The sequence below is a fragment of the Panthera uncia genome, assembly GCF_023721935.1.
Source record: "Panthera uncia isolate 11264 chromosome C1 unlocalized genomic scaffold, Puncia_PCG_1.0 HiC_scaffold_3, whole genome shotgun sequence".
Taxonomy (NCBI): Eukaryota; Metazoa; Chordata; class Mammalia; order Carnivora; family Felidae; genus Panthera; species Panthera uncia.
In genome coordinates, this window is record NW_026057584.1 from 71,590,543 (window position 1) to 71,851,333 (window position 260,791).

The 260,791-nt window shown below is 39.3% G+C and overlaps 3 protein-coding genes across 23 annotated transcripts in view; 2 read left to right on the forward strand and 1 right to left on the reverse strand.

Annotated features, from left to right (window-relative positions):
• The window catches only part of BAZ2B (bromodomain adjacent to zinc finger domain 2B), a 434,688-nt gene extending 364,206 nt beyond the window's left edge, over positions 1-70,482 (forward strand). For 8 of the 19 annotated variants that reach the window (XM_049616088.1, XM_049616087.1, XM_049616094.1 and 5 more), the window contains 22 exons: positions 98-163; positions 2,048-2,113; positions 3,526-3,570; positions 3,814-3,846; positions 5,083-5,148; positions 15,040-15,180; positions 17,571-17,825; positions 18,565-18,779; positions 19,715-19,789; positions 20,594-20,837; positions 27,729-27,791; positions 28,794-28,938; positions 47,019-47,674; positions 47,952-48,225; positions 48,402-48,557; positions 48,933-49,093; positions 52,726-53,036; positions 53,423-53,558; positions 57,204-57,350; positions 62,648-62,913; positions 63,167-63,310; positions 66,799-70,482. In XM_049616088.1, coding sequence (XP_049472045.1) covers positions 98-163; positions 2,048-2,113; positions 3,526-3,570; positions 3,814-3,846; positions 5,083-5,148; positions 15,040-15,180; positions 17,571-17,825; positions 18,565-18,779; positions 19,715-19,789; positions 20,594-20,837; positions 27,729-27,791; positions 28,794-28,938; positions 47,019-47,674; positions 47,952-48,225; positions 48,402-48,557; positions 48,933-49,093; positions 52,726-53,036; positions 53,423-53,558; positions 57,204-57,350; positions 62,648-62,913; positions 63,167-63,310; positions 66,799-66,952 — 3,819 coding nt within the window. In that variant the 3' untranslated portion in view covers positions 66,953-70,482. The remainder of the gene's footprint in view (positions 1-97; positions 164-2,047; positions 2,114-3,525; positions 3,571-3,813; positions 3,847-5,082; positions 5,149-15,039; positions 15,181-17,570; positions 17,826-18,564; positions 18,780-19,714; positions 19,790-20,593; positions 20,838-27,728; positions 27,792-28,793; positions 28,939-47,018; positions 47,675-47,951; positions 48,226-48,401; positions 48,558-48,932; positions 49,094-52,725; positions 53,037-53,422; positions 53,559-57,203; positions 57,351-62,647; positions 62,914-63,166; positions 63,311-66,798) is intronic. The other 11 variants (XM_049616090.1, XM_049616096.1, XM_049616100.1 and 8 more) reach the window with 5 other exon arrangements.
• A 9,908-nt stretch (positions 70,483-80,390) lies between these two features.
• On the forward strand, positions 80,391-133,525 carry WDSUB1 (WD repeat, sterile alpha motif and U-box domain containing 1). Of its 3 annotated transcripts, none has more exons than XM_049616126.1 (11): positions 80,391-81,025; positions 82,624-83,045; positions 84,918-85,102; positions 87,275-87,367; positions 90,082-90,175; positions 101,087-101,120; positions 102,497-102,537; positions 102,618-102,724; positions 103,644-103,823; positions 112,912-113,052; positions 131,780-133,525. In XM_049616126.1, exons 2-11 carry the CDS (start codon positions 82,648-82,650, stop codon positions 131,935-131,937), a joined length of 1,431 nt encoding a protein of 476 aa, XP_049472083.1. In that variant the 5' UTR covers positions 80,391-81,025; positions 82,624-82,647; the 3' UTR covers positions 131,938-133,525. The 3 variants fall into 3 exon arrangements, with proteins under 3 accessions (XP_049472083.1, XP_049472084.1, XP_049472085.1); XM_049616127.1 differs by having other exon boundaries at positions 80,391-80,518; XM_049616128.1 differs by lacking the exons at positions 80,391-81,025; positions 82,624-83,045; positions 90,082-90,175 and having other exon boundaries at positions 85,014-85,102; positions 131,780-133,523.
• Positions 133,526-134,334: 809 nt separating this feature from the next.
• TANC1 (tetratricopeptide repeat, ankyrin repeat and coiled-coil containing 1) lies at positions 134,335-224,703 on the reverse strand (the record flags this gene model as incomplete). Its single annotated transcript, XM_049616110.1, has 23 exons — positions 134,335-137,418; positions 138,205-138,305; positions 139,191-139,337; positions 141,053-141,144; positions 142,571-142,703; positions 146,108-146,283; positions 146,607-146,730; positions 148,265-148,398; positions 163,950-164,028; positions 167,313-167,498; positions 169,364-169,600; positions 175,743-175,865; positions 176,894-177,002; positions 183,253-183,860; positions 185,821-185,987; positions 187,127-187,358; positions 190,788-190,945; positions 191,742-192,023; positions 192,827-192,928; positions 198,428-198,691; positions 211,932-212,118; positions 213,161-213,291; positions 224,523-224,703. Coding segments are annotated over 23 exons (5,388 nt in total), but the record flags the coding sequence as incomplete, so codon positions are not given.
• Between the last annotated feature and the right edge of the window lie 36,088 nt (positions 224,704-260,791).

Sequence of the window (260,791 nt, forward strand, 5' to 3'; positions counted from 1 at the left end):
TTTGGTAAATGTGTACTTACCTTAAATTAATTTCATTCCGCTTAAATGTGTTCATCTACATATTTATTGTCTTAAATTATCATAACTTTTTCTACAGGAAAAAATTAAAAGAATACAACAAATCAGAATGGAAAAAGAACTTCGAGCCCAGCAAATTCTAGAGGTAGAGCTCTTAAATTTGATATAATATATCTTAAAGTTTGCAAAAATAAAAATTTTACCCACATAGTCTCTCACTCATACAAATTAATACATTCATCAGAAATTCTCTTTAAAAGTAACGCAGAGTAAGATCTTCTCTGAACCTTATTTAAGTAGCAAGCTAATCTAATCCTAATTAGTCTAATAAAAACCCAGAAAATAAGACAAAATAAAGAGGAAACCTCTGAGCAGACAATATAGTTGTCATAAAGTTCATGTGCTAAAATTCATATTCTTTACTTTTAGAAAACTCATTAGGACATATAGTTAGATATTTATTTTTAATTTAGAAATAAAACATTACAAAAGTAAAAGTAAATTTTAAATGTAGAAACAGTTTAACTAGCTTGATTTTCTGGTTTCTAATATATCCTTCCCCTGAAGCTACTGGAATAGGGCTAAAGACATATGTTGGCAACAGCAGAAGTAATAGCCAAAAGACAGCAAGGGAAAAATGCAGCAAAACTCCAACCCGCATATATAGGAATTCAAAAACCTAGCAACAGCATGTAATTTTTAGTTGAATAGCAAGCAATTTTCAACACCTTAGTGGCCAAAATACATTACTCTATTGAACTGTGTAGTATAATAACTGATGTTCAGAACAATTGTCCTGAGTCATCAAGAAAAAGCTAAATTATGTTTAGTGGTACTATGTCTAAACAGGCATAGGTCTCAAAATTATTTTCATCCATAATTATAAAAATAAACTTTTAATGTTTAAAATTATTATAACCTCTCAGCTATTCAGAAAACTATTGCTATGTAAAACAATTCTGAGGACCCCAGATAATTGAGGTTTTCTGTTTGTTTTTTTCCATCCAGAAATATACAGATATTTCCTTACTGCCTTCAAATTAATTTTAAAACCTCCCAAATAGTAAATATGCTTATCTTAAAGTAAACTGATAATAACTACTGGATAGTTATAAAACTACAAGATAGTTAAAGACTTTAAGATTGTGAAGCTCAAATTTGATGGCACAATCTTAATAATCAAAATATGCTTCATGAAATATGTTTCCATCCTATTTAAAAAAAAAACCTTTAGGGGCGCCTGGGTGGCGCAGTCGGGTAAGCGTCCGACTTCAGCCAGGTCACGATCTCACGGTCTGTGAGTTCGAGCCCCGCGTCACGGCTCGGAGCCTGGAGCCTGTTTCCGATTCTGTGTCTCCCTCTCTCTGCCCCTCCCCCGTTCGTGCTCTGTCTCTCTCTGTCCCAAAAATAAATAAAAAACGTTGAAAAAAAAAAATTTAAAAAAAAAACCTTTAATTAACCACATTGCACAGCTAGGGAAAATGAGATTTAATGTGTCATTTAAATCATCTGAGGAACAGATTTATCTCATTTCAAGTGTTGAAGAAATTTCAAATAAAGTGGATGGACATGTGCATTTTTATGTTACTGATTTATTCATTAAGTAACTTTTTTGTCAGTTAAAATCCACCCCATTTTCTAAACTTTCTACAGCAATCATGTTTTACTTTTAAAAACTATAAAAAAGACAATACATGCTACAAAATGGTTTTTTCTGTGTTTAAGTGTTAAGTTAAAATAACATCAATGCTTAGTTATTTCAGACTTTTAACAGAGTTTGAAGAGGAAAAGCTGACATACTTTTATACATTTTAAAACTTTTTGTATATCTTAATGCTAATTATACATTAAAAATGAGATTAGTATGTTAAATGTAATGTTAACTGGTGGGGGGGTATGTAATTGTCTACATATATGTTACATATTGTTTTGTACCTGTGAGGCATGTAACTCCATTTTTAAGTCTGAGATTATTTTCAAGTTGTAGTGGTGCTGTTGCATGACTTTGAGACCTGTTTTGCATGCACAGGCTAAAAAGAAAAAGAAGGAAGAAGCAGCAAATGCCAAATTATTGGAGGCCGAAAAACGAATAAAGGTTAGTTTAGATGAGAACCAGAGTTTTTATTTTTCAAAAATAAAAACTATACGCTATTACACCAGTATTAATTATACAAAAATAATAGCTCTCCTCAAAATAATTATCTTAAAATGTTTAGCACAGATACAATATGTGTATAATGTGTGGTTTTATTGTATGTATATTGTATGTATGTTTTTTTATTTCCTTGTACAGGTTTTATGTGATGCTTTGAGCTCTTACTTAAGTAGCAAACATCAAATCAGAAATGCAAACTATTACATAATACCTGTATATAGTTTTGCTGAATCAGAATGATCTTCCCAAAGCTATTTTGTGTTGTTGATGTTTATGTTTTAAATTGTGTTCCAAATCTGATTCTCTACTTAGATTACAAGTTTATCTTGTTTAATATCCAGCAACTATTTTAACTATTAAAAAGTGAGAAGCCTACAGAAATAAAAATCTAATTTTAGCAACTGTTACTTACCAATGATAAAATTAGCCATTGTTAATTACTATAATGTTTTGGTTTTGATTTTCTGTTGTGAAGCATTAGAGAGTTGAACGCCGCCCCCGCCCCCCCCGCAACCCTCCCCAAGACACACATACAAACATACACATTCCACCCCTCACCTTCCACTTTTTCTCATAATTGATTACTGAAAGGACTGCTGAGTGAAATGAGGCCCTACTGGTTCCAGGAGCAGACACAGTTATATCTTATAAAGCCAGGGAACTATTTGTTACCTTTTCTACATGGACTCTGTTACTTTTTTCTTTAGAAAAAAGATATTAATATCATGTAGATTTTTACCTTTATAAGAATATTTAAATTGATGATATTCATAGAATGTTTGCATTAAGCCTGACCCCCTTGGGGTAGTGCCCTGCATTATAGCTGAGCATGAAAATCTGAAACTGATCTCTTAGTCTCTTGTTACTTTCATAAATAGATAGTGTATAGAAATGATATAGATGCTTTTAATTATAGAGTATATTTGGGAATTTATGTTCTGAATGGACAGAGTTCTAATCAGCTGGATTTGAAGGTTGCACTACATAATGTATTAAAGTAATTTTAAAAGTCCACGTGCCAGTTGTATCTTATATGATCTGACCATCTAGCTAATCAGTTCAGTGAATATGCTATTGAAATGTGCTATTAGGTTATTGTATTTTAAGTTTAAATGACTACTGAATAATATCCTTGCTAATAATAATATCCTTGCTTGTCATATAATCTTTCTGTATTATGTAGAACCATATGAAATTGCCACCACATAAGTAAAAAATGATTAAATATTTGCAATTTCATATGGTTTGACCTAAGGGAGGACTATAGAACCTCAGAAGAGAAACTTTTAATATTTGTACTGTGTTCTAAATCTTCCCTAAAAATTGCATATTAAAAGTTTCTTATTTTTAAGGAAAAAGAAATGAGAAGACAACAAGCCGTTCTTCTGAAGCATCAGGTCTGTATACATACAGTTATGCAATTGTCAAAATGTACATTTTATGATTTTTCTTAAATCTGATTTGGGGACAGTCTTCAAAATATTTTCTTAAAAATTTCCAATTTAATTCCTGCTTAAGTTTTTCCTTCATCTTAGAGTTTATTGCCTTGCTTTGGTATTGGTGTCTTTTGGGGGGTTAAAAATTGGTTTCATGACTCTGTGATTTCTGTTTCATAATGTTGTGCCAACTCTTTCTACCAGGAGTTGGAGAGGCATAGACTAGATATGGTATGGGTATGTTTATTTTTGTACATCTAACACCGCATTGTGATTTGGTTGTGATATGGTTGTCATAGCAATGCATAAAGTGTAGCACTGGCTGCTGTCATATTACATACTGCTGCATGGCTTTACAGCACAGTGCATTGCATACATCTGCTTGTCTGTCTATAAAGAAGTATGATACATCTCCAGGATTTTTAATTGATTTGTGCAAGCCTTATATAAGGCTGCTGTCTAAAAATTTACATTACTGATGTCACAATGAAAGTTGGATCACTATACAATTAGATGTGATAATGACCCATATTCTCCCATCAATTCTAGATGCAAAACTGCCATTGAATACAATGGGAATTTTGAGTTAGGTTGATGAGAGAATATGAAATATATTCTGGTTTGATAGACAAATTTTAGAAATAATTTTAGAAACATCCCTTTGGGGGGACCAAATACTTTTAAACAAAAAGAAATGGTTAGATATATAACTATCTGATTTTTTATTTTAAAATAAAATGAGATTATCAAACAAAACTAGTGCTTACCTTGTTTTCATACTGTGCCTTTTAGATTCCATTTATTAGCCCATGGTGCAGCTTTTATGGTCTTACCTAGCGCATCAGGTGGCAGACATCAGTAACCAGGAATACCCCATTTCATTGGTGCTTGTATATGAACCACGACTAGTTTAACTAAATTGGTATAAAAGCTTTAAAAAACTCTTTCTAATTTGTCGGTGGCTTATTGAATTTACAAAATGATAGCGTACTTGAAATAAAAATAACTAATTCTAAAACCATGAAGTGAAAGTGATTATAAATTTCTGCCTGATCTAAAAATTTAAGAACAATACAACCTTAGTTTAATTGGCCTCTAGTACATATTTGTGGCTTTCTAATAGCAGATGTAAGGTAACTGACCTGTTCCAGCCAACCATTATGCTTTTTGTTCTGCCAGCTTTTGAAGGAGCATCACAACTGACCATAAGTAAATCTTGTATGCTTCTGTTTACACTGTCTCCATGTTCATTGCTTTACCTTTTTGCTTTTGATTGTTCTTGTATTTGCTTTCTAAACCTGAACTAAAACATGCACAGACTGGCCATTCTTGTCTTATATTTAGTATTTACTGTGACTTGTCTATAAATGCTAAACATGCTATACTGAGTTTTGTTTTGTTTTGTTTTGTTTTTCCATTTCAAAATCAAACCATTAACTAGAGTTATTTTCCTAATTTTATCTGGCCTAATAGGAACGAGAGAGAAGACGACAACATATGATGCTTATGAAAGCTATGGAAGCTCGTAAAAAAGCAGAAGTAAGTTCATGTTTCTAGAAAAATATTATCTAAGAATAAAACCTATTTTTTCCTAAAGTAATGGTCTTTCTAAATGTGAGTTTCTCAGGACATAGGTTTGTCGCGATTTAATGGCTTTCATAAGCAAACCAAATGTTAAATAATAACTGTTAGAACGTGAAAGAACGTAGGCAGGATTCCGATGTATGTGTTCATTTCCTCGGCTGAGATTTTAATTATCTTTTTTTAATGTAGTGACCGGCATTCGTTTGGATAAAAGTAGTTATTTAATACTGTAACTAGAGTTTCACAAAATTAATATTACAGCATGCCTAAACAAGTCCTAACGCAAACCCTAGTCAGATCAACCGTGGACTTCTGCTTTCAGAATTATTCTTTACTCTTCTATGTGTAAAATTGGACCTAAACTTTCCTTATTTTTTTAAAGGCTTATTTATTTAAGTAATCGCTACAACCATGGTGGGGCTCGAACTCATGACCCCAGGATCAAGAGTCACATGCTCCTCTGACTGAACCAGCCAGGTGCCCCCAAGTACTTTCCTTAAAATAGACTTTTAACAGACAATTCAGAATAAGAAAAGTATTGAAATAAGTCAAGATGAGCTTATTTAGAACATAATAGAAATCAGTTAAAGGTTAAAATATATATTACAAAGGAATGCATTGTATATTAAAGTAGTTAAATAGAGGTATGGCCACTGTATCCAGGGCTTTGGAGTATGAGAGACTCTGATTTCCCATGCCAACTCTGAACCAACTTGCTTTACCTCTTGAGGCTATTCTTTAAAATTGAGATAATGATACCTACCTCCTAGGATTATAAGATTATCGAGTGAGATAAGCATTTAATAAATGACAATTAATTAAAATGACACTGTTTGATCTAGAAGTTGAGAGGCCTGTATTTCAGTATTTTGTCCTCAGCTCTGGCTTAAACTATCATTATAGATTTCTAATATAGAGAGGCAACATGCCAAGAATAATATACCAAGAATAATATATATTACTTTATAAATATAAAGTACTAATAAAAAACACAATAATGCAAGAAACCTGCCTTCCCTTGTTTTCATTCTTGGTTTCCTCAGTACTCTCTAATGTATTCTCTACAGAGCAGCCAGAGTGATCTTTTCAGAAAGGAAACAAGGTTACATCTTAACACTCTCCAGTGGCTTCTCATTGCCATTGTAATAAAGTCCAAATTCCTCACCATGACAAAGCAGTCCCACATGTTCTGACCTCTCATTCCAACTTTACCTCATACAGTTTGTCTCTTAAGTACTGTATTTCAATCATTTTTGTTTTTTATTATTCTAGACAAAGGGTTTTTACAAAACATTGCTGTTCTTGCACCAAATATTCGAGTGGTTCTTATTTGCTGTTTATTTATTTATTTATTTATTTATTTTTAATTTACATTTATTTATTTTTGAGAAACAGAGTGAGACAAAGCATGAGTGGGGGAGGGGCAGAGAGAGAAGGAGACACAGAATCTGAAGCAGGCTCCAGGCTCTGAGCAAGCAGTCAGCACAGAGCCTCATGTGGGGCTCGAACCCACGAACTGTGAGATCATGACCTGAGCCTAAGTTCTCATGACCTGAGCCGAAGTCGGACGCTCAACTGACTGAGCCACCCAGGCCTTCCTTATTTGCTGTTTAGTTATAGATCAAATGTTAACTTGTCAAAGAGGCCTTCCTGGAACACCTAATGTTGCCTTTTTTATACCCCCTTTCTGGACCTCCGTTCCATCATCTTACTTATTGCACTTATTGCACTTATTGCACTTATTGCACTTGTTTATGGTCTGTTTCCTCCCAGGAGGGTAAGATCTGTGAGGACAGGAATGTTGTCTGTCTTGTCTGCCACTGTATATATTTGTATATGTTTGGAGCTTAGAAAATTATAGTTGAATGAATGAATGAATGAATGAATGAAATAAAAATGAAAGTAGCAGTTAAAGAAAACAAATTGATGATAAAAAAATCATTAAAGAATGAATACATTATTATGTTTTCTGTCAATATAATTCTCTTTATGTAATAACAGTAAAATCTTTTATTTTACTCTAGGTGATTTTCCTTCTTAAAGCTAAACATCCAAAGAACCATTATTTAAAATAGCAATAGAATAACATATATCACAAATAGTCCTTTATTGGAATATATGAGAGAATCCCATAGGTAAAACTGAGCTCCTAAAATGTTGTTATCCTGGGGCACCTGGATGGCTCACTCAGTTAAGCCTCTGACTTTGGCTCAGGTCATGATCTTTGCACTCTGAGTTTGAGCCCCACCTCAGGCTCTGTGCTGACAGCTCAGAACCTGGAGCCTGCTTCAGATTCTGTCTCCTCTCTCTGCCCCTCCACCTCTCATGCTCTGTCTCTGTCTCTCTCTCTCTCAAAAATAAATAAACATTAGAAAAATTTTTTAAAAATGTTGTTATCCTCTGGTAACTATAGACTTGTGAACAAAACTAGATAATTTTACCACTTATTCTGATTTGTTCCTCTACTGAATGGTACCTATAGATCTGCGATCAACTAAATATTTTTTTGAATTTCTTAAACTATTATTTTGTGGACAGCATTAGATTAGATACTACAGGAAAAACAAAATAAATATTAATGATTTTTTTAGCATATCAGAGAGATAAAACTTTACAGTGTTAACAGTTAAGCATTAACTAGGCATATGTTTTTACTGGCAATCCAAATCTTCGTCACATCTTTACAAGAACTTGCCACCTCAGTGAATATTAACAAAATATTCCTATAGGCACTTGTCCATTTCCTTATTATTACTTAACATGCAAAAGATGTAACTTTAATGCCAATAATGGTCATATCTTGGCTTCATATTCTGTCTCCTATTACCTATATATTTTTTTCCATTTTTAACTATTAAAAGAACAAACTTTTTACAACGTTAAAGTCATATGATACCTAGGCAGGGCCAACTAAAAATTCTCAACTGGAGGGCATCTTGATGGCTCTATCAAGTGAGCGTCCAACTCTTGATTTTAGCTCAGGTCACAATCCCAGGGTCATGGGATCGAGCCTGCCTTGGGCTTTGTGCAAGCAAGGAGCCTGCTTAAGACTGTGTCTCTCTGTCTCTCTCTCTCGCTCGCTCTCTCTCTCTCTCTGCCCCTCTCCCCTGCTTGTAATCTGTCTCTCTAAAATAAAAATATAAATAAATAAATAAAATTTAAGGAAATATTAAAAAAAAATTCTGAACTGGCCAATATGTAACCCTTGATTCTAACATTTAATTATTACATTTAACATTTAATTATTGTGAAGAAATAAAAATATAGAGGATAAACAAAATTGCAAATGCTATGATTAATGTTTAAAGACTTGAGGTTAAAAAAATGAATTACTTTCACCTTGTTAGTTAAAAATCTATAACATCTGAAATTATTCCAAGAAATTCCCTATATCCATCAAAGTAAGAAGGTAACACAAACATCACTTTTATGTTTCTCTGTGTACACTACAATGATCTTACTTTTAGATTTAGTATTAACTCAATAAATTTTTACTAAAGTAATCCCAATTTCTATAGATTTTCCTTTATATACATCTGCAATTAGTAAGAATATTCAGACTTCTGTAAATTATCTTACTTGTTATTGCTCTCTTATTAATTTTAAAGGGTCATGAGCATATCATCATAGTTTATAAATATTTTTATAAGAAAATGTAAGAAAGAATAGTCTCATGAATGAAAAAGGCTTATTTCTTAGTATAATTCAAGTATCATATGAGACCCATCTGCTTTCATTATTACTAAGTACCAGAAAGAGGTTGATTTAAGCAATGTGACAAAGTAGCTCAAAATCTCCTGTTTCATTTATTAAAACTTCACATTATACCAGTCACAAATTTATAAATAATTTACTCATATTAACTGAATAATCAACCGTAGTAATTATTAGTGTCTTTTGTATGTCTCCCTCCAAGGATCAATAAACTACAAAAGGTTGTTAAACATACAGCTATCACAAAATGACTGTGTCAGCACTTTAAGAAACAAAACCATAAAATAGAAGAGAATAGTTCAGGTTTCAGAAGTTACCTAATAAACAATTTAAAAGCAGAAAACAATGTATAACCCCTCCCTACCCCCTCCCCACCCATGATTCAAGTCATGAGACTCTTTTATAATCCTATATTTATATTAATCATGAGTTAGTGAAAAATGAAAATGAAAAGTAGAATTGTATATGCAGGTGGGTTTGTTTAAGCAAACCCATTTTTCAGTTGAAGACATTGTAAATATATGGTATAAGTGTATATTGTACTTATACAATGTACTTATAATGCACTTTAATTTTAAAGTTAATTAGTCTAAAAACAAATGTGAAATGATTTTATGTTAACTGCACAATAAAATACTAAATGTCATATAACGAATTTAATTTTTGAGAAATTATTATCAACTTTAGATATATTGAAATCTGATTATCTGACTCAAGAATTATTAACAATTTTGATTTTAACTTAGGGGACATTGGTATAACAGAAACTATTCTATACAATAGATACATAATCTAAAGTAAGTACAGACTTTTATGTAATACTGTGGTGGATTTTGAGAAAATACAATAACTGGGAGGTTTTATTCTTTTTAAATATTATATTACACATATAAAGTAAAATTATTATTAAAGTATAAAATGTAAGAGTCTCTTCAGTCATATGATTCATAAGTTTTTCATTTGCTTAAACATAATTTTCATAATATTTTAAATGTAAGTTAGTCCCCTTTAAAAAAAAATTACCCTGATTGTTCTACTCACATTCCATGTTACCATAAAACAATATTCTTTTTAATCTTTATATCTGTCTTCTATAAATGGCTTGTATTATTAATCTTATTTATACTTGTATTCTTCCTACACCCTGAGGTAAACCTGTGTCTCTTAAATTATATTTATATCTTTGAAACTTAAGTGCAAGTTGCTGTCAAAAGAAATGTATTCTCCCAATTATGCCCAGAACAAACACCTAAGAGACCCAGTAGCATCGTAAAATGCAAAAAACATAGGCATCTTTGCAACATGGTCTCTTAAAAATGTCCTATTTTGCAATCTGATAAGTTGTAAAAGTTTACAATAGCAGGTCATTCTACCACATCCATTGTTTGGTTTTTAAACTTCTATAATACTAAAATAGAATAAATTTATTTCATACATTTATTGTGCTACAGATTTCTGTAACTACTGTCATTTATGCCTTGAGAGTCCAGAAAGTAATCTTTTTATGTGAGTAAAAAACTGATTTTGAAATTTTCACCCTATGTATTTTGGGCTATTTAGGATAATCGAAATTTAATGCGTTTGCTATGAAAAGGTGTTTCAACTTTGAAATGAAATTTAAAGGACTTCTTAAGATATCAGTAATATTTTGATACAGAAAATTCTATTACTATAAGATGAACAAATTAATATTTTATTATACATTATTTATATTCCAAGAATTCATTTACTTCAAGAATTTCTACGTCTAGGGGCACCTGGCTAGTCAGTTAAGCATCTGACTTCGGCTCAGGTCAAAATCTCACAGCTTGTGAGTTCAAGCCCCTCATCGAGTTCTGTGCCTGGAGCCTGCTTCAGATTCTGTGTCTCCCTCTCTCTCTGCCCCTCCCCTGCTCACACTCTGTCTCTCTCTCAAAAATAAATAGACATTAAAAGAAAAAAAAAAAAGAATTTCTACATCTAGAAAACTAGAGAGGGTAGGAGGATGAAGGCCAAAAAAAATTAAGAGAAACCATACTAATGTTTATCATCATTGACAGTCAATCTAAAATATAGTCAGGAGCTATATTTTTTAGTCATTTGTAGGCAATCTAAGTTATTTCCCTAAAGTCTAACCAAAATGTAAAATACGTTTTACCATTCCTTTCATATTGTGATAGGTGTATTAAGTCTTCTCTGCTAGGTCAAATGGTTTGTTGTGAAATGTCCTTGCAAAATCAGAAAGTTCCATTGTGAAATCCTAGTATTTGACATAGCAACAAAACATAATATTATATCATGAAAAGGCTTAGGTGAAAAGTTGGTAAATATTGCTCTTTCAAACAGTATATCAGTTCTAGAAGAGAGAATACTACACAAGTTTAAACATCTTTAAATTTGGCCTAAAATAGCACACCCGCTTTAAACTTTAGTTTCTGGAAAAAAGTATCAGATAATAAGAAATCTATTTAATTTTGATATGGGGAAGGTGTATTTGCAAGCACATCCAATCATAATGTATGCAATTAAAATAATTAAGAAATTAATAATTTTGGAGTAGATGTGGGAAATATGTCTTAGATATTTTGAAATTTGCAAATATAAGTAGAATATTATTAATTTGTATTAAAATCTGCTTTTGTGTATAATTGAAAATAGAAGACATCGATTATGTTTGTCCACAGAATGAAATATAAAAAGTAGAGGAAAAAATTGGCTATCGAATATGTTTAATGACTAGTACAAATGTTAACATCATTATTTATATGGCATTTGTGGAATTAATCATTCAGCAAATTAATCAATGTTTAAATAATTTTTATTTGCTAAGGCACACTGAATATTTCTGTTAAAGACATATGACAACTATTATAGATGGAAATAAGAACAATATTGAGACCAGTGGGAGAGGAAAGTTGAACTCATACAGGCTTGATAGGGAGAAAGATAAAATCATCAAAAACTTCCTTGAAGTGTCTGGCAGATTGTACTCCTGGGAACTGAATAGGTCCATAAAGAAATAGGTGAATAAGTTTGTTCCTCTGACCTCTAGAAGCTAACACTAAAGTGGAAAAGATCAACTTTAGACAAGTAATTGTCACACAGTGCAATAAATGCTAAGTTATATGGGAGCCCCCCAAAAGAGAAATATTAAAATGCCTGAAGTAGTTATGAGGAGAATAAAAAACAGGCTTTATTTCTGTGTTAAGGAAGAGAAGTTCTATATTCCAGGCAGAGGAGATGGCGTATACAAAGGTACAGTGTTGTAACTCAAAATGACCTGTGGGGCAGAGAGGAGGAAGGTGCAAAGAGGGAGTTAGTTTTCACCATATGTATGCACCTACCTTGGCTTTGTTTTTCTCCTTCTTCTCCTTCTCCTCCTCTTCTCTTTACTTCTCCCCTTCCTCCCTGTCCTCCTCCTTGTCCTTTTTCTTCCTCCTCCTCCTCCTCCTCCTCCTCCTCCTCCTCCTCCTCCTCCTCCAAACAATACCTCAATCTGGTTACATTATCTTCTCAACACAGGTGTATCACACAATGTAACCAGAGCATGGGAAATGAACTGGGAATCATGACATAGGAGACCAAAACTTGTGTGGGACTAGATCGTGACTGTCTTTATAAACCATTTTAAATATTAGTTGATTCTTGAGGGGACCCAGAAGCTCTAGTTCTTTGAAAGTTATCTTGTATCTGAACCACAGGATTTATATTAGTCTTATACAGTTCGTTAAGGTTCATTAAATAAATTAGTGAGTAAATTCACCAAATTCATTGCATTTAGAAACTTCATGTTTCCTGAGAAGTATCCCTAATACTTCAAGATAAGAATGGATACCTGTCTTTAAGTAATAAAGGTCCTACAAATTTCTAAGATTTCTTGGAAAGCTCTGTTTTATCTCAAAAATTGATGTCATTTTACTCTCTATTCCATATTATAGCCATGCTTTTAACTGGAAAAAATACTGCCTATCACTAGCTAAAACTGGTATTCAAGAATGTCAGGCATATTTACCTCATGACACGAAATGCGCTCTAACTCATTGTTGATGTATCATTGAAGTGTTACATACCCCCATATTGCCACCAATGTGAAGTTGGCACAACAAAGAGAGCATTAGTGTCACACATGCCCTTTCTCTCTTTTTGAAAAGAAATGGTGACCATTTTCAACAGTTTTTAGTGAATTTTAGTCTCAATTTTTAGTTTTGTAATTACTGTTATGAACATCATTAAGATTCTTAATGATTAGAATTCTGGGTTAGTCCTATATAGTAGAAAATTTTACACCAGCCACTTTGAAATCTATGAGACATTTGTTTTTTCTGTTGGTGGTTGTAATTCATTATTCTGTTGAGTGACCAAAAAGTTTTCCCTTCCCTGGAAAAATTCTTAGAGCAACATTTCATGTGTTTATAAATTGAAAATCCAACTCTGGGAAAAAATTGTTCTACCAATGATAATTTGATTTGAAAAATCTATACTGCATTGTGGGAATGTTGCATGTTAATTGTGTATATTTTATGTCATTAGACCCTCAAGAACTTTCAGTTATAATCAATAAGATTAGTTGTAGCGCTTTTTTGGTGTCAATAATCTCACAGAGTAGCTTCCTTAACATTTTCCTTCCAAATGCCTGCTTGAACCAGTAACCCAGAAATTTAGAGGCAGTATAAAAATGAGCAGTGACGTGAGCATATCATATAAAAAGGCTCTCATGACCCAGCCTCTGGCTCTGTATCATGATACTCAGCAACTGTTCAACCTGCAACCTACACTCCACCCTGGAAACTACTAGCAATTTCTCAGATACACTGTGCTTTCTCTACTCTGCCTGGAATATATCCTCTCCAGTCCTCTCTGTCCCCCACCTACCCCTATTCCTTGTGGCATAGCACTCAATGTGCTGTCTTAGCCATGATAATGGAAACAGAGATAGCTAGAATATGGGCAAAAATGCCACTATCGAATAAGAAGCAATAAGTGCAATGTTAAAATTATAGGTTGGGCTATGAGAATTAAGATAAATTGATAATGGGGAAGAGGTGGTAGTGTTTAACTAGGATTCAGATCCACTAGGTGGGAGTAATGACCTTGCTGATTGGAGCGCACCAATATAAGGAGGTAAGGAAACAAGATGTTCATCAGGAATAGCAAATAGTTGGACTAAATCCACATAAACTACAAAAATGGGAGATAAGATTGAAAAAGAAGAGTTTTAATTCAAAAGTAAAGAGTTGGACTTTATTTTGTTAAAAATTAAAAACAAAATTGAAAGATTTTAATGAAGAAAGAGACATGACCGGCTTTACAAAAGTAAACCCATCATTAATGTGTCAAATGTGTGAGGTAGTAGGTTAGAACCGCCTGATGATTCTACTGTTATTTCTCCTCTAAATAAGAATTGTATTTGAGGCATGGCAATAAAATAATGACACTAATAGTATTAAAGAAAATATCGTGACTTCTTCTTCCAGCAGAGTGTCATCTCCTACAACAGGGAGACAGGACAGTTATTTCCATATTATTGTCATTACTGAAAATATTTTTTGAATGCTTTTGGAATTGCCTTCAGAATCCATTTTACATTCCCTTAAGTGTTGTTTATAGTGGCAAATAATATTTTGATTTTGTTACAGGTGCTATCTTAAGACTAGCTAATGCACTTTGAAAGAACTGCTTTTGCAATTCAAGCATGTTGCTTCTGCTTTCATGCTGTAAATCCTCCCTTGCTTCCTAGAGCTACACAAAAACTTGTATTAATACTAACTAACCGTATTTTATATTTATTTAGCCATGTGCATTTTATATATCTGCTCTTATTAATAAGTATTTCATTCTCTTATTGTAACCTGGGGAAGGATTGAATAAATTCTGAATAATGGAATAATCTGAGTTAAACTAGTATCGATAATATAAACACACACACACACACACACACACAGTCATAAGACTATTTGAAATTCAAAGGGTGAAAACACTAAAAAGCAAAATAAGTCATTGTTTCTATGTAGTTCAAAGTCTTTTCCTAAATCTCTTAGGGGAATTCTATTTGTGGAAATAATAACACTTTGTTAACTTTTTAAATGTTAACTGGAGATTTTTCAGACACATCCAGTGATTAAAGAGACTTTTGGACATGGTTTTATTTTCAAGGAAAAAGAACGGTTGAAGCAAGAAAAACGTGATGAGAAAAGATTAAATAAAGAGCGTAAACTGGAGCAACGAAGATTAGAATTAGAAATGGCAAAGGAACTAAAGAAGCCTAATGAAGACATGTGCTTAGCAGACCAAAAGGTAATTTATTATGTAACCATTTCATTAATAAATTTAATTTTTCTGTATCCTACCTGATTCCTTTGCCAGAGTTGCCATTATGAAAGCCTTTTGTTTTTAACCAGAGCCGTAGATTTCCATGTCTAGGTCAATCTGTGTTTCCTGGATGGCCACCAATAAACCTCTCTAGAGCTCCTATGTTAATAATAGTACTTCTTAGTACGTAAATGGAGCACTGTAAATCTTTTTATTTTTATTTTTGTAGGTTTATGTATTTTGAGAGAGAGAAAGAGAGCATGCACCAGGGAGGGGCAGAGAGAGGGAGAGAGAGAATCCCTGAGGTGGGCTTGAACTCACAAACCACGAGATCGTGACCTGATCCCAAACCAAGAATTGGACACTTAACCCACCGAGTCACCCAGGCACCCCTAAACCTTTTTAAATTTAAGTAGAAATACTGAAGAAATCCATAAAGATGAATTATAGAAGTAGATAGGATTTCTATGTGTCATTTGATTCTTTCCAGGCAGTTAGGTACAGAAATCTCTAACTCCTCACCATGCCCCTACAGATATTTACATAAACTAAGGCTTATAATCTATAATCTCCTTCAATGCTTTAGTAATTATAGCTAACTTTTGAGTATGTTTGCTACATGTCAGGCAGTGTGCTAAGTGCTTTAAATAAATTCTCTATTTAATCCTCACCATAGTCCTGTGGAACTGGTATTTATTATGCCCATTTACAGATGGGAAAACTGAGACACAAAGAGGTTAAGGAACTTGCCCAAGATCAAACTTGCTAATAAATGGCAACTTGGATTCAGTCTCTAGTTTGTTCAATTCCAGAGTTCATACTGTTTATTACACTGAAAGCCAGGAAGTATATCCAGCCAAAATACCTCATATGTGTTTTCTCCTCTATCATGCTTCACAGACATGTAATGTGGCTAAAATATATTCATATATATATAATAAAGTAAACATATATAAGTAAACATGTGGAAAGAGCAAAATAATCTTGGTATCAGGCATGATTTCACATGTTTATGAATAGAGATCCATTTTGTTTGACTATAGCTAAGAAGATGGTATTTCTAGAGAATTGTATCGATACTGCATATCATCTCTACAATATTATCTTAATACTATTATACTTGATCAGTGGCATCTATATTTACTTACATGCCATAGTCATCTGATATACAAATAATGATTGTCTCTTGATTTGTGCAGGCTCTCTTCTCAAGTGCTTAAAGTGGGGCACCTGGGTGCCTCAGTCAGTTAAGTGACCGACTTTGGCTCAGGTCATGATCTCACGGTTCATGAGTTTGGCCCCTGTGCTGACAGCTCAGAGCCTGGAGCCTGCTTTGGATTCTGTGCCTCCCTCTCTCTCTCTGCCTGTCCTCCACTAGCACTGTGTCTCTCTCTCTCAAAGATAAATAAATATTAAAAAAAAAAAAACTAAAAACAAAAACAAAATAAAGTGCTTAAAGCAAACTTTTAACACTCTAGTGAGGATTTAATTGTATTAATATTCTATTTATTTACTTAGCATAAATGCTTGTAAATAAAAGTGAAAGTATACATACTAGGTTTACTCAATTGGATGTTGAAAATTTCCTAAGCCCAGAATGGGAATATACAGTAGTTAACACATTTAATAAGCTTCATAGTGAGGAAATATTTTTTAACATCAAATGAGCTTTATCTTTCTGCATCTTTCTTTTTATTTAAATCCATATGCACTGTATCAAATATATGTTCATTTTAAGCCTTACTTTTGTTAGCTTTGTCATATACATTTTTAGAATCATACGGAAATGTGTGTGTATGATAAGGTCCAAGAAAAAAGTCTCTGAATTAAATGTTTCTTTTTTTTTAAGTTTATTTTTATTTGTTCTGAGAGAGAAAGAGAGCAAGTGGGGGGAGGGGCAGAGAGAGAGAGAGAATCCCAGGTAGGCTTAATGCTTTCAGCACAGAGCCTGATGCAGGGCTCAAACCCATGAATCATGAGATCATGACCCAAGCCATGATCAAGAGTAAGTTGCTTAACCGACTGAGCCACCCAGGCACCCCCAAATTGTTCCTTATGTTATCTAATTTTTGTTCCAGCTATATAAACTCTGTTTTATAAATATGTAAGTTAATTAAAGTTAGTGTTCTCTTTTGCAGACATCTAAGTTCATGTTGAGTTCAACCAAAATTTATTGTTGGTTACTTGCAATCAAGAACCTATCTATACTTAATACCATGGGGTTGTAGAAATGCCCCCAGGGGATTTAAAATCCAGAGGGAAAATCACTGGTATAATACAGGAAAAAGAAAGATAGCAACCTGTTTTTCTTCAGAAGATATAAAACCATGGCTTTTAAATTATTTATTTTTTATTTTATTTTATTTTATTTTCAGCCTTTGCCAGATTTGCCTCGTATTCCAGGACTTGTTCTCTCTGGAAGTACATTTTCAGACTGTCTCATGGTGGTGCAGTTCTTACGAAACTTTGGTAAAGTTTTGGGCTTTGATGTGAATATTGATGTTCCAAACCTGAGTGTTCTTCAAGAGGGATTGCTAAATATAGGGGACAGCATGGGTGAAGTACAAGACTTGCTTGTGAGGCTCCTCTCAGCTGCTGTATGTGATCCAGGTCTAATTACAGGATACAAGGTAAAAAAAAACAAAATATAAATTTTTTTAAAATTTGTACTATCCGTGAATTGTTAGCTGGTGTTAGCATATTAGCAGAAGGTTGTATAGACTGATCCAGTTTTTTTCCACATGTCTCACTGAGTTAAATGTAGATTTGCTTCAGGTTAAATTGGTACAAACCTAGAAAAATCTGATTCATAGAACCTAAGGAATATAGATCATTCCCAAATTCCTCTTTTTCTCTAGCTGACCGCAAAAACCAAGTTGACTTAAGGAAATACCCATGTGATATTAAACAAAACAGGATTCATAATTCATAAAGCAATTAGAACTTATGCGTGCTTTCCAAAACTATACTGTGTTCTCTCTGAATCACTGTGAATAACTCAGGCTAATCAAAGCATCTACAGACCAGCACATGAAAACTCTGTAGTGCTCAGTGGATACCCAATACATTAAAATTTATCTTAATTTCAACTATGATACACATTTGATATGTTGTACAGTGAGAAGCTCCCAGATGTGCCTGTTAATTACTCCTCCATTTCCCTATCCATTCAGTATAGCAGGCAATAGAACCCGTGACACCACAGTACTAGTGCTCTGGAGCCTACTCCCCACAGCGCTACTGATCGAATGTGAATAAAGTCCTTGTCAGTAATATCTATATCATGTGATATCGATTTTTTAAAATCTTACTGTTTTTATGTTACGAATGGCTACGATCAATACTGATAAAAATGCCAAACTTTTATAGGCCAAAACAGCTCTTGGAGAACATTTGCTGAATGTTGGTGTGAACCGAGACAATGTTTCCGAGATCTTGCAGATTTTTATGGAAGCCCATTGTGGACAAACTGAGCTTACGGAAAGCCTGAAAACCAAAGCTTTTCAGGCTCATACTCCAGCACAGAAAGCCTCAGTCTTGGCTTTCCTGATCAATGAACTGGCATGCAGTAAGAGTGTGGTGAGGTAAGCATATACCCAGACTTTTCTGTTGGTGATTCTTTTCTGTCTTGAGTTTATCTAATCACAAAGTAATACAAATTTTCTTACAGAAAGTTTGAAATTACAGAGTAACACAAAGAAAACAATTACAGTTAGTCTTACCATTCAGAGATAATTAGTGCTAATAATATCTTCATGTATTTCTTTGAAGTCTATTAAAAAATTGGGATCATACTGAATATAGTCTTTGTTTATATAATAAACTATATTTATTTTAAACTATATGTAAAAGACTATAAATATAGTCTTTTGTATATATAATAATTTTGTTAATTATATATGGAAATGTAAAAATGTTTTGTTTTGCTTTTTTATTTTTGCTGTGGTGCCAGAATCCAGCACCAATGAAAGAATCCAGAATTTTTCTTTTTTTGACATCTTTCAATCATAGATGACTACCTGATTTTCCTTAGTAAGGCATTCCTAGAATAACCTGGCTACTTTTTATTTTATTATGTGCTAATTCAATATTAATAATTTTAGTTTTTCAATTTATTTGTGCTTTTTTTTAAAGTACTTAACCTCATTCAAGAGTCAAAGTAAGTTCTCCACTCTAGTATTTCAAGATTTGGTGAATGAATCCATGTTCATCTTGTTCTTGCTATTTGTTATTTACAGATTTAAATATGTTAGTTTTAGTCTTTTACCTTTGTATGAAAAGGATCAATCAAAATATTTTGGAGCCATGCATTTCTACCATTATTGGACATCTTAAGTTTCCTATATGTCTCTAAGCTATGATAATATGTTAATATAATTTTCAATTATTTTTACTATTCATAGGCAATCATTATTTTTACTAACTGAAAAACTATCAATTTGCTTATTACCAAATCAAATTATCAAAGTGTCACATAATTGATTAATTTATGTCTTCTAATAAATTTTTGCATTGACAGTGAAATTGACAAGAACATTGATTATATGTCAAACTTGAGGAGAGATAAATGGGTAGTAGAAGGTAAACTTCGCAAGTAAGTCCTGTTTTATTAAAATTAGTTTACTGTTTTTCATTTGTACAAATTCCCCTGTAAAACATAGAAATTGCAAAGATAGAATTTTAACTTCATCTAAGAATTAGAAAAGTTACAGCTTAATTAAGATGAGATGTGAAATTAATGAAACTCAGGGTCAGAATTTACAATGGACAAGAGATATAATGAGATTCATTAAGCTTATATTCTTCAAACTTAGAAGACAGTCCATTTATCTTTATTTCAAAGAAGTCAAACAATCACATTTTCTAAGATTGTTGTTGCCATCCGGTTGCTTTTGTCATAAATAGAATCTGTTTGGAACTACTTCTTTTTAAAAATTGCTTTCTAATTAAAGTTTGCTTTTACAGCGCATCTAACATATCCAAATGTATTCAGCATTAAAACTTAATTAGCCTCCTGCCAGGAAATTATGCAACTTCTATGTTAAAAGGGTAGTTTCTTTGCAATAATTTGAATTGAAATTTATTCAGTCTGATAGTATGAGATCAGGAATTATCACTTGGCCATTGCTAGAGTTAATCTTTTCAGCCTTCTAAGTTTTATTTTTTTAAATGTGTTCTAATTCCAAAGGGATATCCTGAATAATTCTTGAAAGTTAATATATTCTATAATTTCAGGAAACATATTTGTTAAATTTCCTTAATTCCAATCTTCACTGTCATTGATTTATTCCTTACTGGCAAAAATACCTTATGGTATTTTTATTTAAAACTCATGTTTTTTAAAAAGTACAGAGAGAAGGCTTTTCTTCCATATCATCATTTTTTTTCATATTTAAAGGCTCAGAATCATTCATGCTAAGAAAACAGGCAAAAGAGACACGTCAGGTGGCATTGATCTTGGAGAAGAACAGCATCCATTGGGCACCCCCACACCAGGACGCAAACGAAGAAGGAAGGGAGGAGACAGTGATTTTGATGATGATGATGACGATGATAGTGATGAACAAGCTGATGAAGATGATGAGGATGAAGAAGATAAAGAAGACAAAAAAGGAAAGAAGACTGATATCTGTGAAGATGAGGTAATCAAATTAGGTTGATTTTAAACTCAACTAATATTGCACAACATATTGGAACAATAACACAGAATTTGGAGTCCAATGGATTTGTGTTCAAACTCCATTTTGACAATTACCGGCCTCAGTTTCTTCCTCTGAAAACTGTATGTTACAATATTCACCTCACACAGTTTTTTGTGATAATCAGGTCGCTATTGAATACAGTGCCTACACATAGAAGGCACTTATACTGAATAAAAGAAGTGAAGTTTTTCTTTTTATATAATGACTTGAGCATTCTCCAGAGAACTAGGCGGATTCTTAATTTCAGGTATTCTCTTTTATCTCTTAGCATCATATCTTACATTTGTAAAATTCTTCATGCCTTAAAAGTGTTGTCAGGTTTAGTGAGATTGATATATTTCTTAAATACCAGTTTATTATGTGCCTAGCTCTGGCCACTTTTGACCAAAGATGATTAAGACACTGAAAATCCCCTCTCATTTTATGTTCTCATTGAGGAAGATTTGCAGTAACCAAATGTAATGTGTTAAGTGTTCACTGATTTGATAGCAGTATTTACAATGTACTATACAGTACAAAGGAAGGGCATTTAACCTTTGGAGAACTAAATTCTCACAAAGGCTTTGTGGACTCATTAGCTGAGGCTACAAAGTGGGCTCCATGTTGCCTGGGGAAGAATCTGTAGAAATGTTCCAGGCAGAGAGAACAGCATGAGCTATTCACGCACAGAAGCCTGAAACCACAACATGCTTTTTTGCTTTAAGGGAATTACAAGTGCTTCAATGGTACTAGACAGGCTCCTATCCAATAGCTGTGAACTAGGCTTTTATACTTTTTTTGGTGATAGGAACCATTGAAGGGTTATAAGTGAAGCAGTTGCATAGTCAAACTTGAGTTTTAAGTGACTATATATAGTGGAATATAGATATAGATCTGGGTAGGGCAAGATCAGAGGTGGGAAGATCAGTCAGGAGATATTGCCATAGTTTAGATGAATTGTGAGGGGGTCTGAAACTAGACCAATGGTAGCTGGGATGAAGGAGGAAAGGACTCAATAAATACTCAGTGGGAAGAATGAGTAGTATTTGAAGATGGGCTGTGTAGATTGACAGAGGGGAAGGATTGATTCCCAACTATCTGGCTTGGGAGACTGCATGATATTGTTGCCATTAACTGAGAGAAATCAGGAGAAGCAGAGTAAATAGATGATAGAGAAGGAGGGGAGGAAGTACAGATAGTTGAAGATAGGAAATGATGGTAGGCTTATTTTAGATATGTTGAATTGGAGGTGCCTATGCAGAACTTGAGAAGTCAGTTGGATTTAAGAATCTGAAGCCCAGGGGTACCTGAATGGCTCAGTCAGTTGAGCATCTGACTCTTCATTTCAGCTCAGGTCATGATCTCACAGTTTGTGGGTTTGAGTCCCATGTCATGAGGAACCTGCTTGGGATTCTCTCTCTCTCCGTCTCCTCTCTCTGCCTCTTCCTCTCTCTCTCTCTCTCTCTCTCTCTCTCTCTCTCTCTTTCTGTCAAATACATAAACTTAAAAAACCTGAAGCCTGAAGAAGTTAGTCTTTAAAATATAGATCTGGGAGTTATTAGCATTTAAACAATAATTTAAAGTCATAAGGTAGATAACTTTTCACAGGAGGATTGATTTAGTGAAAAGAGTAGTGGACTGAGGTTGGAACCCCAGGGAATGTCAATATTTAAGATCTCACAAGGCTTTTTGCTGAAGAAGGAATAGTCAGTGAGGTAGAAGACTTCTATAGGGGGTCAAGGATCCCCAAGACCACCTCCAGAATCTGTGATTCAGTAGGAGAGCTCACAGAACTCAGAATCTAGTCATGCTATGCCTATGAATTCTTACAGCAAAAGGAACAAAGCACAACCAGCAAAGAAAAAAGGCCATATGGGCCAAAATCCAGAGAAAACCAGGCTCAAGTTTCTAAAAGTCTTTTCCTAGGGGAGTGACACAGAATGGGCTTAATTCTTCCAGCAATAAGTTTGGACATATGAAAAATATGTTATATACTAGGGCAGCCCATTAGAGACTTGATGCCCAGTGTTTTTACCGAGGCCTGTCACATGGGCACCCCCTGCATAGCATGTGCCAAAATTCCAGACTCACAGAAGAAAAGTATGACCCACATTGTTATATCAGTTTAGTGAGCCAGTCTTATCAGAATGAAGGAAACCCTTTAAAATCCAAGTTCCCAGACACCAAGGGCCAAACTTGTGAGCATCCTTTCAAAGGATAGCAGGCAGACCCATAATGTTAACTCTTTTCTAGTCATGTAGTAATAAAAGCCCAGAAAATTAAGCATTTCAAAAAGGAGGGAGTGATAAACAGTGTTAAGGCAGCAGGAATCTAGTGCTATGAGGACTGAGCGTGTTCTCTGGATTTGGTAACATAGATGCCATTGGTAACCAAAGCCAGCACAGTTTCATTAAAGGAATGGGAGCAGAAGCCAGGCTGTGACTGAGGAAAATTAGAAAGTGAGAAAGTGAATATGACTGCTTTAAGCATTGTGACTTAGCAGAAAGGGTAGTTCCTAAGACCAAGGATTTTTCAGATGTGAAAGACGTGAGATAATTTTTGGTTGAAGGGAAGGAGTCAATAAAATGGGATGGGGGGTTGAAGAATAAAGAGAAGAAAATATTTAATGGTGTAAGGTCCCTAATGATTTTGGAGGGGATTCAGTCAAGGTGGATGGGCTAGCTTTGAAGAGTTGCCTACAGAAAAGAAGGCAAGGCCATAGAGGTGTGTGTGTGTGTGTGTGTGTGTGTGTGTGTGTGTGTGTGTGTGTGTTTAAGGGAAACTACCATAAGCCACAGAAATGGACATGTATAAGAGGAAGATACAGGTTGAGGTTTACCTGTTACCAGTAAGGAATGCTAGAAATATTGATAAGGCTGCAGAATGGCACTCAAAAAAGAATTTACTGTCAACCTTTCCTTCTGCCCTCAATGTCAGGAGTATTTAGCTAAGAAAGTCTAGAAAGAACTATTTTCCTTTCCTGCATCAACTAAGTACTGCTGGAGAATTAAAGAAAAAAGACTTAGAGGGATGAATTTATTGATGGAATGTGTGAAAATAATGTCTAATCAAGACCAATGATAAATTACTGAATCAAAATTTTGACTGCATCTGGATAATGTGGAGGAATTAACAAGATGATGTGCTATACAATTCCCTTAAGTAAAAACAGCATACATGCAAAATGTTTTCATAAATTCTTCTCCATCTTATATTTAAACCAAAATGATAAAAATCACTAGAATAAGCTTTACTTCTTTGAGTACCAATCCGGAAAAGAGACTGCATTGAGATTCCTTGCATAAATCAATTATTTCATAATGTTGTGGTTTTGAAACCACTTGATCGTATGTTTCATGCTGTGACAAATAATGTGAAGGGTATATAATTTGGATATCAGAATTGTAATTACTCAAACAAAAGATACCATTTATAACCAATCTGCTTCATTTGCCAAGTGGAGCTGTGTCCATAGCAGGAATTAAACCTTTCTGACCAATATTAATCACCTTTTCATAGAATTAGTATCACTCTTCAGCACTTAATGGTATAAATTGCTTTACAATGTTAACTCTCATAAATTTTAAAATTCTCTAGTGGGATTTCAGTGTATTCTACTGGGTAGTTATCCCACTAAATTAGAGTTTATTTACAGAAATTATTTGTTTTGTCTAGCTTTCTTTTCTCACATGGAAAATTAACAAACTGTACATTTCTTTTTTCTTTAAAGGGGGATTTAAAAATCATTATTAATTATTTAAAAATCATCATTAATGTTTTTTAGACCAGATGTATTATTTAAAGTAGTACTTTATTTTTTTATGAGTGTTGAATTATAGAGTTAATTAGATAGTAAGTTTTCATTGATCACAACCCTGGAAAATGTATATCTTGTTATTCATGTGAGAAAACAGTTTAAAAGCTTTTAAAAATAATAAATATTTTAGGGCCTAAGAAGCCAAATTAGCATTTCCTTTAAATGATTTGAGAGCTATTCTTTATATTGAAGAACTGGCAGCCACTTATCAATTTCCTATTTAATAAAAGTTTAACTATTTAAGTGAATCTGACTGATAGGCACATTATTCCTCCAAAAACATATGTGGCCTCTTATTTAAAGTATAGTTCATGTCAGTAGTTATACTCCTTAGAGGATTAATTGCAGAGGCCCACATGACCTCTTTCAGTGAGAAAATCCTGCCCTTGACTACGTCATAGAAAATCCTGCCTTTTGTCTCAGCTATGATTCCCTTTTCTCACTCTTGATTCCTTCAACACATGGAATATCCCTAATACTTAGATTTGTGTTGAAACCTTTGTGAACTTTAACGTCACATTTTAGGATGTAAGGTTATGTGGACAATTAACCTTCAGTATACAGGGACAAATAATGGCCCTCTCTTTGGATAAAAAACCATGGAGAACCATGGCAGGGATAGATTCTGTGTTCTTAATTTTGTCATTGCCTTTCTCTCTGGTCTTTCAAGTTCCTTCGTGTCTCTTAAAATTATAAGGACTATTAGCCAAAAGCTCCTTTAAGTAAAACTTCAGTAGACAGTTTACTCCCTTTTCATCATAGGAAGAGTCTTAGAAATAGCAGTTAGTTAATTTGGCTGACAGATAGCTACTTCGATGTCTTATTTCAAATACCTATTGATTGAATTGTATTTTTACATAAGCACATTATCAAACATTTATCCTCTGGTCAAAAGATTGATTTAGAATTATATAGATATGTAAATATGTCTCTGAGAGTCAAGATTTAAGGATTTTAGGTTTCTTTTAATCCCAAATAGAAACCCTATTACTATTAGCACAATTAATATGCCTAAATGCTTCTATAATTTGGTTCACTTGATTTGGATAAGGGGTGGATAAATGATGGGTAATGGTAAAACTAACGTGATTTTCCTTTCACTTCCTTGTATTGGGGAGATAACCATACTGGTCTAGAAATATCTGTTCATGAGTGGTTGGTGACGGTGTACCTTTGTAAAAATGCTTATAGAAAGTGAATATCAAAGTGGTTTTTTTTTTGTCCTAAGATGTATCTGCATCTTCTCATTAAAGTACAATTTTCAGAAAGAAGGAAAGTAACTGTATTTATTTATTAGATGCCAGGAACTATGCCAGTTGTTTCAGATCTGTTTCTTGTTTAGTTCTCACAAAAATCCCATATCACAGATAATGTTATCATCAATTTACAGATTACAGAATAGTCTTTGAAGAGTTAAGTACTTGGCCTACATGAAGTAGTGCAGCTGAGATTCAAAGAAGCACATATACCTTCTATTATTTCATGCTTTTCCTCTCAAACATATAATTTGGGGCAGGTTTTCCTATATTTATTTTCTAGAATGAAAGAAATTCATAGTCACATATATACTTCCCATTTATGAAATTATAGTAGAGATTATTTTTCTTCTAAAAGCTCAATGTGTTCAAAATGTAACATGCCTTCTTTGCTCTAAAAATGACTTGATTAATGGTACTAAGATTTTTGCAGTCCCCAGATGTAAAGCCTGAACATCATAGTTTACTCCTTCCTTCATCTCCCTCACCCTTCTCTGCCTCCTATCCATGACTTGTCAGGACTTAGCAGTGTTAATTATGTAATGTCTCTTATATCCATTTGCTTTTCTCCTTTTCTATTTCCTTGACCCTAGCAAGGCCCACATTCTCCTTCCCTCTTGAATCATTGCAGGGATCTACTAATGAGATTTAACAGTTCTAGTCCTTTCCCTGCTCTAGGCTATCTCGTAACTGTTATCAGATTAATCTTTATAAAACATAGTTCTGATATTTAATGGCCCTTGAGGGATATCATTGTCCATTGACAAGCATTTACAGCTCTGACAGGTTAGCCCTAAACTCATCCTTTCCTCATCTCCCACCTTATCTCTTGATGGACCTTTGAGGTCATGATATGCCAGACTTTTTCTGGAATGCCCTGCCCTTTTTTCTCTGATCAGTCAATTCCTAAGCATTCTTCAGTAGCTGATTAAAACACAACTTCTTCATTCTTTCTCATTGCCAAGTAGTATTCCATTGTGTATATAAACCACAATTTCTTTATCCATTCATCAGTTGATGGACATTTAGGCTTTTTCCATAATCTGGCTATTGTTGAAAGTGCTGCTGTAAACATTGGGGTACAAGTGCCCCTATGCATCAGCACTCCTGTATTCCTTTTGTAGCAACGTGGATGGAACTGGAGAGTGTTATGCTAAGTGAAATAAGAAAGACAGATACCATATGTTTTCACTCTTACGTGGATCCTGAGAAACTTAACAGAAGACCATGGGGGAGGGGAAGGAAACAAACAAACAAAAAAGTTAGAGAGGGAGAGAGCCAAAGTATAAGAAACTTATTAAAAACTGAGAATAAACTGAGGGTTGATGGGGGTTGGGAAGGAGGGGAAGGTGGGTGATGGGCATTGAGGAGGGCACCTATTGGGATGAGCACTGAATGTTGTATGGAAACCAATTTGACAATAAATTTCATATAAAAAAAAACACAACTTCTTAGTATAGATTCTAAGTATAGATTCTTAGTATAGATTCCCACTAGAATAAATCTCTCCCTCCCCTGAACTCCATGACTCTTAATCTCTACCTGTCTTGAGAGCCTCATAGCTCCCTACTATTTGGTGGTTTTCATTTTTTAGTGTTAATGTTTTATTTGTCTCCCTACCAGATTATTAATTTATAAAGAACAACAACTGAATCTTACTCATTTCCATATGCACATTATAGTACCTTGCATATAGAAGACTTTCATTATATATTTGCTGACTGATTGATTAAATAAATCTTAAAAACAGGTAAATGATATGTATTTTGTTATGTATAGGATGAAGGTGACCAAGCAGCAAGTGTTGAAGAGCTAGAAAAACAGATTGAAAAACTGAGTAAAGTAAGCACTTTTCAGATTACAGTTAACATCTTTTTTGCAGTGTTTTAAAGATCCACCTTGTATGGGATTAGTTTTTCTGGCTGCTAACATAAAAATACGTTTTTTATAAATAAGTAAAATGAGGAGCTCTAGAAACATTCTCACAATTAAACCTTAAAAGTTTAATAACAAGGTTAAAAGCCTAAACTTAACCAGGGCCTATATTCTTCAGCTCTTCATTTAAATACAAAATAGCATAAATGCATTGTTTTATTTCTTGAAAGTAATTGTTTTTAAAATTCAGTCAAATGTCATGGTAATAGTTTCAGCATCTTATGTTTTATTCTATATTACTATATTTGTGGATTATATTTGCACTGGATTTATAAATTACATATTTACATACATATGATTTTAAAAATTCAATTGAAAATTGAATTTCGATAGTATTAGTGAAGTTTCAAATGGACTTCTGTAAAAAAGATGTATTTTTAAAAGTATTAGTATTATGAGATTAATGTTATGAGATACCTGTATATTATATCAATGTTAGATTCATCCCAAATTTATCCCAAAATTTAGCAATTTGTTGCTTAGGTTTACAGTATGAGTATAAAAATAAGCAAATACAGATACCGTCAATTACATATGTTGTGAGAGTTATTTGTTATACACTATATACTCAATAGAACTGAGCCAGTTTGTTCTGGCCAGTAAAATAGTTGATCACATTGTTTACTACCAAGCTTAAGATTTGCTTTACTATAAGATAACTGGTAAAATAAAACATCTTTTTAATCCATGGTAACAAGACTATTCCAATTACTTTCAAAATAATTACTAACTATATTAAGTGTTGCTGAAATTGAAGTCAGGCATAGAATATTTAGCTCTTTTGCTGTCTGTTCCCAGTAGTGAAATTTATCTGCTTAGTAAAGGCATAATAAGTGTAAAGTCACTTTTATATTAATTTTTAAAGCACTTGACACCCATAGCTTAATTATATGCATCATTTTTTAACAGCAACAGAGTCAGTACAGAAGGAAGCTCTTTGACGCTTCTCACTCTTTGCGTTCGATGATGTTTGGCCAGGATCGTTACAGACGCCGGTACTGGATTCTTCCCCAATGTGGGGGGATTTTTGTAGAAGGCATGGAGAGTGGTGAAGGTAGGAACTATTAATCTGTTACAAAATAATATCAAAAACCATACTTTGAAAAACCGTGTTACTTCTTCACTGTAGTTTGTGCTTCCACAATCAAATTTGCTTTATGGATAAACAGTGTAAAACCTTGATTCCCCTTCCTTTTGAACTCATGCCTCTTTCACTGATAAATATTTCCTCTGTGTTCATGATTTCTCTTCTGTCACTCTTTCTGACATCACACATAAACTGTTCTTTTCTTACTTAGTGGACAAAGATCTTTCCCTGTATTTTCCTTTATAGCTGCTTCTCTATTTTTTCTCCCTTCCCATTGTCAAATTTTTTAATATGTGGTTTATTCTTTAACCTTTGCAACAAGCGTCCATCCTGCCAGTATCCCTGGAAATAACTTGCTTAAAGTAAGACCCTTATCGTAATCTCATTCATCTTGAAATCTTGTTCATGTCCGAAATTTATGATGACTTCCTTCTCCATTAAACCTTTTTCTTTCTTGAGTTTTGTATTAAACTACACAATCCTTGATTTTTATTTTTTATTTTTTATTTTTATTTTTATTTTATTTATTTATTTATTTATTTACCTTTAGGCTATTTTCTTGCTGTCTCCACTTGTGTTATATTAACTAACTCAGTACCTAGTGCATTTATGTGCTGGATAAATAGTCTTGAAGTGAACTTTTCAGAACTATATGTTTGAGTGTTTCCAAATGTTTAAATTCTGATGGCACTGAGAGTATTATGCCAGTGCTTACAAGTTTCAGGATATAGCTGTGGTTCCATGGTGATGCATGCAGGCCAAAACTTCTTTTAACACATTTTTTTTGAATACCCATTTAATGCCAGGCATTTATAGGCACTGCAGGAGGTTGAAAGATAGATAAAACAAAATCCATGCATTGTAATACTTTAACAGTCCAGTGAGTGGAAAGAGGGGTTTGATTAATCACAGCAATGTCCAGACCCAAAATTTTATAAAGTAGTTGTTTTTAGAACAACTTTTTAAAATAAAAATCTTTTGCAGGAGAGCAGTTAATAATGCGTGTAAAGTACTTAAAGTTGTAGCTGGCATTTAAGCATTGTTGGCATATAGTAAGCAGTGTTTTACACAGTAATATATTTCCTATGGTTTCAAATTACATGAAGTAAGAGTATAAAATCATGTATTGGAATTATATGTGAAAGTTACCCCTTGCCTTTCCAGGGCAGGAGTTGCTAATGGTATCAGGGAGAGTACATGGAAGCTTCAATTGCATTGTACTTGTTTTTAAAAATTGATGTAGATGGGTCAGCCTGTTGATTTAACAGAATAGTGTGATGGGTTCCTTTTTTAACTGTTTGCATAAAATATTTTAAAATAAAAATATTTTAAGCATGGAAAAAATAGTAATAAATAAGTAAGTGGGACTACATTGGTCTAAAAAGTTTTTGCACTGCAAAGGAAACCATCAGCAAAATGAACAGGTAATCTGAGTGGGAGAAGATATTTATAAATCATATATCTGATAAGATACCAATAACCAAAATATGTAAAGAACTCATGTGACTCAAAGCAGAAAAATGACCTGATTTAAAAATGGGCAGAAGATCTGAAGAGACATTTTTCCACAGAAAACATGCAGATGGCCAAAAGGCATATGAAAAGTGCTCAACATCACTAATCATCAGAGAAATGCAAATCAAAACCACAATGAGATCTCACCTCACACCTGTTAGAATGACTAGTATCAAGAAGACAAGAAATAACAGATGTTGGTGACAATGTGAAAAGAAGGGAACCTTATGCACTATTGGTAGAGACGTAAATCAGTGCAGCCACAATGGAAGAGAATATGAGTGGTCTTCAAAAAATTAAAAATGGAACTACCATATGATGTAGCAATTCCACTTCTGGGTATTTATCCAAAGAAAATGAAAACACTAACTCAAAAAGATATATGCACCCCTATTTCACTGCAGCATTATTCACAGTAGCCAAGATATAGAAACAACCTAAGTGTCCATCAGTGAATGAATGGATAAAGATGGTAGGGTATACACACACACACACACACACACACACACACCTCATGTAGAATATTACCCAGCCATAAAAAAAGAATAAAATCTTGCTATTTGCCACAAGATAGATAAACCTTGAGGACATTATGCTAAGTGGAATAAATCAGAGAAAGACAAATACCATATGATCTGTCTTATATGTGTAATCTAAAAAAATAATAAAAGGAAAAGAAAACCAAGGTTATAGATACAAAGAACAGATTGGTGGTTGCCAGAGGTTAGGGGGGAGGGGTGGAAGAAATGAGTTAACTGGGATTTTATTTTTGTTTTTGTTTTTGTTTAAATAAATTGTTTAAAATTTTATAAATCTTATGCAGAACCCCAATATCTAACAAAACCAGAATTGTTCTGGTTGATGTATTTGGGGAACTCCTAGCCTTTACAGTTAGACCTATATCCTATACACTTGCTTTTCATTCCAGGGGTGGCCCCAAAGGCAACTCTAAGAAAAGTTAGGACTTTGCAAACCAGAGAGTGAATGAAGTTGGAGGTAGTCAAAGGAATAAACACAAAGTGCTTTAAAATACTCAAACCAGGAAAATGTTATATAGCCTACTTTAATAATTTACAATTTTTGGCATACATGGCCATTCTGGCACTAGACTGTGAGGTCTTGAAGGCAGAGAGTAATATAGGCAGGGGAACTATGCTAAAATAAATAATCTGGAGCAAAGTACACATTGGATTGAGGAGAAAGGGGGCAGAGAAATCAGTCGTGGGATCACTCTAGTAGCCTAGAAAAAAAGTAGGGAGGCCCTAAGCTCAAGTACAAACAAGAAACATGGGAAGACCATGATATCTTTTTTTTTAATGTTTATTTCTTTTTGAGAGAGAGAGTGATAGGGAGGGGCAGAAAGAGAGGAGGACAGAGGATCCCAAGACAGCTCCGTGCTGACAGCAGGGAGCCCAATGTGGGGCTTGAACTCACAAACCGTGAAATCATGACCTGAACTGAAGTCCAATGCTTAACCACCCGGGTTCCCCCAGAGTGTGATATCTTGAAGGTAGGATCGCTATAAGAAAGATTTAATGTGATGTAAGAAAAATGAAATCAGAGAAAAATTGGATGAATTAATCCTTAATAGAAAAATTGTGATATTGGGGTACCTCGGTGGCTCAGTCCATTGAGTGTCTGACTTCGGTTCAGGTCATGATCTCGCAGTTCTTGGGCTTGGGCCCCGCGTTGGGCTCTGTGCCAACAGCTTGGAGCCTGGAGCTGCTTTGGATTCTGTGTGTCCCTCTCTCTCTCTGCCACTTCCCCACTCTCATTCTGACTCTCTCTCTCAAAAATAAATAATAAACATTTAAAAATTTTAAAAAAAAAGAAAAATTGTGATATTTTAAACTGAATCAGAGAGTCAAGAGGAGGATCTTGTTAAGTATGAAAGTAAGTAAAAGGTTTAGTATAGAAATCTATTTTTTTATTTAAGTATAATTAACATAGTGTTTTTAGTTTCAGGTGTACAATATAATGATTCAACAATTCTATAAATTACTCAGTGCCCATTAAAATAAGTGTACACTTAATCCCCTTTATTTCATCCATCCCCCAACCCATCTCCACTCTGGCAACCACCAGTTTGTTCTTTCTATTTAAGAGTCTAGGTTTGTTTGTTTGTCTGTTTTTTTCTTTGTTCTTTTTTTTTTTTTTTTTTTTTTTGATTCTTAAATTCCACATATGAGTGAAACCCTATGGAATTTGTCTTTCTCTGACTTATTTCACCTAGCATTGTACCTTCTAGGCCCACCCATGTTGTTACAAATGGCAAATTTTCATTCTTTTTAAATTTTAATTGTAATGTTTTTTTTTGAGAGAGAGAGAGAGCACAAGCAGGGGAGCAGAGAGAGAGAGAGAGACACACACACAGAATCTGAAGCAGGCTCCAGGCTTTGAGCTGTCAGCACAGAGCCTGATGTGGGGCTCAAACTCATGAACCATGAGATCATGACCTGAGCCAAAGTCAGACACTTAACTCGACTGAGCCAACCAGGCACCCTAGATTACATTCTTTTTTATGGCTGAGTAATATTCCTGTGTGTGTGTGTGTGTGTGTGTGTGTGCGTGCGTGCGCACATGCATGTGCACATGCGTATGTATGCATAGCATATCTTCTTGTCCATCCACATCTTCTTGTCCATTCATCTATTGAAGGACACTTGGATTGCTTCCATATCTAGGCTATTAAAAATAATGCTTCATGCAAAAGAATGAAACCGGACCACTTTGTTAGATCATACATGAAAATAAATTCAAAATGGATTAAAGACCTAAATGTGAGACTGGAAACCATTAAAATCCTAAAGGAGAACACAGGCAGTAACCTCTTTGACATCAGCTTTGACATCAGCTTTGGCAACTTCTTACTAGATATGTCTCCTGAGGCAAGGGAAACAAAAGCAAAAGTAAACTATTGGGACTTCTTCAAAATAAAAAGCTGCATGGTGAAGGAAACAATCAACAAAACTAAAAGGCAACTTACAGAATGGAGAAGATGTTTGCAATTGACAGATCTGATAAAGGATTATTATCCAAAATATATAAAGAACTTATAAAGCTCAACACTCAAAAAACAAATAATCCAATTTAAAAATAGGCAGAAGACATAAATAGACATTTTTCCAAAGAAGACATACAGATGGCAGATAATGAAAAGATGCTCAGCATCACTCATCATTAGAGAAATGCAAAGCAAAACTACAATGAGCTATCACCTCACACCTGTCAGAATGGCTAAAATTAACAAGAAACAACAAGTATTGGCAAGGATGTGGACAAAGGGGAACCCTCTTACACTATTGCTGGGAATGCAAACTGGTACAGCCACTGTTAAAAACAGTATGGAGGTTCCTCAGAAAGTTAAAAATAAAACCACTGTGCAATCCAACAATTGCACTACTAGATATTTACCCAAAGAATACAAAAATACTAATTCGAAGGGATACATGTACCCTGATGTTTATAGCAGCATTATCTACAATAACTAATTTATGGAAAGAGTCCAGGTGCCCATCAACTGATATATATATCACTTCTTTATACATACACACACACACACACACACACACACACACAATGGAATATTAGTCATAAGAAAGAATGAAATCTTGCCATTTGCAATGATATGGATGGAGCTAGAGAGTATTATGCTGAGCAAAATAAGTCAGAGAAAGACAAATACCATATGATTTCACTCTTATGTGGAATTTAAGAAACAAAACAAACGACCATGGACGGGGGGGGGAAAAGAGAAGCGAACTAAGAAACAAACTCTTAACTATAGAGAACAAACTGATGGTTACCAGAGGGAGGTGGTTAGGGGGGTTGGGTTAACTAGGTGATGGGGATTTAGGTGTGCACTTGTGATGAGTACCAGCTGTTGTATGTAAGTGTTGAATCACTAAATTATACACGTGAAACTAATATTACACTGTATGTTAACTAACTGGAATTTAAAAAAAAAACTTCAAAAATGCTGCAATAAACATAAAAGTGCATATGTCTTTAGAGATTTAACTTAAAATTAGAAAATTACAGAAAAAAATATTATAAAATTGTGAGTCACTGAGGTGCACAGCCTTGGTAAAGCTTAAGAGCAATAAAGTGCCCGATGACTGACTTGACCTTAGCTACAAGAATCAAATGAGAACCTTAAAAAATCACAAAACCTGAGCCCTACCCCAGACCAATTACATATTGTTCGATTTGACTAAGGTCCACATTAATCTCAGTCACCTGAGCTTGTAAAGTTGAAGTTATCTAGGATGTCCGCTTTCCCTTCAAAATGTCTAAAGTCAATCTCTGCAACACTGCTGAAATCAGTTCTTTCTTAATATATATGTGGATTATTACAGCTGCCCCCAACTTCTCTCTATACAATCTCTTCCTTCCATTACATTCTGTCATCATATCATGTCTCTGCTTCAAAACCTCGAAGGACTTCCTACTGCCTGTAAGATGATGTAATAAGTCTTTATAAAACATGGCATACAAGCATTCATGGCCTTCTATAAATCTGACTTCAAAATGTCTTCATACTGTTCCCCAGTATGAATTTACATAGACCAATCTACTCACCACTGCTTAACACATGTGCATTCTTCCTACTTTGCATACTTTGTTTTGCTGAGTTCTGTTCAATATAACGCTAATTTGCCTTTTCTTTAATCATTTTAAATTTCACCTTTCTTGATCCAGCTCAAGTTCTAGCTTTTTTATAAATTCTTCTTCAGCTTATCTGTGAACTCCTAGAAAACCAAATAATTGTATCATTATCTTGGCAATTGATATACATTGAGTTTATTTATATTATTTAAGTTTTATAGCCCTTATATGTACAACTTTTGATTCTACATAGTGTAAAACATTGTACTTTATATATCACAGGCACATTAAAAATACTTTAAGAAAGTAAGTAATTAAATGTCTTTATCAGGTTTATAAGAATAGCTTACAGGAAACTTTTTAATTTGAGGCCTCTCAAATTAAATAACATTTATTGAATTTATAGTTACTGGACCTCAGTTTCTGTTCAGGTCCCACAATTTAACCTCTCTGGACCCTGATTTTTCTTTCTACAAGAGAATTGTAATAGGCTCTGTATAAATTCTTTGGTTATTATCATGTCAAATAATGAATTTAAAAGAGCTACAAAGTGATATATAAATATTAATCATACTTTATACTATTATTTGTGGTCATTGCATAGTACAGCGGAAAAGGAGGAATAAATTTTCACTTAAAGGTTTTCTCATAAAGGTTTTATTAATTCGCTGATAAATGTGCATCTGCTATATTATTCTAAGTGCTATGAAACTTATAAAATAAATAACAGATGTAGATTCCTTCTCTTTATCTTACAGCTAATTAAAGTAGAAAAAAACCTTTATGATTTTAATCAAGTGTTTAATCTGCACTTGTATAGTGCCTTGTACTAAGTACTATGGAGATACAAAAGAATCAATTAACCTGTCTCCAGAAAGAGCTCACAACCTAATTGGAAAGATATACCATATATGAAGACAAAGAACAAAAGCATATTAATATGTAATATAGACAAGTACTATATCTGGGAGGCAAGGCTGATAAAGATGAATAAGTACCAACTAGTAGAAATGACCATAAAATATTGGATATTAAAAGTTAATACAGGGGACACCTGGCTGGCTCAGTCAGTAGAGTACATGACTTTTAATCTCAGGGTTGTGAGTTCAAGCCCCATGTTGGGCATGGAGCCCACTTGAAAACAAAAGTTAATACAATATTAACAATATGCAATATTCTATTCCTCTCATTTGTCACTTTTTAAAAGTTATCTAACCATCTATTCTTAATAAAGTTAGATTTAACAACATTCATCTATTTAAAAGTACAAATGCACAAGCTTTAAAAAATAAATGTCCAAGTTTTTTTAAAAATCCCTAAAATTATCTTTATCCTCAACATTATAACAAAAAAGAAATCAGGTCTGGGATTACCTCCAAAGAAAATTATTAATTAAATTCAGGGTGTTTGTGCAAGATAACCCACACCATGAGTGAAACACATGGTGCTAATAACAAAGTTTATCAGTATGGTAACTCAAGAGTAGAGCACATAACAAAGCACACAGGATCTTCTAAGCCCCCATGTTGGTTCTACAAGAGTGTCGTCCAGTTGCAGCCTAGACAGGCAACAAGAACACCCAAAGAGAGAGATGCCTTCTTTCACACTCTATTTTTTTAGCTTAGTCCAAGAGGGGGTAGAAAACCCTTTGTTTCTCTAAGGAACAACATATTATGTAGGTATGTGTGTAGGTCCTATATATATAGGAATTCTGTACCTGGGAACAGCAATAGGGAGTATGACTACAAAGGGCAGGTTCCACATACTGAGGGCCTTGGGAACAGTGCCAACATCAGCCAAAGGCCCTACTGTCCATCTGCCAACCAGCTCAGTGACTAATCTGGCTTTCTGTTGGGCCTCTGGGAAGAGAGAAGGAAGAGAGCCCCTGTAGCCATTTAGCTAAAACTGAGGGTTTATTCCCCTTCAGTCTACCCTCTGACCCTTGTGACTCAGTAGGTATATGCCTTCACTAGGTGGAACAGTTATCAGTTGGATTTTAAATGGTGCCTTCTGAAGGAGAAATCAGATAAGCCAGAGAAATTCCAAAACAAACAATATTGCACAACATCAATTACCCTGAGGAATCTGCCTATAGTATATTCAACAAATGGTCCAAAGCTATGCATTTATAATATTACTCGGGTCAAGGAATCAATGCTATTTTTGTTCAGTGATAACAGCCCAAGCCTTCTCAGTGGTAGTGTCCCTCAGTGTAGATGATTTGGGGTCATACCCTCAGCTTCATGGGTGCCTATTCAAGGAAGGAGCCCTTGTGCAAAGTAATGAAAGCTTGTATCCCTACATACTTGCCATCTTGCAGGTAGGTTTGATGCTGACCCTAGAGATCACAGCTGGGAAAGTTGCCAGTGCCTTTTAGATTTTGAGTCATATAACACCACACTCTAACCAAATGAGCTAACCAGCCAGTTGGTGCCATTATAAAAGGTCTCATAGTTATTCCCAAAGTATGTAGACAGTGTTATGTCCAGATAGGAAGCAGGAAGGCCTTGCTTTTCACATAAGAAAACAAGTTCCCCTGGATCGCAGAGAGTGCCAGCCAGTCTGGTTCAATGCTACATTTTGTATCTATGTGGCATTTATGTTTCCCTGGGGTTAGCACACTGCCAGTGTGCTGTTAGCCAGACTCAACTGTAGGTCTGAAGTGGGGAAAAGTGCTACCAGGTGGCCCTGATGGATCACTGGGAGCTGAGATGTCAGGATATGAGTGTCCTTCTGCCTCTAAGAAGATAAAGGGAGTTTTACACAGCATAATTAGTAAGGACAGAATTATGGATAGCCCGAACAAATAAGGACTCTGGAGTAATGAGTAATTCCTATGACACTGTCTGGGAGTGGAATGCACAGAATGTCCTCCATAATTAAGAAGGTTGAGGATGACAAATACAACATCCTGATAGCTTTGAAATAAGTGTCATTGTGTGGGATAGCTGTAGAGGATTATTCAGTATAGTTTGTTAATATCTGTAAGAAAGGCAACAGGAGAATTATTCATGCTATATTCACCCTCTCACCTTCTGTGGTCAGTTATGTTTATGCCCATGCCAAGTCCATCATTATCTTCAGTGGTGATCTATATGGACTGTCCTTTTTTTCTGGAACAGTAAGTTCCACACAAAACCAGGAGGTGCCATTTTCCCACCAAAGATGTCCTCCAGACAGAATATATTGTATGGGACTACAGCAAAATCTCTTGCCTGTAGAGTGAGTGCACAACAAAAATTTAAAACTGTTGTAACAAAGAGAGAATAAAAATTACCATTCCTCTGGGTGTAACTTGCAAATGTCATCTGAAAAGTAGGAGAATATTGACATTTGTGTCCATCCATTCATCTGTAATAAGAACAACAGGAACTTCCCAGCCACCTGTTGAAAGGTGCCAAAAAAGGAGAGAAATTTTGAGGTATAAAAACTCAGGGTCCTGGCATACCAAGTATATTCTCCATTTCTGCTCTTCAACTCCAATATGCCAAGGAACTTCACCACAGTGTAAGGACCTTTATGAGGTATGAGAAGTGCTCAAAGTATAAACGGAAGAGGTCAGCCAGACTGGACAATGTACGGAGGTCACCATGGAGGGGTGTTGGTGCACCCATCTTTTAGAATATCATTCCAGCATTCTGTACTGCCTGTAGAGAAGAGGGAACACGGACAAGCCAGCCACTCAACACTATGTTGGCAAGCTTTGGCAACAACTGTGAAAGGCATTCCAATTGTTTGTATTATTTCTGGAAATCTTACTATGTGATAAATATGCTTCAGTCTTAATAGTATTATATGGTCCACACATGGAGAGACACAGTATCTCTATATCCAGAAAAGGTGTATATACCATTCAGTAGCTAGAGGAAATGAGATATTCAAAAGTTAACAAATGTCATCAGAGTGTCTTGACTTCAGTCATAGACACTTACAATGCTAGTGTCAAACAGCGTCGTTAAATAGTGTAATGGTGTTGTTCAGTACCCCTATCTGAATCTATTCTTGCATGAGAAATGCAATCTTTCTCCTCCAGGTATGTAGCACTCTTGTACAGCCATGGCAGGCCTGGTCAGTGCATCTGGGTATTGACAACATGCCTGGCCAACAGTTACCAAAACTGCCAGTAGAAGTCACAACAAATATGTCCCACTGATATGTGGACATACATGTGCAGGACTTAAATACCACAGTATTTTCATGCCAGTTATGCAGTCTGATAAAGGAACAATTGGAGTTCACACAAAAAGGTCCAAAAGCCTTTACATTGGTTGCGATTCTGGGCTTTGAGTCATAGGTAACACCAACTCACAGCCGCAATATGGGAACTTGTTTGCCCAGGCTGTTTTGCATTCTAGAACAGTAGACACTTGGGCCCTCATTTCTAGCAAGCCCATAAATATTTGAGGCTCTTCTTTCTAGCATAGTGAACTGAGAAGTGTGGTTAGCAGTCCTTTAGAGGGGGACACAGGGATAGAGCCCAGCCCTGGTCCTTCTTAAGTTTGAAAGAGCCCAGATCAGGGAACAAAGAAAGCCTGGCTTCTGGAGTTGAATCAATTTCATAAAGTAGAGCTGATGACTGTGAATGTTCCAACCCATAATCCCATTTCAAGAGTTGAGATGAAACAGGGTATTTCCCTTGGTTCTATTCTCCAAATCCTTTCCTGAAGAGTCTAGAGACTATGAGATCTTACCAGATGGTGAATGTGGTGAGGCTCAACCGCTGTAATGTCTGAGGGATAGTCCTCTGCAGGGACTCTCTTCACCTAATCTTCTGGCAACTCCCCCTCTCCTAACAACTCCTCAAGCCAGTGGCCATTGGATCTTCTGTGTCTCATCCCATGGGTCTCTTTTCCACCTTCTCAGATTTTTGAAGTGGATAACACTTCCATACTCTAAAATTATACAACACATCACCTCTGTCTTATCATTGCTTCTCTCTATGAGCAATACCAGAAGTCTAGCCTATCTTCTTCCTTTGTACCTTTTTTCTTTTTATTTTGTATAGAAACCTGTGCCACATTTTAGGCTCTCACTTTCCATTTCCTTCCCTGAAATGAGGCTTGTATGACCCAAAAGAACTATTTCATTTCTAACATTGCCTCCCAGGTGAAGGAGTAAAATCAAAGCCGTTATCCACATACATGGACCTGTTCTGATTCAGTCATTTAACATTCTTTATACCAAGGGCATGTTGTCAGGCCCATCCCCTCGCAAGCCCTGGGTTTTCTTAGAATTATGGTAACGTAGCTAGTGTCTACATCTGCTGTGGATCAAGTCCAGTTCACATAAAGAGTCTCGGGAAAATCACCCCAACAGGGATCTATTTTACCAAAGCTACCAAGCATCCAGTTTGAAAATGGTGACAATGCCTGTCCCAGCACTACGAGTTAACCCAGACTGCTTATTGTGTAGCAAGGGCATTCCCCCTACTCCACTTGTCTTAATACCACTATTGTCTCTTCATCATGCAAACAAGCAAGCCAAGCCTCTAAGGATCCTTCCAAGTGTTTATGGTAGTTTGAGAACCCAGCTCTTACTTTGTTTATTGATGGATTTCCTTCTGCTGGGATTCCCATTCAGGTTCCTATGGAACATGCCTCACAATAACTGGCTTCATATCATAGGGGATAGTTCACATCATAACAGGGGAGTTAACATAATAGTGGGAGTTTGCCCCACTCTCTCTTCTAAAGGGGCTCCTATCACTCTTTCTAGTTCACTCTCCCACTTAGGGCTCATGAAAATCTCTAAGCTGGTAAGGAAGGAAGGAAGGACAGAACTGAATTTCAAACCACCTTATCACCACTAGTCCCCCTCTTTAGTATACACTGTAGTGCTTCTTTCATCCTTGGGCATAGCTACTGAGACCTTCCTAAGTCCACCAAGTGAATTACACTGACCCCAAGGAGAAATTCTTCCACCCCAGCATGCTTCCCTTCCAAATATCCATGACATTAAACTTTGTTGGACACCAACTGTTGTACAAGATGCACAGTTACAAAACCACTAATGACACACATAGTGCTAATAGCAGCAAAGTTTATTAGTAAAGGCAACTTACAAGCAGAGAAGGAACAGTACAAAAGATCTCCCAGCTCCCATAGTGGTTCCATAGGACTTGGATTTGTGACAAAAGCACTCCAAGAGATAAAATACTATATCCTATGGCTTGCTCTGTATTTATGGGTTAGTGTGAGAAAGGGTAGAAAGCACTTTGTTTCTCTAACAGTAAATGTATCAAGGGAACTTCGGGTCTAGGAACAGTGCTTGGGGGTATGCACACCAAAAAGCAAAGTCTACACATGTAGGACCCTGAGAACAGTGTTGATATTAGCTGCTAAAAGGCTGTAGTGTCCTGCTGTCCCTCAGCAAAGTGGGAAGGAATAAAGCCCCCATGGCCACCCAGCTAAAACCAAAGATGTGTGTGTGTGTGTGTGTGTGTGTGTGTGTGTGTGTGTGTAGGGGTATGTTAGATTATAGATAATTTATTTGGTATTGTAACAAAAATGAAACAAGTTTGTTGTTAATTATATGTATATACTATGATGTGAATGTTACGCTTCTATTTTGTATTAGGATATGATTACAGCATTTGATCTAGAAGTGTAAATAAAACATAATTCCTGTTATGGATATGTGGGGGACTCTCATATGAAGGGAAAGGGTATTATGGTATCAATCATCTTTTTTTTTAATTCCTGAATCAGACTGGGAAGGAACAATCCTAGAGAGACAAATGATGAGAATCTGCTTCCTTTAGTCTTCTCCACAGTAATAATAGCAAGCAATCTCCTGGATGCTGGGTCATGGGAGCTCTTTCAACATGAAGACAACTAAAAATCAGTGAGAGTACTTCTGGGGAAAAGTGCCTTTGAGCCCTGGGAGGAAGCCACTGCACAGGGACCTGTATTCTAAATGCCAGTGTTTTTACTTTTCTTATGTTCTCTATCTGTGTTTTACTTACAGTGTAGTAAAATTTATTTGAAAATTATAGTTTGCTTCAGCCTAAGTAAAGAGAGCAAAGGAAAATTTTTTCACTTGAACTCAGAGTGGTGGACACCTAGTGTCCAATGACAACTGTTAGGTGAACTGAGAAGGTTCAGTGTGATTCTGATAAAATTCAAGAAGACATCGTCTCTTTCCAGTAGAAAGCATGTTATTTGTTTAGGATTTGTTTTAATGCGAAATGGTATTTTCTTGGTTATGATGCACTGGCGTTTACTACCAGGGAAATGAATCAAGTGAACAGCATTCCCTGTTTCATCTCTTGCCTTCAGTCTGTTTTGAAGATATTTATTAATACTTATTGACACATGTCAGAAAAGTAAGAACTGGAAGGAACCAGGGGGGTTGTATGAGATAGGAGATAGAAAATTATTTAAAATTTAAAAATCTCTTTATGCTAAGCATCATGTGTAAATTAAATAATTTACATTAAGATAATTTTACATTTTAATAAGAGGTTTAACTGTTCATAATTAAGTAATTTGAATACAAAAGTTGAAGACAACGATGAATGGGTTATTAAAATGTATCATCAGCTCCATCTACTTTATTAGATATAAATGGGACATCATCTACTAGTCTCAAGCCAGTAAAAATTGGTTGGTTGGTTGGTTGGTTTTTTGGTTTGGCTAATCTGTTTGTTTTGGGACATATGACAGCAGTCGTTTAAGATACTAGTTCTCAGAATAGATCAAGAACAAATAGTAGTACTTACTAAACAATAACTCGAATAAAGCACAGTGACACTTTCCACATGTGCCTAATTAGGGTGATAAAGTAGGGTTTTCTTAGAGTAAATGTGTACAAGTGCATAGAGATTATATGAGGCATAAGATATTTTGTCACCTGCCTTTTAGATTTTCTGTATCCGTTGGTGTTAAACAATTTGATTGTATGTCTTGGTGTAGTTGTCTTCATGTTTCTTTTCCTGGGAGTTTGCTGAGTTTCGTGGGTCTGTGTTTTATAGTTTTCACCAAATTTGGAATTTTTTCAGCCATTATTGTTTCTTTTTTTTAATATAATTTATTGTCAAATTGGCTAACATACAGTGTGTAAAATGTGCTCTTGGTTTTTGGGGTAGATTCTCGTGATTCATCACTTACATACAACACCCAATGCTCATCCCAACAAGTGCCCTCCTCAATACCCATCACCCATTTTCCCCTCCCCCCACCCCTGCCATCAACCCTCAGTTTGTTCTCTGTATTTAAGAGTCTCTTATGGTTTGCCTCCCTCCCTTTCTGTTTGTAACTATTTTTTTTCCCCTTCCCTTCCCCCATGGTCTTCTGTTAAGTTTCTCAAGATCCACGTATGAGTGTAAACATATGATACCTGTCTTTCTCTGACTGACTTATTTCACTCAGCATAATACCTTCCAGTTCCATCCACGTTGCTGCAAATGGCATGATTTCATTCTTTCTCATTGCCAAGTAGTATTCCATTGTATATATAAACCACTTCTTCTTTACCCATTCATCAGTTGATGGACATTTAAGCTCTTACCATAATTTGGCTATTGTTGAAAGCGCTGCTATAAACATTGGGGTACATGGGCCCCTATGAATCAGCGTTCCTGTATCCTTTGGATAAACCTAGTAGTGCTATTGCTGGGTCATAGGGTAGTTCTGTTTTTAATTTTTTGAGTAACCTCCACACTGTTTTCCAGAGCATCAGCCATTATTTTTTCAAATTTAATGTCCTTGTCTGCTAATTCTATTATCTTGTTAGTTTGGGGTCAGTTTTTATGATTGATTTTTTTTCTAATTATGCATCGTGTTTTCCTGTTTCTTTGCATGCCTTCTAATTTTGATTGGATGCCTGACATTGTGAATTTTATCTCATTTGGTACTGGATATTTTTTAATTCCCACAAACATTTTTGAGCTTTGTTTAACTGAAATATTGTTAAGGGACTTGGGAAAAGTTTGATCCTTTCAGGTCTTGGTTTTAAAATTTGTTAGGCAGGACTAGAACAGTGTTTATTCTAGGGCTAATTATACCCTAACTACTGAAGCAAGATCCTTGAGTATTCTACCTGATGCCTGTGAGTTTTGAGGTTTCCAAGCCTGGCTGGTAGGAATGGGTCCATTCCCAGCATGTGTGAGTATCTAGCACTTTCACCTCTAATCCTTTTCAGGTGGTTCTTTCCTTGGTCTCAGGTGCATTCCTGACACATAGGCACTTATCATTATTTAGCTGAACACTCAAGGGGTCTGTCCACTCATCTGTGGAGTTCTCTCTCCAGGCAGCTCTCTCCTCTCCAGTTCTCCTTCCTGAGCACTGTAGCCATTTGGGTCTCCCCTGGACTCTCAGTACCATCTCCTCATCTCAGGAGTCTTCCAGCTGTGTCTGGATTTCTCTCTCTGTGATGTAGCCTGGAAACTATCCCAAGGCAGTAAACTAGGGCAATCATAGGGCTTCTGCATTTGGTTTCTCTCATTGTCACCTGATGTCCAGTTTCTTACAAACTGTTGTTTCATATATTTTGTCTGTTTTTTGGTTGTTTCATGCAAGGAGGTAAATCTAGTCCCTGTGACTCCTGATTGGCCAGAAGCCTAAGTCTGAGTTATAGACTTTTAATTTGGGGTAGAAATGAATTTCAAGAGAAGCATAGAAGAGCTATTTCAGACATTAATAGAATTAGTTAAATAAGTCATGATATACCTAGATAATAGAATATTATGCAGCTGATCAAGTATAATTATGTGTTCTGCCATTGAAAGCTGTTGAAGGTATATATATAGTGAAAACATTAAATTCATTATTTCATCATTCAAAAAATATTTATTGAGTTTCCATTTGATAGCAGCCATCATGTTAGGCATTTGGGATCCAATAATAAGCAAGATAGACATTGCTCTACCTTTAAGCAAATTTGTTGATTTAAATTCTAGTTTGTGGGTGAGGGGGTGTAGAATAGAAAATAAACAGATTATTGTGTCTAATGGTAAATTCTGCAAAGTAAATATACAGAATGATATTCTAAGATGAATGGGATGGGGCCCCTACTTTAGATAAGGTGATCAGTGTGGCTCAGTTGGTTAAGCGCCAGACTTCATCTCAGATCATGATCTCACGGTTCATGGGTTCGAGCCCTGCGTCAGGCTCTGTGCTGACAGCTCAGAGCCTGGAGCCTGCTTCAGGCTTCTCTGCCCCTCCCCCGCTCCCGCTCTGTCTCTCTGTCTCTCTGTCTCTCTCTCTCTCTCTCTCTCTCTCTCAATAAATAAACATTTTTTAAAAATAAGATGATCAGAGAAAACTTCACTGAGAAAATGACACTTAGTTTGAAGTATGAGGATAAAGTTACAACAGTATTCTACTCAGAGGAAATAGCAAGTGTAAAGGCCTCAAGACAGGTCAGAACTTAGCATGTTTGAGAAGCAAAAAAAGGGAGAAAGGAAGAACAAGGACAATAGTGGTCAGAGGTTGTGGAGTTTTTCAGGAACTAGATCATACACTGTTGTAGACCTTGTGTAGGAGTTTGGGTTTTATTCTAAGTTGCAGAAAAGTGAAGAGTAGTATCTCATTTATGTAATAGTGTAAAATGATGGTCACATGTATGCATGTAAGATCTCCAGAAGGATCTGCAGGCATAATTGGTTAACCATGGTTACCTATGAAGAGTAGAAATAGGGATTGAGGGAGTAGGACAGAAACGGTTTTACCTTATACCTCTCATTACTAAATATTTTACCTTGAGCACATATTACTTCTCAAATCAAATAAACTAGTATATTTATATTTTTAATGTTTTTTTAAATTATTTTTGAGAGAGAGAGAGAGACAAAGTGTGAGTGGGAGATGGTGACTGGGGAGAGGCAGAGAGAGAGGGAGACACAGTATCTGAAGCAGGCTCCAGGATCTGAGCTGTCAGTGCAGAGCCTGATGTGGGGCTCAAACTCATGAACTGCAAGATATGACCAGAGCCAAAGTCGGACACTTAACCAACTAAGCCACCCAGGTGCCCCTGTATTTATATTTTTAAGAGTGTTTATGAATTATTTTTTAAAACATTGGTCAGACATATGAACCAGAAGTCCACAAAGGAGAAATACCAATAAACCTATGAAAAGATAATCTTACGTAGTGATCAGAAAAAAAGTACAATTTGGACTTTCACCCCCCAGATATTGGAAAAGACAAAAAATATGAATAGTATTCAGTTTATTTGAGGACTAAGGGAAATACATGCTTTTGTGTACTTCTGGTGTTAATGTGTATCAATTTAGACTTTCTAGAGGGGAGTAAGACAATTATACTTCAAAAATTCTGAAAAGTACCTATCTCAACATTCAGTAAGGTTTTTTCTAGAAATTTATGCTAAGGAAGTAAATCAGAAAAAAAAATTTTTAAGTACAATGATACAGATACTAGATCATTCACCATTTACAGCATTGTTTATAATAGAATAATTAGACCCTAATAATAGCTATCAGTAGAAGATTGATTATTTAAATTAATTGCATTCCATTGAAGATAGCCATTAAAATTTATGGTGCAGTTATATATTTATTGATATATCAGGATGTTTACGGAGTATTATTCAGTAAAACATGTAGGTTAGAATATTAAAATAGGATTTCCTTTTTTTCTTTTCACTTATAGGCTTAGGTGTATATGTGTTTGCATATAGAACTCCTAGAAGGATTTACAAAAAAATGTTAATAGTAATTTTTGTCATGTATTAGGGCTTTTAATATGTTAATATTTTAATTTTTTGTAATGATTAGTTACAAAATTACATTAATTTTCCAATGAGCAAACAAATCTAGCCTATATAAAAAGGGAAAAAATGGAGAATATTAGTAATCTAGAAGTTTGTTTAGATATTTATGCATATAACTTGATAAATAGTAATAAAATTCAATTAAAATACTGGTTTGATAGAATAACTGACCTTCATACTTTTCAATTTTATAGGACTAGAAGAAATTGCAAAAGAAAGAGAAAAACTAAAAAAGGCAGAAAGTATCCAGATCAAAGAAGAAATATTTGAGACTTCTGAAGATACTTTAAATTGCTCAAATCCAGATCTTTGTGAGCAAAAGGAAGATCCTAAAGAAAAAGATAACACAAACTTGTTTCTTCAGAAACCTGGCTCTTTTTCAAAATTAAGCAAGCTTTTAGAAGTAGCTAAAATGTCTCCTGAGTCAGACATAATAACCCCCAAACCAAATAGTAGTGCAAACGGGTGTACATTGTCTTATCAAAACAGTGGAAAACATTCATTGGCCAGCATTCAATCAACAGCAACACAAAGCAACATGGAGAAGACAGACTCTAATAATCCATTCAGTCCTGGTTCAGGTGGTCCAGGGAAGTTCTACAGCCCTCTACCCAATGACCAGCTGTTAAAAACACTGACTGAAAAGAATAGACAGTGGTTCAGCCTTTTGCCAAGAACCCCTTGTGATGACAGTTCACTCACCCATACTGATGCATCAGCTGCTTCTGTGGTGACTCCTCAGTCTCAGCCACCATCCCAGTCCCCCTCCCCTGCTCCGGCTCCCCTCTTGGGGTCATCTTCTGCTCAGAATCCTGTTGGCCTAAATCCATTTGCTGTATCACCTCTTCAGGTTTGTACTGGTCATTTTTATGTTGCTTTCTTTAATCTTTGACCCCATGAAGATGGGGAATCCATTGAATATTTGTATGATCACTGCCACCGTTTGAAAACTGGAAAGAGTCAGAATTGCTATTACCAAGCTTCATTACAAACCTATGCACTTCTAGTCTAATGCAGAGGCGTATTTAATAACTTTGTTTTCAGAATTTAAAAAATAATTTAAGATGCTAAACATTTTTCCTAACTTTTTAGATTATTCTACTTATGAAATGTTTTGTTTTTTGTAGATGAAAAGTGGAGTATCTATGATGGGACTCCAGTTTTGTGGATGGCCCACTGGCGTGCTTACCTCCAATATTCCATTTACATCACCTTTACCTAGTCTGGGATCGGGGTTGGGATTATCTGAAGGAAATGGTAATTCGTTCTTGACTCCCAATGTTGCTTCAAGTAAAAGTGAATCTCCAGTCCCACAGAATGAAAAAGTCTCTTCAACTCAACCTGCAGCTGTCGAAGTAGCAAAACCAGTAGATTTTCCTAGTCCAAAACCTATTCCAGAAGGTGGGTACATTGAGATGGTGTTTAGTCACTTACATTATTTCACTGTTAATAGAGTCCTGTATTATAACTGAATCTTTGATGGTTATATATGTGGTTATAAATCTTTTGATTTGCATTGTGCCATTAATTTGTATTCAAGATATTTGTAAAAGTTCTACATATTCATCTTGACTTAGAAATGCAGTTTGGTTGGTGGAGAATTATTGACCCAGAGGACCTAAAAGCTTTGCTCAAAGTGCTGCATCTCAGAGGAATAAGAGAAAAGGCATTACAGAAACAAATTCAGAAACACTTGGATTATATTACCCAAGCCTGCATCAAGAATAAGGATGGTATGTATCTAAAAGAAATTTCTGCTCTTTGCTTACTTATGAAGATTTTACTAATTCTTTTACCTTAGGATATATTTTAGTATGTCTTAATTTATTACTAAAAGGCATCTTTTTTTCCTATTTTACTCAACAAACAGTAACTATTTACATTTCTTGAAGTGGTATTACTTATAATTTTTTACAACCTGCAGACATATTGTGTTGTTTCTTAAAAAAGAATATTCCTGCTTTTAAAAATAAGCTGCCTGCATATGCACAGGTGCATTTGTGTGTGTTTGATTACATGCATGAGTTCCCATGGAATTTTGTTTACTTTCCGAGAGAAATCACTGAGGAGTAAAGTAGATTTTAAAATTAATTTCTTTTCAAATGTAGTTGCTATTATTGAATTAAATGAAAATGAAGAAAACCAGGTAACTCGAGATATTGTGGAGAACTGGTCAGTAGAAGAACAAGCAATGGAAATGGATTTGAGTATTCTTCAACAGGTAGAAGATCTAGAAAGGAGAGTTGCATCAGCAAGTTTGCAAGTAAAGGTAAAATTGGCTTGGAATAAAATCTGTTTTTAGGATAATGGAAGGTAACTAACATTGATTATATGCCTGATATATGCCAGTTCCTGTGTTGAATGTTTTCATTTTATCTCATTTAAGTCTCCATACAATCCTGAATTAATTTCTCCCATCGCACAGGTAAGAAAACAGGCTCAGAGTAAGTAACCTGCCAGTAGTCTTAGAGTAAGTGGCTACATGTGGGTTCAAATCAAGTCACTCTGTCAGTCTAACTCCAGATCATATGCTCTTGTTCTTAAACCTCACTGCATCCTTAATGACAATCAAAAATCTCATTTCTGGTATGCAGTTCTTTACTGCAAGCAGACTTTCACAGTTTTACCCGTGATAATATAATGCTCTATTAAACTCCTACTGTAGTGTTTCATATAGGACCAGGAAGAACCTCTATACAAGCCATGTTCTGTGTCAGACTTTCACTCTATATAATGTAAAATTGGAGAATGTAGCTGTATCTGAATGTATGTTATATTATGGTACTCAGACACGCATAACCTACATATTATGTAAGCTTTTAATATATGTATTTATCTACTGGGCATTACCGTGTCACAAACAATGATCAGAACTGGTTTCCAGTGGAAGGGCAAAAGAAAAGCTTTATCTCTGTGCAAGACTTTTTTGGTTTTGTAAAGAGTATAAAGGTCCTCTCAATTGATAATAAGGTGAGGTCTCTGAAGATATAAATGGATTGATGATGAATAAGTGTGAGACATACACCTGAAAAGGTTTGGAAAATGTAGTTTCCATGTAATTCAATTTGATATTTCATGTTTTATCCAGAATGAGAAGCTTATGCCATAATACTATCCTATCCGATAATTAAAATATTTCTTCAAAATTACTTTAATGCTGGCATTCAGAAACTTTCAGGGATCTCCAAAAAATATCATTTTCCAGAGCCAATAAAATATCCTTTTCTTGCCACAGACATAACTACCATAACTACTTTGGGAAGCAAAAATTTATCATTTACTGTAACCATTGTCCTAGCCAACTATATGAATCTTCTTCCTGGTACTGTAATACAATATAAAACTGACTCATTTATCTGGCATCTTCAACAAATGAACTCTTTTACACAAATTAATTTTCTGGAGAAATTATAATTATTCCTTTTAGTGGCATAATTTTTTAAACATGTTTGTTGGGTCACTTATGTTATGCATTACACTACCTTCTTAAATTGAGAATAATGAGTTTGATTTAAATTATATTGGTGACATAGTATCTTCAGTATGAAGACCAATTATTAGATAATGATTCCCTCAGGAAATGTGAAGAGGTTTTACCCCTACATTAAATGATCCTAGTGTGCTTTGCTTTTTAAATGACAATATCTGCTTTCTATAGTCTGTTTTCTCTCATGGTCAGTTGTTACTACTTGCTGGTTTAAATTTGATTGGCTCTAAAATCACGAAAACAAAAACAAAATAAATAGATAAATTTGGTTCTAATAGCCCTATTTTCCTCCAACTTCCCTCCCTCTATCTAATTTGCCAGTTCTGATTGGCTATTGGTTGGAAAAGCATATCATCATGCTTTTCTAACTTATGTATAAAGTCAGAACATGGACCTGAAACATTTTCCTGGAGACACACTCAGGTTTTAGTGCACTGACCCTTTCACATTATTGGCTGCTTAGATGTGTTTGGCTGTGTTTTCAGTAGCTAAGTGGAAATTTTTTCTTAAGTTTACTTATTTATTTGGAGAGAGAGAGAGAGACAGAGAGAGAGAAAGCGCAAGTGGGGGAGTGGTGGACAGAGAGAATCCCAAACAGACTCCCACTGCCAGCAGGAGCCCAAGGGCTGGAACTCCTCAATCGTGAGATCATGACCTGAGCCCAAGTCAGACACTTAACCGACTGAGCCACCCAGGCGCCCTGGAATTTTTTTTTTTTTTTAAGTGGGATGTAGGGTCCCTTTCAAACTATAAGAATGAGGCCATTTGAGGAGCACCTGGGTGGCTCAGTCGGTTCAACGTCCGGCCTCGGCTTAGGTCATGATCTCGCAGTCTGTGAGTTTGAGCCCTGTGTCGGGCTCTGTGCTGACAGCTCAGAGCCTGGAGCCTGCTTTGGATTCTGTGTCCCCATCTCTCTCTGCCCCTCCCCCACCCTTGCTCTGTCTCTCTCTGTCTCAGAAATAAACATTAAAAAAAATTAAAAAAAAAAAGAATGAGGACATTTGACACGAGTTGTACCTAGTGCACTTATGTGTACTATTCATAATTTCACCCTTTCTAAATATAAATGTCCTTTCTAAATATAATGAGGAAGAATTCATCCCAATATATAAGACAAGGTAATTCTCTCTAAAGAGATTTAATAAAAAGGATAGTGTTCATTTGTTTTTTATTTACTATGTACCCATTCCACATTAGTCAGTGGACATCACAAAATGGGATAAAAGGTGCTTTGTGCCCTCAGAAAGCTTGTCATATAATAGGGAGACAAGAGATGTATACATCTCTGCAGAATCTAGTAACTGATTGCAGGGAAGTATACAGTTATACATGAATTTAGTAAAAGAATATATGACTTCTGGTGGTGATATGGGAGCGATCAGGGAAGATTTCATGTAGAAGTTGAGTTGGAACTTGAGATGAGGAAGCTTTTGACAGTCCCGGAATAGGGAATGCCATACCAAGAAAAGTGAACAGCATGAATGGAGCACAAGGATCAGGAAGCTCAGAACATATTTGTGGAGTGACAGGTCATGGATTTTGACTGCAGTGGGGGATGCATAAATGGGAACATGAAAGAAAGGGTAGCTCGAGGTACTTGAATGTCGTGGTAAAAATATAGGGAATAGTTAAATAGTAGGGAATCTTTGAAGGACTTAGAGCTAGAAGGTTGATATAAGCAAGCTGAGTTGTAAGATCATTTATTCAATCGACATCTCTATATTAAGTGCCGTCTGTTTGCCTTCACTATGCTGGAGATAAAGTGACTAAAAGCAGACGTGGCCTCTGCTCTCATAGTGTAAAATTGGGACTATCACAAGGCTATGGAGTATTTTGTGGTTCTGTGAGAGCCTGTAATGGGGAGACTTCACTTCCTAAAGGACATCAGGGAAGAATTCCCTGAGGAACTAAATTTTAACATGAGAGCTACAGGATGAGTAGAGTTAGGTAGGTAAAGAGAAGAGGGAGAAGCCATACAGACAAATGTAACAGCTTCAGCAAAGCTTGTGTGGCTGAAGCAAAAATGGTAAGTACAAGGACCTGTATGGAAGAGTGGTGGAAGGAATGAAAATGGAAAGGAAGAGCAAAGTTTAGAGACTAGTGAGAGCTTTTCATTTAAGTGGTCCCACGAAATCAATAAGCATGTATTCTCAAGTCCTTTGGAATATTTGCTGATTTTCATTATACCTTTCATATCAAAAGTTACTAAATTTTCTTCTTCAATCCTTCCTTACACCTGTTTCTTTTAATTTTCTGTTCTTGTCTCTACCTAGCATTAGGAAACACAAGGTAAAAATTTTCAGTAAAGATCCTTGAGATCAGCTGGTGTCTGCTGCTGTATTTTAAGTACAGGTAATTCACCCATCAGGCATTTTAAGAGGAAACCATAATAACATTATTCTCTTGATATATAGGGTTGGATGTGTCCAGAGCCTGCATCAGAAAGGGAGGACTTGGTATATTTTGAACATAAGTCATTTTCTAAGTTGTGCAAGGAGCATGATGGAGAATGTACTGGCGAAGAAGAAAGCAGTGCACATGCACTAGAACGGAAGAGTGACAACCCCCTAGATATAGCTGTAACCAGGCTGGCTGATTTGGAGCGGAACATTGAGAGAAGGTATCTGAAGAGCCCCTTAAGTACCACCATTCAGATCAAACTGGATAATGTGGGCACAGTTACTGTCCCTGCTCCTGCACCATCCATTAGTGGTGATGGTGACGGGTAGGTTATTGAGATTAACTTGAAAAATTATTGTGCTTCTTTGCTAATTGGAGCCTATTTTCTATTGCCTGTTATCTATGTATCTTCTTGTATGTCTGTGATCCATATGGATCATGCTATTTGCATGGTGCTTTGTAAAAACATTTTTTTTTTGTTATGTGCGTTGATAATCCTGCAAAGTGATCTTACATTTACCTGGTTGTGACTAAGCTTTGAGGCACGTAGCCACAGTCTGTGCACTACATCAAATTTAGTTGCTTAAACCTTATTCTTATTGGCTGTTACATGTTTTTGTCATTGCTTGGCTTTCAGTGTGATGATTGTTTCACATTCAATGACCATAAATATGGATATGACCTACTTAATTTTTCTATATTTCAATGCAGAATTGAAGAGGATATTGCTCCAGGGCTCAGGGTATGGAGAAGGGCATTGTCAGAAGCTCGCAGTGCTGCACAGGTAGCTCTGTGCATTCAGCAGTTACAGAAATCAATAGCATGGGAAAAATCAATTATGAAAGTTGTAAGTGTTTTCATTTAAGAAATACTATAACTAATTTACTTTGTCCTGTTTTTCCCAACCTCTAAATCTTTCTTAACTGTACATTACTTATTGTCAAAATAATGTATGCTTTACTTGACACTTTGCTTAATTCTTAAATACTGTATTAGTGTGATACTTTTTTCCTTATTTTGAGCTCTCTGAAGGAACCTACCAAATGTGTTCTCTTATTTTTTTTAAATCTTGATTCGCATTCCATTGAATATTGTTTATAACTCTGACTGAAGTTGTTTTCTGTATTCTGTCAACATAATAGCTGTTAATCTAAATATTTTGAAGACCCTTTCACACGTGTAAACATTCCAGTTGCTAACATTATCTGCTACAGACATTCACGGCATTCTTTAATATTTTTTTAAAAAATTTTTAATGTTTGTTTTTGAGAGAGACAGACAGACAAAGCATGAGTGGGGGAGGGGCAGAGAGAGAGGGAGACACAAAATGTGAAGCAGGCTCCAGGCTCTGAGCTGTCGGCACAAAGCCCGATGCAGAGCTCAAACTCACAAACCGTGAGATCGTGACCTGAGCTAAAGTCGGACGCTTAACTAACTGAGCCACCCAGGCACAGCCATTCACTGCATTCTTAAAATGTCTTTATATTTCTATCAATTTTCTTTTTCTTCTTTTGTAATGCTGAGAAATGCTTAGATTAGTAAATACAGGATAAGCAAGAGCTCTTAGTTTGTGCACTTGATGTTGTATATTTGACATGGGATATAGCTGATGAGAAGAATAGATGTTTTATTTTTTCCACTCACAGTTAAAAACTAGTTTTTCACCTCTTTGCTCAAGCCCAAGTAGTTATTATCCTGTAGTGGCCTCTACTTTGTACCAGGCACCAAATACAGTATACTCAAAATAAAAGCTATATTCCATATATCCTCCAGGGAGGTACTTATTTTAAGTCATGTTCATGTCCCTCTTGCTTCTTATATATCGTATATAGAAATATTTATAATATGTGAAATTTTATGGCTTAATTTATCATTTGCTTTTGAATTACAGATTAGCTTTAAAATCCAAACATTTGAGATATATTTTTATTAATGACTTCGAAAGAAAAGAAGTGATCCTGAAATAATTTAGCATTCCTGCCCTCATTTTCATCTCTAAGTTTAGACTACTTAATTCATTCCTACAAATAAATATGGTTTTTCTTTACTTCTGTGAAGGAAAAAATGTGGTTTTTTTTCTTCTGTGGTTTTTCCCTTCTTCATAAAATATTCATGGAATAATGAATCTGCAGTTTTCACAATCTTCTCAAATTTAGGTCTTTTCCAATCCATATTATGATTTACCATAAATTTTAAGGCACTGTTCTGTTCATCTGGTAGCATTTTTACCAGGCAAAAAGAATTTTTCTTCTAGAATTTAATATTAAAACCAGTTTTAAAATCACCTTGGAGAAATCTATTCAGTGAAATCTAGGCTGTAATGATTAAAAACAATTGAATTCCTACATCAAACCATTATTTTTCTCATACCATAATAGTCATTGCAGTGTGGTCAGTTTTGTTGTAATTTATATATAGAAACCCAGAGCTTGTTACCAAAATCTGCCTTTACATTAGTATACTTACTGCAATTAAAAGCTTTATGTCATTTTTAGCAAATTCGTAAACTGTTTTGCATGTTAATATACATTTATTATTTAATTTCATGTTATAATCTTCATTTTTTAATATTTAATAATACATTATTTTCTATGAAACGATCTTTGAAAGAAGGCATAGTTTCATTTTCAAAGATTAATGAGCACTTTTTAACTGTTAACTAGTAATGTAATAGTGCCTATACTAATCCTCATAACAAATCCTATCAAAATTAAAGTATTCAGTTACCCTTAGATATTCCTCATTTGTCAGAGATCAGGCTTACCAAGGAAAGAAGAAGCTATCATAATCTGCCTCTAGATAATTCTCTGTCCAGTTTGCTTTATATTGTTGGTAATGTTAAGCATACGCAATATCTACTGTTTATGCTCTACATTTGCTCTAGCATATTATGAGCTACTGCTGTGATTTTTCAAGTGTTATAGGCTTGATACCTGCCATCCTTTCTTAATAAGTATCAGAAAATAATTTTATTTTTCAATCATAAATGTGAGATGTAAGACACACTTTATAGTATTTTTAGTTATCTGTTATAGAAACAGAATTTACTTAATGTTCGTGAATCTGATGTTTTAATTTTACTGTTATAGGGATTTAAATATAACCTTCCAAATGTTATTTTGCAATGAATGTTTTTACAGTGGAAGTTTTAAAGCTGTAGTTTAAATTTGGAGAAATAATACCATGCTGAGGTATTTAGTGATACGGTGTTAGGAAAGGTCATAAAATAAATACTTACTGTTGGAATGTTAACTTCTGCTGTTTTTGCTCCTAGCACACATGCCAATTTTAGTGTTATGTATTTTACATATATTTGATAGATTTTTAAGCTGAAGAGTGTGTATCTGCAATTTGATAAAATTTTTAAGCTATCATTGTACATATTGAGTTATATAACACTATTTTAGACTTTCCCAGTTTAAGGTTTACTGTTATATTGAAAATTTTAAAAATAAGTTTGAGCAGTTAAGCTATTTTGTTTTTAAGAGGATAAATATATAACTTTAAATTGGTATGCTTTAAAGTTTAAATGTTTCCATTTTTTAAAATATTGATTACAAGACATTTACTACAAGACATTTACTACCGTGACTGAGAATATAAACTAAAGGTCAAAATACAGTTTATAAAGCCATCCTGAAAGTTTTTCTTATCTGACTTTGTTTCTTTCCCTTTGTGAAACTTGTTATACAGAATATGCATGCATGGGGGGAAAACTCTCCTTATAGATTTTAAAGTTCTTAATGACATTAGAAACTTTTTCACAGAGAAGTAATTTTATTTTGTTCTACAAAATAAATCATAACTAATTAAATTATTTGATTTAATTTATTGTATCACTTTTCTCCTCTTTACATTTTGTGGGATCCATTTTCTGCTTGTGGCAGAACTTGTGACACATTTGTTTGATTTGGGTTGAATTCCAAAGTTTTCTGGTTTGGACACATTTTTTTATCAATCACAAAAAATAGATGGATAACTTAGTCAATATATAGGGTCATCTTTTTATTACCATATGTAATTTTGATACTAATACAAGTTTCCTATTTTTTATCTTAAAAATTACTCTAACTCTTACTTATTTCTTTCTCAGGATATCATGAGGATACTAAGATAAGCAAAAGATGAAATACATTAAAAATTAAAACACCATGTATTAAAGCTACTCATTGCTTTATGTGCTCTAATGTCATGTTAATTATTTCATATGTTAATGTGTACATGCTTCTGAAGTGTGTGCAGGCATTCAACCTCTAGCTTTGTTCTTTGCAGTGTACCCGAAATGTGCATTTACCCCAATTGAACTGCTCACCCGTCATGTGGTCCATATCTGTGTAATGAGAGATACATAGATGTGTATGGCTACTGTATATTTGTTAGCAAGCGGAATGTTTGTTATTAATATAAATTAGGAATTATGGTGTGTTTAATATCCCAATAACTCTTCTTCATAGCAGAGAGTTAATTTTAAATGATTTCTCATGTATTATAGTATTGCCAGATCTGTCGAAAGGGAGATAATGAAGAACTGCTTCTGCTTTGTGATGGTTGTGACAAAGGCTGTCACACATACTGCCATAGACCCAAGATTACAACCATACCAGATGGGGACTGGTTTTGTCCAGCTTGCATTGCTAAGGTAAGACTGATCTAACACTAAATTTTTTAATTGCCAAATCAAAATGCAGAGTCGTATGGAGATTTTTTAAAGATATAATTCATAAGTCATAAAAATCACCTTTTTAAAGTACACAATTCGGTGGTTTTTATAACATTCACAAAGTTGTACAACCATTGGCACTATTTAATTCCACAGCATTTTCACAACCCTAAAAAAGTATATCTTTGTACCCATGAGCAGTCACTCCCCATTCCTTGTCTCCCCTTAGCCTTTGGCAACCACTAGTCTACTTTCTGTCTCAATGGATTTACCTATTCTGGTCATTACAATATACTGCCTTTTGTGCCTGACTTCTTGCATTAGCACAATATTTTTGGGGTTCATTCATGTTCTAGCATGTATTAGTACTTCCTTTTTATAGTCAAATGATAATCCATTATATGGATATACCACGTTTTGTTTATCCATTCTTCAGTTAGTGAACATTTGGGTTGTTGCCATGGTTTGGCTACCATGAATAATGCTGCTGTGAAACATTCATACACAAGTTTTTGTATGAATAAATGTTTTCACTTGGGTATATATCTAAGGAGTTAAGTTGTTAGGTCATGGTAACAAGCATATATATTTTAAGTCACTTTCTGGTCACATTTAAATTAGAAACCTGTGGACACTCATACCGATTGATTAAAGAGAAGCAACATGATAATAGAATTAGAAAGTAAGAAGTAAGAAGTGTGAAAGTGTCAGTGTGTACTGAGGGCCAGAGTCTTTGTTAGCTGTTTCCTAACTCGGGCACTCCCTTCCCGTGTTTAATCTCTTGACCACTAGCTATCATTAATCATTACCAGTAACTGCTGCCTCTCCATAAAGTAAATTCCAGACACGCATCTGTTCACCACATCCTTTCTCTTCTGTCTACCCCCTTTCTCACTCTAACTCCAACAGTCCTTTGGCCTCCAGTCCGTTTATCTGAAGACCTTTTCACCGTTTATCTGAAGACCCCCTCCCCCTTCAGGTCCTTTCTTTTCTCCTAACCTAGCTTGTAATGTGTCAACATTTCATTATCATAATCACTGTATCCACCTTTATCCTCTTTGCCGCTCTTTCACTTAGGAAAACCATGATTCTGGCTAATCCAACTTTGACTTCTCCAGCACCTATATTTTTATATCTGAATGTGGTTGGAATAAACACCCAGCCCTTTAAATTCAAGTCATTAAGAAGGCCTTTAATGGTGCCTGATGATTTACCTCCAGCTCTGTCTCCTCCATCTGTATTCTCAACTGATGACCTTACTTCCATTTCCCTGTGAAAATAGAAGCCGCCAGAAGAAAAGATCGTAAGAATTTGCCACTACATCCACCATCCTTCCTGTATATGTGCTTACATACTCTCCCTTCTCTCCTGTTTCCATGAACTACTAGTGGCTCTAAGTTGGTTTGAGGAACCCATCCCCTCTCTCTTCCTCCTCCTCCTCCTCCTCCTCCTCCTCCTCCTTCTTCTTTTTCTTCTTCTTCTTCTTCTTCTTCTTCTTCTTCTTCTTCTTCGAGCAAGAGAGAAAGAAAATGTAAGCAGGGGAGGGGCAAAGAGAGGTAGAGGGAGAGAATCTGAAGCAGGCTCCATGCTCAGCTTTGAGCCAGTGTGGGGCTCAATCTCATGACCAACTGTGAGATCATGACCGGAGCCAAAATCAAAAGTTGGGTGCTTAACCAACTGAGCCACCCAAGGCACCCCCCCCCTCACTTCCTTAGGAGTATGACCAACAGTTCTCTCTTCTCCTGCACCATCATCAGTTTTTCTTTCTCCCCTGGGTTCTTCTCATCAGCCTACTAACATTCCATCCAGCCTCCTTCCTTCCATCTTGAAAAAACTAAACAAAAACCCTCTTCTGGCCTCACTTCTTCCTTGTTCCACTGCCTCCATTTTTCCCCTTTTCTTTATAGAAGAACTTGGGGAAAGTTTTCTGTTCTGGTTCTCTCTGTTTTTTCTCCTCCAAATCACTCTTGAACTTACTCCAGTAAGATTTGTACTTCCACAGCTTCTCCAGAAGTGCTCTTATTATGACCACAAATGACTTCCACATTGCTCAACTCAGTGATCAGTGCTTTGACCTCATCTAACCTATTAGTTACATTTAATAGAGTGGAGCACTTCCTCTCCTTAAAACCCCGTTTCTACTTGGCTTCTAAGATACCATACTTAACTGGTTGTCTACCTGCCTTTGCTCTTTTTTGGTCCCTTGGTGGTTTTTCTCACCTCCCTGATTTATAAACATTGGACCACATTCTTAGCTTCAGGGTTATCTGTAAAATGGGATAGTATCTAATTTATAGAGGTTTTAGAAGATCAAATATAGTCATGTGTGTGAGAGTTTTTATGACTTTAAAGTTTGGTGACATATGTATATAATACTTTATTACGTTTTATTTGTATTATTTATATTTTATTTTTATTATATTTTACTTTTATAATATATAATATCTTTTCTTTTATTATGTTTATATTTTATAAAATAGCAGATGGTTCTGCCTTGCATTATATTCGCTAGTAATCACTTCTTAATTTTTCATTACTTGATTATTTTATCCTATCTAGTTAAGTGTAGTTCAATAATAATTTTCACTGGTTGTACATAAATTATGTTTTAGCTTCTTAACTGTCAACTTATAGAAATCTTCTTTAAAGCTTCACGAATTACTAACAAATTGGTGTGTTAATTCTTGTTAATCATCTGGTAGACTATAGGAGGTTTATTTTCAGTAAATTTGCTTAAATTATATCACTCCATTCAAGCAGTGGTCTAAGAATCCTAAACCCTGTGATCTAATCCAAGTGCTTTTATGTAATGCAGATTTCTAAGCCTCTGCTCTCTTTGTTTATTTAATGTAGTGAATTAGATGTTACATTTCTTATAGCAATAAAAATATTAAACATTTGATTTTGATGTAAAAAGACTTTTTTAATGTTTATTTATTTTTGGGACAGAGAGGGGTACAGAGGATCTGAAGTGGGCTCCACGCTGACAGCAGAGAGCCCAATGAGGGGCTCAAGCTCACGAACCATGAGATCATGATCTGAGCCGAAGTCAGTTGCTTAACTGACTGAGCCATCCAGGCACCCCATAAAAAGATTTTTAAAGTTAATGTTATTAATATACATTTATCATTATTTAATTAATTTAATTAATTAAAGATTCTCTCTCTCCCTCTCCTCTGCTCACTCGCATACTGTCTCTCTTTCTACAATGAAAATATAATATATAGATATATGTGTGTGTGTGTATGTGTACAGTGTAATGAGGCAAGCTGATAAACATTATTTATTAAAGAAATGTATAAACTTCATTGTCTTTTTGAAACATCACAAAAACCTTTTGATTCTGTGATTTAAGTTTCATGTTTTCCTACTGTAGTTATGAGTTTATTAGAAAATTATCCCAAGTAATAATTTAGTTCACATAAAGAACTAGAAGTTTTGGCCCATATTCATGAAATATTGTCCTTGTTAAGTGGCACAATTATTCAATCTAACTTAATTTAATCTTCATTAAATGGACTTTTTCATCATTATATTAAGCATCCTCTTTCTGTTTTCTTATGATTTAAGAGTGCTAGAAGGTCAGGCTATATGAAAACTCAGAATATCAGATATTAGTGAATAAAAATTAATAAACTAAATGGAAAGGAGACTTAGTAAAACATTTTAATTATTTTAGTGACAAGGGGGTAGTGATTCTTTGATATGATATGGGGAAGGTATCAGATTGATAGTTTGCTTTATTATTTCAGGCAATTAAAATATCTCCTTAACTATATTTCTAACTTCCCAATAGAGAACCAAATAATTTTAATTGCTTAAGAGCAATTATTTTAAAATGTTAATAGCAGAGTTCATGAAATTGTCAAAGAAATAAATATGAAATACTCCAAAGTAATGTTTTCAGCCAACTCTTTCAAGAATAGAGCCAACTTTAGATTAAGCCTAGACCAAATATCTGACTCTGCGGTCTAAGAATTTTTAACAGTCTGGGTAGGAGAAAAAATCATTTTTTGAAAGAAGGTTAGCACTATTCTGGAAAACCAGAACAAAATCGTGCATTACCAGTGACTGCCTATCTCTCTCCTAGGATCCATTATATTTATTATAACATTTAACTCTCAAAATACAGACTTGTTTCCCTATTTCTAGATGAAGGATGGGGGCTCATTGTTACATCAATGTGCTGTCTACAGTTGTAGTTACATTGCAGAAGGCCACACTGAGATTTTTGTTCATGTAATTTTAGAGCTAGAATGACCTTACCAATTGTGTGGCTTACTTTTCTAATTTTACAAATGACAAAATAGGGCCTCAGACATTTTTGTGCAAATTCCATAGCTAGTCACTGACAGAGCTATAGCTAGAATTCGTAACCTTAAATTTCAAATGTGATCTCTTTTATACTATGTCTATTGTTTTCTGCAAAAACAGACATTCTCTCTCTCTCTCGTTCTCTCTCTCTCTCTCTCTCTCTTTTTTCACCATTGCTTTATTCACACCTGAGAACCACAATTTTATGGAACTCTCTTTTCATAGCACATGTTTTTTTTTCTTTATCTTAAAAAAACAGAGATATATCAATTTCCAGTAGATTTAATCACATATAAAGGACTTTTCCTTTATTTGACACTTTCTGAGCTATTTTTCATGTTTTAGCCTAGCTTTTCAACTACCTCTTCAAGTATCTTATTAATAAGGTCTATATTTTTGTTCATTTTCACCTTTGTTCCTAACTGTGTTCTCAAAGATAGTCCTTTTGTACCTTTAAACTCGTTTGGTTAGTGACTACACTAAAGGAATACTGCTAAGTTCTTTAGTACCAAAGATAGATTACCATAAATCAACATCTTCGAATTTTAAGAATTCTTAAGATAGATTTTTCATGCTTTATTAGATTTTAACCTTATGGGAAAACAAATTCATAAATCTCTATTAAAAATAAAATTATCAGCCTTCTAGATCAGAGATAATATTCTTTTTGTCCTGTTAGACTTACATAATTAAAAAAAAACTTTAATGTTTATTTATTTTTGAGAGAGAGAGGGAGAGAGAGCGTGAGGGGGGGAGAGGCAGAGAGAGAAGGAAGCCAAAGCAGGCTCCAGGCTCCACACTGTCAGCACAGAGCCTGACACGGGGCCTGAACCCACAAACAGTGAGATCATGACCTGAGCCAAAGTCGAATGCTCAACCAGCGGGGTCACCCAGGTGCCGCTAAAGTAATAAAAGGTCTGTAGATGGTTATTTTCTTATTTATTTATTTTTTTTAATTAAAGGCAAGTGGTCAAACTCTAAAAATCAAAAAACTTCATGTCAAAGGAAAAAAGACTAATGAGTCAAAGAAAGGCAAGAAAGGAACTTTAACAGGGGATACTGAAGATGAAGACTCTGCATCTACAAATAGTTCACTGAAAAGAGGAAACAAAGACCTGAAAAAAAGAAAAATAGAGGAAAACACTTCTATTAACTTGTCAAAACAGGAAAGTTCTACTTCTGTTAAGAAACCTAAAAGAGATGACTCCAAAGACCTCGCTCTTTGCAGGTATTAATTATTTCAGACACACGTACTCATTTTTTTTGTTTAGAAACTTCCCACTATGTTAAAGGTGACTTTTGGACAACTTTTGACAGATAGGAAAATGTACAGTCTACAATATCAGTAAATGTATTTCATCTCTTTTAATAAATGAATTTGCATTGTTTTTACTTGAAGGATTATAAAAGCTAAGTTTTTAATAAAAATAGATAATTCTAAAGCATAGATACTGACTTCAAATATTATTTTTTTTTTTTAGTATGATCCTTACTGAAATGGAAACTCATGAGGATGCGTGGCCTTTTCTACTTCCTGTAAACTTGAAACTCGTTCCTGGTTATAAGAAAGTTATTAAGAAGCCTATGGATTTTTCCACAATTAGAGAGAAATTAAGTAGTGGGCAGTAAGTAAATCATTTCAATTCAATATTTATTGAACGCTTAATATGTGTTGGGTAGTCCTCTAGTGAGCCAAAGACACATTAAATAAAAGCCCTACCTTTGGAGGGGTGTGTGTGTATATGTCTGTCTGTATGTGTGTTTGGTTAGACAAGTCAATTAGAATTTTTTGAACAATGGAAAAGCAGTGTGATAAAGCTGCTTTTGACATTGAAGGCCACCTGACCCAGCCTAAGAGGTAAAGAAAAGTAACAGGGAAGTCTCCCAAAGTAAGTAAATAAATAACATAATTGAGAGCTTTTATCATACATCAGCGGAATATTGATAACATCTCGTGTGGATTTAATAAAAATTGACTGTAATATTTTCAGATTGTTATAATGTAGAGAGAGAAGGTCATTGGAAATTTTAAATATTAAAAGTTTTCTTGTGAGGTCTTGGAGAATACTAAAAATTTACTTCTTAAAATGTGAAAGAAAACTACTATTTGCTCTTCTCTACCACATTCTCTTTGTGATCCTACCCAAAGAATAAAGTGACTTCCTGGCCACAGTTAATGATATTGGTTAGACTACTTCAAATTCCTACCAGCAAGTAGCAGCTGTTAGTGGAATTGAGTTGGTTCTGAACAGTGGCCCATTTTGGAGCCACAAAAATGAGGCTGTTCACTTACCAAATAAGCCCACACAAAAGCATCCCCCATGTAAGTGGCCAGGAGCTGGGAGCTTGTGTGTTCTCTTCTCCATTCTCCTCTGCTCCTCTTACTCCTTCATACCGGTTTAGCTTAATCTACCCTGTGACCGTAATTTCAGGCAAGGTCACAAAAAATATGGAGAAAGAAGGAATTTTACATTGAAGAATAACCGTAAGATAGATTTTAATCACATTATTATTGGTGGTGGTGGTGGTGTTGTTATCCTTACAATGCAGTATGTTGTTTAGTTCCTCTTAAATGTTCTTTTGGTGAAAATCACTGTGCTCCATAATTTACATTCAGTGTAGAAGAGTTAAGTAGAATTTAACTCCTAATAATCAGTGTCCTTCTCACATGTATGAAAGGATTTGAGAGACTGATCAAATGATTAACTTATTTCTTTGGAGACTGAAATGTCAGCCTTTCAAAAGATTATGTCTGTTTTGTTTTATTTTTAAAAAAATTATAGAAGGGATCTGCCCCAAATCAGAAAACATTTAAAATTATTAAAACTATTGGTTCTAATGTGAACCAAAAAGCAATGGCTGCTGTCTGGATATAAACTAGTTCTTTAGCTTTTTTCTTTCAAAACAATGAGATGTTTAGGTGGGCAGCATCATGGGCTCTATGATCAACATGGCCACGACAAGACTTACACAGAAAGACTTGACATGTGTCTCCAATTCCTGGATGGAGGATCAACCTAAGCCTCCAGATCCCCAAAATAAACACCAAGGCAGAGCATAGACATTACCAAACATTAGCACACCCTTTTGAGAATGAGGCCTGGTGAATGGAGGAAGTCACAGCAGAAGCAGGCAGAGAGAGGGAAGCAGTTCTCTATAATCCTGTTCGTGATGCCAGCTGTGTGGGAGGCAAAATTTAGTGGATTCAAACCCTTCTAAATCCAAGTTGTTTGATTAAACCCAAACTAATAAGTTGGAACCAAAACTCATAAACATTATTTCAAATGTTTAAACTAGAAATGTATAAAGTAGAGTGGAGGAAGTACCTACTTTAGCGACTCTTTCTGGGTTCCATATACTGCTCCATCCTTCTGTAAAGGAAGAGGGACAAGACATAAGAATAGTATTTGTTTCACCAGAATTCTAGTCTCCCCAGCAAAAATCATTAACCTTCTCTTACAGTAAGGAACAGTCTAAAGAGGTAAATATTTCTCAAAGTAACCTTAAAATATTTTATAAAAATTATTCCCACACATGTTGTATGACTCCGTTTATATTAAACTTCCAGAGTAGATAAATCCACAGAGAAAGACAGATTAGTGGTTGCCAGAGACAAGATAGGGAGGGATGGGGGTTAACTGCTTAATGGATACAGGGTTTCCTTTGGGGATAATGGCAGGGTTTTGGAACTAGATAGAAACGGTAATAGTAAATGTCGTGAATGTACTAAATGCCATCTTAAAATGGGTAACTTTATTTTATGTGAATTTGCCTTCATTAAAAAATAATCCCCAGAAGAACAGGAAAATAGGTGAGGTGACATAAGTTCTGAATTAATTTGGTGAGCCCATTGCAGATAGAGAAAAGTTACTCCTTTTATTACGGCACATAGTAGAATGGAAGTGGGAAGAAGGGGAAGACTATACAAGACAGTCCATCAAAGAAATAATTCTACTTTCCCAGGTCTCAGAGCTTCAGTGTGTACTTCATGGGTATTTCTAATAGGTAAATTATTTTAGTATCTAGCTTACCGTAAGCTAGAATTAATTTAAATTTCCAGAAGCCGTCTTGTGAACTGTATTGGTTTGGCTTCAGTTGGCTTCAAACAAACCACTCTTTTTTTTTTTTTTTTAAACTAATGAGTTTAGGCAGATTCATTCACCTTTCTGTTCTTTTCTCCATGTTCTTACAGAGAAAGAGGATTGGACTTATTCTGCCAAAAAAGAACTTGAAGCCACAGTGCTTCTTATGGAAAGGCAGGTCCTCATAATGTTACCTCTGATGAAGGGATAACACGTACTTTTTTTTTTGGCTTGTTTTGGATTATCACACTCCAGTGCTTTAGCAAAAGAGCACATTTGAAGAGAAAAGAACAGAAATGGGAAATGGGGCAGATTTAACACAGAGCAATATGTCCTGAGATGTATGTGTGTAAAGGCTACAGGGCAAGTATAACGTTTACAGTGCATAGGAAGTATTTACATTATTGCGACTAAATATTTTTTTTATGTTTATTTATTTTTGAGAGAGAGAGGGACAGAGTGTGAGCAGGGGAAGAACAGAGAGAGAGGGAGACACAGAATCTGAAGCAGGCTCCAGGCTTGGAGCTGTCAGCACAGAGCCCAATGTGGGGCTCGAACTCACGAGCTGTGAGATCACGACCTGAGCCAAAGTCAAATGCTTAACCAACTGAGCCACCCAGGTGCCCCACAACTAAATATTTTTGAATATGAATGATAGGGTACCACAGTTGGTCAGAGGAACTAATAAATCAGTCAAGTGGGATGAGTCTTGGGACGGAGAACTGTGTACAGGTCAGACAGGAAATTGGATGTGGGAAAAAGGCTAGTTAGTTGAAATATATCTTGATCTTCAGAGAAATGGTTTTTTTCCATTTAATCTTTTTAAATCCTACATGGTTCAGAACACATGCAATTTTTAAATGCTTATCTATAAGAAAGTACAATATGTTTTCTGTCAGTTTAAATGTAGTTATCCTAATCTTTTTTTCTTTCAGTTTTATTTTTCCTTTTACCTTTTATTACATCTTCATTTGTTGATAAAAGAAAGCCACCCTGTAAACACAATCTCTAAATCATGTGTTTTCTTTCAGATATCCAAACCTTGAAACCTTTGCTGTAGATGTCAGGCTTGTTTTTGACAACTGTGAAACATTTAATGAAGATGATTCTGATATAGGCAGAGCTGGCCACAGTATGAGGAAGTATTTTGAAAAAAAGTGGACAGATATTTTCAAAGTGAGCTGAAGTTATAATAACCTCTCTTTTTTTTTCCTTTTAAACAAGGACAAATGAGACCAGCAATGTGAACTGTATTTACATAAATGTGCAAGGCACATACATAATGACTTTTTTTTCCTTAAAATAAGCATCACAAAAAAACAAAAAAAAAAGTATCAGAAGAATGATACCATTTTTAAAGGCTTCACTCCTACAACAACCAAGGCCCTTGGTTATTGGTTTGTGTGATTTATCAGCTAACTTAGGTAGAACAGGGAAGCACACCCAAAGAATTTTCAAAGGAAAGGGTGTTATAGTGCAATAGCAATTAAAATATATCAAATCGCACTGAATATTCAACACCAGAGCTCTAATGTGGGAAATGGTTCTCCTTTCCCTCTCAATAAATATCTATTTTTCATTTTTTTACTTTGTAGTTTATTTTTTAGTGAATGTATTTAATTTTATGAATTATTTATGATTAAACCACATCCAGAATCTTCGTTTTCTGTGAAAAGGAAGAACTAGAAAATTGCTTTAAATCTTGAAAATACAACAAGGAATGTTTTAAAATATAAAACAAAGCCAAGTTAAACTGTTTACACTGATGTGCTATAAAGCACCAAAAATAAACTTTACTGTAGAGTTACAAGTACATTTATATATATATATATATATATATATATATATATATATATATATATATGTTGCTGCATCACTTGTGTAGTTAAATTGTATTTCAAGACAGTGAAGAAAAATTGACATGTATATACTGTTCATTATTGTTTATATTAAGTCTTGTTTTAAATATGTATTATGTGTATATATTGTTTGGAGACATTATTGTTTATGCCTTAGAAGGATTGTAGCATTTTATTTTAGTCTGAAGGTAATTATAGCTATACAGCTTGTACAGTAATTATCCTCTACCAACACTGTGGCGTCTCCTTGATCTTGGTAGTGCCTGCCTTTGAAACAGGGTGTAGGGGATATTAGTTTTCCATTTTTCTATTTTGTTATATAATTTTAAGCCACCAGGGCCTAAATTAAAGTATAATCATTTGTATCCATGTGGAATAAAATTGTGACAATTTCCTACACACACAGTATTTTTTCATAGAAACATTTCCTTCCCATTTGCCTTGCCTCAGAAATAAATTTAAAAGACATTTGTAACCACTGTGTTTTATCTACTGTGTGTTGTGGTGGCCTGTTGGAGGCAAATAGATCAGAATTTTTTTTGTACCTATGTAAGAGTACTTGAAGTTTTATTTAAAATAAAATGTTGTGAAAAAGGTAGCATTCTTTTTTTTAGGAGTGTTATTTTTCACTACTATGTGTGGCACGGATACAATAAAAGACTTTTACAAACTAGTTTTTTAGTTTTTCTTAATGAGCCTGAAAATGTTCATTTAAATTTGATTTTTTCAAAATCATAAAGGAGGAACAACAGACTGTAGCTCAAAGGACAGTGGGCTGGATGGAGGAGGGTGGTTTTAAGTCAAATGTTGTGACTTGCATCTCTGAACAGCATTTTATTGTTTGTTTTTTTCATATTTTCAATATGAAAATTTTAGAATACATTTTAAAAGTCTTGTTCTGAATGAGAAATGTCTCTACTGGTAGACATATAACCCAGTTGTCAATAAGCAAAGTTGATCCTATGAATTAGTCTAATAAGTCGTGAGCTACCAATTCAAGCATTCTTGAAATATGATTTGATGCCTTGCTGGGCTCTGAGGAATCAGTGGTGAACGAGACAGGCACAGACCCATCGTGGAGCGTACAGCCTAGTGAAGATGTGGTCCTGAGACGATGTCCTTAGAGAATGGTTTTAATAGTGAAGGAAGAGTAGAAAAGTTTTGAAGAAAATATTACTAACTTTAAAATGCTTCGAAGCCACTGAGTATTTTCCAAAATTTCTAGATTGTTTGTGGAGACTTCTATGAAAATCAGCTGTTGTTATGTAAATATGTCAGTTTTTGTTAACCATATACTGCACTGATGCCTTAAGGGGCTGGTGCTTCATCAAAAAGACTATGTGAAGAAAAGAACAAGGTGGTGCTGTGAATAAAGTGTCTGGTTTCTGTGTTTATTGAACTGCCAGATGCTCCATGGGGAGTCTTCTTCATGGGGGTGTTGTGCCTTAGGGATGATACATGCTTACATTAATTTATATTAGATGGTATATAAGCAGCTTGATAATAATATGTCTGGTGTCTGAGGAGCTCATAAATGAGAAATAAAATACTTAAACACACAAAGTACAATTTTTCAAGAGTGATAATTTTCTTTTAAAAATAAATGTCCCTGAAAAAAAAAGGAAATCTTGGTAAATACTGGCTCCTTTATTTATTTTTTTAATGTTTATTTACTTTTGAGAGAGAGAGACAGAGAGACAGAGAGAGAGACAGAGAGACAGTGTACCAGCAAGAGAGGGGCAGAGAGGAGACACAGCATCCAAAGCAGGATCCAAGCTCTGAACTGTCAGCACAGAACCTGACATAGGGCTCAAACCTGCGGACTGTGAGATCATAACCTGAGCTGACATCAACCACTTAACCAACTGAGCCACCCAGGTGTCCAATAGTGGCTCCTTTAGATTAGTGTCTTCGTTATTGTTACTCACCAAGGGTAGGCGTTCAAGAAGTGGACATGATTGGAAAAGGGCAATTGGTCTGGGTAACTATTGTTACTATAAATTTGTGGATCCTTTGTTTTGTGAATGAATCTTGCACTGACAGTACCCTGGGTTGGGTATATCTACAATCAACCAGTATCATTTTTTCACTTTAAATATAATAACATTTTCCTTACCCTCTGCTGTCACACAACAAGTATACGCAACATACTTTAAACTAGGCTTTAAACCTGAACACTCTCCACTTTAGTTTTGATGGCTCTGTAAATTATATGTGGCTTCCCCACATATTTAGATTTAGATTATCACTCAAGGAGTAACCAACCAAGAATAACTGAGTAATAGAAACACAGAAAACACAGAAAATAGTCATCAGTTTGAAATATGTAAAGAATAATTCAATATTTATTTAGTTGTTAACAGTAGTGAAAATTGAACAGTGAAAATTTATGGGTACACGTTGAACTCATAACTAACTTACTGTAAACGCAAGGTGATTGTTTTTTCTTGTTTCAACCCCCAAACGAAATTTGTTAAAATCATCAATTTAATCAAAATTATGAGGATCTAATCTGTCCTTGGTACCTTATGCACCCCCTCTGTGTTCCTTCTCTTTTCCATCACCTCCAACCTCATCCCCTTTCAAGAAATTTAAAGTCCTATTCATTTAGCCACCCCGTAAACACATTCTCAACCAGGAAATCTGGTATCAATCATTTACTCCTCCTGTAAATTTTATTTGTGGGCTCCCTCTCTTCAAGGTTATTTGTATCTTAAATATGTCCATTTGAGAAATGAAGGAAGTTTGTGTTCTGTTAAAAGAATTTCATGCCAACAAGGAGACAGAGTAAGTATTTTTAAGAGAATCAAAATTTCCCTTCCATAGGATTATGACTCATAAAAAAAAAAAATACAACACTAGGAAACTAATAGAGCCTTATCTACTAGGAACTTGGCTCTAGTGAGAGATCTCCCAAACCTGAGAGGGCTACACTACTATACCTTAAAGAAAAAAAAAGTTAAGCCTCAACTGTATACAATTGAGGTAATTTCTCTCTCGATTCATGTCACATTCTTCACATTGTTCTTGCAAAGACTTTCTTTTATTTTTCTAGTTCTTCATTCAGCAACTCTTCGATTTCCTTCCCCCCACGTACAAATACTTTGACGTGTCTTTCCAATTAGCCTTTTATATCTTTATTTAGCAACATGTGTATCTTTACAAATATACAGTGTGCAAAACAGTGTTTTTTTTTAACTTTATCAGTTGCATTATGCTATAAATTTGTTTTTCTTTCGAGTTTCAAAAAGTAATGTGTACATCTAGTTCACTACTTTTGATTGCTGCAAGGTATTCCGTCACAGGCTCATACCATACTTGGTTTCAAATTTTCTGAGAATGAAAATCTAATATTGCAGTGAATATTGTCATACATATCTTCTATGGGCCTATGTGTGGAAGCCGGTTTCCAGGATGTTTCCAAATGATCTCCACTTTCTGGTATTCATGCTCTTGTATAATCCTTTCCCACATTGTATCAAGGTTAGCCTGGGTGACCAACATAATATGGCAGAGTGATGGCCTGTGCATTCCCAGACTAGGTCATAAAATACATTGCTGCTTCCACCTTGTTTTCTTGGATCACTTGCTCTGGGTAAGCCCAACTATTGTGTTATGAGGATACCCATCTGGAACAGCCAATAGCTAGCACCAGCTTGCAAGCCAAATGACTGCAGCATCTTAGAAGTGGCTCCTACAGCCCGAGTTAAACTTTCAAATGACTGGAGCCCCAGCCAACATCTGGACTACAGTTTCATTAAAGACCTTGAGCCAAAACTACCCAACCAAGCTACTTCTGAGTTGTTGCTTTTTTTTAATTAAAGGATAGTTTACATATTAGCGTCAATTGTACATCATAGTGATTTATTTTGTATATACTATGAATTGATCTCCATGAGAAATGTAGTTACTGTCTACCACCATATGAAGTTATTACAATATTATTGACTCTGTTCCTATGCTGTACATTATATCCCCATGACTTTATTTTATAGCTGGAAGTTTGTACCTCTTGATTCCCCTGCCTATTGCAGCCCCCCTCAAACCCTTCCTCTTCTGGTAACGGTGTGTTTCCTGTATCTATGAATCTGTTTTGCGTGTTTTGTTTCTCCACATATAAGTGAAATCATATGGTATTTGTCTTTGTCTGACTTATTTCATTTACCATAATACCCTCTAGGTTCATCTATGTTGTCACAAATAGCAAGATTTCATTCCTTTTTTGTGGCTAATACTCCATTGTGTGTGTGTGTGTGTGTGTGTGTGTGTGTGTGTGTGTGTATGCACACAACGTATCTTCTTTGTCCATTCATCTGTTGACAGACATTTAGGTTGCTTCTATATCTTGGCTGTTGTTACAATGAACATAAGGGTGCATACATCTCTTCAAGTTGGTGTTTTTGTTTTCTTCAGATAAGTACCCAGAAATGGAATTGCTGGATCCTGTGGTATTGTTTTAATTTTTTGAGGAAACTCCATACTGTTTTCCATAGTGGCTGCACCAATTTATATTCCCAACAGTGTATAAGGGCTCCCTTTTCTCCACATCCTAGCCAATACTTGTTATTTTATGTCTTTTTGATAATAACCAATCTAATCAGTGTGAAGTAATATCTCATTTTGGTTTTGATTTGCATTTCCCTGATTAGTATATTGAGCACTTTTTCACATGACTATTGGCCATCTGTATGTCTCCTTTGGAAAAATTTCTATTCAAATCCTCTGCTCATTTTTTACTTGGGTTGTTTTTTGATATTACATTGTGTGAATTCTTTATATATTTTGGATATTAACCCCTTATTGGATGTATGTCTTGCAAATATCTCCTCCCATGCAGTAGGTTGCCTTTTCGTTTGTTAGTGGTTTCCTTCACTGTGCAAAAGCTTTTTAATTTGATGTAATCCCATTTGTTTATTTTTGCTTTTGTTGCCTGGAAAATGCTCCAAAACATATTGCTAAGATTGATGTCAAACAGCTTACTGGCTATGTTTTCTTCTAAGAGTTTTATGGTTTTAGGTCTCACATTGAAGTTGTTAATCCATTTTGTAAATTTTTTTGTATATGGCATAAGATAATGGTCCAATTTCATGATTTTTCATGTAATTGTCTAGTTTTTCCAACACCATGTATCAAAGAGACTGTCTTCTCCCCATTGCATATTCTTGCCTGCCTAGTCATAGATTAATTGATCATATATGCATAGGTTTTATTTCTGGGCTCTCTATTCTATTCCATTGATGTGTTTGTTTTCATGCCAGTAGTATACTGTTTTGATTACTATAGCTTTGTATTATAGTTTGAAATCAGTAAGTGTAATGCCCTCAGCTTTGTTATTCCTTCTCAAGATTGCTTTGGCTATTCCGGGTCTTTGTGGTTCCATACAAATTTTAGGATTGTTTGTTCCTTTTTTGTGAAAAACGCCATTGGTATTTTGATGAGGATTGTACTGAATCTGTAGATTGCTTTGGACACTATGGTCATTTTAACAATATTCTTCCAGTCTATGAGCACAGAATATCTTTCCATTTATTTGTGTCTTTAATCAATGTTTATAGTTTTTGGTGTACAAGGCTTTCACCTTGGTTAAATTTATTCCTAGGTTTTTTATTCTTTTTTATGTCATTATAAATGGGATTATTTTCTTAATTTTTGTTCAATAGCTTGTTATTAGTGTATAGAAATGGAACTGATTTCTACATGTTACTGAATTATTACAGAAACTATGAGATAATAAATACTGTTTTAAGTCACTCAGTTTTGAGTAATTTGTTACATAACAGTAGAAAACTAACTGCGATAAGAATTTCTCTAGGATCTATACAAGTTAGGTATGTGCACACTTTCCACGTTTTTGCCATATTACTCTCTGGATGATTGCACCAGTTTACACACCTACCAGCAGTGAAAGAGGACTCTTCTTCCCCATCCTCCAACAAATGTTCAATTTTTGTGTGTATTATTTTTCACTAACAATTTATTATAGATATTGAATTTGAATACCATGTTTTGAAAAGTATCAAACAATTTATCTAAATCATATTAGTAGCTTCAACTTTGTGTATGTTTGAAGTTTTTTGTTTTTTGTTTTTTTGGTTTTTTTTTTTAATGTAACTGTCATATCTAACCCTGTCTGCTTTCTAGGGATGGTAAAAACTGCACCAAATTTTATTTCAACCAAATTTTATTTTCAAGTTGATATTCAGGAGATGAAACATTTGCATTTGCTCTAGTTAGTTGGGACAGCTGATATTGCTAAAGAAAAAGCTCAGGTATATTGAACAGAAAATATTGAAAGTTCTTAGGTATTCCTGGGGCCTGTATATACCTATGAGTTAACTACAGCAAAAGTAGTGCTTGGAGGTGTGGTGGGTAAGGAGTTGGCTACATGCAGGGTTACAGGAAAAGCTAATTTGGATCCTCTGTATCTTCAGTCGAAGAGAATTTTGCACCTTAGTGTTTAAATCAAGAGAGAGGCAGTAGCAAAATTAATATGAGATCTGTTTGTAGTTTCTCTACCTTGATCATACACGTGAAAATCATTTGGGTTGTTCTCATTGGATGACTAAATAAAAGTGTTGTGGGGTATAAATTGTAGATAGTTCATTCTTGAACTTAAAAAAAAATTCTAACTTTTTAACTAAATTTTTCTAAATGTTTATTTTTGAGAGAGAGTGAGCAGGGGAGGGGCAGAGAGAGAGGGAGACAGAGGATCCAAAGTGGGCTCTGTGCTGACAGACAGCCAGATGCAGGGCTCAAACTCAGGAACCGTGAGGTCATGGCCTGAGTTGAAGTCGGAGGCTTAACTAACTGAGACACCTAGGTGCCCCAAAATTAAAAACATTTTTTTAAAAATAAGTATCAAGCTCGATTTCTAAGGGTATTCTTTTTTTTTAATTTTTTCTTTGACGTTTATTTATTTTTGAGACAGAGAGAGACAGAGCATGAATGGGGGAGGGTCAGGGAGAGGGAGACACAGAATCTGAAACAGGCTCCAGGCTGTCAGCACAGAGCCTGACTCGGGACTGGAACTCACGGACCGCGAGATCATGACCTGAGCCCAAGTTGGCCACCCAACCGACTGAGCCACCCAGGCGCTCCCATTTCTAAGGGTATTCTTATGCTCCCAGAACAGATTCCTTACCATCCCCTTTAATTAAAAAAAAAAAAAAAAAAAGAGCCCTAATAATCATGGTAGTGGATATCAAAGAATATGGTGAATATTGAGGGGGAATTCAGTAGCAAATGATAGAGGACTAAGGCTTAGAGCCCTTTGGGAATAAATCTTGGGCTCTGAAGTGAAAGGAAAGCTCAATGAGTTCATTAGATTACCAAAGGTTAGTGAGACACTTACATGAGGTAGGTTTGTATGGGAGACAGTGTGATGCCTTGAGAAGCTATCTATATATGTATTCTAGTGACTCCTCCAATTGTCAAAACATGTTTACAATTTCTTTTTTAATATTGCTTTCAGCATTTGTGATACGCTTTTCTGAATATTTTCATTGTAGCAAAGCTCAATTCTTTTGAATATAGAAGTGACTTTTTAAAAATAGGTTCTATTCAGCTATTAAAAACTATCACATAGATCTATATCAATATTGGTAAATGTAAAAGGTGATTATACTATAGAATGTATAGTAATTCTGTTAAAATATATTTAATGCACTTAGTGTGGGGAAAATTCTGAAGGGATGTATAAAAATGTTCACAGTGGTTTCTTCTCTGGTTGGTAGAATCTAAGAAGACTAACATCTCTGTCATCTTCCTTATCCGTATATCATAATTATCTTTGCAACAAATATGCATTATTTTCATTTTCACATTTAAAAAGACACAACCAAGTATGGTAGATTTAGGTGGTAAATACAATGTGAATATACTGAGTAATACCATTTCAGGATTAAAGATTGAGGCATAACATAATTGAGATGTGACTTTCACATCTATTCTCTTAAGTTAAATACATTTCTATTGTATAGATATTTTCCATGTGGAAGACACTTTAACTGTATTCATTAGCTGTCTCCTTATTTCCTTCCAGCATCCACTCTTGTAGATATTGGTTGGTCATGTGCTTCAGGGGAAAGTGGGCCCTTTATCAGCCCCAGGAATGTAAATCTTAATTAGTACACCAAAGTGGCAAGTACACACCTCTTGAAAGTGCTTCACAAATGGGCAAGTGATACAATTCTGGGCAGATGAGAGAAAGTCTACTGGGGGACTTCTGGAGAATTTTCCAGAGGAGTACTGTCCATAAGGGTCATCGTGTCCATCACATTTTCTTCTTATGTAATAAAAAAACATGAATCTGAAACCAAAAATGTGGTGTTTTTTTCAAAAATGCATTTTTAACATCTTGAATTCTCTTAAAGAGCATTAATAAAAAGACATTAGAAAATAAAGAACTGAGAAAATGACACAGGAGAAATAAGAACAGTTTTTAATTAAATTATGGTACTTAGAATTTAAAAATCCATAAACAAGAAAAATACTTCTTGTACTAAAGAAGAGGAAAGGGCAAAGTGAAACAACCCTAATACATTCCTGAGTAGTTACTGTGGAACTGGGTAATTTCCCAAGCTCATCTCTCAGCTGGTCCAAACTTCAAGCTAATTTAGGACCCATTCCTATGCCCACCTGTTCTAATCACTCCAGCTCCTAGCATGTCTCCCTCCTTTGAGCTCTTGGCTACCCTCAACCATATATTTTTGTACTCACTAACTGATTTCACACCCATTCCATTGCCATTGCAATTGTATTTCGAGAGCATGTATTGCTAACTAATTGCAAAGTTAGTTTTTCTTTATATCATTTTAAAAGTTCTTCTATATTCCTTAAGTAGCATTATTACAAGGAACAACTAGAAAATAAAGATAAAATAGGATTATTGCTCACAGTTACATAAGTAAAGAAAAATGCATAAAATTTGAATCTTTAAGATTCTAAGTTGAAGTTCCAACTATTTTGAGACTCTATCTGTCCTGTGAGAGAAAATAACCAGTCACTTATGTGATCAATGATCTCTACGAATTCTTACAATGTTTCTCTAGACTATTGGCAAGATACTTTAATATCTCACAAAAGTGCAAACTCATAGACTAGAGAACAGCTACAGCAAGGCTTCCCTCTCTGAACTTGCCTTTCCCTGCAGCTAACCATATTGGCCTCAAGGTCTCTGTGCTGTACTACTGTCATGTGTAGGCAGGGGGTTGTTTTACATATTTTACTTACAGAATATTATAACCAATTTGCTCATCAAATTAGTGAAGATTAAATATTACTCAAGTCTGTCAAGAGTGTGGAGAAACAGACACAACCACATGTTGCCTAAAGTGCAAACCATACAGCCCCCCTGAAAAGCAATATGGCAGTATCTATTAGGAATTTTTACACCCTTATGCCCAGGAATTCTATTTCTATTTAAAAATTTCCTTAGTAAATGTCCATGAATGTGGATAAAGATTTATGTACAAAGCCGTCTAATCCAGTACTGTTTATAATCACAAAAATACTGAAACAGGGAAAATGTTAAATAAATTGTTGCTGGAAATGTGAACCATTATACAGAATAATAAGCTACTGGAGAAATTTTAGGCATGGAAAATACTCAGGATATAAGTTTAAGTTTAAAAAGAAGTTTGCAGGACTTTGTAAAATTATTGATATTTATATGAATGAAAGACTGAAAGGAAATATTATCTCTGGGCTTTTTCTTTTCTTTTTTTGAAGTGTTGTTGACACACAACATATTAGTTTCAGGTGTACAACAGTGATTCAACGTTTATATACATCATGAAGTGATCACCATAAATCTAGCTACCATCTATCACCATACAAAGCTGTCACATTTTTACCTATATTCCCGATGCTTTCCATTTGTATCCCTGTGTCTTATTTTATAACTAGAAGTTGTATCTTTTAATCCCCTTCCTCTATTTTGCCCATCTCCCACCTTCCCCCACTCTCTGGCAACCAACAGCTTGTTTTCTGTACCTGTGATTTGGTTTCTCTTTTGTTTCTTGGATTTCACATATAAGTGAAATCATATGGTATATGTCTTTCCCTCTCTGACTTCTTTCACTTAGAATACCCTTTGAGTGGGTAATCTTTGAGTGATGCAATTATTAGCTATTTTTCTTATTTATATTTCCTTTGTTTCCTACAAAGAGCTCTATTATTCATACAGTCACAAAGTTGTTTTTAGAAACATACTGTTTTGGCAATACTTTGGCATGTAATTAGGTGTCCAAAATCTCAGTCATGATGCACCCCTTATTTAAAAAATCACAGGAGCATCTCAAAATCATGAATTTTGATTGCCCCTTTTCTGTTTGTCTTTCTCATTACAAATAATTTCCAGTGATCTCAATTTCATCTTTAAAATGAGCATTTTAGGGGGGACTCGGTGGCTCAGTCGGTTAAGCGTCCGACTTCGCTCAGGTCATGATCTCACGGTCCGCGAGTTCGAGCCCTGCATCAGGCTCTGTGCTGACAGCTCAGAGCCTGGAGCCTGTTTCAGATTCTGTCTCCCTCTTTCTCTGACCCTCCCCTGTTCATACTCTCGCTCGCTCTCTCTCTCTCTCTGTCTCAAAAATAAATAAACGTTAAAAGAATTTTTAAAAAAATAAAATGAGCATCTTAGGTGCTAGGTCAAATATATGACTTTGGTTTCCTCATTTTCTTTTTATAATGTTCCCTCATTAAACTCTAAAGTTGCATGGATTAAAAATAAAAGCTATCTCCTGATGGCTGATTTTATAAAACAATTCTTAAAGTAGACTGTATTATAGAATACCTCTCTCACATAACTGCAAACTAGGTATGCTTTTATTTTTATTTTTTAATTTTATTTTTTAAAATTTACATCCAAATTATTAGCATATAGTGCAACAACGATTTCAGGAGTAGATTCCTTAGTGCCCCTTACCCATTTAGCCCATCCCCCCTCCCACGCCTCCAGTAACCCTCAGTTTGTTCTCCATATTTAAGAATCTCTTCTGTTTTGTCCTCCTCCCTGTTTTTATATTATTTTTGTTTCCCTTCCCTTATGTTTATCTGTTTTGTCTCTTAAAGTCCTCATATGAGTGAAGTCATATGATTTGTCTTTCTCTGACTAATTTCACTTAGCATAATACCCTCTAGTTCCATCCACGTAGTTGCAAATGGCAAGATTTCATTCTTTTTGATTGCCGAGTAATACTCCATTGTATATATATACACCACATCTTCTTTATCCAGTCATCCATCGATGGACATTTGGGCTCTTTCCATACTTTGGCTATTGTTGATAGTACTGCTATAAACATGGGTGGATAAATGCCTAGTAGTGCAACTGCTGGGTCTAGGGTACTTCTATTTTTAGTTTTTTGAGGAACCTCCATACTGTTCTCCAGAGTGGCTGCACCAGCTTGCATTCCCATGGATATGCTTTTAATTTAAAAACAAAACAAAAAAGTCTGATCAACAGAAAACAAAAGACTTCTCTTAAAAGCTATGTTTTGTAGTATTACTTCAATGATTTACCAGAAGAGAAGCTTCAGTGAGGTTCTAACAGCCTCATAACTCTATTCAATATGTAACTAATCTTCCTTTTAAGGAGGATAGTCTCTGTATTATAGCAATAGCAATAGCCAGTGTAAGCTGATATAGGACTGGATAAGTACCATTACAAAAGGCAGCATGTATTTTGAAACAAGAAGGTGTCCTGTATATGCTGCTTAGTTTGAAACTGATCTAAGTTCTAGGATTGTAGTAGTTTATTTACAATGTGCCCACAGTGTCACTGGCATGAAATTATGTGTTTTGATTGATGTTACTACAATTAAGTTATATAGCAAAATTATATTTATTTGACTAAACTATATTGACTTTTTTTCTTAAAGGTTGCTAATTTGCCAATATATACTTACTAATAACTAGCAAAATCATTAGCAGCTTTCAAAGTTTCAACAGTTCACTATATTCCTTAAATATTAGTTTTAAAATCTTTACAAAGAAAATTTAAAAATAAAAGTTGTCTGTATCTTTGATTTTGCATCTGGGAGCCCTATAATGTCACGTACTTATCCTGTACTTGCACTTGGTTAACAAGCGTTAGCATGCTTAGGAACGTTTTTCTGCACAACTTTTTAATCTCAAAAGTGATTGGCAGGACGACTTTGTAGTCAATTACACGCGAAACCACGGTTCATTCGTGAGCCCAGGAGACACACTCAAAAAGGTCGGAGGAATGAACATCGGCTTCAAGGTGATACCAGGATATCCACAGGGGCCTGTCCAGTGAACAGCAGGAACATCAGGAATCGCAGGAACCGCAGGCTGCCCTGAAGAGATGTAGGAAACCTGAGCACGAAGACGATGACAGAAAACACCAAGTCATGGACCGCTGAGAGCCGAGCTAGCCTAAACAGAAAAGAGAATCACGGAGGTCAGAAGAGAACAGACAATACACACGAGAAATGAGAAAGGAAGAAGCTTCAAAAACCCCGAAGTGCAATAACCAGACAGTTGATACAATCCCACCTTTAAAACCATATTTCAGGCGCTCGTTAGGCCTTGGGACTTCAGTTTCCTCAACTGGGAAAAAAAAAAACCCTGCAAATAAAGGATCTTCCCCAAACTGAACTCATCTGGAACTGGCGCCAGAAGTTAAGGGACGTCCGCAGCGAAGGTAGGGAATGCACGCATGCGCCGCGGCGAGGGGCGGGCCCGGGGGGGCGGGGCCCGTTTCCATTCTCTTTGGATTTCCGCGTTTGCCAGCCCCGCCCGCCTCACCTGCATGTCACGTGGTCCGCGCCGCTCCGAGGGCACCTGAGGGCGGATTCCGCAGGCCCTGGGTCTTCCAGGTGGAAGTGGCCGCATCCGTGGACAGGTTTAGCAGCGACAGAGGCAGGTGGGGGAGCATGGCTGGGGTCAGCCGGCGAAGCCTCCCTACTCGGGGTGTCTGAACCTCTGGTCCTCGGAATCTGGTTCCTAACGCGCGACAGGGGCCAGCCAGCACCTGGACGGGAGCAGGGCGCGGCCGTGCGACCCGGGCCGGGAGCCGGGCGGGGCCTGCGGGCGTTGCGTGGAAGCCGCAGCTGGGCCGAGTCGAAAGCCGCCTTGCGCCCCGGAAGGCCTGACTCCCCGCCGGTCAGCCGGCAGCCCTCCTTCCTGGGTGGCTCAGTCCGCTAAGGCCTGGCAGGCTCTCAGATTAGGGCACACTCTTGGTCCCTACGTGCAGGGGGAGTAAATCGCGGGCTTTATTTGGGGAGATTTGGGGCATATCCCCGGTTTGCTTTGGATTAGATAGGGATGCGTGTGTTGACATTGGCGAGTTCACCGGCCGGCTCGGGGATGGAACCTCTGGAGTGACAGCTGAGCCCTGAGTGGAGACGCCCACACCCGGAGGCAGGAAGCGGTAGGCTTGAGAGAGCTTTTCCAAACAGGCTGTTCTTTCAAGTGGTAATGTCGCTATTTGGTCTGGAACTGCAAAGGGAGCTGAGTGCCACAAGGGTGTGGAAGCCAAAGTTTATTTGCAAGATTACCTATGTGTACCTGCACAGTTGGGATTTGGGAGTTCTCCCAGAAATCACCGCCTGATCTTGCTTGTTTTCAGTGCGCTAGTACAGGTGACAATCTATCAGGACATAATGTGGTTTGCTTTTTTTTGTTGTTGTTTTTTTGGGTTTGTTTTTTTTTTAAGACTTTATTGAAGTTTATGTTTGGAAAAAAGAGGCTGAAGTTTGGGCTATGATAAATATTGGTAAAGCTATGCTCCATATGTTTGTAAAGAATTCTGTAAGTAACATTTTAACAAGGGATCATGAATTACAGTCTAAGAGTATTTCAGCGCCGATTATTGTTTCATTTTGCATTATTTTTTCCCCTGCTGGATTTTTTTTTGTACTATTGGTAGATTTATTTTAAAATTTCTAATAACTTTATATTGTGTTCATATATGATACTTAAAGGTAAAACTCAAGTGGATTTGGGAAAAAAATATGCAATAAATATTTATTTGAGCATGTTAGGTGCCTGACACTGTTTTGTGTGCTATGGATATAGAAATGAGCAAGATGGACAAGATCTCTACTCCCTTGGAATTTACATTGAGAAATAAGATCCCAAAAGCGAAGGGAAGAGAATTTCAACATGGAAAAACAACTTTATGAAGAGCTAGGACCAAATCCATTTGATCAGGGAGGCTGGAAGGAAATGAGGGAAAGGAGGAGTGGCAGGACTTGAGATCTGAGAAGCAGGCAAGAGCCAGATCATATAACATTTTGTAAGCAGTGACAAAGGGCTTGGATTTCATTCTAAATTTGTAAATTTGTTCTTAAGCGCAGTCTGGCTAAGTCCTTATTACCACTCTTTCTCTTTGGTTTCCTTCTCTTGGTTTCCTTGAGTTATTAAATTGTTTCTTCACCTCAGGTGTTCGATATCATTTTATTCTTTATTAAGCAAGATGGTGGACCACGAGAGCTTTCAACACTGCCAGTGAAATTTTGAATGAAACCGTTAGTTTTTATGAGTGAACTGTGCAGTTAATGCATCTTAAAGGTAGAGCTTTAGCCTTGCCTCCCATCCTCTGCAAGGAGCAGCCAAAACAGTTTCTTAAGAATGGAAAATCTTTTTGAGTTGAGAGTAGCCAATCTGGAATGAGGCATCTTTGAGAAGTAATTAGTTAAGGGAAAGGCTTCAGAGGTGAAATACATACTGAAGGTTTTGGATGTTCAGTATCAAATCAGTTTGAAGTTACACAACAAGGTTCTTTTTCAAGAGTTATGGAACTTTATTGGTGTGCTGGTTGTGACTGTGATCATTAGAGTTTATAGTCTTATTGGCATTTTCTCTCCCAATTATTTTTATCTCAAGTATAATAGTTTGTCCTGTAAAAATATGAATGTAGGAGCCATCTCTGAGAAAACTCTTGAATTGATTTTGACTCTTTTATGTGGACTTGAGTTGTATTTATTTGATTCCGACGATGAAGTAATCTTTATTTAAAAATTGCAGGACATTTTACTTCCAATAAGAAACATGGTGAAACTAATCCACACATTAGCTGATCATGGTGATGATGTCAACTGCTGTGCATTCTCCTCTTCCCTCTTGGCCACTTGCTCTTTGGACAAAACAATTCGCCTGTACTCCCTCAGTGACTTTACTGAACTGCCCCACTCACCATTGAAGCTTCACACCTATGCTGTCCACTGCTGCTGTTTCTCCCCTTCAGGACACATTTTGGCTTCCTGTTCAACAGATGGTACCACTGTCCTATGGAATACTCAAAATGGAGAGCCTTTGGCAGTGATGGAACAGCCCAGTGGTAGCCCCGTGAGGGTTTGCCAGTTTTCCCCAGACTCCACTTGTTTGGTGTCAGGAGCAGCTGATGGAACGGTTGTTTTGTGGAATGCTCAGTCATACAAGTTATATAGGTATGAACGTTTAAATCCTTTCTGCTTTAATATTTAAATTAAAATATTACAATGCTCAGTCGTACAAGTTGTATAGGTATGAATATTTAAATCCTATTAACAAGTCTACCAAAAAAATAAAAATAGAAAGCAGAATATTTTGATGACTTGAAGAAGCAGATAATTTTCAGACACCACAAGGAATAACATTTTGACTTGATTTCTGAAGGACATAAAAACATGTTTGAGTGGTTCTTATAGATCTGCTTGGCTCTGAGAGTTTTATATTTCCAATCTTTCTCTTGTAAAATAAGGAGTAATCTGTTAGACTTTTATGGATTTTGACTTTAAGAGCTAGACGAAGAAAATGGTGTTTTGAATAAGGTTCAGTAATTTTAGGCTTTATTTTTGTCACTCATGACCCAGGTGTTCTCAATAATAGACCAATGGTAGGTAAGTCTCACCTAAAGAGACACAGCTATTTTCCTGACTAGGATTCTTGCTGGGTGAATAATCAACCCCAACCCCAGATAAAAGAACCTTGTGATTAGTGTAGTGTTGTGTTACGTTTAAAAAACAAGCAAACGAAAAACAACTGAAAACTCCTTTTAGATAAAAATACATCAATTATGTTACACTGGTAATGTTCTGTTGCAACTTGCCAACATGAAAGCTATGTATTTTTATGTACATTGTGGTGAAATACAGATAACAAAAAGTTTACCCTTTGAGTATTTTTTTCTTTCTTTTTAAAAAACATTTATCTTGACAGAGAGAGGGAGAGAGCTTGCATGCACTAGCTAGGGAGGAGCAGAGAGAGAGACAGACAGACAGAATGCCAAGCAGACTCCATGCTGTCAGCACAGAGCCAAAATCAAGTCACACAGATGTTTACCCGACTGAGCCACCCATAAACTTTTCAATATTACCAAGTAAAATAGCCCAGTATACTTTCTCCTCCCTGCCCCCCAGCATCATTCAGAGCACATGCCAGCTGGTAAACAACTGTTGCTCATTAGATTTAGGTCTTTTGATTGAACAAGGTCATGTGTTTTAAACAGTGTTAATGAATAGTTTAAAGAGAATGCGCAGGAGAAATGACATCTTTTTTTATTTTTTATTTTTTTATTTATTTTTTCAATATATGAAATTTATTGTCAAATTGGTTTCCATACAGACATCTTTACATGCGTGAAATATAGAGGTCAACTAAGGAATTTTCCTTTTCACTTATCAGATGACGACTTCAGGCCCTCTGGCATTACGACCCTAATGTATGTTGTAAAATGATACACTACAGATTTAAGTGCTGGATGGGACACTGCACTAATTGTTGGGCTTTTACCAGTTTTTTTCCTAATTGAGAAAATAATATTGTCAGCACAGTGCTTCTTTTTCTTCCCAAGATAATTTTCTTTTCATAAAGAATTCATACTTGAAAATAAAAGATTTCACTGTTGCTTCTTTTAATACTAAAGTTGAAAGTACTTTTGACCCTAATAACATGTTTTTCAATAAGAATAGGTTTTTAAGAATTATGTGGCCGTGGTTGATAGTGGTGGTTGTCAGAGCTTTTTTTAAGTTTTGTAGATTTTAACCTGTTCATACAGACCTGCCATTTGGAAAAATACGAAGATACATGGACTTTGGTTTAGATCTGTATAGCTTAGGCTTGAATATGTTAGTTAAGATAACATTTAGAGCCTCTTTTTTTTAAGTGTATGATTTTTTATTTATATAGACATCTGCCCTTTCTAGTTCTCAGATAGCCATTTTTCCTGTTTTTACTATATCAAGCTGTTGTTAGAAATTGCAATATAAGGTAAAAGATACTCTGAAATGAAAACCTTCCCCTTCTTCTTCTTTTTATTTATTTTTTTGCTTTTATTTCAGGTGCGGTAGTGTTAAGGATGGCTCCTTGGTGGCCTGTGCATTTTCTCCTGATGGAAACCTCTTTGTCACTGGCTCCTCGTGTGGAGATTTAACAGTGTGGGATGATAAAATGAGGTGTTTGCATAGTGAAAAAGCACATGATCTTGGAATTACCTGCTGTGATTTTTCTTCACAGCCAGTTTCTGGTTAGTTATTTTACTCTTTTAAGCACTAGTGGTTCCTATTTGTAATTTGTATATGACTTCTGGTTCTTTATTCATTTTCATTTCACCTTTAGTAAAATGAGAAGCCTCTTTAATTCATTCCTTTTAAGGAAATCATTCTCCTTTCTCTTGATCAAAATGAAATCACAAAGAACATGATAGGGGAAATCAGGTTCTTGAACATATGTTGGGGATGACTCAGCTTTGTACAGTACATCTGGATTCCTTGGATATGGTAATTTAGAGGACTTGACCCTATTTTAAAATACAGTATGTTAATATTCAAAGAGAAATGTGAAGTTAAAAAAAAAATTGGAAACAGAAGCTAAATTTTCAAAAGTTTACTAATTTAATCTTTGAAGCAAAAGCTAAATTTATGACATGTTTGACAACACAATTAGCTTTTAGAAGAAGTACAGACTCCTGAATATAGATAGACTCTTGGTTTTAAATAGATAGCAGTGAGTTGGGAAGCTTTCTTCTTCTGTTTCATCCCCTGTGTTAGGATGGGAGTTCTGCCTTTGTTGCTTCCAGTCTTGTTACACCACCAGTGCTGTCCTATTAGCAGTATAACGGGAGCTACGTTTGTAAATTTAAAATTTTTTAGTAGTAGGTGACATTAATTTTAATGATATATTTTAATTGTACTCAATATATATTAAATATTTCAGTAATCGATAGTAACAATAAGATATTTTACTACTTTTTGGTGCTAGGTTTTTGAAATCTGGTGTGTGTATTATGTCACATTTCAATTTATACTAGCCACATTTTAGGCATTCAGTAGCCACATGTGGCTAGTGACTACCTTTATTGCACAGCCCAGGGCCAGGAGGTGGGTAGGATCATTTTGGCACTTCCCTATTTCAAACCTATCAGTGAATGGTTAAAATAAGTTTAAGGTAAGAGAAAATGCCAAATCCAAAACATAAAGCCTGACACACTCTGTTTCCCTGCCTCTTAAAGCACACTTGGCCTCATGCATTCTCTTGCCACACTGGCCTCCTTTCATTCCTTGAATGTTTGTAAGATTTTTCCAAGAGTTTTACATGTGAACCCTTCACCTGGTTACTCTTAGATATCCTTTAGATTTCAGGTAAAAATCACTTCAGATGAACCTCCCCTGTGCTTACCCATTTAATTGTATCTTAATACATATCCGTGCCCAAACTTCCTTTGATGAAGCTACATGTGTGATGATGTTGGGTGGAACTTATGTAAAATTGAGTTGATTTCAATATTTACATTACCAACAGGTATTTAGGAGCTTACCTAGTGTGTATGTAATTATACACTGAAATTATCTCACTAAATATTAAAAACTAATGGATTTTTTTATGACACCAAATTTACTGATTACTTTCCCTAATTTGTATAATTTCCACCAAATAAAATAGACCGAGTTAATGTTATTTTGGATTCATATAATTCCAGCATTTGTCTTGATTAAATCAAATGCGGGGAAAAAATCTCATTATTTCATGTGAATTCTAGACTAAGCTTTTAAGAAATGGGTATGTTCTTGGGGTGCCTGGGTGGCTCAGTCAGTTAGGTATCCGACTTCAGCTCCGGTCATGATCTCAGGGTTCGTGAGTTCGAGCCCTGCATCGGGTTCTGTGCTGACTGCTCAGAGCCTGGAGCCTGCTTTGGATTCTGTCCCTCCCCTACTCACACTCTGTCTCCCTCCATCTCTCAAAAATGAATAAATGTTAAAAAAAAAAAAATTAAAAAAAAAAAAAAGAAATGGGTATGTTCTTTAAAAAAAAGTTAAGTTGGAAATAATTAAACATTTAACACTCATAACTTTTCTTCCTAATTTTTCCCATCAGTGCTAGCTCATAGACTCTAAAATTGGGCTGGAAAATTCTCTAGGCTTAGTGGCTCAATATTGGCCCATGGAACCTTGAGTTACCTTAATGGAAGGTAAATAAAAAAAGGTATTTTGTTGAAGCAACTTCAGGGGTTAGAGTCCTAATCTTGTTGAAAATAAATTCTTATACCAATAGAATGAAATGTTGGTTAAAGTTAATATCTCTTGTGAATATGGTTTAAATGAATAGAATTAACATCTCGATATAGGAAGTTGAAAATTTTTTGGTTTAAATGTTTGATCAATTCTTGTGTATTTATTTTTAACAAATTTTACGTTTTTAGATGGAGAGCAAGGTCTTCAGTATTTTCGATTGGCATCATGTGGTCAGGATTGCCAGATCAAAATTTGGGTTGTTTCTTTTACCCATATCTTAGGTATGTATTAATTAGTAGTTCTCTAAAATTATTTGTAGTCAAGATAGAATTTCTATATGAATGATTCTTTTTACTTAAGGAATTCTGGATATCTAGAAGTGATTATAAAAATATGCTTTAATAAATTTTAATCAGAGAAATTGCATATACATGATTTAAAAATTGGATGCTCATCACTGATGATGACCTCAACACCATCACCACACACATTTCTGCTGACCAGAGGTAACCACTTTGCGCTTTATCTGTTTGCAATTCTTGGTGGTTTTCACAGTTTCTGTAAATATTGTTATACCACTATATTTTAAATGTATTCACTGTAGGGATTGTTATTTGATAGTGTGTGGGAGGTCGTTCCTCCCTGTATTGCACTATTCCTTCAGGTGACCCTTCAGTCAAGAAACTTACATTATTCAGTTTTGAAAAAGTGTTCCTTTAAGTTATTTCTTTAATAATTTCTTCCCCATGTCCTCTCTTTTAATAACTCTCATCAATAGAACGTTGGACCTCCTAATTTCATTCCCTATGGAATTTTTTATTCCATCATATTTTCAATTTCTATTAGCTCATATTATTTTCTGTTTCTTTCTCTTACTGTTTTTATTTTATGAATGCAAGATCATCTTAAAACTCTCAGGGTATTAATTAGAGGCTTTTTGTTTTGTTGTTCCCTTCGGTTTCCTGATTATCTTTGTTTGCTCTTGGGCCTTTTGTTTGTTTACTCTGATCTTTCTCTTTCATATGGTTACCTTCTTCAAATGTCTGGTGATCCTTGTTTTCCATTTACATTTAATAACTAGGCAAAAATAAGATATTTAGAGGGTCTATGCACACAGTGGTTTGTTGTTGCTGGCTTCCCTTTCGATTAAAGGGGTGGGTTGTTGGCCCTTACTGAGGAGGATTTAGGGGCTTAGGGAATTGCCCTGGAGCTGCCAGGGAGCTCCCCAGAAAGCTGTTATTTTCCCTAGAAACATTTTGCTCAGAAAGCAGTATCAGGCTTTCGTTCAGTATGCTATGGGTGGGACCAGGGAGGAATTAAAGGTAGACACTGTTTCATAAACAGGCTTTTCACTAACTTTTTTGTTTTCAGGTCGATGTCTGTGTCATTCTGACTTTGCTTTTCATTAGCTTTTGATAGTCCTAAGTCTTTTGGGGTATTCTTGGACATAGCCCCTCCTTTTGCACTCTGGGCTGTTACTTTTTCCTCCTCATTAGTTAATTTGCTTTCTGACTTTTCAAAATTGGTTTGAATTTTGGATTGTTGATACCTCTCTTTCTATTCTCTTCATTGATGTGATTTTATATCTTTATTAATTCTTCCACTATCATTTCAATGAGGACTCTGAAATTATATGGTCATTTGGCCATCTTGCTTCAGATGCCTAAAAATGTTCTTATTTGATTATTTGTTACCTAATAAGCTTCAGTTAAATAACAAACTGCAAATATTTTTTCCTACTTGTTGAAACTTTTACCTGCTCTAATGACTTTTTGTTTAATTAAATGCTTGTTATAAGAGCCATTAACACTTCAAAAAAGTTTTCATTGGGTCTGAGAAAATTAATAGATTTCACTTATTTCCTTATCTCAGGTCAACTTCCTAATAATTTTTATAGCTTGTCACTAAAATGTATTGAATTCCCTGGGTTTACCTTTAAAATAGTTGTGCTATTCCTTTTCAGTAATTATAGAAGGTATGAAAAGGATTTAGTGTTCCCATACTTTGTAGGAGTATTATATATTAGAATTATAAGATGGATAAATTACCATTGATTATTTTTATTTGTGGAATGAGAAAATATTTTTTTAATATCATATTTTGAAAACTGATCTTTGTTTAGGCATTTGAGCAATTTGATTCCTTTTTAGGCATTTGGGCAATTGTGTGTGTGTATATATACATATGTATGTGTGTATGTATTTTTTTTTTTTAACATATATATACTTTATAAGTAGGCTCCATGCCCAGCATGGGGCTCAAACTCATGACCCCAAGATCAAGAGTTACATTCTCCACTGACTGAGCCAGCCAGGAACCCCAATATGTATATTTTTTATATTTTTTAAAATTAGATGCCAAGATTGTCTTATACTGTATTTTAAAATTTTATATTAGTTTACAATTTCATATTTTTATGTATTTTATAGAGTTTAACATTAAAATTTTTTTTTTAATTTTTTTTTTTTAACGTTTATTTATTTTTGAGACAGAGAGAGAGCATGAACGGGTGAGGAGCAGAGAGAGGGAGACATAGAATCGGAAGCAGGCTCCAGGCTCTGAGCCATTGGCCCAGAGCCCGACGCGGGGCTCGAACTCACGGAGTGTGAGATCGTGACCTGAGCTGAAGTCAGACGCTTAACCGACTGAGCCACCCAGGCGCCCCAACATTAAAAATTTTTAAAGCATTTGATCATTACAATCCTCTGCACCTTTGCTGAGTGCACCATTTACTTTATCCATTACTGAACTTCTGAAACCACTTAATCACACTGCATTCCAGTACCTGAGTTGCAGGGGGAGTTTTTTTCATTTTTGTATTGTTTAGGCACTTAAAGATTTATTAAGTTTATTATTTAATATTTATTTAATTCATTATTTATTATTTAATTATTTTTAATTTTTTTATTAAAATGAATAAGTGAAATAGTTTTGACTTAAAGATAAATTCTAAGCACAGTCAGCTTGCTAATTTTTCTCACCTTGTTATTTGCAGGTTTTGAATTAAAATATAAAAGTACACTGAGTGGGCACTGTGCTCCTGTTCTGGCTTGTGCTTTTTCTCATAATGGGCAGATGCTAGTCTCGGGGTAAGCTTTTTAGTTTAATTTCCTTACACCATTTTCATATGAAATAGGACATACATAAAAGTACATAAAACATAAGAGAATAGCTCAATAAAGTTATACAGACCTGTGTAACCACTACTCAGGTCAAGAAATAGAACATCACTGGTTCTGCTCTGAAAATCCTCCCCTTCCAGGTACCCCTGTAGGGTGACAGCACCTCAAGTCATATACAATATTGCTTTTTTCTTTTAAACTGATTTAAAACAAATCATGCAATGTGTATTGTTTTGTGTCTGGCTTTCCTTAGTCAACGTGATGTTTATGACATTCATATTAACGCATACAGCTGTGGTTTGTTGATTTTCATTGTTTATATTATATATATTATACATATATATAATATGAATATATGATTTTATATATATATAAATATATAAGCATATATATATGTATATATATATATACATATATATATATGCTCTCTGTATTTCAGTATATGAGCCACTTATTGGTTATATATGTTACAAATATCTTTTCCCTTCTGTGGATTTGCCTGTTCACAGTTTATAATTTTAGTGTACTTAGTTTTTTATGTTCTGAGTCATAAAGGTATTTTCCCATATTATCTTCTAAAACCTTCATTATTTTTCTTTTCTCAAATGTGATATGTGGGCATCATGTACAATAGGAATCGAGTATTATTTCTTTCCATGTGGATAGCCAGTTGTCCAAGTACTATGCATCGAAAATACCGTTTTTTCTCCATGTTGTTCTGCTACCTTGTGAGAAACCACTGACCATGTGTGTGTGGATCTGGTTCTCAGCCTGCTTTTTTTGTTCTAAATAATAAACTTACTATTTTTTTCTGTTTATCTATCCCTTCTCTAAAACCATTCTGTCTTTCCAAGGCTTTGTATCTTAGCTATTCCTGAATTTTGACACTTCCATATAAATTTTAGATTTAGCTGGTCATATTGCCTCTAGTTACTCTCTGTACAGCCACAGACCTGTTTGGATTTTGATTGTGGTTGTAATGAGTCTGACAAAAGCAGAGATAATTGACCTCTTTACGATATTGAGTCTTCTAATCCATGAATGTGTTATGTTTCTCCATTTATTTTTGTTTTGATTTCTCTCAATAATTGTCTTCTATGTAGAAGTCTTCCTCCTCTTTTATTAGATTTATTTCTAAGCACTTAATTTTTTTTGTTGCTATTATAAAAGAGATAGCAAATGTAAGGAAGTAAATATGGGAAAACCAGAGATTTACCTGTAAAGATCTTAAATTTTGTGTTTTTGATAACAAAAATCAATCATATCACATTAATAATGATGATTTTTGTTTCTTCCTTTCTAATCATTGTACCTTTGATATCATCTATGTGCTGCTGAACTGGCTGACACTACCAAGATAATGGAAACAGTGATAACAGCCATCCTTTGATTCCTTTTTGCAAAGGGAAAGCTTTCATTATTAAGTATGATCATATAGGTTTTGGGGAGATAAACTATATTAGCCCCTCTGTTCCTTCTAGCTTATGAGTTTCTTTTTTTTAATCACGAAGAGGTATTCTGATTTTACCTGTATCTTTTGAAATAATCATATGATTTTTCTTTTATTCTGTTAGGTGGTAAATTATATTGGCTTTTCAAATGTTAAACCAACCTTGCTTTGTTGGAATAAAAACAGTTTACTCAGGACTTGTATTTTTGTGTATTGCAGTAGAGAAGTCTGATTCTAATTGTTACTTCTTTGTAATTTGTATTTTTTTCACTGGCTGCTCACAAAAATGTTCTCTCTGGTTTTTTGCCCTTACTTTGTATTTAGATTTGGATTTCTTTTTATTTAGTTTGCTTTGGAATTCACTGAGCTTGTTAAATATGTAGAGTAATAATTCATCAGTTAAGGGGAAATTCTTATTATCTCTTCAAATATTACTTCTGCCCTTTCTCTCCTCTAAATCTCGGACTCTAATTAAATGCAAAATATACCTTCTTACTATAAACTTTATATCTTTTTTCTTCTGCATTTTTCATTCTCTTTTTTTTTTTTTTTTCAACATTTTAAATTTATTTTTGGGACAGAGAGAGACAGAGCATGAACGGGGGAGGGGCAGAGAGAGAGGGAGACACAGAATCTGAAACAGGCTCCAGGCTCCGAGCCATCAGCCTAGAGCCTGACGCGGGGCTCAAACTCACGGACCGCGAGATCGTGACCTGGCTGAAGTCGGACGCTTAACCGACTGTGCCACCCAGGCGCCCTGCATTTTTCATTCTCTTATTTCTTGTGCTGTATTCTGAATAATTTCTCCTTTGCTGATGCCCTCCTTAGCTTTATCTGATATGTTACTTTAAACTGGTCCATTGATGGATCTTTAATTTTGGTTATTTTACTTTTTGGTCCTGACATTTCTATTTGGCTAGTTTTTCCAGGTCCACTATGTCACTTTTTATGATTTCTAGTTCTCTGTTGAAAATTTTAATCTTGGCTTCTATTTTCCAAAACTTTGTTCTATAAAGCAATTGGTTTGGTACACAGTGGTATGATTCAGTTACTTTATATTCTCCTATTTGTGTACTTTGGTATATTTTCTCCTTGCTGCCATTGGATTTTTGCAAACTTGCCTGTCTGATCTCACAGGTCATAGCACTGAAATACACATTCATAGCTCTTCACAGCAGCTTTTGCTCCAGCCAAGATATTTAGGCTCCTAACATTCACTTAAAATATTCTGGACTGAACCTGATAGTTCTTTTCCCATATTCTCTAATCCTTGACAGATAAAAGCCAAATAATTAGTTATATTGCCATCATTTTAGATTGACTCTTTCATCTCAAATGATGAAAATGGCTCATCAAAAAAGCATTTATAGTAATTCTCCTTTGACCTAAGATTGAAATCAGTGGAAAGTTTAAACAAATAAAGTTGGATTTCCTTCTGTTGTTTGGGGGGGATATATTGTGCATTTCATTTTTGAGAGGTTAATTGACAAAATGATGGTATGAAATTCAGCAAGTATTTATGACTCTCTTATGTACCCAGGTCTCTGCCAATTGCAATAGGGCATGTAAAAGGAAGTATAAGACAGTGTGCCCTTAAAGACGTTTTGATTCTCTATCTTGATGTTCACGTGATAACCTAATAATATTACAAGATCTAACATGTCTTTGCTTTCTGAATCATGAAAGAAGTATTAAGTGATATTCAGTATAGTTTTTGTGTTACTATTTGTGTTATAAAAAATGGCATTTTATAGCATACTTCCTTATATATATGTGATTTATAATTAATATTTTATGTTAACTAAGATAGACCTTTTCAGTCATTCTAGATTAATGGAATTTTACATTGTTAAATACTTTTTGGCATATGTGCTCTAGGTCACATTGAGATATTTTTCTGAGTATTCTTAGTTCATTTGGATAAATATACAGGCAAGTGAATTGTTTGGAAATGTGAAGGATGGTGAAAGATAAACATTTAGTCTTTTAGGAGAATTGGGACATATGTTTTAACTATATTTCATGAATAGATAAAGAACAAGTTAATTGGTTGATGATAGATTCCATCTGCAACTAAGAATCATTGGTAAGATGGAATGGATACATCTGCTAAAGAGAGAGTAGGAAAAAAGCGAGTAGGATAAAAGATTTTTGAATACAAGTGGCTACATAGGAAAAATGAATTGACCCCAGAATGGGATTATAGGTCAGGTGTGCTAAGGAAGTTGTATAGGGGATAGATACAGGGTAACTATGTAAAAGGCATTATGGAATTTATGCAGATATGGGAGGATCGGGGAAACAGGGCATTCCAAGAGGCAGGAAATTCTTGAGTGAATTACAATGTATTATAAATGGAGAGGTGCCTGGGTGGCTCATTTGGTTGAGTGTCCAACTCTTGATTTTGGCTCAGGTCATGATCCCAGGGTTGTGGGATCTAGCCCTTGTCAGACTCTATGCTGAGTGTGGAGCCTGCTTGAGATTCTCTCTCTTTCTGCCCTTTAGCCCCTCCCCAGCTTGCACTCTCTCTCTTTCTCTCTCTCTCTCTCTCTCTCTCTCAAAACGAAATAAATCTTAAAAAAAAAAAAAAAAGTATGATAAATGTAAAAAGGAGTAATGGGAATTGAGGCTGGAAAAATAGATTGTAGAGATGAAAGAGAACTAGGATGTTGTTATAACTTTGTATGGATTTAGGAAAACAATTGAAACTTTGAAAGCATTTCTAATAAGCATCTCCTAGCTATAGGAGAGATGGGTGTTAAAGGTTAAAGAAATTAAACTATGATTTAGGTCAATGGTTCTCATACATTTTGGTTTTAGGATTCTTTGACATTCTTAAAAGTTATTGACCTCAAAGAGCTTTTGCTTATATGGATGATATATATCATATATATGCTATATATATGATATCTATATATGATATCTATATATGATCTATATATGATATATATGTATATATTACATGTATATGTGTGTGTAATATATATATTACATGTATGTGTGTGTATATATGTGATATATATATTACATATATATACATACATATATGTATATTGCTATTTACCAAAAATAAAACTGAGAAAATTCTAAAATATTTTTAATTCATTAAAAATATATACTCATTGCATGTTAAGATTTTTTTTCTTAGAAAAAATAAAAAGAGTGGCATTGTTTTACATTATTTAAAATCTCTTCAATATCTGGGCTAGCAGAAGATACATGGGTTCTCATGTCTGCTTCACATATTTCATTAGTTCTCAGAGCTATGATGGCATCACCCACGATGGAACAAAATACGTAGGAATTTATTCCATCTTTCTCTGCATCTCTCTTCTAATAATTTTCCTCTAGGCCTTTGGCAGAATTTGTCTTTTGTTCTACCCTACTTCTCTTGATCAACCAGATAAAACAAACATATAGCTTTTGTTCAGGCAGGAAAGATCAGTCTTCCTAATTCAAATAGGGCTGCCACTTTCCATAAATTCTCAGTTCTAGTAGGTAGGATTCCTTGGAAACCAGTTTTAAAATGCTCATTGTTGTTAGAGTTCAATAGATAAAACCCTCTTTTCTTCTTTTAAAAAAATTTTTTTTTAATTTTTTTTTTTTAACGTTTATTTATTTTTGAGACAGAGAGAGACAGAGCATGAACGGGGGAGGGTCAGAGAGAGGGAGACACAGAATCTGAAACAGGCTCCAGGCTCTGAGCTGTCAGCACAGAGCCTGACGCGGGGCTCGAACTCACAGACCGCAAGATCATGACCTGAGCCAAAGTCGGCCGCTTAACCAACTGAGCCACCCAGGCGCCCTTCTTTTAAAAAATTTTTAAAATGTTTATTTTTGAGAGAGAAAGAGCATGAGCGTGGGAGGGGCAGAGAAGAGAGAGAGAGAGAGAGAGAGAGAGAGAGAGAGAGAATCATAAGCAGGCTCCGCACTGAAAGCAGAGCACCCAGTGTGGGACTCAAACTCATGAACTGTGAGATCATGACCTGAGCCAAAGTTGGATGCTTAACCTACTGAGCTACCCAGGTGCCCACCCTTTTCTTCTTCTTGAGTCGGAAACCAGTGACAGAGAACTACAGGACAGACTGGATGACATGTCTGTAGATTTGCAGCTGACTTGCTCACTGCTCTTGGGCAGCCAGCACCACTGCAGACTTCCCCTGCAGAGGCAGATCAGGTAAAAGAGAAAATCCAGAAGGGGCTGGGCCAAATGGCCTAATGTCTTCCCCCAAACTTTCCAGTCATCTTTCATTCTTTTTCTGCTAAGCAGGAGAGGAATAAGACCAGGAACCTTATTCCAGAAAGGCTGAGAAATGTACCCTTTCATCCAACAAGATGTTTGTTTATATTTTATCTATTTTGTAAATGTAAAGGATAGAGTTTTATTGTCATGAATTTGGAGTGGCTATAACAAACAACCTTCTCTTGCTCAGTAATGACTAGAATAAGGCTTGAGATCACTCTTCCAAAATCATCTTTTCCCCTCTATCTCTTTACAACATTATTTATAATCCTATAGAACAGGTCAGTACATTTAGTAGCCTAAAAGTGCATGATGGCGATTTATCAATAGATAAAGATAAAATTAGATATTGCATTGCTTTAAATTAGATGTCTTGTGAAAGCTTTAATGAAATATGAATGGCCATGTCATCTGCCTTATGTGTTTTTAGGCTAAAACCATCCCCATTATGAATCAATTTTAATGTTAATACATTCATGGGGGATGATGTTCTAGGAAGTAAAATGCAAAAAGTTGGGTTTTGGGATCACATAGAACTAGTTTTCATCCCAGTCCTGCCATTTACTAGCTGTGTGACCTTGAACAGTTTCTAATTCCATATCTTATCTCAACTTCATTTCTCTGAATTATAAAATAGAGAAAATAATAACACTTTCCTCATAAGATTGTTATGAAGCTTAAATAAGAAAATGCTGGGGGCACCTGGGTGGCTCAGTCAGTTCAATGTCTGACTCTTAGTTTCTGCTCAGGTCATGATCTCCTGGTTCATGAGATTGAGCCCCGTGTCAGGCTCTGCACTGATGTGGGATTCTCTCTCTCCCTGTCTCTCTGCCCCTCCTCTGCTGTGTGCTCTCTCTCTCAAAATAAATAAAATAAAAAAAATAAAAAAAAAAAAAAAAGAAAATTCCAGCAAAGCATTATTTATTTTGGGGGCATAATAATTGTTTATTAAACATTATGTATATTATTTTTTGTGTAATGTAAAACATTGGGCAGTTACATAACATTTTACTTCCTCATTTTCTGACTTCTGCTTGAAGTTTCAACCGTTGGCCTATACTGAGGGGTATTATAAAATAAATGTTTGAAATTAACCATGTGTCTTTGAAACAGTTGTTGAGGACTTTTTGTCATAGTATCCTCTCTGTAAACACCTTGGGGAAAATAGTTCTTTCAGGTCTCAGTCTGAGGAATTGATGTCTCTTTTCCAAACTTTGAGTTTGTGTTTCTACATTTTTTTTAATTGCTAAAGAAGCTCAGAACCAAACTTGCAGCCCTCCTGTGGCAAGGTGGACTGGATTTTATGACGTATATTTTTATTTTTAATCTTTATCTTTATTTTTTCTTCCTCACCTCATCTTTGTATTCTCTTCGTCTCCAGTTTCCTCATATAATTTTTACCTTGTTTTTGCTGCATCTTGTAAGAGACTTCAAATACTTTATGAGTGAGAAGAAACATAGATAATTACCCCTCCCTTTTTTTTTTTTGAGAGAGAGAGAGAGCAAGCGAGCATGATTAGGGGAGGGGCAGAGAGAATCCTAAGCAGGTTCCACATTCAACACCGAGTCCAATGAGGGGCTTGATCTCACAACCCAGAGATCATGAACTGAGCCAAAATCAAGAGTCAGATGTTTAACTCACTGAGCCACTAGGCACCCCCATAGGTAAATACATTTAAAATAAAAATGCTTGAGTGTAAAATAAATCTTTAAAACTTAGGAACACACTTGACCTAAAGAAATGTTGGTAATTTCATTTGATTAGGGTTTGTTTGTTTGTTTGTTTGTTTTGCCATTGTATAAAGCTAGTTTAGATTAAAATGCTTTGGTGATTTCTGATATGGGTGGCTGTACGTCATAATGTCACTGATCACCCATGAGTCTATGTATGCTCTTCAATATCAAACACATAACAATATGTAGTATTGCTCTCACCCAGTAACCGTCTAGATATAATTGATATGTTTGTCTTGTAGTCTTGAGTGAGCGGAGTTGAGGTTTTAGAGTGCCACAAAACTGAAGGAATGCAGTATCAAAAGGCTTGAAAACTAATACTTCTTTTATAAGGAAACCTGGGCGTAAAGTGACAGGGCACATTGTGGTGGAATGTAGATATGAAAAGTTGGGGAAAGAGTTACATAAAGCAGGCAGGAAATGTATAACCAGGGGCACCAGACAATTGGACTTCTTGTTCGGTGTTGGTTCAGGTTCAATTTAGGGAATATTTTGAGGTTTTATATTGCTTGAGTGATTTCAAAGTATTTTATTTTGTGTCTGTTTACAGTGGTTCTGTTATTCTCCTGGTCTTTCCAACTCAAATCTCAAATATTAAAAACTATTATTTTTTTCCTAACTCTAATTTCCTTCCATTAAATGTAATCAGCTATCAAATCCTATGGTATCTTTCTTTGAATCCCATTAGTCAAATTAGAGGTTATAGGAGGTGAGTTGACAATCTTTTCTATCTTCCTAAGTCCACACATCTTCATTCATAATTTCTATTCTTCTTGGTTGGATGTTTAGACTCTTAGGAGATCTTAATGTTTGGCCTTTTGCTTCTCAGATTCACTTTTTTTTTTTTTTTTTTTTTTACCTCAATATCAAGTGAACCTATTCCATTGCCTTCATGGCTGACTATCTGTTGCCTACAGGATTGCCTACATTTCTTGGGTACTTTGTATTTTTGTTCTAGTCTACATTTTCGGCCTTATTTCATGCTGTTCTCGTATGTGAACTCTTGCTTGTTGTCCTTATTTCTGTCTTCCCAATATAAGATGCTCATAAAGATTACTAATGATGATCCAACTTTTCAAGTGCTATAGTATTAGGATGAGTCAGTTTTAATTGCACTATGTGTAGTTAAGAAGGTGGAATTTCCGGGGCACCTGGGTGGCTCAGTCGGTTAAGCGTCCGACTTCGGCTCGGGTCACGATCTCATGGTATGTGAGTTCGAGCCCCGCGTCTGGCTCTGTGCTGACTGCTCAGAGCCTGGAGCCTGTTTCAGATTCTGTGTCTCCCTCTCTCTCTGACCCTCCCTCGTTCATGCTCTGTCTCTCTCTGTCTCAAAAATAAATAAATGTTAAAAAAAAAAAAATTAAAAAAAAAAAAGAAGGTGGAATTTCCTTTTAGTTTTCTTTTTTAGGCTGCTCAGAAGTAAAAGTTTTCCCTAAGAATTTTATATATTCTGATAATCATACCTTGTACCTTGAGGAATTTAGGACTCAATAAGAGTATCCACAAGTTATGTTTAGTATATATGTACTCAAATAATGTTAGCTGCTAATTAATATTTTCAGTGTTTTTTGGCTGGAATTTAACATTTAATGCTGTAACTGTTTTTTACATCCAGAAAGCATTCTGTGTGCTTCCCACTTTCTTGTATTTTATTTTACATTTGAACATTTAAAGTGTAATTCTTATTTTGGACTTATAACAAAGATTCTGCAGTCAAAATCCATCCTCTACCCTGGATAACTTACACTAAACAAGGAATTTTAAGCCCTCCAGTAGGTATGACTCCTGTGGTCTCTTATCAGCTATCTTTTAATAATAATAACTATAAATATTATTAAAGTTGTACAGACATTAGTAACACTTATATTGTTGTATTATCTTACCTTGTAGCATATATCATGGTGTAGCATGTAGCATATATATAGCATCATATATATTTTTAAAGAGGGAAGATACTATGCAGAAACACATTTATCTATTGTTAATTATGTACTTTGTCACAATGTTTGCATTTTTATTTGTTTGATGATTTTCTTTTTACCACCAGAATAATCCCAGATGGCTGTTTTTAATTTTATACTATTAAAAGAAACCTTGCAGAGCTCATACCAAGTTTAGAATTACAGTTTTCAGAAATGAGTCACAAGACGTGTGTGTGTGTGTGTGTGTGTGTGTGTGTGTGTGTGTGTGTGTATGTGTGTGTGTGTAGAGAGAGAGGTTGGTAATTAAGTCATGGCTATATTAATGATAAAGAACAATGATGTTTGAAACAAAAACCAAGTAACAAGTATAGTTTACCATTGAACAACATGGGTTTGAACTGCATGGGTTTACTTATATGCAGTTTTTTTGGTACAGTACAGTATTTTCTCTTAAGATTTTCTTAACATTTTATTTTTTCTAGCTTTATTGTAAGAATACAGTATAGAATACATATAACATACACAATATGTGTTAATCAACTATTTGTTGTTGGTAAAGCTTCCAGTCAACAGGAGGCTTAGTAGTAGTTAAGTTTTTGAAGAGTCAAAAGTTATACGTGGATTTTCTTTTTTCTTAAATGAAATTTGAATTGTAGCTCATAGTATCATTTTTGACAAGAATATTTTTGTGATTCATACATGTATTTATGCATATATCCATATAGCCTGATATACATTTGCACAGTTTTTATTTTTAAATTTTTGTTTTTTATTTCAAGTCTTTATTTAAATTCTAGTTAGAAATTAACATATATGGTAATATTGGTTTCAGGTGTAGAATTTAGTGATTCATCACTTACATATAACAACCAGTGCTCAACACAAGTGCCCTCCTTAATACCCATCACCCATTTAGCCCATCCCCTGCCCACCTCCCTCCATCAACCCTCAGTTTGTTCTCTATTGTTAAGTCTTTTATGGTTTGCTTTCTTCTCTCTCTCTGTCTCTCTTTTCCTTTCCCCTATGTTCATCTGTTTTGTTTCTTAAATTCCATATATGGGTAAAAATCCTATGGTATCTGTCTTTCTCATACATAGATTTTCAACTGCATGGGGAAGAGGAGAATCAGTGCCCCTATCCCTTCATTGTTTGAGGGTCAATTATAAATAGCTTTCCCTTATAGTGGTTTTTCCCTTTGAGTTATTAACTTGATATGGGATTATGTCTTATTTATACATCATAAATGCTTACTCTGTTTATGGCTAGATGGTATAAATAGCATATACTAGTGTTAATAAAGTATTAATAAACTAGTATTTAATAAAGTTTATAATTTTCTGAAAAATTTTATATGTGGCAAGTAGTCTTGAATAAAAGTTCATACGTATGGACAAAAAGCTTGCATTCTAAATGTTTGTATATCAGTATCTCAGCCTTTTCTAAAAAAGTTATTTAAATGATTTAAAAATATTAATAACTACCTGGTTTTTATAGAACTTCTCACCCATAATTTCCTTTTTCTTTTAAAGATCAGTGGATAAATCTGTCATAGTGTATGATACTGTAAGTATTTCAAAATCTTGCATGTGTGATATGCGTAAATTATGTTTATTAGGGTACTGAACTTCAAGTTTTGTTAGGCAAGATGGATAAAATACTTTCTTTTCTTTTTAGAGTGCCTAAGAATATACATTTTCAAAAGTGCTAAGATAGTTATGCAAGTTATTGGTTCTGGGACAGGCCCTTAAATATTTCAGTAATGATTTTAAGATGGATAGATGTCTAAGATAGATGATTAATCTGATCAAAGAAAATACAGATTTAAAGAGCACCAATATCAAAAAAAAAAAAAAAAAAAAAACACTTCAAATTGATTTTTCTTAAATTTTTCTACCAGGTTTCCGTAATAGCAAAGAATGAATATTTACCCCAGGGTTGTGGATGGGTGTGCTGAAAGTGGCCTGCCACTGGTAGAGATCTGGCTGGCTTTAGAGACTGATAGAAGGAAGAGTAAGTTTTAATAGACTTGGGAAAATGGCAGTTTTTGGTAGAGCCATACGAATAAAGACCGAGTTGCATGAGTATGAAAAAAAAAATGAACATTTTACATGTAGCAAAGATGTGGTTGATGAAAATATTCTTCAAGAGAAATCCATGTTGAATGGAGCCTTACAATGATGGAATTCAGGCTGCAGCGTGCTAGCAAATGAACCAGAGATGTTAATCATCAAAGTGTAGTCGGTCAAGCAAGGAATCTAAACTAGTCTTCTATGTGGGAATTCAAATCGCGGAGTGCTCTGGCAGGAGATGGAAAAGAATACAAACTGGGTGAAGTAGATCCTGAATGTTTCTCAACAAATTTGCTTAAGATTTTACATTCACAAGAATAGCTAGAACACTAAACTTCCTCCATAAAATATGTATATGAATCTCAGCTAAATACAACTAATTGTACATTTGAAACTAATATAACACTGTTAATTACACTTCACCTTTTAAAAATTAATAAATACATCTAGATGCTAGATGGCCAGCTAAGTGTACTCAAAATCTAAGTGACTAATTTCTCTTCACCGGTCCTGCAGTTGGGTACAAGTCAAATGCCATAGCAAAAATACAGGTCATTTCATGTAATAGATGTTTAGACTACTGTTAGTAAATTCAAAACCATCAGCAGAAGCCCAGGATCTATTATACTAAAAATTTCTAGGAGGGTGGTCAGCAGACAACAGTGCTAATTACTGAGAGTGAAATAAGTACCTGATAATATTATTAGTTATAGAGGCTGTTCTCTTTTTTTTGGGTAAAGTTTCAACTTACATTAGTGACTAATTATAATAAAATACTGGTATCATATAAACTATTTATGTCAAATGAGCCTTTATCAGTAACTTTACTCCTGCCTGAGCAAATATAAAGCTGTTTTTATTGTTTTTCAGAATACTGAGAATATACTTCACACATTGACTCAGCACACCAGGTCTGAACTTAACCTTATTTTGTATTAATATAATAAAAAAATTAGTCTGAGGATACATAATAGTTGTTTTTATTAATTAGGTATGTCACAACTTGTGCCTTTGCACCCAATATCCTTTTACTTGCTACTGGTTCAATGGACAAAACAGTGAACATCTGGCAATTTGATCTGGAAACACCTTGCCAAGGTTAGTAAGGGCATCATATTTAACCCAGTTCAATCCCATTCACCATTAAATTTAAAAATCCTGTAATTTTTGGGGGCACCTGGGTGGCTCAATCAGTTAAGTGTCATGATCTCATGGTTCACGAGTTTGAGGCCCAAGTCAGGCTCTGTGCTGACAGCTTGATGCCTGGAGTCTGCTTCAGATTCTGTCTCCCTCTTGCTCTCTGCCCCTCCCCCATTCACACTCTGTCTTTCTCTTTCAAAAATAAAAAAACATTAAAAAAAATTTTTTTTAAATCACATAAATTTTTAACAAATTACTCACTTTGCTTTTTCTCAATATGAAGTGTATATCCGAATGTATAATTTAAAAATAATTTTAGAGAATCTAGTGTTTCAAGTAGTTTATATATGTTAAACCTGTTGGTAAATCCTTTTAGGAGCATATTCATGGAAATCATACCTCCCAATTTTTTTATAAGCTATTTATTTGTACGTATACTGTTTTTTCAGATAAATATAGCCTGAGAACAAAATAGAAAGCAGAGTTTTACTTTGTTCGTTTTATTTTTGGCCTCATCAAGCAATGTTGACACATAATTTAGGAATTTTACTTTTATTACTGTCAGAATTAACTGAATAGTGGTGCTGATATGCAGACGATAGAGCAGAGTACTTTTGCTGATATGAATTTTATATAATAAAACATTGTTTTTCTAGACTGAAAAGTTCCAAGAGAGTAGTATTTAATATAGTATTAAATAATATTGTAACTGTACATAGTGCTATTTGATTTTTTTGAAATTTCTTAAAAGGTTGTTAAAACACAGCTTTAAGGAAATTTTATTTAGCTTTTAATTCTCAGTGAGAATATTCATAAAGGCAATACTTTCCTTCATTGTTATTTTACCTGCCTTTCTGTTTGTGGGTTTGTTTTTAAGCAAGGAGCACAGAAGACGAGGCGAAGCAATTTCCTGAAGACTGGTCAGAGGATGATGTTTCAGTGTGGCTTTGTGCCCAAGGTTTAAATGACCTTGTTGGTATTTTCAAAATGAATAACATTGATGGAAGAGAATTGTTGAATCTCACCAAAGAAAGTCTGGCTGATGATTTGAAAATTGGTAAGATTAGTGGAAGATGGGCATTCTTAAAAGCGACTTTTAATAATTTACTCTGAAATTGGTTTCAGTTGTATTAATGCTTTCCTCTTACTGTTCTGGCACAGTAATTATGCTGGTATATTTCTTTGTAGAGAAGGATTATGTAGGTTAGATTATGGAAAAGAAATGTTATGTGGTATTTCTTTAAGTAACTAAAGCCACCATGTAATTAATTTTCAAAATGTATTTATTTTAGAAATTGAGATGTAATTCACATGATAAAACTCACCCTTTTATAAGTGTACAATGCAGTGATTTTTAGTATATCCACAGAGTTGTATAGCCATCACCACTGTCTAATCACACAACATTTTCATCCCTTCAAAAAGAAACCCCATGCTCATGAGCGGTCACTCCTCTTCCCCTTTCTTTCTAGCTCCTGGCAACCACTAATCTGCATTTTGTCTCTAAGGATTTGCCTCTTCTTGACATTTCATAGAAATGGAATCATACAATATGCTGCCTTTTCTGGCTTAGCATGTTTTCAGAGTTCATCCATGCTATAGCATATATTAGTGCTTCATTTCTTCTTACGACTAATATTTCACAGTATAAATTTATCACTTTTTGCTATCCATTTATCAGTTGATTGAATTTAGATTGTTTCCATTTTTGACTATTGTGAATAATGCTGCTCTGAACATTTGTGTACACGCTTTTGTGTAGTATCTGTTTGCAGTTTTCTTGGGTGTATAATTGGGAGTGGAATTCGTGGGTCATATAGTAACTCTGTGCTTACATTTGAGGAACTGCCAGACTATTTCCAAAGCAGCTGTGCTATTTTATGTTCTTACCAGCTATATATGAGAATTTCAGTTTCTCTTCTTTTCTTTTTTTAAATTTTCTTTAATGTCTGTATATTTTAGAGAGAGAGAGAGAGACAGTCAGTGCGAGCAGGGGAGTGGCAGAGAGAGAGGGAGACACAGAATCTGAAGCAGGCTCCAGGCGCTGAGCTGTCAGCACAGAGCCCCTGATGCGGGAGTTCAACTTGTGAACCGGGGATCATGACCTCAGCCAAAATCAGACACTTAACTGACTGAGCCACCCAGACACCCCAAGAATTTCGATTTCTCCACATCCTCATCAACATGTGTTTTTTTAATTATAGCCATCCTAGTGGTTTCTCATTATGATTTCAGTATACATTTCCTGATGACTGGTGATGTTGAACATCTTTCCATATGCTTGTTAGCTATTTGTAGATCTTCTTTGTGGAAATGTCTGTTAAGATCCTTTGGCCATTTTAAAAACTGGGTTGTCTTTTTATTATTTTTTATATAAATTTGGGTATGAGGCTCTTATTAGATATGTGATTTGGAAATATTTTCTCCCTTTCTGTAGGTTAGCCTTATACTTGCTTGATAGTGCCCTTTGAAGCACAGAAATTTAAAAATTTTGATGAAGTCCAATTTATCTTTTTTCCTATTGTTGCTTAGGCTGTAGGTGTCATACCTAATAAACTATTGCCTAATTCTAAGTCTCAAAGATTTAAACCTGTTTTTCTTCTATGAATTTATATGTCTAGCTCCTACATTTAGGTGTGTGATCAATTTTGACTTAATTTTTGGATATGGTATGAGTATAGGGGTCCAGCTTCACTCTTTCAGATGTCGATATCCAGCTGCTGTCCTAGCACAATTTGTCGAAAAGACTATTCTTGCCTTTTGGGATTGTCTTGGCACCCTTGTTAAAAATCAGTTGACCACAAATGTGAGGATTTATTTCTGGACTCTCAATTCTATCATTGACATATTTGTCGATTCTTACACTCACACTGTCTTAATTACTGTAGCTTTGTAGTAGGTTTTGAAATTGAAAAGTGTGGGTCCTCTTTTTTTTTTTCTTCTTCAAGATTGGTTTTGTTTTTCTGGGTCCCTTGCATTTCCATATGAATTTTAGAATCAACTTGTCAATTTCTGTTTAAAATCAGGTGGATTTATTTAATTAACTAATTTATTTATTTTTAAGTTTTAATTTAAATTCCTGTTAACACAGTATAATATTAGTTTCAGGTATACAATATAGTGACTCAACATTTCCATACAACACCTGGTGCTCATCAGAAGTGCACTCCTTAAAAAGCCACTTATTTTGCTGTTGCATGGGTGGCTCAGTTAAGTGTCCAACTCTTTTTTTTTTTAATTTTTAATGTTTATTTTATTTTTGAGAGACAGAGAGCACAAGCTGGAGAGGAGCAGAGAGAGAGAGAGAGAGACACAGAATCCAAAGCAGGCTCCAAGCAGCTCTGAGCTATCAGCACAGAGCCTGACGTGGGGCTCAGACTCATGAGCCACCAGATCATGACCTGAGCTGAAGTTGGACAGTTAACTGACTGAGCCACCCAGGTGCCCCAAGTGTCCAACTCTTGATTTCAGCTCAGGTCATGATCTCGTGGTTTGTGAGTTTGAGCCCCGCATCAGGCTCTGAGCTGATAGTGCAGAGCCTGCTTTGGATTGTGTTTCCCTCTCTCTGTGCTCCTCCCCCACTTGCTCTTTATCAAAAATAAACATTAAAAAAAAGCCAATTTTGATAGGGCTTATATTGAATCTGTGAATTAATTTGGGGATTATTGTCATCTTAAGTTTTCCAATCCATAAGCACAGGACGTTTTTCAGTTTATTCAGGTCTTCTTCATTTCTTTTAAATTTTTTTTTTAACGTTTATTTATTTTTGAGACAGAGAGAGACACAGCATGAACGGGGGAGGGGCAGAAAGAGAGGGAGACACAGAATCGGAAGCAGGCTCCAGGCTCTGAGCCATCAGCCCAGAGCCCGACGCAGGGCTCGAACTCACGGACCGCGAGATCGTGACCTGAGCCGAAGTCGGATGCTTAACCGACTGAGCCACCCAGGCGCCCTTCTTCATTTCTTTTAAAAATGCTTTGTCATTTTCAGTATACAAGTCATTTTTCCTTAAGTGTATAATTCAGTGGTTTTTAGTGTATTCATAGAGTTTTATAACCATCAACAACACTGTCTATTTTCAGAACATTTTTATCCCCTCAAAAGAACCCCATTCTCTCTCCCTAGCCTCTGGCAACCACTAATCTACTTTGTCTTTATGGATTTGTCTGTTTGGGATATTTCTTGTAAGTGGAACCATACAGTAGGTGCCCTTTGTATCTGGCTTCTTCTATGTAACATAATGCTGTCAAGGTTCATCCATGTTTTGTATGTGTAAGTGCTTCAATATGTAAGGTTTCCAGTTTCTTCACCTCTTTCTCAGTACTTGTTATTACCTGTCACCTTGATTATAGCCACCCTGTAGATGTGAAGTGGTATTAGATTGTGGTTTGGGTTTGTGTTTACCTAATTATATGGAGTATTTTTTCAAGTTCTTATTGACCATTTATGTATCTTCTTCAGAGAAATGTCTGAGAATTAAAATTGTTAAAAATATTTTTAAACTGGTTTGTCTTTAAGTTGTTGAGTTGTAAGAGTTGTTTATTATGTTCTGGAGACTAGATCCTTATCAAAAATAGTTTGAAGTCTTTTGTTTTTATTTTTTTATTTTTTACGTTTGTTTTTGACAGAGTGAGACAAAGCGTGAGTGGGGGAGGGGCAAAGAGAGAAGGAGACAGAATCTGAAGCAGGCTCCAGGCTCTGAGCAAGCTGTCAGCACAGAGCCTGATGCTGGGCTTGAACCCATGAACTGTGAGATTGTGACCTGAGCCAAAGTCGGGTGCTCAACCGACTGAGCCACCCAGGCGCCCCTAGTTTGAAGACTTAATGTCATGCTGTAATAAAACTAATAACCAGACACTACTATTAACATGCTATAATGAAATCCTACTGAGAAAGCATAGAAAATAGGATATCCTTAGTGAGATTTATTGTTAATGAAGAGTCAAATAACAAAAAAAAATATTAAAACCATTTTGGAGTATAGTGTTATACTTTCCTTATATGGTAAATATAGCATATGAGTGTATTTAAATCTCTTGAAATCTTACGGCCTTTAAAAAGTTAACATAATGATGATTTGTGAAAATACTTAGGGTCAGATGGTTTTGTACTCCGGCCATATTGTGAGAGCTATTTTTGTATTTCTAATGACTTATTGCCTTTATAATTTATTCTTTCCTCCTGAAAGTTGGTAACAGAGTGTAGCGTTGTTTGTTTGTTTGTTTTTCTGCTGATTTTTGCATCTTCATTAGTTGATTTATTATTACTCTCTCACAATAAATCTTAACAGTACCTTATCATTTAGAAGCACTTAACACTATAAAACAATAATTTCAGATTTCACCAAAGGATGTTTGAAAACAAAAGAAGCATAGTAAAAACAATAGGAATAGAATTCTATTCTGATAGATAAATAAATAATATGAAATTCTTATAGGATTTAATTAATGATTTGAAATAGTTTTTGAAGGATGAGTCCCAGGATTAGTAGTTACAATCATTTTAAACTTCAGTGAAATAAGTTTCAGAACTATCAGGTCAGGCCCAAGCCAAAATTGAAATATAATTTAACTTCTATAGTGGTCTAATAGTGGAATTAGGAAAATTATTATTATGAATGGAGACAAAAATGTTAACATTTTCTAGTAAATAAGGAATCTATTCTGTGTGTTTAAGATTTGGAAAGTTGGCAAATTAAACAGAATAAATTAGTAAATGGGCTAGGGCATTTATTTTTTCACATAATTCTACAGTATTTGAAAGTTTTTATAGAATTATAAAGAATTATAAAGGATCAAGAAGTTAACTTTAATCTTCTACAAGTATTACTTTAAGCTACAGTGAATTTCTTTTAGTCTTGAATTTTAAGAAAAGCAGATTCTTAAGATAGTATATTGGCATAATAGAGAATTGAAATTGAGTCTAAAGAAAAAATGTGCTAAGAGGCAAACTGATGAGTAAATGATAATGAATTTTATTCTTTAGATGCATAACTCTCTTACTTGCTTTTGACTTGTGATACAATTGTTAGAACAGTTCCTAAGTCAACGCGAGTAAATAGGAATTTGTGTATTCGTCATATGGAGGAATTGTGCAGTAAAGCACATTGGGGTGTTAGAGACCAAAGTATGTGTATCTATTATGTTTGACACTTAAGTTACTTTTTTTTTTTTTAATTTTTTTAAACGTTTTTTATTTATTTTTGGGACAGAGAGAGACAGAGCATGAACGGGGTAGGGGCAGAGAGAGAGGGAGACACAGAATCGGAAACAGGCTCCAGGCTCCGAGCCATCAGCCCAGAGCCTGACGCGGGGCTCGAACTCACGGACCGCGAGATCGTGACCTGGCTGAAGTCGGACGCTTAACCGACTGCGCCACCCAGGCGCCCCTGACACTTAAGTTACTTTTAAGGAATCAAGCAGTCTATGAAATTTTCTAGTGAGCCTTTTATAAATATATAATAAAGGAACTTTCTATAGACTTGAATATCTGCTGGAGTTTGATGCTTTAATCTAGGATAACCATCCTTTCTTAGGATTGTGTTAATGGAAACCAGGGTATACTAGCCAGTTGTAACTAGAAGATAACTCTTTATATTTAGTCCCATGTTTGCATAAGAAATGTCCAGACAGATTACAGGTACAAAAGATCCTTGACGTTGAGAGAGACAGCTGTCTTAAGACATTTGTGAATCCACGAATTTGTGAACTCCACTATAGTATTTAATCTCTCATTCAAAAGTCATTAAGTATGACTTTTATCACATCTCGCTTCTGAGATGTGATAGTAGGCAAGCAGTAAATCTGGCCACATGACTTTCATCTGCACCTTGGCTTCAGTTTATTTTTGGGTCTCAGAAATTTTAAATTGCTGCCTGCCTTGGAGTGTGGAATTGCTGTAGATGATATAGTGGTAGAAACCTGGAATGACAAATGCTGAAGAACTCTTCTATATCATGTCAGTCCTTACACCTACATTCAAATAATTATCAATCATAGAGTCCTAATTGGGAATGAAGTTTTTTCAAAAGGCTTCCTCTACCGTTTGCTCTTGTCTTTCCAAGAAACCATAAAGCACATGAGACATTTTTATCATTTTCTAGCTTAAAATTATAATATGAAATTGTTCAATCAGATGCTTTTTCAAACTTTATGCAGCAACTGAACATCCTTAGATTTTGAGTTTCTTCAATTCCTAGAACTACTTCCTTATGTAGATTTTCATTTGTTGCCTAAGTGAACTATCATGAACTACTGGAACATTCACTGTTTTGTTGTTGTTGTTGTTATACACGATTAAAGTGACACAGTCCCTTTAGTTCTGGTCTAGTTACTGTGAGCCTGTGCATGGACCTGCTGCTGGACTGGGCAGTTCAGTTGCTGCTCTTAAATTGGCCCACCACACTTTCCAGTGGGAACTTGTAGGCATTTGGGGGGGGCTCCTTTCCTCAGGCCGGTCAGATGTCCTGTTACTTCCTTCCACACAGGTGTCAACCACAGGTCTGTGGAGGTTGGTGGTTTGTCCTCGCCTGCTTATACGGTGGGGTTTGTGAGACGCCTCGCCACTTTACTTTGTTGCGGAGATTGTCTGTGGGATTTGATTTTGCTCTCTCACTCTTTTTTTATGTGGAGATTTGGAGAAATTAAAAAACTATACTGCTTCTACCACCGACTTATCCAAATCCTTTTGAAAAAAATCCCTACTTGTATCTATCATCATGTTTCCCTTTTCTTTTCCTATCGTTTGTACGTCTTTGTTTTCCCTTGACCATTCTAGTCAGGAGTTGGGTTTTTTTTTTAATAGTTTTTTTAAAAAATATGTTTTTGTTGTTCTGTTCTTTCCTGAGAAACTGGCTTCTGGTTTTGTTGTTCTCTCTCTCTGGGCAGTGGAGAGGTGATGGAGTGACCAGCCTGATGAGCTGTGTTTCTTAGTTCTGGGCGACAGCTCTGTCTTGTTATGGTGCCTCCAGCCATTGCTGGCCTTGCTGCTTCAGCAGTGATCCATACAGGACACAGCTGGTAGAGAGAACGGTAGAGGTATCAAGGTCTCTCTTCCATTCGTGTACACATATCTCTGCTGTAAGTGGCCATCTTCCATCCCTCACTCTGGAACCCAGTTACCGCTATTTTCTTAGGGGCTTTTCAGAGTTTTGTTTTATATCTTTGGTTGTTATTTGTGTGTAGACTCCATCAGTTCTCAATTATGTAGCATTTTCAGGGTTGGAGAAGAGAGTACAGGAATTGTTGTCCTATTTAACTTGACATCTTATTAAGAACCACATGCCTTTTCAGAGTTACAATAAATATATCCAGATAGTTCCCATTACCCATACTAAGGGTTTACTAGCCATCAGCTGGTAAGGGTCTTTTCTTCCTGAGCAATTAAATTTAATAACACCCACTCCCAACCCCCAGTCACAAAAGGAGATATTTGTTTCTGGCTAAGCTCTGGGGATATCACTTGGTAATTGCTTCCCTGAGGGCAAAGTGATCTGATTCCATTTTTAAATGACATTAAAATTGGACACGGATAACACCCAATTTAACTTTTTCTTATCTGGGGGCATTTTGAAATAGGTTTTCTGTGTTCTCTATTATAAAAATCATAAGCATTCTAAATATTAGCACCCATATTTTTGACAGGGAAATATATATTTTTCATAATATTAAATGCTTCTATATCTTTTTCTTGTATGTTGTATAACTGTCCCTTTAAATGAGATGACTTCTAATTGTAAACATGTTGTGGTACTTTTAAAAAACTGTTTAAAAACTCTTCAATTTGGTTTCGGTGAATTACATAGGAAAGAATTCCTAGGAAAGCAGTGCCGTAGTCCCTAAGAGGCAGGCGGCTGCTAGGTTGACTTGCCACACTTCCGTAGATTGTGGGCAATGAATCCAAATAGATTTAAACAGTGTATTCCTCAGGGCACAGCAAGCAGCATGAGCTTCAGGGTTTTTCTTTCCCCCCGAAGTCTTGTGAGGGCAGTTTGTGTCTGTGTCATAGCGGAGATACCCTGAGCTCACGAAACTCTTTCATCTTTTGAGGGGATTGCTAGCAAACCTAGCCCAAGAGTCATTTTATCTTTGTACCTATCACAGAACAAATCTGCCCTCTGACTGGGGGGGACACAAATTACTGCAAAAAAGTCATCATAAGGGGTGTATAAACACCCTGAAGAATTGCCTCCCAACAAAATAAAAAGCTGATTTGGCTTTTCATGAAAACTGTGAGGTGTTGTGAAATGTAATTTTTTTCTTCTACCCACCCCCCTACCTTCACATGTCTCTGTCTAAAGTAGAACTGTCACTGGGGCACCTGGGTGGCTCAGTCGGTTAAGCGTCCGACTTCGGCTCAGGTCATGATCTCGCGGTCTGTGAGTTTGAGCCCCGCGTCAGGCTCTGTGCTGACCGCTCAGAGCCTGGAACCTGCTTCAGATTGTGTCTCCCTCTCTCTGACCCTCCCCCGTTCATGCTCTGTCTCTGTCTCAAAAATAAATAAACATTAAAAAAATTAAAAAAAAAAATAAAGTAGAACTGTCAGTTCTAAAAAGGTAAACAGCTAATAACACTAAGCCTCCTACAATTAATTACTCTCAGCTTCCAGAAGCTGAAAATGAAGGTAATTTTTAAAACTTGATAAAGTAAAAATGCAAATGAGTGAGTTTAACTTGTGTGTACAGTCTGGGACAAACAGATGAGCTTCATGATTGTGTTTCATATGAGATTGGCCAATAATATTTCCAATTTCAAAAATGTTTTACATATAAGATGGAATTTTTCCATTATTAAACTGAAGATGTTTAAAAATTGTTCTTAGGAAATTTTTTGCTTAAATACATAACCAATAACAACAAGCCTTTTCTAAGGTTGTACGGTGTATTACTATTCAGCAGTCTGAAATTCTCAAACTTTTAGAATCTAAGCTCGTTTAGAATAAACTCACCATTAGTTGCTGATTTATTTTAACCACACGATATTCTGTACTATAAATATTGGTTAAAGAATTTATAAAGAAAACCATTCCGTGCGGTCAAACAGTATGTGTGAAGATTTTGGGTTGTAATAGATAACCTCTCTATTTGCTAAAGACTTGCATAAAGGTTACCAGAGGTTCTCCCACATAACAGAATAATTTCTTTCCAGAATCTCTAGGGCTGCGGAGTAAAGTGCTGAGAAAAATTGAAGAGCTCAGGACAGAGGCGAAAACCCTTTCTTCTGGAATTCCTGATGAATTTCTATGTCCAATAACTAGGGAGCTTATGAAAGATCCTGTCATTGCATCAGGTATGTGTGATGCTTTTGTAAGTTTGAGGGCGTGTTGTGTGCTAAATGAATAAATGATGTAGATAGTTTACAGAAGTTTGTTTAAATGTGGAAAGTTTTTTAAATCTCTGTTTTATAGCTCATAAGTTTTTTTAAGTCATTTAATCTGAAGTAAACTGTTGAACATTATATATTTCTTTTGTTTTTAAATGTTTATTTGAGAGAGTGTGTGTGAACCAGTTGGGAAGGGGCAGAGAGAGAGGGAGAGAGAGAATTGCAAGCAGACTCCACGCTGTCAGCACAGAGCCTGACATGGGGCTCCAACTCATGAATGGTGAGACCATCACCTGAGCCGAAATCAGGAGTTAGATGCTCAACTCACTGACCCACCTAGGTGCCCTGAACATTATATATTTCGTAATAAAACTGGATGGAGTAGGTTAGAACAAAAGGAATAAGCTTTACAAGCTTTACTTAAACTTGTGAAATGCGTGTTCGGTTACAAGAATGCAAGTTAAAATACTGTTTTTGAGATAGACTGTTGAGATCTCTTATGTTTATTTTGTCTACCATGAATTTAAACAACCTTACAGGAATAAGATTTAAAGATTATGAAGTTGCATCATTCCACATTAATTTCTAATCTTTGTCGATAGACATAAGCATACATACTTTATCTAGTTGTAATCAGTGAATCCATATTTTTTTTTATCTTTGTGTAAAACTTTATACACTTCTAAATATTGACTTAGCCTAAATAACTTTATTCCACTGTGGCTGTATGCTACATTTTGACTCTTGCAAACACATACAAACACCAAACAGTAGAAATCTTTATTTTGTAAATATCATTGCATTGATATCTTAGTACTTATTTTTTTCTATTATTACCCATTACTTAGGGTTATTTTTATGGTATGTGTGCTCCAAAGCAGAATTAATCAATGAGAATATTTTATGAACATGAAAAAGAACAATTTTGACAGTTTTTGTTAGGATATTCAGTGGACATTTGAAAAGTGTGTGGTCTTTCCCCATTGTATGGTCTTGGCATCCTTGTTGAAGATCATTTGACCACATATGTGAGGATTTATTTCTCGGTTATTTCATTCCATTGGTCTATATGTTTGTCTTAGTATAGTCAGTACCATACTATTTTGATTACTATAACTTTGTAATATGTTTTGAAATCAGGAAGTGTGAGGCCTCTGGCTTTGTTCTTTCTCAGGATTGTTTTAGCGCTTTAGAGTCCTTTGGGATTCCATGTGAATTTTAGTATGGATTTTTTTCTATTTCTGTAAAAAGTGTCATTGGGATTTTGATGGAGGTTGTGTTGCATCTATAGATGACTTTGGGTAGTATGGAATTTTAACAACATTAACTCCTCCAATCCATGAATACAGGATGCCTTTCCATTTATTTGTGTCTTCTTTACTTCTTTCCACAATGTTTTGTAGGTTGCCAGGAATTTGTGTAAAAGCTTGCCAGGAATTTGATGAGAATGGTGTTTAATCTATAGAGCAATTCAGAATCGACATTTCCAACTCATGAATATCACACAGCTCTCCATTTATTTAGGTCTTTATATTTCAGTCTATAGGTTTTGCCCACACTTTGCTAATACTGTCCTCAGGTATTTACTATTTTTATGACACTATAAATACTAGTTGTGGGGTGCTTCAGTGGCTCAGTCAATTAAGCATCTGACTCTTGATTTTCACTCAGGTCATGATCTCACAGTTCATAAGGGTAGCCCATGTTGGGCTCTGCACTGACAGTGAAGAGCCTGCCTGGGATTCTCTCTCTCCCTCTCTCTGCTCCTCTCCCATGCATGTGCACATGCACACCCTCTCTCTCTCTATCAAAGATAAATAAACTTTTAAAAAAGTAGTTTTTAAAAATTTTCAATTCCCAATTCTTCATTGCTTGGTATTCCACAGTTGATTTTGTAGACTGACTTTGTATTCTGTGACCTTGCTTAGTTTATTGGTAATAATAGCTCTTTCATAGATTTTCTTCATACGTGATCATATCATCTGCAAGTAGGGATTTGTATTTCCAATTTGTATGCCTCCTTCTGTCCCCACCCCTTTTCCTGTTTCTTGTTACACTGGCTAGGATTTGCAGTGCAATGTTGAATAGAAGTGGTAAGAGTAGATAGTCATACCTTAATCTGCTCTTGGGTGGGGGGGGGGGGAGCATTCAATCTTTCGCCATTAAGTATGATGTAAGCTGCCTTCTATCAAGTTAGAGAAGTTTTCTTCTATCTCTAATTGCTGAGAATATTTAAAATGTTTATCCACTGAAATAAGATGGTTTTTCTCCTTTATCCTGTATTATGATTGATTACTGTATTCGTTTCCTGTTGCTGCCATATCAAATCATCACAAAATTAGTGGCTTAGAACAACATTTCTGTAGGTCAGAGGCCCAGTACATTCTCACAGACTAAAGTCAAGGTATTGGCATGTTCTGTTCCTTGCTGGTAGCTCTAGGGAAGAATCCATTTCTTACTCATTTAGGTTGTTGGTAGAATTCAGTACCCTGCGATTTTAGGACTGAGGCCTGTATGTTTTTGCTGGCTATAAGCTGAGGGCTGTTTCCAGCTGTGGTAGGCAGAATGTCCATGTCCTAGATCCCCAGAGCCTATGAATGTTACAAGGCCAAAAGGGTTTTGTAGATGTGATTAAGGATCTTGAGATGGAAGCGTCTCCTGTATTATCTGGGTAGACCCAGTGTAATCACAAGGATCCTTATAAGTGAAAGAGGGAAGCAGAAGAGTTGGGCAGAGAAGGAGATGTGACAGGATAGAGGTTATTATCTGATACCAGACAATGAGCTAAGGAATTTAGGCAGCCTCTAGAAGCTAATAAAGACAAGGGAACAGATTTTCTGTCCCCTGGAGCCTTTGGAGAGAATGCCACCCTGCTGACACCTTGATTTCAACCCAGTGAAACTGATGTCATATTTCTGATTTGCAGAACTGTAAGATAACAAATTGTGTTAAGCCATTAAGTTTGTAGTATTTTGTTCTAGAGGCAATAGGAAACTAATACACTGGCCTCTTGGACTGTTTCATTTCTTGGCTTGGGGCCTTTTTCCATCTTGAAACCTAGTGACAGTATCTTTCTTGTATCACATTGCATCTCTTTGACCCACCTTCCTACCTTCCTCTTTGGCTTTTAAGAACTCATGTGATATGATAATTTCCTGTCTTAAAATCAGCTTATTAGTGACCTTAATTCCTTTGCAACCTTAGTTCTCTTTTACCATGTTAACGTAACACAGTCATAGGTTCCAATTAGGATGTGGACATATTTGTGAGTCATTATTCTACTTAACACAATTAGATTCATTGATTTTTTTTTTATTGTGATGATGTACATATATATATATATAAAACCATTTTAACAATTTTTGAGTGTACAATTCAGTGGTATTGAATTTGACTATTTTGGATACCTCATAGAAGTAGAATCATGGAATATTTGTCCTTTTGTGTTGACTTATTTTACTTAGTATAATGTCTTCGGGGTTCATGCACACTGTAGCATGTGTCACAATTGCTTTCCTTTTTAAAGCTGAAAAATATTTCATCGTGTGGATATACCATATTTGGTATATACATCCAGCCATGGACATTTGGGTTGTTACTCCCTTTTGGCTATTGTGAATAATGCCACTGTGAACATGAGTGTACAAATACCTGCTCAAGTCCCTGCCTTTAGTTCTTTTGGGTATATACCCAGAAGTGGAATTGTTAGGTCATATAGTAATTCTATATTTAATTTTTTGAGGAACCACCATACCATCTCCACAGGGGCGGCACTATTTTACATTCTCACCAGCAGTGCACAAGGGTTCCAAGTTTTCTACATCCTTGCCAGGACTTGTTATTTTCTGGTGTTTGTATTGTTTTATAATAGCCATCCCGATGGGTGTGAGGTGGTAGCTCATTGCGGTTTTGATTTACATTTCTCTAGTGATTAGGATGCTGACCTTCTTATGTACTTATTGACCATTTTATATGTCTTCTTTGGAGAAATGTCTATTTAAGTCCTTTGCCATTTTTCAATCTGTTTTTGTTGTTTAGTTATAGGAGTCATTTATGTATTCTGGATATCAATCCCTTATCAGATATGATTTAGAAATGTAGCTCCCATTCCACAGGTTGCCTTTTCACTTTGTTATAGGGCCCTTTGATACACAAAAGTTCTTAATTTTGATGAAGTCCAGTTTATTTTTTCTTTTACTGCATGTGTTTTTGGCGTTATATTTGGGAAATCATTACCAAATCCAATGTCTTGAAGCATTCCCCTGAGTTTTATTATCTTTTGTATATGGTCTACTTATCCTTTTGTATGCAGATACTCACTTTACCAACCCCGTTTGTTAAAGAATGGTCTTGGCACCCTTGTTGAAAACACTTGACTATGTGGGGGTTTGCTTCTCTTATATTCTACTGGTCTACATAGCTGTCTTTATGCCAGTACCATACTGTTTTGATTACTGTAGCTTTGTATATAGTAACTTTTGAAATCAAGAGATGTGAGTCTTCCAACCTTTTTTTCTTCAGGATTGTTCTGGCTCTTTAGGATCTATTGCAATTCATACACAAAATGTCTTTGGGATTTTGAAAGGGATTGCAATGGGGATCACATGGACTCTGTAATTTCTTTAGGTAGTATGGGAATTTTAACCACTGTCTTCCAGTCCACGAGCACAGGATGCCTTTTTTGTTTAATTTCTTACAGCAATGTTCTGTAGTTTTCAGCATACAAGTCTTTCACCTCTTTAAGTTTATGACTAAGTATTTAATTCTTTTTGATGCTATTTGTAAATAGAATTTTCTTAATTTCATTTTTGGATTCTTTATGGTCAGTGTGTGGAACCACAGCTGATTTTTATATGTTGATTTTTGTATCCTGCAGCTTTGCTGAATTGATTTCTTAGAACTTTCTTTTGGAATCTTTAGGGTTTGAATTATCTTCTTCACTTATTGCTGGATTTGACATGCTAATATTTCCAGCATTGTTGTATCTGTGTTCTTAAGAGATATTGGAGTTTTCTTGCTTTATTATAGGAAAGTTTCTTTTAATTATAATTCCAAATCTAGCTTTTAATACATAATTTCATCAAATTAGATTTCTGAGTATTCTCTCTTCTTGGAGGTTTGCATTTTCTGTTACCTTAAAGTATACTTGTTGGCATCATTTAATATATTTTTTGTTGAATTGTATCTCATTTGTTTTAATCTTGATTCTTTTTGTTTATAGTTGCATAGTATTTTTCTTTCAATCTACTTTTAAAATAAACGTAGTGTACATCTTGATGTAACTTTATCTAAATCGAATCATAAAGTAGGTCTTTCTGGAGTTCTTAAGCTTCTGAAGCATTGTTTGATTTATCCATGTTGTTGTACAAAGCAGTAATTTGTTAACTTTTATGTGTCAATATACTATAAATTATCCATTCTGTCATTGTTACCTGACATGAATCTTTATTCATGTTTTTTGGTGAACACACATGCATTGTTATTGGGTATATTCCATAGAGTAGATATGCACAGGTTATTATCCAGAGTGGTTGAAACAGCTTTACCCCCTCCAGCAGTGTATAAGAATTATAGTTCCTCCATAGCCTTACTTCTATTTGGTATTGCCTGTGTCTTCCACATGCAGTTCTAAAAAATGGTCTGTACACTTGGTCCAGTTACCCCAGTGCCAACATTTTGCAAAATGATATATCACAAGTAGGATATGAACACTGATGCAATCTACCAAGCTTATTTAGATTTCCCCAGCTCCATGTAATGTGTATTAAGTTCTGTAAGTTTATCCCTTTTGGAAGTTTGAGCATCAGCCACCAGTCAAGACAGAACAGCTCCAAACCTACACACCTTCTTTTGCCTTTTTCTAACTATATCCATCACCTGCCTGCTCTCTCCTCATTCTGTTCTCCATTTCTTTCAAAAAAATTTTTTAAACATTTATTTTTGAGAGACAGAACACGAGTTGGGGAGGGGCAGAGAGAGAGAGAGAGGGAAACACAGAATCTGAAGCAGGCTCCAGGCTCTGAGCTGTCAGCACAGAGCCCGACATGGGGCTTGAACCCACAAACCATGAGATCATGACCTGAGCTGAAGTTGGACACTTAACTGACTGAGCCAACCAGGCGCCCCTCTATTCTCCATTTCTAAACTTTGTCATTTCAAAAGTACCTTATGAATGGAATCATATAGTAAATAACATTTGGGGATTAGGTTTTTTCAATTAGCATTATCCAGGGAGAGTTGCCATTCATTTATTTTTAGTCTTCCTGTGTTACTTTTAGAGGTGTTCCCTGTGGAAAACATACAAAAACATACATATAGTTGAAGTTGAATTAAAATCTCAGTCTTCATCTTTAGTGGAATTGAACTGATGGCTTTATATTGTGATTGATAAATTTGGGCTAATTCCTGCCAACATATTTCCACTTGATTCTGCTTTCTTCTAGCTCGTTTCCCCCTTCTTTCCTGAATTTTTCTGAATTAATCACATCCTTTTTGGTGTTTTTCCCTTGATGTTTCAGAAGGCCTCTATACCTTATCTGTTAAACTAACTGCCTCAGAAGCATTCTTACAGAGTATTTTTAAAAAGCAGCATTCAGGGGCGCCTGGGTGGCTCAGTCGGTTAAATGTCCGACTTCAGCTCAGGTCACGATCTTGCGGTCCACGAGTTCGAGCCCCGCGTCAGGCTCTGGGCTGATGGCTCGGAGCCTGCTTCCGATTCTGTGTCTCCCTCACTCTCTGCCCCTCCCCCGTTCATGCTCTGTCTCTCTCTGTCTCAAAAATAAATAAATGTTAAAAAATTTTTTTTTTAAAAGCAGCATGTGATTGGTGAAAAACAAGCAATAGAGAAATATATATTTTGAAAATGTGGAGGCTTTGATATATCCATCCAGATATTTTTCTATTTATAATTTCATCCTGTGACAAAGCAATATGATACAATCTTTTAAAAAATTGCTTTCATTTACTTAATATATCCGAGAGTATTTCATGTTAGTATATTCAGAACTACCTCATTCTCAACTACAGGATGTATTTCATGGCATGACTGTGCCATAAAGTTTTCCAAGTAATTCTGTAGAAAAAATCCTTAGTCATGTAGTATATACAGGTACACTTATTTAAATGTAACTATTGGATAAAAATCTTAATATTGATAGGTACTGCCATACTTTAATTATGCTCATCTTTCATTCTTTTTAAAAATTGGCTTGCCCAATTTTTGCCCATTCAGACCTCCTGATGAATTTTAGAATCATCGTATTAAACAAAAGAAAATCTAATTGACATTATTATTAGAATTACAGAAACCTAAAATCAAACTTAATTTGGGGGTGGAGTGGGTAGTAGAAATGAAAACATTACACTAGTCAGATATTCCTGACAATGCTTTTGAACAGTAATTATACACAATTAGCTGTGTGAGTATTAAATACTTCAGAAGATATTGTTTCTTAGGTTCATTCCTTAGAAATATTCAGAGCTTGTATCTGTTTTCACTTTCTGATGTTTGTGGGATCCTAATTCTGTTCTTTGTTGTCTGAGTATTCAGTCAAGTATTACCTGTGGAATTTCAGGGCAGGAAGAGGGCATTTAGCTCCAGAGAGGTGTTGGAGAGCAACAGGGGACAGAGCAAGCTTTTTTCTTGGACAAAGACAATATAAATTCAAAGCCCAGGCCAGTTAGCTAATATTTTTCACTTGAACTTGGAAGTCAGCTATACATGTAAAAAGATGGTTCCTTTTTGTCACATTTCTAAGTATAATGTAGCAAGAAATATAAGGGCTCACTTAATCTGCTTTGTTACCAGAAATAGAAGTCTAAGAAACAAATCTTAAAAAGGTATTGTTACTTTGGTATTTTACCAGAACCTCTTCATCTGAGTATATTAAATTATGAAATAAAGTTTTGTGAGTAGAACTTATTAAATATTGCTTACCTCTTAGAACTAGCTGGTACAGTTCTTGATTTGTCAACTTGATATCCTAATTTATAGCAAAAGTCAAATGGTACCATTTGGACAAAAAATATTTTATTGAAGGTTTTAAAATTTAAGTCAGTTTTAAAAAGTAGTAAAAATAAGCAAACTTAGTTAATACTGAATATGTACATATATTCTTTTAAATATTGTCATTTGGCCCCCTGGCAACATATTTGATTTCAAATAAGCTAACTCTAATTGTAGTAAACTTCATGCATGAATTTTTCAAAGAAACCAGGAGTTTAATTAATACAAATTATAAGCTGCAAATGTTTTTAGTTATAATAATGCTTCAGCGACTTTTCATTTATGAATGAAAGGCTCTGTATATGTGTGGGTGGGGATGTGGCCTTTGCTTTGTAGCTCTAATAATCCCTCTGCTCTGGGATGAACTTCAGAACAGTCTGAAACCTTATTAGCAATGCTATAGATCCAACCCAAATTCCTGATTTTCCTATTTATCAAGTATTTGTTACCAGTAGAAAACTCTTGGTATTATAAAATAGTGATTCATTAGAATAACCATGAAAAGCTGATATTGAACTTTAGGGTAAACTATGGCCAGTGTAACTGACTTAGTTACAGTAGGAAGCCTGTACCTCCATAGACTGAATGATTTGACATGTTACACACTACTACCACCCAAGCAGGCAAGGAAAAATTATTCACCTAAGAAAATTCAATTAAAGGTGACAAAACACCGTGTGATAACATTTTCTAACAGTGCAGATAAAATATATATTAAGAGTGGAGAGTAGAGAATATGAAAAATTGAATATGCTCACTGATTATTAACTGATGGAAAACGTATTTGAAGTTTTGAGTACTACTTACTATAAAGAACCAGGGGATGCTAATAGTATTCTTGGTCTCTTTTTAAAAGATATTAGTGTAGGGGTACCTGGATGGCTCAGTCGGTTGAGTGTCCGACTTCGTCTCAGGTCATGATCTCACGGTCCATGGGTTTGAGCCCCACAGGGGGCTCTGTGCTGACAGCTCAGAGCCTGCTTTGGATTCTGTGTCTCCTACTTTCTCTGTCCCTCCCTGGCCTGTGCATGAGTTCTCTCTCTCTCTCAAAAATAAATAAACATTAAAAAAAAAAAAAATTACGTGTAAAGGTAACCAAAAAATCAAAAATACAAACCTCCCTAAGCATTAGAATTGGTGAAACTAGCTCCTATAGTGAAAGTTTATTTATGTGATATATAAAAAGAATGATAAGTCTTACCAATTTATTGCTCAGTAATTCTACCAGTGGATTTAACTCCTCCCTAAAGAGAAAAAAGATTTGACATAAGCTAACAAAGCATAATCCAACCTAAAAGCAAGGATTCAGAGAGGGTAGAAATAAAAGGATAGGCAAAAATGACACAGTTGCAAGTAAAAGTAAAGAAGGGTTACATACTTGTCTGCAAACATAGACCTCAGACCAAAAAACAAATTTTTAAGACACACAAAGATACCATGTGATATTGAAGATCAAAGGTCTCAGTGAAGATAACCATTATGCAGTCTCAAACAGCAACAACTTTCTTAAAGTAGAAACTACAGTGTGAGGAAAAAGCACGGTAATAGGCTTGATCGTATCTCTCAGTTGAAAATAGATCTGTGTATCAAACCCTGAATGTTCAAAATAGAAAGTACGCTTTTTAAAACAGATATGGGACATTCATAAATATTAAGCACATTTAAGCACCGAACACTATCACTACCAGAAGTAACACAAACAGCATTATCTCTCCACAATGGAACATAACTAAGAAATTAATAACAAAAGTGGGCCTCTTTCATCTGGAAGGTCAAAAACATTCTATTATCAGATTTATGTAGCCTCGTGACACATGAATTAGCTGTTAATGAACTCATAATGTTCCACATAGTAATAATATTAACATGCACATCATTTATCAGTAATAGGCCAGCGTGATGGTACTACATAAGATTGAGGTTCATTATACTCAATTTTTTTTGGTTTTGTTTTTAAGTCGGCTTCATGCCCAGCATGGAGCCTAACACAGGGCTTGAACTCACAACCCTGAGATAAAGACCTGAGTGGAGACCAAGAGTCAGATGCTTAAACAGCTGAGCCACCCAGGTACCCCCATTATACTCAGATTTTTATAAATAAAAATGGAATACGTTTTCCTGTCAAACTATTCCTACAATTCAACAGTAAGACAAATAATCCAGTTAAAAACTAGGCAAAGGATTTGAATAGACCTTTCTTCATAAGAGATCTACAAGCGGTCAATAAGTATTAGATGTCCAATATCATCATGGAAATGAAAATCAAAACCACATTTAGATACCACTTGACACCTACGGCAAAAACTAGAACCTAACATGTGTTGGAAGCATGTGCAGAAATATTGCTGATGGAAATGTAAAATGGTACAGCTGTTGTTGAAAACCGTCACTTCCTCAAAAAGCTAAACACAGTCACCATGTCTAGCAATTGTAGATCTACATCTGAGAGAATTGAAAACATTCATACACAAAGTTTACGTGAATACTCACAGCCTTATTGATATGCCAAAACATGGAAATAACCCAAATGTCCCATCACTGAATAAATGAATAAAATGTGATATGTCCATACAATGGAATACTGATCAGCTAGAAGGACAAATACTTCTACGTGCTACATGGATGAACCTTGGACACATGCTAAGTGAAAGAAGCCAGAAACCAAAGACTACATATTGTATGATCCTATTTATAGGAAATGTCCAAAATAGGCAAATCTACAGAGACAGAAAGTAGATGAGTGGTTGCCAAGAGAGGGGAGAGTGAATGCTAAGGGGTACAGGATTTTTCTGAGTGATGAAAATGTTTCGAAGTTAGTATAATTCAAAGTTAAGCAATCATCACCACCAAGAACCATTAAATTGTATACTAAGGGTGGATTTTGTGGTGTGTAAATTATATCTCAAAAAGGCAGTAACAGTATCTACAGAAAGCATGTACCATCTCTAGGACTCTGGGGAACATAAGCAAGTTGAGGTTATCAGAACCTCACATAGGTCTCTCAGAACCAGAGTTCAGGCCTTTAAAGAAGGGGTACTACCCAACTGGTGCCTCTAAAGGGGTAGGATAGGACAAATTTGGGCATACACCTGCAAAGAAACAAGCAAAAAAATCTGGAGAGTATAACCAACTACCCCTGCCAGATGAAGGGCCATGGCCAGGCACAACACTGATAGGAGATTTCACTCTGTTTTTGTCTTCCTCTAGAAGATTCCTATTGTAAGATCTAACAAGGAGTCAACTGACAAAAGCAGAAATGTGGTTTGCATTATCCTGGCTCCAGCATGCTGAATCCCCAGTATTGTGCATGAATTTGGAGCTTAGCAACAATAGCTTAATAAGTCTAATCAGCATTTAGCAAGTTAAATCAAAGAGGAATCAATAGCCTTTCACTTGTGTGTAAATATATGTAAACAAAAAGCAGTTAAAAGGCATAACATTGCCACAACATGGGACTGAGAGGATATTATGCTAAGTGAAGTCAGACAAAGAAAGACAAATATATGATTTCAGTTGTATGTGGAATCTAAAAAGAAATAATAAAAAGCAGAAACAGATCCATAAATACAGGGAATAAACTCATGATTGCCAGAATGGAGGGGGGTAGGGGAATGGGCAAAATTGGTGAAGGAGAACAGGGATACAGGCTTCCACTTCTGGAATAAGTCAGGGGGATATAAGGTATGGTATAGGGAATATAGCCAAAGAGTATTGTAATACCATTGTATGGTGACCAATGGTAGCTACACTTGTGAGCATAGCACAATATACAGACTTATCAAATCAGTATGTTGTACAGCTGAGACTAATGTAACATTGTCAATTTCAATAAAAAAAAAAAAATAACAGAGGACAATGTACCAGATCAACATGAAGAAGACTATAACACATCCCTACAAAGTAAACTTGGAACAAATGGAAAGCATACCCCACTAATTTGAAGATACAATGTCAGCAAGATGCCACTATTAGATTTTTTTCCTAGTGATACAGATGATGATGATAGATTCCATTGGAAGGACCACACAACAAATAACCTAGAAAATAAAACAGTATCACTTAGTCCTATCAAATATTAAAACATGTTTTAAGCCTCTATATAACACAGTACGAGATTGGCACATGAATAAACAGAATGGAAATAATTTTTTTTTAATCGAGGAATTGATACAAGTGCATTTGGAAATCATTTAGTGAATGATAAAAATGGCATATGTTAAGTCAGTGGTAATAAATACTTTTAACAAGTGGTATTCTTACAACATAATAACCATATGGAAAAGGGTAAAACTGGCTTCATCTCTTATACTGTACATGTAAATTTCAAATGGATTAGAGATAAACAAGTCCCAGAAGAAAATGCAGATAAATTCCTTGATAATCTGGAAATAGAGACATTTCCTAACCTGGACTCAAAATCCAAGAGAAATCTCTGAAAAACTGATGAAGTGCCAATATTCCAAAGGTACAAAAAACATTCATGGAATACCAATCCTTCTCAAACTTCCAAAAACTAGAAAAGGAGGGAGCATTTCCAAACTCATTTTATAAGGGCAGCATTACCCCGATAGCAAAACCAGACAAGGACATTACAAGAAAATTACAGACCAATATCCCTGATGAACATAGATGTAAAATTCCTCAATTTTAGCAAATCAAATTCAATACATTAAAAGGGTTACACACCATGATCAAGTGGGATTTATTCCAAGGATGCAAGAATGGTTCAACCTCTGTAAATCACCATCATATATCACATTGACAACAATGAAGAATAAAAATCCTATCTCGATGCAGAAAAAGCCTTTGACAAAATCCAACATTCATTTATAATAAAAGCACTCAACAAAATGGGTATAGAGGGAATGTACTCCAACATAATAAAGGCCATATAGGACAAAGCCCACAGCTAGTATCAGTGTCAGCAGTGAAAAGTTGAAATCTTTTCCACTAAGATTGGGAATAAGAGAGCCTAGTCTCATTACTTTTATTCAACATAGTACTGGAAGTCATAGCTAGAGCAGTTAGGTGAAGCAAAGCACAAAGAAAAGACATCCAAATTGGAAAGGAAGAAGTAAAATGATCTCTGCAGATGACATGTTTTTATACATGGAAAAGTGTAAAGACTCCACAAAAACACTTTTAGAACTAATCAACAAATTAAAGTATTAGGATACAAAATTAATACACAGAAATTTGTTGCATTTCTGTACACTAGTAACAAGCTGTCAGAGAAATTAATACTCCCATTTACAACGGAATAAAAAAGATACCTAGGAATAAATTTAACCAAGGAGGTAAAAAATCTATAGACTGAAAATTATAATATATTGAGAAAAGAAAGTGAAGAATACATGAAGAAATGGAAAGGCATGGATTGAAAGAATATTGTTAAAATGTCTATACTACCCAAATCAATCTATAGATTCAGTATAATCTCTATCAAAATTCCAATGGCATTTTTCACAAAAATAGAGCAATCCTAAAATTTGTGTGGAAGCACAGAAGACCTTGAATAGCCAAAGAAATCTTAATGAAAAAGCTGGAGGCATCACATTTCCTGATTTCAGACTATATTACAAAGCTATATATAGCATCAAAACAGTATGGTGTTGGCATAAAAACAGACATATAACAGAATAGAGAGCCCAGAAATAAACCCACACATATATGATCATTAATCTACAACTAAGGAGCCAGGAATATACAATGGGGAAAGGATGGTTTCTTCATTAATTGGTGCTAGGAAAACATTAGCCGTGTGCAAAAAGAATGAAATGGGACCTTACACCATATACAAAATCAACTCCAAATGGATTAAAGACAGTGTAAGACATGAAGCCAAAAAACTCCCAGAAGAAACATAGGTGGTAAGCTCCTTGATATCTGGCTTGGCAATGATTTTTTTTTTTTTTTTTTTCACACTGAAAGCAAAGGGAACAAAAGCAAAAATAAGTGGGACTACATCAAACTGAAAAGCTTCTGCACAGCAAAAGAAACCATCAGCAAAGTGAAAAGGCAGCCTACAAAATGGGGGAAAATACTTACAAATCACATATCTGATAAAGATTAATATCCAAAATATATAAAGAACTCCTATAACTCAATAGCAAAAAATGAATAAAAGATGAACAGAGGATCTAAATGTACATTTTCCCAAAGATGACCTACAGAGGGTCAGCAAGTACATGAAAAGGTGCTCAACGTTACTAATCATCAGGGAATTACAAAACCACAATGAGCAGTCACCTCACACCTGTTAGAAATGCTTATTAAAAAAAAAAAAAAAAAGTCTGGGATTGTGATGCTTCCCGAGTAATATTGAAGACGACCAAAGCGGGAGGCACCACAATCCCAGACTTCAGCCTCTACTACAAAGCTGTAATCATCAAGACAGCATGGTATTGGCACAAAAACAGACACATAGACCAATGGAATAGAATAGACTCCAGAATTGGACCCACAGAAGTGTGGCCAACTAATCTTTGACAAAGCAGGAAAGAATATCCAATGGAAAAAAGACAGTCTCTTTAACAAATGGTGCTGGGAGAACTGGACAGCAACATACAGAAGAATGAAATTAGACCACTTTCTTACACCATTCACAAAAATAAACTCAAAATGGATGAAGGACCTGAATATGAGACAGGAAACCATCAAAACCCTAGAGGAGAAAGCAGGAAAAAACCTCTCTGACCTCAGCCGCAGCTATTTCTTACTTGACACATCTCCAAAGGCAAGGGAATTAAAAGCAAAAATGAACTATTGGGACCTCATGAAGATAAAAAGCTTCTGCATTACAAAGGAAACAATCAACAAAACTAAAAGGCAACCAGCGGAATGGGAGAAGATATTTGCAAATAACGTATCAGACCAAGGGTTTAGTACCCAAAATCTGTAAGAACTCACCAAACTCCACACCCGAAAAACAAATAATCCAGTGAAGAAATGGGCAGAAAACATGAACAGACACTTCTCTAAAGAAGACATCCGGATGGCCAACAGGAACATGAAAAGATGCTCAATGTCACTCCACATCAGGGAAATACAAATCAAAACCACACTGAGCTATCACCTCATGCCAGTCAGAGTGGCTAAAATGAACAAATCAGGAGACTATAGATGCTGGGGAGGATGTGGAGAAACGGGAACCCTCTTGCACTGTTGGTGGGAATGCAAACTGGCGCAGCCACTCTGGAAAAGTGTGGAGGTTCCTCAAAAAATTAAAAATAGATCTACTCTATGACCCAGCAATAGCACTGCTAGGAATTTACCCAAGGGATACAGGAGACAATGCATAGGGGCACTTGTACCCCAATATTTATAGCAGCACTTTGAACAATAGCCAAATTACGGAAAGAGCCTAAATGTCCATCAACTGATGAATGGATAAAGAAATTATGGTTTATATACACAATGGAATACTACTTGGCAATGAGAAAGAATGAAATATGGCCTTTTGTAGCAACGTGGATGGAACTGGAGAGTATTATACTAAGTGAAATAAGTCATACAGAGAAAGACAGATACCATATGTTTTCACTCTTATGTGGATCCTGAGAAACTTAACAGAACGCCATGGGGGTGGGGAAGGGAAAAAAAAAAAAAAAGAGGGAGGGAGGCAAACCATAAGAGACTCTTAAAAACTGAGAATAAACTGAGGGTTGATGGGGGGTGGGAGGGAAAAGTGGGTGATGGGCATTGAGGAGGGCACCTGTTGGGATGAGCACTGGAAACCAACCTGACAATAAATTACATATTTAAATAAATGAATAAATAAATAAAAACACCAAAAAGAGACCAAGGGATAGAGAATACAGTAACTATGGGTCCACATTCTCTCAAGGGAGGCAGAATAAAAAAAATAAAATATATAAAAACAAAAAATGTAGTGTTGGTGAGGATGTGGAGAAAAGGGAACTCTTATGCACTGTTTTGTTGGAATGTAAGTTGGTGCAATCACTATGAAAAATATGGAGATTCCCCCCCCCCCAAAATTAAAAATAGAACTACCTTATGATCCAGCAACCCCCTTCTGGGTATTTATTCAAAGGAAGCAAGTCACTAATTTCAAAAGATGTCTGTACCTCCACATTCATTGCCAATATTTAGAATAGCCAAGACATAATAACCCGTGTCCACCAGTGGATGAATGTATGAAGAAAATATATATGTACACAATGGAATGTAACTCAGCCATTAAAAAAAAAAAAAAAAAGAAGAAGAATCATCCTGACATTTGTGCCATCATGGATAGACCTTGAGGGCATTGTGCTAAGTAAAATAAGTCAGAGAAAGAGACCCATTGATCTCACTCACATGTAGAATCTAAGACAAAACACTGAATTCATGGATATGGAGAACAAATTGGCCCCCTACCCCCCATCTCTGACAACCACTGAAATGTGAAGGTAGTCAAAAGACACAAACTTCCAGTTATAACATGAGCAGTCCTAGGGATATAATGTACAGCATGGTGACTATAGTTAATAATACTGTATTGTATATTAGAAACTTGCTAAGATTTTTAAAAATTGAAGTCTACCTGACACAGTTTGTGAGGCATAGGGATTTCAACAACTGTATGCATTCATTATGCTCTGCTTACCACAAATGTATATAATATATATTAAACATAATGTATATATAATATATAATGTATTACATATATAATGTATATACTATACAAAATGTATAGTATATATATTATATACATTTGTGGTAAGTAGAGCGTAATGAATGCTATACCATATATAATATATACTATATTCCCTGTGCTGTACCTTTCATCCCCATGACTTATTCATTCCTTAACTGGAAGCCTGTACCTTCCTCTCCCCTTTAACCGTAACAGAAATCTTAAAAGTCTCCCATCACAAGAAAAAGGAAAAAATTGTAATTGTACATCATGATGGATGTTTATGAGACCTATAGTGATCATTTCACAATATAGTGAAGAATTGTGCAATCTGAAACTAATATGTCAATTATATCTTAATGTTTAAAAAGGAAAAAATCTTCCTAAGTAAAGGTCAACTCAATGGAAAAATGGGCCAAAATCAAAAATATTAACAGTTCACAGGACAAAGAAAAGCAAATGGCTCTTAAATGTAAAAAAAAAAAAAAAAAAAAAAATTCTAGCTCCCTCAAAATAAAGCTACCCGACATCCTATAGCAGTGTTCGTGAGAGACTGGTAAAAATCTGATTTGACAACATATTCTTTTGATGAAGCTCTTGGGGGAAAAAGCATTCTTATTAATGTTGCTAGCGAAATTATATATACTCTTATCTAGTGAATATCTAGCAAAATTACGTATACCCTGTAATGCAGCAGTCCTACTTCTGGAATCTCTCCAAAAACAAGACTGTCCATCCCAGCACTATTTGTACAAGGCAAAGGTTGGAAACAACCGAGATGCCCATCAATGCCTCCATACAGTCCATCCATACAGTGGACTACTGTGGGGGGAGGGGAGGAATAAAAAAGCAAGTTACAGTTAAGTGAAAACGAAGCAGGTACAAAGTAGTGTACAGTATGCTAGCTCTCATGTAAGAATGTTTGTATTGTGTGTACGCATACAGTTGCTTATATTTTCAGAAAACAAAAGGATAAACAGAAGTGTACATAGTTCCCTGTATGGGAAGGTAGGGAACAGGTGTTGAACAGAGACTGATTAGACTCCTCCGAATGCACCTTCTTTTATAGTTTTTACTTGGAATTCACTTAAGTGTTTTACGGAGATAAATCATGAAAGACAAACCAATCTAAAAAGTGAGAGGATAAAGAGGGAAGCAAATGAACATAGTTGTATGTCAAAGTGGTGACATAATGAAATGGAAGAATTTTTTTTTACCCCAGTGATTTTCACAGTATTTCAGTTAGAAGCCCTACGGGATCTATTTTTGGTGACACAAAGAGCCAGAAAGAAATCCGCAATTTCTGTCAGTCTTATGTTAGCAATATATTGGCACTGTTAGTTTGAAACTGTTGTACGTATCATAAATTAAAGCAAATAAATGTGTAAATGTAATTAGGAAGGAAGATTTTGTGAAAGAACTAAAAGTATATACATATATAAAAACAAAGCTTTACCTTTGCTATACATATAAAGAATTTTGCACAGATGTGGTATTAAGCACATGGATTAGCCAGTGGAATTTTTTTTTTTTAATCACAAATCCCTTTACTGTCAAGTCCTTAGTGGGGTGAGTTTTATAATCTCTTGGTATCTGGTTCCCTGAGTTTTCCGTATGTCAAAGTTTTGCTGAGTTACTCCTAAGGCTCTTCTCTTTAGCCATATTAATTTTCACACGTCGCTAACAGCTCTAATGAAGCCATTTATCATCACCACCACTCACCTTTCCCTGGCTCTTTTCCTTTCTTCCTTTCTGCCATATCTGAATTTTGGACAGGGTCTCTCTTTTTTTCTTTAATAGTTTTTGTGTTCAAAATTATCCGTAAAATATTGACACTATTCAAGGTAATTTATACAATCTCAACGCATCTTCTAAGGAATATTTAGGGTGTTGTGGCAGAAGTATTTTAGGAGTAGTGATACAAGACTCCCACTTAAATAACAGTGATGGCCTTGGCAGTGGAGCTGGTATACCCAACTCATTTTAGTAAATCCCAGCCTCCCGAAATTGCAAATAATTTGTGTTGTTGTTGTTGTTGTTTTTTTTTTTAGATGGCTATTCATATGAAAAGGAAGCAATGGAAAATTGGATCAGCAAAAAGAAACGTACAAGTCCCATGACAAATCTTGTTCTTCCTTCAGTGGTACTTACACCAAACAGGACTCTGAAAATGGCCATTAGCCGATGGCTGGAGACACATCAAAAATAAAATAGTTTATATTGTATATATTTTTCAGTGATCTCATTTGAATGATTTCAAGGTAAATACTAATCAGATATTAAAGCAAAACAGGAGAAAAGTGAATTTACTTACCCGTAAAAACTTATTCTTTGAATTATATGGACAAAATAATATATCTGACCTCCTTTCCTACTATAAAAGCCTTTTTTGTACGTGAAAGATAATCTGTGGAGAAATAAAGTTTTACTTTGACTTAAAATTGCAATACGCAAAATTGATTCTTGCTAGATGTAGGTCATATTCTCATTAAAACCAAACATCAGAATAATCTAGAGTATAACATTAAAATCCTAGTTAATAGCCATTAATTTGATAACTCTTTGGAATCCTTCTAGAGAGAATTTGTAGCAAAATAACTAGATTTATGACTAAACTGGGAAAATCACCTGGACATGTTTAATGAGCAGTTTTATTGGATTCTAAATTTACAAGGTGGCACTGATTTTTCCCTGCAGTCCAAACCTGTGTACAAGTTAGATGGAATCAATTATCATGAATATGTCAAGTTGACTTTGTTGAAATAAAGTACTAAATTGGCCTCCTTTTAAAGTTCAGAATCCTTGAAGTTCTCATATATCCTAAGCTAGGGTAACTATACATTTTTACACAATAGGTTGATATTTAATACGACATCCTGATAAGCATTCACAAGAAGAAAACTTCCAGTTCACAAAGCTGAGGTGGTATTGACTTCACATACCTTTTGTAAGTTGTTTCCCAGAATGAAAGCCATTAGTGGGAAGGCTGGTCAGAACTCAACTGGAACCAAGGCAGGAACCAAGATTCTGTGCCCCCAAAACCCTCATTTTAGCTGTTCTAAAATTCAAAAACTCAGAAATGAGAGGGGAAGAGTGATGTAATTATGTATATATTCTTTTCCTATATTTTATAAATTTACAGCTAATATGCTACATGTTTACAGACATGGAAAGCTTAGCTACCACAAAAATTTCCCAATTATCTTTTAACTGCTTTGTAAAATTTCTGTCATCCTAATGTATTACTGAATTTTATTTCCTTTGTGTCATAGCTGGGATTTACAATCTGTGATTCTACAAGAGGATTTTCTTTTTCATACCACCCATGCTGCTTACGTTCAAGTGAAGACCAAAAAAAAGTTGGAACAGGCATTAGGTGCTTTTCTATTGTATTCTATAGAGAAAGTATGTTAACCTAATTTTAACAAAAGATTTTAATTCCTAGAGTCCACCACTGGGCCAAATATTTGTTTTGGTAGACTTATTTTCCAAAGGAGGCACACTGGTTTTTTACATAAAAATTACTAAAAATTATTGACGTCATTGATAGAAAACACAATAAAAGACTGGTTATCTCTTAAATGTGTTAAAGGTGATTTTCTTTTCTACATTTCACCATCATGGTTTCCTGTGGCTGAAAACTAAGATGCCAGTAACTTACTAAAGTGAAGTACTTCTAGTCATGTACGCAAACCAAAGCCAGACAGCGCCTCCTCCCCGCTCCCACACCAAAATCCAAACCCATCCACAGGAAGGGACACCACAAGGCCCCTCGGCTACACTCCCAGGCCCAACTGTTCACTCAGGTGTTCGTGGGAGCAGCGCTCACTGGCTCTCAGGACTGACCAGAGCTTCCCAAGAAGACTGCACTTCTTTCTGGGGGAACTGGACCAAATATCTGTAAGACTATGTCAAAATCATAACGTAGTCTATAATAAATTCCTGTAGTCACATCAGCTTCGTAGCAAAAGTCATTCAACATTTATGGGCCAATGATGCTTTTCCTCCCACCTGTTTTTGTTTTTGCTTTTGAACTAGTTTAATATTTAGCTTTAAAGAAGGGCTGCAGATACCCAGCCTTGCTGTAACAGCCACACCCAGACAGTACCTGAAGCAGTACCGGATTGCATATCAGGGTTTTATCCCAGTACAACCCAGTTTGATGTTCATTTATCCTACCCTGATACAGAACTATGTGGGTATAAAGACTAACTGAATGATGATACAAACGTGAAGAACTTTCATCATCAACACAGTTTGGTGTCTGACCAAAGTGTTTGAGAGTGACTGACAGTACTAAAGGGATCCTGTTCCCTGTCAAAACAGACACCAAGATTTCTGGAACAGAGAATTACAGAATGCTCTTCCTAGTTCAGGCAAAAAGATTCATGTTAACCATTGAGTATTCTGGGATCTCTTGGTGCTGTCACCCTTGTTCTGAAATTATTATTGAATGACATTTAATATGCATGTGGTAGTATTACTATAAAAATAGACTTTTCATCTTTTCTTGAGGGTAACAAGATCCCCCAGGATTAAACCAAGGCAAAGCATTGTCCTCAGGATAGTCTCTACTTATCCACTGTTTCATTTAATACAAAACAAATTCTATTAATACTCTTTATTCCATATGGAAAAGTACAGTAGTTGTGCAGAAACAAAACTACATAACAAGAGTAAGACTTTCACAAATATTAAAGAAAACAACAAACAATAAATAAGCCAAAGTACTTCTAGCAGAACTCAGGGAAAGCCTAGAAAAATGATAAAGCTGTACAAAGTACACCGTTCACACTCAGGCACAAATGTTGAAGAATGACACATTTCCTGTTCGTACAAAACCATAATGATGCTCAGAGGAACGTCGTTACAACGATTCATTTTTAAAACTTTCTGTAAATATAGAACTTACTTCTCCCCAATTCTAGAAAATAAATTTCACATCCCACCATATAAAACAACTATTCTCCTACCTCTCTCAAACTAGCATTTTAACATCCTCCAATAGCACATCATTTTCATATAAAAATACCTTTAAACCAAGGCTCATTGCTGTACCTTATCTTTACAAATGAATAATACATCAGTTAGGACTTAAGTAGCACCTCAAAGGTGTTCATATAAATGAGATAAAGTGCTGTTACTGGTATACTGTTAACATGCCATAGTAATATATCGTTCAGTGCAACAACCAGCATGAATGAAGCTTACAAAGAACATGCAAATATATGAGGTTGTTTTATGATTAACTACTTGAAATAGTTATATTTACAAGTCAGAATACAACTTGGCTATTTAATATGTACAACATGTGACTATAAAGTAATGATTGTATAATGAAACAAAAGCAACAACTAACCATACCTTAACTATCCAAATTAAATACTGTCCTTAAAGGACACTGGAGGGCTTGTTCCAGGAATGGTATCATTGTTAAAAGCAGTTTGGGAACCAGCTGAGAGCGAATTTACATATCGTAAAGAAAGCTGTATCCTTAGTTTAGTCCAAATCCAACCTGACCACCAATCCTGCTTCCAAATGGCTTTATACTATTTCCAAATATTATAAACACCTTGAAGTGGGAATATAATTCCAAAAAGGTGCTATAAAAATGTTTTTAGTGAGAACCCTAACATGGAAATAAAAGAGAACTACTATGAAGGTAACAATACTTGGATATTCTTGTATTTTGCTTAAAAAAAAATGAAAAGAATCAGCTGTATAACATTTATAGTCACACATGTTCAGCCAGAAATTTGTATATATTTATATGTAAAAACTGGGATTTGACTCAATGGAACTGAAACTTGAAGATTCCATCTTTTCCAGAATACATCATCTGGATATTTGTCATGAGTTAAACCTATCACTTAGACATTTACATTCTCTAAGAAATATTATGATTTTACCACATAGCAAACGCTAGGAGAAAAGTGGTAAAAACCAAACAATTTCATAAGAGAAAACCATGAGTTAATGTCTTCTTGGTGGTCTTAAATTTTTTAACTTAATAGGCATAACTAATTATAAATTTTCATTCTGGTTAGCATTCTTATTTATGGTGACTCCTAGCTATTTATTAAAGAAATTTTATCCCATATTTTATATGTATCAGTGGCATCTGACCCACCCCCAAGGAATAAAGAAAAAAAAATACATGGCTACAAGGTAATTTTTCTCACGAAAAACCTCTGAATCACCACCAGGAGCTGGCACACGGTTTCCCCAATCCCACATATGCGTCTCTCTTAAGGCTCACACATTTGACTCTATGAATGATCGCTTTGGTTTTGCTGAAGGGAGGTGACTCCTGTGAGCTTCATTACTGACATGAGGCTGCTGTTTGGAGATACTTTCCTGATACAGATGAGAAACAGTCTTAGTGATCCTGCTATCTTGACAGTGGACCGGAATTTGGCATTTCTTTTCTTCTAGCTCCTTCACCTGTGACCCATTATGGACACTTCCACCCAGGGTAGAAACAGCACAGGTTTTGGCTTGGCTACTATATCCTCCTGCTTGTTTGAAAGAGGGCTTCTCAGAGTTCAAGGATTGCAAGCCGGCTGCAGAGGACGTGTTCAGCAGTAGCCCCTCCGGCACCTGACAGTGCCAGGTACGGTTTGGAGGATTGTTCTGCTGCTGGAACCTTGCAGTCTTATCCATGATGCCCATGAACGGAGTACTGCGTGGTCTGTGCTCGGCTGTCCCACTTTGACTCTGGCTAACAACCTTGTCTTTAATGCGAGCATCCGGTCCTTGGACTTTGAAGCCATCTGAGAAACTGCTGCTTGAAGTCAAACTACTGGTTGAACTTGACATCTTTATGCTGCCAGACGGAGAACCAGAAGAGCCTGAGCTGGTGAGGGAAGCCGGGTGTCGCCCGTCACCGCAGCTCACTGGCCCGCCCTGGTTGAGAGGGGCTACATCCACGGCTACGGAGACGTGAGACAGAAGCCTCTCTGCAGTCTTTACCTTGCTCGGTAAGGGGTAGGCAGCACTGCCCTCTCTGTGCTGCAGCTGGACACCGTGGCTGGGGCCCAGCCTCTCTCCAAAATGGCCAGACCCGGCGCCCACAGTCAAAGTGCCCGTGCCCTCCAAACGCTGGGTTCTGCCACCACCGGGAGCTGCAGGGATCCCACCTGGCATAGGGCTCGGGGGAGGATTCTGAGCAGCGACCTGCATTTTTGTGCTACCGTTTCTCACGCCGGCCTGTCCAGCACCCAGATGTTGGTTGGTCTTCACGATCTGTGCCTGCCGGGTGGGCTGCAGGACAAGCCCGGGCGGAGCTACAGCTTCCCTCGGGGCCTTACCGATGCCTGGCCTGTGCTGCGGGGACACCGGCCTGACTTTGGACTGTAACCCTTCTTGAAGGTTTCGGATATACGGAGAGGGGACACAGGAAGATGGCTGAGACCTGGGCGGTGGGGAAATAGACTCTTCCTGGGAGGAAGTTTCTTCTTCCCCAGCCTCCTCAAGATGGAAGTGGTCATTTAACCCAGGGGTCGGAGCGTCCTCCTCGTTGTCGGAGTCATTGGGTGGGGCTGGTGCTGGGCACTGCTGTTTCTGCTGCTGGCTCCTCTGGAGCTGCTTGCATTCCTCCTCGACGCGGGCCACCAGCCTCCTGATTTCCTGATTGGTGGGACAGAGCTTCACAGCTTCCCGGAGGTCAGCCAGAGCCGCGGCAAACTGCCTATACGTGAAAGCAGAGGATATGGTTAGGAGCCACGTAAGAGCATGCTCCCAATGTAACTGTTCATAAAACAGTTCTGCTGAAAAGAAAGAGAAGGGGAGGGGGGCGCCTGGCTGGCTCAGCTGGTGAAGTACTCAACTCTTGATCTTGGGGTTATGAGTTTGAGCCACACATTGGGTGTAGAGACTACTTAACAATAAAATCTTTAAAAAAAAAAAAGGCAGCTGAGTGAGTTTGGCACACCTACTGTGGTGGACAGGAGCTATTCTACACGAGCTTAGAGCTACTCCACTAGGTGGGAGTGAACTCTGACCCACACCTGCACCATGCCAGGGCCCATACATCTCTAACCACCACTGGCCCAGGAGCAGGAACAGACATAAACCAGTGGGTGTTAGAATCCTCTTAGTTTTCTTCACCATTGCCTCTCACCGTGTCCATCTCTAACCCAAAAGCCTTATAGTATTATCTTCCCTTCCCCACCTCCCCTGCTCTAATGTCTCTAGCTGGCAGGTTCCCTGTGAGCACAGACTAATACAGATTCTGTGTTGCAGCAAGTGTGCAGGGAAGGAACAGTTACTGGGATGTTAGGAGAAAACAAAAGTCTAGCCATCACTGATAATATCCACTGCTGTGCCCCTTGGAAGCTACCAATTTAGTATCAAAAGGGAGGAGAGTCATTAGAGCAATGCTGGTGAATCAGAAACTCCCAAAGTCAACAGCAGCTTTGATACCAAACAGACACAAGAAGGCTTCCTTAGTCATAGATCAGACCCCAGACAGTACCTGCTATTTCTCTTCGCTCTTGCCCTGGCATAAAAGGCTTCATAGGACTTTGGTTTCAATTCGAGAGCCTTGGAAGCAAATTCTTCCGCCATGCCAAAGTCCTGGTGTCAACATTTAAATACAGGAGTCAAAAGAAGCACTGAGACATGAGTACAGACATCTTTTTAACAGATTTCCTCTCAAGGTTAGCAGAGAACTGGGACGTAACTGAATAGGTAAAGGGCAACATAAGTTTTATTTATTTTGCTTTAAAGTTAAGGAGTTTAAAATAAGTAAAGTTAGGAGATAATTAATGCTTATTCATATTTTAAGAGAAGAACCCGGTAGAGAAGTAAAAAACGGACGACTCGGGACAGCGGGTAGAAGCAGCGCACCAGAAGGCAGGAGAGCACGCAACGCGCAGGCGCACGGAGGGTCAGATTCCAAGAGGGACGGAGACGCCCACTCACTGCAACGGCAAGGTGGGCCGCATTCGCGGGCATAGAAGCAGGCGGTCAATGGAGTCAGTGGTGAGAAGATGAAATGAACAACAATAGCAACAAAAAGCAGGAGAAAGAAGTACTGAAGCACATCTATAGTTTCTGTTTACAAATTAACTATTAGTTAACTACTGAGAACTACAAATTAACCGGTTACTGGCATACGGATTATAACACATCCGTGTTGAACTTTACAGCACCCTTTTGAGTCTGGGAAGGGTGGCCCGTGACAGAAGTGCATGTTGGCAAGGGGAGGAGCGGCAGCCGGCTCGCCTGTCACTGCTGAGGCCGAGGAAAGTGCCTTCCAAGTGCATTCCCTCAGCACTCTAAGGACGCAGTGACGGCCACCTAAGGAGAAGCAGCCCCCCCACACGCCAAGTTCACAGCAACGTGCAAACAAACCACACAGGAGGCTCCGTGACTCGGTCTGCATAAGGGCTGGCCTTCACCGCTAGAAAACACTCTACCGCTAAAGGAACAGACTAAGGTTAAGGGCCCACAGCTTACATTTGTTTTTCTTCGGCAGCGAGACAAATTGAGATAGAGGGAAACTCTTAGCTCATTGAATGGTCTCATGTCCTCTCCAAATCCTTCCCGCGGAAACTTCCTTAAGGCATACTGGTACCTCTGGGCTGCCTCTTTCATCTTCCCTTTCTAGGAATCAAAAAAGGCACAGAAATTGATCCTTTCCCGGATGCTTCAAGATGAACAGCCTCCCGCAACTTGAAGACCCTGGTGAGGTTTCCGCGTCCCTCTCATCCCGCAACCCAAACCATCCGAGCACATGGAAGGGTCCTGCAGAGGACACAGTGCCCTGACCAGCATGAGCCTGCACAGACTAGCTGTCCGCACAGACTTCTGCACGACGTGCTTCACGCGGAAGGCACAAACTGGTTTTCTAGGAAACAGTCTGTAAACTGCCTAATTGATGACCATCAATCTTAATACATCAGATTATCCTCTCTGTTATATATTTTTGAAAACCATTTCAGGAATGATCCTTCCTCGACCAATACTTTAATGCTAACTGTAACGATAGAAATCAGATAAAGAAATGATGCTCTTCCCAAAGCAAGTACAGTCTTGTGGAGAAACCTAGAGCTTGCTGTAGAATAATCATTTGTGAGAGGAACTAAAGTATGGGCTTTAAAAACTGGAACAGCACCGCACATCATTTTCAAGGCTAAAGAAATCAATTTGCTCAGTCAGTTCCATAGCACAGCAGGTGTGAAGTCTGCTGAAAATGGCTTGATATTTCTAACATAATTGCCTACCAAAATTCATATTAAAACCACTTCAAAGCCACAACAACATATACTCTGAACTCAATTTCAAACGGATTACAAGTCAGGAACCCCGCTGGGTCGTGCTTTTGCCTACATATTTGTTATTATTAAAAAAAGAAAAGGGAAAAACTAAATGCAGTCCATGCAGCAGCCTCCTGATAAAAGGATTAAAATGGTCATAATGCAGTTTTTTGTTTTATTTTCAGAACTTTTACTTCTGTCTAATACAGACCTGGAAAGAACAGTGATCTAGGTCTATGGCCTAAGCATCTATCTAAGCCAGGGGTGGGCACACTACAGCTTCTGGGCCAAATCTCGCCTGCCACCCATTTTTACAAATGCACTTTGACTGGGACATGGCCACACCCATATGTTCTGTATCACCTGTGGCTGCTTTCATCCCACAGCAGCAAAGCTGGAGAGCAGTGACAGAGACCATATGGCAAAGCCTATTTCCTTGTCTGGCGTTTTACAGAAAAAGTCTGCTGACCTCTGATCTAAACTAATGGCTTATTTTGGAAATTTTACTTCAAATTTTATTTAAAATGTTTACTTTTATTAATCTTTATATTTCCATTTCTAAGGGAAAATGGGGAAAAAATCATCTCCTCAGTAACTGAGTATTATATATTCCTTGACTATCTTAAGTAAAAATATCTCTAGAAACTGTTTCAAATTGCAGAAGCTTACAACTATTAAAAATAAGATAATAAAGTCTTAGGAGACTTAACGATTCTTTTCTTCAGAAAATGTCTCCTGAGTGGCCCTTTCCTGAATTAAGGAATGTCCTGCTTGAGGCCACTCTACCTTCACACCAAGGCTTCAGGCCATATGTCACAGTCATAGCTGTGAGGATTCATTCAGAAATAACAGTTCTCAACGACAGAATAGGGCCTTCCACCTTGAAGGCTCTGCTGTGGAGACATGAAAGCCTGGGCACGAGGCCAGGTGTGCATCTCCCAGAGCATCCACGGAAGCCTGGCTACAGGTGTGGTGGGCAGGAGCATGGTCCTGCCCGGTCCACACCAAACTAAGAGGTTGCTCGTAGGCGGTCACATCCCAGAAAAGGGCGATACCACTTACTTTGTACATCACGTTTCCTTCCTCCATCAATTTCTGTAAAAGTATAATCAAAATATCAGGTTTGGAAGTAGCCATCGCCCAGGCGGCATTTCCTGCAAAACAAACATGCATTCAGAGGCACGTCAGTGCTCTGGGAGGGAAGGAGTTTACTGCTGCTGGGGCCAGATGGCAGCCCAGGTCACAGACGGCAGCATACTGTGTCCTGCAGCCTCCAGACAACAGTACAAGTAAGGACAGGGAGCAGGACCCCCAGGAGTTGGTCTCTCTTCCAATCTGCCTCACGCTGAATGAGGCTCCTGGGAGGAGGCTGTACCCCGTGCACCTGTTACTCTGATGAAAAGAGTGCTGGGAAACCAAGGCGTCAGAGCAGCCAGGCCCATCCCTCCCTTCTGCTGGGATTTTTGGGGAAAATCAAACATGGCTTCTGAATAATCTCCTTAGCTTCCTGCAGGGCCCATGTCTGCTGGTAAGTGAAGGCACGTGTTCTTAGCAGCCTCTCGCTCTCTGCTGCAGTCTATACTGCATCTGCCCAGACAGGTTGGCTCTGTCTGGTTGGTCCGCCCTCTTGTCACAGCTCATGTTTCTCCAGCCGCCAGCCCCACTTCTGAGCACGTGCAGGGAATAATGCTTAAGAGAGGACAGTCTCAGAGTCAGACTACTCTGCTCCACTGACTCTGCTGATTACCATGACCTTAGGGAAGCTATTTACCTCCACTTTGCCTTGGTTTACTCCTCTGCAACATGATGGTGTTATCTCTACCTACTTAGAGGGTAGGTGAGGATTAACTATGATAAAACATGAAACTGCTCAGAATAATTTCTGGTACTGTGAACTGCTTAGTAACATCAGATCTGTTCATCTTTGCCACAGTCCCCTCCTGGGGGCTGCCGCTGGCTGAAGGTCTGACATATTAAACTACGAGAGCCATGTTCTTGTTGCTCTTTACCCACACATTGTGAGTGGGGGCTCACGCTCCGACCAAGCACAGAGAACGAGGCTCTTCCTACTCTGAGTCCCCTCTGCCCTGTCATTATCCTTCAGTGACACCCCTCCCCCATCTAGTTTCCAGTAAAATCCCATGAACTTTCCTTCACAGAAACTGCTGGAGTTGTGGCTACCCTACCCGACTAGGACTACTCCAGAACAGTGGTTTGCCAATTCAGCTGCTCAGCAGAGCCACCTGTGAGCTTTCTTAACCACATAACCAGCCTCCTCCGAAGAGCTGAATGGAGCTGCTCAGTGCTGTGGCTCCCGGGCATCCCTAACACCCTACAATTCTAGACTGGTTTTCAACATTGGCCACTGCTTTCTACCCACATTGCAGTGATAATGTCATGAGTTATTTAAGCATTCTGAATGACTGTGTTTAAATGAGCCTTGTAGAGGACAGAAAAGAAATCTCTAGGCACCTGACATCTTCTTAACCTGGGATCAGGTAAGTCTTTATGGCCCCGGACATACTCTAGAATTTGAAGTGAACCTCCCTCTCCCGCTGCTGAGATGAGGTGTTCACTGACCTAATTTGGCTCCTTTTCTCAGCAGTGTAACCACTACAGATGTATTTCGACAACCAATGGCTCTATCCAAGGGGCGCATGCCGCTGTGGTCCACGTGCTCAATCACGGCTCCCTTCTCAACCAGATACAGTACCTGCAGGGAGAGACAGAGCCCTGAGGGGTGGCTGGTGGCAGAGGTGTCACACCCCACCCACCTCTGCATCCTGGGGTGGAACTGGCAGTCTTAGCTTTACTGTGATCTTCAACGCCTCTGGCCATGAAGGGTCCTAATGGAAATGAAGCCAACGGGTAACCGAAAAGAGGGCTATAATCTATAGCTAAAGTCCACTCTACCATCAGCAATGAGGGAGGCGGGTGAACACTCCTAGGGAGGGACATGTTATGTACATGCATTCATATACCACAGAGGAGTATATGTATATCAACTTCCCAGACCACAGGGATGGCCACAGTCATATTTTCATCTCCAATTACTTAGGAGGCAGACTTCTACAACAGCTCCTACATACTGGCAGTCTACAGCAATGGGACCTCTGGAAACACTCAGACCCACACAGCCTGGGTATAGCAAGCTAGAAAAACTAGCAGCTTGAGATTAGAAAAAACCAATTATTACTCACTTTAAGGCTTAGGAAAGAGACTCAAATATTGGGTATGTAAAGAGGCAAGGTTTGAGACCATGGTACATAGCTTGATTTGACGTGGTATGACAGCAGTCACTCAGAAATGGAACACAGAGGAAAAATCACTTGGGCTACTCAAATTGCTGAAAAGAAGTCACCTTAGATTTTCATGTGAATCTGACAGTCCACCAATTATTCAAAATGACACTGGAAGGATTAATATCCATAATATATAAAGAACTCCTACAACTCAACAATAAGAAACCCAAATAACCCAATCTTAAAAAGGATATGAATATACATTTCTCTAAAGGTGATATACAAATGACTAAGAAGCATATGAGAAGATGCTCAACATTATTAATCATTAGAGAAATGAAAATCAAAACCATGAGATTATCACCTCACATTATTAGGATGGCCAGTATCAAAAAAAAAAAAAAAAAAAAAAAAAAAAGTGTTGGCGAGGATGTCAAGAAATAGGACCCCTGAGCATTGCTGGTGGGAACGTAAACTGGTGCAAACACTCTAGACACAGTATGAAAGTTCCTCAAAAAATTAAAAATATAACTACCACTTGATCCAGCAATCCCACTTCTGGGTATATATCCAAAAGAATATAGATAAATCTTGAAGAATCTACAGGATCCTGAAGAGATATCTGCATAGCCACAGTAGACTATTGTAAATTGTGACTATTCACGATAGCCAAGAGGTGGAGTGAACTCAAGTGTTCACTGACAGGTGAAATGATTGACACAATGTGGCACAGACATACAGTGGAATATTATTCAACCTTAAAAAAGGAAATCCTGTTACATGCTACAAGGTGGATGAACCTTGAAGACATTATGCTAAGTGAAATAAAGCCAGTTTATAAAAGGAAAAATATTCTATGATTCCACCTGTATGAGGTACTAGAGTGGTCAATTCACAAAGTAGAATGGTGACTGTCAGGGACTGGAGGAGAGAAACAGTCTTATTTATTGGGTACAGAGTTTCGGTTTTACAGGATAAAGTGTGGATATTAGTTGTACAATAATGTTAAGTGTACTTAGCACCAGTGAACTCTTCACTTAGAAATGGTTAAGATGGTAACTTTTATGTTATGTGTTTTTAAATTACAATGAAAAAAAATTACCCTAGAATGCTAAGCTCCTTCACTCTTCCTAATGCTGACAAACTAGGATTTGGTAAGGCAATAGAAGCTGAAAAATAAAAGTATGGATATGTGAGGTTTAAACAGCTGTTTTTGAAAATCAACATTAAGTACAATTTACACTGTCCAGGAAATTGAGACCATTTAACACGAACATCACTGCCTTCTAAAAAGCATCAAGGCCCAGACATGCAGAACAAGGATGGCTTTTGTTCTAAATTTCATGGTTTCCAGAAACACAGTATCTCTCTGGCTAATTTGCACATTAGACATATTTAATTCTTCAAAAATGGTAAGTCTGAAGGAGCTGAACATTCCTTTAACACCTGCTTGGTGCCTGGGATGTGGAACTTGACAAAGACATGGTTTCTGCCCTGAAAGACATTTTGTAGTTCTTATATTACTAATATTTTATCCCTTCTTCTCTCAATTAAACATTTGGCAAAGGGATGAATATAGTGCCCTAAATATTTTATATTATTTGTATATTATTTATATATATATTTTATCTATATAAATAATGTGACATTATATCTATATGCATCTATATAATCTATATAAATAATGTGGTGTTGTCTAGAAATAATATAAACATATATATGAGCAGTTACTAATCAGATAATTATCTGGTTTATTTTTAATAAATAAAAATCAGCATTGTCTAGAAATAACAAATAATATATAATCTATATATATAATATAGATTATATATATTTATATATAAATATTATATATTTATCTCTAATATATAAATCTATATATAATATATTATATATTTATATCTATATATTTGTTATGTTTTATTTATGTTATTTATTTTTTATTTATATTATTTACATTATTTATATTATTTATGTTGTCTAGAAATATGTCTATAATATATAGATATAAATATATATAATATGTATATTATATATAGAAATATATATGTAAATATATATAATATAGATATATTTATATTATGTCTATATGTCTATTATGTCTATATTATAGACACCATATAATCTATAGATATATATCTCTATTATATTTATATATATTATTTATATTATTTCTAGACTGCCACATTTTTATTAAAAATAAACCAGATAATTATCTGATTAGTAACCGCTCATATATATATAAAAAAGTGATTTTTTTTTTTTTAATTTTTTTTTTTTTTCAACGTTTTTTATTTATTTTTGGGACAGAGAGAGACAGAGCATGAACGGGGGAGGGGCAGAGAGAGAGGGAGACACAGAATCGGAAACAGGCTCCAGGCTCCGAGCCATCAGCCCAGAGCCTGACGCGGGGCTCGAACCCACGGACCGCGAGATCGTGACCTGGCTGAAGTCGGACGCTTAACCGACTGCGCCACCCAGGCGCCCCAAAAAAGTGATTTTTAAATGCTCTGTAGAGGAATTCTATTTATATGGGTTACTAGAAGAAAATAAAACTACACACACATTTGTGTATATATATACACACACACACACACACACACATACATATGTTCAACATATGTTTGAAGACACAGTTTGTAATCATGTATCTTGAAGGTTTTAAGAGTCTATTAAAATCTTTACTAAAATTCTGCCACAGACTGAATGCCAGAGAATTAGAGAAAAATGAAAGCTACCCCACAGCACACAAGTCCACACTGACCACACTCAACACGGCCTCACATGCACTCTGGGAATAATTCAACTCCTGGGTTTCTCTGCAGCACTGGCCTGGTGTGCAGGTGGAGTGTGTGACCACCTGCGGGGTACCTACGGTCTCTGCGTCACCGTAGAAGGCGGCCAGGTCCAAGGGAGTGCGGCCATTCTTGTCCGTCTGGTCTATCTCGGCTCCTTCCTCAACCAGAAACTGGACCACTGCCCTGTGACCCTTCAGACAAGCCCAGCTTAATGCTGACAGTCCCTCTTTGTCCAGAGAAGAAAGGGCAGCACCTGAAAGAAAAGCCCATTCGCAAAACATGAGCTCAGTAAGACAAAGCCCAGAAGCCAATCGATTCACATCTGCAAACACCTGGCCTGACTGGTGGCAATCAAGCCTGTGATATCTGAAGCTGGCAAAATGGTCACCACCGCTGAAGCTGAGTAATAGGTATATATGTCTACTACGTATTCTTTCTACTTGTGTGTGAATCAGAGAATGTCCGTAACAAGAAGACTTTTCAAACTTGAATTGAAAAGCACTGCCAGTGGGTCTACCAAAGCTCTTTTCTTTGTCCATTCCGAAGAAACCTCTGCAGGGGCTCCCATGCTGCTACCTTTTGAAAGGAGAAATTCCACGGTGCTCAAGTGTCCTTCACAAGCGGCCACCATGAGGGGCGTCCGGCCCTGCTTGTCACTTAGGCTCACATCACAGCCACGGTCCAAAAGTAATCTAACGATCTGAAAGAAACATTGGAATTACAATCTCCCTGCTCCACTTTCAATCATGTGCTCTCTACCCAGGCAGGTTTTCCACACTTAAAAGCAATAAAGGATTCCTTCTTCAAATGCCTCTTTACATGTGTGATTTGTAGGGCCCGTGCCATCTTTCCATTGTATTCCTTTGAACAGAATCTTCTTCCAAATATGTACTTTTTTTTCACATACTCAATTACTATAGCTGTAAAACATGCACATACAAGGCATGCACAGTAGTAATGTGGAGAAGGGGAGATACCAGTCACAATCAAGTCATGACCAGACAGCCACAATGCGGCTTATGGGATCACTGGGCAGAACTAAAGGAAGGGGCAAAGGTCCTGGGTCCCAGGGTGATGATCCTGCAGCTACACTCCCGTAGGAGGGTGGGGGCTGCAGGAAAGCATTCACCCACCACACCCCCAAGCAATCTGCTTTTCTAAGCCTCCCAGCTTAGTGGATGGCTTGACCTTCACAGAAGATAATTTTTAGCAAAGCTTCCTGGAAGACATTCCCAGCCTCAGCTCTGTGCCTTCAACCAGTGCATGGCAATAAGACTGGGGAACACAAACAAAAAACCAGAGAGGTGTCTCCTACAAATACCATCACAGTGAGTGCCCTCTGGCACAGCATTAGTTATATGGCGACAACAGAAGGTGGAGTATTCCCATTGCTTTCTTGTTCTTGAGACACTGACAGATGCTTTCCAAACCTCCCCATGACTTAGGAAGTACTGAGACCAGGAGAGAGGATTAGCTAGGGCATCAGATAGACATTATGAGGAGAACAGGACGCAGATGTTACAAACCAAGCTCTTGGAAATGGAACTGAAAAGCCAATCTTGGTGGAGAGCACTGGTAGCTCCTAACAATTGCACTAGCATCATGATTCCGTGATGTAAACTTGGGTCTAGAAAATTCTTCCTATAATGTATGTAGTAAGATCCATTTGTGTGCAGCTTGACTGTAACCTCATACCAGGCATGGGGTGGGTACGTGGCTACTATTTGCAAAATGAATAAATGAATAAATGACTGTTCTCGAAGATCTCCTATGCCCCTAAATTAGAGGCAATGGGCCACTCCTCACAAAAGAAACCAGGCTGAATCACAGTCCTAGACCAGAGAGAAAATGTTTCCTTTTCTAAAGAGCATAAGAGAACCACTCTTCTTCCAAGTGTGCTGGACAAATGGGTCACAAAATCACGACAACAAGTATGTTACAGCAAGTCTTCAGTTCTCATGACAGAAAACTAACCCTCCCTGGTTAAAAGGAGGCAGCCGCTGGTCTCCCCTGGTCACCAGCCTTGCTCCCAGTTAGGTTACCAGCCTACAATGGCTGACTGCACTAGCCCGTCAAATGTTGGCGGTTATCGAGTAGAACTGACAGCACAAGCAGCAGCCAAGAATGTGAAAAAGACAGGGTCAGGGGAGCCGCATGTGGCCCCTGGGGAGATGGGCGCTAGTGAGCTCTATCCCACCCACAGTTTCCGAAGCCTTCGGGGGCCCACCGGGTACCTGCCAATGCCCCTGGCGTGCTGCACAAAACAAAGGTGGGACTCCTCTCCTGTTAGTCTGAGACACAGCAGCTCCGTGCTCCAGCAGCAGCTCGCACACCTCCAGCTTCCCTCTTCCAGCAGCAGCAGTCAGGGCTGAGGGAAGGTCACAGGGCAGAGGGAGTCTGTTAGTGTGTGGTAGCTGAAGGGGGCCACAGATTCTTGGATAGTCCTCCCACTGCCAGGAAGGCGGTTCTGCACCCTTCCCTGCGTCCCTGGATCTGGGTGGGCTCTGTGACAGCTCTGACCAATGCAACACAGAAGGAATGACGACATGCCAGTGTCTGGGCCAGGTCCTGAGATGGGGAACTTCTAGTTCTCCTCGGAACACTCATTCTTGGAACCAGCTGCCATGGTGGGAGGAAACGCAAGTGGCCCTGTGGTGACACTCACAGGGAGAAGCACCCAGGCCTGTGTGTGGTTGACAGTCCCAGGTGAGCTCCCAGCAGCCAGCCAGCAACAAACTGGCAAGCATGGGTGTGCACCATCCTGATAATGGATCCCCAGACAGAGTCTTGCTGCACCAGGTAAAGCAGGTGAGCAGAGGTGAACCATCCCTACCAAGCCCAGTCCACACTGTAGATTCAGGAGCCACTATGTTTTTATTTCATTGTCTTGTTTTGCTTTTTTTGTCCCTCCACCCACAGCAAGAGATAATCAGAATATAGTGCAACACACACACACACACACACACACAAAATCAGTAGTATTATCCAGCCCAGCCTCTTACCTTAAAGTCATAAATTTCAATCAGCAAGAACTAGTAATTACTGAGGCAGTCAAGGGCATATCAAATCATTCCTGTCTATACAGAGCTTAGAATCTCTATAACCAGTCAAGATGCTGGATTAAGAATGTCAAGAAAGCAAGAAAAGGGAATCTGATTGTTGGGGGCCTCGAGTGCTCAGGTAAATAGCCTAGTGCGATACTGAGCAGCAAGTGGCCGCTGGTAGTAGCGATGTTCTAGGAAAGTCAGCCAAGGATAAAACAAAAATAGAATGGAGGGAAAGAGAATACATTGGAAAGATTCTCATGATGCCCCCACTTCAGTAATTATGCCTCCTCACCCCCGTCCCAGGCCATGATTCCTGATGAAGAGTAGTAAAAAGAGGGGTTTAATTGGATGAGCGTTCTCTGCTATGTCACATGAATGATCATCTAGAGGAAAGGATGGTCACAGATTCCAGGGACGATCCCAAGCCAGGACAACAAGACAAGTTTCAGTGGAGGACAGGACAGGAAGGCGCTGGGGAGGAACGACACCTCAGGAGGGAGCACTGACAATTCAGATGAGGAAGGAGAAGGCTGAGTGTGGTACTGTGGCTCTATTCCTGCTGCCTGCCTAAGACAACGTTGTCTCAGCCTCACACTTACACATGCCCGGCTTCCAGAACAGATCCAGTGTTGCTACAAATCAGTAAGACCTCTCAGTATGAAAATCAGGAAAACACAGTACAAGGCCCTTCACCAAAGGTGAAGTCCAAGTGATAATGAACTTATGAAAAGTACCCAGCCTCGTCAGCAATCCAAGTAATTGAGAAATGGATACGGTCACACACACTGCTGGTTGGAGTAAAGATATCCACATCCCATCGCACAGCAACCCCACTTGCAGACACGTGCCTGGAGATGCCCTTCTAGGGCACTGAGAGATGTAGTGACAACAGCCACAAACTGAAAACAGCTCACATGGCCATCAACAGTGGGGTGCATCGAAGTACAGTGCAGCCCAACAATGGAACACAGTACAGCAAGAACAACAAACGCCACACCACTGAAGGCAACACAAGGCACCAGTATCACAAACTTGTCATCAGTTCAAAGAAACAACACACAAAGGAACATGCACGGTGACTTGGTCATACGTAGCACACATACCCCACCGCAGCAGGGCACCTCCTTTTAGAGGGCAGCCTGGCTCCACTGCAGACCGCAGGGTCTGTGTCCCATTCTCCTGGGCACCTAAGGGAGTCAGGCCTAGGGGACCCAAGTGCTCACAAACCCTGCTTTCCACATGCACATCTCCATCCTTCTGTCCTCCTCAGACCCCTCTCGGGACAGACAACCACACCTACTCCACCTCCAGTCAGCCTGACCACAGTTCAACCCCAGGAGCCACATGTGCACAAGCATGTAAACCTGACACCTGGGCCTGATCTGCCTGTGAGAAGAACAGTTCTTCCAAGAAACAAAGAAGTCTCCTCGGACTGTTCCTGGGACACAGTGCAGTGGGGCCAGAGACTGTTCACACAGAGGTGCCACAGCTGCTCAGCAGATCACCTGAGTTTCCCATCTATCCCAGGGACCTGTGCCCTAGGAAAGTGAGGAAGATGGCAGGACTCATGAGCAAGTGAGTGAATGTGCCAGGCCGGGGCCCTAAAGATGTGAAGGTCAGGCTGTGGAAGGTGGTGTAGAAAGCAAGCCCTCTCCTTCTGGAAAGGCAGTGAGCGCTCACTTTGCTTCTGGCCCTAAGTCCCCTGAGGCAAGGAATGTGTCACCAGAGCAGCTTGTCACTGGGCAATCTTAATAATGCTTTCCTGTCATCATCTATCCAAAGAATTTCTTACAACTCTAAGAAGGGCCACAGTTAGCAGCTGCCATCTGCACTGCTGATTTTCTCAAGACAGAGACGAGGGTCTCGACTGCAGGTGCCATTCTTACCTGGGTTACCCTAAGAGGCTCACTGCCACTGACCATACATCTTAACTCGTACGGAATTTGTAAACAAACACCATAAAGAGAACAGTATTTGTATCAGTTTTATATACTGATGCCCTGGGGTGGAGGTGAGGGTTCCCATACCCAGAGTATCTGAAAACCAGTGGCCAAGGGGATCCTGTCTATACTATAGAGTCTAAACTAGCAGGCCCTGGCCCCAGCTGTCCCAGGCATGCCCAAGATAGTCCGTTCCCGCCATGGTGTTAACGTTAATGATTCCTAAATAACACAAGCTTTGGGGCACTTTTTAAGAGTGTTATCTGGATGGATCGGAACACGACCAATGAGCAGCTCAAGAGATGGAAGTTCTGGGCAGTGAGACACCTCTTGGACCTGCTGACCTCTGTAAGCCTCCTCCAATTAGGGATCTCCTCCTCTCCCCTCCTCTGGTCACAGCTGACCACTGCAAGGAAAGAATGAACGAAGGAACGAATGAATGAATAAATCCACACACACACTGCAGGCAGGGTCATGGCCAGCAGATATGCAGGACAGCCTGGGAAGGAACAAACTCAAGGCACTTCTGTTTGATGAGGTCCTGAAGCAGCAGGGCCTCACTAACATTCCATTATCTTCTATTTAGTAAACAAGTTTCATCTGTATTGTAAATGGGGCCTTTAAATCCGGATGTCTGGTGCAGCTGCTACTGAATTTTTGCAACAGCAGCACATCAGAAATGACAGCCCAGCACTAAAAATAGGGCCGTGTGTTTTATGGAGGCGCCAGAGAAGCCAGAAGTTGGAGCAGCTGATGAGCGGATGAGAGCGCCACCCCAGGCCTGGCGACAGAGCTGGATTCCCTTCTCTTCCTTTACAGCCAGACCTGCTGTGCATTTGGTGATTAACTTCCTTTTGAGATAAAGCACCTATATGCACAGGCTGAAAGAGCGTCACACAGTCTGCTCTGGCCTAACACCGCCCACGCTGTGCACATCAAGTCCTAATGAGGCGCTCTCCTTTTCAAGTGATGTAGGTCAATAGGACCTGTGTTTTCCTTTTTTACTCCTATGAATACTTTTGGCCTCATCACTCAAAACCCCTGAGGCTAGAGGGCACCTCAAGTTCCAGCAGCCACAGATTTAAGGACACCAGATTGAGAAACAAGCAAGACTGAAGAACAGTCAACCACATGCTGAAACAAACAAAATCAGGCAAGACTCTGCTCAGGAATTCCAACTATTCTGCTGAAAAGGCTGACCTCTGAGCTGACCACCAGACTCTAATGAGGGTCAGTGCACTCTGTGTGGCCAGAAGAAAAGAGGGGTGGGGGGAGACAGGAGGAGCGGGTGAGGCTCTGGCAGTGGGGAAATGCCTGTCTTCCGGCCAAAGAAATTCGGAGACGAAGGTGCGAAAAGACCTGGCACGAAATGGAGACTCTAAAATCAATGTGAGTGAACACATGGCACTTTTTATGACTCAAATTGGACACAATTTCTTTTACTTGCAAATTCCTTAACAAGATGGCACTTTTCTAATTAAATTCCCATGAAAGCATAGATCGTTTTTGGAAGATTCTGAATAATTGTACCTCAGCAATACTGTCCTGTCTTCAGAACAGGAGATTTGTCACAGCAGACATTCCTTTTAAGAAGACCCAGTTGACACCCAATATTACGAGCTTCCTGAAAACATCAGTTAGATCTGGTTCTTTGTAAAATGGATCATTTCCAGGAATCTTTTACATATTCAAGTTCTCTGGGCAAAGGTCTGATTTACAAACACTCAATTGTCAACTTGCCAGGAACGCAGTCATTCCACAAACAGGGCTGTTTATAACATTTTATGGCAGATCTGTCACTCAAATACACAGGCACAGGATGGCTGGCTTGAGGGTTTTAACAATGGATCATTATTCCCCTCCTCAGATGTTTCTGTCCCTAATTTAGAGACCTTGAGAGAAGGGTGACAGGTCAGTGCACACAGTGGCGGCTCCCACTTCCAGACATCGGCCTTTTCAGACACTCCTTACACATTGCCATGCCACCCTCCGAGGCCGGAGCGGAACACGTGAGCCCGACCGTCTGCACCTGCAAAGGGGCAGTCATGCTGGCCCAGATGGCTGACAGAGGGACATGGGCAGAGTGGCTCTGCTTTGCTTATATATTTATGTTTACTGGTGCAATTTATTTCCTAATATATTGACTTTTCCTGTCTGTCAGAAAAGTGAGTGGGGAAAAAAAAAAACCCAAAGTGCCAACATTTATAATAAGCAGCAGGATTCTCATAAATGTCATCTAGTTGCAATCAAGATGGAAACCATTAGATGTGCCACAGGCAGTGATGTTTGAACCTCAGCTGAAGGCTCTCTGGACAAACCCCACCCAACTGCAAAGGAGGAGAACAAAAGTAAAGAGTGTGCATGAAATGCTGGAAAATTCTCAGCTATTTTATCTAAGAGGTCAAATGTAATCAGGAATTTTATGATTTAAAAAAAAAAAAAATTCTTTGGGAATGGCAGCCTCTCTCCCTTGATTTCCAAAAACTGACTGGTTTAGAAGTTGTTATGGAGGAAGTTGACCCCTGCTGTGTTTGGCTTTGTTTTCTTCTGAGTATGGGCTGGGCTGGGCGGCCACCCTGAGGGCGTCTGACAGGCTAGCCCCAAAGTTCTCTGCCTGAATGAAAGTAGCACTAAACCCCAAACAAAAGGCAGGCAACACCCCCTTATCCACCTGCTAGGAGTAGGGCTAAGATTTATAAAAGCCAAACCCCACAGCCTTGCTCTGTTAGGCATTTGCTTCCTTTGTTCAGGGGATGGGAAGGCTTCCCTTAGACAGAAAAACAACTTCCTACAGCTATAAATTCTTCATCTCCACAGGGACCAGGCAGTTACTTAATGTAATTCTCAACAACATAAAGAGTAAAATGAAACACAATAAAGAGTGATTACTCTTTACTCTTACTGAGATCTCTTAGAGATTACTCTTTACTCTTACTCTATTACTTACTAAAAAATATCACTGCATTGAGGGATGAACCCCTCAAAAGTCTCTAGCACTCCCAGCCCTGAACAAAGCCCCGCTGGGTGGGCTCCGTGACCTTATGAACGGGAAGCCAGCACTACCCAGATGCTCAGAGAGTCTCCCAAGTAATGGCTGGGAACACCGTCCTAGGTCTGACCCTGCCTTAGTGTTCTCCATTTGGCAGAAGTCCCCCAGGAGGACCTGGGGGATGGAGGAAAGGATGGATGTTACCAAGCAACCGGCAACAACCGAGCATCACATGAAACGGTGACTCCCCATCACATCACGCCAGCTCCCAATGACCTACCTATGGAGGTTAAAACAAGGCAGGGGCCAAATCTAAGGAACCAGGACATTCCTGACGTGTGAAAAGTTCTGTAAAAACATGCTATCAATCTCTGTGTGATAATTAAAGACTAATTAAAGACGAAACATGAACCTCAAATTGCCAAGGAATTCATTACAGAAATAAAATTTATAATTGCCACTAAACAGGACTTCGCATGTAACCAAAAGTCATTGTTGTCCTTCGTTTCTGTAAAGTAACTGCAAACTAAGGTTCTATCACTTAAACATCCATTTCAATAATCTATCCAGACCAAATGTATAGTACAACTAAGTAACATTCAATAATTAATACTAATTTATCACAACCCTAGCAGCATACTGCATCTGTTGAACACTTAACAACTGCCAAGCTCTGGCTAAAATACTATGGGTGAATTTTTATTTAATCTTGATAAGAATCCTTTGAATTCAGTGACTGTCCATTTTATTGAGGTGAAGGAATTGAGTCACAAGAGTTACATGATTTTCCCCGAACCCACAGCCAATCAATATCATTCAGGAATTAAATCCAAACAGCTGAATGAATGAACCTGGATTCATGCTCTCAATCAAAACAGGAAAATCCTAACATATTTTAATATTATATCATGATACCTATAAAATGCTTTCTACACTGACACTTCATGGCCCTTTAAGTTCACAAATTCATTTAATATACAACTAACTTTTATGAGGTAAGTATTGCTCATCCTGGTTTTATAGATGAGGAAAATAAGGCCCAGAGAAGTTAATCAACTTGCCTAAGGTCACACAGTTAGTGGGAGGCAGAGGTAGGATTGAAGTTGGAGATCCTAACTCCTATGTTGTTGCCTCTGGGATGTTCCCCTGAAAAATATCCAACTAGGGGCACCAGGGTGGCCCAGTTGGTTAAGTGTCTGACACTTGATTTGGGCTCAGCTCATGATCCCGGCGTTGTGGGATCAAACCCTGCACTGGGCTCTGTGCTGTGCATGGAGCCTGCTTGGGATAGATACTCTTTCCCTCTCTCTCCACCCCTCCTTGCCCCTCCCACCACACCACACACTCGTGCATGCACACTCTCTTAAAAAATATATATGTGTCCAACTAATCAGACTATGAATGTTGTTTTAGATAAGAGTACCAGAAAACACTTTTCTTCTCCTGAAGAACTGTTAAGCCTTCTCCCACAGACAATAAGAATAATCTACAATGATTATGTTCCCTTCCAACTCTGGTCACATGGTATCCTAAGACCAAAACAGCTCAATCTAATGAACATTTAGGACACAGGAGCAGGAATATCTGTGCAAATTCTTGTGTCCTATTTCTGACATTTTTTTTCCCTATTCTTTTATGTATTATTTCAAATAAGTCTCTGCAAATCCTTTGAGGAATAATATGTACTATAAATAACAAATTCAATTTAGGAACAATTTCCTAAAACACGGACAACATAAATCACATTTCATACAGACTTTGTCCTAAAAAAAAATCAGAACACAGCTTTTCACAGCTGTCATTTCTAAAGTGTGATGAGAATGCTCACATTTTTGATAGACCCTCTTACACACCACGTTATTTAAAGCATATGTAATGTGTGGTTCTTCCTTCTCTCCTTAAAGGGCTGAGCATGCCCGAAGGAGGACAGTTACGTGCAGGACTCCATGCAAGGGGTCAGGGTTAAAGAGGGTATTTCCACAGATACACTCTATGCAAGTTCACATTCAGCCCAGAGGATGGAAGGAAGGAAGGATCCAAACACTTCAATAAGAATTTGAAAGAAACAATTATGATTTTTCTGAGGAAGTGCAGATGAACCATACATAGTTCTTCCAGGAGTGACTGAAATAACAAGCAACAGTGTTTGTAGGTAAAGGTGCTCTAAGCTACTTATATGTAGATGAGTACAAGTTTTTAATGCCAAAGGCATCTATTGTCTTTTAAGGAACAGTAGGGAATTAACACAAGAAGGATGGACTCTATGCACAGCAAAAGCACCATGAACAGAGTTCCAGTAGGTAAGTGGCCAGGTTACCGGTTCATTTGCAGCGAGATGCACTCTGTGGGTTTTCAACTTGCCCCACTTCTTGCCCCCGCCCCACGCCAACCTGTCCTGCAGGGCAGGCACACACAAGTCAGCTGATCTCTGCTGTCTTGTCAGCAGAGAGGAATGGCTCTCCATAGCACACCTACGCCAGGGCAGCGAGGTGGGGATGGGTGGTGCAAACCTCAGCGGTCTGCCACAACAGTAAAAAGACAGGGTGCAGACAAACCCAGCCCCCTTAGTTCTTACCCCCAAATCTGTCTCTACTTGAGGGTGACCCTCACGCCCATCTCCCTTCTTGCAGAGCCTGGGTTAGCCCCTCCTCCCTACATTCCCCCACTTTGTTCTTCCCCTTACAGGGTCCTAGGTTACCCCACCCCTTCTGCACCCCTTCCCCTTCCCTTCCAGGTCCTGAGCTACCCCCTCTCCCATATCCTCCAGGATCCTGTATTACCATCCTCATCCTGAGTTATCCCCTCCCTCACATCCTCTAGGGTCCTGGATTACCCCTCTGTCATGTTTTGAGGTCAAAGACAATCAAGAACTACTTTTGTTTGGATTGGCAAAACCTGGATTTCTACTCATCTTAGATACTTTCTTAAACACCAGTAGAAGAAGGGATGCCTTGACAAGGATTTTCCAACAACAGCACTGGTGAGATACAGAGGATCTCCAAAAATTGAATATCCTAGGATACAATAATAAGTCACTTTGCTTTCCTCAGCAGGATACGTTTAGCAAATTCCTTAACATAAAAGTTCTCCACATGCCCCAAAAAGCAATGGACAAATGCTTTTTCTTCCAGTCTCTCATCTGAAAATCTGTTCTGAGATGCCCATACATCTCAGAATGTAGTCTGAATGCCAAAGTCAATACTTACTGGAGTAAGTATTAAATTTGCTTTAAATTGTTACCATGTGATAGCCCTCCTCTCTCTAAAAAAGCAAAGTAAAATCTGACCAAAGGGTCATTTTTCAACCAACAATAAGTCATCCTGTTTCCTGGGGTGCATGCACCATATTCTGTGGCAGCCTTGAGTGTGATAGGCTCAGCTGTCCATGGCCTGGGTCCACCTGCAATTCAGAGCTGAAGGACACCCCACCTCTGGGAGGGTGGGCAGAACCACAGAGTGGGAAATTAAAGCAGTTCCATGGAGACAAGAGGGCAACATCAAGGATGCAATACGACTCATTACCCCGGCTGCACGGTCCAGTAAGGAAATTAGTGTGAGCACCACCCTCCTCCAAGATGGGCCCAGCTGACAGGGCCAGGCCTCAGATTCAAGGTCCAGAGGCAGCGAGGTCCTACCCAGAATTCTGTCCAGAATTAAGAAAATAGTGAACTTTGATTAATATAACATGTAGAACTAAACTGCCCCCACCTGCTAGGAAAAGGGAGGGCCATGGAGCTGAATAATCTACTCAATTTACAGTGAAGTAGATTCTGCTCTTCTTAGAGAGGAAACTAAGGGGTTTTAAATAACTTTGACATTAAAAAACCATGGTATTTACAATGACTAAACTTCTTTAGGAAGTACTAACTAGCCAACTAAAGTATTTTGCCAACTGCAATAGCATGAGCAACATAAAAGACACTTTAGAGGAGGTATTTCAGCCAGACTTCTCACTCCCCCTGACAGAGCATCATCCCCTTGCAGAAATTAGGGCAGGGGAGCCCTGGGAGCAGTCAGCCCATGGGCATGACAGCATCCTGTCTGGGCATGAAGCCCAGGGCCCCAGGCCTGCTGACAGACCAGCCAGCGAGCAGTAAGAAGGACTTCCCAGGGAACAACAGTATGAGGACACAGCACATCTAGGGTGAGCAGTTGGGCTGGCAGTGCAGGGAGGGGGACATTAAGCATGGGCTGGCACAGGCCACTCTGTGCTATCAGCCATGCCCACACCACGTCTGGTTGTTAACAGCTATGTCCCCAAAGGTGCGATCCAGCACCCAACTACACCCTCAGCACACCTGCGGCACCAGTGACTCAGACAAGAGTTTCTAAGCCAGCCTGGAATCCAGCAGGACACGGTCTCTGCTATGACAGACACAAGGAAACCAGAAGATTAGTGCCTTATGAGCCACCAGGCTCCTTACCCCTCCCCACCCCAACAACAAAATTTCTCCCAAATTATTCTGCAAGGTTAATGTTACTTGCCCGAAGACTGTATGTTTTTTAAAAAATTTTTTTAACTTTTTTTTTTTTTTTGAGAGAGAGAAAGAGAGAGAGACAGAGTGTGAGTGGGGGAGGGGCAGAGAGACTCCAAAGTAGGCTCCAGGCTCTGGCTGTTGGCACAGAGCCTGATGCGGGGCTTGAACCCACAAACCATAGCATCATGACCTGAGCCAAAGTTAGATGCTTAATGGACTGAGCCGCTCAGGCACCCCTGGTTTTGTTTTCTTTAAACCCACTTGTTCACTCAGCCAACACCCATGTGACAAGCACCCAAAAGGCCAGTATCTAGTGGCTACCAGGTTTCAGGGCACAGAGTACATTTCCAACATCACAGGAGGTTTGGTTAGACAATACTAGATTAAATAGTTGCTGTTCACACAGGTAACCACAAGAGACAGGAAAATTTCTGCTCTCCTAAAGCCTACCATTTGGGAAAACCCACCTCTGACCAAACCAACATCAATAATCAAATTTATAAATGGTCAACTGTAAAGTGACCCAAAAGAGTCACGGCTGGGGAAGGCCCTGCTTACCAGACAGGCACATCTGCACATAAAATGGCAAATGCTAACATAGAAGAGCCTCTATCTCCCTATAAAGAATAAGAAATTCCGACCAGAAACACAGACAGTAGGCTCACAGACTTGAGAGTTGCCTGCAGCTTGGAAACACAGTTCCTCTGACAATTTGCAACAGCATGAGGTCACCAGTTAGGCATCTCTGATCATTTCAGTTTGGGCTAATCCACAACAAACATGGATATGGAAACAGTAACTTAGGCCGGGACTTCGTGGGAGCGATTACTTGTCATGGCTGAGGAATGCCTGAAACAGAGATAACACAAGCATCTGATGGGTTCTTGTCATCTTCCAGGCCGCCCTGGAAGCAGGGCCCTGAGATGGCCTGGCCACGCCTGGGAATGTCATGGAGCAAAGGGGCTCCACAGCCTGGAGGGCAGAGCTGTGGGTGGCCTCACACGTCAGCAGCCCCCTCCTCGGTGGCTTGGTGCTTTCTGACAAGTCCTACCACTTCTTCCACCGGAGGGGAAGTGCTAAGAAGCTACCAGACTACACAGTAGGTTTTCCAAGGGCTGGACCCTATAAATAGCAACCAGACAGGAAAAGCAAATGGCCCCAGATGCTGGTGAAAGGGAGACCTACATAAGTTAAGCTCTCTATTCTCTAAAACCAGTAGAGATATCCTTTAAGTTTTCTAAAAACTGTGGGTTTACTACAATAAACCTCCAAATTAAATATTGTTATTATTTTAGATGAGCATCTTTAAAATCTGTTATACTTTCTTGTCTCTTAAAACTCAAGATAGAAACCACGGGCACCTGGGTGTCTTGTCCCGTTAAGTGTCAGACTTTGGCTCAGGTCATGACCTCACGGTTTGTGGGTTCAAGCCCCACCTCGGGCTCTCTGCTGTTAGTGTGGAGACAGCTTTGGATCCTCTGTCTCCCTCTTTCTGCCCCCCCCCCCCCACTCTCTCGCTCTCAAAAATAAAGATTAAAAAAATAATAATGCTAAGATAGGAACCATCCTCTTCTGTGATGACATTTGAGGACTCTAGGTCATCAGCAGGGAGATGCTCAGGGTACAGAAGGCATAGGACTGTCCCTACTCCCACCAACCCCACAGGGACTGGCCTGAGTGACCAGGGGTCTCTATGGGTCTGTTGTTCACTGTGTTCCCTCCTCTCTGGCTGTCAGCTGTCATCACCTGTCACCAGTGACATGCAACTTCTAGTCAGCAAAAGGCATAAAAATGACATTTTTGCAATATAAAGGAGATACACAGGGAGCACAAGGGTCTCTTCTGGCAGAAAAGTGGGGAAGGATTTTGTGCACAGATTTAGCCCTCCCACTTCTAGAACTGGCTGTGAGAGAAGGACAGGTAGCTGCATCTGCAAACAGGGGGGTGTCAGTGCACAGAAATAGAATGGGAAGGGGAGCCAAAAACAGACCAAGGAGACCCTCCCTGGTTACCCCATCAGCTGGTATTTTAAAGCCAAGCTGTTCAAACTAAATGTATACTCAACAGACCTGTATAAGCTTCTACAAGGGTTCAAAGAGAAATACTGAACCACTTTATTCATACGATGCTTCCAGTTTTTCTGTCATCTTCCCACACCCCTGACAGGCTCACTCACAGGATCCTGCCCCTGGGCTGTGGCTGGAGACAGACAAGCTTCACACTTGGTGCTTTAGACACAGAACACCACTGACCACACCCAGGAATAGGACCAAACAAAACCAGGAAGCAAAATAACTGCTTTTACTTCCGAGGGTCCCAGCAAAGAGAAACAGTGCACACAGTGGGGCAGTCCACACAGTCTGGGGACCTGCCTGGTTGCTGCTTGGTAAGAACAAGGAACAGGAGTGGACCCACACACGCATGCTATCGTTACCAGGGCCTTCTGTTCCAGAAGGCATTCGGGGTCAGGTACTGTAGACACTTCGTGGCCAATCCCAAACACAGACCACCCAATCTGGACACGTGCAGATGTGCCCTCATCTAAAATATCCTCTGCGAGATTCCAAAGTATTCTTTTGACAAGCACAGACCTGGAATTGGGAGGACCTGGGGTAGGAGACATTAATGGTCATTTTTGAAGGAACACAGGAGAAAGATACCAAGGAGAAAAATGGAGCAAAGGCAAGACTGGTTTTATTGACACACAGTCTACATACAGTCACAGGGTCCCCCTGAGCCTGAGAAACAGTGCTTAGCTTTTTCTTTGGTTTAAATTTAGTTTTAAAAAGTCTCTCAAACTTTTGGCTGATGAAATTTCCCCTAATGCCCGAGGAAGAGCGTGAGCTGCTTCTCAGGCTGCAGAGTGATCTGAGCGCGGGGCACCAGCCTTTGGAAGACACTGGCTGAAACATTACTCATCTTCTCATCAAGGCTGATGGGAGAGCTGTTGTTTCTCTTAGGCGTCTCCCCTCAGAGTCCCACGGGGGAGAGCAGAGCGGGGAGAATACTGAAATTCAGGACTGGTCATCAGAGACAAAACAATGTTCACACAGCACCCTCAAAGGCAGCCCTTCTCAGGAAAAAAAAAAAAGTCAACGTTAAAGATCACAGATTCCGTTTCTCCTAAGTGAGTGCCACATCGCCATCATGGGTACTTCTCACGTGTCCCATCCCCAAGTCAGGCCCTTTAGACAACGTTCTACAGACGTTCTCTTCTTGCTCTGAAGCCATGTCACCTCAAACACTTGTTTGAGAAAACAAGAAAAAGAGTCCCAGTCTCATCCCAGAACTAAGGAACCAGAATTTCTAGATGCAAGTGAATCATGTCAGGCTGGGGGGTGTCTTATCACTGGGTACATTCATTTGGGCAAGACTGCCTTATCTCCTTTAGTCTTTGCCTCAATCCTAGAAAGCGGGTACTATTTACCTCATTTGACAAGGAGGCAAAGTAACTCGTCCAAAGTTATTTAACCAGGCAATTGAAGGGCAGGGATTCAGACGTTCTGGCTCAGCACAAAGCAGGGTCATGCACTGACCTGGTCTGCTACCCACAACACAATATGGAAGTGGATGGACACTTTTCTTTTGCCAAATTACAAAGCAACCTGTGCTATTTAAATGGGTGGAGGAAAGACTCTGTGGAATCAAGAGTATTTAATTTTAAATTATTTTATATATATATATAAATAATATGTATATAAATATATATATATATAAATAAATTTATTAATATTTAAATCTATGCACGTTGAGCCCAAGCATAATTGAACCCCATTTGGGGTCCTGCCCTCTCCTTGGAACCATGGCGCAGGCCACCCCCTCCCGACGTACCACAAACTAGCTTTATAAACCATGCACACGGCAGCAGCCTCAGAGAGAGGGCACCAGGAGGCTCTGAAGTGCAGGCCTGTACTTCCTGCTGGGGAACTCTGAGTATGAGTTACCTGATAAACTCGACACACTACCATTTGGCTTGTTAGGAATAATTGAGAAGCATTTGGAAATAATTCTATGCAGGCAGAAACAGAAGTCATACGCAGCCATCCTTGTTTTATTGTACTCATTTTATTGTACTTCTCATATACTGTGTTTTTTTACAAATTGAAAGTCTGTGGCAACCCTGAGGTGAGAAAGGTTTGTTTTCATAGCAGTTGCTTAACTTGTGTCTCTGTGTCATGTTTTGGTAATTCTTGCAATATTTCAACTTTTTCATGATTATATTTGTTATGGTGACCTGGGATCAATGATTATGACTCCCTAAAACCTTAGAGGACAGGTTTTTTTTTTGCAAAAAGTATTAAAAAAAATTTTTTTAATGTTGATTTTTGAGAGAAAGAAACAGAGTATGAGTGGGGGAAGGGCAGAGAGAGAGGGAAACACAGAGTCTGAAGCAGGCTCCAGGCTCCGAGCTGTCAGCACACAGCCTGACACGGGGCTCGAACCCACAAACCAGGAGATCATGACCTAAGCTGAAGTTGGATGCTAAACCGATGGAGCGAGCCAGGCGCCCCTCAAAAAATATTTTTAAATTAAGGTCTGTACATTTTTTTTACGACATAATGCTACTACACACTTAGCAGACTACAGTCTAGTGTGAATATAACATTTTATGGACTGGGAAACCAAAAAACTCATTTGACATGCTTTATTGTGATATTTGCTTTATTGTGGTGGTCTGGAGCCAAACCTGCAATGTCTCCGAGGTACGCCTGTACACTAGGCGTGCGCGTGCACACACACACACACACACACACACACACACACACACACACACGACACAGCCCAGAAATGCATTTAGCACTCTTGGTTACATCTATTAAACAACAACTCATAACTTAAAGTCTTATATTTTGAATACCAATTCGGTCAAATGGAAAATTTCAAAGCAGCGTTAGCTGTGTTAATCTGACAAATAACCAACTCAGATCTTCATTATGATGCACTCACCTGGGGCTCCCCTCCCACACTTCAGTTAAATACATATATCCACGCCAGCGAAAAGGGACCTGGCAGCTTGTATTCAGGAGTTGAGAGCGGCCCCGCAAGGCTGGAGTCCTGCTCTCATTCTATAAGGCAGGCTGCAGCCTTCCTTGCTGAGCAACTTTGACTCATCTGAATGTGAGGCTCCTGTCCTGCTCATAGTGCATTGTTCATAGGAAGACCACGTCAGGGAGGATACAGAAGACTCCACAAAGCGGAAACTACCATCTTATTTAGGTACTTCTAACAGAGATTCATCAGAAGTGCAAGAACTAATAGTCAAATTCAAAACTATTCTGATTTGCTTCAAAAAAAGTTTTACCATATTTGGGAAGTTTTAAAAGCTCTAAACTTCAAATGCCTTGTGATAAAATAAGAATAGGACTAACATGTATCTCAAGTAATTCTTAAGATAACTTAGGCCAAAATGGGGGCTAAAACATCAAGAAAGCTGGCCCAGACTACAAGCAGTGGAACCATAATTACCTGTTTCTCCCCACAGCGTGTCGGTGCCATTGACGTCTACCTCATGTTCCTTCTCCAGTCCCAGCAAGCACTGGACCACCTGTCAGAAGTGGCGAGGTGATTTAATGAGTTCTCACAGCCATATGTGCTTATTATATCCCATGCATCAAAGGAGAAAGTGTGTTGTTTTTTAACCATAATTATCTCATGCTACACAAGGAGACAAAATATAATGAAAACTGTTTTCAAGCATAATTCATATGCTATTCACATTTTCACTTTGAGAAGAATAAAAAAACCTCAGTGAATTTCAGCAACATTGTTCAGGATTACTAGGTACTCAGAATTCTAATGAATTCCAACATGACCCAAATATGCCAGCCTAATCAACAAAGGACACGGGAGATCATACAAAGTGCAGTTTCTGCATAAATCGCAGGAAGATGGTGAATCCGTTTTTTCACAAAGATGCAAAACAAAGCAATATATACCTTTTCAATAAAATAAAATAAATAGTATTGTCCAGAAGATTTTTCTACTGACAGCATCATTCTTCTTTTCCCTAGTTCTTTTCCCTTCTTCCCCATCAAAAAGAGCCTGAGATCACAAGTATGGAGGCAAGAGTGCTGGCTCGTGGGGAAAGAACACTATGTGAGCCCGGAGCCAGCATCCACCCTATGCAACAGCAGCAACAGGAGAGCATAATGAAGCCATTTCCCAGTCTCCCAATCCATACCCTATGGGTAAACTGCATAATAGCCCCAAGTATGATCACATCGTCATCCCGAAAAGCTGTGAATGTTACCTTATAGGACAAGAGGGAATCTGCAGGTGTGATTATGAATCTTGAAATGAGATGATTATCCTGAATTACCCATGTGTTCATCTCATATACACCTGACATAATCACAACTGTCTTCAAACGAGGGACAAGAGGAGTCAAGGTCAGAGGAAGAGATGGAATGACAGAAGCATAGGTTAAAGTGACCCACTTTGAGGGGCGTCTAGGTGGCTCAGTCGGTTAAGTGTCTGACTTTAGCTCAGGTCATGATTTCACAGTTTGTGGGTTCGAGCCCCATGCTGGACTCTGTACTGACAGCCGAGCCTGGAGCCTGCTTCGGATTCTGTGTCTCCCTCTCTCTCTGCCCCTCCTCCACTCACACTCTGTGTGTCTCTCTCGAAAATAAATAAATGTGAAAAAAAATTTTTAAGGTGACGCACTCTGAACATAGAGGAAGGGCCATGAGCTAAGGAATACAAGGCTTCTAGAAGCTCTAAAAAAAACAAGGAAACATTCTCCTATAGAGCTTCCAGAAGGAACACTGGCTTTTGGACATGTTAATTTTAGCCTTCTGGCCTCCAGAACTGTAAGAAAATAGATGAATGTTGTTTGAGCCACTGGAGTTTGTGGTCACTTGTTATAACAGCATTAGCAAATGCATACACCCTTCAAGGCTTCTGGTGAACATGCCCTGCCCTTTTCTAGGAGACAGTTACTGGCCCTGCTGAGGCTGCTTTGGCACAGCATTCCTCCCAGCCAGCTTTGAAACAGGTTGAGTTTAACAGGAGTTGAGAAAAAGGTCACATATGAATGTGGCATTCACTGTCCTCCCTGTGATGATTTTTCACACTTTGCGTTCCCATGCAGATTTAGGGAGCACTTTAAAAAAGGAAAAACATCTCCATTTGCTTATTTGTGTATTTAACATGCTCTCTGTATATGAGTATTTAAAAAACACATTTATAGTTCTTTTTTAAAGAAACAATAAACCTATTACACAGTAACATTTAACATACTGTTATGAAATATGTATTTTTTTAAGTGAAATTACTATTTTTTCCAAAACTAAAACATATAGGGAGGTTGGCTGGCATTGTTTCCTATTTTTATAAATCTCTTTTATGCCTGTCTTAAGAGAAGACAGCTGCATTCTCTTATGTTTCTGCAATTAACTTGTTGCAGTATATTGTATTGGCTTAAATATTGTATATGTGTACTTTTAATGTTTTAAATGCCAAATTTAAGCCAGCTTTCAGTATGTATGCATACATGCACGTATGTGTGTGTGTGTGTGTGTGTGTGTGTGTGTGTCCGTGTCTGCCCTTGTGTTTTAAATGCCAAAAAGTCAGCCAGCTGGCTCTGTACCCAAATTCACTATAAATCATTGTGGGTTCCAATCTTACCAAATACTGGCAACTCTAATTGCTTGAAGATAATACAGAGTAAGAAACAGGTGGAAGAGAACAGGTAAAAATGTTATTAAATCCTCAGACACATGGGTCAGGAGATTACAATTAAATCCTCAAACTAAGGGGACGCCTGGGTGGCTCAGTCGGTTAAGCTTCTGTCTCTTGATGTCAGCTCCGATCAGAAGATCCGGGTTCATGAGACAGAACCTGGTGTGGGGCTCTGTGCTATCAGCACTGCTTGGGATTCTTTCTCTCCCTCTCTCTGTGCTCCTCCCTCGTTCGCTCTCTCTCAAAATAAATAAACTTTAAAAAAAAGAAACTTAAAAAAAAATCCGCAAACTGAGAAATACTGACATCTACCAAAAATATGTGCTCTATTTAGCTACTGCAAGAAGCTTTCCTTCAGCACAGGAACTGTGAATGACAAGCATTCTTACATGCTACCAGAACTTTGAAGTCCTATTTTTAAAAATCCTTCAAATACTCAAGAACAATTTTAGCATTAGTATTCCACATGATTATTTTTAAAAGATCACAAGGACAAAAGAATGAATCAAAGAGAAAAAAGTGCAAGACAGCTGAGCTGGAGGGTAAACGTGGAACAGAGGAGAAACTGGGATACTGCCAAGAGAGAGCCCGCCCTCCCCCCCACCAACTGCAGGAGTCCACATGTGCACCAAGACCCTGGACACCGAATTCTCTCACACAAAGGGTGGGATGTCAACAGAAGACCTAGACACGTGGTCAAACCAACTTCCATTTCTTGAAATCCTCCTTTTCTTTCATTCCTTAAGTGCATCATGGGCTAGCAACTAAGATAACTAAAAAAAAGCACCTGAGGGGCACCTGGGTGGCTCAGCAGGTTAAACGTGGGACTTCGGCTCAGGTCATGATCTCGTGGTTCATGAGTTCGAGACCTGTGTCGGGGTCTGTGCTGACAGCTCAGAGCTTGGAGCCTGCTTCAGATTCTGTGGCTCCGTCTCTCTCTGCCCCTCCCCCGCTCGTGCGTGCGCGAGCGTGCGCGAGCGTGTGTGTGTGTGTGTGTGTGTGCGCGCGCGCGTGCGCGCGCGCGCGCACGCACTCTATCTCAAAAATAAATAAACATAAAAAAAATTTTTTTAAAGACAAAGCACCCAACCCATATTGGGCTGTGGCTTCCAATTTCCCAGGAGTGTCCTCTCAGTGCCAACTCACCGAGCTGTGGCCCATGCTGGCGGCTGCTGTCAGCGCCTGCTGCAGGGCTTGGCTCTTCCTCAGTGCACCTGGCTGGGGAGGGCCTGCTGACCACTCACAGGTCAGCAGGTACCGGAGAATGTCACCATGGCCCCTCAGTGCGCTGTGCACCAGTGCGCACTGGCCTTTCTTATCCAAGTGGTCCACCTGGAGGGCAAGAGAAGGTCATGGTTTAGTATCACATCCCAAATGAAGTGCGCAACAAATCCAGTATCACTGCAGATGCTTGGTGGGGGGTGGGGGTGGGGTGTTCACATTCCAATGCAACTTTCTCTAGTGCACCAAATATCCATCTGAATTACTTCCTTGTAGTGAATGAGCCCTAAGGCCAAGGGAACCCTTTGTAGATCCAGCAAACACAAGGCACCCTCAATTCCTGTCTCTTTAGCAAAGGACTTAAAGCTCCAAGTTCTCTGGGAAACATGTGTGGGGACACAGACCAAAGCCTCAGCCAAAGCTCTGTGCTTCCCAACGCTGCTGGTGAGTAGAACACTCTAAATCTGCTGTGACAAGCTAGGATTTGGGGAGAATAAAGCAGTTCTTTAGTCATTGAAATAGGGGAGCCAGCAAAAGGCAGGGATCTGGAAAATCTAGCTATAACCAAGAAAGGGCAGGAAGGGACTCTGAAGGCCTTCTAACTGGGGAAGGAGGCCATGCACAGTCAGGTGACCTAGGACATGTCAGCATGTAAAGTGGGGCCTCAAAGCCAGGAAGGCCAGCTGGCCACAAAGTTAGTGTCTAAGGGCTGCTTACCTCTAAAGGTCCAAGCAGCAACAATGGGTCATTCCCTGTCTAACCCCAGGAATACTGGACTGGAAGAGGAGCTCAGGGTCCACCCTCACCTCACTTGCAAATTCTGGTGATACTCTGCACCCTCACCCAGAAGCTTTGCAGGAGACACCTGCATGACACCCAGCCTCCTCCTACAGAGCTTTTAGCGGTGATGGGAGGGGGCCTGCTAGCCTCCACAGAAAGCTAAGCCACCATTTAGATGTAGAAATGAAGGCATGGAGATGTGCACTAATGCACCCGCCGGGAAGGCTTAATTGCAACATTCCCCTTCTTCCATGAGCTGAAGTCCCTTTACCCCAAATATTGTATTTTTGAGGGAAAAATTAAAAGGCTCTCATAGTTTCTATAAACCTAATTAATGTCTTCCTGTTGAAATTTAAATATCCTAATTAACTATAAAGACAAATACCAGCGATTTATTTCTATTTTTATTCAAAAGCACATCCCCTCTCTCCCAAAGAAATGCTTATAGCAAACCTAAAGAGAGTTTACTGTGAGCTTGGCACTGTTCTCATTTAATCTCTCAACATTAATGGTCCTAGAGTAACTTGTTTAATAATATAGTTACATTTATTTAATGCTCAGACAACAGCCCTGTGGTAGATACTGTTGTCATAATCATTTTACAGATGAGAAGCCTGAGGCACAGACTGGACAGTGTGCCCAGCATCCTAGCTGGCAGGTGGAGAAATGAGGATTGTGGGCTGTCCAGCTCCTGCAGCCATATGCTCAAGTACATGGCTTCTAAGACCCATGGAACTCATTTTATTGTTAAAAAAAAAAAAAAAAAAAAAAGACATGAAATGAAATAGGATAGGGTCTTTTAAACCGATCTAGTGCTCTGTTAAAATCTGTGATTGATGGAGTTCTAGGTCACCATTTCCAGGCTTTTGAAAGGATGACCTCTACTCATGCTGCTATTGGCCTAGGGTCTCCTTGGTGTCCTGCCTCCCCATGGGTAGTATTAAGGAGAGTTAAGAGCTTATGAGCAAAACACATGACGCCTCCTCTCCAAGGCCGCACACCTGACCACCAACATCAGGCACCATCACGCCCTGACCGAAGCAGGCAGCTCACTCTTTCTGTTTAGGTGGCAATTTCTATTAGTTGCAATTCGACAAAGCAGAGACAAAAGGGAGGCTGGCCCAGCTGATGACAATTCTAACAAGGCTATGAAGACATCCTCCCCCTCTCCCCACTGGGGAATGCTACCAGCTTACCCTCGCCCCCTTCTTGGCCAGCAGACAGACCAGCTTCATATGGCCAGCAGCTGCAGCATAGCAGAGGGCGGTCATGCCGTTCTCTGACATTCCCTCCAGGCAGGCGCCAAATTCCAGGAGCAGAGTGACCACTTCCTCATGGCCAAGGTGAGACTGGACGCACAGGATTGGGGCATTATTTAACACTTCTGTTCTGTAGTTCACGTTGGCCCCTCCCAAAATCAGGAGACGGCTGACCTGTTGAATAATATCCCCCAACAAGATGAATTCTCACATAAACGTCAGTCACAACAGCATTTGGGGGGACGGGCAGTATCCTCATTCTAATCCAGGAGTTCCAAAACTAGAGTGTGCAACAGTACTATCTGCGAATGCACTGAAAATGCACATTCTTCATAGTGGAAAACTAAAAGGGCAGCTGCTTGGAAAACAGTGTGGAGGTTCTTCAAGATCTAGCAATCCCATTTCTGGGAATATATCCAATGGAAATGAAATCAGGATCTCGAAGAGATACCTGCACCCCCATGTTCACTGCAGCACTATTCACAATACCCAAAAGATGGAAACAAACTAAAATGTCTCTCGACCCATGAATAGAGAAGCAGAAGCGGTATGCACATATACAATGGAGTATTATCCAGCCTTTAAAAGGGAGGAAATCCTGTCACATGCTGCAACATGATGAGCCTTGAGGACATTAAGCTAAATTAAAAAAGCCAGTCACAAAAAGACAAATGTATGATACCCCTTACATGAGGTACATAGAGAAGTGAAATTCAGAGAGACGAGCGGAATCGTGGTTACCTGAGGATGAGGGGAGGTGAAAAGGTTTTCTTTAACGAGGGTAGTGTTTTACTTTTATGAGAGGAAAAAGTTCTGGAGAGCTATTGCACAATAATGTGAATATATTTAACGCTACTGAATTCCGCACTTAAAAATAGTTAAGATGATAGGTGGCTGGTTGGCTTAGTCGGTTAAGCATCCGACTTTGGCTCAGGTCATGATCTCATGGTCCGTGAGTTCGAGCTCCCGCGCATTGGGCTCTGTGCTGACAGCTCAGAGCCTGGAGCCTGCTTCAGATTCTGTGTCTCTGTCTCTTTGCCCCTCCCCTACTCGCACTCTATCTCTCTCAAAAATAAATAAATAAATGTTAAGAAATTTTTTAAATAGTTAAGATGGTCAATTTTATGGTTTTTTTTTTAAAACCAAAATTAAAAATTTTAAACACCCTGAAAAAAAACCCTTAAACTGCACATTCTCCAGCTCCACTTTCAGATTTCTGATTCAGCGGGTCTGGAGTGAGGCCTGAGACTGCTTTTTAATAGTTCCCTGATGATACGGATACTGTTGGTCAGTGGACCACACTTTGAAAAATCACTGTTCAAATAAAAATAGAAAATTCATTTTTTATGGCAATGAAATAATCACAGGATTAAATAATTAACAGTGAGCTAACAAAGACAAAAGTAAATGCAAATACTCTTTTTTTACAGGACATGTTCCTACAAGAAAAAGTAGAACATGTTAAAATGTTCCTGTGCCTCTGGGATTGTCAGCAGCACAAGACTCCCAGAAAATAATCTGTTTTTTCTGCTGATTACCACATCCACCACCCACTAAACTTGCTGTGTGATTTTCAGAAAATTACTCAGTCTCTCTGTGCTTCAGGTACCTCCTAAGAAAACCCAGCGGAATGCCATCCCATGCTACCCAATAGGTACTCTTGGTAACAACGTTGGAAGGTGTACTTTTAGTACTTCCTTGCCGACCACCTTAAAAGACTTTACCTGGAAGGTATGTGCTTAGAGGCAGAACTTTCCTAAAGATGTCTGTCGTTAATTAATACTTCGTCTGCTTCTTGGAAAAAAACATTTCCTTTGTCAGTGTAATGCTGCTGGTGTTTTTACCACTTAACCCCCAATCGGTTTGTGGCTCTTCCCCCAGCCCACAGTTCTTAACCCTGTTGCACACAGAAACCACCTGGGAGCTTGAAAAGTTTCCAGTGCTGGAGCCCCACCCTTGGAGATTCTGACTTGGCCATGGTACCAAGAGCTCCCAAGTGACTGCCGTTGGCAGCCAGGGCTGTAAACACATCAGGTGATAAATGCAGCTACAAAGCATGGGCTTGCTCGGAGCCAGGCACCCTCCAGCTGTGTGATTTGGGGCACGCTTCAACTGCCCTCGGCCTCAGTTCCCTCATCTGAAAAATGGAGATAACAGTTTCACTTCACTGAGCTGTTGTGAAGATTAAAAATGAACATGCCACACACACATACATAGCACTTAGCACAGCCCTCAGCATCTCGTAAGTGTTAAATAAATATTGTCATGGTCACAGTCATCTTTTGTAAAATCTTCAGAAGGGACAAGACCCCAGGCCCCTGACAAGCACAGTAGGGAGCTCTGCCCCGGTGTCTGGCAACCCAGGTCTCCCTACCACCTTCCTCTGCCCCTGCTATCACTAGCACAGAGCAGCAGGGAGATCTCCCACTTATTTGAGGGGAGACATAGGCAGCTCCTGTTAACAGCCACCAAATGGCACATCCAGAAGTTCTCAGGTACCTACAGCAAAGTCTCAGCTCCCTGAAAGTAGGTAAAACCCAAATAAGAACAACTCCCTTGACTGTTGTGAAAAAGAAAACCACAAGCCCAAAATGGTGTTACTTGGGCCAGGCCCGGTCACCAAACTGGGGCTTTTAATACCTAACCTGACTGCAGTTGCAACCTCTTCCAAAGATAAGTCTTAGTCTATCAATAGGGAATTTTCTGGTCAGCACCAAAGAGTTAATTTGTCACAGGGCCCTTCTCTACCCACCAAAAGAGAATGTGCATAGTAAGACCCTCTGCCCTTTCCCCTCAGGGAGGGTGATCTTGTCTGGAATAATCCTTTCCTTACTTCTGCTTATAACTTTCTTGCCCCACCCTCCTTCCTATAAAGAGCTTCCATTTTTGGGGTGCCTTGGTGGCTCAGTCAGTTAAGCATCCCACTCTTGATTTCGGCTCAGGTCATGATCTCACGGTTCTGGAGTTCGAGCCAGCCCTGTGTGGGGCTCTGCGCTGGCAATGTGGAGCATGCCTGAGATTCTCTCTCTCTCTGCCCCTCCCCATCCCCTCAAAATAATAAGCTTAAAAAAAAACAACAAAAAAAACCCTTCCATTTTGTACAACTCCTGAGGGTGCCCCTCTACTTGCTAGGGGGGATGGTGCCCAATTCATGAATCCCTTAATAAAGCCAATTAGATCTTCAAACTTACTCTGCTGTATTTTGTTTTTTAATACCATGCAGAAGATGCCAAGTGTTTTTCCAAAAGTGTTAACATCTCAATGAGGTTTCTGATCACTCTAGGAGACAGGCTCTTTTGTGACCTCCATTTTGCAGGTGAGAATACAGAAGCTCAGAGGGGTAAAGCACAGATTAGCTCTGGGCACAAAGCTAATTACTGTTACAGCCCAGCGGCTGCAGCAGCTCTAGCTAACATTGCTCTGCCTTCAAGGAAGGGGTTAATGGTTCATCCCGTACATTTATTCCTAACCACATGGAAATTTCCTGATTATCACCACCGCATAAGCTCTCCCTGGATAACATTTGGAAATGGCAATGTTATCTATAAACTTCTGGGTTTAACGAATGCAAGAAAATTTAAAAAAGGGGGTCCAGGGAGACAGGCGAAGCAATGTAATCACGAAAACAGAAGCGACACTGGAGTCTCAGTTTTCCAAGCATACTGGAGGTTCATAGCAACACAACCGTTTCAAATGTGTATCGCCTATCATGTAGAATATGACCGGATCCTTTCCACCAAGGGAAGTCAGGCCAAAGTCCACGCCTAGTTCCTGTCTTCTCCCCTCCCTGCCTTTGGCTGAGAGAAAAATTCTCCCGAGTCCACAGCCTTGGGAAGGACGCCCACGGCCGGCATGCACTCCGATGGTACAGTGTGAACAAAACAACCCGCTGGGTGGGAGCCTAGAGGCACTGGCAGCAAAGACCCTAGTGGGCCGGCATGACCCTGGCCTGGTGAGGGGAGACGACAGTGTTAGAAATCACTGGCGTGCCAGTAAAATTAAAATTCATCTACCAAAGTCATCATTCTGGAGCAAGTCACTTTAATTTACCAAAGTGGCAAACTGCAATTGCTCAAAATGACATTCATTCCTGTATGACAACATTTAATACTCTCTAAAAAAAGTTCCCTAATTGCATGCATAATTTTAAATTACTGTAATTTGTTCAAGATTCTGTGAAAACCTTTTTTTTTTTCTTGAAAGATAAAAGAAACAGAAGGATAATGGAACGCCTTAAAATTCTATAACCAAGTTAAAGAATTTTGAGCACAGTGTAGAAGCAGATGACACTGGAGTTCTATAAAACAAAGTAAAGACAAATAACTCTTAGAATTGAAAGTATGTTAAAAGTAAAGTCTATGATCTCAGGAGGGTCAAGCTCATTACATTCTTATGCTGTACCTTTTAATTTACTGTCTTAAAAACATTTGTATTTAAAAACCCTGTATTTGACAGGGTATAACGCTTTCCATTTACTTTCCTCCACTTTAAAAGAGGAACTTCTGGGCCCATAATGCACTGGTGAAAACAGATATTGCCGCATTTTTATTATTTCTTTCTTCCTCAACATTATAGAATTTTATTAATTATGGAGAATTCAAAAGATATACTTTTAGCTGAGAGGAAAGATGAAACCATGTTATTGTAGTAACCTCAACTCTCATTTCTATAAAATCTAAGTAAAACAAAAACTCTTAATATGACTTCTTCACTATGATCAACCCTGTCATCAGCAGAAGTTCTTCTTAACTACTAAAACCAGCTTCTCTGTAAAACATGCATGTGGGTTCAGCCTGGACACAGCACTCACACCGAAAAGTCTGGAAACTGGGGGAGTGGGACAAAGCACAGGGTTCTTATGAGTGGCTCTCCACTGCTGCTTTGCTGCGAGGTGCCCCGCCAAGAGGGGAGTCAGGCTGAAATCCATTAAGCCTAGGACCCTAACAGTGGGCTGAGTCTGCCCGCAGAAGGCTGTGCTTTTATCCTTGCAAAAACCCTGTCTGCATCCATGGGGGAGCAGTGGCCTTTCTCCAACCAGCACCAAGGCCCTGCATGGAGCACCAGGGCTCTAGGGGAGCTGCTCCAGAGTCGGGGGACTCCCATATCCTTTATGACATAGGGGCTCCTCTGTGTGCTCATTCTACCCTCTCTACCAGGAAGCCAGAGGAGAGAGAAAGGAAGCAGAACTATGTCTACCAAGGAAGCGCTCTGCAAGGTCCACACTCCCAGACACACAGCTGAGTGGCAGGTGCTGAGGATGGGGTGTGCATACAGTGGGGGAGAAGAGGTGCAGGAGTCCCCCAAGGGCACTCTTTCCAGGTAGGTCTGATGAACTGAAGTGAGGAATAGGGAAGAGAGATGCCCAGAAACCTCCAGGGCTTCGAAAGTCCTTCCCTGTATGACCACTTGCTTATACTCACCCTTGATGCTGCTGAGCAGGCAACAGGTATGATTGTGTTCATGGAGGTGTTGGAAGGGGAGGACCTGGCTCCTTGGGAAACTGCCTCAGAGGTTCTGTATGCAGCAGGGCACGTCAGGGCCTGGGGCTGAAAGGCCTGGAGTCCAGCTGACATATCGAGTGGAAGGCACTTGTGATCTTTTTACTACATTGCATTGGACAGGATGGTTGCATGCTGCTGGAACATAAACCAGTAATTCCCACAATCTTTGTGGGAGTTAACCCTCCTGTGTTGCCTTAAAAGACACTTGGCCTTCATGTGTTTTAGATTCTCAGACTTGCTTAAAGGAGGAAGGAAAATTGACTCTAAAAAGCACAGCAGTGCACTGTGACATGACAGCCACTGATCAGGAGGGAAGAAGCTCCTGGCCCAGTAGCAGGTCGACCCCCCTACACTTTCCACCGTCATAAATGCACACGCACACACAACCTTTAGTTAACACATTTTCTCTGTGCAACCATCGCTTTGTTGTCACTCATCACTGCTTAATTTCCTATGAACCATAAAGAGATAGTCCAGATTAGAGACCCAGGAAAGTTTAAAAATCAATTTTCCCTAGAAATCTCCCTTTGACCTTTGGTTTCCTTTGTGAATTGCTTCCTTATCACATCGTCTCTTAGACAGTCCCCACGTGCTCACATGGCAGCCCACGTTTCCCTGCCCAGGAAAAAGCTAAACTTCTACAAGAAAACCAGTAATAGGGCATTCAAGCCTGTGCGATTTATATCGGGGGGAAAAGCATCATTAGAAGCTCCACCAGCTCCTGTGGCTGCCACATGGTACAGGGGACATCAGGGCTGCTGGAGGAAAGGTGGTGGGGGCTGGGGCCCCAGCTTTCCGGGCACAGGGTGGCTCACCTTCACATTGGGGGTGTAGAGATTCCTGAGAGAGGCGAGGGCGGCAGAGAGGCCCTCGGTGCTGTACCCGATCCACAGGGCTTGGAGGTGGCTTGAGGAGATTCCTGTCTTCTTACTGAGGCCCTGAAAGTAATCAGAGATAAGTGGGCCTCATCCTCTCCTTTCCCAGCTGTGTCGAGCTGAAAGGGGTAGGCTCGGGAGGGTGCAGACCTGCACTAACTCAGGGAAATGCCGAGGCACAGAGAACGCTGGACATGTAAGCCGTCCTTCCCACCCTAAAATCAAGAATCAAGGAACTAGCCCACCCTTGCTACATACACGATGCCTGAGGAAAGACATGGCAATGAAGACCAAGTTTCTTCTTATAGAAGTTCTCCAGTCAAAGGAAGAATAAAATTTGGAATATCACCATCCTGTAACCCTTAATGCAGAGTCTAGGCAAACATCAGTAGTGACTGATAATACCCCACTAAGAGAAGCTAGCATGAATTCCTTACCTCCTGATGGAAGAAAAACCCTACAGACGTATAAAGAGTTAAGTATAACTCTAAAGTAATTGTGACACCCTGCAAAAACAAAACAAAACACAAACAAGCAACAACCAAACCCGAACCTGATTAAGCCTCTAGATACAACTAGCAAATGACATGGGCGCCTGGGTGGCTCAGTTGGTTAAGCATCAACTCTTGATTTCAGTTCAGGTCATGATCTCGAGGTTCACAGAGCCTGCTTGGGATTCTCTCTCTCCCTCTCTCTCTGCCCCTCCCCAACCTGCACTCACTCTCACTCTCTCTCTCTCTCAAAAGAAATAAACTCCAAAACAAACAACTAGCAAATGACAGGAAATCCAGAGGAAAGAGAACCATGTTAAACTAGACCATGAAAAATAAGACTGCGATCAGAAAATCCAGGCTGTATGGAACTACACAGGTCACGTAGCTCACGTTCTTCAGCAACTAAATAACCGAGAAACAAAAGGGAACGAAAGAAATGGAAACTTTAGGTGAAGAGGAACTTTTTAAAACAGATGTTAAGGGGGAAAAAATGGGGCTCATGGAAGGCTCTGAGAGGGTTGATAAAGCTGTTGAAAACCTCCAAAACCAAACACTCAAAATGACAACAAAACTCTTCTTCAAGGTGGTGCGTCTCACCTTGAAAATGTGTGCCTTCAGGATGTGATGGCCAAGCTCCATGGTTTGCTGGCGATTCAGCTTGCCCTCTTGTCGAGAGAACATGAATGCCAGGAGAGCGTGCCCATTCCTGGAACAAGAAACACAAAGCTTAGGAACAAAAGACTCCATTCCACGAACTGTAGGCTCTCAGGTGTGAACATCTCCACACGACTCTGGACTATTCTCCTGGTGCTTCAGCATCGCCAAACAAAATGGGTTAAAAGTTGCCTCTTTATAAAAGATGGCCAATGCTATTTATTCTTCAAGTCATTTTAGGGCTTTCTCTGGATTCCCCTATCTCTGTGGAGTGACCCAGAAAGAAGCTCTAGGACAAGGCAGGTCTTTACCTTTGGAACCATCCACTCTCTGTCCCTCATCCATCATTCTTCACCTTGTTTATTTATTTATGTCTGTCACAAAAATGTCAATTCCATGGGATTAAGGGTCTTGCCTATGGCACATCAATAGGCATAATACCTAGCAAATGCCTAGCCCTTAGCAACCACTCAAATATGTATTTCTTGTATGGATGGATGAACAGAGGGACAGGTGGAGCATAACCATCACTGGACCTGGCATTCAGGTCTCCCCCCTCAGTGTAATCACCACTGGGAGTAGACCTGGCCAAAGGATAAGACCTGACAAAGAGAACAAAACAAAAACCAAGCCATGCAAAGCAACAGCACATACTCAGAAATACCTAGAATTCTAGGCTTGGATGGAACACAGTTCCTTACTGGGTGGAGAAAACTAAGATGTACAAGCAGACTTGCTGTGTCTGGGCACATGGTGGACATTCAACTGACACCACCAATTAACCCCTCACTAACCCTTTCATGAAGAAGCCATCCTACCCATCACCCTCTCCACATCTGCAAGACTCATTCCGTCTCCTGTGGGATCCATGCCTCTGTCTGAGCCAATTTGTTTGGGAAAGATGTTAGGGGCTGCTTATTCCAACAGCAATGACTTCTGTACAACGTGAATTCTTTTCATTTCTATCAATCTGACAACTCTGAGGTGCTGGATTTTCTGTTTTGTTTTGTTTTCGAGGGAATGCAGGTAATGGTGGAGAAAAGGAAGCATTATGGGAAAAAAATGCATTCTCCCAAATGTTTTCTGGGAGTTACTAATCTAGATGAGTAAAATCATGCATCATTTAAATAGTGTTTAGCTATCCAACTGCCTGCCTGTTTTTCAAATAGGTCATAAACTATGTTAGAGATGAAAAAAATCAAGGCAAGTAGAGACCAAGAGATTGCTTTTTATACTTCAGGGGAAGGCATGACTTAAAAACATGCTGACACTGAGTGCCTTGTCCAACATCTCATAAGGGATTAGAGCTCTTCCACAAGCACACAGTCTGTACTTCTTTGCGCACATTCCACCTCCCATACCTCAAGCTTGGGTTTTCCCTCTCAGATGAGATTCTCCCATGTTCCCACCCTTCCTGCTCCCTCCCACCTACCAGTGGTCCAGGCTCTATATCCTCCCTAGTTCCCTAGTCCCTAGCCATGGGCAGGTCCCAGGGTTCAACCTGGCTCACATCTCCCAGCCATAGCCTAAGCCATCCTTAGTCTCCCAGTCTGCTGAACTCAATGGCCACACCAACTGTGTCCACCACAAAGACATACTAGGCTAAGTACCATGGCTACACCCCTAATGGGGAAATGATCATGCATCCTTCAGTGGCTTCTAGTGATCTCAGCTAAGCACGTGGCCTCCTGCCTAAGGAGACAATTCATGTAATCACTAGATAGCTGCGTTCCATTCCTCTATATCCCATTTACTTTTCTTCCCTTCCTCCTAGATCCTGCAGTGCTTTCTAAGGCTACGTGCACTTATAATTCTGTTCATTATATACCAGATGCAGAAACTTAGCTGAATTGTTTCACTAAACCGTACAATCCCGCAAACCACTAAACAGTTTGTTTACATGAGGAAACAGAGGCCTGGACAGGTCAAATGATTTGCCCAAAAGATCAAATAGCTGGTGAACAACTGAGAAGAGATTTGAACTGCAGTCTACCTAATGCAAGCACCTATGCTCTTTATCAGTGCACCATGATTTCTCATTCATTCACTCATTAACATCCACCTTGTAACTAGCACCATGCTTGATATGGAGGATTCCACAGGGAACAATGTGAGGTGCTTCCCTGGAGGAGCTCTCAGCTACCAGAGGACTATAAACAACATTCAGCAGAATGGTGTCATGAATCACCTCAATGGGAATACAGAGGAGACAAGTGGCCTGTGCTCTCTGCCCCTATCCCCTCGCATTTCCAATGTCTCCTTCTTCATGGATCAGGTTTCCCCACATTAACCCCACACTTTCCAACAACACCTCCAACTCCTGTGTTTAAAACAAAACAAAACAAAACAAAACAAAACACCCTTTCCCCACAAACAAACCCAAACCTCTCCACCCTTACACTTCTTATCCCAGAATTTTGGCGCTCTCCTCTTCCATCCCTCACAGCTGGATGGAAGTAATCTCTAAGAATGTGGGAACTTCCTCCTCCACTGGGAAGCCAAACTCCCTCTTAGTTATCATCTTCCTTCACCTCTCAGCAGCTCTTGCACCCCAACCTCCTTCCTGGAATTCTGCTCCATACCCCAGAAGTCAGAGCTCCCTTTCTGCTAACTACACTCCCTCATCAGGCCCCTCCATCACTTCTCCATGAATGATGCCACATCTTCACCTCCAACTTCCCCACCATCAGACTCCCCCCCCCACTTGAACAGGCAGTTCTGCCAACCCCACCAGCTCAAGCTGCTATAAGCAAAAGGCATCTCATGTCCTGCAACACGTGCTCCACACCTCCTGCTTTTCTTACCCTTCCTAAGAACAGTGCCACTCCTAGCTTCTATGGCTTAACACCCTGATGTCCTCTACAGCTCCCCCTTCTCCTTGACTTTGCTTATAAGGCCAAGCTGTACCCACCCATCTCATGTTAGCAGAGCCAGTCTCAACCCCTCTGCATCCTGAAGCCAGGTCCACCAAGTCCCTGCTGCTGTCACACAGGTTCTCATGGTCCAACCCTCCACACTCCTGCCAATGTAGGTAGTCTGCACTTTCGACCTGCTCAATTGAGGGCTCTCCAGAGATGACTGATTAAAGTCTATTCTCCCTAGCACATCCTTCTGTTAAGTCTTCTATCCCATGACAAAAGCTCCAGCCAAACTAGGTTTGTTGTTGCCAAAACACAACCTGCCATTTGACATGATGACTTGGACAGCTCCTTCTGTCTGCAATAGCCTCTTTTCCACCTACTAAAATCCTATCTGTTCATTCCTCAAGTCCATGACATGACAGCAGACAGGAGGCTGCTCAAGATTTTAAAACTCCTGATGCAACCCTAATGAACTGGTGGATCCGGGAAATAATCATCAGGCCTCCGAGAGACATTAAGACATTGTGTGCCTCCTGATGGAAGCAGACCTACTACCTATTAAGTATCCTTGCAAAAATTATTTTAAGATAAAATCTGACCAATTTCAGGAAATAGAGGTGATAAACACAGTAAATACCATGAGAATGCAATCAGCAAAATTCAGATTATGGGAAACCATATAGGACAAATTACTCAGTTATTCTTTTTAAACAAATAAAATGCAAGGACAAAGCAGAAACAGAAGGAGAAGCAAATCTATAGATTAAAAGAGGCACTGTAAAATGCATTTTCATGATCTTATCTGGATCCTGATTCAAAGATACTAGAAAAATATGAAGGAAGTAAAGAAATTTGGTCACAGCTAAATGTGTGATAATACTGATAAATTAGTCTTAACATTTTAGGTGTGGCAATGGTGTTATGGTTAAGTGTGAAAATGTCTTTTTGAGGTACATAATCAGTTACTTGGTAAAATGTCGTGGTATCTACAACTTGTTATCGGCAAAAGATGACAGATGTAGTAAATATTGCAAAATGTGAATTATGTTTCAGTCTAGGTGATGTGCATGAAGACTTTAAGCAAGTTACTCCTCTTTTTAATTCTGCTCCTGTAATTCTAACATAAGGAATAATGAAAACGAAGAGAATTCTATTCCTTTCCTGAAAAGCACCAAGACATGCACAATAGGTTGCTTTATTTATAAATAACCCAGAAACAACTGCAAGGCCCCACAGTAAGGGTAAAGTACACCATTATTCACCTACTAGGAGGTTTGCACACCCATGAAAAATGATACTTTGCTAAAATTTCCAAACTGCTTGCTAAGCTATCCATGATGTGTAAGCAAAAAAAAAAAAAAAAAAAAAAAAAATGCAGGATAGTAATTTTAATATAGAAAAGATGATTTGGAGAATGTTTAAAATGCATGGAAAGAGACAGAAATAAAAAGTGAGATGTCACTGACTCTGGGTATTGGGTTCTTTTTGCTGCTTCTCCCTAATTAGGGCAAAATTACAACTAATTAGGGTGGGAAGAGAAATGCTGCCCATCGTTCAAGGCCCAGCCCAAATGTCCTCATGTACGTGAAACACTTTCCAAAAACGGTCTTCCCTAGCTGGAAGCCTCCCTTCCCTAAAGTCCATGTGCGGTGCTTTCTTCCCACATGGTCACTTCCTCCCTCACTTGCCCCCTTGTGTGGGAAGCCCTTGAGAGCTGGGCCCTTATCCCAGGACTCTCTGAATCTGCCACAGTACCCTGCATGTGGTGGGCCCGCAGAGACTTCTGCTGAAATGCATCCAGTAGTGTCCTTTCACCAGCCTTGTCTGCTGAATGAAATTCCAGAACTAAAGGGGTCTTGGGTAAATACTGATGTGCACAATGCCAAATAGGAACTCCTTATACTTTGCACCCTGAATGTCTCTCTTGTCCTGGTCCAGTCCTGGTCCTACGCTGGGTAATTCCCCACACATGCTTCTTGGAACACATCAGCACTCAGGAGCCCAAAATTTCGGGTACACGTCTGCTAGTCACTGCACAGTGAGCTCTGCTCCAGGCTACATTACCTCAGTGCTGCCCACCACCCAAAGCAGAGCGAGGCTTTACAGTGACTACAGTTCAACTTCCTCTGCTTCAAACCCTAGTGACAAATCTACATCCCCTGTTGAAGTTTCTCAACTTGTTTTTATGTTTCTACAAACTCGACTGTAGCCCATCTTCCTAGAAAATGATCCAACTTGGCTAAGTATGTCAAATATATGGTACACATATCACCTCGTTATTTACAGTCTCGCTAAATAACCTGGGAGTTACAGTTTGTTGCCTCAAACGAGACTCAAAAGAACACATTTTTAGCCTGGTGTTACCTCAGAAAACAACAGTACCCACAACATGAAACAGCCAGACTCCCATCTGGTCAATGTCAAATCAGTACTCATGGGGAAGAAGGTGGTGCAGCTTACAAATGCTTATTTCACCTCTTCATTCCTGGACCCCAGCATCTGGTCACCTGGCCAGTTCAGCTCATAGGGAACAGTTTAGCAGCTTGCTGGACCTGGTACCGAGTCGGGGGCAATTATGACTCACAGACAGCAGAAACCATTCAAGACAACAGTGATGCAGGCCAAGGCCAGGGCCAGGCAGAAGTAGTAGACAAGAACCCACCCTTATAGAAACAAAAGCATCTGCACCCTCAAATTCCCTGACCTCTCACTCTGACTAGCATGAGGCCACATGAGAGGCAGGCTTACCGCCTTCCCTCCCCTGAGCAGTGCAGAGAGCGCAGTCTTGGCCCCACCCTGCTGAGACTCCTCAGTGGAACCTTCCACTCCCTAGATGCAGCTGCCGCAGGACCATCTCATAAATGGGGCATCTGAGGTCTGAATCTGAATCCTGCTGACCCCAAGCCTGTTACACTGCACTGAAGCACAAATGCAAATAATCACAACCAGGTGTGATCACTGCGCTCCATTTGGGGCCTACAGGCATATCTGATCCCTGGGACAAGATTCTGTATGCCCAAGAGGGGCAGCAGTGATGCTAGGGGTCCAAGACAGTGCACAGACTCAAGGTGAGGAAGCTGAGCTGAGAGTGGCTTCTGGAGAAGCCCACTGTTCCCTGGAGCATGTACCACACTGTGACTCCCATAAAGGGGACCAAGGTCTAGAAGAGAATGGACAGCGAAGAAAGGTCACCAGGCATTGCTCAGCTTCTCTCTCACTGGATGTACTCGCAAACAAATTTCTAGCAATTAAAGGATGGAAGTTTTTGTTTAGCAGCAAGGTTTTCCACGGCCCTCCTGAATTGTTCATCATGTGTTGCCTTTCCATTGAGAAGGGTGAACTGGAGAGGAGGGGAAAAAAGGGTGAATTGTGTTTGGAACCCCTTCTCCAATCGCACGTTAGACTCCCTGCAAACAGCAGACAGGAAGCGGCCTGCCATACCTGGGCTCGCATAGGAAGGCCGTGTTTTCACCATCTGCTCTCCAAACGAGCCACTCCCGGAAGGACGGGTGGCAGAACATTCGGGTTTTGTCTCGCCTCTTAATGAGGAAGCAGGAGAGAGCATCCATCCTCTGCTGGAAGTCCTCCCATCCCTGCTCCCCTTGTACGTGGCCCGCGTTAATGGCCTGAAAGATCTGCTCATCCGTCATGGGGTGGAGGGATGCGAGGGCCACGTTTAGAATCGGAAGTGCTCTCTCGAAGGCGGACTGGGTCATGAACTTCATGTTGCACTGCAGCAGATAGAGCTCAGACAGAGACACGGGGACCACCTTGTAGCTGGCACTTTTGATGACCAAATGTCCCCTCTGGAAGAGGTCCAAGGTGAGTTTGAGATACAGGTAGGAGCCAAGGCTCCGCAGCACCAGGTGGCTGCTCACTTTCCCAATAAGGGCGGCGTCGGCCTTGCCGTTCAGGGAGATGTTGCTGAGGATGTCCTGGCTGCTGTGGACCCTGTGCTGGACGTAGGCATGCAGGTCACTGTGAATGTCTTTGTTGTCCGGAAAGTCATCTAAGGAAAGCTTGACGAATGGCAGCGTGCTCACAATTTCCTGTGGAAAAAAAAAACGCCAAAAACCCACAGTGTCAGTCCACAGAGATTTCTTTTTTATGTCAGCTGCATTTCAAACTAGATTCACTAGTTTTCTTTCAAGGAGGATTTTCATGGATTACAGGGACTCATTGTTTTGTATTAAAACATGTAATAGGATAAGTTGAAGATAAAAAGCTTATGTGAAAGAAATCCTGATGCGAGATCGAATCAGTAATGGCTTTCCCGAGGCCCTCATCTGAAGACTCAGAAACGAGCAAGATGTAAGAGCCCCGGGCAGACAATGGCAAGCCGGCCATTCCAGCACAGGGGCAGTGAGACCCTGAGGTGACCCAATACTCATAATCCTTACATTGTGCAGAGGTTACATAACAAGGACAGACACAAACCAGCACTGTGTATCTAAGAACACGGCCAGACACCGAGATAAGAGGCATCCCTCTCTGTGCATCAGATACTGGGACTGTATAACCGACAGGAAATCTGAAACGGCCCCTGCCCCCCGGCAGGCTATACCGCAGCCACAGCATGCCTTAATGAAGGTGCTGTACTTCAGGATAGCCTGCTAGCTTTTTTTAACTGCTGTTCATTACAAGTAAACTTTTAAGTTCAAGTATAACATACAAACCATAATTGCACAACGTCATTAATTTTTACAAAGTTAAATACATCTGTGTAACCAGCAGCGAGAAACAACGTCACCAGCTCCCGGAAGCGCCGTGTCCCTTTCCATCCCACCCCCATTCGAAAGATAAGCACTCTCCTCACACCTAACAGCAGAGAGGAGTTTTTGGTTTTTTCTTTAAGCTAACCACTATCTGGGGCGCCTGGGTGGCTCAGTCGGTTGAGTGTCCGACTTCGGCTCAGGTCATGATCTCTCGGTCTGTGGGTTCAAGCCCCACGTTGGGCTCTGGGCTGACAGCTCAGAGCCCGGGGCCTGCTTCATATTCTGGGTCTCCCTCTCTCTCTCTCTGCCCTCTCCCACTCATGCTGTCTCTCTCTGTCTCTCAAAAATAAACAAACACAACCACTATCGTTTCTGAAGAATTTGACCCATGTCCTCACTGAATATAATAATTGCAGGGGGCAGGCTGAGTATAATCACTCCCATTTTACATGGATGGTAACCGAACCCTGTGAAAATTTAAACAGCTAGTACAGAAAATATAGGACTCCTGTTCTTTGCTCTATCGATTACCAAATTCCACTTACTGTGTGATAAATGACTGCAAAGGGTATAAATCAAATGTCCATAAAAACAAATGTCAAGTGAGGCTGAGGCCTAATGCCACTTTTAATGAGAAAAGAAAAGAACCCAAATGCTATTTTTAAATAGACATCATCACAAAAGGGCAAAAATCAAAATCTAAGAGTAATGTCTTTACTAAAAAAGGACAGGGGTAGAGGGAAGAAGTCAAAGGTTGGTAAGATATAATTTGGGTTCAAATGAGGGGAAAGATGAGGAAAAAAATTTAAAAAAAAAGCATTTCATTTCACTACAAGTGGAATCTTATGTTGAAGTTTTATGAAAAAATAGACCTTATTTCAGAATTGGCCTTAAAAATCTTTTCTTCCTTGAAAGAAAGGAAGAAAGAAACAACAAGACAGAGAAGGAAGGAAAGAAAATAAAAGAAACAAAGTCCCACTGCAATTCCACACAAATAACTACAGGAATAACTTTAAACTCCAGTAGATAAACTGAGTTACTTCCAGGGCTGGACTCTTGTATTTTGGAAGTGCAGGGACAGTGCAGTGCTAAGAGGAGACTTTCCTGACATCTTGATTCATGGAAGGTAAAAAGGTCAGAGTTTCACTCATTTGGGGCTTTGTGGACTAAATATTTCAAAGTCCTAATGTAGTTTTCAATTAAGCAGCTAAACGCTTTTTAACAGTTTATGTTGTTAATCACTATAAATTCTGGGTATGAGGTCTTGGAAAGAGACTGGAGAATTCTTTCTCACCTGAAAATTTGCTCTTACAGTCACAATCAGCTTCAACCAGGCAGGAAACTTAGAAATAATTTTGGTAATAAATGAAGAAAGCGTATCTCCATAATCAGGCTTATGAAACTCCGCTTCATTTAAGCCATCTATCAAAATAATATATTCTTCTTCAGGAATTTTCTGCTCTAAAGGATAAAATAATTTTTTAATTAAGAAATTATACATTTCTAGAAAATGGCACCACCCAGTGAATTTTAGTGTTAGGAAAAGCTAAAAAGGTTTACATATTGCAGAAGAAATGGTTTTCAGAGAAGCACATTTTCTATTAAATTTATAATGAAAACCAGAGCAGACAGCCAAGAGAAAAACAAATCTTATAAAACAGTTTTCAGAAACATATTGCATTACACACATTAGCAGGATCTCACCCATGGATATGATACAGTTAGCTCTTCATACACTCCTTTCACTGGGGTGAGCTATAGCTAAGATAACTGGCATATATGGAGATTAAATCTGGAAAAGATGCTAGGTCCTCCCCATAGAATCCCCCCTGCCCTGCAATGGATGTCCGGGAATGAAAAGGGACCCTCAAAAGCCAAGCATCTGGCCCAAGGCACGCAGCCAGCCAGTGGTGAGAACCTCACTTTTACAGACTCCTAGAACAGGGCTCTTTCCCACAAGACTGAATCTAGTTTTCCATTTATTAGCACCAACTTTCTGTCCAAGAAACTGAGGAGAAATGATGACAGATCTGTTTCCATCCCAAAGTGCTATGGAGGCAGGTAAATTAGCTTAAAAGGTGAGGAATGAGGAGGAGAAAGGATAAGAAATGAACAGCCCATAACAGCATTAATGTCCCCTACCTTGTCGAGTATTTCAAGGGAAAAAAAAAAAAAATCAAATGAACACTTCTAGAAAAGCCTTTAGGATCAACTCAACTGAGCACAGCCCCTGAAAAAAAAATAGCTGGCAAGTTCTCCAATCAACCAACTTGTTCCCCCACTAGGTAGGAATATAAAATATGCAGGCAACAGTTTCTAGGGCATAAGTCATCTGTATAACCTATGGTTACAAATTAGCTACTTTGGAAATATTCAACGGGGAGTGAATTCTTTATTGGAGGCATTTCTTTCAAAACTACACCATTCAAGAAGCAAGCAGGGACCCTAGGGAGATGGTCCTGAGTAAGGGAATGAGCAGTGCACAGATTCACCCACATCCTTGCCTGGTGCCTACCCTCGCCCCCATCCAAGTGCTTCTGAGGACCGTCCCGGGGACTCTGGACTAGAGAGAGAGGGTATGGGTGGCTGCTCGGAAGTACCGTTTCTCAGGCTTGTGAGCGGTTCCAGCACTCCTCTCCTGAAGGCGGCCACTGGGTCCTGCACGCAAGACCGGAGGCTCAGCATGCTCTGTAGCTGGGGCTCCCTGATCAGTAGGTCCCTGTAGGCGGCCAGCTGGTGGGACCGGCACAGCAGAGCTGCAATGCTGTGCACGAACTCGGGCACCAGGCACGTGTACGTGTTGTCAGCTTGGCAGTAGTGGTAGGCCACGACCTATGCGGGAAGCAGAGCCGTCAGCACCCCTCTTGACATGCTCCCTCTGTGATCTCAAACACATGCGATGCCCCCTCTGCCACGGGAATGAAATACGTTGTTTCCATTCCCCAACACTGAGTCATTATTTAGCTTAATTGTTTCAGTTATTCTTTCATTCATTCACATGGTTTGCCAAGTTCTGGGCAGACTCTTAATTGCAGCCGCAAATCCATCTTGATTAGCACTAAGATCAGCACAAGGTACTCTGTATCAAAAATAATGAATAAGCCTCATTCATAAAACCTAAAGCCAATCCTGGCTTAGAGCATCTCTGAATAATCCCAATGTACTCAACATCCAGAAGTGCCACATTCACTTCATTCCTACTTTCAAAACAGCAGCATCTCCTTGGGAAACTCATGTGCTGCTCCCCAAAAGCAGATAAAGTTGGTGGCTAGGAAAGTGGCTCAATCAGTTGAGCATCCGACTTTGGCTCAGGTCATGATCTCAAGGCTTGCTGAGTTCGAGCCCTGCATCATGCTCTGTGCTGACAGCTCAGAACCTGGAGTCTGCTTCAGATTCTGTGTCTCCCTCTCTGTCTGCCCCTCCCCGTCTTGTACTCCGTGTCTCTCTCAAAAATAAATAAACGCTGGGGTGCCTGGGTGGCTCAGTCGGTTAAGCATCCGACTTCAGCTCAGGTCATGATCTCACGGTCCGTGAGTTCGAGCCCCGCGTCGGGTTCTGGGCTGATGGCTCAGAGCCTGGAGCCTGCTTCCCATTCTGTGTCTCCCTCTCTCTCTGACCCTCCCCTGTTCATGCTTTGTCTCTCTCTGTCTCAAAAATAAATAAACATTAAAAAAAAATTTTTTTTTAAATAAATAAATGCTAAAATTTTTTTAAACATTTATTTATTTATTTTTAAAATGTTTTTATTTATTTTTGAGACAGAGAGAGACAAAGCACGAGCAGGGGAGGGGCAGAGAGAGGGGGAGACACAGAATCTGAAGCAGGCTCCAGGCTCCGAGCTGTCAGCCTAGAGCCCAATGCGGGGCTCGAACTCACAGACTGTGAGATCATGACCTGAGCTGAAGTCAGACGCTTAACCGACTGAGCCACTCAGGTGCCCCAAACATTTATTTATTTTTGAGAGAGAGAGAGCACAAGCCTGCACACACATGGGTGCATGCATGCAGGGGAGGGGCAGAAAGAGAGAGAGAGCGAGAGAGAGAAAGAGGGAGGGAGGGAGAGAATCCCAAGCAGGCTTCAGCATTGTCAGTGCAGAGCCCTTGTGGGGTTTGATTCCACAAAAGGTGAGATTATGACCTGAGTCAAAATCAAGAGTCAGACATTTAGCCGACTGAGCCTCCCAGGCACACCCACAGCTGCTTCTTTTTCCCAGACAGGAGGGCCAGCAGCCTAGCTCAAACCTTTAGTCTCCTCCCCGCACACACACCTGACACCGGAGATATTCAACAACACCAGAGTTTGAAGGACCAAAATCAGAAATTACCAAACGTCTGCTTATAGCGTGAAGAGACACATATGAGAGAGGTTCCTTCCCAAGCACTGAAGGGATAAGGAGTGTTGCCTTTGTTGGGATGGATTTGAAGGGGCAGCAGGCTACTCGTTAGAGTCCAAGGAAAGTGCCAGGTGCAGAACTGTCCTGGGAGAAGAGCTCTGTAGATGTATGGAAACTCTGATACATTCCCACATGAGAATACAAGGAGGAACAGGGAGTATGAGAAAAGGAAGGTGAAAAACATAAAAATGTATGTGTGCAAAGTGCTTTCTGTTCTCCAGAAGGGTCTGAGTGCCTGCTGTTCCCAGAGCTCCTCACAACCCTGCCTCACCAGGTGTGGTTCACAGCTGCAGACTGCACACAGGTTAAATGCCTCACCAGGTAACAAGGGCAGGCAGTGGAAGCTCTGGGATTAGATTCCAGGTCTGTAGACTCTTAAAAGCAAGTGGCAAGAGTAGACATGGCCAATTTGGAACTGTTGTGTGACTTCTGTTTTAGATTAAAATTATCATCCACACTCTGAGGAAAGCTGATTGCTCTTCCCCTTTGCCCTAGAAAGATGAGCTGGAACACAGGAGGGCCCCTAAGCTTGTAGAAACCACCAATAAGACAGGCAGCACCCCGGTCTATGTCAAGCACCGTGTCTGACCGAAGAAGTCTGCCAGCCCAACAGTGGGTCATGAAACCAGTCTGGAGCCACAACAACTTGTTTTCATTTCATAATGTTGGTTATATAAGGCTGAGAGAACACCGTGATGCTTTTGCTTCAGTTGTGTGTTGTGAGTACATGCACAGGTCTTCTGGGTAAAATATATCTCTTACACAAAGTGGTTTGAAAAATCACTATAGCAGGGTGGCTTTGAAGTCTGCACTATACTCTTCATCTCAGATCGCTCATTTCTGACTAGAGGACTGTCGCCAATCAGTGGCCGGAGCTGCCTACGCCAGTGAGGAGCAGCTCTCACCCGAGAAGGAGAAGCAAGGAGCAAAGATCTGGGGCAAAAAACGCCTTCTTTTCAGTCCCCTGAACCAAATTCACCCTCAGAGCGTTTCCTCTGAATCCAGGGGCATTCCTAGATGCCCCTGGCACCATCCACCTCATGCTCCCCAGCTCTGCCTGCCCCACCACTGCTGCCCAGGGAGACCCCAGCAGGTCACTAGGAGTGAGAGACGTAACTGTTCTAATGCACAGGGTGGCTTATGAACTTGTCACAGATGCTGAGCAGATGGAAAATTTCAGAAGGACCCTGATGACCATGAATCTATCAAGAGAAAGTCAGCCAAGTCTCTTTTTTAACCTCACAAGAAACCTCTGACAGAGGGATGCAGGGAACCAAAGTCCCCAGGCAACAGAGAACAGGCGTGGTGAACTGGATCACGTTCAAGGCTCCCAAGTGAAGGACAGCACATGCTTGTAAGGATGGATTTGTGGCACCCGTGATACCACCTGCTACTTTGAGGAATTCTTTCAATCCATTGTTTTTTTAATTTTTAAAAAAATTTTACAATGTTTATTTATTCATTTAGAGAGAGTATGAGAAGGGGAGGAGCAGAGAGAGAGGGAGACACAGAATCCGAAGCAGGCTCCAGGCCCTGAGCTGTCAGCACAGTGTCTGAGGTGGGGCTCGAACTCACAAACCACGAGATCATGACCTGAGCTGAAGTTGAGCGTTTAACTGACTGAGCCACCCAGGCACCCCTCAATCCATTGTTTAAGATGAATCAAAGTCCCCTGCCAGTGTCTGGAGATATTTATTTTCATTAATACCTTTTACTTGGAGTACTTGATCACTATTTTATCAAAAGCTACCTTTTTACATTAAAGAACTATCTGTTTCAAGATCCCTTTTTCTATTCCTTTCTCAGAAGCCAAACTAACAAATCTTGTTCTCTTTCTAGAAGAGTCCCCTAGAGCAGGAGCAGGTTACCTTAGAAGCGAGGTATTTCACTGCGTCCTCTCTTGGTCTCTGGTTCTCAGGAGTATCAGACCCAGACCCAGGGGGTGTTTTGGTCATGTTGGTAACAACTGCAGAAGAGCTCGGTGAAAGCAACGGAGTGAAAGGAAGATCCTGGGAGGAATCCGAAGCTGCCGAGAAAGAGGCCAATTTCATCATTACAACATCAGAATAGGGGTATGATGAGATAGTGAACGGATTGCTTGAGTAGACCCAAAGAGTACTTTAATAGGTAATGAGTGAACAGCGTTCCAAATGCAAAGGTCCAAAGGAGAACACAAAGTGTCCCTCTCAGCCCTGCACCCCATACACCCAGATACCCTCCCCAGGAGCAGTGCTCTTTCTGGTTTCTTTTATTTTCTTTATATAAAGTCTTTTTGCCATATATATATATATATATATATATATATATATATATATATAAACTTTCATGGCTCACTGTTCCTGTTCACCATGTTAGAGACACTTTCTTTTAATGGGTTTATTATACATACAATAAGATGCAATTACTCAAATATTGGCTTCTATTTTAAGTTAGTTTTTATACTATGAGTAAACCCAGCACAGAGGACAAAGGCTGTGGAGAACAGGGTACAAAAGAATTGTGCACAGACTCCTCCTGGCTTTTTCTGCCAAGAGCCGAACCCCCTTGATTTTAGGACCCGAACTCTCCAGGGCACCTGATCAGGCCTCACAGGCCCTACAGCTGAGACAAGACCAGAGAAGGCTGTTCTCATCCCAGGTGATGGCTTCCTGGGTGCCAGGATAGATGCAAGGGTTCAAACAGGTCTCCCAATGTGCTGGCAGACCAGGTACGGCAGCTAGAACAACTTGACGAAAATGGGGACTGTTTATCCCATAGCAATGTCCCCCCATCTACCTGACACGAATATCATAAACTAGATGAGTGGTTAAATATGCACATACTTTTTGGTGGTGAACTGGGGCTGCTGGAAGCAATCTGCCTCATGCGGCTTCCGTGGCAGCTAAGTGCCACCAACTTAGAAATGATTGCGGTCTTCCCAAAGCCCACGTTTCCAACCACCACGGCTCCTCTATTTTCTGTCAGTTCTGTGTTCCTCAAGTTTTCTTCTATCTGGTGAAAGAGCCAATCCCTTCCCACAAACACAGAGTCCGTTGTTATGCTTGGTACTTCAAACAACAGGGGTTTCAACAAAATGTCCTGTGGCTTGTACGGAGCAAATCGTGCTTAGAAAAAAAAAACAAAAAACAAAAAACAATCATTATTTTAGAAGAATGTCATAATTTTATACACTGATATACTTAGTATTAGCCTAAATTTAGGTTGACCCTACAAGGAATCCGTATTTCCAGTCTGGTTCTATGAATACTTCTGTAATACCTCATTTATAATCCCCTGTTGGTTTTACAAAGGGTCCTATTAAAATGACTTGCTACTTCTTTAATCATGACTCAGGGCAGACACCAGAGGATTAGGAAAAGGGATTCAAGTGGCCAAACCAGGCCTCATCGGTTTGTCTGAAACAGTGTTTAAGATAGGCTCCTTCTACTACTGTGTTAGTAAAATGGAAATGTTTTCCTAGAGACGGGGCCCCAGCTCTCATCTTGGTGTGATGATGACTGGCCCCTTTGGCAAGGTTCCCAACCACCCGACTGTGTGTTACAGGTAGACTTAAGAGGTGACCAACAGCCCAGGGAAATGAAACAAAGCTGACTCTTTGTTGGTCACAAAAAATATCCAGTGAGTGTTAAATTACTCCTCACTCCAAAATAATATACTGCAGAATTATTTTCCAACTCCAGAAACGAGTTCATCACATATTTTAAGGAAGAAGTCCCAAACCACTAAAGGACGGCCTCCTAGCACATTTAACAAACTTTTAGCACACACACACAATTCACGTCATGGTTTTAAATGAGCTGGCTTAAATGCTGGTTATCCCAGATCCTCAATGTTGAGTGAATGTGCTCATTATATCCATTATCCCAGCAGATGCAAAGATAAGTACCTTTAACTTCCTGTGCCCTACCTCCGGCTGTATTGTGCCACGGCAATCTAATTGACGTTCGAAGAGGGGCATTTCTCTGCCCGTCTAAATAACTCAGATCCTCCAACTTGGTTGAGCTTGTTGCTGTAATATTAAACTGAAGTTTAGTCTTTTCAAAGTTGATTTTAATATCATACCCAAACTACTACAAATTATAAATTACTAAGCAATTCCGTTCAGGCTTTCCATTCACTTCAAAGTAACTTTAGTTTTGTTTGCCCATCCCAGCTTATTTTTCCAGCAAGGAGTTCACCGAAAAGTGGCAAAAACAAGTGTCCCTCATTCTTAAAATTGTGCTGCTATGGTTTCCAGAATTCTCCATTATTCCTGGAAAGACACAGACTTCACCAACAATTTTTATGAAGAAACTTGACCATCACGTGTCACTCAATACAGCTGCAGTACATACTGCAGACACAGAGCACGGTCCCAGAGGTCTTTCCCTGCAATTCTGGACAGCCTTCTGCTGTTGCTGGAATCCCAACCTTGTTAATTCAGGGAGCAGATTCTGCTGTACAATTCCACGGTGCTCAGAACACTAACAGTCAGCTCAGGACAGTGAAAGGAGCCATGTGGATTTCATCAGAAATAAACATTCCTAAGCTTTACATTTTTATGTATATGTTATATGCTATTTTATGTGTATTTTTAAAAATTCTAAAAACAAGTAGTATTTACCTCTGATCAAATCAGTAAGTCAGGTACCAGTTAAAACGCATTAAGGGTCTATGCGAGCATACATACAAGTTCGATTATAAAAACAACCAATACGGGAGGGGAAGGAAAAAAAAAAAAAAAGACGTTAGAGTGGGAGAGAGCCAAAGCATGAGACACGCTTAAAAACTGAGAACAAACTGAGGGTTGATGGGGGGTGGGAGGGAGGGGAGGGTGGGTGATGGGTATTGAGGAGGGCACCTTTTGGGATGAGCACTGGGTGTTGTATGGAAACCAATTTGACAATAAATTTCATATACTGAAAAAATAAATAAATAATTTAAAAAATAAATAAAAAATAAAAACAACCAATACAAAATAATGTTGCTAATTCTTAGCAAATCTTAACAAATACACAGTATGTTTTTACCCTAAAAGAAAAAAAGAAAAAAAAAAAAGAGCCTCCTCTTATTTACATATATATCCTAGGTCACAATGAGAGAATTCTAAATAGGATTAACCTAATTTGTTTGTGCGTTGAGTGACCCAACATTAAGATACTGCTGATCCTACACGTACAATTCTCTTCCAGGATAATAAAATATAGGCATCATTTGAGGGCAAATGAGTGGGGAACAGGAGTTGCATTCTAAGGGCTAGGGCTTCTAAGGACTGGTAAAATCATTAGCGGGACCAAGTTTTGAGGGAGAGAAGTCAAGTTGGGCCATCTGTCTGCCGAAAGCCTTCTGGCTGCACAGCATCCAGCCATTGACCAGCACCATCTGACCAATCTGGGTCCTCCCCATTTCCCCTCCTGGGGCTTTCATCACTGTTAGCACCACCCCCTTCATTCCATTCAATAAGCACCTGGGTGGCTCCAAGGCCTGGCTCTGTGGTGGCATGTCCCCTCTTGCCACGTTCCCCAAAGAGCAATCCACCCCATGCCCTACTCACTTTCCCAGTCCCAGGAGAGACATCTGACGCCTTGACTTCACAACAACATACACGTATACTCCTGGATCCTTCTGGTGTATATCCACAGCCTAGGTACACATCGTGTGCACGCTAATGTCAATATTCCACACCAATCTTTCCCATTAGAAAGATTCGGCTAAGTCCTTATGTAGGATTCCCACATAAGCCTAATTTATGGGAATCCAATGGCAGCCTCTAGCTTCAATCTCAGTCCTTCACAAGTAGGGTGTGTGAAACTTCCAGGAGGGCCACCAGGACCAAACTCATTACTCTGGCTCCCTACAATAATATCGCTTGGAACATATAGTTCTAGGTTCCTGCCTGGGACCTGGGACTCTGACCCAGGCCTCTGCAAATGCCCCCTTTCCTCAGCATGCCTCACTGTGGACACACCGCATGTTGGAGGCTGGGGGGGGGGGGAGAAGGATCAGCCACAGCTGTAACCCATAAGCCAAGTTGGGTTTGGAGCTGGAACAGCCACAGATATCTGGCCTGCTGCTTCAGCCCTAGAGAACTCAAAGACACTTGGAGCCTCCAAAGGGTTTCCTATTTCTCTTCTTCCCCTAACCCCTTAGAACATGACATTCAGTTTATAATTTTGTGACAACTAAAAGGACTAAGAATAGGAGAGTATACAAAGGGCATTCCAAAGAGAGGATTGCAAATAAAAGCTCTAACTTGACACAGATGCAGGAGATGGTGAGGCTTCAAACACCTCTGTTTTCAGATTTACAGTCACTATAGCTCTCGCTCCAAAGTGTGCAACAAAGTGGCCTCACCCTCTCCGCAGCTCTGATTCTCCATTGAAAATGGGATTAAGATGCAGCGAAACAGACTGCATCTCCTGGCTCAGTGGGGCTGCAAGACAGGAGCTGCCAGCTACCACCGCTTCCTACAGCGTTGTCACGGCCACTGAGAGAGACTTGAGTTGGGGCAGTGAAGCTTTAGGTGCTCCCCACCTACCAGAGCAGGCGACCTGGACCACATGTTGCCTTCTCACACATGTGTACAGTAGAGTCTCAGATATTACCAGCACAACAGCTAGACTCACTTCCAGTATTTAACGATAACTGTTTTCAAAAATCCTCAACACAACTCAGGGCTGAGAAAAAGCAGAGGGAAAACAATAATTTTATGCTGCCATAAACCTACAGCTAGTAGCTCTATGGTTAAATTACACACTTGTTGCATACACACACATCACATCGACCATCTGAGAAGGGTATTTTAAGATGCTGCAGGAGAGTTTTTTGAGGGGGTGGAGTGGGGTGGAGGGAGCAGAAGGAAAATTCTCTAATTGGAACAAAAAGAAACATCAGTTGAATACCATGGACTAACCTATCAAAGGTAAATACTATTAAGTCGAGGCAATGACCGGTTGGAATTTCAAGAAAATTGGCTGGTAATTCTGTTTGTTGGTATTCTAGAAAACTAAATACAGTGTCTGCGATCCACTTAGCAATTCAAAAGAAAAAGAAGTTAGTCAAAAACAGTGGAACCTAATTACCCAATTTCTAGATTATCTAAGATATCATGTTAAAGGCTTCTCCTCCTGTTTCCTAATAAAGGAATGAGGTGCCCATGCCACACATTTGATGTAGTATAAAGTAATAACCTGACTGCAGCATTTTAAACCAATTCCGCTCCAACAGATACCTTTACAAAGAAAATCTCTGTACAGTGAAACAATCTCCAAACCTAGCCAACTTATTTTTATAGTCTTTGACATAAGAATTTTACTGATTTCATTGTATTAGACACAACAGTGAACAGACAACCACAGTTCTTTGTAACAGGCTCACTGACAGTAAAGGCTGGCAACCTCAGGAACTCACTTCTATAGGCTCACTCCCTGGGGGAAGGGGCAGGCAGGTCCCTTGGGGCAGCTGCAACCAGAAGCCTGGTATTGCCTTTCCTTCATCTGCCAGTCCTTACTCTTGCCCTCATATGCCAAATGTACTCACTTGATGTTTCCCAAATGGCAATTTGTGTTTGCATGGATCTTCAGATGCAAATAATTCCCAGGGATTGCAATATATGGTCTGTGACATATTATTTAAGGCCTTCTAACATTGAGGGTTGTTTACTACCCTGTTTGTAACAGCTGGCCTTCTAATCACTAGACAAAGTGCTACACACAGTCTATATGACCTGAATCTTTTCTTTTCAATGATACTGGAAAAGTCTTGCCATTACTTTTTATTATTATTATTATTTTGTTTAATATGAGTTGCCATTACTTCTTAACTAAGGTCCAGCTTCAGGGGTAGGAAGGCAGGCAGTGAAGTTTCTCCCAGACTCCTGCTTGTTAAAAGGTACCATGAGGTAAGGAACTTGCTTATTTCCTTCCAAAACAAGCTTTCAGTTTATAAAATTTGCAACACAGAAGAAATGAGCAAACCCATTAGGCCAGGCAGCCAGGCTCAAACCCAGAGGTAACACCCTCCCATTCCACAGGAGGTCTAGCTCAAGTGCGTACAGAGACGCTAATGAATAAGCACAGCAGAAATCAGAAAGCGCTGCTCTATAATCACCGCAGTCTCCTGGAAAAACTCAGCTCACACCCACTGTCACTCCACATGCCAGGAGATCACATGAAAGAACATCAGGCAGAAAACATAACCCTAAATGGGGTGCTTCCAACACTATTAATGTATTAATGCATTTACTAATTTTAAAATAGCTTGATTAAATTGAATGCAAGTTTGCTATTCTGTTGAAGTCAATAAAACTATCAGGTTCTGGGATCATATAAATGAATCGTTCATCATAACTAGGTAGATAGACACAGTCTAAAAGTCCTTGGGTGTAACACACTTTGCTGTATGTAGCAGGATAGTGGTGGGAGGGCATAAAAGCTTTCGGAAGAACCATCACTCAATACGCATAACGCTCCCCAGTATTTCTCTCTGGCGGACGTGCCAAATCCCTCTTCTGGAACAAGGCCATTTACTTCCTTTGAAAGTGAATTAGAGCTGCGCCTCAGAACTTTTCCATTAGGGCCATTTACGTATCAGCTGCTTCAGAGTTCCACCGAAAAAAGAATGCCCAAGAACAACCAGTCTGGCTGGCCACATCCCCAAGGAACAGTAGAGAAAAATCGTTTGATGCAGGGAGACAGAACCTGGGAGTGTTAGTAGAGGGGGAATTTTCAGTGCTATATTGGTAACAGAGAATAACTGCAACAAGGTCATCTTCTAAATTCAACCCAGGAGCGTGGAGTTTAGAAACTCGGGACCGTCAGAGCAGGCAGGACAGCTTGGACACAGAGTTCCTGTCTTCGCCCATCCCAAACTGCTCTCCTTGTTTGAGGACCACCGATTGTCAACTAGCAACAGTCACCCCTTTTGTATCCCCTTCTTGTTCCAGCTGACCCCATTCCACTAAGGAGTGCCTGTCTTTCCCGTTTTCATTTCCTCGACTGACAGGAAATGGGTTGACAGCCCAACCACACTTGGGCTGCTTATGGTTTAAGCTGTGAGCTCCCTTATAACTGAAGGATACAGAAAGAGGACCTCCTATCTGTATGATGAGCCTCGATTATAAAAAAATTAGTTTGAAAGTTGGATTCAAAATTCTTTGAGTTGGTATTAACAAACTCACTGTAAACGACCCCTGTTTACCAACATATAATAAGAAGGTACAAATTCACTCAAGCTTCAAGTACCAAAAACAAGGACAAAATTTTTGGTACTTTCTTCCTTCATACACGAAGTGCCATAGAGTCTAAATATTAGATTTAAAGAATTCCAGAGTGGAAGGATCAGTTAAAGACCATTAAGGGCAGCCTTATCATGTTTACAGGTGGGTAAACTGAGGCCTAGACAAGGTAAGTGCCTGACCCACGATCACAAATCTGGCTTGTGTCTGGACCAGATTCCCAAGTGGAGAGAGTGAGCATGGGGCACCTCAGACCCAGTGAGATAACCCTTCTGGAGAGAGGCATGACCTTACCTGCAACTGAGTTGGGCCGTGGCATTACTAGCGAGCTGGAGCTCTGAGAATAAGGGACTGGACCATCTCCAACTGAGGCTTCAGTTTTGGGCAGCACGCTCTCCGCTGACCCAGGGGGCTCCTCTTCTGCCACTGGGGAGCAATTATCTGCCCTGCGATCATGAAGCACTCCTTTCTGTACCCCTAACCTTAGGCTTCCGTCCTTATTCCATTCCAAACTGGAGCCACTCCGGTCATCATTTTCGGATGAACTTGTAATTGTGGCTGAAATGAGAGACCAAAATACTTTGAAGGAGGCCAGGCACAGCTGGGGCTGCTGAGAGTTAACACAAGCATACTGCCCTCCCCGTGATCAATGAAACTTTTCCGGTCCACACAGATTTTTATCAAAGTTATGTTTCATACAATGTATTTTGGTACATTAGAAGAATGTTGCTAATCACGGGAAATAAACTAAGTCATTCTACCAGGGAACAAAGGCTGGTAAGATAATGAAAAAGCTGTCTAAAAGTATCTGAGAGTTAACAGTAAACCTATGTAATCTAGAGATGATATATCCCCTCTTAACAAAGATAAATTGCTCACAAAAGAATTCATATCTCATTAAATTCCTTTGAACCTATAAACATTTTTTTTTTCCAAATTAACATTTGTATATGGGGCAGAGGACACGGTGATACAATGGTTAATGCAGAAAAGATGCGGGAGAGATTCTAGAAGAACAAAAATACAATTATAAAGTCAAGCAGAGAATTTGATCCTTAGAATTAAACTTTATAGCATCTGTTCAAGATGAATCAGAAAGAATGACGTGATTTTATTCTCCTTTAGCAGCATAGAGTGGAAAACCTCCCAGCACACAGAAAACACAAGCATGGGAAGCGATGCTTGACTACAGAATTTAACCTTGAAGAAAGAAAACCAGCATGGAAAACCATCTTGGCAAAAGAGGAGGAACATGATGTAAGAAAACAGCAATATTCACCCTACATGGCTTCTACCAATAGCCACTTCTAATTTAAAGACCCGAGCCCCTTGCGAGCACAGGTTACCACAGACCCAACACTGGCTTGTGTCCTAGAGAACAAGGGCCATGTCCTCTGCTCCCTTTGTGTTTCCTGTTTGGATCTACACAGTCTAGGCCCGTAAGTGAGAGATTCAATGGGATGTGGCAGATCAGAGTGTGGTACAATAGAACTCAGCCACCTGGATTAAGTTACTTCATCAATATAACCCGGACAATACATACTATCAGCAGGCTGGTGAATGAGCTGCAACAGGCTTATCTAGGATCAAAGGGTCTGAGAGAGTTTTGTTTATTTTTACAACACTCTTTAAGGTTTAGAAGACAAAATAATTTCCTCGCTGTGACAGAGGACATTCTGTCACGATTCTAAAATGTCCTTTAGTCCTGCTGCTCCAGTGTGGACTCATTATCCACTGCTTGTCTCCCTATTTAAAAACCCCTCCTACACACTGGAGCCTCAGAGTATCTACCTCCCTTTTCTGAAGAGCACAGCCCCTGGCACATACTAAGCGCTCAATGAATAAGCAAATGAACAAACTTCTCCTCCAGCTGTGCTCAGAGACGCTACATTTAATCTTACGGTTATTGATTCAGGACTTGATTTTCTGTCTCCAACAAAAATCTAAGCTGATTTGGGACAGGCCCACCCCAGGGTGTCTGTCATTATTCCCAACATTTCCAAGTATTCTATCCACAGTATTAAAACTGGTATCTCCATTCTTTTGCAATCAGTCACAGCCCTGTGTGTTTTTTTAAATGGACCATTCATATGCACATAAGTATGGCAAGCATGACTCTTTCCACCCTGAAAATGCTGGTGATGATCGTAATAGTAGCCACTAACATTTATTTCAGGTTACTATATGGCACGAAGTGTGCTAATGCTTCATAGGAATACTCTTATCAGTGAGATCATTGCTTATTAATTATTATTAACTGTAATCTTGTTAATAAGCTGTGATTGTTACAGGCCTTCCTTTGTTAGCCCACTGTTTGGGACTCAGAATGCTCTTGCTGCAGACATAATTAGTTAGGTTCCCAGGCTACCCCAATATCTAAGCTACAGGAACAGTGACGGGGTGGGGGGAGGGGGGCAGCAGGGGTGGAGGTGACTTGTTTGGTTTTATTTTGTTGCTGCTTTATTTGGGGGCACATACTCTTAAGGTCAAAAATACAAAGAAAGTCAGAGCGAGGTTTCTCCTCATTTGCTTTCCCTAAGCACAACACACATCAGAGTCATACCCCCAAAGGTCTGAGTCCTAACTCAGTCCACAAGCAGTGTGATCAGGGACTGGGACTTCCCTCGTTCCTGCTACCATGACAGCACCAGAGGCAGCAGAACAGAACACGGATGACCTGGTCAGGGGTCCTAGATTGCAGGGACAGGCTGGCAGTCCCATTCTCACTGTTCAGCCACAGGTGCCCAGGTACTGATGAGTGGCAGGAAAGTGGGTGCAGGAGGAAAACACTCAGCTGCAGGAAGAATAGCTGAAAAGGGAATTCCAAAATGGGGTTGCCATTTCAAAATGAGGGTAAGTTCATAATGTATTTCTAAGTAGGAGACTCTCCCAACTGCCCTCATAGTGTTCAGCTAAGACACACATTCCGCTGTGCAGGCAGGCAAGAAGTTCTCCAGCCACAGGTCCTCCCACTAAGACTGCCCCCCTTCACAGTATTCCTCCCTACATTGCAGTACCAGATGCAGCCCACACAGCTTGAAGCCCCACAGTGTAGCCCCACAATGAAGCCCTGACACAGAGACAATGGGGCAGATCCAGGCCCAACAAGAGCAGTTTTCCTGTATGACCCAAGAAGCACACCGGATAGGGCAACAACAAAGTCGCCAAGAAAGAGAAGCTGGTTCTTACAACAAATGACAGTCTACTCAAAAATACCTATTTTTCTTCCAGGCTAACAAATTCAAATGCCTTATTAAGTTAATCAGGCACTTTCATGTTAACAGGCACACACACACACACACACACACACACACACACACCCCTATGGCAGCATCTTCACTCTGATGACTTTACTTATTTTCTTGAGCAGCAAGCAAAAGTTTATTAGAGTAAAAGATTAGAAAGGAAGAATAGTAGGAAAGCTCTCTTTACAGAGAGTGGACACCGGGAACTAAATGCCCACTATGATGACTTAAAAAAAAAAAAAAAGCACCACCTGAAAAAAAACTAAGTGACATTTGATATTTTCTGGAGATCTGGATCTTTCAAGTTCCCTAACAACTCAAAACTTCTAACATTTTATTTCTTCAACTCGTACAGATGCCAGCTTTTGTCAATTAAGACTGGCCATTATCATTCAGACAGGGTCTCTACCATTCTTCCAACACAGAGTATTCTGTTAAATGAGTGACTTCACAGTATTCTGTTAAATGATTAAACCTCAAGTTTTATCAAGCTAGGAGATTAGACTTTGCTTCTCACAATTTAGTATTAAATTCGGTTTGGTCCTGCTCACTGATTCACACGTGCTACTTCTGACTCTGCACACCATTTGCAAACGCCTTTTAACCAGGGACGGCGTGTTCTCATTCCTATGTAGTAACGGCACTTTTAACCAAACCTACTAGCACAAAGGGCTACGTGACTTCAATGCACACTCAAAACATGTTAGGACATATACATGATCACCAGTGCTTAAGAAGGGGTGGACAGGCTAAGAACCATCAACCCACTTTACAGATATGGAATGCACTTGGGAAAGACTAATCTCTCCCTCTCCCCCCGCCCCCACCTCTCTCACACACAAACACACACATGGTTAGTGGTCGGTCTAACACCGGCCTTTCTGACTGCCTACACAATATGTATTGAAACTCCCCTTGCCTTACACAGCGTTCAACAAGCAAAAGTTCTCTAAGTGTGTGTGGCTAAAAAGTACTTTGCAGTTCATGAACTTTGCCTTGTTAAAAACAGTAGCCCTCAGGCAGGGGCTCGCGGAGAGAAGCCAGTCATGGGCACACAGCAGCCAGGAAGTGGAAGAGACATTAAATGTTTTGCTATATAAAGTACTACAATAAAACTGTATTCCTTTCCTTTCCCAGCTTTCCTGCACCCACCCTTTTCTTTGCCTATTGAAGGTTCTTTGATATATTGAATGTACACTTAAAATAGAATTTTAAAAAATCAGTGTTAAGTCCAGGGCCCAGTAAGTAGTTCAGATGGATCTAAATCAAGTTACAGTTTAAAGGAACAATAAGAAGAAAATTAAAATGACTATAGCATTAGTCCAGAATTGTTGAGGAACTAAAGGCCATATCAAACAAGTGTCCCAAACAGCAGAATTTGTCTCCCTTTGAGGTGGAGAAAAGACAAGATGTGAAAAGTGCAAAGGGCTTCGGTTCAAATTCTCCCCTTCCGAGGACCCATAAGGGGTAAGCACCTCCAGGCAGAGTACTAGTGATGGGCACATTTTTGTCTTTACCTTACAGACATCATAATTAGGTATCTGACTGTGTCTCTTTGTACAGTCTGCTAGGAATCCTAAACCTTTCTGCCCACTGAGAAGCAAAACGAATCAAGTCTTATGAACCTGACTCCTGGCCTCACCCTTGTTTTGCATTTTTATTTTTTTTAATTTAAGTATAGTTGACACACAATGTTACATTAGTTTCAGGTGTACAAGGAAGCAATTCAACAACTCTGTATTATGTTGTGCTCGCTGCAAGGAAGCGTGGCTACCATCTGTCTCCATATGCTACAATACGATTGCCTATATTCTCTGTGCTGTGCCTTTCATCCTCATGACTTATTCAGTCCTTAAATAGAAACCTGTATCTCCCATCCCCCTTCATTCATCCCCCCCCCCCACCTTCCCTCCCTTGTGCTCTTTCACTTGCTTTTATTTTCTTTCCTCAGCTCATATCATCATGGGGGAAAAAAATCTTATTTTACTAAATGTCTATTTGTAAGCATTTCAAATCCACTGGGGAGGGATTAAGTATAAAGCAGCCTCAGGAAATAACAGCAGTGGCTAACAGAAATATAATAGTGCTTACCATGTATGGGTTCTAAGACCTTATCATATGTCAACTCACTGAATACTCCTAACAGTCCTACAGGCAGGAAGGCTGCATACAGCCTGAAGCCTTGTCATGGTGCCCCACGCCGTTCTGATCATGCCACACTATCAGAAAAACTGGAGCATGTATCCCAAACCCATGTATTTATAAATTATGTACATGCATCACCCTAATTTATTCTAATACAATCATACACCACAAAATATATTTTGAAGAGACTTTTTAAAAAGCCCACAAATTGACATTTGTTTCAAGCACTCCACAGACGGTCTTGTGTTCTCCAATTTTCAAAGCCAGGGCTCTATAAACAGAGTCCTTTGTCCTTCCTTGGGTTGTGGACAAAATCAGATATAAGGACATGTATGTAAAGTGCCTCACATATCATGAATACCCAAGAATGTTTTCCTCCCTACACAACTGAAAATAGAGTCGCATTGAAAAAACAAAGAAACATTTTCAACTCCTATATTCAGTATGATGATTGACACAAAGTTTAAAAGTTAAAACGCTCGACCAATGAATTAAAGATCAAACAAGAAAAAGACATAATGGTTGCTTAGAAAAGTGGGAGACAGGAATGAAAAAAGAAAATCCCAGCTATACTATAGATACACCACCTCCTTTGACCTGCCAGCATAAAGATCACTAACAACTTTGGAAAGAGAAACCCGAGTCTAAATGAGACTGGGTGAAGGGCAGAGAGAAGAGTCGAGGAAGCACACGGTGCCCAACGCCCTGGTCCTCCTGGCCTGACAGGATTCGCTTCTTCCCTCGCTCACCCCCAACACCTTACACAGTTCGAGGCTGCTGTGCCGTATTTTGCATCTCCCCAGGTGACAAAGGGAAGGATTGCATGGATGAAACCAGCCTGCCTGAAACCTTCGGACCAGAAACACCAGACTGGGCTTCTCCCTCAGCCCCACCTGCAAAGTAACCAACCACACCGAGAACAGAGGCAGCTCACCTGGAGTGACTGCTTTTACCTCCCTCAGCCCAGCAAGGAGAGGACTCCAAGGAAGGCACTCAACCTAACTCGTCCTTGCCTGGAATGCCACAGGGAAGGTGGCCTGAGTTACCTTTGGCTCTCAGGGACTTTCTGGCTTCTCCTTCCAAAACTTCCGATGGACAACGGCTTGGCCTGTATAAAGCACTGCAGAGCCCTGCTCCCCTTCTGGATTTGCACACCGGCACTATGCTTTGACTTGTGGCAGACAGATCTCTGTACCAAATCTCCAGCTCAGTGCTCATGGCATTGTGCAAGGCATGCTCTGTTATGACACGCAGGAAGGCCAAGGACCCAAGCCATGGTTCACAGCTGTATTTGTGAAGTCCCTTAGACTGTGGAAACACCTAAAGGATCAGTGGGCGCAGGGCACTGGCAGAGTGGAGGACAGGCCACACTGCCTAAACACAGTCTGACACAGCAGGTAACAGACTCCAGAGAAAAGCCTGTGGATTTAAACACCACGAAGTTTTCTAGTGATAACACCCAATGCCATGCTTAGGTAAAGCTTCACCTAACCTGCATACTGAAGGCACAGACACTGGAGCTTCTGACATAGTCCAGTGACTCCCCAGAATTGTGGACTCTTCCAGAAAAGAGCACAAGGCACCACCAGTAGTTGCTATTATTACGCACCTACAGCATACATCTTCCATCAAGAGGTGTCACTGCCATGTTTTAAACCCTGTTTCCAGTAATTGATAACTTGCCCAGGTCTCCAAGGGCAGAAGACCACTCTTTGGTTCCACAGGTGGACAAGTTTGGAAACAGATACTGTACCTGGGCTTTATTGTAACAATGCTGAAGAAACGTGCTCCTGGTACACAGTAGGTGCCAATAAATGCTTGCTACACCAACAGAACAGCCTGAAGAATCCAACTACACTGTGAATACAAGTACTACGGCAGGCATTCTGCTGCCTCGAGTCATCACGAAGGATTTCTTTCCCACATTAAGTATATTACCAAATTATACATGTAAAGGCAAATTTTCCTCCTTCACCCAGGAGATTAAAAAGAAAAAGCTTCTATAATTAAGCATGATTTTTTAAATTGCAGGCAATGTAGCAAAATGAATATTAACACAGATCTCAAACACTCTAAATAGTTATTACCAAATCAATTTCAAAGCATTTCAATTTAGTAGCAAGCAGGGCAATACAGGTGGCAACAAAGCAGTATTAGCATAAAATCAAAAGGGCAGGATTTACAACAGGTTAAAATGAAAATAAAATACAATTAATTCCTCTTTGTAGGCCTCTCTATGCATATGATCATCTCCCTTGGGACACAAAGTCCAGGAAATGAAAGGAACAAAAGGTCTCTAGCTACCTCTGGAATCACTCTCATTTTACAAGCCTAGGAGGGAGTCGAGTCACAGGAAGATAAAAGTCAGCCCACGAGAAACTTTTTTTTTAAATATACTAAGCTACTGGGCAGAAAACAAATATTATCAAACTCTAGCAAGCACCAGCAGGATACTAATCAAGTACCCAGTATTTCTTGCAAGCACGTTTGCAAAAGAAATGTTTCTGTGAAGGTATGCCCCTGCCTAAATTTACACCTGCCTTCTAGCTTCAAAGGGAGAAAGAGCAAAAACAAGCTGCACCACACCTCCCCGCCAGAGAATGGGGAAAGGCAGCAGGAAGAGCCTAAGTTCTTTACCCTTTTCATATTCTGAGCACTTAATCTCTTGAAAGCTATCTGGCCTGGTGGAATGTGGTGGCTCAGGTGTTGGGAAGCTGGGCAGGTGAACAACACACCTGCTCTGTGTGGGACACATGCCCAGTGGGGGAGATGTGGATGCGGTCCACTCAGAATAACCCTCCTCCTTCATGGAGCTGTCCTAATACCAACTCTCAACAGGAAACAGATGTGGGATACTACGAAAGTAATTCGGAGACAATAAATGTCAGCAGGTACAAGGAGACAGCAGAAGAAGGGCCTGGAAGGGACAGATGACTAACTTTTAATGGCCTCTTACTCAGCCAGAATTTTTCTAATTACTACCTATAAGTCCTTCTCCTGGGCACATCTATTATTAACACATAGGAAGGATTATTATTTTGTTTTTAAATCGTGATAGGAAAGCTGGGTTTTGTTTCTCCTCATCCAATATGCATTCACTTTCTTCCTAAAGAGAGAAATAACCTATTTTCTTGAAATACACACACACACACACACACACACACAATACTGATCATGATGTGGGCACAGACAAAAACTAAACAGTATGTTTAAATCAAACAGTGCTTGTTAAAAAAAATAAAAAATAAAAAATAATCAAACTGGTATTCACACGCATTCCAGTGAATACACCTACTTAATTTTTTTCTCAGCTGAAATTAACACAGTTTGCAAGTTCCATTTGTTAACAGTGGAAGCAAGTTTATTCAAAGGAGTGTCACTAAGAAAAAATGTTTTCTCAGGCACGGAAGAAATCCCTTTAAAAGCCACTTCTTTACAGAGTTTTCCCTTTAAAGCAAGTTATTAAAAAGCTATCTTATTCTGATTGAGTATAGTTTCACATTTAGAAGGTCTTCACACTGCAAATTTGAAAAATCAGACACTAATTTCTAGGTAATGCTAATGATTTTACTATCTACAGAGTAGGAAATTTTACTCTAAAAAATATATGTGTTTGTAGGGAATTCAGTTACTCCCCATCCAGCTGTCAGAGACAGGATTTGTGCATGACAGAATTATGATACTTCTAAAAACTTCTAAAGAACATCATAAGAACGCAGGGCACCTGGGTGGCTCAGTCGGTTAAGCATCTGACTTCTGCTCAGGTCATGATCTTACGGTTCATGGGTGCGAGCCCCACGTCAGGCTCTGTGCTACCAGCTCGGAGCCTGGAGCCTGCTTCAGATCCTGTGTCTCCCTCTCTCTCTGCCCCTCCCCTGCTCATTCTCTCTCTCCCTCTCTCTCTCAAAAATAAATAATAAAGATTAAAAAAATTAAAAAAAAAAAAGAACATCATAAGAACTTGGACCTCGTCAAAGTAGGGTGAAGTGAGACTCCCCTCTGTAGGACACAATAAAGCTGGAACAGAGGGCAGAGGATCTGCTACCCTCTGACCTCCACACAGAAGGATTGGAAGGGGTCCAAGATATTCTCCTAATGGTCATTATTCTGCCCTCTCCCCCACTAAGCTGTTCCCAAAAAGAAACTTCTCTTCACCTGCAACATGTCAAAACCAGCAGAAGCAGAAGTAGGACACCCCACGGCAGCCCTCACAAGGCTGTCTGAGCATGTGGGAATGGAACCTTCCCTTCATGGCATCTGCTGAGCAAAAACATGTAGATTAAGTATAATCGGCAAGATGGAAATCAGCTTACATAGTAAGAGGAGGGCCAGGAATTTCTAAGGATGGGTTAAAACTATTTGAAATTTCCCCTAAGTGCCCTATATAAACTGTGCTAATACTGTGCATACAATTCTGAGCTCCATATGGGCGCCTGCAGCTACCTTAAACTACACAATCCCACAGCAACTGTGTGCACAGGCTGACAAATCTTAAACAATTTAAAGTGGAAAATTAAATGGAAATTTCCTCCCTGCTCTCTCCAGGGCCTATGGAACTTTAGAACAGGGATCCCAACCAGCCCATGACAAGCAGCTGCCAGGCCTTCCAAAGCAGGAAGCCAAGGTAGCTCACCTTCATCATTACCCATTCAGATCACTGTGTTCTTGAATATTTTACTCTGTTGAACACTTAAGATGCCTAAAGGCTGCTGTTCCCAGGCTACACCTTATAAAAACAGTCATGCTCCTCAGGTAGATAAAGCACACACGCCACCCCCAGCAATCACAAAACCACAACTGAGTCACAGATCCCTGCTCTGCGACGAGGCCATGAAACCTGCATACCCTGAATTGATTCAGAAGGAAGCACTCTGCCTCCTCTGGCCCCACCAATCCTGCCTCTTCAAAGAGGTGTGGCTAGTCTGCCTAGAGAGGAAATACTTGCTTTTTCCCCCCTTCTCCTCCCTACCACACCCTCTCCTATATCCCTTGGCAACAGGTTCTAGTTCTGCAGGTCATGGAAGGAGAATGAACAGAGGAACATTGTCCCCAGCAGTGTTTCCCTCTCAGCCGCCTACAGTCCTCACTCCCTGCAGAAGATCAGCTAAGGCAGTAAGAAGCACAATTTCCAAAGCTGGGGGTCTTCTGTGAAAAATGGATGTACACTGCCTAATAACTAACACTTCATCTCAATGGTCACCATTTTTCATGCAAAGCTGAGTTAAGGGAACGTGTCTGACTGGAGCCAAGGAATGAAGGACAGCCTCAGTGACATGAAACGTGTCATTTAACTTTAACGACAAGACAAACATTAAAAGATGTGACAATGCCAACTTGGAATGGGAATACTGCATAGCTTCTTTCAAAACCAATTAAACATTCCTTCCTTTGATGCAACTTGATAGTGGCAACAATTCTTCCTTAAATTCTCATTCCCAACACCATGCTAGGAGCCCAGTAGACAGCCGGGATAACATAAATGAGGACCGCTCTCCATCCATATGGAGACAAAAATAAACAACAAAACCAGAACAAGTAAATTAAAGGAAAATACTGAGGTGCTATGGAGAGCATATGATAGGAGGTCTAACCAGTCTGGGATTGGATAGAACTGTACTTTTGCAAGTACTAATTAAGAGCCTTGGTATTCCTGCAGCTCAATCTCCCAATGACACGACAGAAAACAAAACCAGCAACTTTTCTTTCCACTCTTTACAACACTTTTAGGGGCACCTGGGTGGCTCAGTCAACAGAGTGTCCAACTCTTGATTTCAGCTCAAGTCATGATCTAACAGTCCTGGGATCAAGCCCTGTGTGCTGGGCTCTGCGTTGGGCGTGGAGACTGCTTGGGATTCTTTCTCTCCTTCTCTTTCTGCTCCCTCTCCTGCCCACATGTGCATGACCCCCCACCCCCAAAATAAAAAAACAAAAAATAGAATACTTTTAAAATTGCAGCACTGTATCTCAACAAGAGAGAGAGACAGAGAGCAGGAGGAATGAATAAATGAATGAAGGTCATTTTCTGTCACTGAAAAAGTTTCTGTCAAAACAAGAAACTGGCTTGGTTATAATTAGAGGCATGTAAGGCCAAAGGCAGATCATTTCATGAAAAGAGAAAGGTTATCCCAAAAAACTGTAGCACTGACCAACTCCTCTTCTGAAGGAAGGTAAACTATGGATGAGAGGACATTTCAGAAAGGTGAAGAATGCTGTAAAGGAAGTCAACTGGCTACCGCAGAATACCAGAGACCCATTAGTGATGGACAGCGCAGAGAGGGTGTGAGGACAGAAGTAACACTGGGGAAAATTAGTTGACCTAAACAGTAGGTAGGGAAGTGGAGTGAGGAGAGAACAGGAAATCAGTAGAATAAACTCACTGTAAGGGCTTAAAACTGAGTGAAAGAATTTAAATTTGCTACAGAAACCTCAAGCCCCCATTTTTTTTTTTAATGTTTATTTATTTATTTTGACATAAAGAGAGAGAGAGAGAGAGAAAGAGAGGGAGGGGGAGAGGGGCAGAGAGAGGGAGAATCCCAAGCAGGCTCTGCATGGTGCATGGGAGCGCAGAGCCCAATGCAGGGCTCAAATTTGTGGGATCATGACCTGAGCCGAAACCAAGAGTCGGACGTTTAACGAACTGAGTCACCCAGGTGCCCCATCAAGCCACCATTTTAATGAAATGTCCAGAACTAATCAGAGACAGAAAGCAGATTACTGGACAAGTGAGGCTAGGGGTGTGGAGGAAATGCAGTGTGACTTCTAGTGGCTACACGGTTCTTTTTGGGGTGAGAATGTTCTGAAATCAGATGGTGGTAATAGTTGCACGCCTTTGAGCAGACCTAAAACTGTTGAGTGGTCTAAATGGGTGAATGCTGTGACATGTGAGTGCATCTCGGTAAGACAATTAAAACTGCAGAAAATGAAAACCTACTGGAAAGCCTGAAACAAGTGAAGACTGAGGGTACGGGCTGCCATCCTTATGCAGAGGGCCCCTCAGAAAGCTGCAGTGAGGTCTACATCGGGGATCTCACAAGTCTTCTGGGGCAATCTCCAAAATATACAGTGCGTGAACCTGCAACTTGGTTTTGCAAATTACACTTGAAAGAAATAGAAGGTGACTAAAGAAAATAAGGAGCTCAGATGTCATTCCCTTTAATTATATATATATATATATTTTTTTTTTTTTTTAATTTTTATTTTTGGGACAGAGAGAGACAGAGCATGAACGGGGGAGGGGCAGAGAGAGAGGGAGACACAGAATCGGAAACAGGCTCCAGGCTCCGAGCCATCAGCCCAGAGCCTGACGCGGGGCTCGAACTCACGGACCGCGAGATCGTGACCTGGCTGAAGTCGGACGCTTAACCGACTGCGCCACCCAGGCGCCCCTCCCTTTAATTATATTCTAATGTGGAAGTAAGTGAGGTTCAGTCCACTGACTTAAAATGCAAAATACTCCTCAAAGACATGTGCGTAACTCAGAAAAAGGGAAGGAACTGAATGTTCAGTAGAGCTGAATATTGTTCAACAGCAGCACAATGCTGGAGCACAGGAGGGCCCGGACAATCCATCCAGTGGTCCCACATGTCTGTTATCTGAAAGGCACCAAGCTGGACACCTGAGACACACAGGTGTCCAACCCCAACTGCAAAAACATAAAGGCACACTTGTCTGGGGTAAGATGTAAAAACAAGGGCTCTTAAATTCCCAGTTGATTCTAATGTGCATCTGGGACTAGAATCTACTGAACTAATCAGAATCCTTACTTTTACAGAGAAGGAAAGAAGTGTGCAAAGAACTCAAATGTTATGCAAGTGATTATCCAGCTAAGCATCCTAAGAGTCAGTACTAGAATCTGTGTCTCCTGACCCACAGTTTAGGACACCCATACCTACTGTGTGGGTGTGTGGGGCACAGGATGGATATCCTTACAAAATTCTGGCCTCAAAACAAGCGGTCAGATACCATTAAAAGAAACTAAAGAACAAACGCCTGGAAATAAGTGAGGAAATAAATGACCTTGAGATTGAGGTAGGACGACGCCTCAATATGCAGGGATTTTATTGCCCTGGTGTATGTCTTCGTGGGATGAGATCCCCAACAAATGGAATTAATTGATGAAGAGGTAAAATTTTGTAACTTCACAGGCCAGATCAGATCTGGAAATTTTTTAACCAAATGAACCCAGTGTTATGAAAATAAATAAATAAATAAATAAACACCAAGGAATGTAAAAGCTGATGCTTTATCCTCTCGGCTGCACATGGAGCCAGCGCGGTCTGTGAAGAACAAGGCGGGCCCTGGCAGACTGACCTTCACAGACCACGCTAAAATCCTCTTAAGAAGTGCCCGGTGAATGCTCTGGCTGACGTACATGGAGCCATTACATTACCGAGTCGTGTGCTTCTTACCTATAATTCCACTGTCCTTGCTTTCCAGGGTGGAACTAGGGCTGCTAATGGTCTCACAGGGACTTTTGTTGGCTGCGGTCTTGCTGACACAGCTATTCAAGGTTGAGCAGGGGCTATCGGTGCTAGGAGATGCGGTGCTGCTTGTTAGTGTGGAGCAAGGACTGATGCCTTGGCTTAGAGCTGTGCACTGCAAGACGAACGGAAGGAGGAGTTAGCACGGCTTTACACAGGATGCTGCTACACAGTCTTTTGTTTCTGGTGCGACAGCGATAAAACTCAAAACAGGAACACGGAAAACAGCTTTTTAAAACTAGGGAGCTTAATATGTATGTGGTCTTCCAAATTTTAGAAGAGAAATATCCTTGTTCTGTCCCCCTCCCTTGTGATTTCTTTTTTTTTTTTTTTAATTAAAAGGGCAGTCTTAGAAATAATTTAGTGGGAATGCACATTCATAAAACAGAAATAGCAAGCAGGCAGACTTCCTTTCATTTAAAGTCTGCAGAAGACAAATGGGTTCTTTGACCTCTGTACGGAAAATCTGGGAACTCTGTTTTTGTAATGTTTCACGAGCACTGCAGCCTGATTCAATTCCTGAAGATTTATGGGCTCTGCGGTCAGGGCAAGGAGGCTGATGGCCACTGCAATCTCAATCAGTGTGTGATACCCTGGCAAAGACCCTCCCAGGGGGCAGAGGCTCTGGCCCCTCACGGCCATGCAGACATATACATCTCAAATGGGAAGCGGCAGGCTGCCATTCACTAGGATGCAGTGTGCTCTCCCGTGCAGGAACCATTTGATCTCCTCTTATTTTGTCTCTGCCTCATCTCCTACAAATCTTTTCCTCACCCCGCTGACCCTCCAAAACCCCCACCACGAAAAAGCGCAGGAAAGCACATCCCAAAGCAGCCAGCTGAGAAGAATGGTGTTATAAAGATAAAAGTAGTATCATGACTAGGAGATTCTTGCAGCCACTTAAATTCATTTAGCTACCCTTGCCTGGGTAGTGACCTGAAGGTTAATGTGGACATTTTCTTCAGTTCTGCGCCCTTCTGCCTCTCCCCACCTCCCCACTGCAGAAATCACAAACTGTCGAAGTAAACTTCAATACACAACAGCCCAGACTCATGGACTGAACAGGGACTTCCTCACTCAGAGAGGGGGAGAAGACGGTTATGCCTTCGTTCATCCTCTGAGCAGGTAGGACATGCAGGGTCTTCCTCAGGCATTACCATGGTTTCATTTTTTTCTTCAATGGTTATGTGTGTGGCACTTGGGATCCCTTCTCCCAGTAAAAATCCCAGCCTTGTCAACAGTTCTTGAGCTGCCGGCGAACAGCTCGGTTCATTATCGGCCTTTGCTTCTGGAACAAAGAGAGAAAACAATGAAGATGCCCCTCTGGGGAATTTCAGGTTTGCATCTGGAGGAGTCCGCGCTGCAGCTGCTTGTCTGGGGCTTTTGTGTATTTTTATAAAATGCACAAAGTTTGACAATGCTGCCTGTCCTCAAGCAAAACATTCTAATTAAGAGGCTGTGACAGGTTAAGAAAACAGTAAAAGAGAAACTCCAAGTGCAAAGAGTGAAATATTTGACCTGAATCAGAACACAGTGTGATTATAGGATAGCAATTCCTATTTCCAGGTCCTGTGAAAAAGGGATACATCAGACACTAAAGGCAGAAAGAGGCCTGCCCTTCATCTTAACTCTTTAAAAGCATAGGGTGGCCAACGCCCACAAGAGGCTGAAATAAAGTTAAACCCCAGTGGCATACTGGCAGAGACCTCGGCTACTTAAATGTTGGGGTACAACTGAAATCTCAGCTCTCATTAACCAAGACAGGGGCATTACTACTTTGGTGGAAATGTCCTGTGCATACCCCATTCCCACTGTAGTCAAAAGTCAAAGCCAGAACTCCAACTCAGGGGTCAATCGTCAGGAATCCACTCTGAAACAAAGATTTTAAAACCCAGCAAAATGTGTCCCAGGGGACCAGGCCCAAGAATACACTCTGCTGTTTACATGGGGATGTAGAAAAATCAGGCTGTGTTCTCAGCACACTCCACAGTAATGCTGGAAGCACAGTTAACCTGAAGGTCACAGGGCATGCTTAGAACCTGTCCTTCCTCTGGCCTCCCTGACCGGCTGGCCATCTTATTTTTCCCACTTAAACACATTCTGTTGTTGGGTTTAAATGTTGAGCTACAGGTTAACCTTGTATCCAAAGGCTTAAGGGAACTTAATTAAGGGTGACGAAATGATATTCACACCATTCTAACACCTTTCCTGTATTTTTAAATCAGCATCCATCAGGGAATTAAAAAAACAAAAAACATATAAAGCAAACTCTGCTTACAGATGTTAGAACTTAAAAAGCAATATGCAACCTGTAATACTCTCACTCAATGTTTTGTTCTTTTCTGTTAATTGTCTAGAGACTCAGACCTATACATTCATGAACCAATTTTTCCTAGACGTGGAAATCTGCAGGTGAGTCTTAGAAAGATAACATGAGGAAAGAACAACACAAAACAGCAGTGTTACCTTTGAGCTACAATTCCACCACCAAAGTTCAATGCTAACTTTGCCTTCTTTTTTTTAAATATATTTTTTTTAACGTTTATTTATTTTTGAGACAGAGAGAGGCAGAGCATGAACGGGGGAGGGTCAGAGAGAGAGGGAGACACAGAATCGGAAGCAGGCTCCAGGCTCTGGGCCATCATCAGCCCAGAGCCCGACGCGGGGCTCGAACTCACAGACCGTGAGATCGTGACCTGAGCTGAAGTCGGACGCTTAACCGACTGAGCCACCCAGGCACCCCCTAACTTTGCCTTCTTTAAGGAACCGCAAAAATCAAAACAAGTAGAGCTGAGAAGACCATCTGTATTATCCTCACTCACATATCAGTTTTGCTCAGTCATGCTCCCAGGATAGCAGCTACAAGGAAAACCAGGCTGGTGGTATCTTCAAGGAAGGAAAAGGATCCCACCCCTTGCTTACTCTCAAAACTCCCAATGTGTGTGGTAAGAATTGCTGTTTGCCAGCCTAGATGTTTTTTAGTTGCTCTAGAAAACCACAGGGGTAAAAGAACCAAGGCTGATTGTTCTGGGTTAAGAGTGCCCGCATGTTTCTAGATGATTTGTGTTAAACCTGTAACAGGAAGGGGCAGCGGCCACAAGCCACAGAGTAAAAGAGCACCCCAGGGTGGGTCAACCACACCCAGAAGGCCACTCTACAAAAGGCCCCTTCCCACCAGAGATTTCCAACCACATTTTGATTCCCAAGGCACTTTGGGCATTTGGGAAAAGGCGGCAGGAACTAAACCAAATCAGTAAAACCCAGGCACACCCAAGGGCTGAACCACTTCAGAACAGGATCAGAACACTTCAGAACAGCCTCGCCCCAAGGCTCAGACAGGGCAGCTATTTTATCTCAGGTGGCAGCTGGACCAAAGGGAGAGAACAGGATGCAGATGGAAAGGGAAAGAAGAGGGTAAGGGGCCAGAACTCAGCAGTTTTTCTACTACACGTCCCCCTTGCCTTTCAAAACAATCTCTATACGGCTACCAAATTGTGACTGTGCCCTTGAATGTCTGAATGTCTAGCTTCTGGTTCGACCTGAAACTCCAGGGAAAGTGCCAGAAACTACTCCCAGTTGGCAGCTGCTGTGGAGGCACAGAGAACAGCTGCACAGGCTTGGCTGCCACAGAATTTACCCTGACGACAAACAAGGCCACGGCCTATCGCTCACGTGGGGCTCCTTCCGAGACCCTGTAACCCATGTAGGTCCTTGGCAGGGGGGGTTACCCCCCGAGGAGTCAATGCTGCCTCCACACTGTGTCTGTAGACAGACACCCCAGACTGTCAAAGGTTTTCATTAAAACATATGTATTTATGCAAAGACAATTAATTCCTCATCTAAACCTTGCCCACAAGCTGGGAGCTATGGCAATTCCAGGTTTAATGTCTAAATTGACAGGACACCTCCAAATTCATGAACAACTTGTTCTCCTAACCATTCAACCTGGATTTGAATGCCCCTAAAGTTCTCAAACCTGACCTGGAATCGGGATGAATAGATGTCCTTTATTTCAGGTTTAGCATCCAGTAAGCCATTGCAATTTCATTTCGTCCAAAAGCTTCCCAACTGTCTCTTCATATAATTCTCTCTTCTCAAATGTCATTCTAGTGACCTTCCCCTCAGAAGCCCTCTTCAGTCTGAATTCCTCAATCCATGTCAAGCCGTCTGCATTTTCCCCTCCCTAATGCACAGAGCTTTCTCTCTGGCTAACTTTTCATTCTGGCAGAAGGACCCCTGGGTGAAGAGTGATGGTGCCATTTTGGGAGAGATGAGTTGCCTGGGAACTCACGCTGGTATACTAGACTGTGAAATTAAAATGAATTTCTACTTCCACAGCCGATCACCAAATACTGAGATCTGAACAGTAAGATAAGATGTTCTTGGAACTAATTCTTACTACAAAATTATCTCCAAACCAAAATCCAACGGGATACTCTAAATGGCAAGTATTTTCATTCATGTAGTTAATACTAAATCACTCATCAATAATAGGTGTACCTTACCCAAAACAAGTGGGATAAGTACTAGAGAGACATCATCTCTTAGCAACACTTTATATCTCACAGATTTAAATATCCAAGGAATTTATGATGGCTGCATTTGGAGTTGAAAGGATAATTGGCCTCATACTTCCTGGGACTCTATTAGACAAATGGGGAGTGATATTCCTTCCCAGTAATGTTTTCATGGAATCTTCAACAGGACACCATTATGAAATAACCAAGTGGAGGAAGGCAAAGAGAATTTTTCAGGTCACTTCTTGTCTCTTGTTAACTACCCACACCTTGTTGGACTACGTTTGGGACACCAACCCTCAGGTATGGTCCATAAATGGACCACCTTCCCAATTACCACCATCCTCACTTCAAATCCACTTGTGCCCCTTATAACCATCCCCTTATCCTTCCCTACAGTCTCAGAAGAAAGGACTTCTCCTGGCCAAAACTATTCTGGACCACTTACAGCGTGAACTTCTGTAACCCTCAATTTCTTCATGAGGGAAGTAGCCATAACCCACTTCTTATAGGTTGTGAGCTTAATAATAATAATAATAATAATAATAAAGAAGATGAAAAAAATGAGAAAATACCTTACACACCAAGCATCTTTGAAATAAGATGTGATATCAAAGTTGGTCATTATTTCTACCAATTTTAACACCAAGAGCCCACTTTCTCACTATTATTTCATTTTCTGGTGTCATGGATTCCTATCTATATTCAACGTGCTTGTATTTATCTTACCTATTAAACATAGTTTTTTATGATTCTTCTGCCTTATTTAACTTTCTATGAACTCACTATTCCTTCATGACAACAAATTTCCTTCCTTTTTCTAATTATCAAACTGTTCCACGTTGGCCCACACTTAACTGCTTTCATTTTTATTTTTAAGTTTATTTCAGAGAGCGAGAGAGAGCAAGCACACGCATATGCTTGTGTGTGAGCAGAGAGAGAATCCCAAGCGGACTCCACATTGTCAGCACAGAGCCTGACATGGGGCATGATCCCACAAACCACGAGATCATGACCTGAGCCAAAATCAATTTACAAAATTGAATTTACAAAAACAGTTATTTATAGAGGAGCATCTATCCGTGAACCTGAGCTGACTCTGTCAATAATTGGCTTCTAGTCCTTAATACAAAAACATAGTTATTGCACAAGTTGTCTTTAAGCACTCCACCTCATTCACCCATTGAAACTGTCACCAAATCTTACCACTTCCTCTTTCAAAATGTCTCCTGAATTAGCCTTTTTCTTTCCAGTCATACCGCCACTTATCAAGTCCTCATCCTCTCAAGTCTAGATAACTATCGGACTCTGGATCAATTTTCTCATCTTTTTAAAAAATTTTCACCGTCTTCTTTTCCTTCCTCACAGCCAGTGGTTCTCAAACTTTTTGTCACACTCTTAAAAACGAGGACTCCAAAGAGCTTTGGCATATATGAATTATTGATGTTTATCACATTAGAAATTAAAACTAAGAATTTTTAAGAATCAATGTTAATCCATTCTAAGTTAGTAAAACTTACATGCTAAACATTTTTAATAAAAAATATTTTGGGGGGGCGCCTGAGTGGCTCAGTCAGTGAAGCATCCAGCTTCGGCTCAGGTCATGATCTCGTGGTTGCTGAGTTCGAGCCCCACATAGGGCTCTGTGCTGACAGCTGAAGAGCCCAGAGCTTGCTTCAGAGTCAGTGTCTCGCTCTCTCTCTGACCCTCCCCTGCTTGTGCTCTCTCTTTCTCTCAAAAATAAATAAAAACATTTAAAAAAGTGTTTTCCCAAAGATTTTAATCTCTACACTCAACGTGAGGCTCACACTTATAACCCCAAAATCAAGAGTCACATGTTCTACTGACCAAGACAGCCAGGCACCCCCAAAGTATTTTCAAAGTCAAGAATGGCAGTGTTTTACACTTTTGCAAATTCTTTTTCATGTCTGATTTAACAGAAGACAGCTAGATTCTCACGTTTGCCTCTGCATTTAATCTGTTGTGATACGTTCTTTTGGGTGAAGCATGTGAAGATGTGTGGCCTCAGAGAGATATGCAGCTGGGAAAGGGAGGAACCTTCTCAGTTAATTACATTCTTCTCTGATACCTCACCAAAACTTGACAAGTAGCAATTTCTTAAAGGTTAGTTCTAGTTTTGACTTTGAATCCGTATCAATATACTTTTTGCACTCTGTTACAATAAAAGTCCATGATCTGTTATAAGCTTCAAATGGACTTAGTTAGCCATGCATGATTTCTTAACATCATGCATCAGATGATTTGGAAAATATTAGTTTTGCAGATCCTATAAGTGCTGACACATTTATTATACAATACCAAAATATCACATTCATTAATATCTCATCTCAAATGAAAAGTCCTGAGAAGCCATCAAACTCAACGTGACCAGTGCAAATCCCAAAAACCTGATTTTTCACTTGAAAGGTCAAATTTTATCATTGGCAACTAATCCCTGTCAGTTTTATTTTTTAATTGAAAGGACGTGCTCATTTTGTTCTTTTTTGAGAAAATGTTGTGTCAAATACCCAATTCTGAATAACTCTGGCTTGCCAGTCATTCTTTCAAGTAAAAATGGTGTTCCATTAAAAAAAGTGGCTAGGTCAGCTTGCAATTCAAACAGCCACACAAGTGGTTTTCTCTGGGACAACCATCATACTTCAGCATGCAGCAGACTTGCTTTATGGGGACTTCCCATTTTATCACACAGACTATTAACAAGATCAGTCAAGGTCAAGATTTAGTAACATTTGTTATTTTCAGTACTTTGTCAGGGATGTTACCCAGTGAGTTGTTATTTTTAATACTAATGCATGGTGGTGAAAAATACCACTCCTAGCTCTAGTACAGCAGATGGCCCTACCTCGATGCACACTAAGGCATCAGAAGTCTCACCAATAATTGCTTTTGTACCATCAGTGCACATGTCAATGCAAGAGAAATGGAAGTATATTCCTAATATCATTATGGAAAGAGTTTTGACTTCATAGACCCCTGTAAAGGTCTTGGGGATGCTCCTAAGTCCACAGCCCATACCTTGAGAACCTCTACTTTAAGTCTTCAACTATACTAAGTTCTCCCTTTCCTTTAAAATCATTAAAAACTAGTGTATGTACGCCTCTCAACCTATTAACTGATCTCTCATCTTCCCTTACTTGCTCAAAGCCTTGGGGTAAAAAGGCAATGGTTTATCCTCACCAATTACATTTCCCTTTCACCTACCTGCAACTTAAATTCACTCACCTTCACAAACCTCCTGAAACAGCCCTGTAAGGCACGGTGATATTTTTCTTTTTAAATGACCAATCTCCTCTTTTGACTTTCCTATAGTTTTTGACCTTGCAAATACTCTGTCCTCCAAGGAGGAAAGTGGCAACTGTCGTAACAGACACTCAGAGAGGAAATCCATGGTTTTCAGAATTACTGTGTGGTCCTGAGGATTCTTATCCTACCCTTTTGCTGGTGCCTCTTTCAGCCAATTCACAGCTCATGAATAAAATACCAAAGTTTCTCAGTCCTCTCCTCTCAGTGGCCTTTTTCCCAGTCTAACACATCTCGTTCCATCACATTCCCTCCAAACAAAAGGAAGTCAAGCTCATACCCAGAACTTTTCCTTCACACCCAGTTTGAGTTTCCAATCGTTCAGTGGGCACCGGTGCCTACATGTTCCACCAGCATCTCAAACTCAACGTGCCTGAAACTGAACTCAAACCAAAATGGATGGTTCCCTCTCTTTCAGTGCCATCTTAATGTCACCTCAAAGCCTTGAAGTCATCATCTTTGTGTCTTCAGCTCCCAGGTCCATGCAATTTCTCAAGAATCTTCCTACTCATCACCCCTTCTTTCCTGATCCTGTTCTCATTTGAGATCTTACTCTGTCTTACCTAACTGACATCTCTTCCTAACCATCTCCCCGACCCTAGTCTCTTCTGTGCCCCACTGCATTCTATACTTTGTTGCTAGGTAAATCTTAAGGCAATCAAGTCTTTCCCAGCTCAGCTCCCCCACCGGCACCCAACACCAGCTTGGATAGGTCAACACTACTTCCCTCTCCTGTTACAGTCACTCTGCATATATAGGTCTTTAAACCCCAACCAGACTCTAAGGCTCCATGAAATAAGAACCTATGCTTGATAGCCCATCTCAAAGAGCATCCATCATAGTGCATTTCACAGCATCAGAATTTAATTAATATTTATTTAAGGAAATGCAGAATGAATGGATACTCTACCTCTAATCTCTCTTCCATAGCACATACAAGGCACATCTTCCTTCTATGCTTTCATCTAACTAAAACCTTATTCAACTATTGGTCAAATGGCCTACCACTATTCTAAGAGGCTGAAAATTAAATTAGCAGAAGCAAGGTTACCTCTTGGTAAAGGAAGGGGAATATGATCAGGAGGAAACATAGTTATGTTTTATTTCTTAAACTGAGTAGTAGGTAGATAGGTGCCATGTTCTTTATAGCTTTTCATTCTCTACATCTTTTTGAACATCTGAAATAATCAAAAACATCAGGCACCAGTATTTAAACAAATCTTAAAAAAAGCCTTACGCCCCCCAAGATAGTTGTGCATGTAATTATTCTGCTGTTTCATACGTGCTCATTTTACTTCCTAACTATACTGCCAGGTGAGAAGTTTCATCATGTTTTGAGATTGATCTTCACCAAGCAATGACTCATTAGACTAAAATTTTCTCACCCCTCCCCATCAAAGCTTGCTCAAGTAGCTAATGACAGTTGGAAGCAAACCTAAACGGATTATGGTTGCCCCTAATTCAAAGAAACATAGCTGCGAATCCTATTATAATTTAATAATCCTCTCTAATTTATCTGGGGTTTTTTTTCCCCCTTAAGGCAGAAGTATTGTCTTGTGGGTAAATGACATTCTCCCCGTAAACAATATGTTGGTTTAGCAATAGGAAGCTTATTTGTAAAGACCATATTCTGTATGACACACACAGGTTATTAGAACCATTTGACAGGAAAAAGGGGATTGTATTCTGTTTGAGGAGCTCATTAAGTCACTCTTTTTTCCCAGAGTAGAAAATGCTATTTTTCCAAAATATTTTAAAATATTAAATAAAGTATCTTTTTCTAAAGATGTTTCCAGGTGAATGTAAACTTTAATAGATTCTTGGTATATAATAAAAATATTCATCTGTCCATATCATATAACCCACTCCTCAGGTAGCTAAAATATGCAATTTCACATAATCATAATTACTTACAAGTTAATGAACAAATTCAAAGTGCTCGTTGGTTTTGTTTTACTTTGATTTAAATTTCAAACAGCTAAGAATCAAGAATTTATGTAGCTAAACCATAAAACGAGGCAACTTAGTCTGGGAAGGGTATTTCAAATATTCAGTAGTAACCTGATATTTCATGAGCCTACGGGAAATTTCAAAACCATTTCACAAAGAGCTGTTTGTTATTAACAGCATCCAAAAACGCATTTTAAGATATTAAAAAAAAAAAATCCCAAAGAAAATATGAAAAGTGTAAGACCAAGTTTTGAATTAAAATTTAAGTGATGATGTTTGATATTAAACCCTAGAAATTAGGGTTTGTCCACCATACATCAGTACATGCTTGGGTTAATACCCAAACTCAATTAGTTTTAGTTTGCTCCAGCCTCTCCTTTAGGTTCACTGACCTGGACATAAAATTTACACTTTAATATGGCAGACTTAATTAACGCTATTGAAATGTAAAGGATTCCATGGGGATTACAAAATACACCATCCTTTACTAATTGCCAAGCTAAATTGTGTTAAGCGACCACTTTCTCAGGAACCAACAGCTAACTGCTGGGGCTTCCACCACCTTCATGGCTATCCACACAAGGCCACATGATTACAAACATCAACTTTACCTCTTTCTCTTTTTCTGGACACTTAAAAAGAAGAAAATGTACCCTACCTGTAGACAAAACTTCTGGTCCATGTTCACAGCCACTTGGTATGTCAAAACTTCAGCCCACTAGGAGACTGACGATGCTGAATCTGAGAGCTAGGGTCTCAGCAGTGAGGGCACATGCAAAATGCAGGCTGCGGGAGCAATATCAATCTTTACGCTTGAATTAGCTCACCTGGCAGCCAGGCACGAGAATGCCTCCTCCCCCCCAAGAACGACAGCCAATTCTGCCTTGGGCAAGAGGAGAAAAGTTGACAATGGGAGCTATTTATAACATCTTTTCTTTGCCCAATACAATTCTTAAATTTCTCCTCCATTCGTATCCCAGAAGGAGTCCTAAACTCTCAACAGAACAGGACCTCCGCGATATTCCCCCCCCCAGGGAGAGAAAGGTAACATCATGGCCGTGTTTGGCCAGCCAAAACACCAAGGGCGTTTACCAGAACTTCAAAGGCTCTGGCGGGTGGTGATGAGGGTAACGGGAGGCTTGTTCTGAAATGGGCAAACAGCTTGGCAAATTTGATTATTGATATTCACTTCAAAGGATCAGGTTTTTATTTTCCTTTCAACCCCCAGAACAGAAATGACAGAACAGATCTAAAAGTAGACACCCTGCACACGTGAATTCACCACCAAGAGAGTCTTCATGTCTGTAGGATGGCCATCCTAACCACACACCACTGGGGACTCTCCCCTCTTTACCACCACTCCCGTGGCACCCTTGTCCCTCCTCAGCACAAGTCTTAGTGTAAACCTCTTACCCAAACCAAACAGCTAGATACCTGGACAGAAGGGAAAGGGTAAAATTTCTCATGCTAACACACAGGCAGCAGTATCTCTTCCCTGCCCAGAATGCCCAGCTCCTGGCCCTGTCTCATCTCCCACCCATCCTAAACTCTTATTTTTATCTTCTGCCAATTCCTCCTCTTAGCTCATTTTTAGGTTTATTTTCACCACCATCCTATTCCATTTTCCTACCATATCCTCCTCTGTACCACTCCATACTATATATCAGCAGAAACACAAAATGCACACACAGCAGTTACAACATCAAAGAGCTATATTCCTGACTACCCACAACTGGGGCAAGGAAAATGCCAGATGTCCCACAGTAGAAATATGGGGGAGTTTTCTCTTTCAGCATTACTACACAAACTATTGATGTTGTTTGTGACATTGTATGACAAAGTATTGACATTGAAGATAGAATGGGCTTCTCCAGATGGGCCAGGATTCCTAACCACAAGTTTCTGCAGGAAAATGAGATACAAGTTCAAAACATTCAAATTAAAGCCCACAGAGTTGTGACTTGGGGAGCCTCTGCTACCCCCAGAAAAGAACAAACAGGTAAATTCCCAAACTGATCAAAAAAAAAAATAAAGAACTCTGGATACATTTATGAAATGCTATCATTTGTAATGTCTGTTAGACATGTTTCCAGATCTAGGAAAAAAGAAATATATAAAATATCTCCACTAAAGATTTCAATTAATTTGGATTTTTTTTTTTTCGGCTCTTACTTCAACATTCCCTGAAGAACAACTTTAGATCTAAAAAAACAAAACAAAACAAAACAAAACAAAAACCACACACACACACAAAAAAAAAAACTTTCAAAAGCTATCAAATGCTTTTAAGAAAGCTAGTTATCATAAACTTGTCTAGTGAAAGTGCTAGCTTTTCAGCCAAAGCCTGTTGAATACTCTAAAACGACGGAGTAGCAAAAAAAAAAAAACAAAAACAAAAAAGCACCGGAAGCAATCTTCTGGCAGGCTTTCCTTATTCCCACCTACCCCCTCCACCCCCAAAGCCTGGGAGGTCAAAATTGAGAGGAAAGAAGACTCAACCCTTAAACAATGCATATGCAACCACTCAACTATTCCTATACTGTGTATATAACTCCAAGAATTTACATTAGCTAAACAGGTCTGTATAACTGCCCAAGGGGAAAAAAATCTCCCAAATACATTCAGTTTGGCAAAGCTTCCTCCTACAAGAGGCACTCAAGTTTCACTCAGAAATGGAGTATCATTATGTAAAATCTTTAGGAGGGGGGAATTATTGAAAACACATTCTTACCATTCTCATTGGGCTCTGCTGCCTTGGACACTTCTCTGAACGGTATTATAACTGCATCTCCAGGCACTCTGGGGCTTTCCACATACTTGGGCTTCCTGACGGGTCCTGCAGTGGAAAAGATCTGAGTGTGGCTAATTTTTTCCAGACGCAAACAAAGCTTCAGAATGTACAGTGTGTGTCCTCACCAGGACCCAAATATGCCTAAAGGAAGAGCCGGCCCCTTCTCCTCCCTTGAATACACACACGGTCATTTCAGTACAGACACGGGAATGTCCAGTCTGAGCTGCCAAAGAAGAAATGGGTAAGCTCAGTTTCGAGAATGTAAACTCTGACAAAAACAAAAGCCGCTCTTTTGCTATGAAGTTTCTACAGCTGTCTTTGGTGTACATCAAGTGAGTGATTTTGACATGTTCAAACCTGGACAGCTTTTGGCAAAGGGTTTTTTATTTGGAATTTGTCTCTAACTGGGACAAAGACGGTTGGGTTGCTTGGTATCTCCAAAGTCAGGAGGCAAGGATTACTAACAGCCAGCCTGAAAGATCAACACGCTCTGAGCGACCACAGAGAGCAGGCATTTTATCAGACTGGTGACGCACGGCAATTGTGTGGGGCACAGAAGGCGATGGTTTTCTTGGCACATGACAGAGGCACCTTCAGAAAAGCACAGCGGCCAGTGCAGCAGGCAACTGGGGACACAAGAGAGCCCGTAAGTCCAATCTCTTACCTCCCCCTCAACCTCAACTTATCATCAGAAAATCTGGAATTCTCAGTAAGAACGGATAGACCCCCTCACACACATTGGTGGTGGCAATGTACAGGTGCAGCCACTTTAGAAAACAGTTTGGTAGTTCCTCAAGAAGTTAAACAGTTATTGTATGACCCAGTAATTCCACCTCTATGTTCACACCATGTCCACACAGAAGTTTATATACTTGTGCGCACAGTAGCACTATCAATAGCCAAGTGTCCATCAACTATTTATAAAATGTGATATCCCATACAGTGGAATCTTATTGGGCAATAAAAAGGAATGGAGTACTGATTCATGCTACAGCATGAAACACTATGCTAAGGGAAGGAAGCCAGTCCCCATAGATCACATATTGTAGGAGTCCACCAGTGTGGAATTATCCAGAATAGGTAAATTTATTTATTTTTTTAAACTTTTTTTTTTAAGTTTATTTATTTTGAGAGAGAGAGAGAGAGACAGAGAGAGAATCAGTGGAGAAGGGGCAGAAAGAGAGGTGGACAGAGGATCTGAAGCAGGCTCTGTGCTGACAGCAGAGAGGTTGATGAGGGGCTGGAACTCATGAACCACAAGACCTGAGCTGAAGTCGGATGCTTAACTGACTGAACCACCCAGGCACCCCCTGAATAGATAAATTTATAGAAACCAAGTATGAATGGTTTTCAGGAGCTGGGGGATATGCAGGCTTGTGGGCTAATGACTAAGGGGTATCAGACTTCTTTCTGGAGTGATAAAAATGTCCTAAAGTTAGTGGTGATGGCTGCATGACCTTAGGAATATACTAAAAACTTCTACAGGGTACACTTGGAGTGAACTGTATATGTGAATTATATTTAAATAAAGCAACTTAAAAAAAGAGCACCTATTTTATTCCTTTCAAACATCACATTTGTTCCAGAATCACCCACTTTACTCTCATTTTCCTTGGTTGCCTTAAAGTGTGCTTTTAACAAGGCCACAAAGGCAGGGAACATTTCACACCAGTAAGGGACTGGATGGTGGAAAGAGTGGCATATGGGTCGACAGCCCTCCCTCCTGCTCAGTCCTGAGCCATAGCCCCGACTCTCTGGGGTCTCGGCACACTGAGGTGGTGAATCGGGCACATTCTGAGCACCCTTCTGTGTCAAACGTCTTAGGAGTCTGAGGAGTTCCGGTCAGAATATGGTTTGTGGTGAGAGATGCTGCCATCTAAAGGCTTACTGCAAGAGCATCTACATCAGTATAAAAATAATCCAACTCCCCGCCACCTACAGTGTACTACAGATTAAAACAGGCTACGTTATCAAAGAAGCTTATGGTACTTGACAAATAGGGCTATTATTTCAAACTTTAGAAACCATGGTTTTTAAATGGCTAACGCAGCATTTAATCACATGGCTATCTCCATAATTTATGTAACCCTGTCAGAAAGAGGATTTTTCAAAGGTTAAAATGGAATGCTTATGGGGGAAGAGGGAGGACCTGCTCACAATCTGAATGGAAGATGTAGGCTATACAACAGAATACAAAGCATCATTCAGATTTTATCTAAAAATACACATATCTGTATACAAATACGCATGGAGAGAAGACTGGTAGGGGAGGAGGGCGGGGAGGGTAAGGGGATACTAAAAAGTATTTGCTGTAGAGGAGCCAGAAACTAGAAGAAAGGGCCCTAACAGGGCAGGAAGAAATGGAACCAGGACAAACATGAGAACCTTTCTACACTTTTGGTTCCTGACCTATTATCTATGGTAAAAGAGATGGCTGGCGTCTCTTCCCCCATCATCTGCCCTAATAAAGAAGTAAAGCTCTTACTATTATTGTCCACTGATTCAAACTGCCCCAACCAGCATGCCATTGCTCAAGAGACACCTATAAATTTCTGCTCACCTTAAGTCTTCAGAGTATAAGGAACAGCAAATCTAATCAGATCTATTTCCAGGCTCCAATCTACCTACCCTGCATATCCTTCAAAAATATTTTCTAACAGTAAGTACTCTCTTAAAATGTGGTCTATTTCACATGGATGAAATATGAATGGTTTCACATGGATGGTTTTATGAATGATTGGAACATCGAACCCCAACGTCACCCAGAAACATCATCCAGAGCCTTCAGAAAGCATCAATGCCCATCCTTTCAATTGTCTAGGACTGTATTTTGTTCATAGGTCAATTGCTAATGATAAGAAATACTCAACATTGAGGAGTGAGGGTATTAAGAGCAGAGTGTCTGGAATTGGGCAAACCTGGATTCAAACATGGTCCCTAGCCTCCCCCAACTTGGACCTCAGTAATACCCCAGAGCTAAAAGATGAACACGTAAGCCTCCTGCTCCAAGGGGAACATCCATGAGAGCAGAGACCAGGTGGAACGGATTCCCAGGATTGGAACAGTGCCTGGCACAGTAAACAGGGATGCAAGATAGGAAAGGAGACATAGAATATACCAAAGGAAATAAAACGTGTATTCGGTGGACCCACAAGGCTAAGCACTAACATCCATTAATTCATTCAATGGTAATAACTTTGGGAGAAAAGCACTATTTCCATTTTTAGGTCAGGAAACCGAAGCTCAAATCAGTTAAACAAGTTGCTCAGAGCCCACACATGGCAAAACAGGAATTCAAATAGTTCTGTGGTCCATGCAGGTTCGAAGCCCATGTACTCAACCACCACTCAGTACTTATAAAAGTGGGAAACCCAGATAAAACATGCAGTCCTACAAAAGGCCAGAGCAGGGGAAACTTCTACCATCACCTGGTCATCCATGGACTTAGCAGAGTCAACAAATATTTTATTCATATTTATTTGTCTCTGATCACCCCTTTTACTAGGAGTTGAATATTATGAAATGAATACAGGCTTACGTGAGATAGTGCAGATCTTGCAATAAATTGAGTCAAATGAATTTTTTGTTTCTTAGTGCATTTGAAATTATGTACACACTGTAGTCTGTCACATGTGCAATAGCATTATGTCTAAAAAACAATGTACATACCTTAATTAAGAATTACTTGGGATAAGCACTGGGTGTTGTATGGAAACCAATTTGACAATAAATTTCATATTAAAAAATTTTTTTAAAAAAAGAATTACTTTATTGGGGTGCCTGGGTGGCTCAGTCCAAAGCATCTTTTGATTTCAGCTGAAGTCGTGATCTCACAGTTTGTGAGATCCAGAGCCTGCTTGGGATTCTCTTTCTCCCCCCCTCCTCTCTCTCTCTGCCCCTCCCCGGCTCACACACATGCTCTCTCTCTCAAAATAAATAGAGTTGTTTTTTTTTTTTTAAAGAATTACTTTACTGTTAACAATGTCAACTATCATCCGAGCTTTCAGTGATTAGTAATCCTTTTGCTGGTGGAAGGTCTTGCCTTGATGTTGATGGCTGTGGACAGATCACAGTGGTGGTTGCTGAAGGCTAGGATGGCTGTGGCGATTTCTTAACACAAGACAACAATGAAGTTTGCCACATCAATTGACTCTTCCATGAATGATTTCTCTATATGTGATGCTGTTTAATAGTATTTTACCCACAAAATTTCATTCATAATTAGAGTCAAACCTCTCAAATACTGCTACTACTTTATCAACTAAGTTTATGTAATATTCTAAGTCCTTTGTTGTCATTTTAACAATATTTACAGTATCTTCATGGGGAGTAGAAACTATCTGTTTATCCATAAAAATCAACTCCTCATCCATTAAAGTTGTAGCATGAGATTGCAACAATTCAGTCCCATCTTCAGGCTCCACTTCTAATTCTAGCTCTCTTGCTGTTTCCACCACATCTGTAGTTACTTCCTCTACTGAAGTCTTGGAACTCTCAAAGTCATTGCTGAAGGTTGGAATCAGCCTCTTCCAAACTCCTGTTCATGTTGATATGTTGACCTCTTCCCATGAATCACAAATATTCTTAAGGACATCTAGAATGGTGAATCCTTTCCAGAAGGTTTTCAATTTATTTTGCCCGACCCATCAGAGGAATCAGTATCTGAGGGATTGATAGCCTTACAAAACATATTTCTTAAATACAACCTAGAAGTTGGAATTACTCCTTGGTCAGGCTGCAAAATGAGCACCATGTTAACAGTCATGAAAACAACATTAAGCCTGTTGTACATCTCTATCAGAGCTCTTGAGTGACCATGGGAATTGTAAATGAGCAGAAGTATTTTGAAAGCAATCTTATTCTGAGTAGATCTCAACAGTGGGCTTAAAATATTCAGTAAACCAAGGAGCCTGCGTGGCTCAGTTGGCTGAGTGTCTGACTTTGGCTCAGGTCATGATCTTGTGGTCTGTGAGTTCGAGCCCCGCATTGGGCTCTGTGTTGACAGCTCAGAGCCTGGAGTCAGCTTTGGATTCTATCTCTCTCTGCCCCTCCCCAGCTTGTGCACACTCTGTCTCTCAAAAATGAATAAATAAACATTAAAAAAATATTCAGTAAACGATGTCGTAAACAGAAGCAGAAGTCCTGTCATCCAGGCTTTGTTGTCCCACTTATAGAGCACAGGCAGAATACATTTAGTATAATTCTTAAGGACCCTAGGATTTTCAGACTGGTAAATGAGCACTGGTTTCAACTTAAAGTCACCAGCTGCATTAGCCCCTAACAAGAGTCATCCTGACCCCTTTGAAGCTTTAAAGCCAGGCATGGACTTCTCTTCTCTAGTTATGAATGTCCTAGGTGAGATTTTCCAATAGAAGGCGATTTCGTCTACACTGAAAATCTGTTGTTTATCGTAGCCACTTTCAGTAATGACCTTAGTTAGATATTCTGGATAACTTGCTGCAGCTTCTACGTCAGCACTTGCTGCTTCACCTGATACTTCTATGTTATGAAGATGGCTTCTTTCCTTAAATCTCATGAACCAACCTCTGCTAGCATCAAACTTTTCTTCTACAGCATCCTCACCTCTCTCAGCCTTAACAGAATTGAAAACAGTTAGGGTCTTGCTCTGGATTAGCCTTTGGCTTAAGAAAAGGTGGTGGCTAGTTTGATTTTCTATCCAGATCATTAAAACTTTCTCCCTATCAGCAATAAGGCTGTTTTTGCTTTCCTTTCATTGATGTGTTCACTGGAGTAGCACTTTTAATTTCCTTCAAGAACTTTTCCTCTACATTCACAGCTTGGCTAACTATCTGATGCCAAAGCTAGCTTTCTCGGTTTTTGATATGTCTTCCTCACTAAGCTTAATCATTTCCAGCTTTTGATTTAAAGTGAGAGACATGTGACTCTTCTTTTCCCTTGAACACTTAGAGGACATTATAGGGTTAAATTAAGTGGCCTAATTTCAAAACTGTTGTATTGGTGCAACATTCAGAACACACCCAACATTTATCAATTAAGTTTCTGTCTTATATGGGTATGGTTCGTGGCACCCCAAAACAATTACAATAGTTAACAAAGATCATTGACCACAGATTCACAGTAAGACAGTAATGGAAAAGCTTGAAATACTGTGAGAATTACCAAAATGTGACACAGAGACATGAAGTGAGCAAATGCAGCTGGAAAAATGGTGCCAACAGAGTTGCTGGAGATAGGGTTGCCACAAATCTTCAATTTGCAAAAATGCAACATCTCCGAAGTGCAATAAAATGAGGTATGCCTGTATAAACAACTGCTCTCAACATGATCCTTTTATTTAAAGTGCTTTCCACAAACAGCTGAACCTCAAAACGCTATAAAATAAGAAAAATTTATAACTATAGAGGTTTTGTTCCTTCCTCCTCTCAACTGCTCATTAGAGAATCTTTGCACACTTTCCATTAAACATAGCAGATGAACACTCCTTTTCAAAATATCATTAAAGTTGCAGTAAAGGGATCTGAGAGACCAATGGGAAAAGGAGAACACCATAGGCAAGAAACCAAACTTCTGAAAGTGGGAAACCGTTTGCCAAGGAGCAGTGAATTGAGCAGACTAGAAAAGGTTAGCACTGGGGGAGGGGACAGGAAGGCTTAGCCTCAGGGACACAAGGCACCTCTGAAGGCACACAAGATCAGGTCTTGAGAATCTACTGAAGGGAGAATTAGACCCTCAGAACTAGGAAGCATTCTCTCTCTCATCCTGGAGGCTGAGGTTTTCCCTCTGGAAAGGCTGAATGCCAAGACCATAGAGACTCGAGCTAAACTCTTAAGTGCTAAACTAAAAAACTGGGATTAAGAAAAATTCCACATGTGGATTGGTAGGCCCCAGATGCACCCCTGCGTTTAGCCATGAAAACACAGGCAGTGAGCACTCACACCATGACAGAGAGAGACATTAGAGGATTCTTCTCTGGAGAAAGTCACCAAGAGAAAAGACCTGTAGGTAACCAGTTGGGGACGTCCCCTGAAAGAAATGGTAGATCCCTGGGGCTCCTAGGTGGCTCAGTCAGTTAAGCAGCCAACTTCAGCTCAGGTCAAGGTTTGTAGGTTCAAGCCCTGCATTGTGCTCTGCGCTGACAGTTCGGAGCCTGGAGCCTGCTTAGGATTCTGTACCTCCCTCTCTCTCTGTCCCTCCCCTGCTTGCACTGGCTCTCGCTCTCTCTCTCAAAAATAAACATTAAAAAAAAAAAAAAAAAAAAGAGGTTAGAGTGGGAGAGAGCCAAAGCATAAGAGACTGTTAAAAACTGAGAACAAATTGAGGGTTGATGGGGGGTGGGAGGGAGGGCAGGGTGGGTGATGGGTATTGAGGAGGGCACCTTTTGGGATGAGCACTGGGTGTTGTATGGAAACCAATTTGACAGTAAATTTCATATATTAAAAAATAAAAAATAAAAAAATAAAAAAATAAAATAAAATAAAATAAAAAATAAAAAAAAAAAAAAAAGAAAGAAAGAAATGGTAGATCCCTGACCACTGTATTACAAAGCCTGTCCTCAATACCTCAACACCTATCCGGCACTTTCAATCAGCTTCTTTGTTCCTCCCAACATACAAACTAGAATCAGAAGGTCAAGGAAAGGTCCTGAAAGACACCAACTGAAACAAGAAAAGGACTCTGAGGAATCAGACAAAACAGGAGGAACACCCTCCAGAATGAGGAGAGTTACTGCTTCCACTACCCAAGGGGCTACCACGACAAAGGGCACCTAGGATCCATGTGGTGGGCAACTGATAAGAATGACTGAAGGATGACGAGAAGAGAGGCTACCCCACTAGGAGGCATGTGATCACCAGACACCCATCTTACACCTGAATTGCTGTCTATTAAACCACAATGACACTGATTTCCATGCCACTGAAAAAAAAAAAAAACTCCCCCAAAATGAAGTGGCCGCATTCCTTATCAACAGACCCAAATTGAGAATTCCATCTCCCTACTACCCTCTTACTCAAGGATATTACTACCCAGCTGCCTTCTACACACAGCTTTTTAAAAATTTTAATTTTTTTTTTTTTGGGGGGGGGAGAGAGAGAGAGAGCGAGCGAGCGAGCGTGCGCTAGCCCAAGTGGGGCAAGGGGCAGAAAGAAGGGGACAGAGGATCCAAAGAAGGCTCTGGGGTAACAGCAGACCTCGAACATCCAGGTGCCCCTACACACAGCTCTTTGTTTAAAGTAAAATGCTCAATGTTCCCAAGCATAAACTACCTTAAAGTAATCTCCCTTGCCCTTCCCTATCAGGTTAATCCCTGCAAATTAGCCAGAATATAATGCTACATACTAATTATGCAGAAAGCATGGTACTTTGGCTATTATGTTTTAAGGCAAGAGTTCCTTAGAAATGATATGATACAAGACTGTCAGGTATTAGCTTGAAAATCAGCTAGGGGTGCCTGGCTGGCTCTGTCGATACAGTATGTGACTCCTGATCTTGGGGTTGAAAATTCAAGCCCCATATTAGGTGTAGAGATTACTTAAAAAAAAACAAAAAAACAAAAAAACAGTAGGAAGGGTGCCTGGGTGGATCAGTTGGTTAAAGTTCAACTCTTGATTTTGGCTCAGGTCATGAACTCATGGTCTGTGAGATCAAGCCCCATGTAAGACTCTATGCTGCCAGTGTGGAGACTGCTTGCGATTCTCTATCTCCCTCCCTCCCCTCCCTCTCTTTCTGCTCCTACCCTACTCACCCTCTCAAAATAAATGAACTTTTTAAAAAATACATAATTTATTGTCAAATTGGCTTACATACAACACCCAGTGCTCATCCCAACAAAATGAACTTCTTTAAAAAAATGAAGATTCTGATATACTTACTAGGTATGGCTGGGACCATGGCCATGCTTTGGTACCAAGAGTATCAAGTAGAAAAGCATAGGCTACCATGGGCAGGGCCCCTAAGGAGGACCAACCACCCTTCTTCCCTCAGGTCTAAGCAGAGTCTAGGGTCATGGCTGGGGTACCAATGGAGAATGTTCTCAATCATAAATGGGAATTGTTCTCAATTATAACTCATTTCATAGTAACTATGGATCCTTTACCTCACCCTGATTCCCCCACCCCCCATTCCCATTCTCTACTATGTGATACAAGGGAAGGGTCCTCGACTTTAAAGATAAAGGGCTCTTAAGACAAAGAGACACAGATTGTGCCCTGAAGAGGTTAAATAGGCATCCAGTACTCAGCTTGCACAAGAAGAGCTCCTGCCATCTCCTTTCACAGTTCAGCAGGAGCTGTGTCAGCCTGGGAGGGGGATCAGCAGCCCACCCTTAATCACTTCAGTCTCCAGCCTCAGAGGCAGGCATGCTTCCCATTCAGTCCTCTGCCTATGGAAATCTCCAAATGTACTTTTCCCAGCGGCCAGTTTTCCTACTCTTTTTGACATTTTAATCACATAGCTGACTATTCTGCTGCTTAGAAACTGCCATATAAGGAATATTTTTAAAAAGGGATGGCAGAAATAAACCAAACTGGGCTTTATCTCCAGGCAGTGAAAGACAGAAGGGCAGGGGTTACTTTACATTTCTGAGTGTTTCAGTTAAAAATAATTATATATATGAAAGCAGTATTTGGGATGTGGAACACCTGAGGCTATTTATTGCATTTAAAGCAGTCTTACATTTTTCACAACATCTGGAGACTATGAAAAGTGGAACTTTGTATTATCAATCATTTTAGAGGGTTTTGTTTTTGTTTTCTTTTTTAAGCATCTTGAACTTTTACAGAAAAGGTTCCTTTCAATTTTATCTGGTCTGGGGTTTTCATATTACATTGGGAAATGTCCACAACAAGAGGGGAATGATAAAAAGGATAAGTAAGAGAATCTCCTTTGGGGGAGGGAAGCTTTATCACTTAAGCAAATGTCATTAATTAGTCAGTTCCCAAATGGTAAACTCTGGTAAACGATCAGATCACAGTCGGGATTTTTAAAAGGCACAATACTTAGCACTTTCATTTGACCCTCTCCCTCCTGTGCCCCAAAAGGAAAGTGTTGGAGGGAGGAAGAGACACAGTCCGAATTGAGAAAGGGAGGAATTTGGCCTGAGGGCACAATGGGAACACCAAACACTGTAAATGGGATGAAGGTGTCCTCTCTTGTTGCTTTGTCCTGTGCTGAGTTGAGGCAGGGCAGGTGAGCTGGTGGGACTGCTCACAACCCTACCTGGGAGGAGTGAGAGCTTCTTGGGAGGATTCACTTTGAGGGAAGGAGCCAGACAATGAACCAACCCCAGTCAGGAAGCCTCCACCCAAAGTGAGGGCAATTTCAAGCACAGTGTGCTGTCCATCACCTGGATTTCTCCTACAAGAAGCAGGGGAGAGACTGCATATAAAAACCTAAAATGCTGCTGGAGATGGCTCTACTCCAGGGATGGACAAAGGCAGCAAGAGGCTCCCCAGCCAGCTCTACATCTTGGGTACTGGAAGCTGATGAAAGGTAAGGCTTCAGGAGAAGTGCATCAGCAAGAGCTTCTCTGGTCTGCCCCTTGGGGGGGCTTCCAGAAACTTCTAGAAACACTTTTATGACTGCCTGGGGCCTTGTGTAGGGAGAGGAGGACAGTAAGTCAGTGCAACCTGAGTTGTTACTACTGTATATAACCTCCTCTAAAGACAGGTAAGGTCTGGGAAAATGCAGGCTAATTCTACGGAAGAAAAAACTGGTGAGAGGAAAACAATGGGCCACCTGCTAATGATGATTGAAATACAAGAGTTACCTAACATTACTCTCAATAAGCCTCCTTTTTCTTATTGCAAATACCTTATTTTTTTAAGAGTGCATTGAGAAGGGTAGACAGCCTTTATTTATTCACCCAATGCACAAGGCACTGTGTGATATAAACGTGCATTGCCATTCAGGCACTTAAATCTAGTAGGAAAACAGTGTTTCAAGATGGAGCCATATTCCTTTCAATATATCAGCTTTAAAATAAATGTTGACAAAGATTTTCAAGTCTCAGTTTATAGTGTGCATGTTTCCAGCACTTTGAGTACAATAAACCCCAAGCTCAACAAAATATGTACCCTGAGTAATGTTGCCACTTTCTTCCAATGCAGTTTGCTGTTCCTACACTGTACTGTCTTTATATACCAAAGCATGGAAATGCATTAATTCATAAAAATTAATAAAGTAATTAATTCTTTATTTACTCAAGTATCCACTGGCATCCACTGCATGCCAGGCCCAGGGTGAGAACAAGAAAGATATCAACATGCTCTCCTAAAGCTCTCAGATGAGGAAACAAAACTCTTTATCACAATGCCTAAATTTTATTTCCAAACACTTCAATATAGTTAATGTGATATAAATGTATGTTGGGTGCCTTTAATCTACTGCCTAAAAGCAATTAGTTGTCTTAATCTGGAATACAGACCCCAGAGGTTAACTAGCCTTTAATCATAAGGCCACACTCAAGAGCAGACCATTCACTACTAGTCAGTCAGCTAGCTATCCCTACCACAGCCACCATAGTAACACAAGTTAGCACGCTTGAGGTCAGAAATGGACTTCTACACTGGTGAAGTTCCTGATCTTGGTAAATCATTATTATGTAGTTGGAAATTTATCTGCAGTGGTAAAAGTCATATTGAGTTAAGAGGATTAACCAGAAACATCCCGGAAACTCTCTAGCCCTTGTAGGACCCCAGTAGAAACTCTAGCAGCCCTGCAGAAAGGTGTCCTAGCTTAATAAGGAAAAGGTCCAGGTCTACCTGCTGATTCCAGAGAATTATTTGGCCCCAAGGCAAAACGACAGGATAAGTGAAATTCTGTCTGTGGTAGGTGGAACCTTGAAAGATGTCACTCCAAGATTCCTGTCCCCTGGTTACCAAATGAAACACAATCTGGGTACAGCTGTGAAGGGGTCCTGCAGATGGAATTTAGAATTAAGGCTACAGGATGGCAAAACACAAGGCAGTGAATGTTTCTTGGGAAGAAAAAGCCTGATCCTTCACCCCCTACTTGGGGACTGTGTCGCTTGGATTCTTCTTTGTACCTGTTCCTTTCCATTCGACTTGACCTTCAGCCATCTTGCCCTTTCCCTGGCCAGATAACCCTCTCGAGCCCAAATGTTCCTTGTACTACAGTCTTCTGGAAAGCAAACTCACCTCCTGCTATGTGATCTCTAACATTTACATGGGATTGTTTTTGCCGTAGCTTAATCTTCCTGAGCCTGCTACCACCGTGGTAGTAGGTTTTAGGTGGGGTTGTAGTGCCTTTGATTAATGTAAATATCTCATTTTCATCTTTCTCCCATTGGTTTGGCCTCTCCAGTGACCTGAGATTTCTGTTAAAAAGGTTGATGTTACTGTTTACTGTCTCTTGTAGAGGAAACTAATAAAGTGTCTTTGTGTGGGGGAAAAAAAAAATAGAATTAAGGTACTAATCAGCTGACCTTAAAATAGCCTTACAAAGGATAGACCCAATGTAATCACACGAGCCCTCAAAAGCAGAAGAGGAAGACTGAAGAGTCTGTCTTCAGCTCATCAGCACATGTGACGTGCCCCTGGGGGGCTTCCAGAAACACTTTTACAAGGGCCCAGGGCCTTGTGTAAGGAAAGGAGGGTACAAGTCAGTGTAATCTGAGTTAGGTATAGATAAAATCACATTAGTAATAAAGAGTATGAGGTAAGGGGCGCCTGAGTGGCTCAGTCGGTAGCGTCTGACTTTGGCTTAGGTCATGATCTCATGGTTTGTGGGCTCGAGCCCCGTGTTGGGCTCTGTGCTGACAGCTCAGAGCCTGGAGCCTGCTTTGGATTCTGTGTCTCCCTCTCTCCCTCTCTCTGCCCCTCCCCTGCCCACACTCTGTTTCTGTGTCTCTCAAAAATAAATAAACATTTTAAAAAATTAAAAAAAAAAAAAAGAGTATGAGGTAAGATAAGGCAGAGGTTGGGGGAAGCGGTCAGAGAGACTCAAAGCATAAGAAGGATTCAACCCTTCTGGACTTGACACATTGTGAGCGGTAAAGATGGAGGAAGGGGGCCACAAGCAAAGGAATGCAGCCAGCCCCTAAAAGTTGAGAACAATCCCAGCCAAGAGCCAGCAAGGAAGTGGGGACTCAATGCTACAGCCACATGACACTGAATTCTGCCACTATAAATGAGCTTGGGAATGTTTCATCCTCTCAGCCTCCAGAAAGGCTGAAGCCTGGCCAACATCTTCAGGGGGTCTTGTGAAATCAAAGCAGGGAAACCAATTTTGCCATGCTGTGCCTGGACTTCTAACCTACAGAACTATGAGTAATAAGCTTTTGGGTTTTTTTTAAATTTTTTAAATGTTTATTTATTTTTGAGAGAGAGGGAGAGACAGAGCATGAGCAGGGGAGGAGCAGAGAGAGAGAGAGACACAGAATCTGAAGCAGGTTCCGGGCCCTGAGTTGTCAGCACAGAGCCCGACGCAGGGCTCGAAATCATGAACTGCGAGATCATGACCTGAGCCGAAGTTGGCCGTGTAACTGACTGAGCCACCCAGGCGCCCCAATAAGTTTGTTTTAAGCTTATATGTTTGTAGTAATTTCTTAGGGCAACAATGGAAAACGAATGTATTGTCTATGAAATCCTGGAATACTTGCTACCGGTAACACTAAATGCAAGGTGCTGTCAGGGCACCGACCCCCTAAAAGAACTGAGCTGGAACTTTACTGGGCATACAAAACAGGTTATATGGTTGCACTGAGCTAGCCTGCTAATGAATCTATGTATAGACAGAGAACCCTGTCTGAGCCTTGTTTTCATTCACACCTGAGTTTATAGGGGGACCTCTCTAGCCCTTACCTCCTCTATTGGTAGTAATTATAATTTACCATAAAGATCTAATGCCTAAAGGTTGTTTTGTCATGCTGGTAATAATCATTAACCAAAGCATCACAAATAAATGGCTAACCACAACCTTGGTTTTAAGATGTCCCCTAGGGGGGAAAAAAATTCTGACTCCTTCCTGGAATGGTAATTTCAGAGTTTCCCTAAAGAACTAGGGAAGAAGCCCATAAGGGAAAGGGTTCTCCTGTTATTCACACAAGAGGAAACAAACCCTATGCTCTGCTGCATGGTGAAGTAATGACTTCGAAAAGAGAGAGGGAGCATCCCTGAGAACTTTCTTTCCCTGACGGTTCAGATCAGTATGCTCAAAGTAGGTCCCCAGACCAGGAACAACAGCGTGACCAGGGATCTGGTTAGAAATGCAAATTCTCAGCCCCATCCCAGACCAGAGTGATTCTGCTGTGTCCTCAGGTTTGAAAATCACTGGGTTACCCAGTCCTGTGTAGCTATGTAAGACCTTGCCCATGTCCTGAAACAGCTTACCATCAAGTATAAAGATTAGACAGAAAGAGCCACCATGGCCAGTGTTAAGTGACTTGGGGAGGACAGCAGCAGTAGAGGCAAGAGGCAGGACCTAAGCTGGGTGGGAGGCAGGGGGCAATCACACCAGAGAGTGCACAGAGGTGGAATGAAAGCAGCTTGAGGAAGAGAACTTTGCCTCTTGTTGGCTCCCTTAGAGCACTGTGTACTTAAGGGGTGCACAAATACTAATTGTGACAACCAAGAGTTTCTGCTCTTTAAATGAATTACAACTATTGGCTTTAATCACTTTTAAGGAATTTCCTGATTTGGGGCTATTTTTCAAATATTCAGCACAGTAGCTATTATGGAATCCTGTTCTAACCTCCATTCATTCTTCCTATCAAGGGTGGGAGATTTAGGGGTAAGGGAAGAGGTGGGAGGGAAAAGCATGAGTCCCAGTCTATCCAGAGGTCCCACCTGTTGGCAGGACTTAACTATCTGGGAGAGGGCAGGAGACGAGAGGTCCCATGGCCCACTCATCAGCTCCCCTCCTATTCCTCCACAGTGACCAGGCCAAGACTTCTCCATTCTCCTCAAACCTCTGATGCACACACATGCACACCCCCCCCACCCCCGCCAAAAGGAAACTTCATGGCCCACATCAGAGATAAGGATATAGAAGGAAACACCCGAAACTTTGTTCAGCTCCATCCTTACACCTACTTGCAGTTATACTAATCCTGTCACACCCACATAAAACTAATCCTTCTCTGCTCATGGTGACAAGATCAAGACCAAGAAAAGGCAAGAATGCAGACTCCAACAGTTTCTATAGAGAAATATCAGAACTGTTGCTCTGGATAAGAGGGTTTATAAGCTTAATAAGATTAGGTCGAAATATTAGCAATGGATATTGTTACAACCTAGGTTGCACTGGGACCAACAAAAAGGGCCTAACTTGGGCAATGGGCCACCACTACACACATAGTAGAGTAGTAAAATTTAAGAACAACGACAACAAAAAAAATGGAGGAGTAAAAACTGATGGCAAGCACGCAGATCAAGGGGAACTCTCCTCTGTTGCTGGTGGAGATGCAAAACGGCAAATCACTTTAGTAAAGAGTTGACATTTATATATAAAATTAAACATACCATGTGACCAAACAATTCCACTACTAGTTACGGACCTCAGAAAAATGAAAATGTTAGCCCAAAAACCTGCATGTACATGTTTATGGCAACTTTATTCATCATCACCGCAAAGTAGAAGCTACTGAAATGTCCTTCAACTGGCGAATGGATAAACTATAGTATATCCATGCAACAGAGGGATACTCAGCAATAAAAAGGGGTACTGATACTCACTACAAAGTTTTGAATTTCAAACGTACTTATACTCAGTGAAAGAAGCCAGACTCAAAGGTTGAGTACCGTATCGTTGCATTTATATGACATTCTAGAGAACACAAACCATAGATTTAGTTGTTCCCAGGAAGTAAGGGTTGACTGCAGAGCAGCAGCCTGAGGGAATATTTTGGGGTGAGGAAGCTGTTCTGTACTTGACTGTGGGGGTGCTGAAAACAGAACTCTATGCATTTGTTAAAGCCTATAGATCTGTACAACGAAAAGTGAACTTTATTGTAGAGCTATAAAAAATGAAAAAAAAATTTTAAAAGGATGGCCTGACTTAGGGTGTCCATCTGTGTAGGGGAGTATCAGTAGTTGTAGGACACCTCCATTCTAGGCAAATATCTCTGACCTACTGAGAGGCAGAAATAGCTGGAGGCTAGTCCCAGCATCCACCACATCCCCTTCTACCCTGGTGTTAAAAAAAACAAAACAAAACAAAACAAAACAAAACAAAACAAAACAAAAACCTAATTTTTAACTGGTCACTATTTTAAAAAGTACCCAATACTTAGAGGCAAAGAGGGGTACCTGGGTGTTTCGGTCAGTGTCCAACTCTTTCTTTCTTTCTTTCTTTCTTTCTTTCTTTCTTTCTTTCTTTCTTTCTCTCTCTCTCTCTCTCTCTCTCTCTCTCTCTTTCTTTCTAATGTTTATTCAATTTTGAAAGACAGAGAGAGAGAGTGCAAACAGGGGAGGGGCAGAAAGAGAGGGAGACACAGAATCCGAAGCAGGCTCTGGGCTCTGAGCTGTCAGCACAGAGCCCGACGCATGGCTCGAACTCACAAACCGTGAGATCATGACCTGAGCTGAAGTTGGACGCTTCACCAACTGAGCCACCCAGGCGCCCCAAGGGTCCCACTCTTGATTTCAGCTCAGGTCATGATCTCACGGTCTTGACATTGAGATGGAGCTCCTCATCAGTCTCCAAGCTGAGCATGGAGCCTGCTTAAGATTCTCTCTCCCCTTCACCTTCTGCTCCTCCCTCACTAGCATGTGTCCATGTGTTCTTGCTCTCACTCTCACTCTCAAAAAAGAAAAAAAAAAAAAAAAAAAGAGGCCAAGAGATTATAGAGTATCCCTTGAGTGGGGTGGTGGGGGTTGTTTTATGTAAAGCAGACTCTCCAGGACCATCTCATTCTATATTCCTGACTGGCTTCCTAGTAACTGGACTATTTTACGGCTCTGCACGTTTCCAAGAGCTTAATAGCAATGCAAATGATTCCTGTCCATAGCAGTGTAAATGAATTTTGTGTGGCAGAGAATATAAATCTCTGTAATCCAAATTCTCATTTAAACTGGTCTTAACATCTTACTCGCTCCCTCCTTAATTAATGAGCTAAATAAAATTGTTGACATATGACCTTTTATATTTGCATGTCCTATTTTCGCTTTCTTGAAAATTATACTTTAGCAGCACAGGGCATTAAATAAATCAAAGAGTGCATTTTCCAGCCTCCTTGGCAGCTAGGTAAGTGCAGTCAGAAAGGAAAGTGAGTGTTAGGTGGGATTTCAAGGATGAGTGTTTAAAACTAGCCAACCCAGCTGAGAGGGGCCCCTTATTACTCTCCTCACTCTCTTCCATCTGATAGGAAATCTTGACATGCTAGCTGGTACTCTAATAATCCCATCGGACCATGAGGTGACCTTGTGGTAGGAAGGTGTCGCAGGCTGATACTGGCACCCAAAAGTATGTCCATGACCTAATCTCTGAAACCTGTAAATGTTCTTTATTTAGAAAAGTGGTTCACGTGGATGTGATTAAGTTAAGGATTCTGAGACACAGGAATCATCCTGGACTATCCAGCTGGGCCCAAAATGTCATCACAAGTATCCTGACAAAAGAGGCAAGGAAAAAGGAGACCAGACGGCCACACAGAGAGAAAGCCATGTGAAGACAGAGACAGAATGGAGGGATGCAACCACAAAAAAAATGGTCACGGGTAGCCCCCAGAACCTAGGACAAGCAAGAGCCTCTGGAGGGAGTGCAACTCTGCTCATACCTTAATTCCTGAATTCTGGTCTCCAGAACTGTGAGAATGAATTGCTATTGTTTTAAGCTACCAAGTTTGTGGTACTTTGTTACAGCAGACCCAGGAAACTAACACAGAGAATGGACACAAGTCAGGGGCCTGGTCCCCTGATGACAGACAGGTTGAAGTCACCTCAGCCCTGCACCATCTAACTCCATATTACTAACAGGAGAGAAATAAATTTTTATTTTGTTGAAGCTATTATGTATTTGATTGTTTTTCCTTGAAGCCAGACCTAATCCTAATGTAGCAACGTACTGTGATTATGAGTTATTGGCCCTAACCTCAATTTGCCTAAGCTGATCAATCATATTGGTTCTCCACAGCCTCAGCAAGGTTGAGAATTAAATGAAGAGCTGAAGAAGGAAGTCAGCCCCAAATAATTGATACAACTGTGTTACATTTAGAAATAAATTTGTGTAGAGGCACCTGAGTGGCTTAGTCCGTTAAGTGTCTGACTTTGGCTCAGGTCACAATCTCATGGTCTGTGAGCTCAACCCTGCATCAGGCTCAGTGCTGACAGCTAAGGGCCTGAAGCCTGCTTCAGATTCTGTGTCTCTGTCTCTTCCTCTCTCTCTCAAAAATAACATTAAAAAAAAAAAAAAAGGAAGTAAGTTTGTGGTCACTGGGTATAATCAGGAAACATGTCTAGTAGAGAATTTCTTGTATTTTTTAATTTTTTTTTTAACGCTTATTTATTTTTGAGAAGAGAGAGACAGAGCATGAACGGGGGAGGATCAGAGAGAGGGAGACACAGAATCTGAAACAGGCTCCAGGCTCTGAGCTGTCAGCACAGAGCCCGACACAGGGCTCGAACTCACAGACCGCAAGATCATGACGTGAGCTGAAGTCGGACGCTCAACTGACTGAGCCACCCAGGCACCCCTAGAATTTCTGACATTTTTTAAATGTAGGGGCACCTGGGTGACTCAGCTGATTAAGCGACTGACTCCTGATTTTGGCTCAGGTCACGATTTCAGAGTTTGTGAGATCAAGTCCCACACTGGGCTCCACACTGACAGCACAGAACCTGCTTAGGATTCTTTCTTTCCTCCTTTCTCTCTGTCTGTCCCGCACTCAAGCGTGTGTGTGTGTGTGTGTGTGTGTGTGTGTGTGTGTGTGTGTCTGTGTGTCTGTGTGTGTGGGTGAACGTGTGCTCTTTCTCTCTCTCAAAATAAACATTTAAAAACTAAATAAAACAAAACATGGCCTATTGGAGTTTCTGACTGATTAGCTTGGTGATTCCTATTCAAAATATCTAATTTTTAGCTTTAAGTGAAAATCATTTTAAATGTGTGACTTTAAATTAGATTATAAACGTAAGATTTGTAAACTGAGTTTAAAGGCTATGGAAAGCCATGTTTAAAATTAACAACACTACCTTGAACAGTAATTTGAAACTCTTATTATATCATCTGTATACAAAACGCTGCTCTCAGACATCAAAAGGCTCATTTTAACAATGGTCTCTCCACAGTATAGTCAGTCTCTCACTTGTAAAATGCTCAGAGGAAGAAGTTCAAGATGGAAAGAAGGAAGGAGAGAGAGAGGAAAAAAGGACCCCCCAAAACTCCCTTAACTCTGTTTCCCACAGCCCTTAGCCAGCCAACAAAGATAGCCACTTCATTTCTGGTCCTTCAGCTGAATTCTAGAACCTTCCATGTGCAACCACAGCCCCAATGGTCATCGTGGTAGACTTGTCAGCATCCCTCAGAGGATTCACTCCTCCATGTTCCTGCTGTCTGTACAGAGGGAGACACTCTCTCTGAGGAGTCAGGAGCAGCCCATGGTGTTGCTGTACATGGTCAGAGGTTGGTGCATCAGGTCAGACACAAGTGGCCTCTAATGATCCAAAGAGTCCCAGCACAGGCTCCTTGGAGACTAAAAGCAAGAGGAGAGCAGAGGTTGGGCTTGTGAGCCGGAGGCAAACATTCCTCTCTGACCTCTTGGGTGAGAAGCTCACACTCTGAAGCATGTGATTGCCATTATCTGAAATACCTCTTGGAAGCCTCAGGAACCTAAGAGAGCAGCAGCAGACTGATATCTACAGGCTTAGCTGTTATCTCCTTTGAGTTTGAATAGGACAAATTGCACTCAGAGATGACACAGGTAACCCATGACATCATTGACAGGGAGCCAGCTGAAGAGCCACTGGCAGACCATATCTCTGTCATGGTCACAGGCAGCCCCTGCAGTGACCCAGCCAGTCAAAACCCTCCTCCAGCAACATCTGACTTTCTGTGCCCTGACCTCAGGGACTGGGTTTGCACACGGAGTTACAGTCTGGTCCTTTAGCATTTTTCTTTTCCATCAAAGCAACTACAATTTTATCTCACTCTCAAAAGCAGATCAAGATTAACCTGCAGCTTATAATTCCTGATTCCATAATGACTTATTACAACAAGAGTGGCTGCTTGATTTTTTTCCTTTAAATCAACTCTAACAGGCTGTCACGCTGACCTCCAGCTTACCATTTGCTACCAGTCACCAGGTCAACCACAAGGCCCTACGAATTACCCAACTAACTCCCCGACCTCCCTGGTCCCGAAGACTCCTCCTCCTGTAAACGTTCCAGTCATCCCAGCCCACCTCACACTCCCACACACCATGGTGGGTGGGACTGTCTGTCTGCTTTCCACACAGGCTCAAACATCTTTAAACCTTTGAGCAAAGAAGAATGAAACTATTAAAATAAGTCCCCAACCTGACTAAGCCAAAGAAAAACAGCTCCAGAAGTTCGAGTTTTCAACCTGTTGCACTTTTACACCTCAGCTATTAAACAATTTTAAATAATATGAAAGAAAGTTTACCTTAAGATACCTAGACACCTTTTGGTCTGGGTGACCAAAGTTAGCAGTTACTATGCCAAAAAGAAAACAAACAAACAAAAAAAAAGAACTATTGGGGATTTCAACCTTCCAGTGTCTACTTTTTATGTAAACCTGGACATGTACAAAGCTGAAGTCAAAAGGTAGCCTTTTAAGAATGTGGATCAGAAGAGTCCCAGAACTGCACAGAAACTATTCCTAGAATACACTGATCCTTCAGCATTTACCACACGGTGGCGCTGCTTCAATATAGATTTCAGACGGAATCCACAAATGCATTTCTTCACCATCAGGACAAAAATGCTTGCACCCATTAGGAATTAGAAGCATGAAGCCCAGAAATGCTTCTTCTTGACGATTTCAGGGAACATGGTTCAGGAATTAAACTGCGGGGACAGCAACTCTCTGCTCACGTTTTATGCTACACCTAACATGAATTCTGATAACTTTTGGCCCCTTGCAAAGAGCTTCACTTCACTTATAGCCCACAAGGCAACATGTGGGGCAGAAAAGTAGAGTGTCTGAGTTGGTTTGTCTCAGTGCAACCTAATATGTCCTCTACCCATGAATCTACACTGATACAAGTATCTGAATGGGGAAGAAAAGATGAATCTCTCATGCAGAAAATCTCACATCGATGCAGATACCCCACTGTCAAGGAGGGGGAGGAGAACACCCCACCCCACATATGTGGGCTGCTCATAGCACCTTCCCTCCAGAAAGTAGGACGTGGAGAAGGCCATAAGAAGAAAGAGTAACTTGACTATGGAGAAACCTGGAAACCACTACCTTGGCCAGGTGACCAAAGTTAATGTAAACTGTGATAAGTCACATTGTTAGTATTCATCATCAACACAATGTGGTAAGAAGGGCACTTTACCAGGGCGCCTGGGTGGCCCAGTCTGTTAAGCATCTGATTCTTGATTTCAGCTCAAGTCATGATCTCACAGTTCATGAGTTCGAGCCCCACATCAGGCTCTGCACTATCATTCTCTTTCTCCCTCTCTCTCTCTCTCTCTCTGCTCCTTCCCTGCTCACGCTCTCTCTCTCTCTCTCAAAATAAGTAAACTTAAAAAAAAGGGGGGGGGGCATTTTACCTCTATAGTCTTCCTCCCCAAAACCCCTTAAATCCAGTCTAATCATGAGAGAAGTATCAGACAAATCCCAACAGGAGGACATCCTACAAAACACCCTAACAGTAAGCATCAAAACTGCTGAAGTCATGAAAACCACAGAAAGTCTGAGAAACTGTTACAGCCAAGAGGAGCCTAAGGAGACATGACAAATAAATGTAATGTGGTATCCTGAATAAGATCCTGGATATTCGTTATAAGCTAAAAGAAATGTGAATGAAGCATTGACTTTACTTGATAATAATGTATCAGTATTAGTTTATTAATTGTGACAATAATGTACTATGTTAATAATACAAGAAACAAGGTATGTGGTATATGGGAACTCTGAACTATCTTTGCAACTTTTCTATAAATCTAAAACTAAAGTAAAAAGTTTATATTTTTAAAAGTTCATCCAAGTCTCAAATGGTAACTAAGAGATACCTTCACATACCGGAGAATGCCTTTATCTTCTACATTAAGGAATTTAGGCTCTGTTCCTGATAGTCCCTTGATAGCCACCACAGAAGAAGAGGGTTGTTACAAGCTGAATGGGGTTCTCCCAAATTTCATATGTTGAAAGCCCAACTTCCAGTATCTCAGAATGTGACTGTATTTGGAGACTAGGCTATTTTAAAGCTTATTTATTTTTGAAAGAGAGAGAAAATGTAAGCGGAGAAGGGGCAGAGAGAAGGAGAGACAGAATCTCAAGCAGATTCCACACTGTTAGTGCAGAGCCCGATGTGGGGCTCAAACCCACCAACCACGAGATCATGACTTGAGCCGAATTCGGATGCTTAACGGACTGAACCACCAGGTATCCCAGGAGACTAGGCTTTAAAGAGGTAATTAAGGGACACCCGGGTGGCTCATTCGGTTAAGTGTCTGACCTTTGATCTCGGCTCAGGCCATGATCTCATGGTTCTGAGATGGAGCCCCACATAGGGCTCTGTGCTGACAGCACAGAGTTGGCTTGGGATTCTCTCTCTCTCTCTCCCTCTCTCCCTCTGCCCCTCCTCTGCTAGTGTTCTTCCTCTCTCTCAAAATAAATAAACTTTTAAAAAAAGATTTAAATAAACATTTTTTAAATAATAATAAATAAAAATTAAAGAGGTAATTACGTTAAAAGAGGCCCCTGCTGTGGTCCCTAATCCAATCTGAGTGGTGTCCTGTTTAGATGAAATTTGGACACACAGAGACAGAAGGACAAACACAGGGAAAAGACCATATGAGGACACAGTGACAAAGAGGCCATCTGTACACCAAGGAGAGAGGCCACTGGAGGCGGTAAACCTGCAAGCACTTTAATCTTGGAACTTAAGCCTCCCAGAACTGTGAGAAAATACGTTTTTGTTACTTAAGCCACCCACTCTGTGGTACTTTGTTATGGAAGCACTAGAAACTAATAGAGGGGTGAGGCAAAAAAACATGACACCACTGAAGGCCAAGGGACTAAAGAGCCTGATGATTTCTGTGCCATCTGCACCTACTGAGAGGAACCTAACCTAAGGCTGCTGTTCTGGTCAGCAATGAGGTGAAATGGAAATGTCTAGGGCTTTGCAATCAGGCTGATGGAAGTTCAAATCCCAGCCAGGCAGTAACTAGCTATGCAACCTTTAGGCAAATTATCTAAACTCTTGGGTCTCTCCATCAACAGTAAATGGGGTTGGTGCCTATACCTCAGGGTTAAATATATTTATAAGATATCTAGTATACAGTTAAGTACTAAACAAATACTAACTTTCCATTCCTCACTTCCTTTCCTTTAAGCTGGCAAACTATGGTCTAGGGGTGAAATCTGACCCATTTCATGTTTTTATAAATAAAATGTTAGTGCAATATAGATAGCCATGGCCATTCATTTATGTACTGTCTATGGCTAATCTGTGCTACAATGAAAAGGCTGAGTAGTTACAACACAGACCGTATGGCCCTCAGAGCCTAAAATATTTACTATCTGGCCCTTGACAGAAGAAACTTGTAAATTCTACTCTGTCAGCAACTACCCTATTTCCAAAAGTGAACACTTTCCATTCCTTATTGTACTTGAACTTCCCAGTCTCTCCCACAGATGCCATGTCTTGAAATTCTTCTGAGCTCAGGCTCTGCACTTCCAACTCCCCAATGTTCTTCACAAACAAGGCTCTGTGGAACATCCAAGGTTCAAGACATTCAAAGTCAAACTTTGCACCCCTCCCAACCAACCTGTTTCTGTAATCCACACCATAGTTAATTACACAGCACCTACATCCATGGCAGGACAGAAACAGCATGACTTGAAATCCCACAACTGGAGTTGAAATTCCAATCATCAGAGCCTTACCTAAAATACGAGACTAATAATCACCTTGGAGACACCCTGATAATTATATAGGAGGGGAGGGTAAAACCACAAGAGCAACAAATTTTTTTTTAATCTGAACCCACCTAGAAAACCAAGCTAGAGCCCCTGGCAAGCTTCCTAACTGGTTTGCAAAGAATGAATGAAGTGCGTACAGAGATATGGATCCCTTAGCTGTCAGGACTGCTGGGAAGTCTGGGGCAGCACCCCAAGGGACAGTCCATTTACCCTCGTGGCTGGACAAACATCTCCTACGTGCCATGATATGAAAAGAGATAGCAAGCCCTGGCCCAGAGCCATTCTGCATTTGTCTTCCTTCCCTCATTCCCATGTACAAATAGGTCACCGCAACCTATAGATTCTTTTTCCTACAACTTTCTTAAGTAGATTTCCCCCTCCCTCCATTCTCTCATCAGTGCAGAGGCTTCAGTAACTATACTTCAACTGAATCATTACCAAAGAGGCCCAAACAGTCTCCCCAATTCCAAGATGGCCTCTATAAAATAGTTACCGTCCTAAATCCTTTATCTATTCCATGTCTCTACTTAAAGACTAAAGGACACCACTGCCAAAAGACTAAAATCAGTCCTGGCTCCCACTGAATTTCCACACTTTTCTCTAACACTACCTGCTGCCCCACAATGCCTTGTGGGCTCCAGCCAGTACCTTCCAGTCACTCACCTGCCTGCATGTTCTCCAGATTTCAGAGGGGGCTGTCCCTTCCCTACAGAACAGTCCTTCTGCCCAGCTCAAACCCCATTAGCTATGGACCTCCTAATTCATGCGTTAAGAGTGCCTTCCAGTGTCACATGCACTTGGCACATTACCAGCTGCCCCCAGAGATTCTTGCTCTTTTCCATGGCATCACAACTTTGTAGACACCGCTAAGCATTACAAGTTAGCACCTCTCTCACTAAACTGGGAGGTCCTCAAAGCTTGGAGCCAAGTATTTATTTACCTTCCTATCTACCTCACCTCTATCCCAGAGCCCAACATACAGCTCATGCTCAATAAACCTTTAGAAGACAAATGTTTATGGAGCCTCATGAAATCACCAACTAAAAGAAAGACTGAAGCAACTCAGAGTGCCTCTGAGGCCATTCGGAAAAATAAAGGTCACCACCAAAAAAAGTCACATCCACCTACACAGTGTCCTCTTATGATGAAAGGGATCCTGGAAAAATCTCTTGCCAACTCAGCTGCCAGTGAGTCCAGGAGAGCTGGGGGAAGCAAGAGCTCAGAAGAGCAGTAGTACATAAAGAGGGACTATTTTTAAAGGCCAAAGGGCACACGAACTAAGAATTTCCAGTTTGAAAGGAAGAAATGGAAAGTAAACCACAAAAATAAGAGTATCCAAATGCAAATTAAAAATCATTCTCTTAAGCAGTCTGCTAGGTTTCTTTCTCATTTCAGGGAAAACATATTGGACTCAAAAGGTTTTATTTTTTCCTTTCACTATATCGTTAAGAAATCTACAAGCAACAGTGAAAAAATCAAGGTGACTCATGCGTATGAAGTTATAGTAAGGTTTTTCCTGCCCTAAAAGGACCTGTTCTTCCTCAATTGCTTATTAAAACACCACAAACTTTTGGGGCACCTGGGTGGCTCAGTCAGTTAAGCATCTGGCTTTGGCTCAGGTTATGATCGCATGGTCTGTGAGTTCTGGCCCCGCATCAGGCTCTGTGCTGACAGCTCAGAGCCTACAGCCTGCTTCAGATTCTGTGTCTCCTCTCTCTCTGCCCCTCCCTGGCTCTCACTCTGTCTCTTTCTCTCTCAAAAATAAATAATAATATTTTAGAATTTTTTTTAAAAAATTTAAAAACACCACAAACTTTTTAAAAATATGCAGCAAAACCTAGTATCAAGTAAATATCAAGTCCTCAGAAAGCATTTAACGTGTGCTTCCTTGACCTGTCTGTTGACATCATTTCTTCCTGAGAGTCTCACATGGCTCACACTGTGAGGGATCTTTCATAGCTAGGCAGAATCAACCCTCCCCTCAAGATGCTGGGTGGTTTTCCTACCCTCACCCCCAAAACTTTGGTATCACCTTGCTTCCTTGTGAACTGCTTCTCACACTCCTCCAAATCTTGGCTACTTGCATTCTCACTGTTTGATCTTTACCGCTTTCAATAAGAACTACAATAGGACCAAGAATAAAAAAACAAGGCATGTGACTGGGAGCAATACCTATTACAGGAAATGAACAGCAATGAGAGAACTGACCAGACCCTTCACAGAAGCTGTCGGCAGGTCAGCTCCCGTGCTTATAGACCCAAATCCAGGTACCAACAGTAAGGCTTCAGCGGTCCTTGCACTGAGGCAGAGGTGTCTTCCTCACTGTCCAGGTCAGACAAACTCAAGTCATAAGAGGAGGAAGTAGGAGAAGCCAACACATGGAAAAAGGGGCAAGTTACCTAATCTCAGAAGTTATAGGTGGCAGCAAACTTCTTGAGTGTGTTTTAGGAGCCAGGCATTTACCAGCATCCTCTCCATCCTCTCAAAGAACTATATGGTAGATCATTCATTCTCCAGTTCAGAAGAGGAAATCAAGAATCAAAGAGCTTGTCAAGTCACTTCCAAGGGCACAGAGTTGCTAAGAACAGGGACCTTGGATTTGAACCTCAGGTCTATCCACCTTTCAGGGCTAGAAACTAACCACAGCACTACATGCTTGGATAGAATTTCCCCATTTAGATGACAGCAAGGGAAACGAAGGATATACAAGTTCATCTTCCCTAATGTACATAAGATCTGCTTAAACCACACCACTTCTAAAAAAATCATGCATTCTCAGAATCTTTTATATGCATATACTCAAATTTCAATGCATGTATGAGTACATATATACATTCATTCAAATACAGTACATACACTTGGCTCTAATGAGAACTCTAGAACTGGAAAAAAAATGCTATAAGTTATTTTGTAAAAGTAAACTACTTTTAATAAAGAAAATTTCTATTGAATTTTTGCTAAAGATCTCAGTCTACAATCTTCTGATTAAAATAACAGGAGATTCCTAGCCTGTGAGCCTCACTTCAAGACCTCTAATTTCTGTATCAGATATTAACACTAGACCCTAGGATGTGCACAGCAGGCACATAATTTCTTTTGCGCACTGAAGCCTCACATCCAGAGTCCTTGTGAGATATCAAAATGCCCAAGAGAGAAGTGCCCGTAATATCTCCTATACTCTCAAAATGACAGTGTTACAATGGAGTTGTAACCTGGGCATAATTATTTCACTTGCATTCAACCGCATGTGCTCTGCAAGGCAGAAGAATTCTGTGGGAGGAGACACACATACCTGCTGTTCCCTCAGCCACTCTCGGCCCTACACACCCTCACATAATGGGATTCTGTGTGTAAGGTACACATTTCTGGTACCAATCAGACATGAGTACAAGCTTCCTACTTCATCTGGTACATCCAAATAAACAACAATCTGTGTCAATGGCAGAAGAAAAATGTGTCATCCAGAGGCAGTCTGTCTGCATATGGCATTTAGGAGCAACTTAAGGGGTATTCAAGGGTAACCTGGCACAAAGACTTCTGTCTTAAATCCCAATTTTATCACTTACCTGCATAAGGAGCGACTCTGTAACTATGCTTGCACGCACACCTTCACACGAGTAACTGTCTGCTCAACTTCCATTGAAGTTCTGCTCTCATTGCCCGGTGAGCAAGTGTGAACCACTTTGGAGCACTTACTCTCCATCAGCTTCAGGGACCGCTTCTCCTGTTTCATAAAGAGCTCACAGGAGCTTCACAAGTCATTGAGGCAGGGGACCACCAGCCATCCTACCTTTGCTTCGCCCAAATTTCTCTTTTCTGCTCAGAACTTCTTAAACCTTTGCACTTGCATCACAGTTTACAAGGCAATTTTACAGACATCATTTTAATCACTTCTCACAAATCGCATGCAAACCAAGAGATGAATAATACAAGTAGTTGGTGGGAAAGCTGGAATTGGAACCCAGACAGTGGGCCAGCCACTGCATTATGCTGCTTTCATGTCCTGTTCACAGACAATAAAGCTTTGCTGCACATCAAAAAGACATATGCTTGCCAGAAAACACATATGTCTGAGGATGAAATCCCTCTGGGGGGCATCTGGCTGAGGATGGGGAACTGAGAAGACAGATACTGTGGGAATCCATTCTAGGCCACTAAGTCAGATGAAGAAAGATGAAGACCGGCTCCACGACTGATGGCTACACTAAGACAGCAACCACCACAGAAAAGCTGTATATCAGGCCCTATACTTCACCATCTACATCTCATTTAAACTTCAGTTACCCTATAAAGAGAAGCACCATTATTACTCCCATCTCCCAGATGAGGAAACACCTATAACCTACCCAAGCACACCAAGTGGGAGGTGAATCCAGTTCCAATCTGCCCAAGACTGAGACAGATGGAGACGGTTGCACCTATCAAGATCATTAATATTTTAGTTAACTAAAACCAGGGTCTCACAGATTTCTGACTTCTGATGGATAATTTATTCTCCTAGGCTTTTCAAACAGTGAGCTCAAGCTGAATAGGCCTATATCTGTTAAAGAAATTGAATCAACAAATAACTTTCCAAAATAGCACCAGGCCCAGATGGGTTCATTGGTGAATTCTACTAAACATTTAAGGAAGAAATCATACCAGTTGTCTACAATCTATTTCAGAGGATAGAAATGAAGGGAATACTTCCTAACTCACTGAGTTTATGAAGCCAACATTATTCTAATGCCACAACCAGGCAAAGACATTACAAGAAAACTACAGACCAAAACTCCCATAAATACAGATGCGAAAATCCTCAACAAAATATTAGCAAATCAAATTCAAGAATGTATAAAAAGAATTATATATGATGGTCAAGTGGGATTGATCCTAGACGCGCAAGGTTGGTTCAATATCAGAAAATGTAATTCATCACATCAGTAGGCTAAAAAGCAAAATCACATGATCATATCAATAGACATTGATAATTCATGGCAAAATCCAACACCCATTAATGATAAAAACTCTCCGTCAACTAGGAATAGAGGGGGAACTTCCTCAACTTGATAAAGAATATCTACAAAAACTCTAATATCGTACTCATGGTGAAAACAAGTTTTCCCACTAAGATCAGGAATAAGGCAAGGATATACCGTGGAAGTCCCAGTTAATGCAATAAAGCAAGAAAAGGAAATAAAAGGCACATAGATTGGGAATGAAGAAATAAAACTGACTTTCTTCACAGATGACATGCTCATGTATATAATAAATCCAAAATAACTGACCAAAAAATACCTGGAACAGGGATTATGGCAAATTTGTAGGATACAAGGTTCATATATAAAAGTCCATTGATTTCCTATATACCAGTAATAAACAAATGGAATTTAAAAATTAAAAACAATACCATTTGCATTTGCACTTCAAAAAGTGAAATCCTTTGGTATAAAAAAAAAATATGTAAAAGATCCACATGACAAAAACTACAAAATGCTGGTGAAAGAAATCAAACAACTAACTAAATGGAGAGATATTCCATACTCATAGAAGGGAAGACTCTACCTTGTCAGGATGCCAATTTTTTCCCAACTTGATCTATAGGTTCAATGCAATTTCAATTAAAATCCCAGCAAGTTATTCTATGGATATTAACCAACTGATTCTAAAGTTTATGTGGAAAGGCAAAAGATCCAAAATAGCCAAAATAACTTTGAAGGAGAAGAACCAAGTTAGAGGACTGACACTATCTTACTTCAACATCTACCATAAAACTAAAGAAATCAAGACCATATAGTATTGACATAAGAACAGACAAATAGCTCAATGGAACAGAATAGAGAGCCCAGAAACAGACCCACATAAATACAGTCAACTAATCTTTAACAAAGGAATAAAGGTAATATAATGGAGCAAAGTCTTTTCAACAAATGATGCTGGAACGATTGGACATTCATCACATGCAAGAAAATAAATGTAGACACCGACTTTACACCCTTCACAAATATTAACTCAAAATCGATCTCAAACCAAAATGTAAAAGGCAAAACTATGAAACTCCTTGAAGGTAAGAGAAGAGAAAACCCAAAGACCTTAGCTATGGCAATGACTGTTTAGATACAACCCCAATTTATGAAAGAAGTAACTTATAAGCTGAAATTCATTAAAACTAAAAACTTTTCCCCTGAGAAATACACAGTCAAGAGAATGAGAAAACAATCCACAAACTGGGAGAAAAAAGATACATCTGATAAAAGACTATAATCTAAAGTATGTAAAGAACTCTTAAAACTCAACAAGAACACAAAAAACCTGGGTTTTAAAATGATCCGAACCTTAAGAGGTAGTTCACCAACAAAGATATACACATTGAAAATAAGCTATGAAAAGATGGTCCACAACATGTAATCAGGGAACTGCAAATTAAAATAAGAGACCACCATTCACCTATTAAAATGGCCAAAATCCAAAAAACTGACAACACCAAATCCAAGTAAGGATGTAGAACAACAGGAATTTGTTGTTGTTGTTGTTGTTTTTGAGAGAGAGAGCATGCGTGCCAGCATATGTGAACAGGGGAGGGGCAGAAGGAGAGGGAGAGAGAGAATCTTAAGTAGACCCCATGTCCAGCACAAAGCCTGACGCGGGACTTAATCTCACGACTGTGGGATCAGGACCCGAGCTGAAATCAAGAGTCAGATGCTTAACCAATGGAGACACATAGGCGCCCCTAGAACAACAGGAATTCTTATTCATTGCTTGTGGGAATGCAAAACGGTACAGCCACTTTGAAAGTTTGTCAGTTTATCTTAGAAAACTAAACGTATTCTTATCACATGACCCAGCAATCATACTCCTTGGTATTTACTCAAAGGCATTAAAAACTTATGTCCACACAAAAACTGGCACACAGGTGTTTACAGAAGGTTTACTCAAAACTGCCAAACCTGAAAACCACCAAGATGTCCTTCGGTAGGTGAAGGGATAAATAAACTGTGGTACATTCAGACAATGGACTATTATTCAGCACTAAAAAGAGATAAGCTATCAAGCCACGAAAAGATGTGAAGGAACCCTAAATGCATACTATTATTAAGTGAAAAAGCCAGTATGAAAAGACTACATACTATAGGATTCCAACTATATGACCTTCCAGCAAAGGCAAAACTATGGAGTTTGTAATTGCCAAGGTGAGTAGTTGCCAGTGGGTGGGAGAGATGCAATGGAGCACAGAGGATTTTTAGGACAGTGAAAATACTCTGTATGATACCATAAAAATGGATACATCATTATACATTTGTCCAAACTCACAGACTGTCTAATACCAGAATGTAAACTTTGGACCTTGGGTGATAACGGCATGTCAGTGCAGGTTCACGGATTGTAACAAATGTACCACTGTGATGAGAGATGTCGATAATGGGGGAGGCCGTGCATGTGTGGAGGCTAGGGGTGTATGAGAAATCTCTGTACATTTCACTTAATTTGGCTGTGAACCTACAACTGCTCTTTAAAAAATTCTATTTAAAAAAAAAAAAAAAGTGGGAGGGGCGCCTGTGTGGCTCAGTCAGTTAGGCGTCCGACTTCGGCTCAGGTCATGATCTCACGGTCCGTGGGTTCGAGCCCCGCATTGGGCTCTGTGCTGACAGCTCAGAGCCTGGAGCCTGCTTCAGATTCTGTGTCTCCCTCTCTCTCTGCCCCTCCCCCGTTCATGCTCTGTCTCTGTCTCAAAAATAAATACAAAACATTAAAAAAAAAAAAATTAAAAAAAAAGTGGGCTCATCAGTTGCCACGTAGGACCTCTAACCAATAAAGGATGACTTACTTGGTGATGGAAAGGATAAGAAAGTCACACCTCCTTGGAAGGGTTTCCTAAATTTTATTTCTCAGAACACTTGTGCCAAGAAAGGGTTCCACGTGCGACTGTTCACTAGCTACTCTCAATAAGTCCCCAGAGACAAAGCTTACTGGTTTAACATTCCAGGTCTGGACAATGAAGATTTTCCCTGTGGTCCCAGTTCTCCCTTTGTAAGGCACTCTGGTTCTTACTGAGCTCTCCTCTAGAGATCACCATTCCGTGTTCACTTCAGCTTCCCAACTCCAGGGTTTGCACACCCTTGCCCCTCCACCTGGAACACAGCCAGCCATTCCTGCCGACACACAGACTTGTTTCACAGCAAGCTTGAGGATTCGAGCTGGAACATCACTCTTTTCCTCCTGCTGACTTCTACTTTTCAGTGATGTTCATCAATGTTACTTACAAATACAGTAGGTTCCATGAGCTTCTGTGACTTCTGTGTTTCTCTGAGAATCAGAAATGATCAGAAAGAAGAGATTCCCACCACTGCTGTCCCTGCCCCCATCTGTTTTCTTGAGGTAAAAAGACTCCTTTCTGAGCATGGCACTGGGTTTGTTCTAGCTGCCATCTGACACCACCACAGGGTGCAGCTGACGCTGCTATAAAGTGTGACTGGATAAAGCCTCCAGTCATCATTAACCGCAGGCAGTGGGAAACATGCAGCAAAAATGCCAAGAGCCTGAAAAAATGGAAGAGTGACAGGAGGGAGCACAGAAAAGTAGGATTGAGAAGGCCCCTGACAAACCCAGCTTAAAACCTACTCCCCTTTGCTCACTGCCTAATGATAGCAAAGACCTGAGAGAGAGGTAGGGCATTCATTAAAGAATCAGTTCTCTGTGGATATGGGGGAAGGTATGTTTCTAGCCTTATAAACATAAGGTCATTACACTGAAATTGCTTATTAGTATTTTCAGCCAATCACACGGAGCTGATGACCACCAATTACTAAATTCCTATTCATTTTAACCAGTAGATACCTATGCCCCCTCACCAGGGTAACCAACGGAAGTGATTACATCCTGTTTTCAAGGCTTCCACGGGGAAACAAAGACAAGAACCAAAGACAAGGAGCTCATGAACTGTCAGGGCAGAGACATGCAATGAGAGGCTGTGCACAGGGAGGAGAAAGCACAGGGCTACAGGTATTTGGAGCGTGAAGTTTTTTCTCACACAGTGAAAAGGAGAGACACGAGGGAAGTCTGGATGAAGCAAAAGAAGCAAGTCATACACGAGGTCAACTCTAACAGAGGAAGTTCTGACCTTGGGCATGGGAAGGAGGGACTAAGCAAAAGGGAAAGCAAAACAACAGGGCTGGTTTAGAGCATAGAGATGACTTGGTCAAGGCCACTCACCGTTTCAGTAAACAGTGCTGAGACAATTGGATAACTACATGTAAAAGAATGAAGTTGGCCCCTACCTCACATCATGCATAAAATTAACTCAAGGGTGTCCTGGGTGGCTCAGTCGGTTAAGCATCTGACTTCAGCTAAGGTCATGATCTTGCAGTTCCCAAGTTCGAGCCCTGCATCCGGCTCTGTGCTGACAGCTCAGAGCCTGGAACCTGCTTCAGATTCTGTGTCTCCCTCTCTCTCTCTCTCTCTGTCCCTTCCCTGCTTGTGCTCTGCCTCTCTTTCTCTCTCAAAAATGAACATTAAAAGTATTTTTTTAATTAACTCAAAAATCGGGGCACCTGGGTGACTCAGTCATTTGAGCATCCAACTTTGGCTTAGGTCATGATCTCGCAGTTCCCGAGTTCGAGCCCCACACAGGGTTCTTTGCTGTCAGCATGAAGCCCACTTGGGATTCTCTGTCTCCCTCTCTCTGTCACCTTCTCACATGTGCACACTCTCTCTCAAAAATAAACATAAAAAAATTAACTCAAAAGGGATCTTGATCCCTTTTCTCTCTTAGGAGAAAATATAGGCATAAACCTGTGTGACTTTGGATTAGGCAATGGTTTCTTAGAGCATCAAAAGGACAGCAACAAAATGAACTGGATTACATCAAAATTAAAAACTTGCACTTGAAACAACGTTATCAAGAAAGTGAAAAAGACAACCTGAAGAATGGAAGAAAAGTTGCATACTACAGAACTTGTAATTAGAATAAAAAAAGAATTCTTACAACTTAGTAATAAAACTATGGTGAGACACCAGCTCACGTGCACTAGGATGGCTATAATCAAAAAGACAGACAATGACAAATGTTGGCAACAATGCAGAGAAACTGGAAATCTCACACTCTGCTGGTGGGAATGCACAACGGTGCAGTCACTTGGGAAAATATTTTGGTAGTACTTTCAAATGTTACATATACAGTTGTCGTATGATCCAGCAATTCTACTCCTAGGTGTATACCCAAGAAATGAAAAGCTACATACCCACAAAAATGTATACACAAATGTTCACAACAGCATTATTCGTAAGAGCCAAAAAGTGGAAACCCAAATGTCCATATGCTGAAGAATGGATTTTTTAAATGTGGCACACACATACCACAAAATATTAGGTAATAAAATGGAACAAAGTACGGATACATACTACATACAACATGGCAAACCTAAAGAACACTGTTCTGTGAAAGAAGTCGGTCATGGAGCCCACATGTTACAAGATTCCATTTATATGAAATGTCCAGAAAGGGTGATTCACAGAGATAGAAAGCAGATTACTGTTTGCTTAGGGCTGCAGGATGGTGGATTAGGAAGAGGGGGAGGGAAGTAGGGAGGAATGTGGAGTAATTGCTAATGCAATTTTTTTTTTTAAGGCAGATAAAAAGGTTCTAAAATTAGATTGTGGCAATGGCTGCACAACCCTGTGAAAATGCTAAAAATGTTGAACTGTAAACCTTAAATGGGTGAATTATAGGGTATGTGATACATCACAATAAAGCTGTGTTTTAAAATGCAACGGGATAAATCACAATGGAAAAGTATGTAAATTTGAACGGAGAGAACAAAAAACACTTTAGTGGGTCATAAAACACTATAAACCTAATTAAATGGAAAATGATCATCTGAGAAAATGTTTTAGTGACATACAGGACTGATGGCCTTAAAACAAACAGCAAGAAAGCTGTGATGATTTGATAAGAAATACCTATCACCCAAGTAGAACAGAGGGCAAATGCCACAAAAATCCCCCCCACCACACACACACACCAGAGAGCACAAATGACAAGTATAGAATAAGCCACTCTCAACATTCATTATATTTTCACCCCGTAATCCCACTTTCATAGTCTATGCAATGAAAATATCAGAGATGGCCTTTAAATACTAATATACGAGAATGTTCTTCCACTGTTCTTTATTTAGTGGAAAACTGGGAGCTTCTCACATGCCCAGTGCTCAGGCAAATGGGCAAATACATCACTGTCATTTAGTGGTACACAACAGGGCAGGAAAGACATTCAACCAAGTGTCAGAAGAAGTTGTCTTTCTGGGGGCATAAGGAAACCAAGATTTACTGTATCTTCAGTACATTTTTGTAATGTATTTCCCTCCTCAAATACGATTTCTAAAATTTAGAAAATAAAGATACCTGTGTATTTACCTTCATTAAAAAAGAATATGTGATTATCTCATCTAATTCCTTATCAGTGGTTCTCAAACTTTGCTACATATTAATTAGAATCATGTGGGAAGCTTTTTCTTTTTAAATCTTAAATCCCAATGTCCAGGCCATACCTCATATGCATTATATCAGAATCTCTGAAGGTAGAATTCAGGCATCAGCAGTCTTTAAAACTCTGGGGTGAGTCCAAGGTACGGACAAACCAGGATCAAGGGTGGGTTAGTCAATGGCACACAAAAAGGTCCGCAGCTTCACACAGGGGAGCAAAGGCATGCACATGAGTTCTATGTGTAAACACCGAACAACAGAAAGTGTGTGTCTGGGTCACAGCTGGGTGTGGCAGTGAGGCACAGGCAGCCACCTACTTCTAGGAGAAGGCTATCAAATAACAAGTCTCCAGGAGGAAACAAAGAATGTTTTCCTATTCACACAGCAGGAGGAACTGTCCTTGATGAAAGCCAGAGCACTGAATGTGGCCCTGACCACTTAGGTGAAAGCAGAGCCTAGCACTCGCTGGTTCTACAAGCAGGCTTGTACTGGGACTGTGCATTTCCTGTCACAGATGCATGTGGGCACATAAGCTTATGGCCTCCCTGTGTGCACGCAACCAGAACACAAAGCCACGTCACTTACAGCTCATGTGTCAACAATGTACAGGCAGAACAATGCAGACTGGACTAGGAGAATGTACTGGGGACAGAGCAGGGGACCTGGGCTAAGGCCAAAACTCTATCAATAACTTGCCCATT

What these genes read in the sequence shown, in the direction of transcription:
- WDSUB1 (XM_049616126.1), top strand. Translation starts at nt 82,648, where the DNA reads ATGGTGAAACTAATCCACACATTAGCTGATCATGGTGATGATGTCAAC. An exon ending in ACATTGACTCAGCACACCAG is followed by an intron (nt 102,538 to 102,617) that starts GTCTGAACTTAA and finishes TTTATTAATTAG; the next exon opens with GTATGTCACAACTTGTGCCT. An exon ending in GGCTGATGATTTGAAAATTG is followed by an intron (nt 103,824 to 112,911) that starts GTAAGATTAGTG and finishes ATTTCTTTCCAG; the next exon opens with AATCTCTAGGGCTGCGGAGT.